This window comes from Pygocentrus nattereri, chromosome 10 (genome assembly GCF_015220715.1).
Source record: "Pygocentrus nattereri isolate fPygNat1 chromosome 10, fPygNat1.pri, whole genome shotgun sequence".
Classification (NCBI taxonomy): Eukaryota; Metazoa; Chordata; class Actinopteri; order Characiformes; family Serrasalmidae; genus Pygocentrus; species Pygocentrus nattereri.
Genome location: NC_051220.1, coordinates 21,265,874 through 21,554,231, shown reverse-complemented (window position 1 = coordinate 21,554,231; position 288,358 = coordinate 21,265,874). Strand labels below are relative to the sequence as shown.

The 288,358-nt window shown below is 40.3% G+C and overlaps 4 protein-coding genes and 1 non-coding gene across 17 annotated transcripts in view; 2 read left to right on the top strand and 3 right to left on the bottom strand.

Moving 5' to 3' along the window:
- Positions 1 to 79,190, bottom strand: part of asap2a (ArfGAP with SH3 domain, ankyrin repeat and PH domain 2a) — a 104,985-nt gene extending 25,795 nt beyond the window's left edge. For 4 of the 8 annotated variants that reach the window (XM_037542037.1, XM_037542038.1, XM_037542042.1 and 1 more), the window contains exons 1-13: positions 78,621 to 79,190; positions 43,844 to 43,916; positions 22,278 to 22,423; positions 21,247 to 21,321; positions 13,021 to 13,070; positions 12,492 to 12,518; positions 7,914 to 8,043; positions 7,289 to 7,374; positions 5,648 to 5,723; positions 4,991 to 5,077; positions 4,120 to 4,128; positions 1,331 to 1,434; positions 1,053 to 1,122 (exon numbers count right to left, since the gene is read on the bottom strand). In XM_037542037.1, the coding sequence (XP_037397934.1) occupies positions 1,053 to 1,122; positions 1,331 to 1,434; positions 4,120 to 4,128; positions 4,991 to 5,077; positions 5,648 to 5,723; positions 7,289 to 7,374; positions 7,914 to 8,043; positions 12,492 to 12,518; positions 13,021 to 13,070; positions 21,247 to 21,321; positions 22,278 to 22,423; positions 43,844 to 43,916; positions 78,621 to 78,746 (1,059 nt within the window). In that variant the 5' untranslated portion in view covers positions 78,747 to 79,190. The remainder of the gene's footprint in view (positions 1 to 1,052; positions 1,123 to 1,330; positions 1,435 to 4,119; positions 4,129 to 4,990; positions 5,078 to 5,647; positions 5,724 to 7,288; positions 7,375 to 7,913; positions 8,044 to 12,491; positions 12,519 to 13,020; positions 13,071 to 21,246; positions 21,322 to 22,277; positions 22,424 to 43,843; positions 43,917 to 78,620) is intronic. The other 4 variants (XM_037542041.1, XM_037542046.1, XM_037542040.1 and 1 more) reach the window with 3 other exon arrangements.
- Positions 33,540 to 33,648, bottom strand: LOC119264201. The gene has a single exon (XR_005130862.1). It is a non-coding gene; the product is annotated as a U6 spliceosomal RNA (small nuclear RNA).
- A 25,954-nt stretch (positions 79,191 to 105,144) lies between the features above and the next one.
- Positions 105,145 to 190,047, top strand: mboat2a (membrane bound O-acyltransferase domain containing 2a). 2 transcript variants are annotated; one of them, XM_017694443.2, is made up of 13 exons: positions 105,145 to 105,279; positions 142,651 to 142,796; positions 148,949 to 149,026; positions 159,864 to 159,959; positions 168,714 to 168,769; positions 174,330 to 174,384; positions 175,420 to 175,603; positions 178,161 to 178,353; positions 178,596 to 178,699; positions 178,792 to 178,856; positions 178,958 to 179,090; positions 183,429 to 183,580; positions 188,325 to 190,047. In XM_017694443.2, the coding sequence occupies exons 1-13, from the start codon at positions 105,199 to 105,201 to the stop codon at positions 188,503 to 188,505; spliced, it is 1,524 nt and encodes a 507-aa protein (XP_017549932.1). In that variant the 5' UTR covers positions 105,145 to 105,198; the 3' UTR covers positions 188,506 to 190,047. The 2 variants fall into 2 exon arrangements, with proteins under 2 accessions (XP_017549932.1, XP_037397640.1); XM_037541743.1 differs by lacking the exon at positions 142,651 to 142,796 and having other exon boundaries at positions 105,207 to 105,279.
- A 6,096-nt stretch (positions 190,048 to 196,143) lies between these two features.
- Positions 196,144 to 271,072, top strand: kidins220a (kinase D-interacting substrate 220a). Of its 5 annotated transcripts, none has more exons than XM_017694437.2 (30): positions 196,144 to 196,272; positions 201,778 to 201,923; positions 202,369 to 202,467; positions 203,090 to 203,188; positions 204,524 to 204,622; positions 205,201 to 205,299; positions 205,538 to 205,636; positions 206,440 to 206,637; positions 208,183 to 208,281; positions 208,543 to 208,641; positions 208,787 to 208,885; positions 209,542 to 209,719; positions 210,025 to 210,189; positions 210,376 to 210,555; positions 212,050 to 212,209; positions 212,769 to 212,920; positions 213,809 to 214,095; positions 215,959 to 216,099; positions 217,811 to 218,048; positions 218,251 to 218,342; positions 225,055 to 225,199; positions 225,538 to 225,700; positions 248,188 to 248,366; positions 249,862 to 250,061; positions 250,490 to 250,606; positions 255,520 to 255,549; positions 259,748 to 259,876; positions 262,112 to 262,210; positions 264,436 to 264,654; positions 269,259 to 271,072. In XM_017694437.2, exons 2-30 carry the CDS (start codon positions 201,792 to 201,794, stop codon positions 270,243 to 270,245), a joined length of 4,983 nt encoding a protein of 1,660 aa, XP_017549926.1. In that variant the 5' UTR covers positions 196,144 to 196,272; positions 201,778 to 201,791; the 3' UTR covers positions 270,246 to 271,072. The 5 variants fall into 5 exon arrangements, with proteins under 5 accessions (XP_017549926.1, XP_017549928.1, XP_017549929.1 ...); XM_017694438.2 differs by lacking the exon at positions 196,144 to 196,272 and adding an exon at positions 199,534 to 199,636 and having other exon boundaries at positions 269,259 to 270,245; XM_017694439.2 differs by lacking the exon at positions 255,520 to 255,549.
- Positions 271,073 to 274,104: 3,032 nt separating this feature from the next.
- Positions 274,105 to 275,932, bottom strand: id2a (inhibitor of DNA binding 2a). Its single transcript, XM_017694436.2, has 3 exons — positions 275,442 to 275,932; positions 275,195 to 275,255; positions 274,105 to 274,788 (listed from the first exon to the last, which is right to left on the bottom strand). The coding sequence occupies exons 1-2, from the start codon at positions 275,781 to 275,783 to the stop codon at positions 275,199 to 275,201; spliced, it is 399 nt and encodes a 132-aa protein (XP_017549925.1). The 5' UTR covers positions 275,784 to 275,932; the 3' UTR covers positions 274,105 to 274,788; positions 275,195 to 275,198.
- Positions 275,933 to 288,358: the final 12,426 nt, after the last annotated feature.

Genomic DNA, 288,358 nt, shown 5'->3' with positions numbered 1-288,358 from the left:
TAGAGATAAAACCGAGAAGTAGGAAACAGAACAGGCTTATGGAATTAATCAATAATTTGTCTGGTCTCCTCCACAAGTGAAGACATAACAGGAAATGAACAGTGTAATGAGGTCAGGAGAGACAAGATGAAGCCCTGCTCTGTGTGTGTGTGTGTGTGTGTGTGTGTGTGTATTGTAATATATATATATATATATATATATATATATATATATATATATATATATTATAGCTGCTGTCAGAAGAAAACCTCATATCTCCATTTTTGTTGTTTTTCAGTTCTTGACATAATTTAAAAATATGGGTTGTTCTGTCTTGTGTGTAAATTTAATGAAGAATGGTCCAAAACATCCCAAAATTACTTGGAAAGACGTCTTGTTTCATTGACTTACATTAAAAGTGAAGTATGTTGTTTTCCTATATATATATATATATATATATATATATATATATATATATATATATATATATATATATATATATATATATATATATATATATATATTTTACTTCTACAGTTACAGAGTGTAGTCCATCCATTTCCCTACATACTTTGTTAGCCCCCTTTTAGCCTTTTTCAGTGGTAAGGACCCCCATGGACCCTCACAGAGCAGGTACTATTTGGGTGGTGGATCTGAAGGATGTGGTCATAATGTTATGCCTGTTCAGAGTATAAACCTGTTTAAGACATTAAGACAAACTATTTGGTTCGTTTTTTTTAAATTTCTTAATCAAATTTAGAATAATGTGACGTGGCGCATTTTTCCCAATCTAATACTAATACATAAAAAACTCTCAGAGCACCAACAATGGCTGCCTATACCAAGCGTATGGTTTTTGTTGAGCAAGACTCCTAACACTACCTTCGCTTACCTGTGTAAAATGATCAAATTTGTAAGTCGCTCTAGATAAGAGCGTCTGCCAAATGGCATAACCATTAATGTAAATGTACAAATACAACAAGCATTCAACATTATGTTTGGTTTGTCTCCCGTACGTATATATACACATACACCTTGGGCGTGAAAGTCACTGTGGATGTGCATGTACTCACTGTCCCATGGGAGATGGTCAGGTAGCCGTTCTTCACTGTGCACTTCCTCTTCTGCCATACTTTCCGTAGACTAAGAACAGGAAACAGGAAGTTATCATCATGCACACCCCCACTGTCCTCCAGCGGCCAGTATTCGTTTCCATCACTAACTAACTTCAGCTGCAGTTAAATGAAGCTTCACGGCCTTCACTACATGATGAATATTCATGAGCCTGACACTAATGAATATGCACTCACACATTGGATGCATTTTAATGAAGCCAACTGCAAAAACTTACCCATCACTCTTCTTGTACAGGTTTCCACTGCGCTCTGTCCCGTGTTCTTTATTCCCCTGTGGCTGATGTAGACTGTAGGTGGCGCTTTGTCTCACCTGCGAATCCTAAAAAACAAGCACAAGGTAATGCAGAGGCGTATTATGCACAGCGTATGTAAATTTATGTAAAAGCCTTTGGAGGAAGTGGCTAAGCCTACGGCCTGAGGAAGGGAAAAATGTTGTTTTTTTGTACTCGATGCGGTCATTTCCTCTGAGGAAATGGCCATAGTGGACTTCCCTGAACCCCCCAGTGGGGCGACCTTGTTTTGAAACACATGTCCAAACCAACAAGCCTGAAACTACGGTAACTTACAAACTTGAATTGAGGTTTTAATTCCAAAATGCTGTTTATGCATTTGTAACAAATTTGGATACATAGTTTTTTTGAAAAGAATACTAGCTGATGTATAGATGAAAAACACATTTTTATTACTCTAATTAAGCTAGTGTTAATCAAAATATAGCACCGATTTACATATTTACACTGCATGTGTAAACCTCACTCCCAACAACAAATATCATGGAAAAAAAATTGAAACGGTCTGTATTTTGGAATGAAACCCTTCCATTTCAAACAGATTTAATGGCCCTAAACATCAAGCCAGAAGGTCTGGTCCTGTAACACTGCAGGAAACTTTGGTTTCCATTTCTTTGGAAATGTGTTTCAACATGAGTCAGTACCGAACTATTGTTTGATGTAGTAAACCGTATAAATGCCCATGAGGTGACTTGATTAGTCAACTGGAGACATATGGAATTTGCATGAAATGAAGACTGCTTTCAGTTCTTGTGAACATATAAAGTTTGCAGTGAAAGTTCAACCATTAAAGAAGGAGCTCTGTGAAATATCTAATTTACACAATTTCCCTCTTACCTCAACTGTACTTGATCAGCCAAGACATGTTTGGTGTCCAAAGTTTGCTTTTTTAGTTTTGCAATGGAGTTACAAGGTCAATGTAAAGGTAATGGAAGCGCATACACAGTGCATGTACACCTAGGCCTGTTACTTGAAGCAAATATCTGAGCTGATCGCAATTAGTTTTTATAGTTGTTGGCGTTCACAATCATATGTTTACTTCACAACAAACAGAATGTGCACTGGATGTTTTTTTCATGTAAGTTTTAGGCAAAGACATGTAAAACAACAAAAGTTCTAACTTCTGACTTTGTGCTATAGCAATTACAGAGTGCAGTGATGTGTAATGTTTATTTAAGTTCAAGCCGTTTCTGTCATCAGTCAGGAACTCCTACGGGTACGTGTCCACTTGTACTTTTTTGACACATTGTGCCGTGCTGGATCTCTCTGCTCACCGCTGATGGACTTTTCTGTGTCATTATAGAAATACAAGAATCATATCGAACATATCTGGGGCAATAAACAACCTGACACACTGTCTGCTAATGCACAGAAGCCCACAGTGAGTCTAAAATACAGACTTGTATTTACAAATACAGACTTTTTCACGCTTCAGAATGCATCAGTCGTTCACGCAAGTTAGAAAATTAGCTTGGTCAATCTCATTAGTAAGGCAGCTACTATAGCAAGTTCAATATAATTTAAATTTTGCCTTCCCTCTCGAACAATGTAAACTACATCCAAACAAATATCTTCCCTCCAAATCCTGACTGTCAACAGTTAGACATAAAATCAGATTCATTTTAATTATAACATAAAATTGACTCCCTTATTCAGATGAAAAGCATGCGATGAGGCGAGGTTGCAAGTGGACACATACAGTGAGTATCAACAGCTAGGAACACAATGAACAAACAGAGATAGTGTTTATACGGCGATTGTTTAAATGTACATCATGATTGTGACAGGACTACAAACACCAATCATCTTTATACACTTGCCTGAAATACACTTTCTGAAACTGCCTGGCGTATTGTTATTTAACATTTATTTATTAACAATTTGTTGTTAACAAAGGACAAACATACACTCACCAGCCACTTCATCAGGTACACCTTGCTAGTAAAAGGTTGGACCCCCTTTTGCCTTCAGAACTGCCTTAATTCTTCGTTTCATACTTTCAACAAGGTGTTGGAAACATTCCTCAGAGATTTTGGTTGGTTATTTGAGTTACTGTTGCCTTTCTATCATCTTGAACCAGTCTGCCCATTCTCCTCTGACCTCTCACATCAACAAGGCATTTTCGTCCACACATCTGCTGCTCACTGGATATTTCCTCTTTTTCAGCCCATTCTCTGTAAAACCTAGAGATGGTTGTGTGTGAAAATCCCAGTAGATCAGCAGTTTCTGAAATACTCAGACCAGCCCATCTGGCACCAACAACCATGCCACGTTCAAAGTCGCTTAAATCACCTTTCTTCCCCCATTCTGATGCTCTGTCTGCACTTCAGCAAGTTGCCTTGACCACCTCCACATGCCTAAATGCATTGAGTTGTGGCCATGTGATTGGCTGATTAGCTATTTGTATTAACAAGCAACTGAACCTAATGTACCTAATAAAGTGGCAGGTGAGTGTATATTGCCTAGGTAAACAGTAGCAATATCATCCATCACGTAGGCTGAACGTTATTTGTACTTTTGTCTATTTCTACAAAAAAAAAAAAAAAAAAAAAAAAAACAGTACATCAGATAGACACATGCAAAAATCAGGTGCAGGTTTTAGGACTTCAAGACTATGGATTCGTCTTTTATTGATTTCAAAGGGCACTATTTGAGGAGCGTCCCCATCTCCTGCACCATTAAACACAAAAAAAAAACATCAAGAAGGCACTTACTCTCCTAGACTTCGTTGGCAAAGGGCGGAAGCATTAAAGAAGAGCAGAAAGCATTGTATCAGACATCTTAAACATTGTTTCATAGCAGCGACACAAACAAGGCAAGCATCAGAAAGCAAGCACAGTCGTCAAACTAAGCTAAAGAATCTCTTTGCTACTTAGCAGCAGCTCACGTGGTGTTAAGAAGGCTGTAAAACTGATGGTTTTACATTTGGATTAAGAGCATGTAATCGCTTAATGACCATGGATTACAAGAGCCAAAGCTGCTTGCTCGAGGTCAAGAGAAACGCCTGAAGTGAGAAATGTGAGAAAGCAGACAGGAAGTTTGGACCTCCACAGCCAGTTACCCAAGAATTACTTGGTATGGATGCTGATTTTCGCCAGTCATTTAGATGCATGCATGATGAGAGCAAAATCATATCAGCGGTTTTCTTTCTAAATCTATACCAACATCAGACAACGGATTAATTGATATTTTAAACTGATATTTCGTAAACACTTAGGTTAATGCTGGTTTAGGTTTTATACATTTATTTAGGTTATATACATGAACATTTAGGTTAATGCTGGGCTACTGTGCTAAAAGTCATTTTAAGTAGTTTTACTGTATTTGTATACCTCTAAAAATACATTTAATATTTACTAATCCAGGTCTAGTCCCAGTTTCTACATTTCGTAAATGTTTATGTATCAACACTGGCAGATTTGTACATGAAAAATACTGGATACTGGCAATGACTGAACTAGCCAGCAGTGCAGCAGCGCTCCTCCATGTTAAATGAAACCTGGTCCGGACCCCTGCTGGGTCTCTCAGAATAGGACTAAGTAGGGCCAATGTAAAATGAACTGAGCAGAGAGAAGCTGGGCTTACCTCCTTCTGCTCCACCTGAAGCGCTGTCTTCAGCACATCTCGTAACTGCGTGAGCTGCCTGCGCTCCTCGTCCTGAGCCTGCTTGATCTGAGATAGAGCACAGTTAGTGTCAGCAGAGGGTGAAACACAGGAACAAAGAAGAGTTTTTCCAGCCACTTTAAGATTGTAAATCTATATAAATAGTTCAGAAAACAAATTTATATAATTTTTTGGACGTTTTGAATTTTGTCTAAATAATTGCGCACTTGCCAGAAGCCACATCAAGCTGACAGCTACTCCCAATAGACTTGTTTATGCAGTTTCTGACACTGTATGTTATACTCTTATCTATAAAAATGGACAAAAGTACGGAAAGATAGCTGGTACTACATTTTTTTAGCTATGCTTTCAGTTACTTTGTGATTGTTTTAAAAATATGTTATATAGTTCCAGAAACCACATAAATAAGTATTACTTAATACGCTTTTAGGCATGTGTGTGATTTTTGTCCCATTTCCTTACATTTCTAGTGTAATAAATAGGTGTCGTTATTGATGATAAGACAACTCTTTGGTATGGTATGTCAGTATAATATGTGTCATGCAGAAAAGTCAACACAAACCAGGTTGTTAATAGCAATTAAACCTAAGGAAACGGCTGTGCTAATGATCTACTCACTGTGTGCAAGTCTGTAGCCAGCTTTTCTATAGAAGGTTTGAGGTTATCCACCGCCTTCAGGCCATCCTGAAAGAAACTGAGAGACGAGATGTCCAATCAGCTTTAAAATAGCATTGAATTAGCATTGAATTTTCCCAAAGAGCTTGCTGACCTTCACTCATATACATACAGACACACAAGGGCACTCTCTCCACAGTGTCTGAAAATCTCTCTCCAAGTAACATTTTTCCACTGACATTCTGAAATAATTGGGCAAAACCTATAGGATGAGGTCATCTCTAACCTTTTTTAATGCGGCAAGTATCTGTTCTCTGTCATACGACTGCAGTTAGAGAACAAGAATATTTTTAACATATAGCTGCCATTTCACCTGATAGGATTTTTCATATTTCCACAGACATAATCGGTCTTATTCTTCTGAGAGAGACAGAGGTTTCTCTTGTTATTATAAACATATTTATTATTACTACACTAACATCAATCACTGAAATGTATCCGAGTGGTTTGATGGGAGATGACCATTGAATGACCAGTTTTTATATTGTTGCTGTCAGAAGAAATTTTCCAAAAGTTAAGACTTTTTTTTTTTTTGCAATTTTAGGCCATTTCTATTGATTCTATTCTAGGAAATTTTAACATGATGTAAAGGGGAAGCTGCAAACTATGCAAAACGGTACAAAAAATAAAATAAACAGAAATGGGGATACAAGGTTTTTATCCACGGGGACGACATATAACGATAATTGTAAAACAGTCACAAATCAGAAGAAAGAAGTTTTCTTTAGGTACTATTTTGTCTTGCAATGCTCTGCATGCTGCTATGAATAGATTTAAACAGTACATTATTTAGGCCCAATTTTTTTCTAAACCCATCATAATGTCTCGGGCATCAGATAATGTATTAGTAACCATTTCATGTAATAGCTCTGTGTGACATAGCATTGAGCAGCATGCTTTGGATGTCTAGCACTTATCACTATTGCATGACTGTGAGCAATTCACAACAGCAATGTACTCTAAACAGGAACAATTTATATCAAACTCCTCTTTGTTTACATCTTACATTCAAGTTAACTCAAGTTGCACTACGTAAGATTTGGGGATTTCGAGACCTCTCTGGTGGAAATGTTTTATTGCACGCAAAGTGCACAACAACATTTTGCAACATTAGCTGCATTTCGGGACTCCTTCCCTGACTTGTCTTCTGACGACATAAGTGAATTAACTACTATCTTCATCATATCTTCATCAGTAAAGAGTTGATTTTGCATTAGAGACCTAAACAACGAGCAGGACCTACATTTTGACACTGTGTATGTGACATTATTATGTAAAGACATACAACATGGTCCGAAAAACTCCTTTTCAAAATCGGGCCCAACACCTGACCTTTAAATGACTATTTCAGGCTTTGCAGAGTGACTCAAAGCAACATGTACACATCATATTTTAGTTTCTTTTCTCTGAGTAATGCTACTTCTTTCCATTTTACCAAAAAACATCTTACATAGTGCAGCTTTAAATATGGAGTAATTTTGAGAAATAAAGTGAATTTCACTTTAATGTATATAAATGCTGTTTTAAATGCACTCCCAAAATCAGCACAGTCAATAAGACAGCAGCAGAGAACAGAGGTCTTACTTGCATTGTGCATGGAAGTACTTGATGAGATTCTGCAGCAGGTCCACACCTTTCTTGATTTTAATCTCATTGACTTTAAGCAGGTACTGAAATGAAAGAATCAACCAGAATGAGGCACAGTGCAGAACAAGTGGGCCGAGGCGTAAACATGTGGCATCAGTGGAACACTACTAGTGACTAAATCTTTTCCAAACAGAACAGAATATATCACTGAACTAGAGTAATATCAAATTTTCAAGCTGAGCAGAAAGTTACAGCCCAGCTGCTATGCAGTACATTTTGGAAAAATTTAAATTACTTGTGGAGATGCAGTGACACTTCAAATTCTGTAGTTCACCACAAGGAGCATATTTTGCAGCAAGACTGCATCTCTGAAATGGTAACTTCAATGGTAAACATGAAAACTATCTTTTAATGTATGTTATTGTAAAAGGATTTTATGTAACTCATCATCTTGAGGCATAGCTTTAGGATTTTCAAATGATTTTCTAAAAACAAATAAAAAAGCATTTTGAAATGGCAATGAAAATATACTACAGTTTTAAAAAAAAAAAAAAAAGCAGAACAAGTTTTCTCTCCAGTCCATATGGTCTCTAATGGTCAGTTTTCTGCCCCGTTTGCTGACCTCACACATCTGAAGCTGAAAGAACCGCCTCTCCTTCTCCATCTCCTCTGCGATCTCTGCTCCGCTGATCTCTGTCCGGATCATCCCGTGCTGCCGCGCGTGCTCTTTCTTCTCCTTTTCTATCTTAGTGCTGCATGGAGACACACAACAGCCCCTTAGAACCTAAACTCTAACAAAGGCACTGAAACGTATGCAAAAAGTGCCAATCATGCAACAAGGCATTCTTCTCCATATGCTATAGCAGCATACTGGACCCTATTTATGGATGCAGGGTTTCCTCCTTATGAAGGAAAGCCAGACACAGTCACAGGACTCCAGAGCTAGCATTAGAGCATTAGTGAAGGCTTTGTACTTCCACCGTCATTAAAAGGTAAGAAGTTAGCAAAAAAAAATCCTGAATGTACACAGTTTTTCCCCTTTACACTCAATGTGGCCAATCAGCCAAGACATGTTTGGTGTCTGAAGTTTGCTTCTTTAGCTTTACTCTGGAATTACAAGGCTAATGTAGCTAACAAGCAATGCATTGTATTTACAGTGTCCAATCCTTTTATATATTATAGATTATGTTCTGGGCTTTTTCTTATCTTATGCAAGCAGTGCAAGTAGATCATCTCCTGAAAAACGAATAATTTAATAAATTTTAATGAAAATGAAATAAATCAAGGGTGGTCTTTGATTTCTGCACTGTACTGCGACTCACAACTGTTTGTGCCGGCCAACAATTCAATATGTACAGGCAAAAGGCTCTGGCACTTGACCTACTACTAGCCAGTAGCCTGGTACCACTAGCAATAAACAAGGAAAAGTAATTAAGGCTGCTTTTCATTTACGTCGAGTCATTTTGATCCATACTCAGTCCTCATCCAGTGCAACACTAAATTGCCACTGTATCTAAAGGCCTGCCTTACGTTTGACTTGACTGATCAGTATAATTAAAAAATAATAAATAAATAAACAAATAAATAAATCAAGCAAAAATGTGTCTCTACCATTGAAAACAACAGTAAATGAGCCCCCAAATCATCATGCGCTTGCCTTGCATCACGTAAAGTCATTTTAAATAATGTGCTTATGTGGTTTCTCCCACCATATCATATACCGTTACCCATAAAAAGCACAAAAGCATCACATAGGTTATTGAAAAAAAAATTGGTCTGATTTTTATGGATAACAGTTTGTCAGCGATGATGTCTGTCAATGATGTTCTGAAAAACCATGCTAAGTAGCGCTCAAATCAGCAGCACACTTTCCTCACACAAACTGGTTTCTAACACTATATGAATCAAGGCTGCAACGAGCTCTTCTGTTTTGATGAGCCAGATTGTGATTGTAGCACCACTGCGCTCAGGCTGTCACCTAATTTCTAGACGCAGCTGTTGTAAATGAGACCGATTATTGCTACACTGGCCGCAAACAAGATTAGGAAGTTGTCATGTTTTGGTTTTGAAATTGTTGATGAACCCTAAATGCCTCCCACTTGGGCATCTTCAGAAATGTAAAAATTAATTTACATTCATTTATTCTGCTAAACTGGTCTGAGACTTAAAACTGTGCACACGGGAAGACAAAAAGTTAGAAGGAGAAGTAGAAAGCCCTTTAATAGCTGCCATTTAGGCCTTTGTACACCACATTTGAGATGACCAGCTCTGGAACCTGTGACCGAGCCTGAAGCCTGGTGGGTGTTCCATCATTTGTCAAAGACATTGACAAAACCCAAAGCCATTCTCCAAACCAAAAAAAAGTAGATAAAGCGAGTGGAAACGGTGAAGGACAGAAGACGAACAGAGTACCAAGCAATTAAAGGTGGTGTGCGTTAGCATGTGGCGGTATACAGTTGAATATTGTTGCAAATGAACTACAGTTCATTCCAGCGGACACTCAGGCAGGTAGTGAGGATGAGACTGAGCGACCGCACACATGCGGCCACAGCACGTCTGCTGGAAAACAAAAGGAGCCGTCCACTTTTTTCCTTTTTTTTCCCACCACACTGGGTTCATTATAGTCAGCAACACACTGTCAACAAAAAAGGCAATTTCCTACCAGTGGCAGCGGATCACATTACAAGAAGAAAAAACGTCCTCAGGGGAGGACAGTAGCTGTCACTCACTTTTAAATAACAAGGCTAGGCAGACCTGACTAAATCAGTCAAGAGAACTAACGTTACGGAAATTACACTCATACTAGCTGATAGAGACATGAAATCAGTGGTGTGGTGGACCCAAAAAAATCCTACAGCACTAGAATCTTTGCTAAATGTTTGCTTTAAAGGGCCTAAGTCCATCTTTTTTATTCTATTTTTCTTCTCTGATGTCCACTTGTGTCCACTTTGAAGATATGTGCTGCTTTATGTACCAAATATTCATATTTCATTTTTATATGACCACTTTTCTGACCTCTGCTAATGTCTTCAAGACTGATCTATGTAAACGATCTCCACTCTGACTGGCTGTTCTGTACTGTGCCTCTTTCAAAAAGCAGTCAGGACTAACACTCCTTATTTATAGTGAATGGGTGAGGCTAAATCTCCACAGGTTAAACAGCTAGTGTTATTTTTAGTGAGATCACAATAGCAATAAATTCTACACAAACTTTGTTTGCAGCTCTGCTTCCATGTAAGGACTGTGTGGAGTGGTGTGTGAGCGGTACATTTTGAGATCTGTGATGAAGACAAACATTCAGCTAATTATGCTGGTGCCATCAGGTTATTTATATATTTCTTCAAAAAAAAAAAAGTTATTACATTTTTTTCCACCAGTGAAATCAAAACAAATTCATGTTTCCTGATAAAAACCTTAAACCTTAAAAGGACACCGCCCCATTATTGTCCACCAAATACCAATAGCCCAAACACTGGGTTTCTGTGCCGTATCTGAATGCAATTCCTACGTTCACCGTGTGAACGGAGGAGAATATTCTAGAGCTGTCGGCATGAAGGAGAATGTCCTAGAGCAGTGTAAATGGAGAGCATTCCAGGGCAATGGGAATGAAAAGCATTTTAGAACAGTGTGAATGGAGAACATTTCTAGAACAGTGTTGGAGGTGAATATTGTAGAAGAACTTTCAAAAACCTTTATTTTAAGAATGTACCAACCTTCAAATGTTGACAGTTTGGGTTGCTCATGTATTACAATGTTCTCCTTCATGAACATACTAAAACTAAGTGGAACACTGTAAATGGTGGATGATATTTCTAGAATAGTACAGAGGAGAAAATTCTAGAACAGTGTGAATGAAGGAAAACATTAGTTGAACAGTGACGCCGACTGCTTTAGAGCATTCTCCATTCACATGGTTCTAGATGCTCCCCATTCATACTGTTCAAATGTTCTTGATTCATACTGTTTTGGAATGTCATCCCCCATTCACACTGTTCTGAATTGCTCCTTCATTCACATTCCTCTAGACTGTTCTCCACTTACATTGCCCTAGAACTTTCCCCTTGATGCTGACTGCTTTGGAGTGTTCTTCTCCATTCACACGGTTCTAGACGCTCTCCAGTTGTATAGTTTTAGAAAGTTTTTGCACACTGCTCTAGAATGTCATCCCCATTCACACTGCTCTAAAATGCTCTGTCATTCACGTTGCCTGTTCTCCACTCACACTGCCCTAGAACTTTCCCCTTGATGCTGACTGTTTGAGTGTTCTCCCACTTGGTTCTAGATGCTCTCCAATCACATTGGTTTATTTGGCTTGTCCGTTCTCATTGCGAAACATTAAAATCCCAACTGCTAAGGTTAGAATGTGCACTCTTAAAATAAAGGTTTTTAAACGTTTCTTGGTTTGCATGTGCTGTTCTAGGAAAAGACCTTCAATAAGTATAGACGAAACACATTATGTGGTCCAAGGTTCTTCAAGCTGGGCAACATTCTCTCATGTCATTCACAAAAAAAGCTTCGTAAGAAACATTCACTGAAAGACTCTTTGGAAAACCAACAGTTTACATATAGCATTTGCACCAAAGAGCCTTTTCTGACACCTTTATTTTAAGAGGGAGTTGGGGAATGTTGGGTTGGTGTGCTTTGGGCTGCAGGCCACTAGACTTTATGAGGATGAGGTTTATTTCCCCTGCCTCCTCTACTGTGCTTAAGAAGTGTTCACACTGGCACATTCAGGGCTGTGATATTCATTAGTAGGACATCTGCACACAATCATCCACAGCCCAAAGCACTAAGAGCGCTTAAGAAATGGCTGCACAAATGACAGCTGACAGCTTTCGCACAGACGTAAAGATCAGAATGAGCTCACGCCGTAGCTGCAACAGCAATGACAGTGTGCTTACAGATCGGCCAGAGTTTGTCTGAAGCACTGTGTTTCATTCCCCTCCGTCTGGGAACGCAGAGATACTTGTGATAAACTCCTACCACAGATTAACTGAGTTTTTTTAATCAACAATCCCCAAGGCAAATGGAGCTGAAGTGACCAGGACAGAGGGGGCAGGGGGTCTCAATGAAGCACTTGCCGACCTTAGCGAAATCAAGCGACTGATGATTGAAAATGACATTGAACTAAATGGCACATAAAAAGCACCCTGGCTTCTGTTCATCTGGTCAAAAGGCATGTTATAGGAAAAATCATTACCCTTTCAGTAAAGAATGTCCTTTGCAGCTTGGAAAATATATATAAAAAATGCTATAAAAAATCTCATACATTAAAGCGTGAATGATGAAAAAAACTATTAGTGGGACAAAAGTAGGAGAGGAGATTAGGTGATGAAAATAAGGGTTCATTATCTAAAGTGTTGGAGTCGAGCTTTAGCAAAGTGAACATGGTTCAGCGATCACTCACATGGCACACACACACACACACACGCACACACACACACACACACACACACACACACACACACACACAAGACAGGACACTTAAAAGACTCAAATGAACAATTCATCAACCTTCATTTCAATAGCTTTGCGGTTAGATCTTCCTATGTGAACATTAGGACAGTATGACAGGACAATATGAGGTCCTTTTTCAACAACTAAACTCTACTCTCTATGGAAATGAGCAAAAAGTACCCTTTAAATGAGCTCATCAGGTGTGCTTCTCTGGTTAGCAAAGACAGTAATAGCAATGGAATCTGATCAACAATGAAGATAAAACGACTTACACTTTGGTTTCATAGTCCTTCCAGGCCTTATCGAAGGGCTTTTTCAGATCCTGCAAGGGACAAAAGCAGAGAGACATGAACTAGGCAATGTGGCAACAGTACGTATGGTTCTGTGGCGGCTGTGTAGTGGTCACACTATTGGTCACACAATGCTACTATAAACAAACAGCCACAGCATCAATGGAGCAACTTCTTTTTTACTCTGTACTTCATCTTTGGGTTTGTGTGACAGTCTATGAGTGTATTTACTCAGATCATGATCAGATTTCTGCAGTTATTTGATTATTAAGATGGTCATGGAAACAGCATACTCCAATTTCTTAGATCGGACTAAAGCAGTTTACTGGCTAGCTGCAAAGCAGAAGTCTGATTACTGTCTGACTCATGTAGACCTGAAGTTTCACATTATCACGTTGTGGAAAACCAGATTATTAGCTGCATGTAAACGCACTCAATGACAGTACAGCTAGCCAAGGTGAAGGTATAGTAATGGCGGTCATCTAAAATCAAGTTACAAGTACAGTACAGTGCCATTAAGTTGGCAGTAGAAATGATGAGAAAGTACAGATTTATAGGTAAGACTTCACTCTTTAGATAAAGTCTTAAACGGATTGAACTATGTGCTCCAGCAGCTGCGACTCTTATGTTGGTCAAAGTATGCATTAAATGCATCAAATGCTAGCAGCAACAATACTGCTAGACTGGCAGCTCCAGACTGCTCCCTCAGCTCATTGCCGTTGTTGTTACAGTGCAGCACTTTCTCAACAAGCACACGCTTACATTCAAACCAGAACTGATGTGGAAAACAATTATTTAATAAGGTGAAGCATATTTCTAATTACAACTCACAAATAAATACATTTTCTTTTTTCGTTTGTCCACAGCCAAGTTATAAGAAAGGTTTATTTAATGAAGAGTGTCATGAGTTTTCATTTTCATCTTCTAACTTTCAGCTTTTGTCTGCAATGTCTTCTTGAGATTGCATTGCTTATTAAGAACACTTGAAAATGATTTGATGATTTAAGTTAAAGTCCCTTTTTATTGCTCTATGAATGTCTTTGACAGTGGCGCCTGGTTTCAGCTCAGGTCATTCTATAATAGGTGCTGAACAGGGGGGTTAATACCGAATATTCATTATTAAAAAAAAGACAAGGGCTCCTGAGCGGCGCAACCGTCTAATCGTTGGCCCTGTCATCTGAAGATCGGGAGTCCTACAGAGCACAATTGGCCTCGCTCGCTCTGAGTGGGCACGAGTCTTATCTAGCGGGTGGAATTGGAGACGACTAAATTGGGGAGGTAAAAAATAAATAAAGAAATAAAATCAGGGAGACAAACTTCAGTTTTCAAATTTCATATCACATTCTTCAGTACATGTATGAGAGAATAAGGACAGCAAGAACAGCATTTACGTATTGGAAGAACACAAACACACACAAAGATTCCCCAGAGTTTCTTTTTGAGCTCAGATGAACAGACACATGAAAATGATTTGATATCTTAATATTGCTGAACAATACTTATGACAGTCCTGAGCTCTATAAACTATACAAGAGTCTGAACCTCTTATCAGTTTATTTAAATGAAGAACAGTCAAAACGCATCATAGAGAATGATGATGATGATAATAATAATAATAATAATAATAATAATAATAATAATAATAATAATAATCTTATTCAGTTAAAGGCCCATCTGCACATTCAAGCAGACAGAGAGAGAGAGAGAGCGCGAGAGAGCGCGCGAGAGAGCGAGAGAGAGCAGGAGCAAGCGAGAGTGAGAGAGAGAGAGAGCGCGAGAGAGAGAGAGAGCGCGAGAGAGAGAGAGAGCGCGAGAGAGAGAGAGAGCGCGAGAGAGAGAGAGCGCGAGAGAGAGAGAGCGCGAGAGAGAGAGCGCGAGAGAGAGAATAGATTAGTCATGTTAGTCACACAAAAACAAACCACAGCAAAAGAAACTTGAGGGCATCATAAATAAACCTATAGAACTCACTTTTGCTATTAGTGATAATAAAAGCATGTTGTGAATTTACATTAGTCACACACGTAGCTCATTACAACAAGCAGATACATTCTAGAAAGTGCAGGTCGACACCACATTTGTTCAGATCTTCTTTTGTTTTACAGAAATGAAAAAACATCTCTGTCTTATTTTGTCATTTCTCAACATCAAAACAAAACAGAAAAAAGAGCCTCAAACCTGTCAATACAGAATGCTAATGGAATGTAAATGTAATTTATTACACAACTGTATAATCAATTATGGTATAATATGTATATAATACAATAAAAACTGACAATAACTACACTCAACAAATTAACAAAAAAAAAAAAAAAAAAAAAAAAAAAAAAAAAAAAAAAAAAACACCCACACACCCCCACACACCCCCACACACCCCCACACACCCCCACACACCCCCACACACCCCCACACACCCACACACACCCACACACACCCACACACACCCACACACCCACACACCCACAGAAATTGTACAGGACAGCGAGCAAATACAAAAAAAAGAGATAAGTGTGGCACCTGCAAAGCCCTACACCCTCAAACATAACAGTTCCTAAATGGTTCTTGGCTTGGTTTAAATACAGTTTTGGAGGGAAAATTTTTTTTTTTCCCATATAAACATTTCTTTAAAGATCCACCCACTGAAACATGCCATAGGAAACCCTACAATCAGGACATTGTGAGATCAACCCCCCGGTGATGCCACAGCCATCCGTGGCTGGGAATCCAGCAGAGCTTAACCTGTCTTGCTTCCTCTTGGAGGGCAGTATAACCCTCCCTCTCCCCTCATTACTCAGCATGAAACACACAATACTAAAGAACCACACATGAGCGTTTGTTAGCTGATTTAAGAGAATTGCCCGTCAGCATCAACACACTCCAGCAGTGCTGAGCTGTCAATTGATGCTTCTATTATAAGCAATCCAAAAAGTGCTAGAGCTTTATGTGAGGAATTGCTGCTAGTCTTCACCCTAGCATCGTTTGATGTTTGCAACCTGCCTAGCAGGTAGAAATTGAGCACTGAATTGGGGAGAAATTTTTTGGTAAAAACTAAGGATGCCCCCAAAATTTCAGGCATGGAAACATTTTGTATGAAAATGGCAAACTGTCACTTTTTGGCCAAAAATCCCTACATTAGGGAAAATAGGCAGAAAGGTTTGCCTGAAAAAAAATATGCCAATTTAAAGATTAAAAATCTAAAATTTAAATTACTTTATTAATAATGCAAATGAGAGATAAAAAAAGAGGCATGAAACAATGTCATTGTGTCTGTGATGAATATTCTTGATGTATTTAGAATTACAGTTTTCCGAGTATAAGCAGACACAATGCTCAAGAACTTCTCCACTACAGCTTTGATATCACATGAAACATCACGCTCAATATGCAGAAACCAGCAAAACAACAGAAGAGAGAAAGAAACGTCTCCGTCTGACATTTTGGTCTGGAACTTTCATTTTGGTACATCAGTAGTCAAAATCATACCAAACTTTGCTTCACATGAAACGTTTGTGTAGGCCTGGGCTACAACGGCATCAGCTGAGCTTTGCAGTCACTTCTCCACAGTGGTGAGAGCTTCGATAGCATTTACAGGGGTGAGTTTCCCCAAGTAAGTGAGTTTCAAAATGCAGAGAGACCCTCTACACTCCACCCAGGAGCATCCTACAGTGGAAAAGCTCTGATAGTCTGTTCTAGAGCCATCTGTGTGATTAGAAACTGAGCTCAGAATTAATCTCATGCACACACACACTTCTGCACGCAAGGGTGTGAAACAATGGAAGCAGTGGATGGAAGGGATGGTGGTCCACTTCAGCGTTTTTTGATATGACATCAGTGCTGCATGTGTGTTTTCCCCAAGGCTCACGCTGCTGCTGACTCAGCAGTTCCCAGCAGTCCCCACTTCAGATAAACAGCAGGGTCAGGACACAGAGCAATGAGGTCATTCACATACTGTACTGCTACTGCTTAAGTACATTTGATTCCCATTCATAATTATTTAACTGTGGTTACATCATTCCAAAACTAAAAACACATTAAAAAACCCTGCAAATCATCCAATTTAAACCACTATAAAGCATGAAGTTTTACTTAAGAACACACATCAGCTGACAGTTTACAAAAGTCCCATTTCCCATAGTTTCTGTTGCTATGCCTGCCGATGTCTCAGCTCAGGCTACCTGGTAGCATCTGCAGTATGAAGGGAAATTTAGAAGCACACGGAAGAGTAGAACGTTTTATTATTCAAAAATTAACAGGCCCTGACGTTCAACACGACATATACATGTTGTCCAGCCTCACACGGTGAAACTTTCACGCAACCTGTGGCATGCATTTTATGAGCTGTAGGCAACATCATTTCCAGGCAACTTGACAGTTACATGACAATTCAAAAACAATTCAAATTGCTTGCAACACATTTGATCACTTGAATAGTTAGTTTTGCCACATTGTGTCATTCTCGCTATATTAAGTCATCTGTTCGGCCATTCTGTCAAAGAAGTGCTGCAAGTTCATCAAGTGTCTCAGTCTCTGTAATGATTTTTATCATCATGTGGATCACAAATGAATCTCAGCTCTGTGTAAAATCAGAGGCGTTAAACAATTTGATCACACGAGCAGCGTTTTTGATTGGCTGTTTCATGAAACAACTCAATTTAAGCTGCGATCGCTGCAACTGTTGCAGTTGAGTTTCAATTCCGTATGCAATTCAAGAGCAATTTAGTTACATTAAGGTTTCAAGCAACTAAAACTGCATGAACATTTTACTGTGTAAAACAGCCTTAGCCACTGGACATTATGCAGCAAATTGTCATGTCTAATATGAAAGTTTTAGATAAGAAAGCTGCCCTTCAGATGAGCTTCTGCTAAAGCTGACCAGAGTGATGTTATTATATCTTGTATACAAGGTCTTTCAGCAAACTTACTTAAACAGCAGAAGAGTTTGCATACAAGTACTTTATGATTATAATATAATCATATAATAATATGATGATAAGATTATAATATTGATCATATTAATGCAAATGTGTGTACTGTACAGACCTGTTTAATTTGACTAATTTATCAAGCTAAATGTGAACTGCTAGGTTAAAAAAGCTAATTTGGCTAACGTGGTTCCCTTATTAAAGATCCTCCATTAGATATTATACTAAAATGTGCTTTAATCCAAAACCTACAGCTACAGGAATGAAATAACACTACCACCCTTCACAGTAACACATTCCCACTGTTTCTTAGCCTACTACTTGGCTACTACTTGGCTACTTTACTAGCACTGCCGTTTGCACTGCAGGTTTGTCTGAAGAGTTTTGCCATAGCTGTTCCTTCTCTGGACAGAGGAAGTACCATTTAGTGAGGGGTGGGTTTAACAGAGAAGTCAGTCAAAGGGTCCATTTGAGGTTCTAAAGCCATACTTTTGACAGAACTGCTGATATCTGTGATAAATAGGATTAAATGGTGTTGCACTAGCAGTACCAGCTGTTTTTCAATCTAATTAACTCTAGATGTGCTTAAAAGTGATGTAAAGGTGGAAAGGTGTTACTGAAAAACAAGCAGGAGCAACATGGCATTCATAATCATTCCACTGTGAGTTTGGTTACTTCTTTGAAGTCAAACAGGCTGCAGTGGTTGGAGCGTGAAAGGCACAGGCTGGATTTAACGGCTCGAGTGACAACATGCACCAAGGCCTATAATCTTAATCCATTAGTGCCGAATCAGAGCAGAATCAGCATGTTTGCATACTGAGCCTGCACAGAATATTAACACGCTGTAAAAGCCTGCCTAAATCAGGGCCCTGTCCTTACACTCACCCATAAAAGTGGAATAAAGTGGGATTTATGTTTTAATGTGAGGTTAAAGGGACAGTTCAAGCAAAGCTAATGTAGAATCAGATTAGCTGAATGTCAGGCGAACTGATTAGTTAGCTTTTAGCATTCTGTACTATTAGTTCATCTCACTGGAGTGTCCGCATGTGTGCCCACATGTTGACTCCTCACAGTCAGAACTATGCGCAGTAACTTGTATATCAGCTTCCTAGCAGTTACTGAATAAATGTCTAGCAGTAACTAAATAATAAAACAAATAAAAGAAAAAAACAGTTGATTACATAAATAAAAGTGAGGTACATGCAGGTAAAATCTGTTAAAAGTGGGTTGCAGTCTATGAGAATCCAAACATGAAGTTTAAACCCGACCCAAGCCAGACATGAGCAGTCTAGTCTCTTCAGATTCACACAGATATTTCAAGCTCTAGGCACAATATTGGGCTGCCAATCAAATATAGGTTATTGGCATGTATTAGTCTTAGTCTAAATGTTACACACAGTCTGTAAAAAGGCCATTCAAAATGAATTATGACTGTTTTTTGGTAAGTATACTGAAGGGAAAAATTTAATACAAGAAAAATGTAAGATATGGCTCCTTTAAGCTTTGTGTGGTTTGGGTCAGGGTGGTCAGAGACTTCTTTAGATGGTGTACCAAAATGTATTATTCATATTTTTTCACTTGCTTGTTTTTTTTTAGCTGATAAATCATCACTATCTAAGTAGCTGTGAACGGTCATGAGGTTATAGGCATTGTGGAAATTGGACAGGAAGTAAAAAAAGTTTGCATTCAGTAAAAGTGTTGCACTGTGTCAAATCTCAATAAGAGTCGCGATGGGTGTCTTGCTGGAAGAGCCAATGGTGTCGTGAAGGAACATCTCCCTGAGAGAGTTTCACTTTTCACAGAGCTGGGCCCCTTCACCAAGGGAAACGCACAGAGAGAGAATGGGAGAGGGAGGGAGAGAAGGAGGGAGTCTCCAGGGAGACGAGACGGAAAGCAGAGAGAAGCAGCCTCATTAGGAGCAAAATCACATCATGCTCCCTGCGGGAGCTAACGAATCACAGTCACATGGTGCGGAGGGGTCAGGAGGTTGGGACAGGCATTAATGGGGGAAGACGGCCTAAAAGAGCTCCAAACACTCACACCAATCTGTCCATCAGTTCACTCTCTCCCTCTCCCTCTCCCTCTCCCTCTCTCTCAGACGCACTGCATGACAAATCACACTGATACAAGACTCAGTAGAGTAGTCCCTCTGTGTTTATTCATGTCCATTATGGTTGTGAAAATCTTTGCTCAAGGCTTAATATCGTGGGGTTAAGAAGTGGTAGTGCACAGGCTAGAAATCCACTGCAGGACATGGGACGTAGTAATATGCTTCAGGCTTCATGCAATAGAAAAGTTTTACATATCTAAAACTAAATGAGTCTTAGATACTTACATGACATTTCTAAGACATTTTAACAGGATTGCTATCGTTTTTTCCCCCTTTATCTGCCTTATTATTATATATACACACGATATATCTAAAGGTGATTCAATCAAAAACTATAGTATGTTATTTATCATATCATGCTGTATACTGGAGAGCAGCTTACATTACAGAAATGCTTAGCATGTATTAAGCAAAGACATCACACAACCACTGGAAATCCCTATGGCGTCAACCAGTCCCAACAACTAGCCTAGCAGAGACAGAATTTCTACCTTTCAGCCAGAGAAATTAAGCCAAAATTAGGTATCTACATAACCAGTTAGCTACCTTGCCAACTGTAGCTTTTAGCTGTCTGTCCTCCTCATCTGATGAGTTATTTCTGTTGTCTGAGAGATCCATTCTGTTCATTAGAATGACACCGTATTCCTATTAGTAATGTTGGCTGTCTGGCTTCATCAAATTACTGAAAACATTCGTTATAATGAAGCTTAATTGTTCACTTATATGGCTATAACAAAATGGGCCACTGTTAAAATGGAAAAATCTTTCTTTTGGGTAAAATTTGCACCTATAAGACAAATGCGATTAGTCACGATTAATGTTAATGAAAAAAAATCACAATTAAGCATTTTAACTGTGTGACAGCATAATATATCTTAATATGTACAAACAAACAAATAAATAAATACATACATACATAACTCCAAAATTGTAAATTTATAGAAGAAGGCAAAAACATTATCTTTAATGTAAGTGAGTGTGATTTTTTTTTCTCCTAAGAACTCATTTCTATGGGTTCATTCATAAGGAAACTTTGACATGATTCGGTGCTCAATTGATTCAGAGAAATAAAAAAAAGAAAAAAAAAAAAAAGGGAGAAACGTTATGGAAACAAGAACAGTAATGCCAAAAAATAAACATCATAAAATGCAGCTAATAATCTTAAACGGAGCTACTTACCCCCTTAACCCCTTTCAGATCCCCCTTCAGCAAACTGTCCAGAGGGAACGTGATGATGTTGTTCATGTTCTGAAACTAAAACAGGAGGAGCACATTAAACAACTCCTATTGCACTCTTCCCTGAGCTTCAGCTCTCTGTTCCAATGGAGATTCTAATTATGTGAAGAAACTGAGCCACAACAGCTCCAGGGAAGCAAAGCGCTTTCTCTCGGTAGGATCCTGATTAGCAGTTAAACAGAGCACATTCTGAATACAAACTCGGCAACAGGGAAATTAATCAGCTTTGTAATATTTAACCAATAACATCAGCCAATATAATTGTATATAGACAAAAATTAAATACTCTAATTGCTTCAGTTAAACAGCGCTTTCCTGGTGGATATGACTATCAGTTGTCAACTGTGAATTACCCAATATGACTGTTTGAATGTTTGCAGCCGTCAATTTTCCTAAAATCAAATAAACAATGTGAAATAACAAATGTTCTCTGGGGGCTTTCCAGAATTCTTTTTCTGTCATCAGTTAATTAGCTCTTATTTTTCTCAGGTTGCTTCACATAAAGATTTTTGTGCTATAAAATATTATCCTATCAGATTTGGATGCGTGTTTATTGTAACCATGATAATGTTTTGCGTCCAAGTTTGCCAATATCTGCCATTTCAGCAGCATCAGTAATAAAACCATAAAAATCCTCAACAACGAGCAATTCTCCACACATGTGTGTGCATCTGCTTTGGGGTTTTAACAGGATTTTCTGTGATACCGAACATGAAACTTTAATATCAGGCAATTTAAAGAACATCTCAAGTGTCTGGGACGACTTAGATCAACACTCATAACGTAGAATTATAGTGAACTGAATGAGAGATGTTCATGAAAGCTGATCCACCACATAGGCTGATGATTGAGGATTACGTTTGGGCTCGAGGGTCCCGACGCATTAATAGCAGGAAGGAAATGTGTGCAAAATCCATTTGCTCTTCAAGCCTTGAAATCACACACACACACACACACACGCACACGGTGCTCACCAGGTTCTTGAAGAGGGCGGTGAGCTCCTTGGTGAAGACGGAGAACTTGAGGAAGGCTGAGCCGAGGTCAGGGTCGTCCCGGTACACACAGTTCTCCCCAAACTTCTCCAGAGCTTGAGTGTACTGCTCCTCATTCTCCACATGAGCTGAAAGGAAAACAGCCAAAACATGAGCTCAGTACTGAAACCCCCTTTACAAGCAGCAAGAATGCTTCCTTTTTATAAACTAGAAGCCCACAGCTATTGCTGTTTCTATATATTCAGCTTGGGCCTGAAAAATGTATTGTTTATATTTGAGAAGAAAAAAAAAAAAAAAAAAAAAAAAAATCACAATTTGAAACAGAGCAATTTTCAAAGCGCAAAAGCTGCAATTTAAATTATACATCTATGATTCAGTCTTGTCAAAAGTTCTGAATGGGGAAATTTAAACTAAAACACAGACCTCACAGGCTGGAACGCTACATTCAGAGTTTAAAATGGATGTGATATAAAACAACTGCATTTTAATCCCAATCTCAATATTACTCTAAAAAAATGCAATTGGATATTTTCCCTAAACCATTCAGCCCACTTTTACTTACCCAGATTAATTAATAATTCATTTATATGTAATTATATTTTTACACTCCGAGGTCTTCTGAATTTCTTCTGTTTGTTTCAGGAGTGTACAAACAACAATAACCTCAAATTCAAATCCAGATCATAAGAACATACCCCCTGTTCTACCTAAGCACACAAATAGTCATAAGTATGATTGACTGAAGGTTCCATATTTCTCACATTTTCTTTCTTTGTGTTCTTCACTATTGAAAGGGGAGAAATACCAGTGCTAGCTACATTATGATTAATATTCGGCAGAAATACTGAACATACCAGATCACAATGTTTAAAGAGATTTGTACAAACTGCTATCAAAAACTCACCATTTCAGATACAGCACAGCTCCTCATTGTGCTGGACTAATTATACTATAACAAAACATGGAGTTGTTCAGAGTTCTATAAGTACTGACTATACTCACGATTTCCTCAGAAAGGCATATTGTGTATGACGATCCTCACATTTAACTTAATAATGATAAGCTATTGGCATGTTGCCCACCTCTAATTAATATAATCTTTCATAAAAATAAAAAAGGTGTTTTATATTAATACATCAACTGTTATGATACATCCAAAACTGTTCCAAACGCAAACACATTATTGTGGAATGAAACTCTTTAATTAATCAATGACCTTCAAGGCATATATACTTTGAGGGACCTAAGAAGGTTAATAAAAGTCTGCAATTGATGGTTTGAGTGGTTGGCAAAACCTTCTCAACCTTTTACAGGAACTGACCACGACACAGCACATGATCATCACATGGACTGGCAGCCAACAGACACAAATATGTATTGAGCATATCAGGGTGCTGGAGCCCCACACAAATGCACAGAAAGAGCCAACAAGCTGAAAGAAGGTCTAATATTGAACGGTCATGATTATACTACTGAACTCAATTACTTGATTAAATATTTCTGATTAAATAAGTTAATGAATCCTCTACAGAGAATACAACAGGATTCACACATTAATACACAATTAAACTGAGTTTATTTGCTGAATGTAACAAATTGGGGGTTGGGCACAAAATGTGGCCTGTACAGAAGTTCATTGAATATTTTTGTTATTTTTTTCCAATTTGTTAAACTAAACAGAAATTGTGCACTAAAATTCGAGGAAAATGTCATATTCAAGGGTAAATCTCTATAGAGGATGTGTTAACTTATCTTCACTTAGAACATCAACAAAACAGGGCTGTTCAAACTTTGGCATAAAGCTGTATAAAATCCTTTTTAAAAGGCTGCTTAGTTTGAAAGGTTATATGATTTGCTACTGTTCAGTCAAGTCTAGGTTCATTGTTTGGCTGTTTTTCAAAACCAGAAAACAATCAACCAACAAAACAATCTGTGTTTTCTTAGATAACTAATATATTCAATAGTGATGGGTCTAACACTGCTCGTGGTGTAGAAAGCAGAGTTGTTTCTCACTATAAAATAACTCTTATCTCTCTTGATTTTGGCTTTTCCTTTCACTCCTATTGTGTTGAACCAGAAACACACGGGACCTGTTTATTATTACAAACCCTTCATTCCCACTTTCTTCCCATTGTTACTGTGAGACAAGAGCGAAGGCCCCCTGATAGAGTCTGATGGAAATTTAAACATATATCCAAAAATCCAGAGCTTCCTCTTGCTCCTGCGAAACACAACTCATCTTTCCCTATCTACATCCCCACCAGCCACAGCCGTAAAGCTAATACTGAGACAACTTCCCAATAGGAAAACAGGCAATCGGTTGATTCCCCGACTACACTAGAAATGCTCCAGTGTCGTTAACAATTAACCCTCTCTTCTGGTGGACCCAAACGTGTCATAAAAGTATATTGCAGGCTGTGTGTGTGCTTAGTGGGGGTTGCAATCAACACCTGTATTGTTTACAGGTCTTGCTTCTATGTGCTAAGCCTGCTTCCGTGCTTATGTTGATAGCCAGGCCATGTTCCAGCACTACTACAGCAAACTGTGAGATTTAAGGGGACATCAGCTCACAAATAATAGTCGCTCATACACTGGATTTCCTACCAACCTTAATCACTGGTGCTGCATCTGAAACAGTTTTCAACTGCCTCAGTAGTACTACGCTATAGAGGAGAACTATCCAGCTTACTAAACAGCAGTGGAAACATATGACAATCTGTGTCAGATTAAGTCGTTCATTCATTCACCTAAGCAGCTTATCCTCCTGGGTTGTTGGGGGTTGGGCTGGAGCCTGTGCTCATTGGGCAGAAGGCAGGAAACACCTTGGACGTGTTACCAGTCCATCACAGGGCAGGCAGGCAAGCACACATGTGCACACGGGCACACACACACGTGCACCTGACTGCAGGAGGAAACCAGAGCACCTTGAGGAAACCCATGAAGACACAGGGAGAACATATAAATTCCACGCAGAAAGGCCCTGGTTACCCAGCCGGGGAAATCGAACCCAGGACTTCCTTGCCTGCCACCGTGCCGCCCCCCCCCTATATATAATCACATGAAAACAAAAAAAGGCTACCTTCATATGATAGCTTCATATTCTGTAGACATGAGCATAATGGTTCTGAGGGTGTATTCACATATAGCAGGTTTGGTTTAATTAAAATAAACCCTGGGGTGACTGCCCTGTTAGTGTAGTTCGTTAGAACAATGAGAACACTGGCATGCCAACCCCAGTGTGCGCCAAATAAGTGGGCAGAGACTTCCAAAGGAGAACTCCAGCAATATTTGCTCCAAACATAAACATAAAAATGATCCACAGACACATCCTAAATGGACAAAAGACCATCATGTCTTCTTTACATGTCTTCTTTGGTACACACAACAGATACATTTCTGATGGTGTTTTATCATCTCTTCATGAGCTCTGAATCAGTAACTATACAATGGATAGTTTTGGTTTTAAAGCGTTTCTGAAGCACATTCACAGCTTTTATAAGATGCTACAGAGAGATAACATCTCGCCACATGATGGTCATGCCTGAAGTTTTTGACGTTTTATAAAAGCAGTAAGACACTCAAGACCACATGCTCTCCCTGCTTTGTTTTGTGGGAAAAGCACACCAACAAGCAGATGGCCTATTGCTCTAGAGCATCACAAATTTACAGCACGATTGAGAAAGTTCACTGGATATAATCCCAGTTATTGGGAAATCTGTCTGACCTGGTATTCATTTTTTGCCTATCTGACTTTTGTTTGCATCTTTTGGTTCAATGTCAGTGTAAATGCTGTGTGCTACAAAGTAAAAACATGCTTTGCTCCTGCTGTATTCACGACAAGGAAACAGACAAAAATTCAAATGTAAAGAGGACAAAGACTGGGAAAAAGGAAAAAAAAAAAAAAGTACAAATACACAAAATGGGGGATGTTTTGGGAATAAATGGATGTCCAAAATCATCATATTTGTTTAGTTAAGTTGATATTTGAATAAGGTATTGAACAAGTGAGTTTTGCAACTGCCCAAGAACAAGCCCAGAATCTGTATGTTCCACTTGGTCCACATCTTAACCCCCATATAGAGGCCAGTAGAACCCTGCTTAAGAAAAGTCTGCACTCTTAGCTACAAACTAATACTAAGCAAATGTTAGACTTTTGGTACAAACGAGTGTTACCAGGCTAAGCTAACACACTTTTGCTGACTCAGAGTTTGACACTGGTGTTTTCAGGACACAGTTAGTTACTTACCCCTGTATTAAAAACTCCTCATGATATGCACACAGGCAAGAATCAATAGCCTCTGATGAATAATACATTAGTCTGCCTACTTTGTGAGGATCAGTGTCGGAGGCCTCTCTCTCTCTCTCTCTCTCTCTCTCTTTGTCAGAACACAAAAAGGCAGGAAGTGAGGCAGTGGCGTGCTGTCACGTTGGAGCAGGTCCAGAGCTGAGGCCATGTGGCCACAGAAGAAACATTCCCAAAAACAAAAGAGGAAGAATGGTAGACCAGGCAACACTCCAGCGGATCTACGCTTTCATCTCTTGGACAGGACCTTGTATAAACTGAAAGAGGCCTGAGAACCTGACCAGGTTTAACCCCTTAAACTCAGGGTTTATCCTTCAGTTAATACTCTTGATGTGCATCACCCAGCACCTGTGTAAGAATTATTCAGGAGCTATGATTATATGAACATGCAGTGTTACAGTATAGAATGATATAATAATATGGGAAGAGGGGAAGTCTGGACCTGTCGACGGGTCCTAGGAGTTCAAAGGGTTAAAAAGCTCAGGATGAAGGAGAAATAATAAGCTTAGATAGGATTCTGAAAATAAAAGTCCTTTCATATATGAGCAATGGAATGTCTACCACAAAGCTGCAGAGAAGCATGAACAGAGATCCCAAATATTGACAGAGATGCTAACTTTAGTGCTCAGAAGCTGCACTAAGACAGAGTACAAATAAAAACATTGCCAAGGTAAGAATGTTCTGCTGGGAAACCTGCAGATCCGGAGGTTTCTGAGTATTTCCAAAAAGAAGTACCATAAGAACACAACAGAAATTGTGGTCCCATTGCCATCAGGACCACAGCATACACATCCATGCTTGGTTATGCTTTAGCTAAAAATGGTTGCTTCTACCCTCTCCATCTACACAGTGAAGCTTTGTCAATTTTCATAAAAACTGTGTGATACAGTGTTAGAATTACACGTCTATCTGAGATCATGAACAACCTGGTGCCCTGTCTTATGATTTAGGTGAAAGGTTTACATGAATTAATCAGGGACATGGAGATGTTTTAAGTTGAGGGTGTTTAAATTTTTTGCAGCGGATGTGGCAAACACCGTGACATCATGCAAAATGATTTTTCCTTTTTTGACTTTTTGGATAATTTACATTAAACTGAACATTCCATAATGTGCTATACACAAACACAGCCATCCATCCAAAATGTCTAGTGAACCTACTCTAGGTTTTACATATAAATCTGAAAAATAAACGTTTTCTTTGGGGAATATTTTGCCTTACAGCACCCTACACGTACCTCTCCACCAAGAATGGGTTAAAAAAAAAAATATATATATATATATATATATATATATATATATATATATATATATATATATATATATATATATATATATATATATATAGATATAGATATAGATATATAGATATATAAAGTTTTAGACCAAACGTTTCTCTCAAAACAATCACAAAACAATGTTTAAGGCATCAGGCAGTGCATTCATAACCATTTTATGTCATATCTGTTTTGTGAGGGAGCTTAGAGACATTCAGATATCTGGTTGGTTCTCATCACCACCACTGTGAACAACTCTGTTCTGTCACTTCTGTCAAGTTTCTGTAAAACAAGCATGACATCAAAGCCCTCTGAAAGTAATGAGCTCATTATGCAGAAACGTTAAATCAACAAAGTTCCCCTTTAAGCTCACAGGACTACTGTTGTATATGAGCATATATTTACAGTGTTTGTACTGTAAAGGAATAACATCTACATGTACAGACCCCTTTTTTTTCCTGATCATGTATCTTTAAAAAGAAAACTAAGAACACCGTCATGCCTTGGCTGATCGAGAACATCCAGGGATAGGTGAGAATTGTGTAAATCGGTTTTTCCGCCAAACTGTTCCTTTAACAGCAGAGGGGCGAGGCGGTTTGTTCACATGAGAAACAAAGGCAAGTCACTGCTGCGCTCTCAGCGAGAGGGAGGGAGGAGAGAGACAGCGAGCGAGGGAGTGTGAAGTGCTGCTCGCTTCCAAACACCTGCTTCTCTACTGTGACTCACCAGATCTCATTAAGGCCCAGACAGGCCACCAGACTCTGTGCTTTCCACAGACTTTTGTTATGTGGGCTTCTTCAAAATGAAACCTCTGCTGCCGTGAGGGTGTTAGAGAATGAAGTACTCTGGCACTCTTTAAGAAAACAACAGCAACTTTGAATTAAAGCTTTGATCTAAGGGCTCAAAGGTTTTGTTTCTCTGGGGAGGAAAGAGGACTTTGCGCTTACTTACGTTCTAAACCTCTAAACGTTCAGCTTGATGCTCTTGTCGCTTCATTTAATGCCGACCACAAGTGCTAGCCCTGGATTATCTGAGCACTGCATAGCTAACCACTTTCCTCTCTCCAGGACTCCTACTCCAGCTCACTAAGCGCTAAACAGCTGATGGGTTTAATCAGGTGGGCAAAGCAGACAAACAGCAGGACTGGCACTGAATCTGCTCAGATAAAATAAGTTCTGTACAGGTCCAAACCGAAAATGTCCACATAAAGTTTGGCTGCAGAAATACAGGAATTATGCTAAAAACGCTGACATTAGCATGCTTTTCAACTACAAACCTCGCCAGCGATTGATCCTCGAACACTGGAGGTGTAATGTATGGCGGAATATTCCATTTTTTACAAAAACTTGAAAATAATGATTCAATTATGCATTTGCATGTTCCATGTGTGTGTACACATTATTTAAAACACAATTCAAGTTTAAATGCAAACATGTTTTTGTGTAGCCATTTTTGTGTTTAACAGATGGAATAGAGGTGGGCACCATGGCAAAAATCTGATATTGTGAAACCATTAATGATGCATGCTGTGCCTCAAAAAATGCCTCAAAAAAGAATCAGTAAAGCTATATTTTAAAAAAAAGTACTATCAATAAACTGAAAACAATGATTTTTATTCAATATTTTGTATACTGTGTTGTACTAAATCCAGATGTACAGGGATAATTTTGCTCTGTTTATAATGAAACGTGCAGTTGGTCAGTGTTTTACTGATGCAGTACTGATGGTGTGCATGATATGTTCAGAAAAGCATATGGTATTATACTGCAACATAATTTCACAATAACTACTATCAATGGAAATCAAATTTATTAACCAGTGGAGGCCTGGATTTGGAGTCACACACAAAAGTAAAGTGGAAAAACACACTACAGGCTGATCCAACTTCGATGTAATGTCCTTAAAACAAGTCAAAATGAGGCTCAGTATTGTGTGTGGCCTCCACGTGCCTGTATGACCTCCCTACAACACCTGGGTATGCTCCTGATGAGGTGGCGGATGGTCTCCTGAGGGATCTCCTCCTAGACCTGGACTAAAGCATCCGCCAACTCCTGGACAGTCTGTGGTGCAACGTGGCGTTGGTGGATGGAGCGAGACATGATGTCCCAGATGTGCTCAATCGGATTCAGCTCTGGGGAACGGGCAGGCCAGTCCATAGCTTCAGTGCCTTCATCTTGCAGGAACTGCTGACAGACTCCAGCCACATGAGGTCTAGCATTGTCCTGCATTAGGAGGAACTCAGGGCCAACCGCACAAGCATATGGTCTCACAAGGGGTCTGAGGATCTCATCTTGGTACCTAATGGCAGACAGGCTACCTCTGGTGAGCACATGGAGGGCTGTGCGGCCCTCCAAAGAAATGCCACCCCACACCATTACTGACCCACTGCCAAACCAGTCATGCTGAAGGATGTTGCAGGCAGCAGATCGCTCTCCATGGCGTCTCCAGACTCTGTCACGTCTGTCACATGTGCTCAGTGTGAACCTGCTTACATCTGTGAAGAGCACAGGGCACCAGTGGCGAATTTGCCTATCCTGGTGTTCTCTGGCAAATGCCAAGCATCCTGCACGGTGTTGGGCTGTGAGCACAACCCCCATCTGTGGACGTCGGGCCCTCATACCATCCTCATGGAGTCGGTTTCTAACCATTTGTGCAGACACATGCACATTTGTGGCCTGCTGGAGGTCATTTTGCAGGGCTCTGGCAGTGCTCCTCCTGTTCCTCCTTGCACAAAGGCGGAGGTAGCGGTCCTGCTGCTGGGTTGTTGCCCTCCTACGGCCTCCTCCACGTCTCCTGGTGTACTGGCCTGTCTCCTGGTAGCGCCTCCAGCCTCTGGACACTACGCTGACAGACACAGCAAACCTTCTTGCCACAGCTCACATTGATGTGCCATCCTGCATGAGCTGCACTACCTGAGCCACTTGTGTGGGTTGTAGAGTCCTTCTCAAGTTACCACGAGTGTGAAAGCACCACCAACATTCAAAAGTGACCAAAACATCAGTCTGAAACCGCCCAGTATCTAGCTGCAAAAGGTAATGCAAATGTTAAAAGCACTTTGCTTTTCCATATTTTCATTATCTTAATTTTATGACTCTGAAATACTAAAAACAAAATAATAATGGCCCATTTACAACTGCATGCCCTCAACATTGCGCTCTAGCTCTACCAAAATTGAAATGTATTTGAAATGCGGCCTGGAACTGCAGGTGTCCTCTGCTGGAAAGTATATGATGCTGGTCTGATTGGCTGATAAGCACTGGAAAAAGCAATCAATAAAAATCTGAATTGAATGAGTAGAAAAAATAAAATTGTTAATCATTCATCTTGCTTTGATGTAGTATCAGCAGACAGTACATAAGCCTCTTTAGGCGAAATATAACACTTGGCCCGGGACTTCACATAAAACAGCTCAGCTTCTCTAGTTTAACATGGAATTTGAAGCATGTTGATCACCAGCCATGAAGTTTCCAAAGACAACACATGTTGAAAATGTTTTATTTTAAAGGAAGCAGCAGTCATTATTTGAAAAGGTATGCAAGAGACATCTGATATTCTATGTAGTTTGATATTCACAGTTGGTATCTTCAAATACAGACCACCATCTGTATCTAATGTTATGAAAACAGGCCTCCAGGCCGAGCGGTGTGTGTACAGCTTCAACAGTGGCTGTGTTTGGACTGCAAACCTACCCGTGTTATCTTCTGCCATGCTGACGCCCGGCAAGCTTCTTTGGCTTTGTGTTAAAGTGGCGTGAGAGCTCTGAACGTTACCTGCTCAGGCGTGACTGTAAACTGCTGAGCACGACCTTCGGCCTGTACCGCGTGTTTGAGTAAGTCCAGCCAGGCAGTTAAGATTTAGCGTTACGACACATGAACGACTGACAGCCAGCCTCAACTTCTGCAGTATCCACATTTCTTCAACCGTCCTTTAAAAATCGGCCACGTCATAGTCGGCGCAGTAACTCAGGCAGAACAAGGCAAATTGCAAAACAAAGCATTTTGTCCTGAGGAAAGTTTGGTAGCAATGCTGCTGAATATCAACATATTGCATAATCACACTCCAAAGCATTTCCTCAGGTTATCTGTCAGGAGGCAGCTGCTTGTTTGAAACTTATCTATGTTTAATTAAGTGATAACAGTTGGACAGACAGACTTCCTTGCTCTCAGACTCTTAGCTTCATCTCTCTCTCCCACTATGTACATATGTAAGCCCAACTGTGCTGTAGAGCTGCCAAATCTGAAGATGTCAATTATGGAAAAATGTCAGTAGATTTTTATGGTCAGTTAATTGTTAACTTTAAAAAGTTTTAGGCACCAGACAAAATTAGAGAAAACACACAAGATATCAAATACTTCAAAAAAAAAAAGTTACTTTTTACTGTATTTATGTTCATTTGCATCTTCCAACGATGACATACGATGATTTTACACATGTATTGCCAACATAAATGTTTTTAAATAATGATAATGTGCTTAGGTGCTTAAGACTTTCTGTCTTACTGTATGCACCATGCTCAATATCCTGAATAATACATGTAGTGACTCATATTAGGCTTATGCTGATTGACAGGATAGCAAACTGCCAATATATTGCATCTCTTGCAACAGCAACAATGTAGTGGACCATTTAGATGTCAGAAAATGTGTGGTCTGCGGCTTTAGAAAGCACAAAAATAAGAAAATCTTACTCAAGTGTATAAGGATCTGTAGCCCAGCTCTAATATGACATCAGCAAAGGGTTTTGTTTTTTGTTTTTTTTTGCTGCAGCCTACTTTGCAAAGAACATCTCACATCGTGAAACATTAAAAGTAGGCTTAAATAATTCACAATATTGATGTGGTTAAATCAGCGTTGTTAAAAAAAATAGTTTTGTTGTTAAAATTTAGTCCTGCCCAATAAAATGATAACAATAAAAGGTTGAAAAATCAAATCAGTAACATGGGCACATCATTAAACACAAAATTCCCTTTTTTTGCTGTTTTAACACAGTGAGTTCATTATATCTACACCAAGATCTACCAGATAAGTCCAGCAAACACTACTGGGGGTATAACAATACATCATAACACTAATATCACAAGCCAAAACTGTGTCAATGTGCATCATAGAGAACAGACATTCTATTAATTATACCATCTAACGCAACTGCACTGTTCAAACAATAAAGTTTGTAAACAGTAACGACCAGCCAACACCTCACTCCAGCACTCCTCCTGCTCCTTGCTCCAGCTTGTTAGTAAGTTTTGCAACATGATCATAGTCATCATATGTCTTCACTCAAATTTTGTTCACAACATTGTGAGGAAGCGGAATCATGAACTGAATATCATGAATCGACATGAATTTTGCTTTTCCAGAGTATAAAAAAAAACGGTCATCAATAGTAGTGGTGATACTTTTTTGATCCCACAACCGGGGAAATTCCAGCTCCACATTTAACTCATCCGTGAAGTGAAACACCACATAGTGACCACACGCACTAGGGGGCAGTGAGCACACACTTGCCCGGAGCGGTGGGCAGCCCTATCCACGGCGCCCGGGGAGCAGTTGGGGGTTAGGTGTCTTGCTCAAGGACACCTCAGTCATGGACTGTTGGCCCTGGGGATCGAACCGGCAACCTTCCGGTCACAGGGCCAGATCCCTAACCTCCAGCCCACGACTGCCCCAAAAATATGGAGTGCTTCACGGATTTGCGTGTCATCCTTTCGCAGGGGCCATGCTACTCTTCTCGGTATCGATCCAATTTTAGTATATATGTGCTGCCGTAGCGAGCACAAATATCAAATCAAAATCAAATATCTGGTTGAACATTTGCCAAATGTACACATCTGTCTAAAGTAGATTCTTTTAATAAATAATCTGCTGATGCAGATATAATTCTGATATTATCATGCATCCCTGTACACACATAAAAACACAAGCGCAGAGTTTGTTGCAAGCATTTGTCTGTCGCAACAAGCAACAGCTCATTTTCCATCCCCTTATTTGTTGAAAATTATGAAAACACACCTAAAGAACCCTGAATGGAAAAGCTTAAAAAAAATGGCTGAACTTTTTACACTTGGATGAAGTGGAAAAGTTGGTTTATCGATAGTTAATGCTCACTTTGAAGAAGCAGGAACGAAAGTCCCATGTTTGGCACTATATCCTCTAAACAACTCTTTGTCCCTGCGGCATTCGCAGGGTGACGAAAGTGAGACAGCTCTCCTCTTAACAGTTAAAACCACAGTCATGTACAGCTGATGAATGTCAAAACTGCCCAACTGAGAACTGAAAAGGTTCACATCCCTTCTCTTTATAAGCCACATGCAGTGAGCAGGACTCCTGGATGCGATGTGGTATCCACTCTGTATGTGAGGCGGTTGGGAGTGTGTAGGCAGCGCACTGCTTTTGCTGCTTGAATGATCTAGCACAGTCAGTGAAGGTGCATTATATCATGAATGCCACAAGGGAAATCACAGCAGAGAATGATACAACTAAAATATACTTTCTGAAGTAACAACTGGTCCTCAATAAGGACAGCTACAACTATCTCTAGTGACCTTTTACGTAAGACAGTTTAAGTACAGCTGACACTCTTTAAATGAGTTTCTTCACCGTTGCTTCTACGTGAAAAGCAGGGAACCGACACAAGTAAATAGAGCGCTTCCATTGTCTCGCTCTGTGTGTGCAAGTATGTCATGTGATCTTTAAGAACTGGTGCACAACTGTAGTGGATTTGATGAAAATACTGATTAATCTGCAGTTCACTTACTGAGTTTTATGAAATTTGGTTCAAGTTTGTAAATTGTTTGATCTTATTGTAGTGCCACGTCTACATTGCTCAGACAAAAACCTCAAATTTGCTTTTATTCTAATGTACACATGCAAAAAATACCCGACTATGAAAAAAAAAACAAGTTGGGAGCAACACGGCTGCTGTTGTTTCGCTGCATCTTAATAGAAGAGATCAGCTGCTGGACAATTTTAAGTGATGGCAGCAGCAGATGGAGAGGAACCAAAGAAGGTATAACAGCCTTGTATCATCACTATATGTTAGCTTGTGTCTAGAGCATTAGATTGAGGCATTCTAATGAAAACTTTATGTTTTCAGCAACTCCTTATTTATTACTGTATCAATTAACATGTATGAAGTCATATTCCCAACTTTGTGAATCATTACACTCCTACTAGTCAGATTAGCCAATTCCTCTATAGTAAAAGTCACAGGTTAATCAATATTAGGGGGAAAAAAAACTACGTAGCATCAGCCCTGCACACGCACACAGCTCAGCCCTGTCAAGGGACGTTTTATAAGCATATTAAATAATCGTTCATAACAATTAGGCTAATTTGGGGTAAATGATTAGCATCTCCTATTCTCAACCTTATTAACTAGCACTGTATCATCACACATACTGAACACTACTAGTGATATCTAAAACAAACCTCTTCCTGTGGGGGAGGACTGACTATGTGAGTAATGTGGTCACAACACCTGGACACAGCGCACCTGGAGATTCCAACAAACAGCAACACCATCCAACTATACCTCTAATTCCCTTCAGCACTTCCATGAGCAGAACTAATCCTCAGGGGGCTTCACAGGAGCTAAGAGAGAGCAGGGGGGCTTGTTTGGAGAGTAGTGAAGAAGCCTGGTGTAATGATGAAGAGCGTGATGTGCATGTGCGTCTACGGATGCTGTCAATATTCCCCTAAGAGACTACGCTTCCCAGAAGCACCTGCAGCTCTCTACAGTCTGTTGCTAATCAAACCTGCAGTGTCTGCCTCAAGCTACGAGTCCCTGATGTGCACCACTACAAAGCTGTCTCACCAGGTATTACCCACAAGTCATAGCTGCACAGTAGCACAGACGATACGCACCTTCCGCTGAGCGGTATATCCATCTGTAATTGGGAAACACCGGAGGTGCTGACATACGATGATGGCTCATACTGGTGCTGATTGCTAGGCACCCTCAGCAGGCCTCAGGCCACATACATGTGAAGACATGCAAAGACAATAGGTGCTCCACTTCTGCCAGTACTCTCTCTACCATATTACTCTCTCTACCATATCATACATTTATAGTTGGACCACAACTATTTCTTGCATTATTGGAGGAGGTTTAAGGTGAAAACTGTGCAAAGTTATTTTTTTAGTGGACCACTTCTTTAATGCCAAGCACCTGCTCAAAAGTAAAGGGTTAAAATAAAGTATTAGTCTTAAAATAAACTGATTTTGTGTGCTTGATGTTTAGAGTAACAGAGAAGTCACCAAAAACATACTGTGACTTGATATGTTATTATTTCTCATTCATAGCTGCTCGAAATAAGTATAAAGTGTGGATTTAAACCTGTCAGTTGGCCACATTTGTGCTTGTAAATACAGTAGATCACAAGATATTTATATTTTTGCCATTTTTTTACATGATAAAGGGAAAGTGTAGACTCCAACCTGTCAATATAGACTGAACATCAAGTTTCAAGTTTGTCATTTGCACAACATGTCAGGACATTTAGGCATTTTAATGCTTGTGGTGATGCTCAGGTAATCACTCTACAGAAAGTAAATAAGTACAGTAATATATAAAAAACAACCTGGAATATATTAAATATACTTAAAATGGAGAGATATACACAAAATATAGAGACAATATGCATTTTAAGTGTTATATGTAACATCTCGTAATTGTGTAATAGAGGAAGTTTGTACAAAAGCACATTATAGCCCACTTTCAAGAATTTTCTTTGTTTCCATGATATAGATTGTTGGGAGCGGGCTTTTAACAATGCTAGATTATGATTAATATCATCTATACTAGAGATCAAAGGGTTAAACAGGTTAAAAACTTTATGAACTTTGTCATGAACAGTCAAGTCTACAGTAAAAGTCCAGAGGCAATGGAAGAAATGGTAGATGGACTATCCTTTACCTGCCCTATCCCATCACACCACATCAGTCCCTTAATGAACTTTCCTGCAGAAACACTTTAACAAAAATCAGAGCGACTCCCACTCACTCAGGGAAAGACACTCTACAGTCCCACTGTGAAGGTAACTACATAATCCACCCTAATTTGGTCACAGTTTTTTCCCTCCTGCAGTTAGAGCAACAAATTAACATCAATTATGATGCAAAGCAATGAGAGAGGGAAGCTTTCAGCCATAGTGCAGAACAAAAAACATGACCCATTTCCTCCAGACATAGAACAGTTTCTCTCTCTCATACATATGGATAAGGCTGGTGCAACCTTAACTAGTGTTTTATACTAAACATTTCCATTTTTATCCAAGGTGAAAGTTAGAAAAACTCCAAGCCTAAAAATTAAGGTAATAGCTGGGAGTCACAGTTGTTTTACATTACTTCCAGATGTTGTCACAATACACGCTACAATATTTAGATTTATAAAGTGAAGGGGTACGTCTGTCCGCTTAGAAGAGGGTGTGTGTGTGTGTGGGGGGGTGTGTGTGTGTGTTTTATAAAAGTTGGAACAGATTTAAAAAAAAAAAAAAAAAAAAAAAAAAAAAAAAAAAAAAAAAAAACCCTGTAGTGCCACATTTAAAAATCACTACTACTACTACTACTACTACTACTACTACTACTACTACTACTACAACCACAACTAGTACCACCACCTACCACCACCACAACAAACCACCTACTACTACTATTACTACTACTACTACTACTACTACTACTACTACTACTACTACTACAAACACCTACCACCACTACCACCACCACCACCACCACCACCACTACTACTACTACTACTACCACCACCACCACCACCACCTACCACAACAACAACCTACCTACTACAACCACCTACTACAACCGCAACCACCTACTACCACCACCACCACTACCAGTACTACTATCCAATACAATCCATTTAAACAGGTCTAATTATGCTTACTTTCTAATGAACAATGTAATCAATGTTCATTTGCTGATGATATTCACAATATGTTCAGAAAAGTATTTTCTAACATAAATAACAATATCACCACCCTCAACTGGAATAGTGCCAATTCCACTACAGTCTGAGTAATTCTGTTTTTGTGCCGTTACGTTATGCAGTGGTGTTTTGTCTGGTTGTTAAAGTTAATCCACTGCAAACTGTGATGAAAGTAGTAAATGCATTGCCCATTATACTGTATAAGATGATGCCATAAAATCTTGGCCATTTTATGCGCCATGCATGTTCACTTGTACTGCTGTCAGATTACGCCATAAAGACTATCTGATGATAACTTCACAGTGCAAGAAATGACCACATACTGCAAAAGTCAATATCAACACCACTAACTGATGGACAGGGCTGGACAAAACACTGTGAGAAAGAAATGATGGCTGAACTCTGAGCACACGGTCCTAAATGTATTCAGTAATGTATTCCACTGCAACACATAAAACATACTGGCAAGACTGATGGGAAGACTCTGCTGTTATTTTTCCTTAATTTACATTGTTCCTCGCCGTCACTGGTTGGCAGTTTTCTTCATATTTCTTCTGTTACTTTGTTTCAGAGAAAATTGGCTTAGCTTTTAAATTAAGGCCTGAAATTCTTAACTTTTTTCTTTTCTCTGTCATCACCTGCTTCCGTCCACGGCTGCTCCTATAATCCCTGAGCAGAAGTCCAACACAACACTGATGCTAAACTTGTCGCTCACAAACACGTCCACTGCTGAGGACATTAATGGTTTGATCATCCCTCAAAGGAGTTTAACACCTAGATTGACAACTGGCTCATTACACTGATTTTTCAGAGGACTCAGGCTTTAGCAGTAACTTCAGTGTTTGGAAATAAGCTGTTAACTGAGCTTCTCTTTAGACTTTACCTAATGAGCATGGTTGCTACACACCGTGTGCTGATTTCCAAATATTTAATAAAACTACCATTGATGTTGCTTCTTTTGAAGATGTATTTTTATTTAATGGATGAGTATTCTAAAGGTAACAGGTTGTTAAGGTTAAATCCACTGCAAACTGTGATGAAGGCAGTCTTATAAATGCATTGTTCTTAATACTGTATGAGACGGTGCTAGTAAAGTTTTGGCCATATCACATGCCACGTCATTTAGATTCACATGTACTGATTGATCATTACTCAGAAAGAAAATTGGCATCTCCCAGGGGTTGAAATCTCCAATTTCGCCAAGAATTACTTTTAAAAATACATAACGTACACATATTTCACACTAGTGGAATACAGACAATAAAGCCAGTACAACCTTTTTTATTATTATAATTTCTGCATTTGAAAACAAAGCCAAAGCCTTTTTTGAATATTAATATGATCAATCAGATTTTTACACCCCAGTCTCCATCTATGGTGCATGGTCTGACTGAGTTGTCACAAAGTCAAGCAAGTTTCATTTTAAAGTGAAGTGTCCATCACAATCTGCATACAAAGCATACAAAAAGTATGCACAGATTGTATTATTACACCACTAAAGCTCCAGTAAAAAGGAGTAGCGGATAACGATCGAGGTGGAGCAGGTGCCTTCCTACATGCAATCTGGGAATATTTCTTTTTCTGTTCTGGAAGCAAGTCATCAAAAGTCTTGTAGATTGGTTGTAAAAAACCACTGCCAGAATCTCATCAGCTTTGTCTGCTGGGATACGCGTCTCCTTTACTACCAACTATATCTAAGCAATTGGTACGCTAACAGGATTCAATCTTCTACAGTGTTCAAAATGAATGACAGACACAGTCCTATTTGAAGCTGATTTAGTGCTTATGAGGATAAATTTTAAAGGGTTGGGTTTCACTTCCTTCTTAAACTATATATAAAAAAATGGAAGCAATGTCCCTTATAATGTAATGTTGATAGGTGGGCCTTTAACATATAAACATCTAAAATGTGTTACATAATCTGTTGATATACTGTAATCTATACATCTTGTGCAAAAAAAAAAAAAAATGTAAAAAAAAAAAATTCTCCACATTCTCCACTTTAATTCCCCACCATTACAACACGATTCACAGAAATGTACATGCCAGGATGCAGTCACTCCACATTACCACATCTCACAGCTAAAATTCTAAGGCTAGGGCCGCATAGGCCACTTGTAAAGTAGTAAATAATTGCGCTGTGCTATCTAAGGCCAGCTCTAAATGGCTGCTCAGACAGCTTTAAAGGAGCCTCTCCAGAAATGGCTAATTCGTCTCCTTCACTTTGACAGGGCAAGATTTGCACTCAAACTACTTGGCCTCTCCAGTGCTGGCCCAAACCAGGCTGCCCTGGCTCGAAACAGATAATGAAGCCTTAACAAGCCCAATGAAATGAATCAAGCTCTCGCCCAAATCGCTCAGGCCTGGACTTATAGGTGCCCTGCTTTATTTCAAAGGAAAACGTTTAAAAATAAAAAATACTTGGTCATCTTTTACCACTCATGCAATGTTTAATTGTAATGGATCTTCATCATTAGTCATATAGTTCATAATTCAATAAAAGCTGTTGTCTTGGATTTGCAGACAGTTGGTTTAAATCCAAAAACCCTTTTAGCAACAGTGATTAAAAGCTTAGTATGATTTCCAAGGATTTCAGTCATTCATTTGTCAGTAAGGCTTAAAGTGCAGCCGTCGTTTATGAAAATGCTACAGGAATATTAATAACGCCAAACCCACGGCTGCACTGTGGTGCATGAAGAGACCAGTAAAATTCAAATGCCGGCAAGGGTTGGATTCCTTGGTTGCAAATTACTTTCAGTGTCCATGGGCTGTTCATTTGCCTAATCAAATGAGCTTTTTGTGCTCCTCCAGAGATTCCACAACCTCGCATGAGTCAGTGGAAGAGAACGGGGTCCGGAGAGGAGGAAAAGAGTAACGACATGACAGCGTTTCTGGGAAGCCCATTAGCCGAGTAAATAAGGGATTCTCACACATGTACACAGCGGGTGTGTCCTGGCTCAGCTGTCCTTCAGTATGGAACACAACTGTCATGGCTGAACAGTGCATGCAGTGTTTCTGAAAAAGCCCAGCTCAGTGTCTCCCACTGTGCCTGAGTACTATGACCCCCAATACAGCTGAAACAAACAGCACTGTCACATCATCACAAGGCTAACACAGCAGCCAAGCACAAGCTAGTACAAAGTAAAACGGTCTGAGATTTTACACTTTAATCAAAATTCGAATGATCACCCTCACAATTTCTGATAAGTCACAAATAACCAGCGGTGGACAGTAAGTAAGTAAATGTAATTCATTACATTTTATGTGTATCTGTACTTTACTGAAGTATTTCCATTTTGGGTGACTTCACTACATTTCAAAGTCAAATATTTTAGTTTTTACTCCACTGCTCCAAATCTGTTGATCCTATCGGCTTGTGTGTGTAAAACGTAACATGTCAAAGCGAAAGAAGCGTGAAGCAAGAACACAAATCAGGGTACAGCATGCAGTTTGATCTGAGCTTGTTTTGACCTGTTAGAAATATGTACACACATACAGTTGTGACAGACGTGCCTTTTTTCTGAATTTATACAAACACTTTCATTTTATAACAATTTAATTTTATAGTAAACTTGTTTTTGCTAGTTTATGTTTATAAACAGAGACCTACAGATGCAATACAGTAAAGCAAAAGACATTTGTGCACCTGCATTTAAAGCATGTTTTTATTAAACTCAAACTTGTAACTAAGTTGCAAATAAATCTTAAACTGAAACTCTTTGTTTGCAAAAAGTGATTTCAGAGCCACTCGGTTCTACCTGATGGAAATAGCTTGCCTTCTGCGTTTTGTGCTTATGATCATTTTAATAGACAGCAGTGTCAGACTAAATAATGACATTCTATTAAAAGATCAGTTTACCAAGAGAGACACTGGAGTATTTTCACCTCAAATGAGTTAATGAAGCAAGAGTCTTGTTGCTAATAAGACAGAGTCATAATTAATCTTTTAGCCCTTTTAATTTCAATACTCAGGTACATTTGAAGGCAAATGCTCCTGTACTTTTATTCAAGAGGAGATCTAAAAGGAGGAACTTCTACTTTTACTGGAGTGATATTTTACCTTGGGTATCTCTGCTTTAACTCAAGTACAGTCTTCGTCCACCACTGCAAATACCCAGGGATGCGGGGTGATATCAGAATCGTATTGATATCAGTAGATATTTGAAAAAATTGGGAATCTAAGAGAGGTTTAGATTTGACTAATATTTCAAACTTCATATTTGTCTATATATTGATCACACTCTGGAAGAGCAGAACATTTAGGTGATGTTGGGCTACTGTGCTGAAATGTCTGCATTTTGTTCATTGTTCTGCATTCGTAATCCTCTACAAATAAATGTCCCATTTCTCAGCAACGCTATAACAGATGGATCTAATCTCGATTTCTGCAGACATGGGCATCAGCCCAAAATTCCTATACTGGAGCATCCCAAGCAAAATATACTTAAGTGGAAGTGAAAAAGTAACATTTAAACATAAATTTGTTTGGTGGTGTGGTGCCTAATAGGCAGTACTGGTCCCAGCACAAAGGTAAAGTAGCACAGTTGTACCTGTTTCAAGTAGCAGTGGGATGAACCGTTATACCGGCTGAAGTTCATCTTCTGGTATGAGATCTGTCATAACTGTAATACTTGTATGCCACAAATATGCTCAGAGAACATGCCGTGCAATCAGTGCAAACCACTCTGACGATAGCCTCTTTAGCTGAGTGGCTGAGCCAGAGACTTTGTCACAATTTGAAATAAACATGAAAAATGCAGCAGATCTTTGATTACCTCCTGCTATAGGTCGGGCAGTATAACGGTGATGAGGTATACAGAAGTACTAAAAAATGATGGTATTTAAAATTATGAGACCTCACGTTTCTATCCGATGTGTGAAAGGCTAAATAAAGACACCCCTCCCATTTATAATTAAAAGGGGCTCAGTGCATGGTGGTGCGGGAGCATCAGAGCATGACAGGGGCTCAGCGACGGCTAGTTAAAAGCAACACACAACGGAAAGTGTTAAATTTTGGCTTTTACAGGCAAAAATTGAACGCCTTTGAATAAGCGATGCCAATAAGCAACACAAAAAGGTGAAATATTCCAACATATTTTTCTGCAACAAAACTAGGCACAGCAGATACAGTGCTTCATTTTGGAATGGTCATATTGTTCATACCTTGGAAAAAAAATGGACAGAACAAAGAGAGTTTTCTGATAGTGGACAGGGCAAACTACGAGACAGAACAAAAGGAGAATGGAGAGTTTCTCTGCCTTATCCACGAGCTAACCCTTTGCACACAGCTGCACACAACTTAGCCTGAGCTGCTTTTGGAGCTGCAGCTCCACGCAAGACGAAGTACAAAACAAACAGGCTAAATGTTGTAAAGAGCAAATAAGATTTTCAAATCCCCAAAATCTGCAAGCTAGTAATGTTCAGCAATTTGTTGATCATGGTCCTTAATCAAAAAATAAAGTCAGGTATGTTGTATGTCCAGTTTGTTGTTCTGTCCTGCGTTACACTAACACCTAGCCCTACTACACAGCACTAAACACACACTGGCCAGCACTGATTGCTCATTCCCGGACACCTCTGCCTGCCCCTATACTTTATCACCACCCTACACACAGCTCACAAATGTCACAGTAGGTATGACGTAAATAAATACAGGCTTCAATACTCAAACGTAATTAGAAGCTTGTCATCACAATAGAGCTTCAAGGCACGACTGTGAGTGAGCAGAGAGCCAGAGCGCTTGTGCAGTCTCTTCCCCTCCACACATCATATGAAGAACAGATGGAGACAGATGCAAACTCAGCTCCATAAATCAGGACCACGCCTGTCCTTTCACTCAACACACTCCACTACCCACAAACCCACCTGCCAGCAGACAGTTAATGTTCCCCAAACAACCCACATCCATAGAATGAAACAGCATTTCTATCACTGGGGGTACATACTCTAGCCAGATGAGACTCATGAGCACTCCTGAGGGTTGGAGTGAGAGAGGGGTGTTAATGGAGGCGAATGGTGACCACTCACCTAGACCAGAGGTGTAAATGGCCTTGACTGACTTCTTCATTTTGTACAGTACACTGCGGTCCACATCCAGGGCCTAGAGAGAGAGAGAGAGAGAGAGAGAGAGAGAGAGAGAGAGAGAGAGAGAGAGAGAGAGAGAGAGAGAGAGAGAGAGAGAGAGAGAGAGAGAGAGAGAGAGAGAGAGAGAGAGAGAGAGAGAGAGAGAGAGAGAGAGAGAGAGGGGACATGCAGGTTAGCAATAGGAAGAAAGGCTGGCACCTTTATCAAGCAATCCGGTTCAACAAGTAGTGCCACAACACCACAGAGAGAATACAACACGTTTCTGGTCATAAAATGCTAAGCTCACTTTGGGCTAACTTTGTTGGGTATGGCTTGGTAATACTGCATTTTGTTACAATAATTAGATTTACCAAAGATTCTTGTGCACTATTTAAGGTGAAATGGGAAAATTTGAACAAGAAGCTGGCGAACAGCTGAATTTTCAGCTTCATATCACCAAATATGAGGTGGGTGATAAGAGATAGCTGTAGCATTCCCCACCTCTTTGAAGACATATGCTTCCCTAAACTTAACTAAAGACCAGCAGCAAGGTTGCTGAACTCTAACGCTCCACTACTGTCACTACAGACTGGCAGGGAGCACCGCTAGTCGCCTGTTAATGAAGTCATGTTCTTTTGTATTTGAGGGTTGTCCCATTTTGCAGGGAATATTTTAACCACTTCCCCTTGTAATTCAGTTCCAAGGGGCAAGGTGTCACTCGAAAACAAGGAGTAGGGGTAAAAATAAGAAATGGGATTGGGCCTTACTCTAGCCTACAACTGTCACTAAGCAGCATATGACTGTATATTCAGGATCAACAGGCCTAGTTCTCAATGTCAATCATCCCCAGCCTATGTCTCTCTATGTCTTCTCCGTATTTGAGAACCACCCCCTCCCCACCTCCACCTCTCTCCCTTCTCTTAGCATTTAGGGATCATATCTAGCACAGTGATGACATGTTAGCAGGTATGTGTGTGTGCGTGAGATGAAGGGGTTGTTTCCCCCCACTGTCTCCAGGTAATTCATTATTCAACACCATCCTAAAAATATGCTGAAACAATCCCTACTCCACAGGAGAGAAAGGAAGCAGGCAGACCTGCTCAGATTAACTCTCTCTGCAGAGAAAACGCCAGGAGCCCTGCAGAGCGAGCATGCTCTCACACACTGAGCACAAAACACTGCTCAATACTTCTAATTCAATGTACAAAAATAGCATCAGGAAAACTGCACAAAAGAAAAAGTACAGAGAACGTTCATGCCACAACATCGCTGTTCACTGCTGCTGTTTTACATTAGTTTTGAGCTATGCGGTGTACTTTTGTCAATATTTTATTCAGCACTTTTGTCATACTGGGTCATACATTTAATGAGCAAGCCTATTTAAGGCAACTTTCAATGTGTTTTCATGTGATTTCATGGCTGGAGTGAGGGGAGTCGATTAGCTCTTGTAACTCAAAAATGAAATGTTTTTCAGAATCTTTCCACACTGAAATCAAAGAACACATGTATTTTACTGTACCATCAGTATATGAACCCATGTCAGGAACAATATCTCACTTTTTACACAAGTTTCTTTGTGGCTTGAATGAGCACCAGGCATGAGCTTTTTTAGTACAGAATTAGCAAATATGCAAAAAAAGGCTCTTTAGCATTCATGCTAATGGCATGAACACATTAATGACATTCTAATTTACTGAAAACGTATTTTAATTCATAATTTCATTCCAATCTATAATTTGAGTACCACGTTTGAACTTTCACAGTGACCTTCCCAGTCAATATCACCATCTCATTTCCGGGACGGCTATAAATACTGTTTTCCAAGTGCTGTAAATTACTTTAATAAAAGTTTTAAGATATTTATCTGAAATATGCATGTATGTTGTAGTAAAAGACACATCATTTATATTCACTTTACCTATAAATGGCACTCTGATTGTGGACCGGATGCTAACTGGTTGTCATACACTTCCATTAATTGTTAGCCTTGTAGCTCCAAAACAAAAAAAAAAAAAACACATTAGTTTTCAGTCATGAAGGCTATCGCAACAACTTACAACTAGGTCCAAACAGCAATATACTGTCCGTTCATTGTCCACACAGCTCAGTAAGTAAGTAAGTGAAAAACACAAGTTTCAGTTTAGCCTAGCATCACTGAGCTACTCTTTTTAGCTTTTAGCAGCATTTTGAATCACAGCTCTCGGACGCCACTCTGTCCAAGGCTAATACCCTGCACCAAATTCTGCACCAAATGCCAATCAACACCTGCTTATCCATCTACAAAACCTTCAACGTCCTAGACCACACCACACACGCTGCTCTTCATTCCCCCAAACACTCCGCTCTCACATTAGCTGCCACACCTGCCACCCAACCAGACAACCCAAATCCAGCTTTTATTGCTTTTATTTCATGATATTTCTTCCCCAAACAGGTCATATGGTGGTTTAGCGTCCAAGACGCGGCCTGCGCTTTATTTTACTCAGCGTTACGTTTCAGTAGAGTAGACAAGAACGGACAATGCTCTCCTTCACGCTCAGCGACGAGGCAGGGGCTAATCTAAAGAAGCTAGCACAGCACAAAGAGGGCTTTCTGAGAAAACTGGGGCTATAAATAACAGGTCAGAGATGAGAGGAAAGATTTCACATATATAAATTCCTCGCAGAACCAAGAATGGAGCTCATTTTGTGGCCATTCTTGTTTGCATTTTGAGTGGCCATGAAGGAGAAACATCAGGGATTTAGATATTCAGTCTTGCTTAACATTCATAAGCTCACATAACATGCTAATAGAGAAGAGGGCGGAAGGAGTGCCTGACCTAAACTTGACCCTGAGTAAAACAGAGGCTGTGTGACCCTGGCCAGTAGGCTTGAATGACCTCATAAGTGTATTTAGTCTTTCTGTACCAAACATCCTTGCTTTAATACTTTTATATCTCATCAGGAAGTGGGGCCATAAACAATGCAGTCCAATCCACCATGAAGAACAAGTTATTCATTTTTCATTTTCATTACATATTTTTTAAGAAAATTAGATGTACCCCAATCTTCTGTAAACATTTACATTTATGTACATTTACATTTATGGCATTTGGCAGACACTCTTATCCAGATCGACTTACAGTTTGATCATTTTTACACAGGTAGGCGAAGGTGGTGTTAGGAGTCTTGCCCAAGGACTATTATTGGTATAGTGTAGGGTGCTTACCCAGGTGGGGATTGAACCCCAGTCTACAGCATAGAAGGCAGAGGTGTTATCCACTACACTAACCAACCACTTGAGTTTGTAAACATGAGTTTACAAAACTAGAAATGAAAAAAATGTAAAGAGAAATTGAGACTCCAAACAACCATGCAAGACCTCGCAGACCACCAAAACTGTAAATATTACAAACTATACTTAAAGCTTTCTTCTTAGAGAGAGAGGGGAAAAAAAAAAGCTCACTTTTTGTGTCGGATCTATTAAAAAAAAAAAAAAAAAAAAAAAAACAACCAACACATTTTACTGTCCATCCTTCCACCATGAGAAGACAGCACAACATTGAGTCTGAAAGGATGTGTAGCTGTCAAGAAGCCCTTACTGAGAAACACAGAACAACGTACTGACCACCCAGACCTTAACATCGCTGAATGTGCTTGAGATTACTTGGATTGTGAGAAGCAGAAAATACAACTAACTTCTAAGACTGAACTTGTGGAAAATTCTCCCTGCAGGTTTCTTTGAAAAACTAAGCAACTAAGTCTTTTAAATAGAATGGAAGCTGTAATAAAGGCAAAGTGTGGAGAAACTAAATGTTGAAAAATCACTATTTCATTTGCTGTTGAGGTTTCTGAGAAATTTCCATTTAAATATATGTTTTGCACTTTTTTTCATGATGCTGAGCCATTCACAATTCAAAGCACATATGGCTCTAACATTGCGTGAATATTTCAAGATGAATGGTCCAACATTGACACACAAATTTTAAACAATTTTTTTCCCCTTTTATTCTCCTAGGGTTTAATCCTAAAGCCAACTCTAACCTTAGCCTCAGTAAAGAGAAATTATTTTACCCTTTCAGTTAAAAAAAGAAATATGCAGCTTTTTAAATAAATAAATAAATAAATAAATAAATAAATAAATAAATAAACAGACAACCATTTTGCTGATCCTGTAAAAGTAGGTTGCGCCTGGTTTTCTCTGGTTTTTCTACAAAGGCAGATATTTTTGTCTTGAAAATGTCCGTAACGCACACTGTTTCAAAAAAGTCAAGTCAAGAGAACGATGAGAAAAGAAAACCTCCCGTACAAAACAAAGCAGCTAATTAAAATTGCAGCTGAATTATGCATGAAACCAGATTCTCGCAATAAACAAGGGAGAAAGATCTGCTATGGCAACACCATCTTCAGAACTAAGCAGCAGGGACAAAGCTCCATCCTCTCACTTACAGGCTCAGGGGCTTTATAGCTCATAGATCTTGCAGCATAATGTATAATCACATTCAATGTAAGTGCCAGAGAAAGTTATAATAGACTGATTATTGGACCCGTCTCTTTGTAATCTGAAACTGTATCCAGAAGCGCCCATTTAGTTTCACCTTACACCCCAGCGCTCTGCACATTTACACACTTGAAGGGCTACCCGATCCCCCTTTTTCATCGCTTAACTAAGTTAGACACTTAGCCCCAGACTTGCTAAAAGCTTCATCAACACATCTGAGATGACTGATGAGGAGAAGCTTCTCCAGCAGGACTACCAGCTCCACATCCTAAAGTGGTCTCATCTCAAACAACACCTAAAATTGGCACAGGGCTCCAACCACAAAGGGGAAAGAGTGTAGTGTAGTGTGTGTATGTATATTATATATATTTATTTATTATACACACGCCTGCACGCACACAAACACACACATACACACACCACAAATGTGGAATGGAGGGGTCATGGCTAGGCCTACAGGGCCAGAAAAGCAAGTTGGTCATTGTTCAAAATCTACGTATCCTGCGCATACATTCTCAATGTGAGTTTATTATAATACTAATTCTGCTGCTTGAAAATAAAAATGCTTAACATGACTTGCGGGCCCATTGCATATACCTTTATAACACAATAACAATAAACTTTACTTTCTTCATGATTGACTGGTTACATTTTGTACTGATTTGAATTTAACTAAACGAGTCACTCTCTGACAGCCTATGACAGATTACGAAACGTAGATTCCTGTCATCTTCGTAGGAACAGATGCTATGAACAGAAGGTAGCTACAAAGTAGAACTACAGACCATAGACAGCCTCTTTCTTCAAATCAAAGACAAATCAAAGGTCACACGATAAACATTGTGTCTGTTAGTTGTTGTAGATTACAGTAAGGATGGGATTTGTGCCTGCTGTAGGTTACGGTGAGGGTGGGGGTTTGTGCCTGCTGTAGGTTACGGTGAGGGTGGGGGTTTGTGCCTGCTGTAGGTTACGGTGAGGGTGGGGGTTTGTGTCTGCTGTAGGTTACGGTGAGGGTGGGGGTTTGTGCCTGCTGTAGGTTACGGTGAGGGTGGGGGTTTGTGCCTGCTGTAGGTTACGGTGAGGGTGGGGGTTTGTGCCTGCTGTAGGTTACGGTGAGGGTGGGGGTTTGTGCCTGCTGTAGGTTACGGTGAGGGTGGGGGTTTGTGCCTGCTGTAGGTTACGGTGAGGGTGGGGGTTTGTGTCTGCTGTAGGTTACGGTGAGGGTGGGGGTTTGTGCCTGCTGTAGGTTACGGTGAGGGTGGGGGTTTGTGTCTGCTGTAGGTTACGGTGAGGGTGGGGGTTTGTGTCTGCTGTAGGTTACGGTGAGGGTGGGGGTTTGTGTCTGCTGTAGGTTACGGTGAGGGTGGGGGTTTGTGTCTGCTGTAGGTTACGGTGGTGGTGGGGGTTTGTGTCTGCTGTAGGTTACGGTGAGGGTGGGGGTTTGTGTCTGCTGTAGGTTACAGTAAGGGTGGGGGTTTGTGTCTGCTGTAGGTTACGGTGAGGGTGGGGGTTTGTGTCTGCTGTAGGTTACGGTGGGGGTGGGAGTTTGTGTCTGCTGTAGGTTACGGTGAGGGTGGGGGTTTGTGTCTGCTGTAGGTTACAGTAAGGGTGGGGGTTTGTGTCTGCTGTAGGTTACGGTGAGGGTGGGGGTTTGTGTCTGCTGTAGGTTACAGTAAGGGTGGGGGTTTGTGTCTGCTGTAGGTTACGGTGAGGGTGGGGGTTTGTGTCTGCTGTAGGTTACGGTGGGGGTGGGAGTTTGTGTCTGCTGTAGGTTACAGTAAGGGTGGGGGTTTGTGTCTGCTGTAGGTTACGGTGAGGGTGGGGGTTTGTGTCTGCTGTAGGTTACAGTAAGGGTGGGGGTTTGTGTCTGCTGTAGGTTACGGTGAGGGTGGGGGTTTGTGTCTGCTGTAGGTTACGGTTACGGTGAGGGTGGGGGTTTGTGTCTGCTGTAGGTTACGGTGAGGGTGGGGGTTTGTGTCTGCTGTAGGTTACGGTGAGGGTGGGGGTTTGTGTCTGCTGTAGGTTACGGTAAGGGTGGGGGTTTGTGTCTGCTGTAGGTTACGGTGAGGGTGGGGGTTTGTGTCTGCTGTAGGTTACGGTTACGGTGAGGGTGGGGGTTTGTGTCTGCTGTAGGTTACGGGGAGGGTGGGGTTTGTGTCTGCTGTAGGTTACGGTGAGGGTGGGAGTTTGTGTCTGCTGTAGGTTACGGTGGGGGTGGGAGTTTGTGTCTGCTGTAGGTTACGGTGAGGGTGGGAGTTTGTGTCTGCTGTAGGTTACGGTGAGGGTGGGGGTTTGTGCCTGCTGTAGGTTACGGTGAGGGTGGGGGTTTGTGTCTGCTGTAGGTTACGGTGAGGGTGGGGGTTTGTGCCTGCTGTAGGTTACGGTGAGGGTGGGGGTTTGTGTCTGCTGTAGGTTACGGTGACGGTGAGGGTGGGGGTTTGTGCCTGCTGTAGGTTACGGTGAGGGTGGGGGTTTGTGCCTGCTGTAGGTTACGGTGAGGGTGGGGGTTTGTGCCTGCTGTAGGTTACGGTGAGGGTGGGGGTTTGTGTCTGCTGTAGGTTACGGTGAGGGTGGGGGTTTGTGTCTGCTGTAGGTTACGGTGAGGGTGGGGGTTTGTGTCTGCTGTAGGTTACGGTGAGGGTGGGGGTTTGTGTCTGCTGTAGGTTACGGTGAGGGTGGGGGTTTGTGTCTGCTGTAGGTTACGGTGGTGGTGGGGGTTTGTGTCTGCTGTAGGTTACGGTGAGGGTGGGGGTTTGTGTCTGCTGTAGGTTACAGTAAGGGTGGGGGTTTGTGTCTGCTGTAGGTTACGGTGAGGGTGGGGGTTTGTGTCTGCTGTAGGTTACGGTGGGGGTGGGAGTTTGTGTCTGCTGTAGGTTACGGTGAGGGTGGGGGTTTGTGTCTGCTGTAGGTTACAGTAAGGGTGGGGGTTTGTGTCTGCTGTAGGTTACGGTGAGGGTGGGGGTTTGTGTCTGCTGTAGGTTACAGTAAGGGTGGGGGTTTGTGTCTGCTGTAGGTTACGGTGAGGGTGGGGGTTTGTGTCTGCTGTAGGTTACGGTGGGGGTGGGAGTTTGTGTCTGCTGTAGGTTACAGTAAGGGTGGGGGTTTGTGTCTGCTGTAGGTTACGGTGAGGGTGGGGGTTTGTGTCTGCTGTAGGTTACAGTAAGGGTGGGGGTTTGTGTCTGCTGTAGGTTACGGTGAGGGTGGGGGTTTGTGTCTGCTGTAGGTTACGGTTACGGTGAGGGTGGGGGTTTGTGTCTGCTGTAGGTTACGGTGAGGGTGGGGGTTTGTGTCTGCTGTAGGTTACGGTGAGGGTGGGGGTTTGTGTCTGCTGTAGGTTACGGTGAGGGTGGGGGTTTGTGTCTGCTGTAGGTTACGGTAAGGGTGGGGGTTTGTGTCTGCTGTAGGTTACGGTGAGGGTGGGGGTTTGTGTCTGCTGTAGGTTACGGTTACGGTGAGGGTGGGGGTTTGTGTCTGCTGTAGGTTACGGGGAGGGTGGGGTTTGTGTCTGCTGTAGGTTACGGTGAGGGTGGGAGTTTGTGTCTGCTGTAGGTTACGGTGGGGGTGGGAGTTTGTGTCTGCTGTAGGTTACGGTGAGGGTGGGAGTTTGTGTCTGCTGTAGGTTACGGTGAGGGTGGGGGTTTGTGCCTGCTGTAGGTTACGGTGAGGGTGGGGGTTTGTGTCTGCTGTAGGTTACGGTTACGGTGAGGGTGGGGGTTTGTGTCTGCTGTAGGTTACGGGGAGGGTGGGGTTTGTGTCTGCTGTAGGTTACGGTGACGGTGAGGGTGGGGGTTTGTGTCTGCTGTAGGTTACGGGGAGGGTGGGGTTTGTGTCTGCTGTAGGTTACGGTGAGGGTGGGAGTTTGTGTCTGCTGTAGGTTACGGTGGGGGTGGGAGTTTGTGTCTGCTGTAGGTTACGGTGAGGGTGGGAGTTTGTGTCTGCTGTAGGTTACGGTGAGGGTGGGGTTTGTGTGGGAACTGCTGTCTAGTCCAAAAAGTCCTCAGGATAACACAGTCATAAGCAAATGTTTTGGCACCTATAGTCAAATTCCGTTTTGTTGATTTTCTAAGTGAATAGAAGTTAACACATCTTCTACAGAGAACACACTTCTATACATTTTAATACACAACAGTGTTTATTTGCTGAATTTCACATATTGGGAAGCAAAATGCAAAATGTACCTGTGCAATAGTTATGGCACATTTTATATTTTATGCTTTATTTGTTTCCCGTATGTTAAGATCAGCAAATAAACAGAAACTGCACACTAAAATAAGCAGAAAAAGTCCTGTTTAAGTGTGTTCTCTGTAGGATGTGTTAAAAGATGCCATTTGAGCAGGGGGCTGAAACTTTCGCATACAGTGTGCATGGCACCCCTTCTACTGCACTGACTTCTACTGCACAGCAAGTGTCCTTGATTTATAGGCTATGACACACCAACACACGCTGTGAATCGATTGGAAATGTGAATATTCAGAAGAGATTTTTCCATGTAAAACTTCACAGCAGATGCAACATGTTTTTCCCGGAATTTCACTGCCTTGTTTGACAGTGAAAAAACCTAAAGGTGGATAAAATGTGTTAAAAGTCAATTGATGACAATATCCTTTCGCCTCTCACAGAAAATGGAACATAGAGACACTGAATCAAGGTTTTGAGTGGTGCGATTGTGTGCTCGATGCCCACCGATGCCACAGCCATCCATGGCTGGAAGTCAAAGAGAGCTTAACCGGCCTCCCTCTCTCTGGGTGGGTAGGATGGTCCTCCCTCTCCTCTATGCTAGCCAAAATGAGCGTCTGTTAACTGATGTAACAAGAGACACTGAGTCACTCAGACAGCACAAGCTGCCATTATCAGCATCAACACCTCCACTTTAGCTCTCATCAGACTGGAAAATACCTCGGGGTTGGGTTGAGGTACATCCATTGAAATGATGTTATGACAACACAGTCTTTTTGGAAGTGGCATTGTTTTTTATTTGTCCGTCATCACGTCCCAACTGTGCACTTCAGTATCGGTGGTGGGGGGTGGAGGTGGTTGTGGCGCACCAAGTCTAGCACTTGAGGCTGGGCTGGATGTTCATTTAAACATCAAAAGAAACAAAAACAAGATTAGGTTACATCCCTCACTTTACAGCACGTTTTGATGATGAAGACCATGTTCCCTGGCATATAAAACACCCATCAAAAGGAACCACCTAAGACCCTCTTGCACACTCATGATCTCCCTAATGTTGTGATCACAGTGAAACTGATCCTGACAAGCTGTCGTGGGAAGGCGAGAGGGCTACAGAACAAAGCTGAAATGCCACAAGGTCCCTGCAGCATGTTCTTAACATGGTAAAACACATTAGAAACATAGCAGACGCGTTCTCTCAGACAATCAAGCATGGTGCAGTCTTGATAGAGAGGGCAGATACAGATACAGATACTGCAGCTTCTCTTACACCCCACTGAGTGAGATTAAGCAGACAGAGACATGATTAATATCCAGTAAGTGTGCTGGGTGAGGTAATATCTGTTAAGTGTGTTGGGTGAGGTCAAAAATGGACAGCAGCCAGACAATAACCTGAATTAAGTTGGACTGAGCACAGCGCTTTTGCCTCCCTCTCTCACTCTCAATCACACACACTCACACACACTCACACACACTCACACACACTCACACACACTCTTTCTAAGCCACTTCTCCCTCAGGGTTGCAGGGGGTGCTGGAGCCTATCCCAGTGGTTATCGGGCAGAAGGCAGGATACACCGCTGGACAGGTGTAAAATAAATAAAGATATAAAATACTTTTGGCAGAAATGTAAACATTATTTCATTCTGCACAAACAGAATAAAATGGCTTCCCCCTCACACACTTTGAATTAAATAAATGCTGTATCATATTTGTGCACTTCTGTCGGTGCAATTAGCTTCTCTCTAGTAGATTACAATGTGCTGGACATGACCTTGTTGGCTAGACCTTCTACAAAAGCCAGACGTTTTCACTGTTTTGGATCATTTTGAGTAACTAGTCAACAAATGCACCAAACACTGCAGATTTTATGCATTTATGCACTGCTCTGGCATTCGATTGATTAGAAGAAGCCAACTTTAGCGGGCGGCTGGGCAGGGAAGAACGAGTGAATGAACGGTCCTGGCTATCTGACGTCAGGCGCCATCTGCGCTGTTCCAGTCTGGAGAGGACAGCATCACAGAGGTTGCCAGGCCTTCACCGGGGGTCACAGTGTCACTCTATACTGCCATGGCCACTGGCTGGTAATCCACACTTCCATAACCAATTAACTGCCGTAGGGACTGCAGGGGGCTAGCACCAAGGGACAGGAAGGGCTTCCACCTAGCAGATGTTAGCACAGGTCAAAGTGGACAAACTATCCGATCTTCTTGACAGAAAGAAAATGACCAATTCATCTCTCAAACCCAAAGGGCAGGTGATTTTACTCTCCAGTCCTGCACTCATTACTACATAACTTACATATGAATTACTGAATAATTTGCAGGCGCTATTTTAGGTACACATACAGAACTAACACCACACGACTGTAATTAATGAAAAACTGTATCGGTCATATATGGTGTAGTATGTAAACACTGGTAAAGGTTCAGAACATACCATTCATTATCCATCCATCCATCCATCCATCCATCCATCCATCCATGGGTGTTCATATTTTATTATACACACACACACACACACACACACACACACACACAGCTGCTGTTAGACGAAAACCTTGTACCTCCAAAACAGTTTAACAGGAGAATGAAAAACATGCTTTACTTTTAACACAAGTCAATGAAACCAGAGTTTTTCAAAGTCATTTTGGGCCACTTTTTAGTTGATTCATCATGAACAGGGATTGTCAAATTATGTCAAAAAACAAAAAAATGAAGGAAAAAATCCCCCCACAAAAACGGAGATACAAGGTTTTCTTTCAACAGCAGTGATATATTATTATTATAATCATATTATCAGTGGTGACAGCTATGGACTACAGGCAGGCCAGTTTAGCACCCAAAACCTTAATACAGAGCCATGCTGGTATACATGCAGAACGTGGTTTGACATTGCCTTGGCAGCATATGTTGCCAAAACATGTATCTATCGTTCAGCATTAATGGTGCCTTCACAGACGTGCCAGTCACCCATACCATGTGCACTAATACACCCCTATACCATCATGAATCCTGGCCTTTGAACTGTGCATTGATAAAAAGCTGAGTGGTCTTTAGCCAGGAGGACACAGCATCCATGATTTCCAAAAAGAATCTGAAATGTTGATTCAGCAGACCACTACCATTTCACTTCAGCCCATTTTAAATGAGCTCGGTCCCAGAGAAAGTGGCAGCATTCCTGGATTCTGCTTTCTTCTTTGCGTTTAAAAGCCCCTCCCCATCTTTACTTCTGAAAGACTCAGTGTCTTTGGATTGCTCATTTTATACCCAATCATGTTATTGATCTCTTGCCAATTAATCACCAGGTGTTTTCTTTAAGCATTACACAACTTTACTAGCCTTTTTTTTGCCCCACTCTCAACTTTTTTGGAACATGTTGCTGGCATCAAATTCAACATGGGCATATTTTTCAAAAAACAGTAAAAATTTCTCAGTTTCAACATTTAATATGTTGTCTTTGAAGCATTTTCAATTAATCACAGGATTTAAGTAAATAGCAATTTGTTTTTAGTTGCATTTTTCAAAGTGTCCGCAAAATTTTAAACAAAAAATACTGTTCCATTCGTTGTGCCATTTTAAAACAACATAAAAGGCAGTTGCTGTTTACAAAATCAATGGCGAGAAGTTAAAATTAATATGTTTAGCCTTGGAACGTATTTCATATTCGAGTGGCAAAACCTCAGCAATAGAAGTCTTATTCTTAGAATTTCTGAATAAATTTTCCCAAGACAGGAAACTGCTTATGCAGAGCCACCACCACCATACACCAACACACATCCTGCCTGTGTGTCTGCCAGCATCCTGCCTCCACCTCTGGTCCCCAGCTCTGGTCAAACTACCCAACCACAACTAGCCATCAGCTCCAGAATGGCCAACCAAAGCAAGTCCCACATCTGCTGTCTGGCTCTGTCTAAGCCACAGTTGGCCTGCTCACAGATTTAACACACTTGCCCCATTTTGCAGAAGGCCTTAAAAATCAAAACAGGGAAGTAAAATTAGCGGGGATAAATACTGCATGATCTCCTTAAACCCCCCTGACCCAACCCACACCACCCAAAATCCTCTAGATTTAGACTACCTAGAATCGTTCTATTTACTGGAGTGACTAAGAAACCAAAACATGCTTAGCTTGAACTTACTAAGGAGCTGTTTTTAGTGGACTAGGAAGCGAGCTGTAGGGTAACATTGGCCTTACTTTTATAAAATGGCTAGAAAGGGTGTAGCAGTTTCAATGCAGCATCAAAAACATCAAGTAAATGAACAGTACATGTACTGTATTGGACACTGAAATTTATAACTGCACCTCTAGCACACTAATATGAGCCTCTGTCATTTAAACCTCTGTCAATGATCAAAACAGACATCCATGTGCAGCCATTTACAATAAAATGGGTGAAGAGGGGGCAGGGCTAACGCTATGGCACATCTACACTCAAAACGACTTCTGCTGCATTTGAGTGGCGTCAAAAACTGGGAAATACTCATTTTCCTTCTTCTATATTGTATTTCAGCAGTCAACAAATTTATATTTATAAGCATTTAAACTAGGGATTCTAGAGATGCTTCTGAGATGTTACATATATGACCTCGATGTCTGATACAAAACATCGAAAACATTTGTGAAGTTCACGTTTTGCTCCTACATGTCACATAACAGAATAGTTTGTGGTTGGGTATTTTGCAAGTCAGTCAAACAGCACCTTCCTGTTAAAGTACGCGGTTCTTGGTCACCTTTAGTGATCAAACGCATTACACTCTAAGGACAGCCAATGGTCTGGCTTGTAAGACGTCTGCTCAAACAACTGAATTTTTCTGACAGTGATGTCGCAGGCATTGAAACCTCCGGCTCAAAAGACATAAGTACCCATCACCTACAAAGAACAAACTTCTGCGCATTTTAATGCACAATTACTTCTAATCTGTTGAATTTCATTATATGGGGAAAAAATAAATTACACACAAAAAGTGTTCTGTGCAAAAGCTATCTAACTGGGCAGATGGATAGAAAACTGCAGACACATTTGCAGAACAATGACGTATTTAGAAAGGATAAGTTATTTTCACTCAAAATCAAGAAGAGCTTCACCGGGGTGATCAAACTTTTACACATGACTGTAGGTAGAAGCTGAGCAACAGTGCTTCTTAGATAATGACCTGCTGATGGAGTGAAATTCAGACACTCAGTATGTGCACACTCCTCACAAGCGGAACAAGATACACATCACTGTCGCCATTTCGCTTCCAAATCAGTGACTTAGTAGCTGTTGATATGTTTTTGAAAAGTAAAGTGAAAAGAAAAACAAGATGTTTTACCACTTCTACTGGCTCATCTACTATGATGTTTTTATGTAAAGGTTTGCAAATGTTATGGTACAATAAATAAATAAATACAAATAAACAAACAAACAAATAAATAATAATAACAATAATAATAATAACAATAATAATAACGTTTTCTTTTGACAACATAAACAAACTATATAAGCAGCTTTTCTAATTCCACACTGTGATGAGCAAGAGGGTTGCTTCAGGACAGAATGACTGGAGGGGCTCTCCGCACTTGTGGGATTAGAGATGACCCGGCCACTATTGTTTGCAGATCCGCAACTATTTGATGACGGCACGTCTAGCGTGGGCTGGCCTCATCCCCCAATCCGCCCCCTTACATTAGGCAAGGAAAACAAAGCAGTTGTGCTGGCCCGGCATATTTCAGATACTTTTCCTTCCCCCTCACGCTGCACTGGATCACAGTCTAAGCTCTAACACCAGCAGCACCGCTCCCTTTGAACCCGAGCGGAGGGGAGGGGTCCTCCTACACTACACGCGCCTTGATAGCGTAGGCCCCCGTTCCACTTTCATCGTCAAAACGAACTGCAGCAACCGCACTTTTCCTCTCTTCCCCTCCTTCAGGGCACCACCACAAAGCAGGCTGAACACAACGCTGAACCGCAGCCAAGAAAGGCCATCTAGAATGCTACTACCCCCTTCACTGCGGGGAGAGAGAGAGACGATTAACATCTAAGGTTCAATGAGGCGCCAGATGTTCTGGTTAGGCAAATAAATACCCCAACAGAGTGGAATGGAGGTGAAGCGGATTTGGGGCGTTTTGCTTCTTGTGTGATATCCAACACCACTAAAGCAGGGCTGAGAGGTATAGCGGTATAAAAGTAAATGCTGTAGTGAAGCCCTGCCCCCCAATTTAAATCAAACATGACCTTCAACAACGCCTGCATTTTTTTTTTACTCAACCTCTACCAGAAACCATGAAGAAACAGATGCATTTGTCTTTTTTGCTGAGTAAAGAAAGAAAAATTAAAGCAGCACTAAGAAAATATTTTTTATTAAAATTCAAAGTATTACTGAGACAGCAAGAAAAACACACAAAAATATGGTGTGTGTGTGTGTGTGTGTGTGTGTGTGTGTGTGTGTGTGTGTGTGTGTGTGTGTGTGTGTGTGTGTGTGTATGTGTGTATGTGTGTATATGTTGCCTTGTAAAGCCTAAAATTATTTAAAAGTCAGATGGGTCGGTTTTCAGAAATTTGTCACGTCATTAAATATTAAAATCAGATGCGAAAGTTCAAAAAGAAGGTCCAGCTTGATGTTTAGGTCTCAAATGCAAAATCAACATTACACTAATGAAGATATGATGACAATAGTAGATCATTTACTTGCACGTTTTGACTAATTGGTCTTTGAATAATCCTTCAGCACGCTCACAATCATCAGATTCATCCGTTCATTTCCACCAGAGAGGTCTCCAGATAATCAAATGATACATAGTGCAGCTTTATTGACTCAAAACTCAAAGAATTAGGCTGAAAAGTCCTATTTAAAAAAAAAAAAATCACATTGGTATAAATTGCATCACGATCACAATATGTACACAATTCTTCTATTTTGTCCATATAGTGCAGCCACAGTGCATAGCAGCACACCCAGCAGGGTTAAACTGTACTCAGATGAGCACTGTGACAATTAAGTAGCCTGGTGAGTTTACTGTGTGTGGTCTAGACTCCAGGCACCAGTTACGGTACAGACCAACAAACACTACACAGTATGGGACCAGTGATAAGAGAGACACATGGGTGTGCCGAGATCCTTATGTCTAATTAGTTCCAACACAAAGCTGAATGAGAATGCACTTGAGTTTGCCCATGACTCAGCCTGCTTAGGAAGTACAAGCATGAATCCACAGGAAAGGCTGTATAATGCAGTCTTATTAGCATGCAAACAAGAGTGTTGCTGTTATTTGTTGTTAACTCACAAGTTCATCTGAAGTGTGCTGTTCCCACAAGGGCTGCCTCAGCTACTTCATTACTACCAACCACACGGTGTCATCACATGGCTTTCTTGAAGCAGTTCATGGTGTATTTGATTGTAAGTTTTGGATTACTGTCCTGTTTTAGATTTGCTTCCAGAATAAGATCATATTTAGTAGAATCCACTGTTGTGAAAATGTTTCCTGTGCCACTAGCTGATAGACAAAGCCAAAGCACAACAGATGCACCATCATCCTTAACACCTGCCAAGGTTTTCTTATCATCAAATGCTGCTCTCTCATTCTCCAAATATTTCTTTGGTGATTGTGGCCAAAGGGTCCCATTTCTGCTTCATCAGCCAGCTAGTTGTTGAATGTCAGCACACTTCATCAAATAGAAAGTAAATGTGAATTAACATTTACAGAAACACAGTTTCTGACTGGGGTCTCTTACTGTAACAAAGAAAAGTTTATTTTTATATTTTTTTTATTTTTATTTACATATTTTTTAAAATTTATTCCACACACTGTATGCTTTTTTTAAAGAATATTCTGAGATGGAATGGTTTGTTTTTTCTCACCCCAGTCTTGTCCAGTTTCACCCATTTAGCTACGTCTCCCGCATAGGAGACTGAACACTGGCACATGCTTCCTCAGAGTCATGCAAGTCAGTTATGTCAGCTAACAGATGCATGTGTTGACTATCATAGTGCTGAGAGGTGGGGGGAGCAGGACGGCCATTCCACCCACCCTGAGAGTGCGAGGTCAGCTGGAGCTCCCCATCACAGAGGGCTGTGGCAAATATCAGCAAAGTAATTGGTAGATTATTAAAATTACTAAAATAATGAATGGTCAACTGTCAAAATAATCAATGACCATATGACTTGGACACCTGACTGTGCATCTAGCAATAGAAGGAGATATTTTCAGCTTTTGTAAGAGAGTTCAGCAATATTTACAATCATAATTAGCCTTTTCTGAATCATGAGAAGGAGAATTTAATGGCATGTAAAGTGTAGCTTATGTCCATGCACAATGAAATGAAGTTCTTGACTGCCGTTTACTCTACTGCCTATGTGTAATTCAGCATTTCAAAAAGGCCTCACCTTTCTCCTTTAAGTGGGGAAAGGCTCTGCACAACACGTGGCATCATAATATGAATATCAAAGAGGCAAACAGAGAGTCGTGACATTTGTGAAACGCTTCACATTGCGTAGATGGAAATGAGGGCGTCCACTCTAACGTGAAGTGCGAGTGTGTGCTCCATTAGCATGATTGCTAAGGCAAGCCCCCTCTTTCTAACGCTCTGGGGCCGCACCTTGTCACCATCAGGCCAATTGGGATAACAGCAGTGGCCTATCTACCAGGACCAGATCACTGCTCTTTCTGCCTCATTCACACAAACACACAGCTAAGGCAAGATGACGAGGTAAAACGCCACAATTTTCACAAAGCAGAGATGCTACGGTCAACACCAGGTGAGTTTAGCAGAGCAGCTATGAGGAGCTTATCTTTACTGTAGCCTTCTGATTCTTCATAAAGCCACTGAAAACTGCTCGATAACAGCAGCTTCAAGTTTAGTGCAGGTCACATTACACAATATGGAAAAAAGAGCACTGATTATACTGCTATATTCTATACACACACACACACACACACACACACACACACACACACGTATATGAGCACTTGTCTGGAATCGTGATTGGTCAAGATGTTTAAAGTACACTAACTTTGTGATTGGTTACAGAGCTCATTTGCATACTGAAGCCTTCTCCTATTTCAGTACTGAGGAGGCAAACTTCTGTCAAACCATGTGATATAATTCATGTTTGTGTGCTGCTGTCAAGGCTCGAAGATTGCTATTTTGAGGTAAAAACAATTTAATGAAGTGCAATTTTCAAACTGCAGAGCGCTTTAAAATGTAGACTATATTATGTCAAATAGGGCTGATTGATGCAGGGAAAATAATTCATTGTGATCTGTCTGAGTAGCATGCCAACTGTGATTTACGTGTCATTTTTCCCAATATAAATTAAGCTCTAGGCCATTTTTCCCCTCTCAAAGACCAGCACATCCATTTTTTCAAACTTGAGGCTTGCATGCTTAATGTAGACTGGCAGTTCACTAGCTCTGTGGTTTAATGTCCCCACTTAAAACTGAAGACAACACTGAATAAATGCTTAATTTAAAACTGCAACTCTTGCTGCAAGTGAGTAAATTTAATCTAACAACAAAGCTTGTGAACTGCCAAGCCAGCAAAAGCGGATGTTCTGGGCTTCTTGGCTGAAAAAGAATAATCAGTTAAGCACAATTTAAACCACAATCACAGAACTGATCAGAAAAATCAGTTTTTTTCTTAATCATTCAACATTATATCAGATACACACAACTAAGGCATCAGACAATGAATCTACAATGAAGACAGTCTACGGTGAGGACAAGGACATTCTGCTAGGGATTTCCATCAGCACCACCCAGTCCTGGCTCAAGTTGTGCATCATTCCATTCTATTTTCCTATCGGTTCCTTTTTAGACGCTGTCAGAGCTTTCATTATAAGCTGTCTTTGGCTGCAAAGACACTAAATGGCCCACTGGTGAGCACGTCATCATACACACTCTATAGCCAGCAGCAGACTTCTTACAATGAGAGAACAAAAAACTGAACTACCACCAAACACGGCCATAAGCAGACAAATGTAACAATTTATGTTTTTCATCGTACCAGTCAAAACAAGGAATAACATGAACGGACCACTTTTTTTTCCCCATTTTCCCATTTCCACAGAAGTATTCAAATTCAAAACTCTAATTTTCGGATGGTTTAGTAATGTAGTATATCTCTAAAACTGGAAACAGTCCTCTGCCTGGAGTACACCTGCCTTTAACTGTTCTCAGCAGAAAGAAAATCCTGGTAAATAAGGTTGAAATTCTCCAAAAGAAAAGCAGAGCGAAAGTTAGCTGAACAATGGCCACGTGGCCAGCCTGGTGCCCTACTCAGCTGCGTACCACCTTGGGATGCAAGAGGAGGGGAGAAACAGAAGTGAATGAAGCTGCAACTCATTTGAAACCATATGATCACAACACGGCACGCATTCCTCCTGCACTCCTACAGCCGGCTAGTGCTGGCTAAACTGAGCTGAGCCGGGCCAAGGCGGACTGAGCAGTGTAGGGCTACGTTGGCCTAGACTATAGACTAGGCTGGGCTGCTCTATTAGACTGTAAATACAGACCAGTCGCTTCATAAAGCCAATGGCCCTGTGAGGGAGGAGAAGGGATTTTTTAATTGTCCAGTGAGCTCATTTGGCTTTATTTTAAAGACATGACATCAGCTGTACGGCTCCAGCACAACAGCAATGACTGTAATGCAGAGAACAACGTAGGCTGGGACCTTTTTTTGGTCCTTTTTGGTAACAGATGGTCAATAAGCCTACTGATACAAGCGCATCCAATCATAAATTGTGAAGGTATTACAATAGCATGACCGCAGGCTCTAGCTGAGTGATTTCACAAGGCATGATGATGTGCTCCATTAGCTCAAACATCTTTTATTTAGACTGTGAAGAGAAGTGACAAGTGTGTGTGTAGTGTGGAATAAGGGCAGAGGCTAGTCTCCCACAGTGTCACGGGACTGACCTAAGCACCAGCTGACATGAGGTGAACAAACACAACCTCCCCTAGGACGACCACTAATTACACCATACAACAACAAGTGTCCTGCGTTAGCAGGGTTAAAACACTCTCTCACACAGCTCGTCCTCGCTCACAGCCACAGCGGTTCGTTTTTGCACAATGTCAGGACAAAAGGTCATGAATGTATCCTATAGGTACTGTAGAACTGTAAACTGTCATTTGTATTAATGCAAATGCATCTCCCTATGTTTTATAACTTATGTATTTATATTAATGCAACTATGTGTATATATCAACAATATTAAACAACAATATTATGGCCCATACATGTACATATGTACTGTATATACACACACCTATATAAAAAAGTGAATACTTTTTCAAGTAGGTATTGAAAAATCACATTAAATGCTGTTTTTCTTGTGGTTTTCCAGCACAGTCTGTATATTTTACACCACATCCATTCATATGGCTAATTTTATTAGAGAGAAAACAACCAAACCCGAGGATCAACGAGTCGGTGGAGCACGCTAACCACGCTAGCTGACGGTTGATCTCAACAAAGACTCCATTGTCTGAACTGAAAAGGCGAGAGGACACACACACACACACACACACACGGTCGGAGCCCCTCTGTTGAAACTACTACAGCAGAATTGCCCAGTGGACTCTCAGCAACACCAGCCAGTGCCAATATTCACACTTAGCCTGGGATTCAAATGAAGTAATTAAACCTGTGAGGAGAAAGCCAAGAAAGGTAACTCCCCTGTGTGCTTTCCCATCACTTACAACACAGTTTTACATCAGTGGCCATTTGGCCTGAAGAGAAGCACTCACAATCAGGAAAGACCTTTTGCCCTTCAATGGCCACTTCAAAGGAAAGCCCTTGTTTTACGTCCCTGCAGGTTTCAGGGCGGTAAGATACACACTTCAGCATCCAACAAAAGAAACCAAACAACAAGGTGAACCACCTCTGACCATTCTGAATTACACAGACAGCATTTTCCCTCCTGGTTTCAAGCAACAACCCTCAAAAGCAAACTCCAGTAGGGCTGCTGTGATTTGGATATCAGTATTCAAGATTCAATGTCACGAAATAACAAATTTCCTCACTTCCAAATTTAAAACAAAGGACTTTGGTGAATGATGATTCAATTTGTTAAAAAGTTTCTAAGCATACAGTTTACTCCCCAGTTCATAGAGTCTATATGAGGAAACTAAGATGTCACAAGAAGCAGTTCACTTGCATATATCGGTCTATGCAACCTACAGCAATTAAGCCCCACATACTTACATTGAAGTTATAAGGAGTGTTTCAGCATGGACATTTCAAACAAGAAACAAGGCAGCCAATCAGAACAGAAGTCACTGACACATGAGTCTTGAAGGCACAGTAACAAAAAACAAGTTCTTAAAATTTAAGGGATAAAGGAAACAAAAAAAAGTAAACATGAATGACAATCATTTAAATGTATTATTAAATTAAACAATTCATTCAACACATTCTGAAGAGAAGACTAAGATAAAAAAAAGTTAATGAATAAAACTCTTCACCTGAGATATGCTAATAAAGGATGTCCCTGTCCGAGTCAAATTAACATACATAATACATGCAGTGTGATCCTATCAGCTATCAAAGTAACTATGTACAGTAAGGGATTGTTTACTACGCAGTAATACTAAAAGCATTACACTTGCATCACATCATGCAACATTAGTCTCCAGGCAACAATGGGAATCGCCAACAGAGGCCGAGCCCGCTTGTCTTTTGCCTCTGGCTTTAAGAGATCTACTTCAATAAAAAACATCAGAAGAGCAAGAGCATGCCACAGCTCAGGGTGTGACCCAAACACTCAGTCACTTCTAGCCAACTGGACAAACATGACACCAATGAAACCGGTAAAGCAAGTTAAAGTCATACCTGATACAATGACTCAAACAACAGACATCTGAAACCTGTGTGTTGGCTTGAGTATAATTGGACCTGAAGTCAGTCATTCACTCAGCTTTGACTTTAATTGAAAACTGCCGCGTAATAGAGGAGAAGCAGAATGTGCAGCAGTTTTAGAGACTGCACCAGACTTTGAAGCGACCGCTGGGTGAAGTTTGTAAACAGCGGGGGGCTGATGAAAACGCAGTCGATGAGGAAATGAAGACCAAATGTGTCTGGCTGATAGGAATCAGGCATGTAAGCAACAGCCTTCAGGCACTCTTCACAAACTGTACAGAAGGGCAGCTTCGATCAAGGAACAGCATCCTATATTCATGATCTTACCTCTAATAAACTGAATTTTTGTTCACAGTTCTCATATCCTACATTTTTTGTGTGTGTGTGTGTGTGTGTGTGTGTGTGTGTGTTTAACCTTCACGGTCCACTTGTAAACTCTGTCACTCCCATTGTCTACCTCTCTTTATCCCTTAGACATATACAGGCAGTTTTTGTTACTGAGCCTTTAAGACTGATATATGTAAAGTAGAACTCTTCTGATTAGCTGCCCTGCATTGTGCCTGACCTCCGAAGCAGTACAGGCTGAAACGCTATTTTATGGACGCTATGAACTGCGGAGTGAAGCTCTGAAACCGTGTTTACGTACACGATTAAAGTTCAACATTATTAGGGTAATGTTTACCATCGTTGGTTAGGTTAGTGTGCAGAGACTGCACTTAGACTGTTTACCTCTTAAATTAAATAATTTAAATAATGCTAAAAACTGTGGTAAATCTGAAAAAGAAAACAAAAGCTTTCTTTGCTGACTAGACTATGAGACAATATAACGAGATGTGAATTATGAGGGAAAGTTAAAAAATAAATTCAAAAAAAGAGGCAGACTTTAGCCAACATTATAGGACCACAAAGGATTTTAAATGTTACATTATTCAAACGTAGCCGAGGGAAATTGATCTGTAGGTTTCTGTGTTGGGTGAGTAACAGAGGCTGCCCCTTCAGATGACCTAATGATTTAACCGAGCCAACTTGTTCTACTGGAAGCTGATAAGGACTCTTCATCTCACCGGTGGACCATGTGCCAATGTTAGTTTTTCAGGTAATATGTTTTCAATCTTTTTGGACTATCCTCAGCTAGAGTAGTTAGCCTAATTAGCGTCCACCACATTGTCTCTGCCCTCTTAGTCACATCCTTAACAGTGTATCCTGGCAAAGCACCCTAGTTAAGCTACTCATGTTTCACAGTAGTAAAGTGTACTTGGTCACAAATCCAAGTGAACTCACCACATCAAATCACTCTGAATGATTTTGTTTTAATCTAAATGATTATATAATAGGGTTTTTTAGTGGTGGAATCCCCCTTTAAGTGATCTCAAATAGATTTGTCCATGTGGTTTCTGACACTGCACGACAATGTTATCTATAAGCATGGACAAATGTACGTCGCATGGCTAAAAACTGTAGTAGCAGCCACCTGTTAGCCAGAATTCCATGCATTTTTTCCAGTTTTGTAGACATGCAGACTGTTCAATGAAACAATAACTGATGGGCTATAAGCTTCAAACTCCTTTTAGGTTCAGACACCAAACACGTCTTGGTCAATCTAATATTAGTTGAGGGGAAAACTATGAATTTGATATTTTGCTACTATTCCTTTAAGCACCCGCCCTTCACTCCCTTCAGCTGGAAAAGATCAGGGATGAGAAATGTAAAGAGCATGTGGTAGCGGCATATCAGGGAGTGTGCATTGTTGGAGCTCGGATGGCAGGGCTTTGAAGTCAGGCAGAAGTTTGATTGCTCTTCGAGGCCGAGGCCGACTGAACGGCCTGATTCCGGCAGGCGCTGGCGCACTGCGCTTGCTGGGCATCTGCAGGCTTTTCTGCTCCATTAAAAATTCAGCTGCTTTAAAAATAGAACTGTTTCCAAACACCAGGGAGTCTGCCAAACTGGGGACATGCAGGTGACATCTGTGCTTTTTATACCAGTCTACTCGTCTTCACAGCCGGCAGAAGAGCGCATCTGTTTTTCAGCCAGGCGTTTTTATGGTGACAGACTAATAAAATCATGAATCCAAAGTCAAGCATTAAGCCAAATATGCTGAGCGATCGCTTGCTTTATTAGACTTCAGACAGCAAAAGCTCGACAGATGTGTCAGGTAAGCACCTGCATCAACACAGCTGCAGTGGTGAGATACAGTAGCTGCATGATGCAAGTAATTCATCAACAAACCTCACAGCAAACTTCTACAAATACATGCTGGCACATCCCACAAATTACTGCACAGCACAGTGAAAACTACTGATATAACACCAGACAAATCTGGAAGATTACATCTTATGTCATCTATTCATAGGTTAACAATGCGGGAACTAGAGCGGAATTGAGCGTATTAAATCTTTGAGATTACTTACCGCAATTGGAATGAACTTCTGATCTATATAGACTGTGTAGAAGCAAGTGGTAGCAATAAATATATTTTCATGATAATTACCTTATCTTTTCTCATAGTTAACAATATTGTCAAGCTACAGCTTTTATGTTTCGGGGATTTGGAGACCTCTCTGGTGGAAATTAGTAATTGCATGCAATGTAAAGAACAACATTTCATAGCGTCAGCTTCGGACCCCTTCCCCAAGCTGATGAACCTGATGTTTGCAAACTTGAAGGAGTATTAAAAGAGAATTCAGTCAAAGCATGGTAAAGAATTTGACCGTACACATAATGATGCTCAGTGTATATCATTATCATGCATGACTATTAGGATTCCGGACCGGAGTTGAAAACCCTCATAAAATAAAGCATGGAATATACTATTAGCACCTGTAACACAGGTATTATAGGTATAGAAGAGTGCTTTACTTTGACCCTAGCAGCCTCTATTTATCAAACACACTCGTGATGAGAATGCTCATTTCTGCTAGCAGGAAAAAGAGCTTCACCATTACATGACAGCATCAAGATTACCTGTCTTAACGTCTTATCTTATCTACAGTGACTCACTCAGTGAATGTTTAAACTAACACTGAACTACTGGATTTGTCTGTCTGACCATGGGAAGTCTGCCAAACTGCTTTGGTTAAGTTAAAGATGCTTTCATGTCTTTTACTTCATACACACGAAGTTTGTGACTGCAAACATAAGTGTATTTATGAGAGTGAGCATTACTTCCTTCTCTAACCTGGGTAAGACATGGGGTTTCACATGTTTTGATGTATTAAAAACTATTTTTCTGCTCCTCCTTCTGCCGTGCTGCGGCTGTTGTGACCGTTACAAGCTCCGCTCAGAAGGGACTGTATCATGTGATCAGAGGAGGACAGCTAGCAGGAGTCTGAGAAAGCAGAGCTGCTCTGTGTGTCTAAGAAATTTCAGGTAAAGCTGCAGCTTGTCTGATCAAACTGCAGGGACGGTATTCCAAAGTGTCCATGACAATGGCACCATGTGCAGTATGCCAAATTACAGAATGCTGGCACATGTCTAGCCATTTATAAGGCTTTCTATTGATTTCAAAATTCAGACATCTTATATCAAGTCAAGCAGTTGATTTTTTGTAATTTATTTGTCATTTATAAAACATTTATTAACATTTAACTTAACATTCATTTACCTTCTGTTTACATACCATTATTCAGTAGTTTAAAACCACTGTTTAAAAGTTTGCAATCACAATTTACAACTATTTAAACCATGTGTGTAATAGATATGTATAAAAGAATGGAATAAATATATATCAGTGTGCCAAAAAAATCATGAATCATGATCTTGGTTCAGTGCTAAACAACAGTAATTGCCATTTAATGAAGAATCGTGTGGGCCCTCTTAACCAATATTCAAACAAACCAGAGCTTGCGAAACTCTTGCTGCCAGCCTCAGTCATACGTCATATATTACAAACCACTCCCTCATACTCACTGCATTGCGTCTATAAGCCAAAGTGACAGTCTAACATGATTACAAGGAACCTCTGGGAAACTTGTCATCCTCTGTGGACACAGCAACAAATCAATGAGAGGAGTTCATTAATGAAGAGGCACCGCCTGACAGCCCACAATGGCCTTGAAAAAGACTTGTCCTTAGCAATCTGTGACAGTCCCCCTTAACAGGGGGCCTCCCTGCCTCCCGTTAACACTTTCTGGACAAAGGCCGGTAGCACTCCTGACCTGTCCCAGATCAATGCCCACTTCTCCGCCCAATTAATGGGATTTCCTCAGGCCCACAATTCCAATGGGCTCCTCTGTGCCACCAGAGGCCCAGTTTCCTATAGCATGTAGACAGGGGAGATGATGGGAGCTAATCTATGGAGACAGGATCATGACCTTTCCCCCTCCCTCTCTCAAGTGAAAGTGTGAGGAGCGCAGCTGTTTCACAACATAGTGACCCACAGAGAAATACTCAAAGCAACCTTGAACTTATGTCTTCAAGACTTCAGACTGGATTACTCCGATAGTGTAACTATCGGGTGCTAGTGTCCCACCTATACTGTTTGGCTGAAACATCAGCCGATGTTAACATTCATGTAAATGGCACCAATAAATCAGAAATATTTATAATTTAACTAAACTAGCACAACTGTTCAGAATGTTGGAAAACTCCACCCCAATCTAGATATCATTTATGATATAATGACTTGGTGATTTTCTGTTTGAGGACCTACAATCATTTCTGACCATTCACACACATTTGCATTAGTGATCAAACTTTCATATGTGTTGAGCTCTAAAGGGAACCTCAGGAGACCAGACGACAGGGAGTTAAGGACAGCCGTGTTTGTGCCCACAAAACAGTTTCAGGCAGGCTACAGTGAGACTGATAATCTTCTTAAAATGGGGGGAAGACAGGGCAGGGTCATCAGCCTTCCCAGCTCCCACAGCTTTGTGCTGGCCTGCTTGACTGACACAGGTTCTAATGCCATCAGACTCAGGATTGCTTCTGCATTCTTAATCCCTGTTCCTGGGTGCTCATTAAAACTTTCCTCCCTCCCACCTGTTCCCGTGAGCAGCTGTTCTGCTCATCTCCACCGGCCTGTTCTCATGAGCAGCGCCTGGAATGACACCAGGGAGCAGGCAGCACCCCAGGCTATGGCCTCCGGCTGACCAGGCCAGTGACTGCACCATGTGCTGAAAGACAGCCCAACCTGCGCCAATGGCGTCACTGATTTTCAGAAATTTTATTTTGTACCTTATGACTTATGTGCACTTAAAACAGACATAATGTTGTCTATAAAAAAATGGACAAAGGTACAGATAAAAGCACAATATGCAATGTACTTATGTCCATTATTAGAGATAATCATGTCATATTATGTCAAACCACATTAGCGAGTCTGTGAGTACTGAACAACTCTATGCAGATTGACACAAGTGAGTTGATGAGAGTGATTAGCACAACGCTAACTGGTAGGTATAGGTTTCCACTGCATGTTAGCTACATTAGCCATTAGCCTTGTGGCACGAGTCCCCAATTAAAAAGGCAAACTTTGGATACCAGGCACGTCTCGGCTGATTAAATACATTTAGTTTAAGAGGAAAACTGTAGGAGTTTGATTTTTCAGCTGAGCAGAATTTCAAGTATGGATGCATGATGAACTTGATATCGATGTCAGTAGACATTAAATAAATAAATAAATAAATAAATAAATAAATAAGACATTTGCTTTGATTTGGTGATTTTTCAACCTGCAGATGATACAATAGCACTTGTTCTTTCCTGATACCATTACTGAAACTCCCTTCTATGGTCACTCCCTTGTATTGTCCAATAATCAATATGAATTTATTTGTATTTTGTGGTTTTAAATGTGCCACATTTCATTAAAGCACTTCAAAACAAGACATGCAGAGCTAAAAATTGCAATGTAATTGGCTTCACGTCTGACAGCAGAGAGCATTCCATGAACGTCACAGTGATTTCTCTGCTCTTCTCCACTAAGCCTCCTGAAGAACCATAGCCTGTTCGCATGCCAACAAAGAGAATGAAGTTGTGCTGCCACTACACAGTCAGACAAAACACAGCTTCAGAGAGAAAGTTAAAAGTATGGTTTAGGGAGTTTTTCCATTTTTGCTTGTTGAGATTTGCACTGCTGCAATGAGGTGAATACAGCGAACAAATAGTAGAAGCTTATATGCCACCAACTGCATGCCCAAACCATCAAACCAAACCACATAAAAAAGGAGCTCCAGCGATTTTTCAAATTCTCTGCAAAATTAATTTGCTGAGATGCAACCAAGGTCATTCAAAGTTGTTTGACATGAAACTGTACATTACGTTTACAGAAACTTACTGATTTGGAGTTTACAAAACAATGCCTCAGGCATCAGGAAGCACATACATACACATTTCCTTTATATAGCTGTCTATGACATTGCTTTTAAATGCATTAAACTCTAGGGATGTCTAGTTCACATCCCCACCATTGTGAACAATTCTGACTCGGCAAGGTTCTCTGGAATGGAGTATTTCACGTTAAACTAGTATGAATGACTGTTTACATCTCGAATGATGATGAATAATGCTGAAAGAGTTTAAAACATTGGTGAAATTCTCCTTTAAACAGTTTCAGGTAGACTTGTTTATGTGGCTTCTGATGTTCTACAATGTACTGTTATTTATAAAAATGAATGAAAGTGCATTACATTGCTAAAAGCGGCAGTAGTGGCCATCTTAAAGGCTATACCTGCAGTCTGCATGAAGCTAACTGGTGGGTTTATGCTTCTACTGACACCTATTAGATACATTCATTTGCAGTGGATCTATGAGGCTAAAGATACAAATTTGATTATTCACCAAACTATTGCTTGTAGCAGGGCTTTTTCTGAGCCTTAAAGCATCCCTCAACATCAGTCAGCAATGTGTAATGATGCCTCTGAACCATGAGCCTTTAGCACATGGTGTATTATTGCATTCACCTGCTGTAACTGAGAGGGCAGCATTAAAACGGGAGGATGACACCACAGAAGAAAAGATGATGCAACATTGTCGCACCATCTGTAAGCCCTCTACAAGCTAAAAATGCCATTTTGGAGGCACCACATTTTAAGGACAGTAGGTTAATGCCAATTCTTTCTCAGTTTCGAAGTAAACGTCCTTCTCAGATAAACTGAAGAACACAGCTCCTGTCTCGCTGGTTTGTGGCGGGCCTACATACGCAGAACAGTGTCAGTGAAAACATGCAACGAACCACAAAAGCGAACCGGTATAGAAGCAAACAAAGCTTACTCTGAGTCAGTCTAACAGGGCAAAGGCCTGGACGGTGGCCACAAACGCTTCATGTGGCCTCAACAGCTTGTGCAAATAATTTGCAGGCAGTTATTAGCAAAAGCTCTACTACTCTTAAATATATTATTCATAAATAATAAATAAAAGAAGCCCTGCTACCTTAAACACTTGCCATCTTAGATTAAAAGCAATGAAATTAAACAAAAACCACCGGGAAGTGGAGGCATTAACTTAACAGGGCATCTCTTTGGCTGCGCTGAGTGCTTTATATATCACATCAAGTAGGGATACTTATTGATCTGGAGCCCACTTAACCTTAATTCACCTTGCTACAAGGCAAGGACAGCAAAAGAGCATCCAATAACCGCACAGAATGGACGCCCTGCACTGGTGGAACAGCGTGTTTGGGAGCATAACAGCACAGAAAACATACTGCAGGCCTGATGCCATATGTTATTGTTACCATCCTAAGAGCATTCCTACTCACAGAAGACTCAATCATTTAGCCAGGCTTCTAAGAGCAATAGTAGAGTGAAGCATTTATATTAGTATATTAATGCATGTTCATGTACTATGCAAAAAAAAAGTGCTTTATGGGATAATTCCAGCCTAAACCTAGCATCTAATAGGTTATGTGTCATACTATATGATTCTACAGCACAGAATTGTTTCCCGCAGCTTCGCTGGTTGGTCAAAATCCAAGATTCTGCTTTTCCTTTTGTCATTTAAAAGGTTCCTTCCAGCTTCCAGACACATCATCTGGAGTGGTTTTCCTGGTCTTTAAACCAGAAAATCTCCATTTTTGTGCACAGAGACTATTATTGCCCCCCTCCCCTTCACATCTTCACAACAGATATTACGATAGTTACATTTTTTTTTATTTTGACCCAAGGCTCCCTTTAACACAGCTCTGGTTCTGACTAGCTTTTCAGCATCAGCTAGATATCCATACTGGAAGACAAAAATATGCATCTTTAGAATGTATTTAACAAAAATGAAATCAATTTTTTACTTGACATTGATAGAGAAGACAGAGCCATAAAATGAACGCTCCAATTTGGACATTAATTTCTCAGTCGACTTTAACGGTGTCTCCAGTAAGTAATGTGTTTTATAGCAGTCGCCCTCTATTATCCAGTGTAATTGCTGTATAAAGAAATAAGCAAACAAGTAAACACTCTGAGCATTTGGAGCCTTTTAGCTGAAACGGATGGGTGAGGGAGAGGGAGAGGCGGGGGGGGGGGGGGCAATGTTACTAGGCAATATGTTGGTTGTGGTGGTTATCTAGGGCTGCAATGATCACCACGACAGTAGCATGTCGGCACAGCACTGCCACCCTTACTGCATTTCCACTTTTTTTGTTTAAATATGTGCATGAGCGCACAATTAAGTCAAATGGAGTTTAACCCAAAAATGGAAACAATGTAGTTTCTGCATTTGTCATTAGCCACACACAGCAGTTTTATGCTTCAAGTCCATTTTTGGCATTTGCTGCGAGCACCATATTTCTACAAGCATGTACAAAATACTTCTGTGATGTCAGTCAAAAATGTAGAAATGTTTTGCTGGCATGCCACATCACTTCAGGTATAAAACAAGCTTAACCTATGCTATACATGTCACAGTGTACACTGGCTTAGCCACAGTTTTACTGAGTTTACCAAGGGCTTGTTTAGTATGGTCCAATCAAAGTTGGTCTGCTAAAAATTCCGGATTTTGGTGCGCTTCTAAGTGAACCCTAGTTTATATTGCTGTGGGTGGGAACACGTTTTTACAATTGCACCACACCAAACAAGGGAATTCAATCATCTGTAAGTTTTAATATTTGGACATTCATTTCATAGTGTCAGCATGAGTCGTGGCTATTAACTGCATATATACATTGAGTAATAGAAGCTTCTGATTTTGTGGAGAAAGTGGAGCTAGGGGTGGATAATATGGCAAAAATATTATATATCGATACTTAGACCTTTTCACAATACGTCATGATTTCACAGCCCAGACAAAGTGCAATAGCAGAGCCACGTTTAAAAACTCCAAATGATTTTTATTTTAATCTTTCACATACTGTAATGTTCTATTTGTAGTGGAAAATGCAGTTGGTTGGTGTTCTTTAAGCACTGAGGACACCCACAGCATGCTCAGAAATGTGTAACGTTTAACTTCATAATCAAACGTATCACAATAACAATAAAATACATCACATTGCCTGTAACAGAGTGCTTTATCCACCACCGAATTCCTGACCTACTAAAAAACACCCACATGTACCAGGTGTGTACATTAGCCATTGCAACGTGAAACCAACTGACCCAAATGAAAAACACAATGTCACAAAAATCCAAACTCTGGTGTGGACAAGTCAGCAGCAAGTTAGTAGCAGTTAGTAGTTATTAGCAAGTTAGCTAGATGCAAAGGCTTATTCCTTACTAATACTAAAGTATTAGTACTACATCTTTCCAATGCTTCCAGCAGTGGTATCGCACATCCTGGTGGAGACCGTGTTAAATATTTGCCACTTCAACAGCATATAACATATCACACTGTCTCTACAACACTAAAGTTCATTAAAAAGAGATTTAGGTGGGGCTCCCAAGCGCTGTAGCTGTCTGAGGTTTCACCCTATCTGAAGGACACCACAAGCTTAAATCCCACCAATGCTGGGAGGCCAAAGACAGTTATATTGAATTAAACACAGTGAATATGGCACTACTGGTCTGCTGGTGCATTGCATCAGTTCCAACACTGAACGTCTTAAAGAATGTTTCACATCAGTTTGCTAAGAAAAGTAAAGCAAAAGGATGACTGAAACTAGCGTGGGGGCAGAACCACACGTCACGTTACATGAGTACTCAGCATTCCAGGCATCTACCTTTACACAATATGTGGAAGCATTTCCCATGTCCTCAATGGAACACAGCGCAAGTGGGCCAACAGACGCTGCACTTATCCACAGCACAGCTGGTCCTGTTCACTATGGGACTGGAGAGAGGTCACAGGGAGACTTTGCAAGACCAAAAAAAGTAAGGCTTCTGTAAAACTCCAACTGCGTAGGCTTCACTGCAGTCTGCATTTATGCTCTCTCACAGCCATGACCGCAGCACAAAAACAGCACGCGAGAGGAGGAAAGGCAAAAACAATCGTTCGGTTCCAGCCGGACTTCCTGAGGGCCTCAATGGAAAGCATAGACATGGCAACGTTATTCATTTTTGATGGATCTCCTGTGATAGTACTGCATCTATTCAACCCTAGACACTGTATTATGAGCAACTCTGGTGGTTCGGGATATTAAAAAAAGCATAATGTGATATGCATTTAGCACTGCACAGGTTAAGGACCAGCTATAAGAACTTTAGTATGGTCAAAGTTTGTTGAACAAATTTCACGGCATTGCCCAAGACCAAAAGGGCAGTTTAACTGGGTACTGGTATACTCCAATATGAGCTGTCTTGATAACTGACACAATAGGCAGCTTATACAACCATAGAAAAGCACTGGGAGTAGAACAGGATGCTCTGGAACAGCCGCACATGAGCCCCTATGAGACCACTATGTCAAAAGCCAAGCGAGCACTGAGCTCCCAAGCACTAGGCTGTGGGGCAGTGGAGCTGTGTTCTCTGGAGTGATGGAGGTCCATCCACTATCCTTGGGATGAGATGAAGCGGCATTTATGATCCAGAACTAATCATCCAACATCAGTACCTGACCACACGAACACTCTTGTGGCTGAATTCAATCAAACTGGCTTCAGAAGAACAGACGCTGTTACTGCATTAGAGGAGGAACCAGCTCCATTATGAACGCCCTTGATTTCAGAAACAACATTAGATGAGCGGGTGTCTACAAACATTTGGACATTCAGGGCTGTGTACATGAACGAGGATTTAGCTTAGTCTTGCAATATGAATTATGCTGGACTACTAAAACATTACAAATATCCTATGCTTAGGCCTAATCTCTGTCTAGGAAACCAGCTCATACACACTTATAAAGTACAGTTCTTCAAGGGTTCTTTGGTAAAAGCAATGGCTTAATTGAAAACCATGAGTTCTATATGAAATTATTTCATGCTTGGTTCTTCGCAGGGTGAAACTGTTCTTCAGATTGATGAACAATGTGTTGCATATGGCTCTATATTAGGTACATAATAATATATAGAACCATATAAAGTTTATTGTGATGTCATAACAGCAGCAGACCCCTTTTTGGTGCTATACAGAACCATTTAAAAAAAAGCTCTATATAGAACCATATACACAACACACTCTCCATCAATCTGAAGAGCCATTTCAAACACACTTAAGCATGAAATGGCTCTGTATAGTAAAGGTGAGCGATATTGCAAAAATGTAATATTGCGATACCTCAAGAAATTTCCATGATACACAAAACGTCACAATATTTATTTTTTCAGACATCTCATCAGTTGGAACTAAAGGAAAAAACAGCAGCCATTACTAAAGAACCCTTGAAGAACCATCCTTTTTTAAAGTTTTAGTGTATAGCTGCTTAAAAAAAAACTAAAGTAAACTCAGCCAAGGCCCGAAAGGACCATGTCCAGGTAAGAACATCCATTACACGTTCATGCGCAAGATAAGGTCTATTTTGCTGATTCAGAGTTGCGAGCCTACATAAGTGAGAGCCAGCAGGTCACCCAGGGCCATAAACCATTCACCATTCACAGTAACATCTGACATCTGAAGTACCTTCCAGGCAGCAGGCCTTCGTTTAATTTATGGCGAGTTCACACCAAGCCATCTTTGTTGTCCCTATTGCCTGCATCAGCGGCTCTAATAGTAAGACGGGGATCTAGAGCTGTGAAGGATGGAGATCCCTCAGGAAGTCACATTGAAACACACACCAAGCTGCAGTGAAGGGCTTATAATAGCACAGCTGACTGGCATGAGAAGCTCTATTTTTAGCCCTTGCCAGGGCGAGGCTTTGCTCATCAGCATCACTGTGGCCAAAGCTTTAGATTTACGTGATTAAATGTAAAATTTCTACTTAAAAAAAAAAAACAGGAGGACACGTTCTGTCTAAGCAGCACGGTTACTTTTTATGGACATCGTAATTACTCTGAGCTCAAAGCTCTAGTGTTCTTCAACGCCTGTCAAAAGGAAAAGGAGGCACACTGCTGTACTGAGCTCATCCTTTTAGCTCTAAAGACTCATTAGCAGCTAACAGTTTTGACTTCTTCTGTGTCGTGACCCAAAACTTTGCATGAAGATGCATCAGCTGTGGCTCCAGCAGCCCAAGCAGAGAGGCAGCAACAAAGAAGAGCAAGGTTTCAGCTCACATTGGACTGGGGAGGGATTACAATGAGCCCTCAGCAGTTCCTGAAGTTCAGCTGATGAACACCACTGGTCACTTGAGCTGACGTTAAAAAGGAATTCTGCTGATTTTTTTCCAAATTTCTGCATAATTAAATAGCTGATGTGTAAACAAAGTCTTTCAGGATGAAACCTGAATTTTGTTTACAGTGGTAATGACAGGAAGGTCATGACGTCTACAACCCAAACATAGACTAGTTTTACTATATATACATAATATAGAGACAGATAACTGTATAGCTTGAGTTTTTATATGTAATGTGGATGCTGGTAAATCTGGAAAAAAAAGTCCCTCTTTTCTTTGGGGACTATCTCGCCTTATAACGCCCTGTATGGATCTCTCTGCTCTCTATGAATTGACTATAATAAATGGATCAAAATACAAAAATAAGTCACATAACTATCACACAGACATCAGACAGCATAAATTCACCCATTTCATGTAATAATACTCCCATGTACTAATTGCTTTCTGCGAGGGGGCTTTTAAAGGCGGACGTCTGGTTCCTATCACCGCCACTATAAACATCTGACTCGGCAAGTTTCTCTAGAGCAGAGCATTTTACACCAAACCACTTCTGAATGGCTTTTTTTTTTACATCTCAACCATTTAATCATGTGAGACTTTTGAAAAACCGTTGGAACTGCCCTTTAATGACTCTCCAAACAGGGTACAGATCCTGAGCGGTGCTCAGCTGCTGCAGCTTACCTCCTCCAGGGCAGCCACTGTGTTCCTACAATGCGCCATTCGCGTGGTGAAGTTGGAGGCAGTGGGTGACTTATAGTCTTCATTGGTCTCGGCCACGAACTCCGCCACTGTGATCTGGTCCGGCATGTTATTCCTTTTGTTAAAATCCTAACCTAGCTAAGTCCCACGGTCGTGTGTTTTCACAAACAAACAAATCAACGTAGGTTCGCGTAAAGCTCATGAAATGGAGGGACGGGCGTCCCGGAGTGCGATCATTGCTCAATTCGAGTCGTGCCGTGGAGAGAAAGGAGCAAGTTGAGGAGTCGGTGCATGAGAGCGAAGTGCTGGTGTCTCTCTGTCTCTGTCTCTCTCTCTCGCCCGTTCTTTCTTTCTGTCTGTGTCTCTCGCTCGGTCTCCCCTCAGCTTTTCACGCCCTCCGTTCACTTCAAGTGCTAATCCGCTCAAACCGTCCGCCAGTGACCCCAGCCAGCGCCGTTCTCCTCGTGTGCATGTGTCCAAAGTTGTGTTCTCAGTGGCGAGTACAGCAGCAGAGCGGAGATCGCTAGAGCAGCGCCCGCCGTCCAGCAGCCGATTCAATGAAAGCGCTGCGAATTTGACAAAGTAAAGGTGGAGGCGATTCAATGGAGAAGGGTTGGCCAATCAGCGCCCGCGGCAGCTGGGCTTCGTCCAATCGGATTCTGCGCAGGGCGTGGTCTCCTTCATGGCCGTGAAAGGCGAAGCGTCTTAAGGTGGAGAGGGAAAGTTTTCAGTGGCGCATACAGAGGAGGACACACAGCGACACAGCATCGTTTTATAAGCCTCTGCTTTCCCACTTGTTAGGATTGATTTACAGATAAACTGGGACCACCAACGCCATTAATCTCCAATTCGAGTAATATTATTTCCATATAGACTGGAGCTTGTTTATAGATCTATGCTGGCGGAACACACACTCACACGCACCGTATCTACGCCGCTTATCCTCCTTGGCTGGGTGCTGAGTGGGGGACGGGGGGGCTGGAAGTTGTGGGAAAAAAAAAACATTTAAAATGAGTGATACATAATAATTTCCCTTTATCAATTAAAGTAACTGCAAATAGCATTCACTCCCCTTTTCTACTCACAGTGGACTGTACCAATCTCCAGCCTGTTATCAACAGCCAGCTTAGGTGAGGAACTGTGACACTTGCCGCAACCAAACCACAGCGTGATGTTCCTCAAGGTGATATGCTGTTTATTAGTTATTTTCCAATTATACTTAAGTATTTGTGTTCGCCAATGTCCCCAAAAAAGTCTTTAATAAGAGAGATTTGAGATTTGTCGGAGCTGCTCTCGCTAGTGCAGGCTGAACGGCTCTGCAGAGAGCTAACACGCTAACCGCTACCTCCAGTGTTTTTCAGATACATGCTTAAAGATTAGGTTTACTGTAGATTACTGTATTTACAACACAATAAATGCCCCAAATGTGCATTTCGAAGATATAGGTTAAAATAAATGCTAGATAATGTGGATATACACGCTTCTTACTTGCAGCTAGCGTAATCACAAAGGCCATGAGTTCATGAGCTACTGACTTATAGTAATTAATCACGTATAATGAATTAAAATATATTAAATGAAAAGGTTTATGAAATGAGTGCAATATCCCATGTTTTATTTTGTTTACACAGTTGATTTAGCCTGTTATTAGTTGTGCAATTCAGACTTTTTGCCAGGTTGGATCGATGTACACATCAGCCTCACTCTACATTCTCCTTACGGCCCACACTGCTGCTGTCCCACTTTACTTTTTACAACACACTTTTTTAAGGATTATTATTTCAATACAAACACATTTTCAGATACAAATGTTGATGAATGTCCCACTTTACCCCGAACTGCATGTCTGAATGGTTGCACTGTACAGCCTTTCAACTGAATAATACTAGATCTCATGGTTTGTATACAGCTTCACCTTCTGTATTTTGTACAGTATGAAGCTCCATCTGAAACTCCACTATCCATTTTAGGGATTTGATTAGCTATTAACTTGTAAGGTAAACAAGAGCTGCATATTTACCACCCAAATCCCAGTTAGTATGAGGAATAGTGTTAAGTTTTTGACGTCACACCTGTGGCATCCACTGGTGAGATGAGAGCATGTATGTCTCACCACGTATGTAATGCATTTATTCATTGGTTTTTCAGTCAGATAAGAACTTGTAGAAATGGTCTCTTACAGCTTTAAGCCTGGCCTGGCCTCTGCGTGTTTTCTGCTTTGCAGATTCATGGTGGTGTGAAGCAAGATAAGCTACTGGATCTTGGATTATTACACTAGGGGCTGGAAGTCCTGCAGTATTAGTGCATCAGACCTGTTACAGCAGCAAGACAAGCGTCACACCCTAGTGCCTCCAGAACAAAAGACTCATTAAAATGATAATGATAAGAGAAGCATAATCTCCGTTACAGCCCTCTTCACAGGAGGAGCCCAAGCCAATTATAAGCAGTCATATCAACATTACCATGACAGAGGGCTCTTTCAAGGGAGCGTCAGTTGTTCATGCAAATTGTTCCAAACTAGTTTTAAATGTTATGTGGTTTTATATCCGCTTACATTGTATATGACCGTAGGCCTACACTGTCCATCTTGGATTTTTAAAAGGAGAATTTTATTACGGGTTATTTTTAGTCAAGTAAGAAAAATACCTGTAATTATTATACTGACATAAACATTTACAACTTTTAGGAATATTTGTGAGCACTCAGCTTTGTATCCATCAAAGTGTTTTCCTTAGAATGGAAAACATATTATGCCTAAATAATGATGTGACAGTCTTCTTTTCCAAACCAATTTTAACATATTTCTCTCAGCAAACACAGTGGGAGCCCCTATCAACAGCCCATCTTACTGATCAATCTGTGGAAAATGTCAAGTGTTTTAGGTGCCTTGAAACATTTCACATGAGGCTCAAAGGCATGAGAATAAAATTATACATTAGTTTAGTGGAAAATATTTTTGCTCTTAATTTTACCAGTTGGTTAGGAAATTTAGCCAGAGATTAAGGCAAGTTTGCTGGAATCCTTAAGCAGGTGGCAAAAGCAGCTTGATGAGTTGTACATACTCTTGTTATAGTATATGACCCAACCATGAGCAACTCCTAGAAGTAAAGTTTTATTCCCACTGCCATTAGCCTCCTGACATATGTATGCATGTAAGATTAGATGTATGTCTGTATGCTGTATGACAATGCTTGTAAATGTTGTTTATGTTGCAGTATGACAGAGAGAGAACAAAGACTCATTTCCAACATTGTTGGACAATAAATATGTATTCTATTTGCTAGACAGGCAGACAGACAGATAGATAGTAAAGTCCACATATTCTTTAATATGGCAAATGATTGTAAACTGACAAAGGAGTCATGCTCTTTTTAATTTTAAAACATTTTGAAAAGCTAGGTATCCCAAATATTTGACGTGCGGTGTATGTAATGGAATGCGCAGTACGTCCAGAGCATTGCTGATGGCTCTTCAGCAGATTGGGTGAGCCAGGCCACAAGAAGCGATTCAGCGGGTCCCTGGTGGGCTGTTTTGTGTTTTTCCTGTGCTTTGTGCCGTGACAATCTGCTGACGTTATCCAGCCTATTCAGCTCCGACAAGGCAGCCGGTTTTATAAATAGTGCTGCAGTGGCGGCCTGGGACCCACATCCAGCTCCAAATCTCAAAAAACCAGAGTCACCACCCTGCAGCCTCGGGAAGCTCTCAAATGGATTCTCCTCAGCCAGAAGCATCAGAGAGCATAGTGCAATAAGAGCAGCCCAGGATTTGTAAAGCAGCTCCTCTGGTGTGGCTCTCCATGAGCCATCTACAGTTCAAAGGAATATACTTAAGACTCAAGGAATTGGTTGTGTCCCAAAAAAAAAAAAAAAACAAAAAAAAAAAAAATATATATATATATATATATAAAGGGAACACTCAAATAACACATCCTAGATCTGAATTAATTAAATATTCTCATTGAATACTTTGTTCTGTACGAAGTTGAATGTGCTGACAACAAAATCACACAAAAATCATCAATGGAAATCAAATTTATTAACCAATGGAGGCCTGGATTTGGAGTCACACACAAAATTAAAGTGGAAAAACACACTACAGGCTGATCCACCTTTGATGTAATGTCCTTAAAACAAGTCTAAATGAGGCTCAGTATGGTGTGTGGCCTCCACGTGCCTGTATGACCTCCCTACAACACCTGGGTATGCTCCTGATGAGGTGGCGGATGGTCTCCTGAGGGATCTCCTCCCAGACCTGGACTAAAGCATCCGCCAACTCCTGGACAGTCTGTGGTGCAACGTGGCGTTGGTGGATGGAGCGAGACATGATGTCCCAGATGTGCTCAATCGGATTCAGGTCTGGGGAACAGGCAGGCCAGTCCATAGCTTCAATGCCTTTATCTTGCAGGAACTGCTGACACACGCCAGCCACATGAGGTCTAGCATTGTCCTGCATTAGGAGGAACCCAGGGCCAACTGCACCAGCATATGGTCTCACAAGGGGTCTGAGGATCTCATCTCGGTACCTAATGGCAGTCAGGCTACCTCTGGCGAGCACATGGAGGGCTGTGCGGCCCTCCAAAGAAATGCCACCCCACACCAGTACTGACCCACTGCCATATATATACATGAGAATTGCTTGGGACACATACAGCCTGTTAGAGAGAGAGAGTGGAAAATGGTCATGTAAACAAACTAAGACTGTTCTTGGTAAATAAAGTCAAATCAAATTTGTAGCGCTTTTTACAACTGATGTTGTCACAAAGCAGCTTCACAGAATTCCAGAAAAGACAAAGTTTTAACAAGAATGTAGAGACCCCCAGATGAGCAAGCCAGGGGCGACAGTGGCAAGGAAAATTGAGTTGAGGAAGAAACCTTGGGAGGAACCAAGGCTCACAAGGGGGGGACCCATTCTCCTCTGGTGAAACTACCTACAAATGATTATACTACTAATATTAATAGCAGTAGTATTAGTAGTAGTAATAGCTAGGAGTCTATGAAAACTTCAATGTAGTTTTCCGGGCAGCTAGTCCAAGGCAGCTGGCGGTAGCTGGGGAGTGGGCAACTGGTCTGAAGTGGGAAGCAGGAGGGCTCGACAGTCAGTCATCCTTCAGTGTCCGGCTGGACATGTGGGTGGTCGTGTACTCGGAAAAAAGGGAGATGGAATTTGTTTCATTCTGTTAGTTTGTATGTAAAACAGGGAATGTGAACATTTCCAGAGTGTGGCTAATGACTCCAGCAGATCTGACTTTGACAGCTTAACTAAAAGGAGAGAACCAGAAGGACACACAGACACGAGAGCGCTCTGAAGCAGTGTGGCATCCCTCCACTCCACCGTCCACAAACCTGAGTGACCGTGTGCGAGCAGCGGGACGACAGCAACAATGTCTCAGTTTACTATAATTCCCTGTGTCCATGGTATATAAAACCACACAAATATTGTAAGATAACCTCAGGGGAAAAAAGAAAGTTTTCAAAAATGTGTGGGCCTTTTCAGTTTTATGTCTTTTCTTTGAAAAAGGCTATTGCTGTAAACGCACAGCCACCCTTGTCCAGATTCAGCTACCAGAAAAATCTGCAATCTGTTTTGTGCAGAGGCCCGCTGGTGACATCCTGTATAAATAAAAATAATGTGTGGCCATGGCTTAGTAAGGTGTGGGAATGAGATGATTAAGTCGTAGCCATGACTTAGTAAGGCGTCCCATGCTTTACTAAGTCGTGGCCACGACTTAATCATTTAATTCCCACGCCTTACTATGTCATGGCCACGCATTATTTTTATTTATACAGGATTTCACCAGCGGGGCTCCGTAGTTTTGTTTAGCTTATGATTGGTTGACATGTAATTAGTTAGCCTGTGATTGGTTATAGTCAGCAATTGGTCAGCCTGTGTTTAGCTAGTTTGGTTAGCCTAGTCAGGACACTATAAATTTAGTGAACCAGAGCAATCTAGCTAAACTAGCTAGCTATTTTGATGAGCCACAGTGAAGACTGTTGAAGGACCCAGGGAGGATCCCCCTCTGAATGAATGGCAAAGTCAAATTTGGAGTTCCTTGTCGGCACTTTCCTTTCCACAAAAAGGTCAACTGGGTGCTTTTGAACAAGGTATTTAGTATTGCTGAACAAAAATAAAAAGCATCTCTCTTGCCTTGACTTACAGACTCTGAGAAAAAGGGTTTTAAGCCATATCCAGTTTAATTAAGAGTAAGTGACCCTTCTTGGTCCCACAACAGGGAAATTTCACCTCCGCATTTAACCCATCCATGAAGCGAAACACCACATACACACTAGTGAGCACACACACACACACTAGGGGGCAGTGAGGACACTTGCCCGGAGCGGTGGGCAGCCCAATCCGCAGCGCCCGGGGAGCAGTTGGGGGTTAGGTGTCTTGCTCAAGGACACCTCAGTCATGTGCTGTTGGTTCTGGGGATCAAACCAGTGACCTTCCAGTCACGAGGCTGGTTCCCTAACCTCCAGCCCACGACTGCCCCCGATAATGAAATGTATACATTGAAAAATGATGAAACAAAACTGCACCATTGCTTTTTCTAGCATATGTAGTAAAGTACTGAATAAATATAGACCCTTAATTTTGCAAAAATACAAGGTCCAAATGAAGTCCACATGCCAAAACAATAGTTTCACCATTATTGTTATACCATGACATTTGTTATTGACATTTCCTTCCAACATTGGTCCAGAGGGCACAGAGTTTTAGACAGACCAACACAAATTATCTTGTATAAGCCAGTTTCCTCCTGGGTAGATAAACTTCCTTCCATGGTGTAGAGCTGCATTCTCACATGAAGAAGGTTCTACAGAACACACCATTACAGTTATAGGGAAGCGGCAAATAGGAAACTCATTCTTAACCCACTCTGAGTTTTTTTGACCACACTGGCCTTTATAAGTCTCATTATAGCATACAAGTAACAGTATGAAGAGCCACAGCTGTTTTTGTGGTCTATCTCCTCCTGTTCACATCCTGTTAGTGTTCTAAATTCAACATGATTAATTAGTCTCTTTTATCAGCAGCGAAATGGACAGTTCATGTGCTTTTTTAAACTGTGGCAGTTCTGTACCTGAATGGTAAAACTGGAAGTGATGCAGCTTTACATAAGCAGAATGAGCTTTATAGCTATCAACACACCCAGAAATAAACCTGTCTTGGTCTAAATTAGACGCCTGCTCTTTCAAGGTTTCCTCCAAAATCAAAAAATAAAAAATGGAACCATTGCCTACTCACATCCAACAGTGGTCTGTAGGAAGTCTCCAGAGCAATTTTAAGACTAGGAAAATCCCCTTGTGATGATGTATCTTGAAGGTGGGGAGAACTTTTGCAAAACTTTAAAGGGCTATGTGGTCTATTATGTTTTCCTCCACTAGCTGACTAATGCGGACGGAAGACAGATGGCTGGTTGCTAGAAAGCTAACTATCATGTCTGTATGTATCACCCTCTGCATGCAGTGGCTACACTAGCGGTCAGTATTCCTTCATTGCCATAGGGAGATTCTCACTGATCATTAGAGCTATTTGTGTAATGCATGCTGGGTATTGTAGTGAGAGAACACTGATGAGCAAAAACACAAAAAGGACTGCTTCTCATACGTTGCTAGCTCCCTTTCACACTGTTCTTCAGTGGCCAGGGCCCCCACCGAACCACCACAGAGCAAATATTTGGGTGGTGGATCATTTTCAGCACTGGTGTGATGGTGCTGTGTTCATGTGTGTTGTGCTGGTATGAGTGGATCAGGAGGCTGAAGGATGCAGTATATAACAATATAATAATAAACAATATACAAATACAGCTTGGCAACAAACACTGAATTCTAGTTTAATGGGGAGTTTGTCTCTTCTATACAAACTCTTCTAGAAAGGCTTTACACTAGATGCTGGAATATTTCGGTGAAAATTTGATTGCATTCAGCCACAAGAGCATTAGCGAGCTTGTTGAAATCCCATTGACGTGTACAGTGTGTGAGCAGACTGGACTCAGTAATGTGCTCACACAGAGAGCTCAGATCAAAAGCAGTCAACTGCAGTCTGACCTTTAGTGGTTTTTGCTGGACAGATTTCAGGGTCCTGACAACCACCCTGTAGCTTTCCAGCAGCAGGTTGCTGAGTTACCTGTAGCCGCAAATGAACACTTGTTCCAGAGAATGGAATAGTATCGTTTCATATCAGTTAACAGTTTCATATCAGAGCACTGACTGGCTTTATACTTCATGAAGTACAAGCAATTTTCACAGGCAAAACCGTGTAGTTTGCAAATGAAATGGCCATTCCAGCCATGAACTAGCATTTACTATGTTATTTGTCATGTTGTGTGATATTTTGTTGTGCATCATTTACCTGAATTTCCTTTATTAATGGTTATTTACTACAGTCCCCAGCATGGATTATGAAAATGTGTCCTACAAGCAATGTTTATAAAGAAAGAACAGTGATAAAAAAAATACAGTATCATGTCTGCTAGCATAACCACTAATAAATGAGGAAGTGAAATTCAGCTTTCTAACACTAATGTTAGCTATCTGGCTTCTTACTGCCTAAGCTAGCTAAACTGCCAGAGAAACAGGTGCTAAATTTCAGGCCACTTGGATACAAACAATGTAAATGTACCAACAAAAGTGCAACATGGTCATTAAGGGCCAACTGTGTTAGACATTTTCAAAAGTTTTGAAAGTACACTACATTCACAGTGGAGAATAGAGAGTGTATGAAAAACACATTTCACCCTCAAGCATTCACCCAAAGCAGCTGTAGTTTTTCAAAAGTTCCTCTCACCTGCCCTATAGACACATGTGGCACCCCTGTAGGACTTGATGTCAAAAGATGTAGTGATGGGTTCATTTTTCATTTTGGTCTCTTTATCACTGACTGATTCATGTGGGTTTCACTGCAATAATCAACAAATTCATTAATATATACACACACCTAGAACTGTCACGCCTACTGGCCGTTCCTCCACCCAGAGATCAGCTTCTCCGGAGTGTTGAGAGTCTGACTCCTCCCAACACACACACCTGCCTACAATCCACTCATCAGCACCCTTTATAACCCAACTCTCACTCTGCCTCCTTGCGAGGTATTGCCACTCTCCGTGTCTGTACCGAGCTACATTCACCATGTTTTGGTTATTCCTGTTGTTTCTTGGACTCTTTGCTGTTAACTCACTGTTTCTGATCTAGAGACTTTGTTTATTAAAGACTCTACCTGTGCATCCGACAACCCTGTCTGAGTGCAACAAGCATTGTATTAGGAACACCTCTTTGCATCTACAATCTACATCTACATGTTTTATCAGCTCCACTTACCACATAGGAGCACGTTGTATTTCTATAATTACAATAGTCCATCGGTTTCTCTGTTAGCCCCCTTCACCCTGTTCTTTATTGGTCAGAACCCTCACAGGACCACTGCAGAGCAGGTATTATTTAAGTGTATCATTCTCAGCACTGCAGTGACGTTGACTAGGTGGTGGTGTGTTAGTACGTATTGCACTGGAGTGTAGCAGTGCTGCTGGTGAACTAAACAGTTAATTAAACACTATTAAACAGTGTGCCCAGACAGTGTGCCCACTTACTGTCCACTCAGTTAGACACTCCTACCTTGTTCGTCCACCTTATAGATGTAAAGTCAGAGACAACAGCTCATCTGCTGCTGCACAGTTTGTGTTGGTCATCTTCTAGTCCTTCATCAGTGGCCATAGGTCACTGTAATCTGGATATTTTCGGTTGGTGGACTATTCTCAGTCCAGCAGTGAAACTCAGGTGTTCAAAAACACCAGCAACACTGCCGTGTCTGATCCATTTTTACCAGCACAACACACTCTATCACCTCACCATCACGTCAGATGTCAAAATAAGATTTGCTGTGTGGTGGGTCTGTGGGGGGTCCTGACCACTGAAGAACAGGGTAAAATGGGGCTAACAAGGTACGCAGAGAAACAGGTCGATTACAGTCTGTAATTGTAGAAGTAGAAAGTGCTCCTTCAAGGTAAGCAGAGCTGATAAAATGGACAAAGAGTGTAGATACAGAGAGGTGTTTCTAATAAAGTGCTCAGTGAGCGATTAGATTTTAAGTTATATCATACAGTATCAGCTAAACACCAACCATTGTTCTTCTCCATTTATAGCTATTTTTACATAACACTCAAGTTCATTTATGACGGGCAGAATTTCAGTTTAAATCCCTTCATTATGAATAAACCCCCAAAACGATTATTAGATTGAGACAGAACAGATCAGAACTTCTTTCATTCCATGATTAAAAAGGTACCCACAGACAATGGCCCGTCTGATGAAGTGCAGCATGCACTTATCATTATTATGCTCTATTAGATTTATGACAATAGAGGATGGAGGTGGGAGGGTTTTCTTTTTGCACTCTACTTCATTAAATCACAGGTTAAGGTGGGAGACTGAATTAACCAATTAGCAGGAGGTGGAAAAAAAAAAAGAAGGATCTTAATTACAGCAAAAGGATATAGTGCTTTTCTGTGTGGAGTCCATCAGGGAAAGTGTGTGTAGCTCCCAGAGGAGCAGCACTTCTACAGGAAACACACCAGCGGCTGATTTGCCTTTCCGTAATTTCGTGTTACCCAGGCAACCCATGGATATGCGGGGTAATCTGGTAATGAATAAGAGTCTTTCAGACGCCTTTACTTAATGCGGCCTCACTGACGGTGGCCTCACTGACTGCCCCCTTAGTGGGACCCACACACTCAAACACACAGCAGGTAATCAAAAAGGTGTTTAAAGCCTTGACGTGGGTTTAAAAGCAAAGACCATCAATCAGAATAAAGGCTTTTTTTGCGGATAAAAAAGAGTATTTACACCATTTCTTTCAGGTTTTACACCTCTAATGCAGCTTACCCACCCAAAGACTACACTAATAATGGATACACAATATTAGGGGAAATATCATATTTCAATATTTAATATTTCTGCACAAAACAAACATTTATCCAGAAAACTGTTCTCAAGTGAAGCTACTTCTTACTTTAGCAAACAGCTTTTCTAATCTCCAAAGAAAAAGCAGCAACTGTGTTGTTTGGACTGATGGAGGTCCATCCAATATGTTTGAGATGAGCTAGAATGGTGATTGTAACCCAATACTAATCATCCAACAGCAATACCAGACCTCACTAATGCTCTTGTGGCTGAATGCAATCAAATCCTGACAGCAATGTTCTTACATCTAGTGTAAATCCTTCCTAGAAGAGCAGAGGCTGTTACAGTTAATTCCCTAATAATATCCTTAATGTCAGAATAAATGTTGGATGAGCAGGTTTGGACATATAGTGCTTCATATATTGACTGCAACATACTGTATACTACAACATATTACATACACAAATTGAACCTGTGATTTTGATGGATACAGATTCACTCCATTAGCTTTGGACAACATTATTGCTTGCTACGTCATTATAAATGCCTTGATGCATCAAAGCACCCAAAAACATCGCCGGTGAATCATTATACGTGCAGTACTGAATAAATGATTCAATGATTGGTTAGAAGTCTCATTTACATATTAGAAAACAGATAGCTCTAGTCCTAAAATCGGATTGGCTGAGGCGCTGTTGAAGAAAAAAATTCACGGAAAAATCCTTGTGCTGTCAAGTGGACCACTGAGTATATTGATGAAGTAAGAACCTGGTTTTTGCTTAAACTGAGGGGCTGAAAACTGGTCAGATAGCTAACAGGCTGAAAGATAAACAAGTCATTAACATCACAGGCTTGAATTAAAGTATGTATGATATTAACTTAAACAGCAGTATAACAGTCTAAAAAATATCACTTGAATAGCTTTCATGCTTCAAATGTCTGTGTTTTAGTCAGAAGCAGCATCAAATCCAGGCTGAATCCCAAATGGCTCCATATTCCCTAAATATTGTGCTAGCTATGAAACTCTATAGCCAAGTGATGAATCATTTATTGAGTATGGATGTGGGAGTCCCAAATAATGATTTCTTAGCTGTATTATGCACTGTTGGGGTTCAGGACCCAATACTTGTCCAATAGTGAGCTATGTAGGGAGCAGGGAGCTGTTTGAGATTCAGACCCAGGATAAGAAGAGGGGTGCCGCTTGATTTGCGCTAAATAAGACAAAAAAGTGCTTATAAAGCACAGGGGTTTGCATCAAATAGTGCTGTGTTATCATATGTCCATTGTTATATGACAAAAGGTTTTATAAAATCATGAAAGGACCACAACATACAATGATGAGTGAGTTAACATTCTCCTCATTCAGTGGTCCATGGTTGCTCTTTATCCCTTAGGATTAAACAGGTCATTTTTTATGCTGTTCCTTACAGATATGGAAATCATCCTTGTTCTGATTGGCTGCTCTCTATTGTATGTCATACAAAATCCAGCCTGTACAGAAACTCTTTATAACTTCAGTGTGAATGGGTGCAGCTAAACTGCTTGAGGCTTAGTAGAGGGGCGTATGTGAATTTGTTGTTTTTTGCGGTAGCAGCTTAGGTTTAATGGACAGCATGGACTGTGAATGGTACGTTTAGGAACTTACATACTACATCAAACTCTTTTAGGGGTAAAATTCAGTTTCATGATTGACCCATTGATTAAAATAGTATAGTTTAACATCATCAGTCTCTCAAAATCAACACAGACCAGTTGTAATCTCAGATTTATGTGTAATAACTAATCAAAACCTAAATAACTGTTAGTTAGTATGTTAGTAAAGAAGTTAATTAACTTTAAAAATGACATGTAAAAAACATCTATTCCTTAGGTCGTCATCTGAGACACATAAGCTCTGAAATACTTGCCTTAGCTAAATATATACGTCTATAATTAAGATTAAGTGACTCTTATTAGTCTCACAATGGGGAAATTTCACCTCCGCAATCTAACCCATCCGTGCAGTGAAATACCACATGGGCAGCCCTATCCACAGCGCCAGGGGAGCAGTTGGGGGTTAGGTGTCTTGCTCAAATGCACCTCAGTCACATCCTGTCACCTAATGGGATCGAAGGCTGGTTCCCTAACCTCCAGCCCACGACTGCCCTCATAGTGAACTTTGCAAAGGCCTAATGATTCTAAAAGCCAAGGCCGATGCACAAAACAATAAACACATGGAATTGACTTTAATAAATGATGTACTTCATTTCCACATGGATAAAATATCATCACTATCCTAAAAATAAATACATAAAAATAAGGATCCTATTTCTGTCGATTTGGTACATCATTTGAATATGGCAAGTGTCCTCTACATTCTGTGAATATTTCATGATGAGGAATGATAGAAATGTTCCAACGTCATTAAAGCTTCTTTACATTATCTTACATTACATTAAATTGAGTCCATTCTATGCATTTCATTTCTCTGTGTATATCAGCCCGATGTTGAAAATGTGAAAATGCTTTATTGATTTATGCTGAGATCTTAAGGGATCACATAGATGAAGGGCCTATTGATCTCTCTGCGGTAAATCACCTTGAAGTTTGAGAGCTAAAAAACATAACAAAACAAAATGTAGCTTCTGAGAAAAGATGTTTTTTTTTTTAATCAAGTGAGCTCTCATAGCATAAATAAATGTAAGAGTGAAGGTTAGTGCACTAGATCCTTTGACAAGTGCATCTCTACAGGAAAGCTCACAGCAGTGTATAAATGCAGTGCCTCCTTAAATCGTGGGCTCCTCCTGAGTCTGTAGCCCCGCCCCCTTTTTCTGTAGCTTTACTGTCCTTAGTGATTTCAGCACCACTGCACAACAGAATTAACATGCCCACCATTAGCAAACCACAGATATTATCAGAGGAATTGTTGACCATTTCAGACATTCTGACCCCCTGCATTCTTCAGCCCTTCTTCTCTAATGCATCTCTCCATCTTTTGTTTCTGTCTTCGATTTCCAAGTTGCTATATTCGATTAAGTGAGAGAGAGAGAGAGAGAGAGAGAGAGAGAGAGAGAGAGAGAGGAATGAGACATTGAACAAGAGAGCAAGAATTACAGAGAAAGAGATAACATGAAATAGAAAGAGAGAAATACAGAGAAAGTTAGACGAAGCAGGGAATTACAGAGAGATGAAAGAGACAGAGAAAGACAAACTAAACAAAAGACAGATATGAAAGACGGCAACTAGAAAAATAGGACAGAGAAATTCAGAGATGAGACAAAAAGAGAAAGACAGAAAAATGACAAAGAAGGCAGAGAAAAAGAGAGGGATGAGACAAAAGAGAAAATGAAAGATGAAATGAGAGAGAGAGAGAGAGAGAGAGATGTGAGGCTTCACTGCCTAAAAAAAGGACATGGAAGTGTGTGAGAGAAGGGAATGTGAGAAAGAGAATGAAAGAGAGAAAAGAGAGTAGAGCAGTGAGACTCTGTTGGGTGAGGTGAGAAAATGACACAGAGGTGTCACTGTGATTGTGTGTCACAGCGCTGCTGCGCTCACTCTGAAGTGAAATGATCAAGACGTCATTTCATGTCTCGTCCTGGCGACTCAGCGGTGCTCTGAGTTTATTTCTCACCTCTCACATGAGCCCACGGTGTGGCAAACCAATTCCAGCATGTTTCAGAATGGCGTGGGAGAAATACACAGCACTTTCCTCCTTCTTCTCTTCCCACTGGCTACAGGAGAGTTACCCTGAATAAAAGAGCCCACACCACAGAAAACCAGACAGGGGGCAAAAAGGTCTCACACTGTGAACAAGATTAAGAACCCCTGAACTAAGGGCTATAGTGAAGTTGGAAATTGTCATTTAAAAATAAATTATGACTGTTTTTGGTACAGGGGCGGCACGGTGGGTAGCGCTGTCGCTTCACAGCAAGGAGGGCCTGGGTTCGATTCCCCGGCCGGGTGACCGGGGTCCTCTCTGTGTGGAGTTTGCATGTTCTCCCCGTGTCTGCGTGGGTTTCCTCCGGGTTCTCCGGTTTCCTCCCACAGTCCAAAGACATGCAGTCAGGCCAATTGGACGTGCTAAATTGTCCCTAGGTGTGAGTGACTGTCTGTGTCTGTGTGTCTGCCCTGCGATGGACTGGCGACCTGTCCGGGGTGTATCCTGCCTTCCGCCCGAAGACTGCTGGGATAGGCTCCAGCTCCCCCCGCGACCCTGACGGAGAAGCGGCTTAGAAAATGGATGGATGGATGGATGTTTTTGGTACATTAACCCACACAAACATCATAAGGTTATGTGTTAAATCACAGCTTTTGATGACACTAATAACACTAATGTAACTACTACTCTAAATGAGGAACCACCAGTACAGCTACTTAAAAAGAAGCAACATATGGCACCCAACTCTATCCAGCATAACCAATCAAACACCAGCTTCAGTGGGGTCACCTGGAAAATTCTGTGGAAGATGGTGCCAACCAATCCCACCCCAACTCCAGAAAAGTCACTGACTAATTTACTATTTATGCTTTCAAAGTCCCAAATTTTGGGCGTTTTTGGTTTAACGTTACATATTAAGTGATTTCATTCCAGGTATTCTTTTACAGGACTGGTCTGGTATGCACATGTTATTTTTATGCTTAAACTACATATTAATTCAGTAAATAAATCTGTAGATTCATTTTCTGTAAACGCATGGGTGAGAAAACATTTAGTAATCCAGCAGGTCGATAGACTTTTTATTATGTCTTAAAATACCTGTTAAACAATGAGAATCCTTTACTCTGTGATATCAACCCATCAGGAAAACACACATCACTTTTACAAGGCTGCATGTGCTGAGTAGCTTTATTAGGGGTCATTTAAAACTCATAGCGATCAGAGGCAGCAGCCAGAAAACAGGCACACGTGAGTCCATAAAGCCAAACAAGGAAAATAAAGCAAAGGTCAAATAGGAATATATCAAACAAGGAAAACCATGACTCAGAACTCAGGTAGGTAAATACAGCAGCGACTTCTCAAAGGCACAAAGCCAGAAAGGGTGTCTGTATGGGTTGTAATCTCATAAACTGGCTGCAGGTGTGTGGAATGAAGGAGGGGTGGAGCTAAGGAGGAGCGGAGCAGCAATGAGCCATCCCAGACCAGGCAGGTCCAACTAGAGTCTCCCAGAGGAGCAAGACATTGCGAAACATAGGAAACAGTATCGTTACACAGTAGTAGTAGTACATGTATTTATATAGTACGTACAGTCTTCATAGTAAACGCTCTTAAAAAGGATGGTTCTTCAGTAAAGTGAATGGTCCTATTTAGAAGCATGAGTTCCATATAGAACCATTTCGTGCTTAAAAGTCTCTTCGCATGGTGAAATAGTTCAATAGACTGATGTGTTGTATATGGTTCTATACAGAACCTTTTTGAAAATGGTTCTATGTAGCAGCAAAAAAGTTCTTCCTTGCCCTAGTCGTCTTTGACTTGCTCATGAGGGCTTGGACACAAATCTTTCTGTAAAGGTGCTTTGTGACAATGCCTGTTGTAAAAGGTGCTATATGAATACATTTTGACCCAACTTGACTTGACACAGGATTCATAGCTGCAAATAAAACCATTCCACATACTAAAAACATCTTTTTTAGGAGTGCAGAATAGCATGTGGATGCAGCGTAAGTATATCGTTCAGTATATCAAGTGGGCAACACTATAGCACAGCCTTAACTCCATAATCTAAAACAGTGAGGTAAAGTGACCCATTGAAATCAGTCATAACAGTTTCCATACATAGGGATGCCGACAGTACGCCAGTGGTGGGTGTGTGTCCTTTATTGTGTCGGGCTATTCTGATCTGCAGTACACAAGGCAAACTCTCATTTCACTCCAGACACTTAAAGACTTCCTGCGCCATGTTTATAAAAAGAACAGCGTAAAAAGAGAGGCCGTGCCCAAGAGAGCGACACATGCACTTCATGACCCTCTGAGGGTCAACAAGCTGTGGAAGCTGAGAGAGTGTTTCAGTTTTTCGCTTGCTCATGGGGCCCCCACATCCTCACAGATAGAGGAGAAATTGTTCCATAGCTGGGGCAGCGTTGCCATAGAGACGGCACAGTCCACCTGTCATCTCTCCTTGATGGACGTTTAATTGCTTTCGCGCTCCAAATCTACCAAAAAAGGCAATACTAGGATAATAATGAGTTTTCTCTCTCCTCTTTTAGCTATAAATGCTCTATAGAAACTCTTGTTTTCCAAACGTTTCAAAGACCTGCATGAAAGTACATGAAAGGGCTGTAAAAGGGCTAGAGATGTGTTCCATTTTAGAGACAAACCATGAATCTCTGAATAACCTTTTAAAAAAAGGTATTTAGTTTTAAAGGCTGGAGTGAATCTGCTACAACCATCTGAGTGCTTTAATAGATTATTAATAACAAAGCAGCTTTGTCTGATGTATTTTTACTGATATTAGTCCACAAAATATGGGTAAAATTAGTTCCATGATTCGTCTTAAGTACAGTTGTCTGTATTGCTATTAATGGTAATGTATTTCTGACATCTACAAAACCTTTTTGTATAAAACAGTTTTCATGTTTTCAAATTCATGTTTTTTTCCACAGATGAACAAATATATGCTCATCCTCCTCCAAACACATAAAGGCTTACATTCCTATTGTTGGAATATAATACACATATATGGAACCTAAACTGCAAAACAGCACATTTTAATTTAAATGTTTATTTCGTGATGCCACAAAAAACATTGTATTTGCATATTTGTTGGTGTGTAAACCCTCACAAACATCATACATTGAATATAAGATGTGTGTGCAGAAAAGTGAAACAGGCAGGGAAGAAATGAAGAGATGTAAGACAATGATGCACTGTGATTATATCCAGGATAGACTACAGGCTTAAGTAGGTTTTGAGATGGGATTTAAATAAATGAGGAAAATGTATGGGATTGTCTGATGGCTGGTGTGAGAGAACCCCAGAGATGGGGAGTAATTCTAGAGCAGGTGTCTTCCTCAGCTGTGGGAGGTGAATGGAGGAATAAACAATATACAAGTATGGATGGGTTTTATGCGGGAGTGGACTGGTACTGAAATATGAACATTGAAGAAAACAACAATTACGTTCGCCATAAACTATGTCAATATATCACCATCACCAACTACACTATATGACCAAAAGTATCTAGACACCCCTTTTGATTAGTGAATTCTGCTACTCATAAATACTTTAAACTTTAATTAATGACAAGACATTTATTTGCACATACATCTTATATAATCTCCATAGAAAAGCATTCCCAGTACAATAGGATGCTCTGGAGCAGCTGAACATGATTCTAAGATCACCACATTCAATGACTAGCATTGGCTGGAGGGGTATAAAGCCCCCCAGTATTGGGCTGGGGGCCTGTGATTGTGTTCTCTGGAGTGATGGAGCTCTTTCCAAAACCTTGGGGATGGGCTGGAGTGCAGTTTATAATCCAGAGCTAATCGTCAAATCCTCACAGCAATGTTCCAAAATCTAGTGTAAAGGCTGTCCAGAAGAGTAAAAGCTGTTACTGCTACAAAGGAGAACAAAGTTCAGAAGAAATGATGGATGAACAGGTGTCTATAAACATTTGGACATCAGGTGTATCTGGATATGTTACACACAGACATTATCCAGGTTTACAGTGATAGGTCTAATATGAGGTTGCTTGAATTATTTAACACCCATTATTTATTGAGAAGCACAGTAACAGGTCAATAAATAGACACATACAGGCTTTGACTGGAGTTTGATTAGGACTAATACACAGACTTTCAAATACAATGTTGTCGTTGGGACAAAACCTTGTGCCTATGGAAGTCTGGAGAGGCCAAGAGGTTGTTGTCATTTTCTGGATTATTATCTTGAGATAACAAGTTAATTAACTTGCTATCTCGAGATAACAAAGTTGATATCTCGAAATAATCATTTGGAGATAACAAAGGTTGTTATTGTAGAATAATGAGATAATTATCTTATCTCAAGATAACAAAAGTTGTTATCTTGAAATTAGTTAATTATCTTGTGATCTTAAGATAAAAAAAGTTGTTATCTTGAGATCACAAGATAATTAACTAGTTATCTCAAGATAACAATCCAGAGAATTACAGCAACAGCTCATGGCCTCTCTGGACTTCCGTACATATCTCAATTTTTTCTTTTTTTTCCATAATTTGAAAATTGTTCAATGGGATTTAGACAGTGTGGGTAATAAATGTAGCACTAATCGGGCTGTTTTGGACCAAGGTGGCGCCCACCATGGCAGACATCTTTGCATGTTCCTCCTGCAACCAACACTATTTATTATTTATTTTAACTTTAGTATTTATTTTAAATGTAGAGTACAACGGCGGAACAGTTAGTTACAGTAGAGAGGCACTCATGGAGATTGGTAAAGTTCGTCATGAACTTACCTTTAGCCTTTTGGACTTCAACTTTCTTTTACACCCATACTCCACCAGCACCAGCTGGCATGATCCAGCAGCACCGGTCACAGGTGAGCGGCGCAGCTGATGAACATAGAGGCCAAAGCAGAAGCAGGGCAAGAGAGGTGGGCTACATGCTAGGTTAAAGGTTAGCCTGTTGCTAAATTATATTCGCTCTCTCAAAAACAAGCTGGATGAGCTGAGGACCAGAATAACCACTCAGCATGAGGTCAGAGAGTGCTGTGTTCATATTCTAATGGGAACCTGGCTCTCGGACAGCACGCCAGACTCAGCGGTCCAGTTAGAAACACATTCTGTCTACTGTGGGGAACAAAGGCAGCGGTGTCTGCATGTACGTGAACAACAGGTGGTGTTCCGATGTAAAGACTGCTGAAAAACATTGTTTAGCTGACTGAGCTGCTGATGGTGATCCTTCTATCTGCCGAGAGAGTTCAGTGCTGTGTTGATTCTGGCTGTTTACATCCCACCATGCAAGAACAGGGCTAGGGCTGCTGCATGACGCCATTACTAAACAAGAGACTGCGCACCCGGACACTGTGTTCATTGTTGCCGGTGACTTCAACCACTAAGGACTGTCCTCCACATGTATCATCAGCACATTAGCTTTCTGAAGAGGGAGAGTAACATACTTGACCAAGTCTACAGCAACGTGAGGGGAACCTGCAGGGCTCAGCCGCACTTCGGACAGTCTGACCACATCTCCATGTTCCTCTACACAGCATACAGGAAACTCCTCAAGCAAGCACTTCCAGTGAGTACAACTATCAACGTGCGGAATGAAGAAACTGACATAGTGCTGATCTAGTGCTGACCTAGTGCTTCCACTGCTTTGACAGTACAAACTGGGATGTGTTCAGAACTGCTGCTGTGAGAGAGAGACTATGCTTCTGGGGTAATGGGCTACATCAGCAGCTGCATTGAAAGCATTGTTCCTACAAAGCGCTGCAGAAAGTACCCCAACCAGAAAGCCTGGATTAATGGTGAAGTTTGCTCACCATGCTACATTTCTCTCAGGCAACTCTGAAGATTACAAAAGGTCCAGATATGACCTGCGTAGATCTATTAGACAGGCCATGAGACAGTACAGGCTGAAGTTGGAGGGCTACTACACCACCGCACACTCCCGGTGCATGTGGCAAGGACTGCAGCACATCACCAACTACCAACAGAAGAGCAGAGTGGTCACAACCAGCCATACTACACTACTTGATGAGCTGAATGAGTTCTATGCTCCCGTTGAGGCCCTCAACCCTGGCCATTACAGCCACACAGAACACATCACTCACTGTGACATCAGTGGATATGTACAGGACCTTGAAGAGAATAAACCCACGGAGAGCAGCCAGCCCAGACAACATCCCCAGCCATGCACTCAGGGTTTGCTCATCAGAACTGGCTGACGTGTTTGTGGACATTCAATCTGTCCCTCGTGCAAACTTTTGTGCCATCCTGCTTCAATTAAACCACCATCGTGCCCCTCCCAAAGAAAAGCATTGTGACCTGCCTAAATGACTATCGCCATGTTGTTGATGAAGTGCTTTGAGAGAAATAGTCATGACTCATATCCAGGAGAACATTCCAAACATTATAGACCCTCTCCAGTTTGGATACTGATGGAACAAGTCCACAGATGATGCAGTGAGCACTGCCCTTCACACAGCCCTCACACACCTGGAATTCAAGTACACGTATATCAGAATGCTCTTCATTGACTACAGCTCAGCATTTAACATAGTCATCCCATATAAACTCTCAGAAAAGCTCCTCATCCTCGGACTGACACCCGCCTTCAGCAACTGGGTGCTAAACTTTCTAACAGACAGACCCCAGTCAGTCAGAGTCAGCAGCCGCACATCCAGCACAAGAACAGTGAGCACAGGGGTCCCCCAGGGCTGTGTGCTGAGCCCCCTTCTGTACACACTCTTCACGTATGTCTGCGTGGCCTCCCAGAACAATATCAGCATCATCAAGTTCGCTGATGATACCACAGTCGTTGGACTGATCACTGGTGGGGACGAGACAGCATATGGGAAGGAGGTGGCTGAGCTGGTTGCCTGGTATCATAACAATCTTTCCTGGAATGCAGACAAGACCAAGGAAATGATTGTTGTTCCAAGGAGGAAGCGGGAGCTGCACACACCCTTCTACATAGGTGAGACAGAGGTGGAGAGGGTGAAAACTCCTTGGCATCCACATCAGTGAGGATCTCACCTGGTCACACAACACACACCTCATCATCAGGAACTCCCAGCAGCGACTGTACTTTCTGAGAAGGCTGAGGAAATTTGGCATGCCAGTCAAAATTCTCAGCACCTTCTACAGGAGCATGATCAAGAGTGTTCTTACCAGCTCCATCACGGTCTGGTATGGAAAGAACAGAAAGGCTCTCCAGCGTGTGATCAAAACCACACAGTCCATCTCAGGAGCAGCGTTCCCGTCACTATAGGACATTTATCATGCCAGGGTCATCAGGAAGTCCCACAACATAACCAGGGACAGTACACACCCCCAGCATAGACTCTTCACACTCCTACGTTCAGGCAGGCGCTACAGGAGTATGAAGTCCAGGACTACAAGACTGACTAACAATTTCTATTCACAGGCCATCAGGCTGGTGAATACGTCACTCACTACCTCTTCCCCCTCCCATTCTGAACTGGTTTAACTTTGGCTAACCTTGCACTCAATAACTGCACCTTATATACACTGTACTGCTACTGTCAGAACACTACTGTTTACATCTATTACTTGCAACATGCACTTTATGAACAACTGCTCTACATACTTGCACATATACACATGTAACCTTAATTTTTCTTTCAACTTTGCACATAAAACTGTACTTTTTTACTATTGTTTTTAGTGTTCTTATATTTTCTATTTTTTTTTCCTATTTTCTTCTAAGATTATATAATGATCATATTTGGTGAATGGAGGAACAGCAAAGTAAGAATTTCATTTTACAGTGTAACTGCCTGTCCTGCTGTGCACATGACAATAAAACTCTGAATCTTGAATCTTTGTCTGTTCCAATATACGTATCTTGATATATATCTTGCATCGAGAAAATGCCTTGAAATATTGTGACATTATATTTTAGCCATATTGCCCAACCTTATGCACAAGAAGACTTTTAAAAGTTGCTGTATTATTATTGGGATAATAGCTTAATAGCCTTGGTTTTACTCAGGATTGAATTTTTAAAAAAAAAAGATATTACTGCTAACTTCAGTGTATTTATAAGATAGTAGAAGGTTAGACAGATAAGGGGGGACGGTGAGCCTCATTCACTAACTGGTCGTAAAAAGAAATTTCTTCTTAAAACTCATGTAGTTTTCATAAAGCTTCGGACATTTAAGAGTGTTTTCTTATTTGGGATTTGTTCATAGGGAAGAACAGAATCTACACACAGACAAGAGCACAAAGGTGCAAGCAGTTCTGTGGTTTAAGAAAACATCATAAATGTGATGTAGACTTTTTCTTAGGACCTTACTCAACAACAAAGTTAAGCAAAAAAACTTAGGACGATATTGGGATATTGGTGAAAGAGGCCTAATGTTATTAAGGACTTTACAGGTGAGCATAAATAATATTAAAGTTGACGCAATGCCTTACAGGAGCTTTAGTCTTTAGGAGTTTTGCCTTTACAGTGAGAATAGTAATATGCTCTTTAGTTTGTCTATTCAGGGGCAACACAGAGCAACATACAGCTAACATTTCCTCAAATTGCATCTGCGCTTTCATCTTCCTAAGTTCCTCAATATTTTCTCTATCTGCGGTCTGTTCTAGATGAAAAAGAGAAAATCAACCCGCAGGAATGGTAAATGATGCATCAACCACCACTGCACCTCATGAACCTCAGAAACAGCATTATGGAGATTTCTATCTTCAGCAGGAGTGGACCTCTAAGCCAAGGCCTCTCAGAGTGTAAACTGTAAATAATTCAGTCTTACCCCTCCCTGTTAACTCAGCCCAAAACTCAGGGCAAAACTGCTGAGTCATTCAGCCACTCAGATCTTTCTTTATCTGCTTTATGTGCACTGACGTCTTTCACAAAGCTGGATGCCTCAGTTGGCAGATCATTTTCTCCCAAAGCTGGTCATTGTCCAGTAAAAATGTCCCTCAGCTATTTTCCTATAGGACAAGCTTGACTTTGGGCTTAAATTATCTGGCTAAACTTAGAAATCCTGCTTTGAGAATGACTCACCAGGTGTTCAACAGACATTAGCTCTACACACGTCTTCCATTATCATGCATAAACGAACGTGTATTAGACAAATCGAGAGGAGGGAACCTCTAAAAATAAGAAGAACAAGTAAAGAATAGCATCAGCTCAATTACTGAATTGTAGGCTGCCCCTAGAAACTGCAGTTATCAGATTATTCAACTGGTCATTTAAACAGCATGCTCCTTAGATTTCTGAGATTGCAGTAAGGTCTAGCTCTGATTTAATCCAATACAGAGAGCTTGATTTTAGCTCAGTAATCTGTTTCTCAGTGCATGTACGCTCTGGCCCAGATTGCTTTCAGATTTTTCAGTCTGCACATGTGCAAACACAGTCCGCAGTGAGATGACGGCAAAACGCTTTTTGAAGCTGAAACCAACTACCTGTTGATGAAATAAAGGTTTTAAATATTCATCATCTTCTAAATGACGTATGTTCACATTTTCAGGTAAAGCGGCATCATATATTTTTTTAAAAAGCAGCATGAAGTTTGAGCTTCACGTTTACGTCATGCCTTCTGTGGGTTTATTGGCCGGTTGCAAAGCAGAAATCGAATTACTGCCTTACTTGTGTAGACCTGGAGTTCCCCAAAACAGTCAAAATCTGAATTAATCTTGTAGTAAAACCATAAAATCCTTCCACTTCATGATTCTTAAAAGGGCCCATATCTTACATTTGCCTTGCATTTTGTTTATTTTTTCCCCTGTGTGTGATTTGATGTACCAAAAACAGTCAGAATTCATTTTCAGATTTCCACTTTACAAGCTTTGTTTATTCCTCAGGATCCATCAGGCTGTGTTACTGTACCTTCAAGACTGATAAATGTAAATACGCTCTGTTCTGATTGGCCGATTGGTATAGTGCTTCATTTAAAAAAAAATCAGGGCTGAAATCCTGCTTTTAAAACTTCAACAACGGGTGGATTTCATGAGAAAATTTCTCCATGATTTGGTCCCTTCTAGGAGAAAAAGGACAAAACAGAAGACTGAATATTCTTCTATGGCTAACTAAGCTAGGTTTAAATTGTACGGTATACATATTGAGGTAGAAGCTGTTGGTCTTGCTTTAGTCTGAGCATGTTATGTCCAGAACACAACTCTTCTGCACTGTTCAGCAGCAGAGATCTACACAGCTCCACCCTGATTATTTGTGATAGCAGGCTTGTGCATTTTCATTCTTAAAAACGCTCTAACACAGCAAAGTCACACTGAGCTGAGAAAAGCTGCAGCCACAGCTCTTTTCACCTCCCAAGAAAGCCACTTGGTGGCACTCTCTGACTGCAGTGACCATAGACATGAACATCTCGCTCTTACTCCTGAAATGAACTGTTTCTTATGTCCTTTGGTCCTTAATTTGTACCCAGTGTTGTCAGTCAAACATTAGCTGCCCCTGAAAAAACCAGCATGATGTCTAATTCAGTTCTACATTACTGATGACAGAAGGCGGACGACTCTTTTATTTAAAAAAGACATTATCTCATATCTGGACTTGCTGACCCAGGGCTTGGAAGATGACAACAACTTGTGCACTCAGAGCAAGTATGTATGGCCAAATGTACAATGTAAGACTGCTGCAAAAGTTTGGGCACTCCTGGTCGAAAGACATGTTTCGTTGTTCAAATGAGTGAACGCTCCACAGAGAACACAATTCTGCACATTTTAATACACAACAGCGCTTTTCTTTACTGAATTGAACATATTGGGGAAAAAATGAAGCATAAAATGTGGCACATTTTATCCATCCATCCATCCATCCATTTTCTAAGCCGCTTCTCCGTCAGGGTCGCGGGGGGGGGTGCTGGAGCCTATCCCAGCAGTCTTCGGGCGGAAGGCAGAATACACCCTGGACAGGTCGCCAGTCCATCGCAGGGCAGACAGACAGACACAGACAGCCACTCACACACTGTGGCACATTTTATGTTTTATTATTTTCTAACTCAGAAACTCAGCAAATGAATAGAAGTTGTTGAGTAAAGCGTGTAAACAAATGCCATAGAGCTCCTCTCCGTAGAGAACGCGTTCACTGAGCTAATCAACAGTCCGACTGGGGGTGTTCAAACGTCTATGCAAAGAGAGTCTCATCTCATATTTTACTAAACAAAGGTTGCAATACCAATAAACCTTTGCCAGGTTCAAATGCATATCTGTGTTCACTTTAACACTAAACACAGCAATATCAACCATTTACTGTATCTACAGTCTTTTCGCTGCTCTCTGTCACACTAATGTATTTAGTCGCAAAATAATGTTCTGTCACACTGAGTGACAAAAGGGCATGTAACTGACCTCTTTTAAGCCTTGTTGAAAAGCTGGTAAATGTTTTGTTGTTTTCGTCATTCTTGATGAGGTCCATCGAGCACAAGTCCACCCTGTCACACAAAACATGCAGAGAAAACGTTTTTACTACATATTTGTGCAATATTCACAGAAAAGCAAAGTAACTCGCTTGAAAATATCTGAGAGGCTCTAATTTTACGAACAGCCAGTTTATTGACCCCCCCCCAGTTCAGTAATGTTATGCAGTTGTACTTGGGCACAATATCTAACTGAGACTGTAGAGACAAAAAGACCGTGTTCGTGTCCAATGAATGACTCTTCAGTGATTCAACTATTAAATGGTCCCGAGAAAGAAGGACGTAAATAAACTGTTGGGGACGGGCTGTCGGGCAGTCCGGGGCGGATGCTGGGCTGTGTTTGGTTGTAATGTAGGGGCCGGACCACTGACTCCGCCTGCGGGCTAACGTTGCTGTCTCCGTGCGCGCTGGCCGCTCGGAGTTGTTGCGCTCCTGACAACCGAGCCGAGCAGGAACAGCAACAACGTCTGAGCGCAAAGGAGAGAGAGAGAGAGAGAGAGAGAGAGAGAGAGAGAGAGAGAGTGAGAGTGTCTGTGTGTGTATGAGATAGAGAGAGAGGGCGGGGGACAGAGGGATTTCTGGGGGGGGGGGATTTGAACGAAAGGGAGTCTGGATCAACAGAGGATTCACAAAAAAGCCATGGCTACTGAGACGAAGTCTTGTACGGGCTCCGCTTTACTGCAGCCCATCAGCGAGATTGTCGACCTTCCCTTGGACCAGGTAAAGATAAAAAATGTGACTTTTTAAAGACATTTTTTTTTCTTCTTGCGTCCACTGTTAGCAGACTAGCTGTCGAGCTGATGTCGCCTGCTTAACAATATCCATAACACTTTACGTTAGCAAGCTAGCAGCCATTCCTCATAGTGTTAGACTGTTTTATGAAGCTGTTGAAATTTATGTCACACATGGTCAAGCCAAGACCCCTGAACTGGACCATCTGGACCATTTCACGGCATCCTTTCTATCCACCATATCTCTTTTTTTCAGCCGTTTAACTCCTAGCGAGCTGGATGAGTGATGAGCAGTAAAAACAACTACGAAATCGTTCGAGCTAACGTAGCGCACAGAGCTAGCTAACTACAGTGTGTTCCAGCCGGCCTGTTTATGCAGCTCTGCTAATGTCAGAAACGGTTAGGACCGTACATTTTATTTCTTTTGAAATATTACACACAAGCTTTCTGGGAGGTGACTGTCGTCCTCCTCACCTTTCCATGCTACGAACTGCTGGAGAACGCAGTGAGGACGAGTGAAGGGCCGTCTGTCTCTCTCTCGCACTAATTTTAGATGGCAGCCGTGGCTATATGGGTCACTGTATTATGAATTAGCGAATGCTTTGTCACTGTGGTTGAAGACAGATGGAGGCTATTTTTTTTCTCGACCGAGATGTGAACTTTCGAACAGTGGAGACAGCGGCAGACTTTCTTTTTCGTTTCCTCTTCATGTGACGGGCTGCCAGTCAAACTTGTCATGAGTCAGTGGAGTGAGAAGAGCGCAAAGTGGCCTGTTGGGTTTCTTTTATTTGGAGACAAGCTGCCTCATCCCTCCCTCCTACAAACTCGTGATGAGCGAGATCGTCCAGATCAAGCCTTGTGTTGTGGGTGTGTCTCACCACACTACTGAGCTTGCCTTGTAAATTTTTTAGACGGTCTGGGATCAGATGATCCACAGCACATCACTATGGCCAGCCACGAGTGATGCATCCCTGTCACAGTCTCTTCACTGTTTGCTGCAGATACAAGCCTCTGCTCTGCTGAGTAGACTGCGTACTAGATGTTAAAACATAGCTGTGAGGACATGATTGTATTTGTGTTTAGCCATCGAGGTCATGTACTGATGTCAGACGATTAGGTCTGCATCAGAAACACCACTCCAGCTCATCCCAAAAGTATTTGATGTTGCTCCATCACTCCAGAACACAGCTCCACATGAGCTCTGGTGAACTTAGGGCTCATGTGTGGCTGTTTCAGAGCACTCCATTCTGTTGGCACAGCTTTTCAGCAGTTAGTGCACCTTTAAAGTAACAGAATTCGGGATGTCTGGGTCCTTTTAGACATGCAGTGTACGTCACTGATGTATGAAAGCAAAAAGCTGCAATAGGGTGTTGATCATGTGTGCCATGTGTGCCTGTGCTCTCGCTTGCATTGGAAATTGTATCTGATGTAATCAGCAATCATTTTAGTCAGCTTCCTATATTTTATCTGATAACTCGTAGGTTAGCGGTTCGGTGGAAGTGCTTCGTCGTTACACATATTGTAAACTCATACTTTATGTGTCTAACATGACACACATCATAATAGCGATGGGTAGGTGAAATAAGCGTAGGCTTTTTTCAGGGAACGGTCTGTCATGGAAGTCAACAAAAGTTCCTAACCTGTCCGTCGGCTCTCCCTGGAAAGGGATCACATAGTGCTTTAGCTATGCTGATCTGGGCCCAAGCAGATGCCTTTGGCACAGAGTGTCTCTGCCTTGAATTCAGAGTGCTTTTTCTGCACTTTCGTCATTCGCATGCAAATACGAACTGGAATGCACCCTGAGATCCCCACCCATCAGCTCTGGAATGTAGAGAAGCGGTTTCACACTGCTGGTAGACCTGCATGTCTTTTCTGTTGCGCACAAAGAAAAGACAAATAAAAGCTTATGCTTATTACACGCTGCGTTGATTGGCTACTCGTTCCATTTGTCATGTCTGCCAGGTTAAATTATTAGCGCTGAACGCCGCAAGAACTTTGAAAGAACATGCAAACAGCATAACAGCTTTTGTCCCCTTTATTTAGAAAAAAATCTGTGCTGTAGCAACTGTAGCTTTCGGTGGTGAGCACCAGTACCTTTCGCTCCACTGCTGCAGAGATTTACTCTTTGAATAAGGCTGGGCCAGTTGTCAGCCACATACTTTGCCTGAGAACAGGCAGCAATGAGGTGTCATGCCAGAGCTGCTGTAACAGGAGTGAATAGCCTACTTCAAACACTTCATGGTGCTAAGGCTTTACCTCTGGTCTCAACTTCAGGCAGGATCCTGCAGTAGCATGAAGTCTTCACAGGGAAAAACGGGGAAGACTGTTTTTACTGAACTAATGTCATTAATTACTAAATTACTAAATTATTAAATACTGATTATTGTTTAAAGCCTTAATCTGCCTTAATTCAGCCTGAATTGCCTTAAATGATGCTGTCATGCATCGTGACAAGTACACACCTGTTGTTCTTTTATTACATGTGCTTATTTGAAGTGAGCAGTGTAATTTGAGATCAGCCACCTTGCTGACTATGTGGTTCTGTCAGGTGCTTCAACCTGACACGCCCGCTGAGCTCATAGGTGTTACTAAACCTAGGTTTTTGAAGTGCTCTGGAAATTGTACATTTCTGCCTATTCTTCTTATATATGACAATAGTTAAAGATTTTCAAGTTTCAAATAATTTGAGTATAAGATCAAGATTCGATTGATTTTCAAGGTTTATATGTTAAAGTGATTTCTCAACGTTTTGAAATAGAATTTTTAAGATAAATTTTAATATGTCACATGTTTGGGCAACAAAATAAGCCCCAAAAATGTAACCCTTCCCAAAAAAAAAAAGAAATCCAGTCATTTGAGAGTGGATGTGTGCGTAGTGTGAGCCCCTCTCACTACTTTGATTGGTTGCACCAGATGCCTAGCTTAGATCCTTGAGAGTAGTTTTCACAAAAGAGGACAATTGAGAGACTCTTGTAAAAGACAAAGGGGAGTATACGGTTTCAAAATTCGATGCGTTGATTTGAAGGCTATCAGTGCTAACATTTAAAATTGTTCTAGCAAATAAGTGGCTTTCTGGGACATAACTGTGCTTTACCAATCTTTCATAGAGTTTATGTGACTGTTCAAATGCCCTCACATAGATTTTCTGGTCTTTTGTGAGGCAGTGCCTTTGGATTTAAGAGCAGGGCTCTCACTTTCAGTTATACACATAATATATAATGAATAATCAGAGTTTTTTAAGCAGAGTGGCCCATCTACAAAAATAGGTTTAACTGAACAATAACAATCATGCATAGCCTTTCTTCAGCTCCAAAACACATTACTGGAAAAAGCTAAATGACTCATAGGTGTCTTATAGAAACATACATGTGGAAAAAAAAATGCATATAAACAGGTGTGCCCATCAGGCTCTGTTACTTACTGTCATTGATACCACTAGAAGAATTTAAAGTGTGCATTATCGTCATGCAGATTGCCAAATAATCATTGCAGATTCCTCAAGGAGGTAAATTGTACATGAGCACAGCAGGAATATGAGTCTAAGCTCTAATTTCTCTGAGGAACCTGAAGGAAGCCCTCCTCTTCTTTTAATTGCTGCTCTTCGAGGAATTGACTAGCTCTGATTGATTTCTGTTGCTGTTGAACTCTTTATTTCTCCCTGGATGAGGAAGTTCTTTTTGCTTATCACAGAATTAGAATTACATGAACAATCAGACCCAGGCGTTCATTAATAATGCCTTGAGCCTGTGGGATGTAAAGCTGTCTAGATTTACTCAGTTCCAGGGATGTCAGGTCTTTCTTTCTTTCGGCTCATCCTCAAGCTAATGCCCACTAGCCCTATTAGTTTAAGTGAGCTTAAAGTGGGCTGTCTAAATGTTGTGCAAAAGGACCATCAACCATCCAGCTTTTAAGGATCAGAGTTGAAGTCTGCCTTAGTGCTGATACGGACAGCACAGTTTGAGTTTGAGTTTTGTTTCTTTTTTTTTTCTGTAGCTGTTTCTGATGTGGTGTTCTGGCTGAGAGGAGGATTTTGACAGTTTGTGGATCTAATCCAAGATAGCAAGCATTCAGGTTATTCAGACATCCAGATATGACTGAGAGACTGGAAAGTACTTTGTGTACTCTTTTCCTTGTGCTTGGTGGTAAAAACTTTGTGGTAGAGAAGTTTTTAGGGCCTGTAATGACCCCCCCCCAAGTTTTTCCTATGACTAAGTTGATTAAATTCAAAATGAAATGAGTTTATTTTACTTACTTTTCAAACAGGGAAATTATCTTGGCACATCCCGTCATTGATTTGCATTCAATTTGCAGTTGATTCTAAACTGCTTGCTTTGATTACAGTTGATATTTTGAATGCTTTTCTGTGCAGACAAAAAGTTTTGCACCTAGTCTGGACGAGTTTTTAAATGTTTTTAACTGTCTGCGATCTATGCAGCATGTGGATGTGGTGTATAGTAGATTTTCATTTGTTGAAAATCTGACGTTTGTTAAACGTTATACCGAAGCTCTGAATGAAACTGAAGATAATGGTAATTGACTTGCTCTACAGGGAGATCATTAAGAGCAGCCTAGACAATTAACCTACGTGTTCAACAGTTAAAATGGGTTGTTGAACCAGGGCTTCTGAACCCACCGTAATATTGTTTCTCTGGCAGCACCAGCATGTACCCTAGAGACTGAATTAGAATGGTAAACTGTTCTTACTTTGCATGTTTGGACATAATATTCTATGCACACTGTTCTTATACAAAGTGCATTGTTTGTCTTTCTCTATATAAGGGCTATTTGATCTATGAAGATCAAAATTTAATGTCTCACTTCAAAAACATGTCCATTTGACCATTGTCATCAATGCAGAATTTAACTTGGCTTCACCCTGTCGCAGCCTGTTCTAACCAAGTTAATGTTATGACATTCATCTGAAGTATTTTCTTGTATCTGTGTCCACGCTTCCAGTCACTTGGACGTATGAATTTTATTGCCTCATAAAGTCATGGGATCTTCCCAGATGATGTCATTCTACACTTGAGTAAAGCCCCATGTAGACCCAGTGTATTGTGGAGGTGGGACTCTTCAGTCAAGGTCTTACTTTAGGAACAAATCACCTTAAAGAGAAATTTCATGGTAAAATGGTGATCATTATTTCTTAACAGTGGTAGTGATAGGAACCAGGGATTGTGATGTCTACAACGCAGATATAGCCATTTCAAATAGTGCTAAATCTGAATGAATGTGGTTTCTTTGGCCACAAAAGCTTCTCTCAAAACTATTGTAAAACAATGTCTTAAAAATCAGGCAATGTACTGTAAACATTTCATGTAATATCTTTCTGTGAGGCAGCTTTTGGAGGCATTAAATGACTTGGATGTCTATTTCTAAGTAGGGGTGGGTGATATGCAACTTACAACTGCATGCAAAATTATTTTTATTAAGTGTTTCACAAACTGCACTACACTAAATCCAATTTAACAGACCTAATTGTGCTCATTTTGTAATGAAACGTAGTCTATTAAGTGCTGATGGTGTCCACAATATGCTCAGAAAAGTGTATTGTGACGTAATGTATCACAGTAATGATAAAATATCACCATATTTCCCACCCCAATTCCATTCATCACTAATATGAACAGTTAAGTTTCTCTAGAACAGCGTAATTTACATCAGGTCACTCCGAATGACTTTGTTTACATGTTAATGACTTAATCAATATTGAAAAATTGATAGAATTCCCTTTTAAAGCGAAGCAGGTAAATTCAGATAGAAGGTATGAATTGATGACAACCTTTTGATTGTGAGTCATTTTACCGCTCCTAATGATGACGTGTCTGACAGTACTTAGCCTATAAATATGCAGATAATGTAATAAATTATCTTGGGCCGGGCCCTTTGCTTCCTGACATAACTAATCTCGTCTGTCTTCCTATGCTCTATCAGTGATGTATTCAAGCAACTAGTCAAGACCAGAAAGCTCCTGAGGTTGCAACGTCCAAATGACTCCTGTATGCGCTGGAGACCTAATTCTTCTTCTAGTTGTAACTGGTGAATTGGAAAACTGGAACAACAGAGACCATTCAGTGCCCTTGGCATCAGATGCATCCCAAATCTAACTTTGCACTGAGGTTTGCCCATCTTGGCTAGCTGTTTGAATACCCTCTTTAGATGTGTGATTCATCTAGAGCAGGTTTAACAGTATGTCAAGGAGTGGCTGCTATAAATGGGCTAGTGGGGCAAAACCATCCTTCTCTTTGAAAGAAAAACGGCATCTTTTTACTTGCTGTTAATAACTGACTTAAGCTGGCTATTTTTGACGCTTGTGGACCCAAAAGGTCATAAGACTGGCTGTTTGAACTGGCTGTGATGGGGATGATTTACATCTAGCCAAAGCTGAAGATTCTCTCCGCCAGTCTGCGGTTCTGTGTAAAGTGCATTTCAATGTATTAAGCAGAGTGAAATGTCCATAAATTAGTCATCATCTTTTTACACTAAATTTCTAAGCCCATAATGCTTAGCTGTGCCTTCCTGCACTCTGCAATCAGTACTCACTGATGCGGGTAAGTCTGGTTGTAAAATCTGATTGGCTGAGGCAGTCAAAGTCAAATGTTGAGCATGTCATTACGTACATAATGCAGAAACATTTTCATTTCATTTTAATGCAGAAACAATTTCATTTGTTTCATAAAGAGCCTGCATTTATTTGATTAGCACCATGGCAATTAGGACCTTATGGGATCCAAAGTATTCTGTTAATGTCATTCTAACTGGGGTGCTGTAAGCTGCAGGACACAGACATTTGAAGTTTCTGACCGTCGTTTAAGCTTCTAACATCATGTAAAAGATGAGATGTACAGATAAGATGTATTTCATAATTTCCATATTGCGCTTTTACAGTGTTCTTCTTTAATGAATGAAACTTCAATCTTGTCCTGTTCTGCTCATGCTGTATTTGGCAAAAAGTGCAAAGCTGTTGTGAAATATACAGTGATTGTTCTGTTAGCTTGCTGTAGCATTGGGCAGTGATATACGACGACATTCAAACATTTCAGTGCGATCTGTAGTTAACTAGACTGCTTATTTTAATGCTATTGGTAGGGTTATTTTTATTTATTTATTTATTTTTTGTCCTCCCATCCAGTATTATAACCAGCCTTAACTGAGTAAGTCTATATGTAGGTTGGGATCCTCTCTTGTGATCTCCTCTTGTGAGGGCACAAGGGACCAAGAATGAAAGATGGAGAGGTGCATTCAAAGGGGAGCGTGCTAGAGAAAGGCAGACAAAGAGCAAGACAAAGCGACACGCTCAGTGCCAGGGGTGAGAACATTCAAAGCCGTCTCCCACATGAGACACCGCTTGTTGAGTGAGTCACGAGGCTGGAAAAAGCAGGCTCTGAATGGAACAGCCATTCAGGCTTTGAATGAAATAGCCAAGTGATGAAAGATGGGATTTATGAGGAGTTGCATCATGTCCCATAGTACTGATAGCAAGCTCTACGTGAGTTTGCATTTTAACACTGTCGGCCAAGCTCATTTGCACATTTGAGCCATTCTCCTCCTTCAAGGGCAGCTTCGTCAAGTTTTATGAGGCCTCTGAGTTATTGGCCTATAACTGCAGATGAGAGCCTTATGAGGGCTTGGTAGGATGTAGAATGGTAATCAGACACTGCCGTAAGCCATATTGCATTCAATACAGAAAGCTTTCATTGAAGACAATGATAGAGGTGCGACCCCCAGGCACTGAGCAGGCTGTCCTCCTGTTATTTCAGGAGCCCCACAGGAAAAAAACACTTTATTTTACTCCATGCAAGGTCTTGTCTATCTGTTTTCAAGTTATTGTCTCAAGGATTATGAAAAATGACCTGCAGGTTAAATGTGAAATCAGCAATTCGTTTTCCCTGTAAACAGGAGAACGAACAAATATCGACCACCAACATTGAAGGAAGTAAGATACGGTGATATCTCTTCATGTCTATCACTTCTGTTGTGCTTTGCACAACAAACAGTGGGAAGCCACATACAAGCTTTAGCATTATATAGCTAGCTACAAACCTGAGTTGTAATAAGGCCCTCTGCAATGGCTAGTCAGTTTTTTTGAGGAGAAATGGCAGAGGACATAATGCTATTATGCTCTTCCATTACCTACAATGTTTTATGCTGCCCAAAGAAACCAAGAAAAGGAAGATGAAAAGAAAAGAACGTGACCAATTTACAGCAAGAGTGAGAGTGGACATCTGTGTAGCTTGAGAGAGCTAAGGAGGTTGGAGGGTGTGCTACAGTTGCTTATTTTGCACAGCACATTTTATTTGAAAATTGCTCAACTCAGTATGTTAGCTGTGTTAGCTGTAAGCTAATCTTAATGGTAACTGGCTAGGTAGCTAATGTATTTCACCACAAACTATTTCAGCGTCAGCTAGCTAGCTTCTGTGTTAGCTGGTGTTAGCTAGCCAATTAGCTGTCTCGGTGTCTGCTCATATCATTTTATTTGTGTGAATTGATCATGACTGCATTACAATTACGACAGTCATGACTTGCGATATTATCATTTAGCTCCAGTGTTCTAACTTGGGTATTCTGTGTGCATATGTAGGGTGAGGCTTGAGGAAGCGCTTGCGTTTGTTTGGCTGTTGGTTTTCAGCTAGCTTCAACAAACTTTTGCCAAAATCAGTGAATAAATGATGAGGGTACGATCTCATCTGTTTACAGAGTGGCTGCTAGCTGTGGCCTTTTAGCCATGAATCCAAAGTTTGTAGCTTGTCCACTTTGCTCCATTTTAGCTTTAATTCAGGTAAAAACGTCTAGAACACTGATGACATTAAAGTCAACAAGAGCAACCAGAAATCCATCCAGTTTTGCATATTGTGTACCATTCAGGTTGCCTAGCAGTGCTCAGTTGTGCCCTGAGAGTGCTGAGCAGGACAGGGTGGATGCTAGCACTCTATACTCTGGTGAAACCTTGATTGCTGGTCTATTAATAGTCATGCATTGAGGCAAGGCTTGTTGTGTCAACACACACAGGAGCAGCGGAGGCCCTGCTGCTTTTGACAAGGGCCTTTTGTGATGGAGGAAGTGTTTTAGAGCACACGAAGCTGCTTCGTCCTTCGCAGCACATCATTTGATGTCCAGCCACATGACAAAATGGCACAATGACTAATACTGGAACCATGGCATGCACCCAGCTTTCTGTTTAGTTTGGACCTCTGACAAGAACTGTATTGTTCGGCATAAACTACTTGACAAGTATTGATAGCTCTTAATGTCATTCTTGATTATTTTTATTTTTCTACATTTCAGTTTTGTTGGTTATCCTGCAGGGATAGGTGGTGAATTTAGAGAATGTGCAGGCGTGACAATATAGGGTGTGATTTGCAGATCTTAGTGCTACATGAAGAGATGAAAGTTGTAATGCCTTTAGGAAGCCTAACTCATATTGCTCTCATAGTTTCTCTCTCAATCCCTCTCTCTCCATCTCCCTCGCTGTGTCTGGTTGCCGTGCTCTGGGGGAGCGATACTGTGTTTGATGTTCGACTAGAGCAGACAGGCCGCTCCTGTTTTCGCTTCACTCACACTGTTCTTCCCTCTGTTTCTGTTGCTCTCTGTTCTTGTCAGCCACAGAAAAGCGAGGAGGCAAGCAGTCAGTGAGGCCCTCTCCCATTGTGTTTATTTGAAAGTCATATTATTTCTTTAGTTATGTTCTCTACTGTAGTCCTATAGTGAAGTTATACAGACAGACTTCATTCAAAGGGCCCATTGATGGAAAATACAGAAATACGGGAAGTTTTCCTCGAAATGGAAATGTATCATGTGGTATATAAACATTGTAAGCATTTCAAAACAGACCACTCCCTCAGTCAGTACAGTTCATATACAGAAATATAGCTGTAAAGGGAGCTTGTTTTAAATGTAGTGTTTTTGCAAATGCAAATATATTGCTGTTGTCGGAAGAAAATCTTGTCTCTCCAAAATATTAACTTTACAGGAGAAGGAAAAAACCTACTTTACTCTTAATGTAGGTCAGTGGAACCAGACCTTTTTTCCCCCCCAAGTCATTTTGGGCTGTTTATTTTGGCCTATTTATCATGATTTATCATCAGTTTACACACAATGCAAAGAATAGACATTTTCAAATGGTCAAAAACTGAAAAAATGGAGATACAAGGTTTTCTTCTGGCAGCAGAGATATTTATAGTTGCATTTTCAGCCTATGGCAGTTTAGCCCCACCCATTCACACTGATGTTTAAAGGAATGTTTCATTCTAGACTGTTTTTGCATGCAGGGCAGTCTGTCTGAATATTTCAACATACAGATAATACTCCAAACCCCCCCCCCCCATCACAGGAGTCAAAAGCATACAATTGCTCATAATTATTTTGTCTATGGAAGATCAATGAAATTCATTCCTTTGTACCATCAGCTACACCATCAAATGTCAGCTCTTCAGCGTCTTTCTCCTTGGACACCTGGGATCCTAGAGAACCTTTTGTCCTTTGTTGCTGTGGTTACTACAGTTATGAACCACACAAAAACACACCATGGACATATTTGGTCTGTCAGGTTTTTTTGTATCTAAAATCTGCATACAAACAGTGGCCCTACAAGCACCACTGTCATAGTCTGATTGACTGGTGTTGTGACAGCAATATAGTGGTGATAACAAGTATGATGTCAATTGAGCGCTGTCAGTCTGCAATTGCAATTAGGCATGGAACTGGATACTAATTTATCAGGGATTATTGGTAATGACCATTTAATTGATAAGTAGAATTTTTTTATTTCCATTTTATTTGCACGAGCACTGTGTGAGACATTATGTGAAACTCATAGTTCAGTTTATGGTTTTTAGGTCATACTGCGATAACAGAAATTCTATCTGGTGCCTAGCCTTACTCTAAAGGAATGCTGAGCATGTGCAGAGCATCAGCTGGAGCAGTCACAGATGGAGGCATGGCCTCAGGGACTGAAGTGTGAATCATCTGTCCCTGGATTACTAACTGTTGGCTCTGATTTGCAGCGTACTTTGATGTTTGTCTCACATTTTCAAACATTCTTTGCTCACTGCCATTATAAGCCATATTCAGCCCCATTCACTCGTGGCCTGTGTGGGTGCATCTATCAAAGCATTTTAGACTGAAGTGAAGTTAAACATGTTAGTAAAATCACTTAAAAATGATATTATAGTTTTATTATATTATAGTTATGAAACGCGGAGTCTTGCTTTTGAGTTCAGTGTTTGTGTCTGGCCAAATTCAGAGATTGAGATCTCTGCTCAGGCTTCCTTTTCACCACAGCGGAAATAAATGTGCTGTTACTAACTCAGGATAAATCTGATCGAGGCAGAGGTGTGACTGAGGCTGAAGCATCCTGTATCAAAGAGGGGATCTGATGGAAATCACAAGAAATCGGAAGGCTATTTTTTTCTCTTCCCTTCTTCTGGGAGCTCAGAACTAGTCTAGAATGAAAGTGTTGCCTGTTCTGGGATCATGTCTGCTGCCACTGCGGCTCCTTATCTCTGCTCTCATGTTGTACTGAATTGGCTTCCACGCTGGGATTTGTTTCAGAAAAGGCCTGCCAAGACAGTCTGTAAATATGCTCAGAACCATGCCATTCAGCCCTGCAGACGTCCAGGAGAGAAAGAAGAGAAGGCGTTTGTTGGCCACCGGTCAGATGTGGAGGGGAGATAGTGGGGACTCCGGCTGGTGTGATATTTAGAACAGAGGAGATTTCCTGCGGGTAAAGCGTGTCGCTGGGCGAGCCGCTGCATGCTGAGCAGGTTCAGCCCAACAGGCCTATTTCTCTTTTATGGGAACCATTGTGTTCTTATCTGCGTTTGGGTGAGGTTCTACATCTCAGACAGCTGTCACTTCTGCAGCTTTAATTAGAAAGAGTTATCTGAAGATATCTGAGGAATATTTTATCACTTATGTTATATTATTCAATCCACATGTTTTAATGTGCTGCAAGTAATTATTATAATGCTGAGCTCTTTATATCTGATAGGTCGTCTTTAAGCAAACACGCCCTGCTTGTTTGTAACTCCTGTTTGGGGGAGTTATGCAAGGGGATTAAGTTAGCTTTGGCATGAGTTACCAGTCTGGCACCAGGCCCACTCTGTAGTGGACATGGCATAGTATGAATGTACTGATATGGGAATTGTGGGCTGATGCTGATATGCATAAACATTTATAAAATGTAGAAAGTGGGACTCCATCTACATGGATTAGCATTAAAACGAAATATTATGTTCATTTTACAGGGCTACAAATGCAGTTAACATAGTAACTGCTTTTCCGAAGTAAACTGCTCAAATAAGATTTGAAATCTAAACTGATGTCTATATATCTAGAGATATTTGACTTTAAAATGTTAGTAGTGATGATATGTATTTCTCATCATCACTAGTACCTAGATACCAGCCACATCAGCCAGTAGCAATGGTGGACAGTAATGAAGTAAATGTTTTTTTCATATATCTGTACTTTACTGAAGTATTTCCATTTTTGGTGACTATTTACTTTCATTCCATTCCATTTTCAATTCAAATATCTTACTTTTTACTCCACTACATTATGTGAAATCTGTCATTCCTTTCGGCTTATGTGTGAATAAAAATGTAACACATCAAAATGGAAGAAGCAAGAACACCAACCAGGGTACAGCGCACAGTTTGTTTTGAGCTTGTTTTGACCTGTTGGTCATACTGACCCAGTGCAAGCACACGGTTTAACGCCAGTGCAGCAGCATAACATTTTGTGTGAGTCTGTTCAAACATAAATGATGGAACTAACCTAACTATAGAAATACATGCTCATACACAGTTGAGACTGATGTGTCTTTTTTATGAATTTGTACAAACACTATTCAAGTTATAGTAAATATGTTTTTACTAGTTTATGTTTAGTTTATGTACAGAGGCCTACAGATGCAGTACAGTAAAGCAAAACAAATGGCTGAACCTGAGTTTTTATTCAACTTAAACTTGTAACTAAGTTGCAAATAAACTTAAACTGAAACTTTGCTTGTTTGTAAAAAGTTATTTCAGAGCCACTCAGTTCTACCTAATGGAAATAGTTTGCCTTCAGTGTTTGTCCTTATATTAATTTGAATTGACAGCAGTGTCAATTAATGATTAATGATATTCTATGAAAAGAATATCAGAGTGACACTGGAGTATTTTCACCTAAAATGAGTTCATGAAGCAAACGTCTTGCTACAAAAATGATACTAAGACAGTCATAATGAATCTTTTAGTGCTTTTACTTTTGATACTTAAGTACATTTGAAAGAAAATAATTTTGTACTTTTACTCAAGTGGAGGCCTAAAGGGAGGAACTTCTACTTTTACTGGAGTAATATTTTACATTGGGTATGTCTAATTTAACTCAAGTACATGTTTTGTGTACTTCGTCCAACACTGGCCGATAGATAACAGCTAATGAATAATCCAAAAGTGACCTTTGATTCTGAATACAGGAAACATTGTCTCCATTTTCCATAGATAACTATGGTAAAGATGTAGTTAGCCATCAGATAAATGCTAACAAGATTGTTCTTTATAGAGTTCTTTGAAAAGCTTTTAGTTCCACTGTCTTTGAAAAAATGCAAAAGTTGTGATGTAGCTTCTGCAATTCTTGTGCCAGCAATTTAAAGTATTCAGTGCATCTAGTCTGTAGTCGCACCATCAGGTCACAATGTAACTAAACAGTGATACTGGCAGCCTTTCAAAGTAATTCATTGCATGATCCATCTCTAACACTCCTAACAGGTGTTACCAAACCCACTAATTTGTGTCTTGTGGTATTGTTCTGATACCTGTTGCAACTTGGAGAATATGAAATGTAGGATTAGCTCTCCGTAAGCAGCTGTCAGAAGTGCTTAGCATGGTCCTCCATTGTTCATGCAGAGAAATCAAGCACAGACAAAAAAAAAACTTGGAAAAAAAACCCAGTCTGCTCTTTCTTTTTAGCTAGAGTTGTTTCTGTTATGCAGGTGGTTGTGTGGATACACAATTTCAGGCCTTCTTTCAGTTAATTCTCATGTGAACCAGTGAACTGCATGCAAGCTTGTTTGCCTTTTGCTTTGCTACAGGTGCCAAACCATAAAACATTGGCATCCTAATACTATTCTAAGACTAATAAAGTGTTTTTTAATGATGATTATTAATTGCAGGTGTCTCTGTTTTTTTGGGGCAGGTTCATTTTCTCTTGTCTGTCTTTATTGATTCGATGGACTTCCTCATGCTTATTAAGCAGGTCTGTCAAGACTACAAAGACATGTTTGGAATAGGCAAACTTGTAATTCAGGCTTACAACTAAGACCATTACAGTCAGTTTCCCAGACCCACATAAAACCTAAATCTAGACAAAATAGCATTCATAACGGTCATTCACGATTGGCATTGCTGTTTAACCCCAGATGTAGCTTAATCCTTGTCTGGGAAACCGGACGTTAACCTGTATCAATCAAGTCCTGAACCATTTTTGTTGTCCATTATGTGACCTTGGCTGTTTCATTTTGTATTCTGTCGCTTTGTGAAGACTCATTTTCTCACAGCAGATGTCTGGAAAAGCCTACCCATAATATGTATGCTAGATCATCCAAAGTGTTCCGTCGCCTGCTTTGCTCTAATCTCAGTCAATCAGACATGATGGCAATTTACAAAGCAAGGACAGATAGGACAGGAGATGACCCTTTACCCTTTGATACCTGATGTGGGCAGCTTGCGGTAATTGGGCAGCAGAAGTTTTCAGCTGTTCCTGTGAATTTGCTTTGAAGTACTCTTGTAATAAAAGCTGAATGATGTCTATTTAGAAGTCATTCACCTCAGGTTGTAGATTTTGAAACTAGTATATGGTCCTGTACAGCCTCCTGTATGACTGAAGGCTAAACCAGTGAATTAATGGAACTTGGTGACCTACACTTTGGGATAATTGGCAGGGTTGGCTGCTACTGCTATAGTGTTTTCTTTCTGAAAGTAAATGAGTACTATGGCCTGCTGTAAGAGAGGTTCTCGTTCACCCCAGTTGAATGACCCTCTTCTCCATCTGTCAACTAGGGACGAGCACAGATGTTCAAATATACCAGTATCCAATCTCGTTTTAGTATTTGCTTTCTCAGTCACGTGCTCAAATGAGGGATGTGCAGTATATTGTATTTGGATTCTTTAAACTCTAGAGACTCATGGGGCACAATTGTAGGAGGGGAATGAGCATATTTACAACAGTTGTAATAATGGTTATGTGTTTAATTTTGGGCTGGGTACCCCAGTAAAAAGCATGTGCCTAAAACATTATAACTTACTAAATCAACCTGAAGATTGAGGAACAGCTAAGTATAGCAGAGGCTTATGGATTAAGCTGGTCATACATTCATTTTTCTTCAGTTGTGTTGTCCTAGAAGGTTTAAAAAAACTGCACGATTACAGTTTTATAACAAACATGGCTAAGATACAGAACTGAATGTGGATCTGTCACATCTGAGTGATATCTAACTCATTTAATAAAGTCAGATTACTTTAGTGCATTATCATGCTAAACTGTGTTTTTGGTTCTATTCTAAGACTATGGAGTATTTTCTCTTTCATGATGTTCAGATGCAGTTTAATGCAAGTACAACATATGCAAATAGAGAAGAGATTAAGATGCCCATCTCTGCTGTCAACATTGTATGCTGGGAGTCTGTGTCTCTGAAACCCTACTGGCAGTGCATAGATAATTGCTTTAGATTTAGTGTCACTTACTATAATGGGATTGATAGCAGCATGCTGCCACACTCACAAGTCGATTAAAAGACAGTACGAGAGAGCACTCACTGGTTGAGAGGCTCTCTGGTTGACTTGCTGTCTAATTGAAGGCCATGATTAGAGCTCTTGCTGATTGCATATGAAGGTTATATATTCGTTTTGCTCCTGAGGCCTTTGTATGCAGGTGCTGTATGACACAGAGCTTATGTATGGCGCTTTTATATGCAACAAACTTGCCTGTGTTGTTTTCCTTTGAATTAAAGATGTTAGTCTTGTACATGGATATTTTGTTATGAGTATTTTATGGATATTTTATGGTTTTAACCTAAAGCTGGCTCATTCTCTGTGTTTTACTGGTCCATCATAATGCCAGTCTGTGCTGGCTGAGACTTAGGTATCAACACAAAGACAGTAGCTCAGTCATTTAAAGACCTGTTTTGATGTAATATGTCTTTTGAAATACCATGTTTTCTGCTTGTCTTATTCATTTTCATTGCTCATCTGAATGGCGTGTTATGGTATAGTTTGGTGAAAGGGCACAGCGTAAATTTTCCTTTTTGAGGGGAAATAGCTGTCTTGCCATATTGGGGAGGATTTTCAGTATTTCAGGGGTATATCAGAGGTTTTATATGGTGTAGCACCTCTTGAACCAGGAAAAGTCTGTAAATGTTCTCAACTTCTGTCTTCACTAATGGTGGGAATCGGTAGAAGTCTCATGACGTGTTATTTGTGGTTCACCACCTGAATTGGCCAGCATCAGAACCAGCTGATTTTTGCTTCATTTGCAAGTAATTATAAAGTGTTGCTGCCACACCTTATACCAAAATGTAGGATAATTTTGCATGACTCATTGTGCTAAATAGCCCCTTGTTTAAAAAAAAAAAGTACTTAAAATGCCAGTTTGGCCTGTTACAGAGCAAAGAATGTTATTTATATTGTACCTTTTGTATAAAAAGTGGTAGTTGTACTACTTTCATGTGTTCATTTAGCACATACAGTGTGAGCTTTGGCTGTAAATAAAACAAAACAAAGCTAAAAAAGGTAAAAGTCATCCAAAAACTTGCCCATCTACCACTTTGGCTATAGAGAAATTGAAACAATTTGTGATCGGGGCACATCTGTGCAATATTATGATACTTTTACCTCAGTTTGCTTCTAATGAGAATGTTGTAAATGTGTGATATGCTTAGTATTGCTCTTACTGTTCATTGCAAATTATGCCTCCAAAAGAAAGCTTTCTCTCATGTGTCTAATGAAGTTTACACTCTCACTTTAATAACTCGAGTTATGAGTAAAGCAGCAGTCGCTTAGCATTTTCCTACATTTACATAATTATTCTTCTATATTTAGATATTTAGCAGACATCTTCTCCAGACAGATTTACAGTAGTAGGTGAATGAACCATGAGAAGTCTTTCCTAAAAGCTTTTTAGTGTGGCATAGAGAGTTACTGCATGGACAAGCAATTGAAACATGGTATCCCATGTGTGGGGTGATGTTTTCAAATACTCTGTTAAACCATCACTGATTGAAAGGCATTAAAAAAAGAAAGTATCCTAAACATTGTAATGCTGTATTTTATCTATATTGTATAATTTTTTTCATTCACTGTATTGTGTTGGATTTCACAGAAAGATGGTACAGGCTAGGCAGATGCTGTTTTTTAAATAGCACTGCAACTTTTTGGTATTGAAATATGCTCCATGTTGTTGTCTCCCCCATATTACACTTGTTACAGTGTAATTGACATAGCTTATGCTGCTTAGACTGTTGTTAATGTAGTCATAGAAACTATAGACATAGACAGTTTAGGCTGCTTTTTTGTATAGACCTAGTATCTCCTTTTCCATGTCAGCAGTGATGATATTCTTCTACACTGTGTAGAAGAATATGTACAATAATGTAGAAGAATATCATCTTATTAATGTTGGTTCTGAGAATGGTATACAAGGCTGTTGCTACAGCTTGCACAAAAGTCTTCTATAAAAGCCAAGTGTCTTTTCCCCATCATAGTGACATCACTGTGACTGCTCAAATAACAGACATTGGATAAAGCTGAGTCATGGTACTGGTGAGTCATGATGTTTTGGCGAACCCATTCTCTAGAGTATTTTGCGTACTGTGATGTGTCGTGGAATTGAATCTAAGCAATCTCAATATAGCCTTTTACATGTGTTCTACAGTAATCTGAATGACTTCGTAGATGGTGCGACAATTCTTGATCTGGTGAGTTAAAGGTGGAGCAGAGGGAGGAATAGATATAATGCCTTTACTGATCAAGAGACAGGGTACTTGTTGTTTTAGCAGAGAAACAAGTAATGAAATATACAATGTAATTTTGTTCCCCTTTTCTTTCGTTTAATCTTACAGGAACAGGGTTTCATTGTTACCTTGATTGGCAGCTCATTCTGCACATGTCTTGAATAATGACACAACACCTAGCTCGTCTCTCTCCCACTGGGTTTTGGATGATATCCAGTTTTTTTATACTTTCGAACTGTCTCAAGTGTTCCGGGGACGTCACAAGTAGTGTAAAAGTATTTTAAATCGCTTTTGTGTGATCTTGTTCTGCGTTGTCTCAAGCCATCTATCTAAAAATTGCTAAGTGTTAACAGTGCTGCTAACTAGGCAAAAGGAGCTGTTTAGCTTTAGCTTTTGCTTAGCAAACATAATAGCTTTTCTCACTAACAGGTTCAATTCTGCCTTACTTAAGCACAAACACAAGTTTAGATGATTACAATCTGAGGAAGTTGAGCAACTGTGGTTGAAAAGTCATGAAGGCAACATTAAACCTTTTCTGTGGGGTTTGAGTCTGTAGCCTGGTCGGCTAACTTAACATTAGCTTTGCGTGCAGCGTACAGACAATGCAAACCAGTGCTACACAGCCAAAATCAATGCTCTTCAAGCCAAGTCAAGTCAAGAGGCTTTTATTGTCATTCCATCTATGTACAAGTACACAGTGGAGTGAAATTACGTTCCTCCAGGAACAACACGGTGCAACAAGGAACAAAAAGTACAAAGTGCGAACATGCAGACATGGTGTGCAAACAAAAAAAAATTAACTAGAAACAATAAATACAATAAATTACACAAACATTAGACACAGTAAACAGACAGGACAGTGCAGCACTGACACAGCACTCATTCTGGACATGAGGTAGAGGAATAAGGTGCAGAGATATTAACATGCTGTGATCTGTGAGTCACGCAGTCAGATGACAGACATAAACACAGCAGTTACTGAGGTAGTAAAACCTGAGTAAAACAGTGAAAAAAGACAGTGCAGCAGCAATGTTCCAGATAGTGCAAGTAGAGCATCAAAGGAGTTGAGTGTGTGGCATTCTGGATACAACGTGTGGTGTAGATGTCCATGATGGAGGGAAGAGAGACCCCGATGATCTTCTCAGCTGTCCTCACTATACGCTGTGGTCTGAGGCAGTGCAACTCCCAAACCAAGTGATAATGCAGCAGGGGGTAGATGAGCCTTCTTCAGTCTCCGCAGGAAGTAGAGGTGCTGCTGGGCTGTCTTGGCTATGGAGTTGGTGTTGAGGGACCAGGTGAGGTCATCTGTGAGGTGGACACCGAGGAACCTGGTGCTCCTGATGATTTCCACAGCAGAGCCAGTGATGTTCAGTGGGGGATGGTCACCTTGCACTCTTTGGAAGTCAAGACACCACAGTTGTGTCATCAGCGAACTTGATGATGTGGTTTGAGCTGTACTTTGCAGTACAATAATGAGTCAGTAGAATGAACAGCGGTGGACTGAGCACACAGCCCTGAGGAGCACCGGTACTCAGTGTGGTGGTGCTGGAGATGTTATTTCCTATCCTGACTAACTGAGGTCTCTCAGATAAGAAATCCAGGATCCAGTTACAGAGGGGGGCATTCAAGCCCAGCAGGCTGAGTTTTCCAATAAGCTTCTGAGGAATGATGGTGTTGAACGCTGAACTTAAGTCTATGAGTAGCATTCGGATGTAGGTGTCTTTATTGTCTAGGTGGGAGAGAGCCAGGTGGAGTGTGGTGGAGATGTTTTCGACTGTTGAGCGGTTGGGGCGATATGCAAATTGCATTGGGTCCAGTGAAGGAGGAAGTTGGTCTTTAATGTGCCTCATGACAAACCTCTCGAAGCACTTCATGATGATGGGAGTGAGTGCAACGGGACGGTAGTCATTGAGGCAGGGCACTGGAGACTTCTTTGGCACAGGGATGATGACGGTGGACTTGAAGCACGTTGGAACGACTGCAGTGTTCAGAGAGATGTTGAATATGTCCGTAAGAACATCAGCCAGCTGTTCAGCGCATTCTCTGAGCACTCTGCCTGGTATGCTGTCGGATCCTGGTGCTTTTCGTGGGTTGACTCTGTGTAGAGTTCTCAGCACATCAGTGGACAGACACAGTACCTGTTCACTTGGAGGAGGTGTGGTTTTCCTCACCGTTGTACCGTTCTGTGCCTCAAACCGAGCACAGAAGTTGTTAAGCATGTTTGGAAGGGAGGCATCACTCTCACAAGCAGGTAGAGGTGACTTGTAGTTGGTGATGGCCTGGATGCCCTGCCACATGTGCCGTGCGTGTCTGCAGTGTTTTGAAAATGACCATGGATTTTCTTTGAGTAGGCACGCTTAGCTTCTTTGATGGCCGGGAGAGCTTTGGCTCTTGCCACCCTGAGGCTTGCTTTGTCCCTCGACTTGAAAGCCTTGTCGTGGGTTATCAGCAGCATGCGCACCTCTGCAGTCATCCATGGTTTCTGGTTGGGGTGAGTTGTGATGGGTTTGGAGACAGTAATATCATCAGTGCACTTGCTGATGTAGCCAGTCACTGATTCTGTGTACTCCTCCAGGTTGATGGAGTCACCGGTAGTTGCTGCTAGTCTGAACATCTCCCAGTTGCTGGAATGAGTATCACAGAGATGTGGTCCGAGTAGCTGTAGTGGGGGTGGGGCTCGGCCTTGTACGCGCCAAGGATGTTTGTGTAAACAAGATCTAGCACGTTAGCTCCCCTGATGAAACTGATGAAATTTGGGGAGTACTGACTTCAGATTGGCATGGTTGAAATCACCGGCAACAATAAACAGTCCATCTAGCTGTGTGTTTTTCAGATCGCTGATAGCGCTGTACAGTTCGTTCAGTGCGCCGGTAGCATTAGCACTGGGAGCTTTATACACCGCTATTATATACAGCGAACTCGGCTCTCTAGGCAAATAAAATGGCCTGCCTCTGACAATCGCAAACTCCACCAGCAGTGAGCAGTGACTGGAGACTAGCGCTGCATTTTTACACCATTCAGTGTTGATGTAAACACACAGGCCTCTACCTCGAGTCTTACCGCACAGCTTAGCGTCTCTGTCTGCACGGAAGCACGACAGGCTGTTGAGGTGAACGGCTAAGTCCGGAGTGGAGCTTGTCTTCCACCTCTCCGTAAAAACGAAAACACAGCAGTCCCTGAACTCATGCAGGGTAGCCCGCTGAATCCGGAGGTAGTCCAGTTTATTCTCCAAGGAACAAACGTTAGAGAGAAGGAGCGATGGAATGGCTGGTCGTGTGGGGTTAGCCATTAGCCTAGCGCACACGCTGGCTTGCTTGCCTTGCTTCTGCCTCCTCGCGCAGCTCTTCCTGCAGTTCGCTTGGAAGCAGAGATTGTGGCTGATTTCTCAGCTGTAGCAGGCTCTGGTGATGGTAGACGATGGTGCTGGTTGAAACAGTTATGATATCTAGTTTTGGTCAGGTTACATGACAGACAGTAAACAAAATTAGCAAAAAAGCTCCGTTTTGCTATTCCCGAAGTGGCCGCTGCAGCTACTTGCCGCGCTGCCGCTCTTCTGTAGTGTCTGGGACTGTAGCATTTTGGCTGTGCTGATTGCTTTGATAGCAGGCCAAATATGCCCCACCACAGGCTGACGGCTTGTGTAGCTTTTACCATAAGTTCACATTAGAAGGGAGCAAGTCGCTAAAGTCACTTGTGGGTGTGTTGAAAGCTGCTCTTGTTGTCACATGTGGGTGTGTACACTGTTGAGCTTTTGATAAGAAAGTGCAAAACATGTATGACCTACAGTTGTTTACGTATGTGTTGTTTATAACTGCTGTTATAAGCTTACGAGTTTTATGTTCTCTTCCATCTTTTGAGAAATAGAAAGAAAATGATAAGCTGGGTGTCCTGTGTCTGCGAATGGTCTGGGGAATTTTTTTGAGCTAATTACTTAAATTATCAATTTTATTACATCATAATTAATTTGCATAAATTTGAGAAAATGTCACTTCATGTGATGCTTGTCACTCTTCAATCTGCGCTGGATCACCTGCTGCTTGTGGCCACAAATCTCATACTCCTATAGGAAATAACTGTCACCTGCTGCTTTTTTAGTTAGTCGTCATTGAGCTCAGTGAACTCCAACACCATTGATCATTAAGCCCCTCTAAAATATAAGTGGATGTAATGTGTTTATTTGGCCAGTCAGACATGAAATAGAATTTTAACAGGTTATAAATTGGAAACTTATTTATATCATTTTTTTTTAAATACTACGTTATATCACTCTTATACTGCCCAACCCTGCCTCCCAAAATGCTCATCACTCACAACTATTCCTTTTGAGCTTTTGAACTCATGAAAGACTTACATAGGCCTGTGACCGGTGATGTCTATGCCTGGCTATGTTGTTTGTTGTTGGTAATGATAGGGTAAAATGGGAGCTAAATCCCTACTGCTTTATTTTTAGCAGTGCATGCTAGTGGGCTAAGTATTATTCATAACTGCTGTCAGTAGTCATGGACGTTTAGTATAAACACTGGGCGCTGGAATATTCTCCGTTCCTCTGATTGCTATCTGAAGATTCTGCAGTCTCTGTGTGTTGTGTGTACAGTGAGTTAAATGATTCACATCATTTTTTTTCACCAGGATAGCAGGCCAGTGTTAATTTCAATATTTAGAGCAAACACAGATAAGCTACTTTACGGATTTAAAATGAAAAAATCTGACCAAGTGAAAGATTCTGTCCTTCCTGTTCTGAAGCTTTGTTGTGCGTTACTAAAACAGCATCGCTCTGTTGCTGTGTGGCTCTCTGGAATGCTAATGCTACTGGATAGGAGCGTGTTGTGCTTCAGGGTTTGAAGCGTGGGGACAGTACGAATAAGAAGCTTGATGGCTCAGTTATACATGCTGCTGTGATCAGTGTTTCTGGATCAAAGTATGTTAGCTAAGCTGAGAAAATGTGTGTGTGTGTGAATTTTTTTTTAGTGTGCGAGTTTGCATGTGATGCAAAGCGCTGCAAGCTATATCCATCCATCCATTATCTTCCGCTTCTCTGGGGTTCGGGTCGCAGGGGCAGCATCCTAAACAATGAGGCCCAGACCTCCCTTTCCCCAGCCACTTCCACTAGCTTCCCGGGGGGATTCCGAGGCGCTCCCAGGACAGCTGGGTAATATAGTCACGCCAGCATGTCCTGGGTCCCCGGGGTCTCCCCCTGGGTGGACTTGCCTGTGACACCTCCTGAGGGAGGTATCCAGGAGGCATTATCCCCGACCCAGAGAGGGCTCTCCACCCTTTTCCGTCTGAGAACCATGGCCTCAGATTTGGAGGTACTGAATGGTACCTCCTTTACCAGAGGTACTGGTAAACTGGCTTTTGAAACAAGCTGTATCTAAAAATAATAAGAATAATATTTTGTAGTTAAAAAATATTGCGATTATTGATTATACCCACCCCCAAAAAAAATCTCAGCAGCTTTGACCTTCTTTCTATTCTATTTTAACTTATATGCCTTTTAAATATTGTTTTAATGTAAATGTTTACTCACATAGTAAAGAACGACCATATTAAACATTAGGATCCTGAGTAGCACAGCATCCTCTGATAACTACTTCACATGTCATTGTATTAAATTTTACCGCAAACACATGCGTTCATGACTTTCTTCTGCCACATATTCGAGGCGACCGGATTGCTAATAGCCAATGCCACATCTGTGCACTTTTAACATTAACATCAAGGCATTTCACATCATTACAGTGGCATTTTCATAATACAACAAACCACCGGGAGTCTTAATCTGAACAGAAAGTACTGCACACTGGTTGGAGGATCAGGGGAACATTCTCTTCAGGTTAAAGTTAACTTAGCTGGCTTTCACTAACTTTTTACTGCAGAAAGTCACTTAGCTAAAGTTCCAAATCATGTTGGCTTTCATTTTCAAGTCCGTTCATGTAAATTAAATACAGGGAATCCTTGTGGTAAAGCTGTCATTAAAGTGCATTGCAGAGAGAAATAAAAAAAGACATTTTCTTAATAAATTTCTCTCTCTCTTTCTGTCTGTCTCCTCTCGCTCTCTCGCTCTCGCTTTTGCTTTCTCGCTCTCTCTCTCGCTCTCTCTCGCTTTCGCTCTTTCTCGCTCTCTCTCGCTCTCTTCTCTCTTTGAAACCTCTCTGCGAAATGTGCAACCCCTGTTAAGCAAACTTCTTAGATGTGAGCCCCAGTTTTCCAACATATTTTTCCAGCTGTTTAACGTTAAATTCTCCCTCAGCTCTTTTGCGATACCTTATGACTTAAGCCTACCGTACGCTGCCAAGCTAATGAACAGTCCACTCAAGCTGGCAATGAACGAGGGTCTGCTCACACAGAGAGGTGTTGCTGACGCCGTGGTACACAAACTCGTCAGTCACTTTAAGCATTCCACCAGGCCTACTTTGTGTCAATTTAGCTCACACAAACAATCACAACCACGATCACAACCACGATCACAGTCACTCCCCCTAGAGAGGTGAACACATGTTAGGATAAAAGTGTATATTTGCAGAACCAAAGTCATTTACACTTTATCTGAATAGAATTGTGACATATGTAAATTTAATACGTTAATTTTATTTTTTGTAGAGATAGTATTGTCCTAAACATGTACACTCAGTGTCTGGTTTTACAGTTAATGAATAGTTAGCAAAGCTACTTAACAATGTTTTGCTTGGTGCAACAATTTTGCTGGCCATTATTCTTAGACGGAGCAGTCTGTAAGGGTTGTGAATCACCGTGCAGTGTAAATCACCATAGAACAAGATTTATGAAATCACACAGTGTGTAACTGGCTTTAGATGACATTCAACTATGGCTCAAACAGCCAATCAGAATACTCCAACAGGACATAAAACTCGACAAGTGAGGTCTTTGGGTGCATTAGCCTTTGATGTGATTCCTGTTGTCACTGTACTACAGAGACAAATGTTGAAACAGACAGTTGAGCAGCAGGGATCGCTATGAATTGTATTTTACTGACAGCTGTACAGAAGTGCTTTTCTGATTTGGAATTGAAACCCACTTTTCACTGCAATGCTACTTAGCACATCCAGGGTAACTAACATGACTAGCTAATGCACTTCATTTAAATCAGCTGGATTTGAATCATGTAACTGTTAAGGTACATTGGACTCATTTATGCGAACTCTACTAATAACTTATTTCTATGTTGGTTACTCATTATGGTATCAGTAAGTACTCATACTTGGTCTGAAAACAGTCATACTCATTCATCCCTATTGCTCGATATTAATACTGTGAATACCAACATTGCAGGCAAAATACATTATGCAGGCCTTGTTTTGGTAGCATTGTGTGCAGCTGACAAAAGCAGAGGACAGCTGGAGGAAAGAAAGCATGGTATTGGGTCAGGACCTGGCTGGCGTCACTGGGCCCTCAGGCTTAATATAGCTGCTCAGCTTGACACATATGAAAAAAGGAGCTTCTATAGCTGGGATGAGGAGAAGTGCATATGAGGCCACGAAGAGAGAGAAGCTGTCAGCTCTCATTTCTCTCTGGACCTCTATCCCTCCGAGATTGAGATTCATGATGTCTAGCGTTCTATTTATTTTCCCAACAGGGATCTGCAGAGTAAGTCTGCAGACTTATGTTTTTTATTTATGTATTTGTCTGCCCTGTTGTTTCTGAAAATGAGCTTATGAGATTTGGTAACAACATTATGCACCTAGTCCTGAGGCCCTTGTACAGTTTTTAGCAAACCGCTGACACAGCTGTTTTCATCTCTCAATAAGAAATACCAATTAAAGAATAACACATGCATCTGCATATGTTGCACACCTTTGATTTTGGATGATTCTGCAGGCTCTTGTTTGAAGTTCTTTCAGCCTTTTCTCTTAAGCTTTGGCAAACAAACTATTCCAGACAGGAGCTGCACATTCCACAACAGGCTGCACGCAGCGTACACAAAAACCGACCAAATCCTCACAGGATTTCTTAAGGTGGCTCAGGGCAGACGGCCTCTTGTTTGCCCTGAGCTACCTACATAAAAGACAACCAATTCCATAAATTCAAACTCACTACATGTTTTAGGTGGCTCAGGGCAGACAGCTTCATGTTAGCTAAAGACACCAGGTGGTCCACTTGACTGTCCCAGCACAGGCCATCCTGAATAACGATCCCCAAGACTTTTATAGCGTGACGGTCCCTGAGGTGTATTGATAGGCAAGGCTGGTAGTGCAGGAGGATGCTTTAAATGCACTACATGTACAAATGCAATTGAGAAAGTACGTGAAATGCTAAAAACAGAAAGCAGTGATTACTGAATTATGTTTGACCTGTATTAAATTGGTATAAAACACAGGACACAGTAAGGTTTACCATTTGAACCATTTTATGTTTTTTTTTATTTTTTATTAATGCTTTTCTATAAGTATGGGCACATTATAAACTTGGCTGCGACACATTGTGAAAAGGTGGGACAGGAGAATGTACTAGTTGTGTCAACCTTCCTTTTAACTTGATAAACAATTGGGCACTGAAGACATCTACTGATCTAGATTTGAAAGCATAAGTATTTGCCATTCTTATGTTATACAAGTCCTCAGCTGTGAAACCGTGCAGGGTGTTGATGTATTTTGAGTTTAACAAGACATACTTTTGGAATGGGAAGCAGTTGTGGACTGCAGGCAGGCCAATCTAGCTCACAGATTAAACAGCCATGCTGTTGTAACATGCAGAATGTGGCCTGATGTTGACATGTTGAAATAAGCAGGGGTGTCGATGAAAAAGAGGGTGTCTAGTGTCTAGTAGTCCTTTTCTACTTTGGCCAGGATAATACAACGTCCATTATTTCCATAATCTGATCTGAAAGTCTGACTTGTAAGACCACACCACACGCTTCCACTGAGCATCAGTATATTTCTGATGAGCTCAAGCTCTGATAAGTCGCCAGCATTTCTTAATGTTGTTGACAAGTGACTCCCACAGTGCATAGTGCAGTCTTAACTTACATCTGTGATGGCGATGGATGATGGTGTTTACTGACATCGGTTTTTCGAAGTAGTCCTGAGCCTGTGTGGAGATATGCATCATAGAAACATGCTGATTTTTTATGGAATTATGTTAGGGCCAGTCTAATGTGTAAAGTCGCCCGTGTCCCAACTTTTTTGGAATGTTTCAGAATGAGGCTATAGTTTATGAAAAACTCCTGGTTTTGTTCAAACACATCTCAAAGTAGATTTATAAATCACTGGTTTTTGTTTTTATTTGCTTCTTCTTTGGAATTAGGTTTGAAGGACCTTACATTATTTGTGTTTAGTTTCATTTTGTGGTCATTGACCCACATTTGTAGGTCAGTTAGTGTCTGCTGGAAAGTACAAGTTGTCCAAGAAGTCCACGTCTGGGCCAGAATAGAATAGGGATTTAGAATATGTACTTGTGACAGAATTTACACAGCAAGTGTAAATGCACTAAGAACAGCTGAACCATAATACCAAGCTGGTGGCAGTTATGCTTGATGGAATTCAGAAGCTGATCCTGACCAGGTCCGTTAGTAGAAGGGCTCTGAGATAGCCCACGCTATAAATCAGTCACAGTGACCAGCAGTGCATCTGAGTGGCATGCGTTTTCTTACTTAATCCTGCCATCCAACTCATGAGCATGGCTTTACTGTGAATAGAAATCTGTCCATGCGATTTGTCTCGTCTATAGCAAGAATGTTAGTGACAATGGGAGACGCATGGTGGACCCACAGAGATGGAAAATATTGTATTCACTCTGCTCCTGACCTGCTTGCATAGTGGGAAATAATGGCTGTGTGCATACAGTAAGTGCTACAGTTATGGTAAAGAATCAATGAGCCTGAGCTAGACCAATTGTTTTGCTGTCAAAGAGATCCACATGCACCACATCTTCCCAGTGAACAGATGCTAATGTGAAGCCTAGTGCGCTGCCAGGCACAGTGAGGGGTCTTTTTAAACATCTAACCTTCTCAAAAAAGGAGGAGTAAGATACTTTTAATGAGGTTCTTGTCATAGTTTTTAAGGCTGATCTTAAACCTAGTTTAGGAGGGTGATGAGTACGGGACTACAAACCCTTAGTAGTCTAGATTAATTATTGTGCCTTTGCTGTACTGTTTGAATGTACTTAATTAATGAATTACTTAATTACTTGATGCATTAAATTTACTTTCTGTGATAACAGCTTTAGGTCTGCATTAATGTTTGTTTCTGCTTGTTTCAATGTGTGTTTTAATGGCAAACACATTGCATCATTGTAGAAGATGGTTGCATTTATTAACATAATGCACAAAGCATCCCTTTGACTTACAAACAAAAATGTGTTATTGATTGAAAGTTTAGAATCTGCACATTTAAAAGATGTAAATAAATGATGTTGCTGTATGTAAAAATGTTTGGACTCTCAAAACACACCATTCTCCCCCCAGTCTATACAGCCCATATATGGAAAATAAGATGAGGAAACAGGCTGTTTTAAATGAATTGTTCTTGTGAAGTTCCAAAAACCTACACATTTAAATATCCATCTGTCCAGTGTTCATCAGTTTAGCTCTTCCCATTGACATTGAAGGTTCATGGAGTGTTGCAGCCTTGACTTCTTTTTAAATGAGCTGTAACGCAGGCCAGACTGTTCATTTACATCAGTCTTAAAGGCGCAGTAACCAGAACAGCCTGATTAATTCTACAGGATAAGAGACTTTGCAACGCAATGGAAAATTAATTCTAACTAGTTTTGGTACATAAACCCATACCCATCATGTGTGGACATCAGGAGAAAATACAGTGCTAGAAAAATATAGGATATAGATTGTTTAATAGAAAATTAAAGCATGCTTTTGTTACTGCGGGTGAAAAGTGCACACAGTTTTTAACAAGTAACCACGCCCCACTATTTTCAGGAACTCCATTCCTGGGATGGACATCAAGCTTTGGAAAACATACTTCTATTAGGCCATTAGGGTACCATTTCTTTCTACACAGGTGCACTTATTGAGAACATTTGCAGTAAGGTGGAGGCCAAAGTATGTCAAAAACAATTAAAAAAAAGTATTAAAAAAAAAAAAAAAAGCTCACCCTATCTTTGTAGCCTAAGCTAGCTGTTTTATTCCAACCACAGTTATATAACAAGGAGACTATATAGTAATAAAGGTTGTTCACAGATGTGACCAGTTTGGGGTCATACACTGCTTCACCTGCCTTCCAGGGTTTTCTGCAGTGGCCCTAAATCCTTCAGTTCTACAAGCTGTTCGTGGCACTTCATCATGATCTGTTCATCAGCAGCTATATGGACACTTACAAGAATCCTCAACTAATCGGTCTGTCAGGTTATCTAATCATTTGTTGAACATTATCAGTGAAATCAAGGCTAGTTAAGTCTAAAAGCCTAAAAGCATACATACAGTAACTAAGAACTACCAATGAAAACTAACTAGAACACTAAATAACATGCTAAATGCAATAAGATGATATGTATGGAAACACGTCCAAAACAGTGCTGATGTACTTCCTCGCTCTATGCTTGTATGGTTTTGTGTGTGGCACAAGCAGAGCCTTCTCTTTACGTGGCTCTGAGCACGTGCCTGAGTAGGGCGTCCTCAGGGGCCGCTAACGTTGGTTGACTGATTTGCGTACTGTGATGTACGAAGAAATGTCTTCCGCACCTATGGCAGAGTTGAACCAGATGGGTGCTGCAGAGGCGGAACTGACCACAAAAAAAAAAAAGACATTGTTACAGTTTGGAAAGATGCGTTCACATTTCAAGCAAGGCAGGTGTAAATTATTATTGCAGAACAAGGCATTGCAGCTATTAATGAAAAAAAAGGTCTTAGAATATAGTTACTCTAGGTTCTCCTCTCTACTCTTTCAGTTTGATTACTATTGAGGAAGAGCAGACATCTCTGGGTGTTTTGGTAGGAGTGTGTGTGTGTGTGTGTGTGTGTGTGCGCGTGTGCATTGTGATGGGAAGAAGTGGAGGATGTAATGAGCCTGGCTGCGGCTGTGCCCTCACTTGGAGTGAAGTATAGTGTGATGAATAACACAAGCTTTGGAGCAGAATGCCATGGGCCACAGGCATCACTTGAACTAATGCACTGTGAAAGTGATCGACAAAAAAGATGATGGAGAAAATGCTTGAGATGGCATCAGAGCGGACTGGTGAGCAGGCTTGAGCAGGGATTTGGATGGCATAGTTACTATTTTAGGTCAGGTCAGGCAACATTGTATTATAGAGAGTTTCCCCTAGTGTGTTTTTAGGGGCCAGGTTGTAGACCCTTTGACAACTCCTGAGTTTGTCATGCATAGGTGGTGTCAAATGCGTGGGGCAGAAGTAGTCGCAAATGACAACTTTCCTTTTTTTACATTTTACAAATGGTAAAGTGAAAACATGGATACATTTATTTTGAAGCAATTGTAATGATTTATACCTGAGTAATCATGTGCAGCTGAAGGATTTATGGTTCAGTTGCCCCTAGGTTTGTGTGTGTGTGTGTGTGTGTATGAATCTATATGTCTGTCTGTCTGCCCTGCGATGGACTGGTGACCAGTCCAGGGTGTATCCTGCCTTCCACCCAATGACTGCTGGGATAGGCTCCAGCTCCCATTGAAAACTAACTACAACACTAAATAACATGTTAAATGCGATGAGATGATATGTATGGAAACACTTCCAAAACAGCGCTGGTGTACTTCCTCGCTCTACGCTAGTATGGTAGCTTAGGGCTTCAACAAATACTTATTAATGTTCAAAACATTTAATAATGAACATTTTATGAAAACAAAAAAGACATTTGAATAACAGAAACCTTTACCAACATAAACCTACACACTTCTGTGATGAAGCAGGCCTTTGTTTATCAGGCCTAACTCCAGGTTCAGTTCAGATAAGTTCCTAGATAGCTAGTATGTTCTCAGTTGCATTTATTGCCAAGATTAATTGAGAGAGTACTGTCTAGCTATCTGACTGGAACGGTTATGTGCTCTCACTCACACACAGACACACAGAAACACAGAGTCAGACAGACAGAAAGCCAGAGCTGTAGTCACAGTTACAGAGCTGGAGGGAGAAAAGTCTTGGTTTTGTTATTCAACCCATCAGAAACCTGCGCTCACCCTGCCCTTGCAATCTGCATGATGAGGGAAAAGCAGCTTTGGGCTTGGTCTAAGCTTTGCATTAGGTAATGGAACAGGGTCTCTCTCTCATTAAACCACACCTGAATCACTCTCAGAAGAGCACTAGTGCTAGCAGGTAACACAAAGTGTCAGAAGAGATCTGAAGCCAGACTCCATTAAGCTCACTACACTGCTGACTTTATCAGTAAATGTTAGCTTAAAGTTCATCAATTTAAGGTTCTGTTCTTGAGTATGTACCTCTTTGTTACAGAGAAATAATTCTTATAATTTTACAAGTTTTTTAATACAATTTTGAAAATACTTATGTGACTATATTAAAGGGACGAATCTTGCATTTATATGGTATTTATTTTTTCCCTTGAGTTTTTTTCTGCTGGGGTAACCACTATTATGATTGGCTGCTCTGTATTGTACTTCATTGTAAAAGCAGCTCTGAAACATTTTTTATAACTTTAGCATAAGCCCTAGGCGGCTGTAGGCTATATGTAAATGTGTTGGTTTTAGTGGCATTACATGCACTAAACAAAGAATTTAAAACGGTTTTTGCCATATTAGGACTGTATGGACTGAGGAGTGAATGGTATGTTTTGAAACTTTTTTTTTTTTACCATCTTTTATGTTTAAAAATTGAGGAATTTTCTATGAATTTTCTATGATCTGGCCTGATTGAGTTCATTCTATTGTGTATAGACTTCAATACATATAAAATAATTATAAATCATATATAGATTATAAATGGCCATTGTCATGGTACCCTTGTTGGTTGCTATGGTGTTGCAAGGCTGTTCTATGTTATCACAAGCATTTGCTAAGGTGTTTTTAGACCTTTGCTACAGTATCCCAGGTGGGTGCTAAAGTGTTGCTAGGCTATTGCTATTGAATTCAAGGTGTTAATTCCTTGCCTCCAGGTAGCTAATTTGTTGTTAGCGTATTACTGGTAGGGGTGGGCAATGTGGCAAAATCATTATCACAATACTTGAAGACATTTTCATAATGTACAATATGAAACATGACTTTAGATATTACGAAAATTAGAACCTGTAGTGGCACATATAAAAATTCTATAATCATAATAAAAAACCTACAACTTCAGTTATTTTAATTCATTGTTTTAGAAACTACATTGCACTAAATACAATTAAAAAGGCCTAATGCTCACTTCATAATGAAACAGTTTGTCAGTGTTCTCTGGACAAAAGCGCATTGTGACATAATTTATCATGATAATGCTAAAATATTGTCACATTGCCCATCACTAGTGACTGGATTGTTGCTGTGCTGCTCCAGCTAGTTGCTGAGGTGTTGCTAGGTTGTTGCTATGCTATCTCAGGTGGCTGCGAAGGTGTTGCTGGGCCATTGCTATGGTATCCATAGTGGTTGCTAATGTGTGATGCTAAGTAAGTGTTTTTGTATGTAAAGTCTGTGACTGTCGGTGTAAGAGCTGTCCTTTGTGACATAATATGTGGCAGGTGGATATGAAATTCTAATGAAAATTTTGTTTGAACAAGTCGTACATCCGCTCAATTAAAAAAGCAAGACAAAAACAAGCAACCAGTTGTGTTTAGGCTTAACAATCCTGCAACGTTTTGTGGTTCAAGCTCGAGCCTGTAGGAAGGGGTAGTGTTGCAAATTTTTAACTGTGGAATAATAACAAGAAAACGAAGAACAGTTAGCCAGCATAATTTCCAATGAATTGGAGAGATACAAATGTTGCTTAAACTATAGCCTGCTGTAAACAAGAAGAATTGTTTATTGCAATTATTATGCTTTGCAACACTCCTTAACTCTGTAACATCCCTGTAATTCAAGGATTTCTACAAATATAATACAAATTACATTTCATTGCACTGTTTTCCTTTTTCTTTGCTGTGTCCAGCAGTATCTAAAAGTCCAAGGAAACAAAACGTAGCTTGAAGAATACTCTGGAAACCGCATTTAAATCGAGGCAGGAGAGGTTATGCCTCTGTTCAAGCAAATGCTTCAGCTCTGAGCCTGGTGAGACAAACAGTAAGTGTAGTTATGAGGTGAGTATGCTATTTGGGAGATAAAGAGGAGGCAGAACTGCAGTAAAGGCTTTAACTGGAGTCACTCTCAAGAACTTGCGAGTCAAGAGATGGAGGAGTTTTGATGCTGAGATGCTCTTTAGCTTTTTGCTTTTAATGAATACAAGATCTTATTGAAAAAATACAGAATCACATGAGCTTGTTGTTGTCTTATCTTAGAGGTGGGCATTTGTCAGTTTTGTTATTCAGAAGATTGAGCCAAAAAGCCATATATTAGGTAACATGTGGCTTGAAATTTACGTTTAAGTAAGACAACCAACCATCTAAAATAGCAAGTTAGTTAATAGAAACTTGAAAATTTCATTAAATTATATTGAAGATGTTATTTCATTAAATCTATACAAGATGAATGTCAAATTAACTTGAGCTTAATGTTTTGCATGGATTAGAATGACTACAACATAAGATGTACTTGCTTCTGGTGGAGCATAGAGACGTCTCATGGTTCTTAAATATGAGAACATGTTATTACAAAAAGGAAGTCAATTTGCTTATTGAAATCTTAATTTGCCATTTCATTCTTTATACTTTCATGGCTCGTTCCTAATTTGTCTGACCTTTATGTTTGCATTTCACCACAGATAAGTTTAATGCATTTCTGATGCTGCTGCCATGGTTTCAGGTTACACCCACAGAAAAGGAGTGAATAGTAACTTGTATCCTGTTGTAGTGAGAGAGTTTCAGTATTATGCAAGCTCGAAAAATCAACTTTGCTCTTTATCTGTCACATAAAATACGCCTTGTTTGTTTTTCAATGCATGGACTGACCTGCAAAAAAGGAGGAAGTGACTCAAAGGACTGAAAGGTACAATTAAGCTAGTATAGGTGTGTGAGCCTGTGCTTAGGTTCTTACCGTGACTCTCTCGGCTATGCCTTTATGTGCTATGATTTCGTGCATTCTCAATGAGTGGGAATATTATTCAACAATGATAACAACCATTGAGGTTTTGTCAGCTTTTGCAACACCAGTGATGGGTGTGAACGAAGGTGTGTGAGTGAGTCATGGAGAGATGTGACAGACACAAGACATTCAGGATTTTTCTTACAAAACCATATATGTGCACATAACCCATGTGTGACATGAGGTTGAATCACATAAAATGTATATTGTCTGATTGAACAATGAGGAAAGATGATGGTACAGACTCCACACTGCCTGGCACAGTTATTACCTAATCACAGTTTTCACTTTTAGATGATCATTATTGTTTAAGGTGATTAAAATAATTTGAGCTGGCTGCAGTCATTTTCCGCAGTTGTTAGATTTAAAAAATGTAACATGATAAATGTGAAGAGGGTGCTTTGTGTTATGGCAAATAAATGTAAATAAAAGAAAGCAGTAAATGCATACATAAAAACATCATGGGACTTTGTGTCTGGTGCTCTAACATGTTTAGAGGGCAGTGCCCAGTAATGTTTATTTATGGTGTATATAATCAAGCATGTTAGCAGAATGCATGTTTATTGTGTATAATTTCACAGTCAAGAGGAACATACAGCTTTGCTTAACCTTACACATAATACCGTGTAACTGCAGACATTTGTGCAAGTATACTGATTTGACAGCACAACCAGTGTTAGCTACCAAGCAAAGATAGTTAGCAAATAAGGGAACAATATTGTCTTGTACTTAAATAGTTTAAAACAATGAACGTGAGATGACAATTACACATTAAATACATGACAGTTAATTGTCAACTAGAATTTCCTGATTGTGACAGTCCTACTCACAGTGGTCATTTTTAGAAACACACCATGAAATTGGAATCAAGTCAGTATCAACAGATCATTGCTTACAAAAATCAGCACAGGGGGAGTTTTTGGATTTTAGATTGTATGTCTGATACAGATTCATAGCCAATCGATTGTCAATCTGTATCGGACATACACTATATTGCCAAAAGTATTGGCTCATCTGCCTTCACATGCATATGAATTTGAGTGACATCCCATTCTGAATCCAAAGGGTGTAATGTGACGTCGACACACCCTTTGCAGCTGTAACAGGTTCAACTCTTGTGGGAAGGCTTTCTACAAGGTTTACCAGTGTGTTTATGGGAATTTTTAGCCATTCTTCCAGAAGCGGATTTGTGAGGTCAGAACTGATGTTGGACGAGAAGGCCTAGCTTGCAGTACGTGTTCGGGTTGAGGTCAGGACTCTGTGCAGGCCAGTCAGGTTCTTCCACACCAAACTTGCTCATCCATGTCTTTATCTGCTTTGCTTTGTTCACTGGTGTGCAGTCATGTAGGAACAGGAAGGGGCCATCCCCAAACTGTTCCCACATAGTTGGGACCATGAAATCTCTTGGTCTGTTGAAGCATTAAGAGTTACTTTCACTGGAACTAAGGGGCTGAGCCCAACTCCTGAAAAACAACCCCACACCATAATCACCCCTCCACCAAACTTTACACTTGGCACAATACAGTTAGATAAGTACTGTTCTCCTGGCAACCGCCATACCCAGACTCACCCATCGGATGACGGAGAAGCGTGATTCGTAACTCCAGAGAACACGTCTCCACTGCTCTAGAGTCCAGTGGTGGCGCTTTACACCACTGCATTCGACACTTTGTGTTGCGCTTGGTGATGTAAGGCTTGGGTGCAGCTGCTCAGCCATGGAAACTCATTCTATGAAGCTCTCTACGCTGTTCTTGAGCTAATCTGAAGGCCACATGAAGTTTGGAGGTCTGTAGCAATTGACTCTGCAGAAAGTTAGTGACCTCTGTGCACTACTGACCGCTGACCCCGCTCTGTCATTTTACTTTGACTGTGTTGCTGTCGTTCCCAAACACTTCCACTTTGATATAATACCATTAACAGTTGACTGTGGAATATTTAGTAGTGAGGAAATTTCCCGACTGGACTTTTTGTACAGGTGGCATCCCATCACAGTACCACGCTGGAATTCATTGAGCTCCTGAGAGAGACCCATTCTTTCACAAATGTTTGTAGAAGCAGTCTGCTGGCCTAGATGCTTGGTTTATACACCCGTGGCCATGGAAGTGATTGGAACACCTCAATTCAGTGATTTGGATGGGTCAGTGAATACTTTTGGCAATATAGTGTACATTTAAAATATACATGCAATAACTGAAATGATCCTGAGAACTGATCAGTGACATAAAACATGTGAGCCGTATTTCAGGATTGCTGTAGCCCTACGTGAGGCTCCTTGGTCCTTGGTGAGGACCTTGCATTTCCTCGTTCGTGTGCTAGATGTAAATACAGACCTTTTGACTTTTGACCACAGGACTCAAGGCCTGTTGACACAGACTCAGATTTTTATGGGCAAAAGAAACGCACATCTAATTTTTGCAAATGGATATATACATTAATGCCATCTTTCACACCAAGTCAGAGTGAAAGCCTGCTCTATTTTCTGTTCTGTACGTATGTGTTAAAATCAAGCTAACCAGTCAGAGCTCTGTTGTTCTGTGGTTGCAGCCCAAACAAATGTGTGTCAGGATGGCAGTAGAACTCCTGTAACATAGCACAAAAACGTTTACCACAATAAACGCTGACTAAAATAATGGCACAAGTAAAAGAAAACATATGGCAAACGAGCTGAAAGATTGTGAATGACGGTGAGTATGTTATAGTGACTGTATGTAACCTTCGATTCTTCACTCCTTTTTAATGAGAGGAACAACACATAGAAGCAGAGCCTCAAATTCCTCCACGAACACACGGAAATACCTGCAGTATTGCTCATTATGCAGCTATAGCTTTCGTAAGGGGCGGTGGGACTCCCTGTGTAGTTTGTCTTTTTTTTTTTTTGTGGAATGGCATGTACCCAGTATATGCACCATGTAGTTGTAGTGCTTGAAGATTCCACCACGTTAAAATTACCTGAAAATCACATGAAAAATTCGTACTTGGTAAGAGTAGACAGTCCAACTCAGCCTTCGATCAATATCAGCTGTCAGCTGATTGCACTTGAAGGCGGTTGACGATTGGTATTGGCCCCGGAAACACTGATCGGTCCTTCTCTAGTTTGGATTTGACTGATTTTTCAAACTGATATTTGATGGCATATTTATTGTACTACAGAAGAGCAAATGTTTAGGTTGCTACTGTGGGGACATATCTAGTGTACATCAAAAATCATATCTTGAACTACCAGGGGCAAGAAAAGCACGTTTTTCTTTCTTTTATCCATTTATTTTTTCTTTGTTTCTCTCAGGTGAATTTTGTGGTGTGTCAGCTTTTTGCCCTGCTCACAGCCTGCTGGTTCCGACTCTATCTGCACCCCAGCAAGACCAGTCCCTTTATCCGCCATGTGGTGGCCACACTCTTGGGCTTCTACCTGGCCCTCTTCTGCTTTGGCTGGTGAGTGTGAGTGTGTGTGTGTTTAAGTATATTTGTTTGAGGTAGGACCCTGACTGATAAATCTCTGTATCGATATTATCAGCCGATATGAGGTAGTTGCAGATTAATCAGTATCTGCATGCATAATGACCCAAAACTGTTAAAACTGTAAATTTGTTTATGGAACACTGTGGCAGTTCTTGTGAGTAAAAAAACAATGGTCCTGTCTTTTCTCCTAGCTTGTCACTTCTAAAAATTCTCTGGCAACAACAGCTGATAATGTTCATTGCTAAATTATCTTAGCCACTAATGCTGGAAAACAACTAAAATAAATGAGGCTTGGAGGCAGCTTCTTATTCGCCAGCTTCTTTTTGAATTTTCCAGTTCAGCCTTAAATGATGCAGCAGTTACAGCAGTAGCTTCAGGCACCAGAATGTAACTGCTGCACTGTTTAAAGTGGAGAAGGAAAATTTGAACAAGAAGCTGGCAAATAGGAAGCTAACTTCGGCCTTGTGCCAAGATGTAGCTATGGTTAATCTATCTGTGACTTGCATGTCTGTAATTACAGTCAGTGCACTGAAAATTATTAAAGCAGAGGGGCCAAATAAATAATTACATGAATGAATGAATGAATTTATATGCGTAAATGTCCAATATATCTTTAAAAATCCTATATTTGTCGAGTTCTGGTTTGAGGCTTGTTGATAGCATTGATCTCCATTCCATTCTTTATGATCTCCATGGGTGTTTTGGGTTTGACCTCTCTTGATTAACTCTTCTCCTTCATCAGAGCATAATTATTGATTATCAGCAGTTTGACAGGTCGGGGCAAGTTCAAATGCTCCTCTGCTGGAAGATAGCTGGTGTATGTAATAGCTGTCATAAAATGTCTAGGGTGATAAGGTGAGATGCACACTGAAAACATCTTCTGATAACATCTTGAGTTCAGGGTTTAGCAGGGCTCAGCTTCAGTTTAAAGTCTAATTTTAAACAAATAAAAAAACTCATTAGGTATCACACTGTTTTGGACTGCAGGCAGGCCGGGCAGTCTAGCACCTGTCAAAGTTGTTGTAACACCTGCAGAATGTGGCTTGGCGTCGTCATGTTGAAATAAGCATTGACGTATCTTAAAAAGACGTAATCTAGAAGGTAGCATACATTGCTCCAAATGTGAGTATATCTTTGTGTTAAAGCCCCTGTCTACTCATTTGCATAATTTTGTTTAGAGATGCATCGATACCAATACTGGCGCCAGGTATCAGGCCAAAAAAAAAAGTATGTTATGTTTTACTATGAACAGTGAAAAAAGTTGGTCTTTGTTCTTTTCCTTTTAGAGATTTTTTTGAAATAACTTATTTATTTTTATTTATTTATTTTGCTTGGTTTGAGTTGTATGGGACTAAATTTTGTGCAGGTAATGTCAGATCTGCCAACATACCAATCACAGTTAGCAATATTTATAAGTCAAATGTTAGCTTTCCTCTCCCTCATATAAGTGAGTTTTGTCCCAGCCAAACCTCAGAGCATGTAGTTAATTTAGGCTTTTCTAAATTTGTTAATAGTGCTTGTCATGAAGGTTTATCACACCATTGTTTGCAGTGTTGCTGGATGAGATTTCCTACTTGCGTTAGCCACCTGATGCAAAATCTTACTATAAGCTTCTTCTTCTTCTTTCGGCTGCTCCCTTTAGGGGTCACCACAGCGGATCATCTGCCTCCATCTTGCCCTATCCACTGCCTCCTCTACTTTCACACCAACCATCTCCATGTCCACCTTCACTACATCCATAAACCGTCTCTGAGGTCTACCTCTTCTCCTTCTACCCAGCAGCTCCATCTCCAACATTCTTTGCCCAATATATCCACTATTCCTCCTCAACACATGTCCAAACCATCCTACTATAAGTGATTAACTTAATTTACGAGAGTGTTATAGCTAACGGTCCACCAACTGTAGGAATAAAATGTTACATTACCTTAGCTATACAGAAAAGCATTTAAAGTGTTTGCATGCATATGGAAATCCTTAATTGGCTCTAAGTTAAGCAAATATTCAAGCCTTTTTGATACATTTAGAGATATCTTTACTTCACAATTCGAAACTACACTGCTGGTAATAAAAAATAGTTTTGGGCTTTTGTGGTGTTTTTGCTTAGAATCAAGAAGGCTAGCAATAAATATCAGTTCAGTCTGATTTATCAGTGTATGCTATCTGTTTCAGTGCTCTCATGCTGGATAAAGGCCAGTGTCTCTGATACCGATCAGTAAACTGATTACTATGTGCCCAGCAAGGATCCGTTCCAGTGGTTTGCCAATTTGGCATGTGTACAGTGATCATATGAGTCCTTATCTGTAGCTCCCTATCATTATCTGGTTTAGTCCAAGATTGCGTAGTGAAAGAAAAGGGAAATTAGGATGTTAGAAATCGCTATTGATATTAAGCACATTAGAGTTCAGAGTTTAACCAAAGTTGAACAGTTCAGACTCGCCTCATTGCTTTATGATATTAGCTTGATGTGGTTACTGACTGACTGAGGACATTTTGGCACTTGAGCAACTACTCGAACATTCTGTCAGAAGTGAACAAAACCGCTAAAGCTAAACTTTTTTATGCCTTAAATTTTGCTCAGTGTTCCTTGTTTTGCTCCGGTCCACTAACCACTAGTCTCCAAGGCACCTCAGTCTACGAAATAGGTAGACCTCTGAGTCTTCTTGGTGTATTGGCCTTGAGAGGGTTTGGGTGTTCATGCTAGTATCAGTGCCTGGTGAAGTTTGAAATAGGTCCCTGAAGGCGCTCTGTTTCCAGGCTTTTCAGATAGCTTACGATGTCCAGTAATGAGGTGCCCAGTCCTCCAGAGGCACACGAGCTGGTATGGACCCCCAGGAGAGACTGCTCTGTGTGATTCGACTGGCCGGAATTGTTTGAGGCAAGAAGCCAAGAAGTGCTCTTTGAAGCACTTCTCTGTGGCTTGTGAAACTGTGTCATGGGGGATGTTACTGTGCAGGGGGAGACTTGTTCTATCTGTCAGTCCTAGACCACTTTAGTTACTATGACTCGTCAAATGAAAACCTCAGCATTGAGTAAGTGCTGAATCAGAGTCACAATATCGCAAGCTCACCACAAAGCTGAACGGTAACAGCAGAAATGATTTGTTAATGTTAAACTGCCAAGTTGCCCTGTAACTGAAAGAAGCTGTTTGGTGATGAATGTGTGGGCACAACCCGAGGGCACGCTTCATCTATTTGACCTATCCATGCTCCACCCACAAATGTGCTCTTTTGTAGTTGTTCTTGCATGGTAGGTCGAGCTTTACAGAAATTTATCTCCAAAATTGATTTCTAACAGTATAAAACATTCAGTGAATTTGCATTTTGTAACACTGGGAAAGTTGGATGCAAGTACAGAGCAAGTACAGAATCAAAAACCTGTTCATAGGCCAGCAAATTCACATGAAACAACAGCAAACACATTGGAAACCAACAATCAGAGGCAAAATCCAAAGAACAGTCCAGAGTTCAAAACTTGATAAAACCTGTGGAAGCAAATTATGCTCAGTTAGGATTAGGAAAAACACTAGAAACTGGCACTACCTTGCTTAGATTGAACTCAAAACACTGTGCTTATGTAGTCCATTATGTAGTCTTCTGACTCATAACCTGTCCAGTCTCCCAGATCCTGCAGATACTACCCCTGATGACAGGTGTGTGCAATGGTGCTGATGGCAGAAGACTTCCAGGAGCCCATGATTTGAGCTGGGTAGCCATTCATATAGTAGCATAGGTGATTTAGTCCAGTGGACCAGAAATCACTGACCTGTAGGGAGACTGGGTGAGACACTGCTGAAACTTGGAGAATGAAGAATTTTAAAGTGTCCCCAAACCTTCTTTATGGCAGGGCTGGAAGAGGTTGAGATAGCAGGTTGAGAGCCAGACCCAAGTCATATGATAATCAAGTGGTTCATTGCAGAATTGGGCTGCTTGTGTCTTTTGCCATTGGATAGCCACCTTCAGGTTGGCATACGTAGATGCCTATACATGGTTATGCTGTGACCACTTATCAAGTGGTGGGGTATCTACTCTAGTTGGATTCCAAGGGAACAGGCGAGGCTGATAGCCAAGCACAAGTTGGAAGGGGTGAGCCTGGTGTAAGGGTTATGGAGTGAATTCTGAGTAAACTCTGCCTAAGGGAGAAACTCAGGCCTGCTGCTCCTATTGGCCATTGCCAAAAGCAGGCAGAGGTCTCCTTGTTACTTGGTATAATCTCTGCCTGCCCATTAGATTTCAAGTGATGGTCAGAAGTGAGACACATAGTGACCCCCAGCTGGTCTGTAAAGGTTTTCAAGATGTGGGATGTGAAATGAGGACCTTGGTCTGAGATGATATCCAAATAAACAAAATAAATGAAAGACAATACAAGATCTTTGATGTAAATAACTACAAACTGTTTTAACAGAACACTTCTTTCATTAATCATTGCAACACTGAGAGGTTGTGAACATGTACTAAACCGATAACCTGATTTTCATAGTGTCCATGCAGTTGGGTTTAGAATGAATTTAACAATGTATTGTTATTATTATTATTATTATTATTATTATTAACAATAATAAATAAAATAGTATAGTTTAAAAAAGACATTGTATTATTATGTATTTCATCTAGCAAATTGCAAAATATTCCAATCAAAAACATCTGTTTCTCCATGACGCTTGATGGTCACTTCCAGTTTGACGCAACTCTTTATTATTTTAGTAATAATATAATGTCTTTTTAACTATACTACTTTATTTATTATTGTTAATAATAATAATAATACATTGTTAAATTAATTCTAATCCCAAATGCATGGACATTATGAAAATCAGTTATCGGTTCCACCCTAGTGTCTTTCTGCCAAATGTTTTAAACGGCACCAGTAAGCTGTGGTAACAGGTTGATGCTTGCTAAGGTACATTTGTGAGAAAACCCCCCAAACGAGCACGTGAAACTGCTGTTTCTAGTGCTAAACTAATAGGACTGGCCTGAACAGTCGTACCTGTTTTTCTGTCAGATTGTTTGCATAACAAGAGCCATAGATGATGAAGAGCTTTTAAGAAATTTCCCTCAGTTTGAATACAGCAGCAGCTATAAAACCAACATGACGACAACAAAGAAACATGACCTCCTGCTGTTCACATCACATCAGGCTCTCTGTGTGTTGTGCGTGTTGGGTAACCATACGCCCAGGGAAAGGTCACCAGTGGGTTGATTGTCTCTTTGTCTCAGATCCTTTGTCTGTGCATTACAAGACCTTCATGTACAAGCGCTGACTTTTAAATACATGGCATTGTACTGTACTGTAGTGCCATATGACTGTGAGAAGGAGTTAGTTGGAATAACTGCCAGAAGCGTCTTGTATTTCAGATGGTTTAATCATTTGATTTGTGAGCTGAGTTTTCCTGTTTATCATTGTAAAATGATTATTGCAGAAACCGTCTTTATCCAGCCGAAAACCACCATCGCTCTGATATGAAGCCTTTGTCACATAGTCACCAGAGTAACCAGCGAAATTTGTGCCTGCTAGCTGCATTGAGCAAGCTCGATCTGCTCCTATCATTTATGATAATTGATGGATGGATGAATACTTTCATCTGGCAGACCTGTTGCAGTGGCTCCTGGAGGCATTCCCATGTGAACCAGACTGGGATGCGCGAACATGTTTTAAGTTGGATGAAATTTTTAGCAATGTATGCATGAACACCATGACATCATGCTAAATGCTATGTGTTTTTTTTTTTTCCTGTTTTATTTTAATTGCTTGTAGGGAGACAAAGAGCTATACACATAACCGACATAGCAACTTCAAGTGATGCACACCCTGCTGTCCCTGCTCTTTCATACAGGGTAAACATGCAAATGAGCCATGTGTCAACCAATCAAATTGCTCAATTGAGAAACAACCAGTAACCCACTTGTGTTATATGCATAGTTAAGCTAATATTGAAATTATTGCAGTGTTGGATAGAGTGGAGGGGAGTGGGTGATAATTATGGTAATGTTTTTAAGACAAAATTGGGCTGCTTCAGGGCACACTTACAGCCCCCTCAGCACCCCTGCTTCCCATGTCTCTGGAAGGAGAGGCTTGTCTGTTCTAGTTCAGTGGTAATGTAGGCTTGCTCCTGTGTTTTATTGCAGGTATGCCTTACACTTCCTGGTTCAGAGTGGACTCACTTATGGCATCATGATCTTCACTGGAGTGGAGCACATGCACAGGTGAGAAGTGACTCCATTGACTATTTTCATTATCTCTCATTTTCTTGGCAGTTTAGTTAGGTTTCATTGTCTAACATACTTGCTAAATATTAGTTTTATGCATCTTTCTTGCTCTGATATCATCTGGTTTTAAAAAATTACAGGCAGAACTTAAACTGTAAACTGTGGACCTCCAGGACTATTGATTTGTGTGTGTGTGTGTGTGTGTGTGTGTGTGTGTGTGTATCTCTACAGTAACAGTGTAACATCGTTGAAAGTAGAATTGTTGTTGTAGTATAGTTGCAATGTTCTCATATAATTATTATGTCTAGCGTCGTTCACTTGGGCTACTATGAACGCAATTGGGCGCAATGAACAGACAAATGTAACCGACGGGCATGTTCACTTTGATATGAATTTTTAATATAAGTAGTAAAAAATGTTTAAATATTTACACTGGGAGGGACACAAACTTGACGCTGTTTAGTTGAAGGGAAGTGTCTGTTTTATTTTCTATAAAGCTTCTTTTACTGATCTCAGTTGTGGTAGTTACCTAAAAAATATAACCCATTACAATTTACTGCTTACTTCTTTTTGACTGTAATAAGATAACAGAGTTTTTCTCTCAGTAATTTATTCAGTCCACATCAAATATAACTTAAGACACGTCACTATCCCTGCTTTCAACAAGACACAACCATGACTGCAGTTATTATTATATTATTATATTATGAGCAGCAATTTGAAAACCTAGAAACTTGTCAGAAAGATCTTTTTTTAAGTTGGTATTTTGTAACCAGTTGTGGTGGCTGCTGGCAGGATTACACTGTTTAAGTGTCTGCCTGTGCTGCCATTTATTTATGTATTTATTTATTGTTAACGTGCTGTTATAATAGTTAGATTCACACCCTCTACTTAACCATTAATTTTCTAAGGTTTAACATACACACAACAGATAAACCACTAACATGTAGCAAAGAAACAAAAATTGCAATGAAAAATAGAGATGATGAATGCTGAATGCTGAAAATTACACTTTGTAGGCGACCTTTTGGGGAGAATGATATGGTGTTTCAAACATAGGAGCTGCTAATTTGACTAACTAGTGGAGTAAACAAAGTGTGTTGCACGCAACTTTGCTTTTTAATTGTTTCGAGTAATTGTCAGGTTGCATTGAAATGAAATCACAACTTGCCGCTAGTTGCATGAATGTTTCACTGTGTAAAGTCAACTTTGGAGACATATGAGTAATGCAGGTAATACAATTCTTGTTGCTTGTTTCTCATTACAGTGAAGTCAGTAACTAATGTGATTGCAAGAATTTATATTGTAAAAGATCCGATCTCAAAGCACCACAGGCTTGAACAATGTGATGAGGATGTTCTCATTGACTCATTACAGATTCCTTTAGTCTTTATTACTTTCACAGTCAGGTCTGTGAGGATGGGTTGTGTGCTTGCATGCATGTGTGTTTGTATGTTGTCCCAGCTGAGAGATTGTCCAAGCTGATCTAAAAGCACTTGACTGTATTAGACCATGTGCTAATGGTCTCCAGCCTAAGGCTACTGGCTAAAAATAGCACCATTCAATACTGACTGCTATTAACACTACCATCAAATAGCTAACCAGGGCCTCTGCGTTCAGCTTCCCTTAGTACTTACACTTCATGACAGTAGCACATAAAAATGACTGTGCAGTCTGATAGATATATTAGATTTTTGATTTTTTGGCATTGCTTGAATTGTATAGAGCTGGTTTGGCAGCATTACAGTGTTAATAATTGGACTATAACCCATGATTTGATTTCCTGAGATTGCCAACTGGTCTCTGCTTCATAGGGTGAAAGTAGCATTAGCAAGTGGAGCATTCCAAAACCTGAACCCCCTGCTACTCAGGTAGCACTGGCTGAGCATGGGCAGTGTGTCAGGGAGAGTGGTCAAAGAGCAGTTGTAGGTTGTGCTGCCCCTTGGCAGGTCACAGTGACAAGCTCTAGGCCACTGACCTCCTGATTTTTTTCATAATACGAAATGATCAGGGTTTGTCCTTTAGTAGAATATGCATTGCAGTGTGATTGTCCTCTGAAACTTTGTGCTGCATAATTCTAACCATACATTTTTAAACTTCAGCAGAGACACAGTGAGGCATTGCTTTAGCTGCAGGTAGGGCAGTCTCGGTTTGTAAAATCCACCTTACCATTGAATGGTGATGATTTTAGAAAACACATTTTGCATTGTACATCATACAAAATAACACATTTTACTTCTGGCTGTATGTTGTCATACACATTTTTACACTTAACATATACAGTATGTCAAAAATATCCAGAAACCCCTCTGTTTGGAGAATTCAGCTACTTTAAGGTGAATCCATTGCTTGCACAGGTGTTCACTAATGTATACAGCTCATGTAATCTCCAATAAATGTAATTGCCAATAGAATGGGAATGCTCTTGTGGCTGAATGCAATCAAATGGTACAGCAATTTTGCAACATCTCTCTACCTCCCTGTTAATACCTTTGATTTTAGAAGAAACATGAGCAGGTGTCTGCAAATATTTTGACATACAGTCTGTACAGCTATGAAGTTGATATTGCCTGATATTATGGTCATTTGGGCACCCTAACATTTTTTTGTTACTCATCTTTTGCATTTTTGCCAGTTATCTCTTTGTGAAGAAAAAAAAAAGTTTAATAATGTTTTATTGTTCTGCACTATCAAAATATGGAAGGATTCTATTAAAACTACAGATGAATATATTTAACCCTATAAAAAAACTGACTCGTTGTCTGAAGTCTCGCTCTGGTACAAGCTATGGTCCCTTTGTGACAGTAAAATCTGTTAACACTGCACTGAGTAGTTGTTGCGAGTCGTCTGTAGAGAAGACTGGGATCTTACCACACTAAAAGTCCAGGGCCACTGTGACCTACTCAGGGGAAGGATGAGGTGAAAAGGGCAGAAGAGTAGTGGAAATAATTGAAAAGGAGTGTAAAGCTTGAGTGAGAATGCCAGTGTGTCAGTGATGCTTCGGAAAGAGGCTCAGGTGACTTGCTGTCTGCAGTTCCCATACTGTTAGCTCTGTCATCTACGCTGGTGTAAATAAAACTAAGGAATATGATTCAGTTCACACTTTAAGAATAATTGAATTTCATAACTTTCTTAGGCCTTTCCCAATTATTACACAATCAACTGTAATTATTTAACTTCTTTCTTCAGGCCCCTAGTTGCCATTCTGGTGACAAAATGAAAAGATTCTGATATTTTTAATCAGTATCAACAATTAAAAGTTTTTTGTTAGCAGATTAGCTAGGACACTGTTGGGTCTCCCTGAGTGATGATTTCCCACAGTGGTTAACCCTCTACTGCACACTTTATGAAAGCAATTAAATAGCTTCACTTTTCTTGCATAAAATTGTCCCGATTATAAAATTTAAAAACACTATTAAAATAATAATGTGTGCAGGGGTCTTTTTGAGTATGTTGCCTTGAGCCAAAATTGTGAGACTATAGGATCCTATAGCTAAATCCATTCCACTGCCGCACACTGTTGCTTCTAGGCAACTAGTAAATCCCTGCAAATTCTCATACCAAAAAGAAAACTTGATACTAAATGTTAAAAAAGAGGTTTAAATGTGCCCATTAAGAGATGGTATGACCAAGTACTTGCTTTTTATTGACTTAGACTCTTCTCTTTGTTGTTAAGCCTATTATTGCCTTTAAATACGTATAACATTATTTCAAAGTGAAGAAAATGAGTTTGTTGCCCTGAGACAACTTTGGGAAATAGGGTTTGGGAAAGGGTTAAACAAATGTTTACATTGCATATAAGGAAAAGTAAAATTTCAGTCAGCTGTCTTTTGTACAGTTGAGGCAATAACTTCAATAAAAAACACAGAAAATGTCTTTACTGAGATGTTTTGAAATGGTGCTATAACACATTTAGGGGCAGTGGTGAGAAATGCTTTTTGAGTCTGTCATCAGTTGGTAGCTACTGGGTATTGACAGCTAGAAAGCAATCAGTCCATTTGGCCATTTTATGCCTGGTGGGAATGGGCTGCATTGATACTGTCCCAGAGCATGGTCTCATACCAGCCTCTACTATCTTTTCACTCTCCACTTTTATTTACCCCTCTGTCTGTATGAGGTGGTCTGACCGCTGGTTATCAAGAGCTAATGGGTATTCCCTCACGGCATTACCCAGCTGATTTCCTCAGCAGATTACGGCCACAAGTCCTCGGGAGGCTAAATTACTCTCCATCATAATGAAATGGGGCATGACAAGTGAGTACAAACGTCATCGTCACAGTTTGGAGCTAATGAAGAAATCTCAAGGCAACATACACACATATACAGTACTATGTAGAAGTCTCAGGCTGTCGGAGAACATATGTGAAGCTGTTGAACTGAGCAGTACATCTTTATTTATTCAAAAACCCTAACATTAAAATAAATACAAATACACAAATAGTGTATTTTAGCATAACCATTTCCAAAGCTCCCATTGAGGAAGTCCAGTATTTGCAGTTAACATTAAGTGCATTAATCCTGCATTTAATGGAAACTGGACAAGACTTATGGATTTTAAGCCCAGGCAGTAGCTGGATTGCAGTGAAAAAATCAGGAACTCTAATAAATAAATTAATTAATTCAAAAGCTTAAGTTTTTCAAGGTGTATTTTTCTCATTTTTTTAAACACATTTTTGTTGTTTTATGCTGTATTTGTTTATTAAACCTAATATTATATATTGTGTTGTACTGAGAAAAATACACTTACTGCCAAGATAAATTGTTTTAACATTTTTTTAACTGCCTATGACTTTTGTACAGTATTGTATTTTAACTAGAGATTCGACGCCCAGTATTACCATCTGGCCAATACAAATATCTCTGATATTAACATAGTCCTACAAAACAAGGCTGCATCCAAAACAGCATACTACCATACTAAACCCATACTAAACACCACCTGTACAAGTCCATCCTTTAGTGTAGTTTGAATTGTCTAGTATAGTAGTTTTGGACACAGCCTATGACTCACAATGGGAGAGTCTGTCATTTTGCATATACTTTATGCTCTCTGTGTTGTTTTTGGAGTAGGAGTTTGTATTTCATTTGTGTGGCTGCATGATAACTCCTGCTTGACAGTTGTATTACATAATGTATTGCTTGTTACCTGCCTTGTGTGGAGGAGGTGTCCAGAAGGCTCCAGCTGTCTGCAATAGCGTGCATGTAACACTGATAGAGGTCCATCTCCTGGCCACTACAAACAACTTGGTTCCAAACTTCTGGACAGTTAGTGTCTGGTTATGTAAGGAGAAGGTATGCAGGGCCTGGCAGCAAAGACTGGCAGCAAAGAGACTGCACTCTCAGATGCTGCACATGTATTATGTCCTTGTTTAACTTCTATGCAGTAAACAGACTGGTTTCTGCGGTGTTCATCCTACAGCACATCTGTGTGAATAGAGCCCATTGATTAAATTGATTTCTGCCCCTTCCTCGTTCTTCTAACTTAAGGCACTATTGCCTCCTCTTGCAGATATTACTTGAAAGTGTGGCATATATTGTCACAGAGTTCGTTTCTAAAATAACTTTTCATACAGTTCTTTTTCAGCCTTGTGCCAGTCAATAAGGGCTTGACCAATATGTTGATTAGCAACTCATGGGATTCTGTATCAGCCAATAATACCACTGTTAACTAGCACACTTTTTGAATGTGACACAGATATTTTAACTCACAATCTCCTGATAATACATTGAAAATAAAGACAGTTTTGACACTTGGAACAGTATTAATATGTATTATTACTTATATTAATTAATATGAGGCCCTCACAATTGCACTATATGACTAATGTAGTGGGGGTAAACCGGTGAATCTGAAAACAGAACACGGCATGGTAAATAATACAAAAACATGTAAATGCACCCACATCTCACCTTTTCTTCTAACACTCAAAAAAGCTTTTAAAAAGAGAATTAAATAAGAAAAATTAGAGGCAATAAATAGAAACCAAATGTGCAAAGCATTCTGAGTACCCCTGCCCCAGGGTTACAATATGTTAGGACTACTTAATTTAAAAAGTGTGACAAAATAATAGGTCAACAGCTGTTAAACTAAAACTAATAGGAGTAATACAATAAAATATAAAATGTTATCGGTTATCAGGATTTGTAGCCCATTTAAAACGAATAGCAAGCACAGAAATTTCATATCTATACCTTTTACACCTTTATAGGACTGCAGTTCTTCCTCACCTAACAAATACAAATCAGTTGATAGTTTGACTTCTGTGCACTGTAATTCTCTATTCTGTGATGTTTTATTCTGATGAATGATGCAGTCACAATGGCAGTATTTGTGTGCAGCCAGTGAACAAATAATGCATGTTCATTCATCTGCTTGACTGCACATGTGGCTGGGTGAAGACCTGCACTGTGTAGAGTTCAGAATATTGCCTCTTCACACTCCACTGACTGCTGAATGAAGGCTTGCTTGGCTGTACACAAAAAGGATGAATTTCTAATGCAGCCATTGTTTGGATTGGACTGTGATATGAGCAGTCGGTTTTCGCTCACCGAGGGGGTTATGTTTGCCTAAAATGAAAATTGTCATCACTACACAGATATGGCAATATAGCAGTATATATTGAGGGTCTCTGAGAAAGCTGAAGGTTTTCACTCAGTGATAAATGAGGCTGGTTGGTTGGGAAGGTGAAGCATGATATTTGTTAATATTATTTTTCCCTGCCTGTTTGTGAACAGTGAATTAACTATAGGTAAGACGACTGTTTTACAGGTGGGCAAAAGTCATGGCATTTCGGTGGAAGGATCTGGCAAAACAAGAATTTTGTCTTTTAAATGAGACATGATGAACTGTGCTTAAAAACATGAGCCCAACAGCAAAGAAAGTTGCTCATTTAAATCTGCTGCCAGAAGAGCTCTATGTGTGCATCCCTGTTGGGAGCAGTAAAGTCATTTCATCCGTTTCAGCATATAAAACCAGAACATTCTGTGTGCTAAAGTGTTTTTATCACTGTGTGAAAGATGCACAAGGCATTCTTTGTTTTAAGCTCGATCAGAGCACAGTTCGGATTGGTAAACATTTATTATTTATGTTTTTAATTATAGTGACAATAAAGTCCAACTGATGTGACATATTCCTATTCATGTGTTTTCTTGTTCAGAAATTCAGAAAACTAAGCCCTGAATGCAACATCATTCAGAAATGCTGTTATTAATGGAAAAGTATAAATAAAATAAAAATAAATAAAAACAGACGCTATTTTTCATCAGCCTCTGTGTGATACTAGCAGGGTAAAGAAGCTGAATTTTCATCTTTCCTTTATTTGGTCACACTTTATTTGGATGGTCCCCAATACACTCAGAAAAAAAGGTACGACACTGTCACTGGGGTAGGACCCTGAGGGGTACATCTCTGTACCTTTAGTCAGGGAACATAACTGTACCATAATCCACTGAAATGATATTTTCTAAGCTGTACTGACTCCACACACCCCGTCTCGCTTCCAGACTTTTTATTAAATGGTTCTGTTTTAAAACATTAGTTTATAAAAAGATACAAATATCTACTTTTCCACTAGGAAAAACATATGTACATGTACATACATGTACCTGTATGGTACCTTTTATTTCTAAGTGTAGATGCTCTACAGCTACTTAAATAATTAATAAACCTTCTGGTGATCCTCAGTTGATTATCAACAGGTAAGGTTTAGGAGTAGGTATAGGTTTTGCCTTTAGGTTTAGGTCCGGTTTAGGGTTAGGTATAGATTTACTAAACTCTGTCACACTGAACTTGAAATTCAGTTGAATTTAATGAATATTTACTTGAATGTTATTGAAAGGCAGACTGAGCATTTACAAGCCCCCTATAGTGAACCATCTAAGTAGCATTCAGCTTCAAGTTCAGTGGCATTAAATGACTGTTCATTTGAATGGTACTTAATGGTACTTGGTAAATATATACTGTACATTTACAAATAATCTACAGTGCACCATCCAAATAAAGTATTGCCCCTTTTTTTTCTTTAATATGAAGTTATAGATACGTTTTCATGTTTGTTAATTACATTTACAGATACTTTTAATTTCTGAAATAATAAAAGTGTTTTAAAGGAAGATTCAGGGCATGCTCTTTGAGAAATAAAAAGAACACCATGAGGACCATGGAGCAAAAATATGAAGTAAAAATGAATGAATGAATTAGACATAAATAAATCTGCATTTAATAAGAGCATTTAAGAAAGATTCTTTAAAATGGGTCCAGAAGGGCTATTCAGATATTCATATATCATATTTCTCTCTTTCTAATTCTGGATGGAAGCTGCTTTTACGTCAGAGTGGAACTGTGTGCCACATGATGGTCACCTGATATTCTGTATCAAAATTTTAATGAATCTTTCTAAATCCCCCCCATAAAATAATGATAATGTCATTTCATTCGATTAAATAAATTAAACATTCGAACTTGGTGACCCTCTTGTTCTGCACAACAGTGGACAGCTCTGTCTGGTGTGCAGCTGGAGGGAAGACATGCAGAACAAAGCAGCAAGCTCACCACCAGAACAAGGCCTTTCACAGCAGAGCCACGGCCTGTAAAAAGAGAGCCAGTGTTTGTAGCAAGGCGGCCGCTGCCTCCGAATGCCACCAGTGGGACTGGGGACATGCTAAACTGGCATTGTTGGAAGTCTTGGAGTTGACAGTCATTGCCAGCCGTCCTCCCTCAGAATGTAGGTTTAGAATCTGCTGAGGAGGATTGAGGCTCAGTCTCTGGAGCTGTTCCATAGAGATGTTTGTTTCTTGGGCGGAGGCCAAATCTTCAACAGGCTGAACATGGTGGAGCTGTTTGAAGTGGCTGGCTGGAGGAAACCACGGTGTAGAAAGTGTTTAGACCCTCACTGTAGAACTACTTATCTTTACATTTTTCTCCAGTTAAACCCAAACAGTCTGTATGTGGCATCACACTTCTGTTCTTTACTTTCACAACTACGTAAATTACATATTAGTTTTATAGTGGCTACTAGGTCATTTACAGTGGTCATAGAATAATTCATAGCAGATACTGAATAAAAAATAATTGAAAAATAGGCCCAACTTTCAAGATGTTAAAGCTAATAAGTAAGTAATGTCAACAGTTCGTTGAAAACTAATAATTTAAAAAATAATAATTTGTTTATGTGTGGCTTTTGTTCTTAGTCCTCGTGCTCGCAGTTAGTCAAGCTAAACAGTCAGATTTATAAATAGGATTATTTCCTATTTCTTGCACATTGCTCACTAATTCATTCATAGTCAGAATGCAAACACCTCGCATAAATTAGCATCTGGAATATCAGTGACATCAAAGTGATCATGTTACTATTTTTAGAGAGGTGTCAACGACAACCTGCAGTCTTTCTTTGTTTCTGCTTAATGTGGATGTGTGCATTTCTCTTACATATGAAATTATTTGTTTTATTTGCTTACTTTAATCTAAATAACTCAAATACTGTTACTCTTGGTATTGTTCTGTATTAACCTCTTAAACACTACATATTTAAAAAATCCCAATGATTTTTCCAAATTTCTGCATAGCTAAATGCTTATAAGCAAAGTTAAGAGAAACTTTCAGAGAATTGTTCTCAGTGGTCGTGATAGGAACCAGACATCTGAAGAGCTTAAGGTGCCTAAAAGCTCACAAAAATGATTCCATAAAATGATTTTAAATAAGCTACCTCACGCCTGAAATGTTGTTTTATGGTAGTCCTGAGATAAGGTTTTGGCCCAAAATGTGGTGGTTGGTGTAGTGTAGTTAGTAGCACCTCTGCCTTCCACGCTGTAGTGTAGGGGTGCAATCCCTCAACAAAACATATAATTTAAACAGGGTGCCCAAACTTATGACTGTGCATTGTGGTCCAAGTTTGATTAAGTCGTTTGATTGTTGTTCTCAGTGTTCCTTCAGTACCTTCAGTAATACCACTGACACTTTAAGGTCAGCGCAAAAGCTAACAAAACTAACAGATGGTTTTTATTTATTTATTTTTGTATCGCTTACCACCTTTTTTTTAAATAAGAAAACATATCAATGGGGAAATAGTTCACACTTCAGCATCCTTCTTTTGTTAATCTTATTAAAAACGCTGTGTTCTCTTGCACAAACTCCAATAGCCTATACACTTTACTTTGTTTATTGTAGACGTGTGTATCGTAACTGCCCTGGGGTCAGGTTTTATTGAGTTAAATACAACAAAGCCACAGTCTTTGAATGTGTCGCCAGCAAGATTTTAGGTTTAATTAAGGGTTAACTAGCTCTTAATTTTCCACATTTCTCTTATTTGAAAATTGTGTTTCTATTATAACATGTTGTCCGTATCCTAAATTTGTAGGTTGGATGTACTTTACATGTTTTTGCTATTTTAACTGTGGTGTTTTGTGTCCAAATGTTGTTTTTTTTTGTTTTTTTTTAATGTCTTTAACCCATATTGATGTGATGTAAGTGGTGACTGCCTGCTTAGCGGTCTCTGTGAAGCAATTGAATATGAAACTGTTATGAAAAGTAAAAGGATTTCTTTGCATCGAACAACATGCTGATAAACCCACAAGCTATTATTATTGGGTAAAATTATATTATAAGCTGAAATATTGGTCAGGCCCTACTGTGTAGTTATGAGTGGGGTTAAATGATCCTGGTCTGTCCAGCCCAGACTATCAGCAATGGACAGCTCTAGTAATGTAATAACTCTTCCATGGTTTTGTGACAAAAACGTGACCGTAGATTATGTAACACTTAATACCTTGTTTTCCTTCCAGTTCCAGAGGGGGTAGCTCATTCAGGATATCCTCTCTCTTGTCTTCCTCTTTTTAGATACTGCTTTGTGGTTGCCCTGGGTTACCTCACACTTTGCCAGATCACCAGGGTGTATGTTTTCGACTATGGAATGTACTCGGCAGACTTCACTGGGTGAGTCGATGTAGCACAGCACCACAGCTGTGACTAAACAATGTCTACTTTATTAGAAGAGTACGCATAGTTTTAGCTGTGCAAATCTAAGGTAAGCTTCAAATTTGATAAAATACATTAGTAAAGTTTCATCACATTAATCATGTTAAGAATAACACTAGTGTTGTGGCAGTGTACAACAGAGAGCACAGCATGAAAGGAACATATAGCTATAGTTTACCTAAAAATGTTAGCAGAAAAAAGCAACAGTGTAAATATGTCTACAATGAAGTGTCTAACATAATAATCATGATGATGAAAATAAGAATTGATTAAAAATGGTCTCATAAGCTAAATAGCACAGACTATAAACAGGTGCATTTGTTATATTCTTCTGAGGTTTGGCTGTTTCTTTTAGGGAATATGATCATATTTATCATTATTGTATACATTGTCACGTTACAATATGCTTCTTTGAGTACATTGTGGACATTGTCAGTGTTACAAAGCACTGCCTATGTCACAGATAGAGCATAATTAGTACAGGATGTGAGATGTTGAATAAAATTCAGTGTATTCATTGTTTTTGTATGCATGTATCATGAACAGTTCCTGTAGTATTATGATATTATGTTTTTGTCATGTCACCAGTTCTAGCTTCTTCTGTAAATGATGAACACTAAAGCTTATGTGCTAAAAGTGCCCCTGTGGAAGAATGTCAGAATGCTAAATGTGAGTTTCAAAGACACGTCCACATGGTTAACATATAAAAAACAAGCTGTTTTCTGTTGTTATTATGGAGGGGCTGTGAAATTTGACTTAAGGAGGTAAAGAGCACCATGCACCTGTTCACCGGGTCCTCATAACAGCCACGAGAGCCGGCAAGAAGGGGTGCCCAGGCGGTGGAACTCGAAACTTGTGTGGCATCCACTCCCTCATCAGCTCTTGTGGCTGTCATCTGGACCCAAGGGACGGCTGTATGGTACAGAAGTATTACATTTTCATAGTTCTGCTTTTATTGTTTGATGTTATGTAGCTAGCAGTTTACAATGAAGTTAATCCTGTAGTTCTTTGACAGCTCTCTTTCCCAACATGTTGATTATTGCCTTTAAGGCATTGTCAGCATTGTTACTTCAGTTCATGGATAAAACTACAAATTATGTATTCTTTTGGGGTTTCAGTTTTGGTTTTCAGCCAAAGCAGTTTTTCCTGAATTTCATTTTTGGTCAAGAATTTTTATTTTGGTGCGTCACTGCTGAAGAGTTTTACCAAAATAATCTCTGACCAAACTTTGACTTAAACAGAAGCATAAGTTGGCCTTAAAGGTTTATTATAGTAAATATTTTTTATTCGGAGTAGATTATTGACTGCATCTTTAGCCCAGAACAGCCCACATGCTTTTAAAGCTAAAAATGCTCAGTAGATTGTGCCAAGATCTGATCTTCTCTTACATTTTGAAGGAACAATTTAAATGAATAGCCCTATTCTAAAGCATTGACCTGTGCGCTGTGACTCATTTTAACCTTCTGTTAAGTGTACGTATAATACCAGATATATTATTGAGTCAGCTTGAATATAGTCCAACTTTAAATTAACCTTGGCTAAAGCCCAGTATGATCGTGTTCACTGTCCACCTTCTGCAGTAAAGCCTTCTGTATACATAAATCCTTCAGCCACATGTGTGTGGCATTATGCCAAGGACACAATGGTTGTACCTTTTAAAAAAGTGAAGTGTTAGCGAGAAAAGCTTGGAGCTGAATGAATTTCATGCTCAGTAAGTTGTTGGGGTGTAACGGGCATGTGGACGCTGGCGGTGTAGCAGGATGAATAATGGATGACGATTGTGATAGAGCTGAAAGCAGGAATCAGAGAGAGGAAGAGAGAGAGAGAAAGGATTGGAGGATAGAGCAATGGAGCAATGCTATCTTCCAGAGGTGAGATGAAGCCTGCCAAGATGGTGAAGCGCAAGATTTGACCTCAGTAAGACTGTGAGTTGTCAGTAGATCTGCCTGAAGATCTACTTGAGTTTTGCTTAGTCAGAATGCTGGTCTATTGTTATTTCAGTTTAACCTGATTCCATGCCATATTCCAAAGAGTGGCAAAGTCAGAAATGACTATAACTGCTATAGCATGGTTTTTCATTGTTCCTTTATTTTTTATTGTTTTAATTGCAGGGTATCATGGCTATGTGATATAACATTAGTTATTCATTATTGTGACCTGTGTTACTGTGCAACATGCACATTGAATTCAAGATTCAAGAGTTTTATTGTCATGTGCACAGCAGGACAGGCAGTTACACTGTACAATGAAATTCTTACTTTGCTGTTCCTCCATTCACCATATATAATCTTAAGAGAATAAGAAAGAAAATATAAGAATAACTCTAAAAAGTAAAAGTAAAAAATGTACAGTATGTGCAAAGTTGAAATAAAATGAAAGTTACACATGCATGTGCAAGTATGTAGAGCAGCTGTTCATAAAGTGGATCAAGTAACAGATGTAACCAGATGAAAACAGTAAACAATATTGTTCTGTGCAAGTAATAGATGAAAACAGTATTGTTCTAACAGCAGCAGTACAGTGTAGGTAAGGTACAGTTATTGAATGCGAGGGTAAATCAGTTCAGATTGGGAAGTATTCACCAGCCTGATGGCCTGTGAATAGAAGCTGTTGGTCAGTCTAGTTGTCCTGGACTTCACACTCCTGTAATGTCTGCCTGAAGGTAGGAGTGTGAAGAGTCTGTGCTGGGGGTCTGTACTGTCCCTGATGATGTTTTGTGCCCTTCTGATGACCCTGGTGTGATAAATGTCCTGTAGTGAGCGGAAGGCTGCTCCTGAGATGGACTGGGCAGTTTTGATCACATGCTGGAGAGCCATCCTGTCCTGAGCAGTGCAGTTTCCATACCAGACCATGATGGAGATGGTAAGAACACTGGCTGGCATGCCAAATTTCCTCAGCCTTCTCAGAAAGTACAGTTGCTGCTGGGACTTCCTGATGATGAGGTGTGTGTTGTGAGACCAGGTGAGATCCTCACTGATGTGGATGCTGAGGAATTTGAAGGTTTTCACCCTCTCCACCTCAGTCTCACCTATGTACAGGGGTGTGTGTAGCTCCCGCTTCCTCCTTGGATCAACAATTATTTCCTTGGTTTTGTCTGCATTCAAGGCGAGATTGTTGTTATGACACCAGGCCACCAGCTCAGCCTCGTCCCCACCAGTGATCAGTCCAACAACTGTGGTATCATCAGCGAACTTGATGATGCTGGTGTTGTTCTGGGAGGCCACACAGTCATACGTGAAGAGTGTGTACAGAAGAGGGCTCAGCACCCAGCCCTGGGGGACCCCTGTGCTCACTGTTCTTGTGCTGGATGTGCGGCTGCCGACTCTGACTGACTGGGGTCTGTCTGATAGAAAGTTCAGCACCCAGTTACAGAGGGCAGGTGTCAGTCCGAGGGTGAGGAGCTTTTCTGAGAGTTCGTGTGGGATGACCATGTTAAATGATGAGCTGTAGTCAATGTAGAGCATTCTGACATATGTGTCCTTGCCCTCCAGGTGTGTGAGGGCTGTGTGAAGGGCAGTGTTCACTGCGTCGTCTGTGGACCTGTTCCGTCGATATGCAAACTGATGAGGGTCTATAGTGTTTGGAATGGTCTCTTGGATGTGAGTCATGACTATTCTCTCGAAGCACTTCATCACGATTGGGGTGAGTGCAACAGGGCGATAGTCATTTAGGCAGGTCACAGCGCTTTTCTTTGGGAGGAGTACGATGGTGGTTGACTTGAAGGATGGCACAAAAGCTTGCGTGAGGGACAGATTGAATATGTCCACAAACACATCAGCCAGTTCTGATGAGCAAACTCTGAGAGCATGCCCGGGGATGTTGTCTGGGCTGGCTGCTCTCTGTGAGTTTATTCTCTTCAAGGTCCTGCACACATCCACTGATGTCACAGTGAGTGATGTGTTTCGTGCGGCCATAGTGTCTCTCGGTCGGCCAGGGTTGAGGACCTCGAAGCGAGCATAAAACTCATTTAGCTCATCAGGTAGTGTGGTGTGGCTGTTTGTAACCTCCCTGCTTGTCTGTTAGTAGAGGGTGATGTGCTGTAGTCCTTGCCACATGCCCCGGGCGTCTGTGGTGGTGTCGTAGCCCTCCAGCTTCAGCCTATACTGTCTCTTGGCCTCTCTGATAGATCTACGCAGGTCACATCTGGACCTTTTGTAATCTTCAGTGTTGCCTGAGAGAAATGCAGCATGGCGGGCATGTAGCATGGACCGAGCTTCACCGTTTAACCAGGGTTTCTGGTTGGGGTATTTTCTGCAGCTCCTGTGTTTAGAAGGAAAATTAAGGCCATAGTTTAATACTCTGGTAAGGACTGCACGATACACACAAAATACCACATTGCGATATACCTTAAAATATACTGAAAACACTTTTGAGAATCCTTGATGTAAAGACTGGTGTGTGTTATTTTTGACCAAAATGAATTTTGTCGTTAATGTTGGTTGGACTATGTGAATGCCCTGATTCATGAAAACACACAAAGAACAGCTGTGATTGGTCAGGATGCTCACAGCCCAAGGCAAAACATTCAGTCATTGGTTAGGGGGCAGTCGTGGACTGTAGTACCATAGTTCAGAACCATCAGTCAACTGTGTTTGCACACTGTGGACCACATTTGACCAATCTGTGCAGTGAAACACCCACAAACATGCGCACTAGTGTTAACACACACACACTAAGGGTCAGTGAGCACACTTGCCCAAAGCGGTGGGTAGCCCTATTCACGGCGCCTGGGGAGCAATGAAAACACACTTTCTCTGTATATTTATTTTGTTCAAATAAATTAGGAAGCATTCCATTTTGCTGCTGGCAAAACAATCATAATACTGTCATACCTTTACCAAATGGTGTGGTAGAGACAGATTTCATAGTGACAAATTGTGCTAATTTTCAACATAACTCTCAACATAAAACATTACTACCAAACACAGCTTCAAATAGGTGTGCACACATTAAATTATAATTGTTTTTCCATTAAGACACAAAATAGTTTACTTAATTGCAGAAAATATATGTTTTAGTAGCAACAGTGTAACATCCTGTCTTGCTCTGCCCTTGCCTTTCTTTGTTTCTGTCTGTCTGTGTCTGCCCCTTGTGTGTTTTGCCTTGTGCTTTTGTTATTTTGGTCTCTATCTCCTCCCCTGTCCAGCTGTGTGTAGTCTGTAGCCCTGCTCTCTTGTTAGCCCCTGGTGTTTCTTGTTTGTTTCCTGTGTATTTATACCCCTGGTTGTGTGCTTTGTGTTTCATTGGTGTTTTGGTTGGTCAGGCCCAGTTTATTTTCTAGTTTACTCCAAGTGCCTTTGTGTTTTTGTTGCTTTCTGCCCAAGCAATTTGATCATTAGTGTCTGTTCTTGGTTTTGTTGCATTTGTGGATCCTTTTTTGTCATTAGGGCCTTTGTTTTATTGAAGTCAATCTCCCTTCAGATTACAGACAGTTCTTTGTTACATACTGATTTCAGACTTTAGGACACATTACACCTTGTTTAAAAACAGATGTAATCTAACTGCTCATCATGTGGCCTTGAGGGACAGGGATGCAGTCTCAATTTTTGCTTTAAAATGCAGGGGTTGACTTACTAAAACTCTTTGTCTTTCTGTTTAGTAAAACTCTTTTCCTTTCGTTAGTGACAGCATTTGTTTATTTATTTATTTTACTTAAAAATTAAACGCATGATGAATCTAAATCTTTCAAATTCACTTTAAAAGATTTAGTTAATAAAGTCTCATAAAAAAACTAGTAAGTACTAAAACAATTGTAAGTATTATTATCACATGTTGGAATTGAGGAATTACGTTTTGAGGTAGCCAGAACAGATCCTGTAAATAATCATTTATTTCTTATTAGGTTATTACTATCTCTGTAAATGACTTTAGTTTAAATTCATCATGGCATAATCCTGGTAAATATCTATGGTTAGATATGGTATGGTTACTTGTTTAAACCTACTTTTGTAAATAAACAGTGACTCATTATTCTGTGATTTCCATTCAGTTTAACACTTGAAGCAAATAGTAAAAAGAGAACTGAAGAACATATAGATCAACCTACAGTATGCAGTTTTAGCAACCCCTAATAAAAACATGTTTACAACTTTGTCAAAACTGCTTTGTAACCCCAACAAGAGGGGCATGTGTAAGCACATAGCAGCTTCTCTGGGCCATAAATGCTAAATTATTTTTACATTGATGGGTAAACATTTAATCAGCATTTAATCACTTATAATTGTACCCATTTAGTAATCATAGTAATCACTGGTATTGTAAACATTTGTAATCATTCATTAATCATTCACTGGTATGAGTGGTAGACATTACTAATCATTTAGTCAAGTTAATCATTGCATGTGTTGGTGTTAATCATTTAATTGAGCCATTCAACTGGGTTAGTTGTTGCACAACATCATAAGAACTGCATCACATTTTGACAATTGTATGTTGACTCAACTTAATTCTGATTTGGGCTTGCAGTGAATATCAGAGATAGATATCACTAATCTTTATGGTTTGTGATCAAGTTAATTCCATAAGAATGGCTTTAAGCTTAGTTTGATCTATAGGTACAATTAGTTCTTGTTTATGTACCAATACTACTAATAACATTTATAGTAATATATTCAGCATTATCTATGGAAAGTGAGTTGAACAGGGGGGTCATGGTTGGAAACCATAGAGGGTGTAGCATGTGCTACCCCGGGCTCAAGGAGAACGCTGGAGGCAGGATTCAGGATTGCAGCAGCCATGTTTCTTGATTTCACAAAGCACATAAACAGAACCCAAATAACCAAAACTATGCCGGCCACTCTTCAGTGGCTTCTACCTAGACTTTTCAGTCCTTTCTTCACTGGAGCTTGTCTCTTGTTGCTGCTGCTCTTCTCTCTCTCTCTCTCTCTCTCTCTCTCTCTCTCTCTCTCTCTGTTCCCTCTCAGCTCTTTTTAAAAGGCACCAGGTGACAGAGCTCGAGACTCGCTTGCCCGCCTCCTCCCGCCATTACTCCTTTGACTCGCATCCGTTGGGGGGCCTTGGGCTTTACGCTGGCTCCCTCCACACTTGTGGCTCTCTCCGTGCCACCCGTGCTGAGGTTTGTCGCCACTGGTTGTTCGGTCTCCGCCTTCCTGCCGGCTCTCACAGCCGTCATCGTCAGGGTCCAGAGGGCAGGCGCATGCCACAAACCCAGCCCTCAGTGGCTGGTCGTGAGTTTTAGAGGCTGGCATGTCAGGGAAGGCTGTGCCAGCTGCGGACACAACCAATCACTGACTTCTCTGGCAGTCAGCGGGGCTGGGATGGGTGAGGGAGAGAAGGTGAGCTCCGAGCTCCCTCAGAGCAGGGATGGGAGGGGAGGGAAGCTGAGCTCTGGGCGCCCTGGGAGCAGGGATGGGAGGGGAGGGAAGCTGAGCTCCAAGGGCTTTTCAGCATCCTGGAAGACAGCCTGCAGCTCCTGCCAGCTGGATGGGTGCAGGTGGACTAGGGTCTTGATGGCCTCTTCTTCTGCCATGGAGATTGCCTCTGTGTGTTGGCGTCCTCATTCTGGGTTTCGGCACCACTGTAGCACCACATGTGCTACCCCGGGCTCAAGGAGGATGCTGGAGGCAGGATTTAGGATTGCAGCAGCCATGTTTCTTTATTTCACAAAGCACATCATCGGGGTCCGGGGGTGGGTGCATGCCACAGAAGAAAATGTCGGATGTTTTGAATAAATAATCTTTATATTTGGTCGTTCTAACAAGTAGAACAAAGAGGCCTCTAGAAGTTTGTGAGAATCGGCTAATGCAGCTGTGTGAGAACGAAGAAGCTGTCCTTGGAATGATAAGTTAGCCCCTGGAGTAAGTGAATTTACAATGCAACCAGTCAAAAGCTAAAGCCCTTGGGAGAGTGGAACATCCTGGTAAAGCTAAGATAAGATATTTTTAAAAAAAACCTGTATCATGTATGTTTGGAAATAAGGGTTCCCAAGGAAAGTGTAAGGTCTGGAAATGTTGGGAGCTAAGATGATGTAGAATTTTGTAGAAGAGGAGGGATGATTATATCATCACCCCAAACAGGATATAAAAATGGGTGTTTTGCTATGATCTTTGCATTGTGGTTGTCCGGGAACCATCTTGCCACTCAAGCTCAATAAAGACGAAGGCCTTTTCCTGCCTTCCACAAGAACTCAGTGTCTTTTTTTACTTTGCTCTTTTACACTTAGGCATTTTTTCTTCTTCTGTCAGAAGAAGTTATACTGCAGTTAGCTCCTACGGTAATAATGTTAAGAACACACTAGGAGAATCCATTGCTGTCAAGAGGGCCTTGTGAAGAAGAGAAGAAGAGAGGCTCTTAGGCCTGACAACGTCCAAATATCTCAAGTCATTTTTGCTATGTATACATGTACTTACATCTATGACCATCAGACACTGCAGGAATTTGGTTATATCCTAGGCATAAGGCAAACCCCAAGAGACCACCCGTTTCTTTGGTATATGCTGAAGTGATAATTGGCTGCATTTAAGAATAGTTCATCTAATTTTTTACTCTTTTTGTTTATGGAGTGTTCTTATATTTAGTGTAAAAAAAATTTAATTTTGCAGTCTGGGTTTTTTTTTTTTTTTTTTTTAACCTAATAATGTTCTACTTTTAAAAGGCACTTCAGCTATAAAGGGCCTAGTGTGTTTGTCAGTGAATGAAAGGAAATGTATTTATGCTCTCTCTGTTCTTTCTCTCTTTTTCACTTGCCCCAAGGCCTATGATGGTTATTACTCAGAAGATCACCAGCCTGGCGTTTGAGATTCATGACGGTGAGTGACAGATTTAGCACGTTCTTCTTCACATCAGATAAGTCAATCTAGATCTTCTTTCTTCTTTCAAACTGCTCTTTGAAACAGTCTACGACTGGAAACGTCTTATTAGTCTGCCCTCAGCGGCCTTGCTCTTTCTGTGCCAGAAAGAAATCAGAGGCAGAATGTTACTGTCTTCCTGAGACTGCTCAGTTCTACACTCCTAAATGAAATGTGTTGGACGTGCTCACTGTGTCTTCAGGAATGATGCAGTTTTTATATTGATGTGGGAAATTGCATTGTCGCTGAATTGAGTGCATTGTGAATACCATCATTATTCCATGGGAGGATGGTGTCCTCTGCAGTCCAATCCCACCTCTCTCTTGTATGCTTGTTGCTGTATCAGTGCAGTATTTGTTTAGTGCTGTCTTTACATGCTCAGCTGAATATTTCAGTTTACGTTGTTGCTAAGCATTCACAACACTGATGTGCTTACTCAGCACTGTTGTAAGGTGATGTAGAAGTGTCTTGTTACTTTGAAAAGCACTGTAACCTCAATAAACAGCTGACCAAAGCCCATGCCCCATGGATCTTAGCTTTGTCCACAATGCTGTCCTGCAGAGATCACAAGCATTGTATTTAATTACATAATTAATTGCAAAAAATCACCTACAGTTTACCTTCAGTACTGACTGGTTTGAATCTTGTGACGTTTTGTGTATTTTTATGTCAGTAAATGATAACTGTGGCAAACATATATGTTTTTTCTCATGCAAAATAAGTCTGTATGCACAACAGGAACTTGTTATAGATTACTTAAATTCAGATTGTTATCAGATCCGTCCTGTTCTACTTACATGTTCTTATTTACTTATTGATGGAAAGTTTAGCATCAGCCCTTTTGGTAGAAGTGATCTGCTTTTTCATAGTTGAGAGCTGAGAATGAGATATTTAATCTCAAATTGCATCATGTTTTTTGTAATTGCTACTGATATCTGTGATTTATAAGGGTTAAGCGCAGTGGAGTTCTGATAGCTAATGGTGTCTGAGTTCCTTAGAGAGTGGCCTTTACACATTACACAGGTAATGATCTTTCTGATCATTGCTGTTATTGTGATAGTGATACTGTATTCATTTATGTATTTACCTCTACACAGCATGTATGCACAAATGAAAAAGGTACTGCAGTTAACTTTGAGAGAGTGACATATATAATATGTTATTTTTATTGGTAATACAGAGGTAATTTGTCATTTTGTTTCCCAACTATGCCCCGTCAGGGAACAGGAAAGTTTTGCCAGCAAATACAAGTTCAGTAGCGATTAAATGCCTTAACCCAGTCAGTACTGGGTTTTGAACCCACAACCTTCAGATTGCTTCTACCACCAGGCCCACACATTTAAATGAAATGGAGTACAGAATGATGACACTTTATTAGTTAATCATGTGCTGTTGTGCATGTGAGCAAAGTATCTTTTGCTTACTGCTGTAGAGGCATGTACAGTCCTTGTTAGTGGTGTACAGGAGTTAGTTTTAAGTTTCACAATCGTGGGTTTTGATTTATTCTGAGATGTAGAGGTATTAGCTTATATTCTTCTTAGACGTATTTTGGTTATGTGTTTGCAGAACTGCTTTTTGTTGTAGCGTGGGTAAAAACAAACAAACAACAAATTATGTTAAATTAAGGATAGCATTAATCATTCTCCCTGTAGAAATGTACTGCTCTGTGTTTGGTGTTTAGTGTTGTGTTATATGTCATTATATTCTGTATTGTGTGTTCTGTACTGTGACTGTATTTAGAACATTCTTCTGCCTATTCTTGTTTATCCCTACATGGTCGTGTCTGTCACACCTGTCACTTGTCATGTATAGGCTAAGCCTAATCTTGGCATTAGTCCTGCTATAAAACTGCATCAGTCCAGTGTCTTATGGGCTGGCTAGGTGTCTGATACCTGTGCACAAATGAATAAACTTCACTTCTCCAGATATACGGCTCATCCCCTGGTTAAGTTAGGGTTTGGCTTTGTTGGATTTGTTTCTGTACATCAGGTGTGCTTTATCAATGTACTGAATCATTTCATATCGTGGTGCTTGTATTGTGATACTTGTTACATTGTGAAGTTGCTCACAATGCCCTGCGGGATTAACATTACAGAGAAATGGTACTTTTATTTTATAGAGCTACAGTAGAACGAATACAACAGAGAGCTTTTAGCCCGTTAAGCAGTTACAGCCATATGCAAACTTTGCTAAGATGACATGTCTTGTTGATGTTCTAAATGAAAATAACACATCCATGCATGACATTCTGCACATTTAAGTAGAGAAACACAGTTTCTGTTTATGTGCTGACGTTTGACGTGTTGGGAAAAAAAATGAATGTAAAATGTGACCTGTGCAACAGTTATGGCACATACATGTTATATTTAATGTTAGTATGATAAATGCAGGTTAAACATTTGCGTGTGACTGCAATCGCTGACACCTATATGATTTAGATTTTATCTTGTTTCTTTAATGTTCACCATTTCAGAGACTTATTGATTGTATCTCATAATCAGAAGTGCCTGTGACTTCTAGCTTGACTTCTAAAAGAATGTATGACAAAGCCCTTCAGATGTCTGCAGCCCTTTAAACACTAGCACAGTGCCCATTTACTAGATGCCCTCACAGCTACTGCAGGTTTGCGTGCATGTTGTATATCTATGTGTGCAGGGCTGGTGAACTTTACAAGTTCTGCAAAATTTCACTAGCTGGCATGAGTTGGCAGTTGACTGGGTGGTAGTTTCAAAGCCATGTTCAGAAAGAGGACGTCCTCCCCTGATACTAACCCAGCATGCACACCAGACCAGAAAAAAGCTCACACCAGCTCTGATGTCTTAATACCTCATGAACACTTCTGCCGCTGCTACTGCAAACCACAACAACAGAGTACAGTGTTGGCAGTTGGTAACTAGGGTTTAAAAAGCCATCAGTGAAGAAGTGTACTCTGAATTCTGAGCTTATTTCCATTGCCACATATAGTCTCTGTATAGTATAGTAGAACTGTGTGATGCCTCTTGTTGTTAACTTGTGAATAAGAGCTACTTAAGGATAGTATATAAGAATTATTCTGTATAAGAATTCTTATATATGTGAATTCGTGGTATAAGATTTTATTTTCTTTTTCCTAGTGCTGTCTTATTAAAGGGCAGACTTTAGCAGAGGAACCGTATAGTTCACATCAGTTTTCAACCACCATGAAATTATACAATTTAGATTCTAATGAGTTTGGCTTGGAGACATGAAGGAACAGCTATTGATGAAGTTACATGAGCTAACAGCAGTGTTTTAAAAGCCAGTGCAGGAACCCCAGGCTTTGGTTAATGTAACATCGCATAAGCACTACAGATTGTGGTATTTTTACAATGAATCAGTGGGTAACCTGCGAAATGAGTTTCAATATGTGCTTCAGTCTAAAAGCAGATTCTCATTTTTTATACTTGTTTCTAATCAGGCTACAAACACTAATAAAGATGAATATTTTTATTTTCAGTTTAGGCATAAAAGTGTATGGAATTCTTTAAAAAGCTCCTTGTGATGCAAATTTGTTGTGGCCATTTCCAATACTGCTTTATACATTTTATCAAACAGTCAAAGCATTTTACACACAACAGTGAGGGTGAGAATGGTCATCACATTTTGAGCATTTTTACAGGCTAGTAGTTCAGAATAGAGTCGTTTTTGCGCTGTGTTTTGAATTTGTGGTTTAGTTGAGTGGTTCAGTTACTTGCTCTACATGTGAGAGAGCAGCGGTCAAGCCTAGCACAAGGAAGCACTTACTGAGCTTCTAATGCTACATTCCTCCCAGTCTTTGGTGCTGTGTTTGATGTTTTACCCTGTGAAATTCATTGTTTTGTAAACATATTTACATATTTTATTCTAAATGTATGTTTGCCTCTGTGTTCTATCACCCTTCTTTTTAATAGCACTTAATAAACTTGTGGGGACTGATTGTAAGACACAAACTGATATACTTTTGAAAGCAAAGTGTTTTTCTTCATTTATATAAATCTTCAACTATGCAGCTATACAGAGCTTTTCAGATGAATCTGCATTCCAACAGACCTGTGTAGCACCCGACTCTCTAATTGTGCAGCCATAGTGATGTAAAATGTGCTGAATGTGGCTTGGTGTTGTCATATCAATTGTTAATGATGCCTTCACAGAGGTGCAGGTTACCCATTAATACCTCCATACCATGACAGGCCCTGACTTTTTACCTTAATGCCAGTAACAGTCTGGATTTCCCTTTATTTTGTTGGCCAAATCCATTATTTCCATGACTGACCCATGACTTCCATTATGCATAGTACAGTCTAACCTGCATTTGTGGATGCTGCAGCGGACAGATGTTTATGGTTTAATGAGTTTTTCCTGTTTAGGATGCTTTCTGAGCAATGGTGTTTTTGAGCCCATGTGGTGATGTCCATCAGAGAAACATGCTGGTTGTTAATGCAGTGCTGTCTGAGAGGCCAAAGGTCAAGGGGATTCATTTATGTCTTTACAGGCAGAGATTTTTCTGGATTTCCTAAATGTTTTGAAGATACTTTGCACTGTAGAGGGTACAATAACCAAAATCCTTGGCTGAAGAACATTCTATTTAAACTGGTGCCTTTTTTGCTGGCTGATGTATTTTTGGCAAAGTGGTGAGCCTCGTTTCATCCTTGCTCATAGAGGACTAGGCCTTTCCTGGATGCTGCTCTTATACTCAGAATGATTACATCACCTGTTTAGGATGCTTTCTGAACAATGTTCCTAGTCTTAAAAAGTTGCTGAATAAATAAAACCTTAAATTAAAAAACACAGTCCTGTTTTATCTAAGTAGGTTTATATATCATCACTTTCTTTTGCTGTTTTTAAGTTGAGATACTTTATTAATCCCACCTCCGTGTTTAACCCATCCGTGAAATGAAACACCACATACACACTAGTGAATAGACACACACACTAGGGGGCAGTGAGCACACTTACCCGGAGCAATGGGCAGCCCTATCCACGGCGCCCGGGGAGCAATTGGGGGTTAGGTGTCTTGCTCAAGGACACCTCAGTCATGTGCTGTCAGCCCTGGGGATTGAACTGTCAACCTTCCGGTCACAGGGCCAGTTCCCTAACCTCCAGCCCATGACTGCCCCTTTACTTGCATTTTAGCTGCTGTCCCAACTTTTTTTGGACTGGATTTGTAAAATGTTTTCTCATTGAACAAAAATGACAAAAATGAAGATACAAGGTTTTATCCCAACATCAGATTATATATATATAATCACTTAATCTAAAGATAAAGTGGTCTTGTGTTATCTCTGATTACCATGTCTAACTGTGTGTATTAAGTGATTGTAGTATTAGGTGAGTCATTTAAACAGTTAAGCATTTCTTTCCCCCTAAGTCTGCATAAACCTCTTTGTGTATCTTTAAATAGCTAGTTTTTCTATTTTTCTTTTCATAAATGTGAAAAGGGGGGTTTGAAGTGTGTTATCTGAAATATGAAAGCTTAACTGTTATTGAATTAACCTGCTATTTGTTGTGTGTGTTGTTTTCTTAGGTTTAACCAAGAAAGAGGAGCATCTTAAGCCCAGTCAACAGTATCTCGCTGTAAGGTATGTGGGAAAAGGTATGTTTGTATCTGGGACGGGATCATGTACTTACACCTTACCTCCTTTGACCCCTGCCTGTTTCTTTTGTGCCGTTCCTGCAATGATTAATAATCTCTTTAACATTCAGTTACATTTGGTCTTTTTCTTTCATTGCTTCACTAATTGTTCTATTAACTCACAGTAATATGTGTTTAAATTACAGTGGTGAAGTCTTGATATCAGCTCAGCAGGTCACTCCTCTGTTACCTTTACTGAAACTGACAGTGGAATGTAGATTGCTATTACTTATATTTGGTCCCATTGATCAGCTAGCTCTGTGCTAATCCCCTCCTACAGTAAGCACGCACTGTTCCTCCTCGAGATGGCAATTAGGGGCAATATTGCCCAGCTACCTCCAGGGTCTGAGTCAGAAAGCAGCGGCCACACTTCCATGTTTAGGGACTGGAGGCTTGTTGCCAGGCAACTGCGTGATCCCGCTGTGAAGCGGCCTCTTCGGGAGAGAGGAAGAGAGGAGCGGAAGTGGCGGAGCACGTTTATTGAGAAGCACCACTTAGGAGAATGAAGTGGGAAAATGACTATAACTTGTGTGACAAGGAAGAAAGTTACTGTAAATGTGGAATATCAGTATTGTGGAAGCCTACACTTTATTAATGATTAACTAATGAAATACTATGCATGCCTGCTCTCTATATTTCCGTAATCAAAAGAGCTGTTAGAAGACTTGCCATGGCCATTATGAATTGCAGTCTGCCTGTAGCAGAAAATGATGAAGTATGTACTCATTCACTCAGCGTTTTCCTCATTCAGCCCCTCAAATTTGCCTTAGGAAAAGCACCCAGGCTCAAGAGAGACCACTGAAGCTGCCTACTTAAGCCTTAACTAATGCAGTGACTAACAAAATGCTGACATTTCTTTTTGTCTCTACTAGATCGAATATTCTGGTGGAAGCAGACATTGCATTCTCTGTGTGTTTGTTGACCCATGTTTGTTTGATTGTTTGTTTAATGATATTGTCCTCTGTTTGTGTGCACTGTGCAGGAAGATGCCCAGTCTGCTGGAGTATTTGAGTTATAACTGTAACTTCATGGGCATCCTGGCGGGACCCACATGTTCGTACAACGACTACATAGCCTTCATTGAGGGTACGTGCTATCAGCGCAAACGCCTGGAGTCCAATGGCAAGGAGAATGGCAAATGCAAGCAGAGTGACCCCTCGCCTAAGGTAACAGGCCCTCTAAGACTTATGGCTCCCCCTGCTGCCTGACTGACCCTTCTACCACAGTTTTAGATTAAGTTCAGATATGTGCTGTGGCAGTCAAAGTCTGGAAATATCCTCATTAGAAGGGTTTTCCTTATTTCTACTTTTTTCCACACACAACAGAGAAAACCTGTCAAGTAAAACAAAAAAAAAAATGCATTACTATTTCTAGGCTTATTCAAAATTCTAAGCAAATTTGTGACACTGATAAGGCCTCTCTGCAAAAGGTCAGATTTTTTTAGTCTTTCATCGAAGCTTGTGTTCAGGCGACTCTTAGTTGTATTTTATCAGCTCAGAGTGCTTTGCACAAACGTATGTTAACTCATGCGCACGCTGTTATTACAGCAAAAGAGGGACAGATGGAAGTTATTTAAATGTTTCAAAGATGGTACTTTTCAATCAAGTATATTGTTGCTGTTGAAACAAAACCTTGTTCCAGAAGTATTGCTTGTGACTAAATGAAGACATCTGTGCTTTCCTGCCATGAGTGGTCGAGGGTGTCATGAGTGTTAGCAGATGACTCAGGACAGGTTTTACTAGTTTCCTCTTTTTTGCTGCTCATGTGGTAAATGTTAGACAAGATAAACAAGCCCAGCTAGTCACAGCCACAGAAAAGAGCAGCTGCTCTGTTGACAAAGTCTCAAAGGACGCGTTCTCACAGCATCTCTTATTGTTAAGAGTAGCCATTGCAGACCTGCTTGCAGTATTGCTGTGTTGTTTAGGTGCCCGAGCTTTTAGCAATGTGAGCGACACACTTCTCCATTTAAGAATAGCTGCTGAAGAGAAACCTATTGCAACACTGTCTTACACTGTAGTAGTCTTCTATCTCTACTTGAGAGAATGAAGCAGTTTGGTGTGCAGCGGGCCCAAAGCACACAGTAATTCCAGTAAGATGAGTTTGTCTTGTTCTGGCCTGGAAAAAAATAGCCTTACTCGTTGCCATGGAGATTAGCAGAGTCAGCACTTTTCTCCTTCTCCAAAAGAACTACAGTGTTAGTGTCTTTTTGATCGACACCACCAGCCAGTCTTGGTCCTTTGTGAGCGCTGGGTCTAATGAAAACCAGTGAGGGATTTATCACAATCACTAAAAATTTCATGAAAGTCTTAAAGCCGAAGAGTTTTTAGCTCAATAGCTGCCATGATGAAAAGTTACAACTTTTATCCATCAATAATGTGATTATAGTAGTTAAAGGGGAATTTCACCTGTTTTTCAAAAATTCTGCATAATGTTTTGGTCTAGTTCCTGTCACCACCACGGTGAACAATTCTGACTATGTAAGTGTGTCTAGAATGGACCATTTCACATCAAGCCACTCTAAATCAGACCATTTTCAATGCAATGGCAATGTTACGATAACTTGATTAAGATTACTTGATTTTAAAAAATTAGTAGGTTCAAATTTACATGCTTGATGGATTGGCTTAGTGATTTGTTTGCTATTTGAATGTTTGGTTTAGAAAGGTCTTGAGATCCTGTCTCCTATCTGTTAAAGCCATACCAGTACAAAAACTCAAAGATACTGTATGAGGGCATGTATCAGGGTGTTGAACTTGCCAGTGAGGTTTTAGCATTTTCCTTCAGCACGAATGTACTGCAGTGTGGAGAGAACTTGCCATTAATCAAGTATCAGATGGACTGAGATTCTCCTGCATCTCAGTGATTGTCACAGGTTGCCACAACATTGTGAAAGACATAACAATGTGAAACAAATAACAATGTGATTAGTGTGATCATATTGTGGTCTATGACTTGGTTTAGGACCAATATTTTGTATGTTTTCTATGCTTAGCTGAAGGGCCACCTGTGTCATTAGTACTATTAGGCTAATAAAACTGTAGCAGCTGGTTCTCGCTGATGAAAGACTGTACCAATGGCTCAGTTCTGATTTGAAAAGGTCAACACAGCTCTGAAAAAAATCAAATACCAAATCAAAGCCACTTAAGTTTGGACACATCTGATTAAAATGCATCATCTTAAAGAGATTTTGTTCTAAATGCATGTGCTTAAAAGTCTGAAATTAGTTCCTAAGACAAGTAGGAACAGTGAACTTGATGACTTTTTATTTCCCAAACACAATTTTTATATTTTAAAACTAGATATTCTGACATGCCCTCCCCAAGTTATTTTTAAGGGCTAACAAGTGGTCAGTATATAGTGGAACATCTTTAAACCTGGTGAAAAAACTTCCCAGGTGGCTCCTCATTAAGCTGTTTGAAAAAATGCTATAAGTAATTAAAGCTTCAAACATAAGAGTTTTGATTTAACAGTTTTAGTCACTTCCTATATATAGTGTTATTTAATAGTTTCAATAACTTCAGTATTGTAGAAAAATGTATAAAACCTTTCGTGAGTGTGCCCAAACCAGCGTTAATTTCTATGAAGCCTCAAGAAAATGTTAATCCTTGAAAGGTATTTTAATGAATCTTTGTGCTTTCTACATATAGAGGAAATGGTTCTGTATTCAACATTGTGTTCAGAGTTCAGTGGTTTTTATGCAGTCTGACTATGTGGTCCTTCCAGAGGGATGTAATCCTGAAGCTGGGCACCTGCGCTCTGTGTTTGCTGGTCTACCTGACCTTCTACAGGGTGTGCCCTGTGGAGCGAATCATCGATGACCCCTACTTCACCTCACAGCCCTTCTTCCTGCGGGTCCTCTACCTCTACCTGTCCATGCTCAGCTTGCGGCCAAAGTACTACTTTGTGTGGACACTTGGTGAGAAACGAGTCTGTTTTATGTAAAGTTGAAATGATCTGCAATGTACTTGATAACTGAGAGTCACAAAACGTGTCTAGCCATTAATGCCTGTTCTGTTATACTAGAGCTGTACTGCCCCCTTGTGTTTAAAGAAGGTTGTGTCATGTTGCAACTGTCCAAATGAATGTAGTGCTTTTAATAACAAGCTTGTAGCTGTTAACTGAATTTATTTACATATTTTGTTTCTCCTGCTTTTATAGCTGATGCTATTCACAATGCTGCTGGTTTTGGCTTCAGTGGTTACAGCAAAGATGGCACTCCACAATGGGACTTGATATCAAACTTGAGAATACTGAACATTGAGGTAAGAGAAAGCCAAACATCCAATCACATGCAAGAACTCATGCTATCAAAGGGCGCACTTAAATTGATTGTACTCATTTTGTTCAACTGCAGCTTGCAACTAGCTTCAAGACATTCCTTGACAACTGGAACATTCAGACAGCCCTTTGGCTGAAAAGGTAGATGTTTTGAAAGGTTTTCCTCATTTCCCTGACAGGTCCTGTGCTGTACCTTGTTGTGCTTTGTCTCACAATATGCAATGTTTCTGGTGTTTCTGTAGGGTGTGTTACGAACGTTGTCCATATCATCCAACAGCAGCCACCTTCCTGCTGTCTGCCATGTGGCACGGTGTGTACCCAGGATACTACTTCACCTTCATCACAGGCATCAGCGTAACGCTAGCAGCCCGAGCAGTAAGTATTAGGATTTCATGATATGGATAAAGTACTCATATTACAATTCTGATCACTGTTTTTAATAATATGAAACCAATTTAGTTGCAGGTACGTTATGAAATGTAAATATGTATAAATGAAATATTACAGGGTTGTGAGGGTTACTTTAAAAATGTGTTGCAGCACAGATTGCTGATTACCTGTTAGTTTGTAACCTCATCTGAAGGATTACTAGATTAAAGTAACATAATCTGAGACTTTCTGTTGCTTTGGGATTACTTGTCTTTTTAAAGTCATATAATTTAAATCAATACCACAGATAAGCAATTTCAGCAGGACGATCTCTTAACACAAGATAGAAGACAGAAATGCACAGAAGTCATACAGGTGATATGTGTTTAGTGTGTACCTCAATTTGAAAATGTCAATCAGATGCTCAAGAAAGGCATGCATAGTTTGAAATATTGTGCCTCCTTAGTTTGACATTGACTGTTTTTGCACTCACATGAATAATGTAGATTTCCTAGCAGGCAAGCTGTTTATATGTTTCCATTGATATACAGTACATCTATCACACATGGCTGTGACACTTTTCTCAGTCTGGTTCATTTTCTGTTTTGTGTGCAAAGTTATTCATTCCAACTCGATTTCTGACATCTAACATACAAAGTTTACAGACCTACATCATACCCAGTGAACAGCAGTGAGAGAAACCGTGAACCAAAAGTGATATTTACCACATTAAGAAGTGAAATTTAGCCTAAATTGGCTTCACTTCGTTAATTGGCTAATGTTGCTGCCGTAGTAAACATTCTGTTTACATTCTGTTATAGTAATGTTGCCGCCGTAGTAAACATTCCGTTTACATTCTGTTATAGTAATGTTGCCGCCATAGTAAACATTCCGTTTACATTCTGTTATAGTAATGTTGCCGCCGTAGTAAACATTCCGTTTACATTCTGTTATAGTAATGTTGCCGCCGTAGTAAACATTCCGTTTACATTCTGTTATAGTAACGTTGTCGTCGTAGTAAACATTCCGTTTACATTCTGTTATAGTAATGTTGTCGCCGTAGTAAACATTCCGTTTAATTTCTGTTATAGTAATGTCGCCGTAGTAAACATTCCGTTTACATTCTGTTATAGTAATGTTGCCGCCGTAGTAAACATTCCGTTTACATTCTGTTATAATAATGTTGCCGCCGTAGTAAACATTCCGTTTACATTCTGTTATAGTAATGTTGTCGCTGTAGTAAACATTCCGTTTAATTTCTGTTATAGTAATGTCGCCGTAGTAAACATTCCGTTTACATTCTGTTATAGTAATGTTGCTGCCGTAGTAAACATTCCGTTTACATTCTGTTATAGTAATGTTGTCGCCGTAGTAAACATTCCGTTTACATTCTGTTATAGTAATGTTGTCGCCGTAGTAAACATTCCGTTTACATTCTGTTATAGTAACGTTGTCGTCGTAGTAAACATTCCGTTTACATTCTGTTATAGTAATGTTGTCGCCGTAGTAAACATTCCGTTTACATTCTGTTATAATAATGTTGCCGCCGTAGTAAACATTCCGTTTACATTCTGTTATAGTAATGTTGTCGCCGTAGTAAACATTCCGTTTAAATTCTGTTATAGTAATGTTGTCGCCGTAGTAAACATTCCGTTTACATTCTGTTATAGTAATGTTGCCGCCGTAGTAAACATTCCGTTTACATTCTGTTATAGTAATGTTGCCGCCGTAGTAAACATTCCGTTTACATTCTGTTATAGTAATGTTGCCGCCGTAGTAAACATTCCGTTTACATTCTGTTATTGTAATGTTGCCGCCGTAGTAAACATTCCGTTTACATTCTGTTATAACAATGTTGGCGCCGTAGTAAACATTCCGTTTACATTCTGTTATAGTAATGTTGCCGCCGTAGTAAACATTCCGTTTACATTCTGTTATAGTAATGTTGCCGCCGTAGTAAACATTCCGTTTACATTCTGTTATAGTAATGTTGCCGCCATAGTAAACATTCCGTTTACATTCTGTTATAACAATGTTGGCGCCGTAGTAAACATTCCGTTTACATTCTGTTATAGTAATGTTGCCGCCGTAGTAAACATTCCGTTTACATTCTGTTATAGTAATGTTGCCGCCGTAGTAAACATTCCGTTTACATTCTGTTATAGTAATGTTGCCGCCGTAGTAAACATTCCGTTTATATTCTGTTATAACAATGTTGCTGCCGTAGTAAACATTCTGTTTACATTCTGTTATAACAATGTTGCCGCCGTAGTAAACATTCTGTTTACATTCTGTTATAACAATGTTGCTGCCGTAGTAAACATTCTGTTTACATTCTGTTATAGTAATGTTGCCGCCGTAGTAAACATTCCGTTTACATTCTGTTATAACAATGTTGCCGCCGTAGTAAACATTCTGTTTACATTCTGTTATAACAATGTTGCTGCCGTAGTAAACATTCTGTTTACATTCTGTTATAGTAATGTTGCCGCCGTAGTAAACATTCTGTTTACATTCTGTTATAGTAATGTTGCCGCCGTAGTAAACATTCCGTTTACATTCTGTTATAATAATGTTGTCGCCGTAGTAAACATTACGTTTACATTCTGTTATAGTAATGTTGCTGCCGTAGTAAACATTCCGTTTACATTCTGTTATAACAATGTTGCCGCCGTAGTAAACATTCTGTTTACATTCTGTTATAACAATGTTGCTGCCGTAGTAAACATTCTGTTTACATTCTGTTATAGTAATGTTGCCGCCGTAGTAAACATTCTGTTTACATTCTGTTATAGTAATGTTGCCGCCGTAGTAAACATTCTGTTTACATTCTGTTATAGTAATGTTGCCGCCGTAGTAAACATTCTGTTTACATTCTGTTATAGTAATGTTGCCGCCGTAGTAAACATTCTGTTTACATTCTGTTATAACAATGTTGCTGCCGTAGTAAACATTCTGTTTACATTCTGTTATAATAATGTTGCCGCCGTAGTAAACATTCTGTTTACATTCTGTTATAATAATGTTGCCGCCGTAGTAAACATTCCGTTTACATTCTGTTATAATAATGTTGCCGCCGTAGTAAACATTCCGTTTACATTCTGTTATAACAATGTTGCCGCCGTAGTAAACATTCTGTTTACATTCTGTTATAACAATGTTGCTGCCGTAGTAAACATTCTGTTTACATTCTGTTATAATAATGTTGCCGCTGTAGTAAACATTCTGTTTACATTCTGTTATAATAATGTTGCCGCCGTAGTAAACATTCGGGTTACTACGTTTTGAGAGTTTTTTTTGACTAAATATATGTCACTTGGATAAAGTGAATATTAGAGACATTTGCCTTCAGCAATATTCTGGTATATTGGGCAGCTCTAGTAAGTAAAGCTGAGGAATAAACAAATCACTTTTATGCTTTTTTTATGTACATATGCATTTATTTATTATTTTTTGGAACCAAGATTGTGAAGTAATTCATCAAGTAATTACACGTAATTGCATAAGCATTGTGTGGAGCATTTAGTGTTGTTGTCTCATTAGCCTTTAGGTCCCTTTAACAATCTCTAAACAATCAGGCTTATTCTAAACTACATTTTCTACCAAATCCAAAGCTTCATTGCATCTGCTCAAAAGCAGCATCCAAAGTTCTGTTCAGCACTGTTTTCTGACTCTGCTGTCCAGTAATAATGGATGTTCTCCAAGTTTCTTTTTCCTTCTCTGCAAGAACTGGGTCAAGCAGCAGTAGAGGGCCTTTAAATGCCATGGGGAATCAAAAGTATGTGCAGTGAATAAGCTCAGGTCTATCTGTATTGCATTAAAGTCATCGTGTCGTCTACTGTGTTAATCCCGAGATCCGCTATTCTGTCTTTTTTGTAAGAAGCAAAATTTCACTTGTTCCATCCAAAGCAAAGCCTGTAGTATTAACGATTACTTGACATCCAGTAGACAGATGCACAGATGGTGGTTTGGTTGAGGAAAAAAAAACATATTTATGTCTCAACAGCAAGCATGTCTCTGACAATATCTATATCAAAACCTTTGATTTTTTTCACTTTTTTTAACACCATGTGAAAACACAGCTGCTTTTTACATTGTTTTAATATTCCATGATGAAACTGATAGAAACATGTATCTGCTGATGAAATCTACTGATAGAAATAGTTCAAAATGACACTGAAAGAAAGTCTTGCTGTGTTGACATACATTGAATTTAAGAATGTTTTTCTTTTTTTATTCCCATTGTAGAAATACAAGTTTTTAAGGAAAGTGGTAATGCTGTTAAATTTGTACAGTCTGTGTAATAATAAATGTTGGTCTAAGTCTTTGTTCTCTACATTTCAGGTGAGACACAACGTAAGGCAGCACTTCCTGGGCTCCTCTACACTCAAGCTCTTCTATGATGTGATTACGTGGGCCAGCACGCAGATCGCTATATGCTACACAGTAGTGCCATTCGTGGTGTTGGCCGTGGGACCTTCATTGAGGTTCTACTGGTGAGTGTTGCTCAAGTGCTAAACAGATTTTATATGGGAAAACAAAATCCATCAACAAAAGACACTAGACAACCTATAGAATACAGCTTTATACAGAAAGGCACCAGCTGACATTAATGATAATAGACACTCCAAGCTAAAAAAAAACAGCCATTAGGGGTGTACTTTGTGTACTTCTGGTGCCAGTCCCAAGCCCGGATAAATGGTGAGGGTTGCGTCAGGAAGGGCATCCGATCAAAACTATCATGCGGATCACAAATATGATTGCCATACCGGATCGGTCGAGGCCCGGGTTAACAACGACCGCCTCCGGTGCTGTTGACCAGCAGGGTGCCGGTGGAAATTGGACTACTGTAGGTTGAAGACCATCAAAGAGAAGAGGAGGAAGGCAGGTTAGAAGGCAGCAAGACAGAAGGAAAGGCAGGAGTCTGGAGGTTAGAGTAGGGACTCTGAACATAGGGACAATGACTGGTAAAGGCAGAGAGCTTGCAGACATGATGGAGAGAAGGAAGGTAGATATTCTGTGTGTCCAGGAGACCAGATGGAAAGGAAGCAAGGCCAGGAACATTGGAGGTGGATTCAAACTGTTCTATCATGGTGTAGAGAGGAAGAGAAATGGAGTAGGGATAATCCTAAAGGAACAGCTTGTGAAAAGTGTTCTGGATGTAAAGAGAGTGTCAGACAGGATCATGAGCCTGAAGTTGGAGGTTGATGGTGTAATTTTGAATGTGGTCAGTTCATATGCACCACAGGTTGGTTGTCAGTTAGAGGAGAAAGAGGAATTTTGGAGTAAGATGGATGAAGTGGTAGATGGTGTCCCTAGAGAGGAGAGATTAGTGATTGGTGCAGATTTCAATGGACATGTTGATGAAGGGATCAGAGGGGATGAAGAGGTGCTGGATATGTATGGTGTGAAAGACAGAAATGCGGAAGGTCAGATGGTTGTAGATTTTGCAAAGAGAATGGAAATGGCTGTGGTGAACACGTATTTTCAGAAGAGGGAAGAACACAGGGTGACATACAAGAGTGGAGGGAGGTGCACACAGGTGGATTATATCCTTAGCAGGAGATGCCACCTAAAGAAGACTGGAGATTGTAAAGTGGTACCAGGGGAAAGTGTAGCAAGGCAGCATAGGGTAGGATGGTTGCAGGCAGTTCAGGGAAAAATTGCAACAGGCCCTTGGGGGCAGTGAGGAGCTACCTGAGGACTGGGAAACTACAGCTATGGTGGTGAGAGAAACTGGCAAGAAGGTGTTGGGTGTTTTGTCTGGTCAGAGGAAAGAAGACAAGGAAAGTTGGTGGTGGAATGAGGAAGTCCAGGAGAGTATTCAGAAGAAGAAGGCAGCTAAGAAAAAGTGGGATAACCAGAGAGATGAAGGAAGTAGGCAGGAGTGCTGTGAGGCTAGTCGCATAGCAAAAAGAATGGTGGCAAAGGCAAAGGCTCAGGCCTACGATGAGCTGTATGAGAGGCTGGACAGTAAAGAAGGAGTAAAGGACTTGTATCGCTTGGCTAAAAGAGAGATAGAGCTGGAAAGGATGTACAACAGGTCAACAGGCTGATAAAGGATAGAGAGGGGAATGTACTAGTGAGTGAACAGAGTGTTGAGTAGATGGAAGGAGTACTTTGAAGAACTAATGAATGAGGAAAACGAGAGAGAGAGGAGGACAACGGGGGGAGAGATAGTGGATGAAGAATGAAGAATGGAAAGGCAGTTGGTCCAGATGACATGCCTGTGGAGGTATGGAGGTGTTTAGGAGAGAAGGCAGTGGACTTTTTAACCAGGTTGTTTAACAAAATCCTGGAGAGTGAGAGGATGCCTGATGAGTGGAGAAGCAGTGTACTGGTCCCCATTTTTAAGAACAAGGGTAATGTGCAGAGCTGCAGTAACTACAGAGGTATAACGTTGTTGAGCCACACCATGAAGGTATGGGAAAGATTTGTTGAAGCAAGGCTAAGGCAAGAGGTTCAGATCAGTGAGGAGCAGTTTGGTTTCATGCCCAGAAAGAGTACCACAGATGCAATTTTTGCATTGAGAGTGTTGGTAGAGAAGTACAGAGAAGGTCAGAAGGAGCTACATTGTGTTTTTGTGGATCTAGAGAAGGCATATGATAGGGTGACAAGAGAGGAACTGTGGTACTGTATGATGAAGTCAGGTGTAGCTGAAAAGTATGTTAGGGTGGTGCAGGACATGTATGAGGATAGTGAGTCAGTGGTGAGGTGTGCAGTTAGAGTGACAAATGGTTTCAAGATGAAGGTAGGGTTACATCAGGGATCAGCTTTGAGCCCCTTCTTGTTTGCAATGGTGATGGAAAGGTTGACAGATGAGGTCAGGCAGGAGGCTCCATGGACCATGATGTTTGCAGATGACATTGTAATCTGTGGTGAGAGTAGAGAGCAGGTGGAAGAGAATCTGGAGAGGTGGAGGTTTGCACTGGAGAGGAGAGGAATGAAGGTCAGTAGAGACAAGACTACATACATGTGTGTGAATGAGAGGGAGGCAGGTGGAAAGGTGAAGATGCAAGGAGTAGAGGTCGTAAAGGTGGATGACTTCAAATATCTTGGGTCAACCATCCAGAGCAATGGACAGTGTAGAAAAGAGGTGAAGAAGAGGGTGCAGGCAGGATGGAGTGAGTGGAGACGGGTGTCAGGGCTGATGTGTGACAGAAGGATATCAGCAAGAGTGAAAGGGAAGGTTTACAAGACAGTAGTGTGTCCTGCTATGATGTATGGTTTGGAGACTGTGGCTCTGTCTAAAAGACAGGAGGCTGAGCTGGAGGTGGCGGAGATGAAGATGCTGAGATTGTCGTTGGGAGTGACAAGGATGGACAAGATTAGAAATGAGCAGATCAGAGGGACAGTGAAGGTGGAGCAGTTTGCAGATAAAGCCAGAGAGGCCAGGTTGAGATGGTTTGGACATGTGTTGAGGAGGAATAGTGGATATATTGGGCAAAGAATGTTGGAGATGGAGCTGCCGGGTAGAAGGAGAAGAGGTAGACCTCAGAGAAGGTTTATGGATGTAGTGAAGGTGGACATGGAGATGGTTGGTGTAAAAGTAGAGGAGGCAGTGGATAGGGCAAGATGGAGGCAGATGATCCGCTGTGGTGACCCCTAAAGGGAGCAGCCGAAAGAAGAAGAAGACGACACTCCAAGCTAAAGATAATAGACACTTCACTCCAGAGCCTATTTGGTCTCTATATAGCTCTATAAGCTGCAAAAATAGTCCATTTTGAATTGATTGTATTTATGATGTCACAAAAACCAACATATTTACATATATCTGCCTATTCAGTGTAGTTTAGCTCTCATTGAAGTTTGTAGAGTGTTTCAGGCTGGACAGTCAGCCAGTCAGAAAAGACGTACCAAAAACTGCCTAGGTTGAAAAATGGTCATGTAAAAATGATTTATAACTGTTTGTGTACATAAACCCATAAAGATGTCATAAGTGGTTCTTAGTTATTAAATTCAAATAAAAAAGTAGGATTTCAATTTTTACATGCACAATTAACAAGTGCTGAGCGATTTGTTGTCAGAGTTTGTTGTATTTATGATATTAGCATTGTATGATTTCTTTTCAGTTTTAGTAATGTATATAGTGATGTATTTGATAGATAATGAACATTATGTCCATTATACAATGTCTGTCCTTGTAAAGACGCAGGAGTTTAAATTCTGGTTTGTGCATGTGGTGTCCAGGATCTGACTCTGTGTAATTCAGATTATTTTGGAACAGATTAAAATCCATAAAAGCTAATAAATAGTAAACAATTGTGTTTTCTGTCTGGTTAGCATTTACAATATTTTGCATGCAATCTTGTTTTAAAAGAAGGAAACAAAGCAGTCCAAACTATTTAGCTATTTCAGGTTAGAAAGACATTTTTTCTTTAAGGATAGAGTAGCAGTGTTGAGGAAACAGGTGTGCATAAGCTTTATTAATATTAATTTAAATATTGTCTTATACTGTGATATTGTGACATGTCGGAAAATATTGTATTCAATATTTCAGTACCTCCCAGCTCTACGAAGGCCCTTTGAAGAACCTCTTCAGTGCTAGAAAAAGATTAAGTTAAATCCATCCATAGCAGAAGGTTAAAAAGAGAGCACAGCTATATGTCCGTCCAGCGCAACCACACTCTGTTAATTAGACAGTTTTAGGGCCGGTACTTGAGAAGAGACAGGGAATGACTGGTTTTATGAGCCCTGCTGAGATAAGAGAAATCTATAGTGGTCATTTGTAGCGTTATTAAATTTGACCATGTGAGGATCATATAAAGCACTCACATTAAAGAGTGAAAATTAGGCATCAGTGTTTAGTGTGCTGGTCAAAGTGAAGGATGTGGGAGGCCAGCCAAGGCAATATAGCTGAAGGATTGACACTGACTAGAACAGCAAAACTCTTCAAATCTTGCTTAATGGCTGGACAGTTTAGTTTTTGAAGGACAGATGTAATCACATATTTTCATACATGTATCAGGTCTCTGATGTTGTATACAAGCTATTATTATTTTGTCTGTGCATGGGCTCAGAGGAGTTTAAGTTAAAGCAAACTAATTATGTTGCAGATTGTAAAGGGCCCATATCACGGGAAAGTATTTCCCTGGCTTTAAATTACTTTCAAATATTTGATAATTACATGTGTGAACCTTTAAATGTTTATGAACTATATTAAACTCTTATTATGAACACAAACATATATAATGTATAATTATATATAATGTAAAATATATACTTCTCTCTCTCTTTCAGGTCATGTTACTTCTATCTTCACTTAGCTTGTGTACTGCTGGTCGTGGCCCTCCCTGTGAAACGCAGAACCTCACGTGAGAATGTCCAGGAGAAACAAAGTCCGTCTCGGAGCCAGCCAGCAGACCAGAGCATCCACTCAAGCACAGACAACAATTGCAATCAGAAAGAGAAGACCACATGAGATCCTGCGCCCCCTGTCCACCTCCCATCCCACACAGTGTGAGGTGGAGAACTTGCACACCAAGACTGAGAACTAGAGCAGCCATTTTTCTCCCTACGACCCAACCAGACAGGGATGTTACTAAAACATTGACCTTTGGCAACAAAACAGGAGTGGCGCTGGGGCTAATCATGCTTCGATTTGCAACAGATCTTGACTGGTTCGGGGGCATTAATTGGTGGAAATGATTTGCTAATGGGAGGAAGCGATCATGGAGTAATGGAGCTTAATGAATACAAACAAATCTGAAGTTGCCTTAAAAACCCTCTATCTACTATCTGATGCTCAGCGAACTGGCTTAGGAAATTCATTGAGGAAGGGGCATTCGCGGCACTGAGGCCAGCTCTCGCAAGTATTTAGGGTTTTTTTTTGTCCTTGTCTGTTCAACAATGTACCCTTCGTTTGATAGAATTGCTTTTCTAAGTAAAAACTGGGGAGATGGTAAAGGCATAGAAGTACATCGTGTGATGCCAATCTTTCATAGGCCTTAGGTTTCTATGTCTAGCCATTGTGTAGTATTTTACGGTCTCTTTTCTTTTGTTTTTCTGTCTAATCGATTCATATCTGCTGCTGTATCGGGGGTGAGCCTTTATTTGGAATGAGGGTTTAAAGGATGATATTGTTTTAAAAAAAATAATCATTTTGTTTGTTGGTTATGATTGTTTTAATTGTTGTAATTCTGTTTGTTGGTGTGGATTAAGGGCTTTCTGTTTGCGTTTTACCGTTGGTTTCCTCAGGGCTCACTGGATTCAATTCTGAAGCTTTTAATAAGCTTCGCTAACCACAGTCATTATCAGCTTTCATCTGGACCATATCACGGCATGTTTGTTAGATACATTAATGTTTTACAGTACATCATGTTCATGTAAGCGCTGTATATCAGGATTCGTATTTCATTTTTTTATGGCCCTACATTGAAGGAAAAGTCCATTGTACCATAGTTTACTGTTAAAACAAATCGCTGTCATGAGAAATCTCATATCGGAAATAGTAACTACAACGGAATGAAAAATGTAACTCTTAATGGAATAAGATATTATTCCACATAATTTTGGAGCATCTACATTGGCCCTTCCATGGTGAAATGGGAATAAATAAATGAATGAATTAATGAATAAATAAGAGTTACATGGTTTTGATATGACAGCGATGCTGTGTTTCTTTTTATAGTAGAAGATTTTACACTGGCCACCAACTGACCACATATATGGATATATACTGTAGTTCAGTGTTTAGATCCGTTATCGTTTCTGAAGAAATTCTGGGTTGTGGAGGGTTTTCTGTGATTTGGGCCCTTAGGAAACCTCCAAGGTTTTTCTCCTTTTCAGTCATAAATGACTTTTAACCAAAACCAAGTTCAGTACTTTAGTAGTTGAGAACAAATTTATTAAGATTAAGTGACCCTTATTAGTAGCACAACGGGGAAATTTCACCTCCGCATTTGACCCATCCATGCAGTGAAACACCACATACATACTAGTGAATGTACACACACTAGTGGGCAGTGAGCACGCTTGCTCAGAGTGGTGGGCAGCCCTATCTGCAGCTCCCGGGGAGCAGTTGGGGGTTAGGTGCCTTGCTCAAGGGCACTTTAGTCATGTACTGTCAGCTGAGGAGATCGAGTCGGTGACAGGGCTGGTTCCCTAACCTCCAGCCCATGACTGCCCACATGATGTAGTCTTGGTAAGAAATTAAGGCTAAAAGTACAAGTGTTCTACCTATATGATCTCTTCTTAAGTACTTTTAAGTTGAGTAAATTCAATTTTAATACGTGAATGTACTTAAGTATCTAAAGTAAATGTACTGAAAAACTTCATGTCTGCAGATACAGGTCTCCTTAATAGGACATTTGCATTAAAATAATATTATATACGATCTTTAATAACTCAAAGAACTTTATACTTTGAGACTTGTGTGCATTCACAAACACGTACCTTTGTATTTGTTCCCATTTTACTTGGATCGTCCCCAGTAGCTTATTATTAGATTATCATTCTTAACAGGTTTTGGGTTGAGGTTAAGGTTAGGTTACGGTTAGGTCAAGGTTTATTGTTAGGGATATTAAAGTACATTTAATAAATAATTAAGTAGAATGTAAGTTGAACTCAAGATAATCACCTATGAAGTATTTACAGTGGTCTATCCAAATAAAGTATTACCTGTAGTTTTACTCAAGTACCATAAATACTTGTACTTATGCAAGTAGTATTTTACCAAGAGAACATCTACTTTCACTCAAATACTGAAGTACTGTACTTTTTTCTTTTAACCAGGGGCAGAAGGGCCTTGCTCATATATTCTACCGTGCAAACATTTATGCTGAAAATAACTTGAGATGAGGTGAAAAGTTCTTCTCAGAGTGATTCTTAGATGCTTTTAATGTGAGATGTGGGAACAGTTCAGGATTAGTGAAATACAAGTCAAGACCATTTATCAAAACAGCAGTCCATGAGAATGAGCAAGGCCCTTCTCTGTAACGCTTCAGTAACACTGAATGTTTTTGTTGTTGAGGGTAAGATAGTGTTGATATCCTCTCCCCTTTCTGAGAAAGAGCACTGGCTGAGCCTCCTACGGTTCCTCAAGCACACTTCACTAGGGACTTATTTGGTGTTAAATGGTAAATATAAAGAACACTAAATACAGAGGACCAGACTGATTACTTTATTAAAGGGGTCCGTGTGCAAATGAGCCTAGTACGCGCAAGGCCGAGAGGCGTAATGAATGTTTTGGAGCTAAATTGTCTGTTATATTGCATGTATGGGTTCTCCTGAAGGTGTTTGCGCTAATTAATAATTGTTAGCTGGTTTAAAGCCATAATCAGGGATTTAGAAATCTGTGTCGTTTACATCACATGTATCATGTTTATATTGTATGAAGACTAGCAATTGTTAAGGTCTTTTATTTTTGAAATGCATGTATTCTATCCCCCTTGGGAACCATAAGAGTGGATCTTGGTTTCATTGTTTACAATTAATGAAAATATAAAGATGCTCTGTTTACTTAGAGCTTTTAACATGTACGGGATTGTCTGCGATTTTAAGGATGGTGGAATTTCCCTGAATTTCGTTCCTTCAGTGTTTCTGTGTCATTTAGAGCCTGCGCTGCCTTTTTTCTTTTGCTTTCCCAGTTCTGTGTTTAAAAATCCCTGATTATAGCTTTAAACTTACCATTTGTGCAGCGAGTAAAGGTTGAGGAAATGTCCCTTAGATTTTATGTTAATCATTTTTATTTTATCTTTCACAGTATTTATAGAATTGTGGTCCAACTGCCCAAAAGGCCAAAGGGAAAGAAACAATAAGTCTGAGCAAGACAAGTGTTCCGACCACATAACCAGCACATCAATGCAAAACTGCTTCGTATGTCCAAAAGTGCCAAATTATACGTGGCGCACACGTCGTACGTTCGAGACCACGCACTCACGTCGTTTATACAGCTGCGTGACAGGGTTTTGAAGTTTTGCACTAAAGAACTTTGGGGGAAAAAAAAGTATTTATTTGGTCATAAAAGAACGTTATTTTTAACTCTAAGAAGTATGAATATATCCAAAAGCTAAAGGCATGGAGAGCTTTTCTTCTCTCCCCCTTTTGTAGGAATGCGATAGCTTAGTGCTAAAATATACTGACTGTCAGAACAATGCAAGAGAATGCAGTGGAATGGGCTGTGTGCTCCTTAGAAACACAGCCTTTCTCAGCTATCCCTCTAAATGTTACCATTGAGTATAGCACATGGTATCTCTATGGTGGGAGAATTGTAGTATTTATGGAATATTAAAGATGCCGTTGCATTGCTATACCTTTTTTTTTTTTCTTTTCCAAATGCAAACCATAACGTTGTTAGTGTACTTTGTGTGTGAATGTATGTGAACACTTGTTTAGTGTAAGTATTGTCCCGTTGTTTAAACTTGTATTTGTTGAAAGGAGCACTCGCAGCTTTTTGTCAGTCAGACTACAGCGGATTTCCTCAGTTTTGTTGAGGTTCACGTTATCAATGTCAGAAACGAAGATCAGCCTTATTCTGCTATTGTAATTCACTTACAGTCATTGTTTGATGGACTACTGTCATGAATGGAAGAATGTGCTGCCAGTCTACTGTAAGTTCCTTTCTGGGCCTTTGCTCCAAATGCACTGTTCTGTTAGATGTTCCATCGTCTTGTTTATGGATGTGATGATTTGTTCTTATTATTTCGTCCTGCTAACCTTGCAGGTATAGAATTTCAACTGTCTGGTTTTCCCTTTGTAGTTATTGTTGCCTGGTTGTTTTGACTTTATAACCCTTGCCAGCCTTTCGAAAGAATAACGTAGACTGACTCTGCTGTGTAGGACACAAACCCTGCAAGTTAATGTAGAACTGAAGGCTGACCTTTGGAGGAGATGCATAGTAAAACAGTCTGTGGGTGCATCCCATGTCGGAGAAATTGAAAGTAAGACCTGAAACACCAAAGTCCTGTTTAAAGGAGTGGTTAACTGGGAAAAAAAGTCAAATATACTTAATTTCTTCCTTACCTCAAATGTAGTGAAGTGGCTGAGACATGTTTGGTGTCTGAAGTTAATCAGGATAATTTTGAAGTGGGGATAAAAAGATTTGGGTGACATGGATTTCTTTTACTGTTTAGCTACATTAGCATTGTTGCTTCAGTCCAAAACTCAAGAAACAAACTTCAGACACAGAACAATCTTGGCCAGTTGACCATGTTTGGCATATAGGTAGAAGTATGTAAATTTTGTTTAGTGAACTATTGCTTTAAACTGTGCAGCCACTGATAATGCTACTAAAATACCAACATAGAATTTTAATACACAAATTGACTAAATCTAACCGTTGCTCTCCATAATTTTCCCAACCTTATAGTATTACTCTATCTGTGTGATTGGATGAAGACCTGTTCCTGTGATCGAAACTGTAATTGGTTTCTTTTGCCCTGTCAAAGCCATGGCTGGTCAGTTGGACTGGTATGTTGTTACAGTCTGAGATGCAGTACAAGATTAGATTTGCTGATTCAATACTAAGTGCTTCGACATTGTACAAAGCCAAAAGATTTCTTATGATTCCTGTACTTGACACTGTTATTTTTCCACTATCATGCTCATCGTGTCACATGGAGAATAAATCCTGTTTGCCTTCCTGGGATTCATCTGACTGTTGCCAGTTTTCTGTTTGTGTTCTCTGACAAACTGTTTTTTGTTGTTTTTTGTTTTGTTTTTTAATTTGTGAGTGGTTCTAAAATATGTTCTAAAACATTTTTTCAACACTGTGATTTTATATCATTCAGATAACATTTAAAAACAATTGTACCATTATTCTAATGGTTATTGGGGCGTTTTTGTCCAAGTGTTTCCGTCCTGGTTTTGTATGTCTTTTGCTGTGTTTGACAGCAACCTATTGATTAAACCAGCCAATTAAAATCATTACCATGCATTTCCAGTGAGGTCAGAAATGGTTCATATTCACAGGGTGTAACTTTACCTGCATGACAAAAACTATAGTAAAACTACAGGGATTTCTACAGGATTCTTTTACGAGTCTTATAGTAAATTTAGACTGTTGCTATGGTTAACTACAGGATACTACTCATGTATTGTAAGCTTCTACAACAGTATTACAGGAATATTGTATGGAAACAATGTTAAAGGGGAATTCCATCAAGTTTTTCCACATTTCTGTAAGTCTTTATGATGAAACTAAGCCATTTGGGGTGGTTTGATGTGAAAAGCTCCATTCTAGAGAAACTTACAGAGTCAGGACTGTTCACAGTGATTGTGATAGGAACCAGATGCCCAAAGAGGTTAATGTCTCTAAAAGCTACCATAATAAGTAAGACTTTATTACATAAAATTGTTATTAATATGTTGCCTGATGCCCTAAACATTGTTTATTTACAGTTTTGAGATGAGGTTTTGACCTAAAACACATTTTTAAAAATCGATTTGTGGTAAAGAGGTACATCCCTGCTAATAAAAATTAGACTTAGACTTTGTCATTCAAATTTACACCGTATAGTGCACGTTAGGATGAAATTACATTGCATTGGCTCAGAGTAGATCGGGGAGAAAAGAAAAAATGAAAAGTAATACAATGTAATGCAAAGTACAATGTAGTGCATATGTAAACATATGTATCAACAGATAAATACATTTTAAATAAGTATATATAGTTTGTGTAATGTACTGGAGCTCCCAGGTATGGAGTAATCAAAAAAGAATTGGAGCAGCACTTTATTTAGAGTTCACCGCTCTTATGGCATGTGGGAAGAAGCTGTTCTGCCTTGAAGGCTTCGGAACCTCCTTCCAGAGCCCAGTAGCGAGAACAGTCCATGGTGGGGGTGGGAGGGGTCTCTGTTTATGTTCTAAGCTCAGGTCAGACAGCGACTCGTCGCACTGTCCTGTATGGGAGGAAGTAAAGTCCCAATAATTCCCTCTGCTCAAAGGCGCTGCAGGCTCCTGCCCAGAAAGAGATGCCGCTGTGTAGAAGGTGGTAAGAATCGGAGGGGGGAGGTGTGCTGTTTTTATCCGTCTCAGGAAGTGCATGCACTGCTGAGCTCTTTTGACCAGACCTTCGGTGTGAGTGGACCAGGTCAAAGTGTCCATTATCTGTACCCCCAGGAACTTGGTTTTGCTGACTATCTCCACTGCTGTGTCCTTGATGAGGAGTGGTGTGTGGTTGGGTTGGCTCCTCCTGAAGTCAACGATGATCTCTTTGGTTCTCTCAACATTCAGGACCAGGTTGTTGGTTTCGCACCAGTCAACCAGATGGTTCACCTCCTCTCTGTAGTCCAGGTGATTGTCATCCTGGATTAGGCCCAATACTGTCTGCAAACCATCATATACTAGCATATCGTCGCTGTTGTATCACCATTTTTTCTTCCTTTTTTACTTTTTTGCCTGTTGAACTGTGTCGAAATTTCAAATTTCAAAATGATTTGGAAGGAAATGTTACATTAACTTCCATTACAAGTTAAAGTTTTCTCCTCCTCCTGTAAGGTTACTCTTTTAGAAATATGAGGTTTTGCACAGACAGAGATGATATGATGTGTTATTTGGACGCTGGAAACGGCAGCAATGAAAGTTAATATACTGATCAGCAGCAAAACAAGCATTATTGGATTATTGGTTGCTGGTATGCTGGTCAACCAGTATGACCACGTTGGGTGTTGTTCTTTCCAGCAGGGATACAGGGCGTTGTCTGGCAAAATAGTCCCCGAAGAAAGCGTTTTTTTCTTCTTTTTTGAGATGTATCACCATTATCAGCGTTACATATAAAACCCCGAAGACGGTGGTCAGCTTGGATAGTGAATAAAACCTCTGGAACCACCTCCCCTGGCTCACCCCTGTAAATAAGTCAGAGTCCGTTTCCTCACAGCGCCAGCAGCTCTGAACGCTCACGTCTCAACGACTGAACTGTGCAGATTTTTAATCAGTGGAATATTCCACTTACAGTGTGTTACCGAGTGTCCGAGTCTGCATGACCCCGCACACAGCGTGAGGGCTGAGATGTGGCTGTGGTCAGCTGTCGGTGTGTCGGTGTGTGTAATACGGACTGTCATAAACATCAGCTGTGCTGTACAGAAGGCGGAGACGCAGGGAGTCAAACTGAATGTGCCCACTCCTCCTGAACAAAATGGCTGTCTGTCCGAAACAAGAGTAACGTTAACGCTTTAAAGAGCAGCCAGAGGGAAAGCTCAGCTCTTACTCCGACACCGGACCTGGCTTTTTCTCTCCGTGTCAAGGAAGCGTAAGTTGTCAACCGTGTCGGAGTGACTAACAGCGTTAGCTAGCCAGCTAGGCTGAGTGTTCAGTTAAAAGTCTGAGGAGAAGTGAGCAGCTGTGGTGAAAGCTGTGTCAAAACGCTCGTAGCTCTGGTGTTAACAGAAAAGAGCGAGTTGAAAAAATGACTTACTTTTTTACAAACATTTTGTCTTGGTGTGTTCCGTCAGGTAAAGCTGCTGCACGGTTGTAAGAGAGAGCGCAGCTGTCATTGTCGGGCTGCACTTTTAAAGTTTGCTTAAAGAAACCGACAAGTCTGCGATGAGGCATGAACGGCGGGGTTAGATTTCTTTATCCAGCACAGCTTGTTTCCCCACTGACTGCAGGTCTGTATAATGAGCACCGCTGCTGGAAGCATGTCGTGTTGTTGCTGTGGAGGGGAGTGTCACCGTCCCCGTGGCACTGCTGCTGTTTCTGAGAGTAATGATACATCTGGGAGGCAGAACTGCACATCCTGGGAGCTGCAGACTAAACTTCATCTCTGAAGTCGCTCATTTGTGACCTTTAGATTTGCGTTTTGGTCAACAGGGTTGCTTATATGCAGGAGGAGGAACTCTGTGCTGTGACACACACTCACACAGCATGGAAACACAGCCTCAGCAGCGCTCTCTCTCTCTCTCTCTCTCTCTCTCTCTCTCTCTCTCTCTGTGTGTGTGTGTGTGTGTGTGTGTGTGTGCGCCCCCGAGCCCGCAGGCTTATTTTAGCCGACGGGTTCTGTTACTGAAGTCCAGGCCAGACCTCTTATGTCAGTTTTATGTTTTCAGTACACGGCTGCTCTCATTTCGGACTCACGCACGAATCTTTCACAAACGCTCCAAATAGACAAAACGAGAAAATATACTGAAGGAACTCAGTTCTTATTATCATTATATGTACATGATGATTCATGAGAAAGCGAGAAACACGTGTTTTAAGGTTTTATTTAACTGCGCCTATTCAGTGGTTTAGTATCATGATACTTGAAGACATTTTCGCAGTGCGCAGTGGGTTGGTTTGCCAAACAGGGATTAAGCCTAGTCGCCTGGTCCTGGGCTATATTTTCCCTCAATCTCCGTTTACATTACTGTGTACTCCAGGACTGGGCCTGATCTCTGACTAGAAAAAACAAACCTTTATCTATGATGGTATTTAGTTTTTCAGAGGTTTGAGAAGTCAGAACAGACGGAACGCCACAGTAATGCCACATTTGAAACTGGTTTTTAATCCAGTTTAGTGGGGCTAGTTAGGCTCTCTTTTTAACTGAACAACACAAAGTGTCCAGAATATGGTCAGAAAAGTGGATTGTGAGGTACTTATCATAATAACGTTTGATAAACTCGTCGTGTTTTTACACTTTTAACTATATGTGGTGTTGAGCACGCCTTAAAATAAAGGTCTTTGAAGAGATGCCATAGAAGAACCACTTTTGGTTCCCTGAAGAACCTTTAGTGGGTGGTTCCTTAAAGAAACATGTCTGTACATTAGATGTGTGAGTGTTGAGAACCTTTTATAGTGTAAAGAACCTTCATGGTTTCTTAAAGAACCGTTTCTGTACATTAGATGTGTGAGTGTTGAGAACCTTTTATAGTGTAAAGAACCTTCATGGTTTCTTAAGGAACCGTTTCTGTACATTAGATGTGTGAGTGTGGAGAACCTTTTATAGTGTAAAGAACCTTCATGGTTTCTTAAGGAACCATTTCTGTACATTAGATGTGTGAGTGTGGAGAACCTTTTATAGTGTAAGGAACCTTTATGGTTTCTTAAGGAACTGTTTCTGTACATTAGATGTGTGAGTGTTGAGAACCTTTTATAGTGTAAAGAACCTTCATGGTTTCTTAAGGAACCGTTTCTGTACATTAGATGTGTGAGTGTTGAGAACCTTTTATAGTGTAAGGAACCTTTATGGTTTCTTAAGGAACCATTTCTGTACATTAGATGTGAGTGTGGAGAACCTTTTATAGTGTAAGGAACCTTTATGGTTTCTTAAGGAACCATTTCTGTACATTAGATGTGAGTGTGGAGAACATTTTATAGTGTAAAGAACCTTCATGGTTTCTTAAGGAACCGTTTCTGTACATTAGATGTGTGAGTGTGGAGAACCTTTTATAGTGTAAAGAACCTTCATGGTTTCTTAAGGAACCGTTTCTGTACATTAGATGTGTGAGTGTTGAGAACCTTTTATAGTGTAAGGAACCTTTATGGTTTCTTAAGGAACCATTTCTGTACATTAGATGTGAGTGTGGAGAACCTTTTATAGTGTAAGGAACCTTTATGGTTTCTTAAGGAACCATTTCTGTACATTAGATGTGAGTGTGGAGAACATTTTATAGTGTAAAGAACCTTCATGGTTTCTTAAAAAACCGTTTCTGTGCATTAGATGCGTGAGTGTGGAGAACGTTTTATAGTGTAAATAACCTTCATGGTTTCTTAAGGAACCGTTTCTGTGCATTAGATGCGTGAGTGTGGGGAACCTTTCATAGTGTAAAGAACCTTAATGGTTTCTTAAGGAACCGTTTCTGTGCATTAGATGCGTGAGTGTGGGGAACCTTTCATAGTGTAAAGAACCTTAATGGTTTCTTCAGGAACCATTTCTGTGCATTAGATGCGTGAGTGTGGGGAACCTTTCATAGTGTAAAGAACCTTAATAGTTTCTTCAGGAACCATTTCTGTGCATTAGATGCGTGAGTGTGAACTTTTAACCTCTAGTTTAAAGAACCTTTAGTGTAAATAATGTGAAGAGTTTATTCAACTTAAAGTCTTTTCCTAGAACTTTTTGTCCAAGCCAGGAACCATTTAGGAACCTTTGTTTTTAAGAGTGTATACAAACATCATATAATTCAACATGTTCCAGTATATCTGATTTTCTGGGGAAGCCCACCCAGAGTAAAATGCCCCTTTCTGGTTTTCTCTTTTAATACAACAGAGGCCAAAGGTAAACTCGGTATTACTCAGTAAAATTAGTTAAAAGTCTTTGAAAATGTTTAAAAAGCAGATTTTTGGTATATAAATATTATTTGTATATGTGTAAAATGTGTACACACATACAAATGAGAGAGAGAGAAATCTGTGTATCCCATTAGATGCTGGTGGTCTGTGGTGGTGGAGCTGAGCACCATTGATAAGTGCTGCTTTTAATGTATGCTAATGTGGGCTCGTGCTGGCATTGGGTCATCTGTTGGTCTGGTGGGAAGGAGGAGGAGGAGGAGGAGGAGGAGGAGGAGGGGCTTAGCTCTCATACATCATTCAGTACAGCCGGGAGTGACATGCTGAACCCTATTAGTGAGTGACAGCGTGAGGAGAGTATCAACAGCGCACAAACAGACCGGCTAACAAAAACCTCAGTTTGGCACAAGGTGAGTTTTTGAGTTCTGTGAGAGTTTTAGCCAGCACAGTGGCTTCAGTGGACATTTGGACTGGAACAGGAATATTGACGAGTCTTATCTGTACTGGTGTTTGCTGGTCTTTGTTATTTTTTTCCAGCAGGGTGTAGGTGGTTGGGGTGAACCTTGCTCAGCCGTGGGGCTCTGGAGCTCAGCTGATTGGCTCTCTAGAGCACTTAGTCTTGAGGGAACAGCTGCTGCTTTGGGGCACTAAAGGGTGTGTCAGCACATCAGAGCTGTAAACAAAGGCAGAGGAAAAGACTGTCTTGTTAGCTGATTTTGGATACTTCTATGCTTACTGTCATTAATTATTAGTTTTGAAGTCCATTTAGAGGCTATTTGTTGCAGTACTGACAGTGACATACTTTATAATGATGTATTCAATGCATTTTATCATCTTATTGTGATATAAGTACAAACCTTTCACGTATTTAAACCACCTTCGGGCCAAAAGAGTTTCAAAATGTGCTTTAATGTGACAAAACTGTCAAATGATGCCAAGAAATTCCCTCTGATGAACATGGATCTGAGAAGATGTTGGCAACATGTTGACGTTGTTATTTTGTAAGTATATCATTGATATCATCAGAACTTGAAGAGCCCTGATCACCTGTATGTTTCAGCGTGTTACAAAGAGCATTAGTCCTGTTCAACTGGTTGTAGTACTGCAAATTGTGATAAACGTTGTTGTATTAGGAGATTTTTCATAGCAGGTTTTGAAATCTGGCATTTTGCCTGTGTATTAAAACATGGTGATACATATCGTGTATCATGAAAATGTCAAAATACAGCATTTTTGTCATATCGCCCACCCCTAGGTCTGAGCATTGCAAAACAAGCTCAGAATATTAGCTTAATATTAACTTTTCAGAGCTTTCAAATTTGTCATGTGTTGAAAGTTGTACGTTGAAAACTATTTTTATTTTAATGTCATTCATGTTTTCCATACGGTTTACCACTAAAGCACTGTCAGTCCTTTTTCCATTATGATTCAGAGGTTCCCTCTTGATAGTCATGCATTTGTGATGCTTTGCCCAAGGCTGACATGTATCCAGCCTGATGGTTGTTTATTTAAATCGTTCACATTTTGAGAACATTTGCGGAAAATAGCAATGTGACCGCATCTTAATTGCACAGGAGCTTGGAACTAGTGGTTGCTTCGGTTGGACAGGTTGAGCCATTGCAATGGAACTGATATTTGTATAATGTTTTAAATATTGTGGCTAAGAGGCGTTTTATTCAGCTACAATGCAGTGCTTCAGTGCTTCAGTGCTTCAGGGGATTTGAATCTCCCTCAATTCTTCAGACCCGGACTCCCCACCAGCAGCTATAATGGCCTTTTCTCTGTGGCCAACATGATTATCGGTTGGGCCGTTTGTTGGCTGAGGGAGTAGTGACATATCCTTTTACATCCTTTTTCATGCTTGTTCATTGAGTGTTCACAGCTTAGTTTTGTTGAAGGATTCCCTGTTGTCCATTGAGGCCAGCAGCCTTATGAAAGCACATTGTAGTAGTGCTGTTTCAGAACCAGATAAAGTGTGTTAAATGATGGCTATGTCCAGCAGAGAATGACTATATGAGGAATGTGACTATCACAGGACTCCTACTTGCAGAATCTTTATTAATGCAATCCCTAAAGTGGACTGCTCTGTAAGTTTGCTCCAACTAAGCTGTTTTTCCAAGACGCATTAAGAAGATTAGGCCAGTGCTTGTGAGTTTCTGAATAACTGCATGGGTTGATCTGCTACAGAAATTTGGTTGTAGCTGAGTAACTTCTGAAGCTGTGCACAAAGCAGGGATAGCAAGGTATGACCTACCTTTGAACTGGAAGCATTGACATTCCTTAACTTCATGTCTTGCAGGCTTTGTCTTAATCAGAGTTGATAAGGTGGTCTTCTGCTGCCCATAAAGCTACTGTGTGGATGATCATTAACTAGAGTGGTCTGTGCTCTGTGACGAGGCTCATTCTCTGACTGCCTTCCTTGTTATTTCACATTAGAATGGAGAAGAAGGGTACATCCTGTAAACGTCATGACCACTAACTTGCCTGGAGTTTGTCTGGAGCTTTCTAATGAGCACAGCGTTTTAATGTGTCCTCTCCTGCTCTTCGCCAGTCTGCGCTGTCGCCATGGACACGACGGGATCTCTGAAGATGACCGCTATGGCTGTCCAGAGTATCTTCAGCCATGTGGAGGAAGAGAACCTGCCGGCAGTGCGAGCCTACCTGGACAAGTACCGGGAGGTGGACAGCAGGAGTGATGTGAGTAGGAGATACAGACACATGGAGAAAACAGGGTGGTGAGGTGGTGAAGGACATTAATACAGACTGCAGTGTCAGTGACATGTACAATATACATTATGTGCATGTCTTTAAGACCAAAAGGTTAAAATGAAATATCCATTAAGTCTTAGATGTCAGAATTATCATCATTTCACTATATTTTTAGACCTGAATGTAATTAGACAACAATCTCAGGCAGCCATGAAAGAATTATTTGTTCAGGAAATGCAGTGAATTAGAGTGACATTTGGTTTACATTCTGTATTGACAGGTTTGAGTCACTTTTTACTTTTATTGCCATTTGAGTGGTATATATGTTTATAGTGCTGCTGAGATACAAGTTTTAAGCCTGTAAATGACCATAAGTGTCCTATAAGCATGTTTGTAAGTGAGTACGGACCCCTATGTTCCTCTTTTTGTTAAGAATGGACAGACTCCTCTGATGGTGGCGGCTGAACAGGGCAGTCTTGAGATTGTACAAGAACTCATCAGGAGAGGAGCCAATGTTAACCTGGATGATGTGGTAGGTACTGTTTCATCACCGACTGCTTACTTTGCATTATACAACAGCATCAGCAGTTATCCACACAGGAAAGGTTCAGTACCATTAATCACTGAGCAATGCGATGCCAAGAATTCTCTTAAGCTAGGTGTGAACAATTAATTATGATAGCTTTCAGGCCGAATGGCTCATCTGACCATTCTGTTCAGGTTACGTGGCCAACCTCAACATTTAGAGGAAAGAAAGCAATTTCAGCATATTTCCATTTCATTGTGACGTGACTGTGGGTGGAACAGCACTAAACTGCTAGATTCTCCCAGGTTAACATATAATAGCAGGTGGGTTGCAGAGCTGTGTAAAATTGGCGTGCAAAACTGTGATTCATCAAATGATGGGGTGATGACATGCAACGTACACACACCCTCAGTCACTCGCCGGAGCTTAGAAGTATACAGTACCTCGAGCCTCACTGAACGCTGGTGTCTGTAAAGATTGGTCACCCATGACTACTTGGTATGACCAATTGGTATGTTTTAAATCTCTAAGAGCCGTTCATCAATGGACGGGGAGCATCTAGGCGTTTCTTTTTCAATGGTGAGTTACATCAGGCTTCTGATGTGTAACATTTTTTGCTCGTACGCAGGACTGCTGGACTGCGCTGATTTCTGCTGCCAAGGAGGGTCATGTTGAAGTGGTGAAGGAGCTCTTGGACAACAATGCAAACGTGGAGCATAGAGACATGGTAATGCATTCTATCTGAATATGAAGGGTTTTGTTCCAAAATGTATTATAGACCACTTTCAGTCTTTTTTTCCATGATATATATTGTGGGGAGTGAGCTTTATACCGAAACAAATATCAGTGCTATATTGTGATTAATACCCCCTTTATTAGAGAAATAAAAATGTGTTTTCCAATATACATCATCAGTTATTCTTTTTAAGAACATAAAATGGGTACTCAGTACTTTGGCCTGAAACTCTTCATATATTGCCATTATCCTAGCAAATGTATTTATTTATTTTTTCATGTATTTATTTATCTACAACATATGAAAACGTCAGCTACCCTTTATATTGTTTGAATATTTCTTGGTTTAATAGTATACAAATAAAAACATATTAACAGATTCTTAACATTTTATATACATCAATTATATTGTGTAGTTGATATTATACATAAATATATAATATAATATATTTATCAAATAAAATAATGTTGAATACATAGATATGTAATTAAATACATATGAATATTATATGTATTTATGACGTTTATTATTATTTATAATTATATGTGTTTTACGTGTTCTAAGAGCTCAGGCCAATTGGAGGGTGGCAACGTGTCTCAAAATGTTTGGGTCAGCTATAGCAAATGAAGTGTCAGTGTAAGCACTTTTTTTGCTGTTGTTTTCCTTGTAATAACGCATACATAGTACTGTGAAATCTAGCTTAATGCTTCATTTTCTTCAAAATCACTGTAGTGGATTGTTACAATGTTTGTAGCAAATGTCTTGAGCGGGAATTTAATTTCTTCAGCAACGCTGCCTGGAATATATTAACTCAATTTGTGTATTACTGGAATACGACCACTCCTATCTATGTAGGATCTGCTTGTACTTGACCCACAGCACTGATGAGTGAGTCATTCATTGAATTCAATCATATAAATCAGGTTTAATGATGCATAAAAATAATATTAAACCAGTTTTATTTTGCCTTGTTTTGAATTTACAGCTTAAAGTACAGTTCCTTTTTTTTCAGATGTTTTATAAAAGTGTTACACACATGTTTCTTCAAACACAACATTGGCTGGGAAAGTGTGTCGTGGCTGTTGTGGTGCCAGTGTGTCGGTAGCACAGTGCTAATAATAACAGGATGAGCATCTGCAGAAAACCTGCAATCTGAGTAACACTCTGACTCAGGCGAATAGTGTTTATGAAAACAATCCAGTTGCAGTGACATCACTAAAGACTTTCTGTCTATCAGCTTGCTAATGTGTGTGTGTGTGTGTGTGTGTGTGTGTGTGTGTGTGTGTGTGTGTGTGTGTGTGTGTGTGTGTGTGTGTGTGGTTGTAGGGTGGTTGGACCGCTCTTATGTGGGCAGCCTATAAGGGTCGTGTGGAAGTGGCCCGTCTGCTGTTGGAGAAAGGAGCGAACCCCAACATCACTGGACAAGTACACAAATACAGTACAACACAATACAGCACTGTTTTTACAGCATTCACTCAGAGAATGTAGCAATGAAATAAAGTCATAATGCCAACAATATTACTATCAAGAGCTCATTTAAAGTAATTGTGTCACAGCAAAAGAGTGAGTGAGTGAGTGAGTGAGTGAGTAAAAAAAGAGAGTGAGCAAGAGTGAACAAATAGGTGAGTAAGTGAATGAGGGAGTGACAGCAAAAGTGAGTGAGTTGGTGAGTGAAGGAGGGAGAATGACAACAAGAGAAAGTGAGAGTGAGTGCAAATGAGGGTGAATGAGTGATACTGAGAGAGAGAGAGACAGGGAAGACCCAAAAAAGTGTGAGAGCTAGTTACATTGAGTGGGAGAGAAAGTGAGCAAGTGTATGAGAAATGAGAGTGATAGAGAGATAGTGAGATAATGAGTCAATGAGCAAAAGAGTGAGTGAGGGAGTGAGTAACTGAGATTTAGAAAGAAAAAGCATGTGAATGAAAGAGTGACAGTGCGTGAAATGAAAGGACTGAGAGAGAATGACAGAAATATATTTCATCCATTTATGTTTCCTGCAACAGTACAGTGTATACCCCATCATTTGGGCAGCTGGCAGAGGCCATTCAGAGATTGTCCGGCTGCTGCTACAACACGGTGCTAAAGTCAACTGCTCTGACAAGGTGACTACCATCATTACCCGTATCTCCAAAGTTGTTGCTGATTTCACAGCAATGAACTCTGTTTACATAAACACACGCTCAGAACTCAGAGAGATACAGTGAAAGTTCCATTCTAGAGTATATGATGGTGGCCATGAGAAAACAGGCTGTACACAACACAAAGGAAGCTCCGATACCAAATTCAATAGTTCGCTCAATGTCATGTTAACCTGACTGTCTTGTCTTATCTTGCAATCAGTATGGCACTACAGCGCTAATCTGGGCAGCCAGGAAAGGTCATTATGAATGCGTGATGCACCTGCTGGAGAACGGCGCTAATGTGGACCAGGAAGGGGCGGTAGGTGTTCTTGAATTTTTTACTTCTGGGTTATTTATTGGGGAATTAGAGCTACATTTGAGCTGATGCATAATAATCATAATTATCTATTAAAAATAAAAAAATCTGTTGTCTCTCTCATACTTCTTCTTATTCTTCTTCTTCCACACTTTTCTGCGATTTAATACAGCCCGAACTGCTTAACATACAGACTCTGTTCAAACTGCGTTTCGAAGGTCTTGGTGCTGTGACTTGTGCTATGTATTTTTGGAGTCAGTCGGATTGGTAGTTTTTAATAAAATTAAGTTGAAAAATTAAAAACCTCCCATAAGAATGAATGGCTGAATGTTCAGAACTTAAACTCCATTTCAGTTTAAATGGTAGAGAAACTTTCTGAAACCTCATCATTTTATCAATTAGAGTTATGAGCATTTGTTTGGCACTGGGCACAGAAAACTGCCCCATTCACTCCTATACATTTCTCAAAATCAGAATCTGCTTATTTCAAGATTTTCTCTGTGTCTAACTTGTTATAACTCAGACGTTTTCTTCTCAATACACACAACATTACATCAAAATAATCCTCAAGGGGTCTTATCTCACATCATCTATCCGGTTAAGCGATAGAGTAAACAAGTCCCGAGTTATGACTGTTTGTTCAGAGGGTGCAAAAAAAGGCTTCTCCACTAAGAGCTGCATAATAACAGAGTGACAGTTAATTTGAATGACTGTGAAATTGACCTCATGCTAGTAAGAAATCTGCAAGCCTAAAAGCTTCTAAACCATTTAGTATAATCATAACTTGAGTTTGCTTTCTCTGTCAGAACTCAATGACCGCTCTAATCGTGGCGGTTCGTGGTGGATACACTGAGGTGGTGAAGGAGTTGCTTAAGAGAAACCCCAACGTCAACATGACGGACAAAGATGGCAACACAGCACTGATGATCGCTGCCATTGAGGGCCACACTGAGATAGTGCAGGACCTGCTGGACGCAGACACATATGTCAACATTCCTGACCGGGTGGGAACCAAAGATTTTTTGTCATTTTTCTTACAAAAAATTTAATTTATGCAGTTTTGCCATTTCCCCTTATAAAATAAGACAAAAGTATGTTACATGGCTAAAAGAGTAGCCCACTTGAAGCCTGAATTTTGTTCATATGTCAGCAAATTAATTTGAGATTTCTTAAATTGATACAGTGTGAGGCAAGTGTGATGATTTAGGCATGCAGTTTGTGTGATATTAATTTCTAGGTGTAAGCTTCTTTTACTTTTTGGCTTATTTAGCCCTGTAGCTCCTGTGCAAATCTGCTGATAGACTACATTTTTATTTTTGTTGAATTACTGCTATAAAGAGACCAGAGCTGTATTGTAGAAACATCCTATCTTTAAGTTAATTTTAAGTTGATGAGACAACTGCAAATGTATATTACAGAAGCAAATCCCAGCTAAGATTTAATTCCTATCCTTCCTCTAGGAATTATATCTTACCTTACAACATTATTAAGTTTTAAAATGTCAAACTACTCAGTTGAGGTTGAAAATCAATTGTCATATCTGTTAACAAGCAATTGACAATGTGTTTACATCTTAGCTGAGTACATAATCAAAACAACATACACAATGATGTAAATTAGTTAGCTAGACAGTTACAAATAAAAAAAAAAAAAACTCAAAACTGAAGTGAGAAGTTTTGTGTCTGTGCCTCCTATTACTGTTTAACTGGCCCTCATAGCTCCCCAGATTCAGTTTTCATTTCTTGAGGTTTTTGCAAGATTGTGAGCCTTACTATTTTCCCATGTGGGATAATATATACATAATAAATAAATATATATATATATATATATATATATATATATATATACATACATACACACACACACACACACACACATATATATATATATATATATATTTTTTTTTAAATATATTTCAAATCTCCGCGACCCTATCTGGATTAAGCGGTTAACGACGATGATGATGATTTCAGATCCATTGCAGTCCATGTAAAAATGCATTCTAAACTCTAAAATATATTCCAGAATATATTGCAATGTTAAATGAAGATATTTTAAAATGCTTTTAGTTCAAAACATATGGGGGAAATATTACATATAGAAATATACCATACAAAACTAAATGAATGTGAATGTATTTAACAAATACTTTTGGAAATGTATGAAAATATCCAAAATATTATATTATTTATTATTGTCATTTATATTATTATTATAGCCATTGTCCTAAATTCAGCCCTAACTAAAGTTTTCATGGTGGCTAAACAACTAACGACCCTGTTTATTTAAAAACACGAGTACAGTGTTCCCTCGAACACTTACTTAAATAAATACTTAAATAAATAAAGCGTCCCTACTTCACGGATTTTCGTTTATTGCGGGTGGTCCTGGAACGTAACACCCACGATAAACGAGGGAACACTGTATTTTAATAGGTCTCACTTTCTTCAAATGTCAGCGTCAGACTGTCCTAGCTTAATGATGATGTTTCTTGTAGCCTATACTTAGCTTTACATGTTCATTCATCTGTGCTCTTTTGTTTGTCTTAGAGTGGAGACACTGTTCTAATTGCAGCAGTGAGAGGAGGCCACGTGGAGATTGTTCGAGCTTTGCTGCATAAGTATGCTGATATTGATGTCAAGGGCCAGGTACTCATGTCTTGCTCTCTCATTGTTTCAGCTCCCCTGTAAATATCTGTCAACAACAGGTTCTTAGCATAGCCTTGATGCTGAACAGGCCTGTTTATCTCAATATTTCTTTACTACCATCATATCATTCTTTTGATTGATCCAGAGTTTTAAGTTTCATCCTACCATACCAGAATACAATAATGTTAATGGGACAGTGGGACAGTTTTATAAAAGAAGTGGGGTTGTGCCTATGTTTACTCATGCACTCTTTCCTCATAGGATTGCAAGAGTGCCCTCTACTGGGCTGTAGAAAAAGGCAATGCCACCATGGTACGAGACATCCTTCAGTGTAACCCAGATACAGAGGCCTGCACTAAGGTAAAGCCAATCCGCTTGATTTCCAGGGAGCTGTAGAAGTTGAGTTTTTTTTGTGTTTTCATGTATGTGTCATGAACTTTATTGCACAGCCACAGCAGTATGTTGCCTTATCATATACAGTAATTGTTATTGTTCTATGTGTCAGGAGGGGGAGACTCCACTTATTAAAGCCACCAAGATGAGGAACATTGAGATCGTTGAGCTTCTTCTTGACAAAGGAGCGAAGGTGTCTGCTGTGGATAAGGTGACAAGAACTCTTATTTATTTTTCTCTAGAAAATCTGTAGTTAGTAAGTATACAAGAGCTATAAGTAAAACAGTCATTATCTCACCATTATCAGTAATCACCTTAGAATATTTTGTATCTACTGATTTTTGGATAACCCTCAGTAGACTTAACTTACTCATGCTCTGTCCAAAAATGCATTATTTATAGTAACTGTTGCACGGACAAGCTTCATAGAGTGCTGGCAAAACTCCAATTGAACCTAATTTGAAGAAATTGTAACTCACTTTGTTTAGAGTCAAGACATGTAATTGAGTTTGCAGTTTAATCTCCTACCAATCTGGACTGTTGTTGGAGATGATCACAGCTAGGCAGATTGGAAACAGCAACAAATTTGCCACCATGCTAACATTACAAGACAAAGGTCTACAGCTGATCTTTCCTAAAACGTTCCTATCACATATACTTTGACAAAAATAGTTTGTTCAGTTTCTTACTATGCTGAGTGGGAATTTGCCCACATTCTGAAAAGGCTTGTCAAACCTTGTTAAGACGCTACAAATCTGTGAGTAAAGCATGTGTAGTTTAACTATTTTTTTATGTACATATGTATTTTTTGTGTATAGTGTTTCAGTGCTTGGTAATTAATGAGAAGATAAATGTTGTTGCTCTCAGAAAGGAGACACAGCCCTGCACATTGCCATCAAGGGCCGCAGCAGGAAGCTGGCGGAACTGCTTTTGAGGAACCCTAAAGATGGTCGCCTGCTCTACAAGCCCAACAAAGAGGGCGAGACACCTTACAACATCGACTGCACACACCAGAAGAGCATCCTCACCCAGATCTTTGGAGCCAGTAAGTGTTCACTGAATCTTGCAGTGGTATTCAAAAACATGTCTTCAATTTTAAAGTCATAGTTCAGTAAAAACTGCTTTCCTCTTATCTCAAATGTAGTTAATCAGCAAAGGCATGTTTGCTTGTTTAGTTTTGTGCTGGAGCTGTAAGGTTTATAGAGCTAGTAGTAGCTCATACCACACCATCTATTATTGTGCAAACTGAATCATCAGACATTTGCCTCTTGTTCAGATCTAACAAGTACGAGGTAGATTCCCATTTTCTAAGAACAGTTTCGTTATATGTGTTTTCCTGACCCCTCACAGAGCACCTGTCCCCCACTGAGTGTGATGGTGACATGCTGGGCTACGACCTGTACAGCAGTGCGCTGGCAGACATTCTGAGTGAGCCCACCATGCAGCCGCCCATCTGTGTTGGCCTGTACGCCCAGTGGGGCAGTGGCAAGTCTTTTCTCCTCAAGAAACTGGAGGGTAAGAGCAGCCTGGGTATTGCTTTCTTTTTTATCGGCTAACAAACTACTTATGTAGTAATGTTTTTCACATCACACCTATTGAGGACCACGTAATCATCATCCATCATTCTCTCTCTCTCTCTCTCTCTCTCTCTCTCTCTCTCTCTCTCTCTCTCTCTCTCTCTCTCTCTCTCTCTTGAATCAGATGAGATGAAGACGTTTGCCGGCCAGCAGGTGGAGCCATTGCTGCAGTTTTCCTGGTTGGTGGTGGTGCTGACCCTGCTGCTCTGCGGCTCTCTGGCTCTTCTCCTGGGCTTTACCGTTGACCCCAAGTTGGCCATTGCTGTGGCTCTCAGCCTGCTTGCTCTCCTCTACATCTTTTTTGGTGAGAGCCTAGGCTCTTTGGACATCAAAATTGTATAAACTAAATGTTCACAATTGTCCCCTTACTTTAAATTTAGTGAGTTAGCCAAGACGTGTAATGTGTCCAAGGTTTGTGTCTTTAGTTTTGTACTGAGGACAATATAACAAATAATTTATGACCACCAGTTAGCACTTTTTAAGGAATGTGAAGGTGGTTTCTGACATTGTATGATACACTGTTTCTATAAAAAAATTACAAAAAGTATGTCACATCTAAAACCTAGCAGTCATCTTGAAACCTGAATTTTATACAGAGTTAATTTTGTCCATTTGTATTGACAACACTAACCGCTTACCTAACAGCTTAATGTGGTTTGAGGACCATTCATGCTGTTTATGTTAGATGAAGTTGAGTTCTAAGTGCTTCTCAGGTGAAATCAGCGTTCAATAAAAGTGGTAGTCAGAGTGGACTGGACTATATTTGTGTGCAAATGTCTAAGCCTGTGTTCCCAGCCTGGCTCCATGCTAACCTCATTAATCTCTTTAGCTCATGAGAGGCAGTGGCAGTTACAGACAGGCATATTCTATTAAATAGCCTTCTCAGCAAATCAAATTACCCAGCCTGTGTGCTGTATAGTATTCACTGAAATGTTTGTGGACTGTTAGTGGTCTTGTCCACCAGAGGGCACCGTTGGACTTTGTTGTAAAATTGCATGAGTCGTAAAGTTTCTCATGTCTTAAAGGTTTAGTTTAGGGGAAAAGGAACACATTTACACAAATTTCCCCTTACTACAAATGTAAACAAGACATGTTTGGTGTTCAGAGTTTTTTTGTTTGTTTGCACTGGAGGTATGGGGCTAAAAGTAATCAATACTTGTATTTAGTTTGAATTAATGTCAGATAAACATATTTATTTGTCTGACACTATATGATGTATTGTTACCTATAAAAATGGACAAAAATACAGACAGAGTTTAGGTCTCAAGATGGAAGCTACTACTGTAGCTATGTGGTAAATTATTCTTTTAAACCAATCTTTTTCAAACGTGTGTCTCCCAGTCTCTATCAGGTGTCCATCAGGTAAACAAAGGCTATCTTTAAATGGCCATACCATGGAAATCTGAGTTGTTCTCACTTTTTAAATAAAAGCGTGATGTCTTATGTAAACATTTTTAAAGTTTCAAAAGTGTTTCACTCCTTTGTCCATACAGTCCGCATATGAAAACAAAGTAGTAAAAACATCCAATTTGAATTTGCTGTTTCTGTGATGAACTAATTTGCATTTATCTGCCTACTAGCAGTTTGCCCCACCCAGTCATGCTGAAATTGTGAGAAGTGTTTCCCAGATGGCTTTTGAATGAGGCATAATTCAATTTAGGGTCGCCAGTCAGAACAAATGTAATTTACATATATTACTCTTAAGGGTAGAGTAACGAAAACAGTCTGTTAAGGTCAGAAGGACATGTTCTACCTGTACTTTATTTAACTGGACTGTGATGTTCTCGGATGTGTGCAGTGCTGGTGTACTTTGGCGGTCGAAAAGAAGGTGAGAGCTGGGCGTGGCTCATCAGCACCCGGCTGGCCCGTCACATCGGCTACCTAGAACTGCTGCTCAAACTGATGTTCGTAAACCCACCGGAGCTCCCTGAGCAGACCACCAAAGCCCTCCCCGTCAGGTATGGCTGACTGAGCCATGCCTAGCTCTGCTGTCTAAGCTGAAAGATCCTACTACACTTCACAACATGATATCTTAACAGACGAAAACATTTTAAAGCAGACAGCATATCTAATATTTCTCATTATGGGATTGTTATAAGAATATTATAAGATTATTCAGTCTAATTATACACTTTGCTTAATAATACCAAAAATGTAATGCACTGGCAGATACAGTTACTTCCTTTAAGCATTATTTCTTTAAACAAGAAGATTTAGGTATTTGAGAAAAAAATATATAAAAAGTATACAAAATGTTTAGGATTATGATGAATAATCATATAATAGCATCTTATTAACAGCCAACCCATGTTGTGGAATGAATGGCAGGGGTGCTGTGGAAACTTATAACCACCAATTTAACATATTTAATTATTTAATTTCAGACAGAAATTCATATGAAATAAAGGATCCACCACATTATTATGTAATGTTTGTAAAGATTGTAATCCATGGTTATAAATATATTCACTTATAAAGTTCTAAAATCTACAGTTTTTCATGTATGTGTCTGTTCAGGTTTCTGTTCACAGACTATAACCGCCTGTCAAGTGTGGGAGGGGAGACCTCCATGGCTGAGATGATTGCCACACTGTCAGATGCATGTGAAAGAGAGTTTGGCTTCATGGCCACCAGACTCTTCAGAGTCTTTAAAAATGATGAGTCACAAGGTTTGTTTGTAGTGCACAACATGCAGTACTTTACAGTAAGGATGAGTGACATGGAAAAAATAACATTAACATTAGAGATTGAAGTATTTGTCCGAAGCATGGCATGACCCAATTATGCATGTCAGGTTCTGGCATTGCCTTCTAAATGTGTGCTGGGTTCTGGCTGGATTTAAATTTAATTTAGGAGTTTTTGGGGTTCTCATAGTTTCCTCAAGCTTTTAACAGATTTTAGTAGTTTTCCTACTTACTTTATTGTAGGAGGCCCACACCTGTGAGAAAATGGATGCGTGGGACATAGCAGTGAATCAAGTCAGGAAAGTTTAGCACACTCAAAGGGATGTTATTTCTTTGGCCAAAAATATTTGAAATGTTCAAATTACATGGTATATGTAATTTGTTCTATGTAATGAAATAGAACTTTAGCATTAAGCAGGTAAAGGCAGAGTGAGGACAGCGCACTATGGAAAGTTTATACAGACTAAAAGCATTTTGGATGTTGTTCAAAAGCATTGTATGATGAATATATTTGTTAAAGCAAAATGTTAGCGTAATTTTGGACAACTGATTATTTGATTATATCATGGATCTTATGGCATCTCTTATTGTTACTCATGGTAATTTATCCGGCTATCTGTCATTAGAAATACCAGGTTTTATTTGACATTTCAAGATAATAGGCTGGTTCTGGCCTATCTGTCTTGGACTTGGACACAAAGTTCTTGTGTAGCTCTTGGTTTCAGACCAAAATTTCAGGCCTAATTAAGCGCTATGCTACATTTCAGAAATGGCCATTATTACTATACATTGATTGCTGTGTTATACGTGCTATTTAGTAATTTACATACTAGGTCTGTAGTTGTCTGAGAGTGTCTTTCTCCCGTTCTTTAGGAAAAAAGTGGAAGAAGACATGCTGTGTACCATCCTTCGTGCTTTTCGCGCTGACACTGGCGTGTCTGGTGACCGGCATGGCCTTGCTGGCTATCTTCAAGGTAGAGCCCGCTAATTTTACAGTGAACGCAGTGCTGGTGGCCATGGCCAGTGTGGTGGGTCTGGCTCTTCTGCTGAACTGCAGGACCTGGTGGCAAGTTGCTGATTCAGTGCTACACTCACAGAGGAGGAGACTGCACAGTGCTGCCAACAGCATGCACAAGCTCAAGAGTGAAGGTTTCATGAAGGTATGCAAAAGAGAGTCGTGAACAGTTCCATGCGGGCATAAAGAGAAGATTTAAATTTACGTATCGTCACTTTCATGCAAAAAAACTATAATTTGAAAACTCCAGTTATTTGGAATTGTGTGAAAATTTCATGATGAATGGACCAATAAAAATGGTCCAAAATTCTAAAATATTGTCACATTAACTTCCATTAAAAGTTTCCTTCTCCTGTAAATTTACCATTTTGGAGATAGGAGTTTTGTTCTGACAGTGATGTTTGTTTAAAGTTATTATTCAGAGAAGAATCTGATTTACACAGTTTTGCCCTCATGGCAAGTACAGTGAATCAGCCAAGAGATGTTTGCTGGCCAAACTTTGCTTCTTTACTTTTGGACTGGAGATATAAAGCTTATGTAGCCAACAAGTAGTGGATTTTTATACATCAGCAGTTACTGTTATCTTTGAAGAAATAGGCTAAGCATGAGATATATGGTACAGTGTAAAAGTCAGAGATTATGTAGAAGTTAATCATTTTTCAATGTCAGGAATAAAGTCTCAGAAAAAAAAGGGAAAATGACTTTCCTGTTCTGCACCCTACTGCTGCTTTAACTCTTTAATCTTTCCAAACTTGGAACTAATGAGTTACAGCTGTGTTCTTTTGACAAAAAGAGTTTCCAAAGTAGTAACCAACATTATATTCCCCTTCTAAGAGACAATAACATTCACACAAACAACTATCCAAACATAACTTAACCGCCTTGCACATTTCTTTTTCATGTGTATCTGAAGTGGCTTTGGATTAGATATGATAATCAGCTTGCATTAAAATGGTTAAGTCAAAGGTAAATAAGTGAAAAAACAAAAGCAGAAAGAAACAGAAAATTAGACTGGTAGACCACCAAAACTGTCACCATCAGAATAACAGCACTTAAAGTTTCGTCTTTGAGAAAGAGGAGAAAATCAAGCTCCACTCTTCAGATCTGAAAAAAATCCAAAGTTTTAATGTCCATCCTTCCGCTGTAAAAAGACAGTTCAGCACTGTGAGTCTGACAGGATGTGTTATCTGTCAAGAAGCAGTTTCTGAGAAAAGGCAAAAAGCACAAAACCACCAGATCTAGACATCTGAGATAAAAATGTTCCTTCAGATTTCTTTGAAAAACTGAAAAAAGTCTCCTGAAAAGAATGGAAGCAATAATCCTGTTATAAAGGTAGTAGTTGGACCCACTAAATACTGAAAAAATATATTTAGTTGTTGATGCTTCTGTGTAATTTTCTGTTAATATTGTTCTCTACTTTTTTCTGATGATAAAAATAGAATAACTTGTACTTAATGCCCAATTTGACTTGAATAAATAAAAGGGTGGTCTCTTGCTTGTCCATTTTTATAGGTAACAGCAGATGGCAGTATGCCATACAGTGTCAGTAACCAAATAAACAAGTCTGTTTTAGATAATCAACACAGCAAGGTTAGAGGCAAGTATGCAGTTGTTTAGATATGTGGTTTATTCTGCTTGATTGGTGATCATAAGCTTTATTTACTTGTAAGCTACACTAGTAGCTAAGGTGCAAAACTAAAGAAGCAAACTTCAACACCAAACACATCTTGTCTGTTCAACTGCACTTGGAGTCAGAGGAAAATTGTATTAATTTGATGTTTTGACCCACTGAACCATCACTTTAAGGAAGGGAATTTTTGTATGTAGAAGATATTTCTGGAAGATGATAAATACAATATATTGATTTACACATTTTACACTATTACACTATTAGCGTATAATACAGAAGTGTATTTTGATTCTAGTGTATTAAAAGTTTTTCATGTAATGTTTTGACTTACCTCCGTATTACTGGTTTTAAGTGATAATCTCTTATCTCATCCGTTAGGTTCTAAAGTGTGAGGTGGAACTCATGGCTAAAATGGCAAAAACCATTGATGGCTTCACACAGAATCAGACTCGCCTGGTCGTCATCATTGACGGCCTGGATTCCTGTGAGCAAGACAAAGTGCTGCAGATGCTGGATACGGTGTGTGTTTGTGTGTGTGTGTGTGTGTGTGTGTGTGTGTGTGTGTGTGTGTGCGTGCATTGATCAGGTTTCAAATTTGCTTATGAAACCATATGTCACAAAGACCCATCTTGCTCTTCTTCTCATAATTTCCACATCTTCCTCGCCTTCCCTAAGTACGCAAATCAGACCCGACAGTAAACACTCATCAATCTCTTGATTGAACCACATACGGTAGCTATCAGAGTTCATGCTCATGTAGCCCAGAAAGTTCAGATTCCTCTTTTCCAGCTGGAGTAATAGAATTTCCTTCAGCCAAACGTTATTATTTAGGGGTATAATCCCCTTGTGTTGGCAGCTTTCTCTGTGCTAATGAAATCTCCCTCCTTCCAGAGTGCCTGAAACCTTCTCAAAGACTCCTTTGTGGCGCAATTAGCCGCATCCCTTTTAAATTCCATGCTCTTTTTTGTTTTTGCGATTTTTGATAGGAATTACAGAATTGAATTTTTATCGCAAACTAAATGTTTTTCTACTTGCTGGCTCTAATGTCCCATAACCAAAAGGATTTTCTGACTGCTGCGAATAAAATAGGGGGCTGCAAGGGATTATGGCATGCTTTGTAAATGAAACAGACAATGTGTCTACTGTGGACTATGGCAGTATAAGCGAATATTTGGGCCTAGACGCTAGCGTGAGGCGGCGGTCAGCTGTAATAGATTTTTTAAATCGTACACAAATCAGTGTCCTGTGACACTTAGCCATGCTGCAGTTTCTCATCAGTCTGGAAAGTCCCCATCACCTCCATGTCTGTATCAATACTCTTCACCCACTCTGCGTCCTTTCCATGTGCTAGTCAATTCTGAAAAACTAGTGTTTAATTTTAAAGTGTACATAATATTCAATTATATGGAGGAATGAACTGCATACTAACTGAATTTTGATGATGATTGGTCAAGCAAGACATTAGTTTGCCCACTGATATCAGATGACACTGTTTTAATCATTCTAACTTAGTGCCTCCAGTCCATCCAGAAAGTCCCCAGCATAACTGTCTGGGTTAAATGAGCGGTTCTGTAATTGCTATGTGTATTGTATAATAGTGAATGGTACACTGTGAAAGGTTTGTTCATCACTGGATCGCTATTTACTGTGATTTACAGTGTGTTTTTGTCCACTATGTTTTTAAAAATATAGAGCATGTTGTCTTTATTAGTTTAAAGGAACTAAGCAGTATTATTTTTTGAGAAAGAAACTATCACATACATTTTTTTTTTACAATAACAACTACAAAAATAATTATTAAACTATAATACATAAAAAACCTCCCTTAGCAGTTATAACTACTGCATACTTTTTCTACATAAAAAGCCCAGTCAGGACTGCCTTATAGGGACCATTTTCATTGGTATTTTAAATATTTACACATGAAATTTTTTTTCCTCCAAATATACATGGGGCATGTTTCGCAAAAGGAGGATTTCTAAGATAAGTTAAGTCTAAAGTTAAGCCTGTTCAACAGGTAAAGAGCTGAGAAACAGACCTATTGGACATTCCTCAATTTTTGACTAAATTACGTGGCTAATTCAGAAATCCTGCTTTGTAAAATACTCCCCTCATGCGTGTTTAGTATGTTAACATACTGTAAGCAGTCAAGAAAACATTATCTTTTTTTTAATCTTATGATTGATAATGGCTTAAATGTTGTAACACATCTTACTTCTGCTCTGTGCAGGTTAGGGTGCTTTTCTCTAAGGGCCCTTTCATCTCCATCTTTGCCAGCGACCCTCACATCATCATCAAAGCCATTAACCAGAACCTGAACAGTGTGCTGCGTGACTCCAACATCAACGGCCACGACTACATGCGCAACATTGTGCACTTGCCCGTCTTCCTGAACAGCCGCGGCCTCAGCACAGCCAAGAAGCTCAGCATGGCAGCGCCCACCAACGGAGACCTGCTTGGCGCTGAGGGTGAGTGTGCAAACACATGCATATTAACTGAGAAAATACAAGGCAAAGTGACCAAGCAGTTTGATTGATGTACTGTGTGACTTTATTGTTTTAAGTTTTGAACTTTTTATGCAAATGTGCTAATAATTGTCTTTCTGATGCATGATGGCTATGGTTGAATCTAATTTTATCTTGCTGGATTTCTGCCTTTGTGCCCCTGTAGCGTGGCATGAGGACATGGACAGAAAGTTTCAATCTCAGAACAGTCTAGGAGAGCAGGCGAAGCAGGGCAGCAAGACTGCACTGAACCGCAGGGTAAGACTCAGCTGGCTCATCCATATGACTCTATCTCCAGATAAACACCAAGCTCATCACTATGTACTGAAAAAATTGTTTTAAAAGAGAACCAGACTCTTTGGTTTCATTCCCATTTTAAGCCTTATAGATTAATTCCTAATTTTTTGGTCACATGCGATCTTTCTGCTTTGACGGTCCACACTCATGTTTCTAAGCAATCCATATCTGTTTATAAAAAAATAAAATAATAATAATAATAATAATAGGGAAACATAGTCTTTGCTTGTACAACACCTTTCATATATAAAAATGCAGCTCAAAGTGCTTTAGAGCACTTTAGAGCAACAGAGAAAGAAGAGTAAAAAAGGTAATAAAAAGTAGCTCAAACAAACAAACAAAAAAACAACAAATAAAAAGTCATTAAGATGGATCAAAGATCAAAGCAACAATACCAGGTGACCACTCCAGTCCATCAATCCAAGTTGCATAAACAGGGAGGGTTTTTATTTATATATATATGTATATGTATATGTATATGTATATATATGTGTGTGTGTGTGTGTGTGTGTGTGTGTGTAAAATAATAGATAAAATAAAATATATAAAGCAAAAGAATAAATAAAATAAATGAACAAAATGCATGTTGTTAACTGTAAGATTTGAGTTTTTGAAAAATGTCCTTTGAGCCCACCGCTGTGGTATTTTTTGCTACAGTGTTACACAGTTAGGCTGCAGGGTGGACAGAGGTTGTGTCCGCAAATTGATCTTGGGGAACTTTTGGTATGTCTACAGAAATACTGTGGAGGACCCAAGGGCTCATGTAGGGACATAAAACGTCAGGGATATGGCGTAGTGTAAAAACACATCTTGCCTGAAAGGGGAATAAGAAATACCTTTAAAATCATCAAAAATTATCTTCAGCTATGAAGTTTCTGTTGTTGCTAATGTTTAATAGTGCTTTGAAAATTCTCTTCATGTAGTACGCTTTGGGTACACCACACCACTATGTCTGTCATAGATATCCATGTAACATAAGTTTTTTTTTTTTTTTTTTTCTTTTTAAAAATGAATTGAATGTCGTCAGTGTTTGAACAAAGGCTTGCATCTTTAAAATAGACTCGAGTCCATAGAGACATGAGACTTGTCTGTACAAATTCAAGACTTGATTGTCTTAATTTGGGACTTACTTATCACTTGCAAATTGGTGACTTGTTCCTACATCTGATATACAGTATACAAATATGCTTGTTCTCTTATTGGGTGAGGGTGTCAGGTGCAGTTAGGGTAACTTTCTGATGGGCCAATTCAAACATCTTCACAGGCCCCTGAGTTTGATCAAGAAGGGTTGTATTGTTAAAGTACCCATAGGCCAAACAAATTTGTGCCACTTCCTCTCTGTAATGTTAACATAGCTTTAGTTACATTCTGAGACAGAGACTTAATGTAGCTCAGAGAACAGTTAACAGTAAGCAGTTAGGAACAACACTCCAAATATAAGCCACTTTATATTCGTGCTGGTAAGCATGCTTGTTTATTGTTGCCGTGTGTTTTCAATGAGGCCGGGGAGGAGAAGGGCGGGGGGTGCTGTCGGGGCCCCTGGATGTCGCCAAGGAGCGTCTGTAATTGATTTAATGTCTGTTTACCCTTCCCGCTGAGATGCCATTGCCTAATGACAGGGTGCAGCAGCAGTGGGGCTCTGTGACAAAGCGCTGGCACGGCCGGCGTCTAGCGGGAGGCTAAGTGGCTCCGCTGCTCGCCCTGCGAGCGCCCCGTTTGTTTGCCTTGCCGATTTATCAGTCTGTTTTCTCTCGGCCCGCGCTCTCTTTCGGGGGGCACACTCCTTTTAGGCTGCCGTTTACTCGTCTGGCAGTCATCCTCATTTCAAGAGTGGAGGTTTTCGTTTTGTCTGTTTAATAAGAAGCTTGTTGATTTGCTCACAGCCATTATGGAGCGAAAAACTTTGCTCTGCCTTGTTAGTGCTGAGTTCTGTAGCACTAATATGAGGTTAACAAGGACTGAGGTCAGTGCAGAGTCCTGAAGTCTTTACCCAAGTTTTTAGGAGAATGAGCAAATCAAGGAGAGATGAAGTCAACAAAGTTGTCTTTTCTTTATCACAGTACTTTCTACTTCACAGGGGTTCATGTTTTGAATTTTTTCATAGTTGCATCTGGTGGTTGAGTCATAGCACACTTAGTTGATATTCTTTTATAGCTCATGTACATGATTTTCCCAAAACATTTTACATTATTAAATTATTAAGATCCTCGAGAAACTTACAAATTCTTTTCACAGTGATGGTGATAGGACCAGATGTATGAATGTGTTTAATGCTTCTTACAGCCTCTTTAAAGCATTTAATGCAGTTTAATGCCGCTTTAAGTTCTAGGAGTTGTTACACAAAATGGTTACGAATACATTGCCTGATGGCTAAGGAATTGTTACAGCAGTTTTGAGATAATATTTTTAAAAATCCATTACTTTTTCCGTAGAAAAAATAGCAAGTATATATAAAATGACAAACAGATCTGAACAAAATTGAATACTTGTAGCCATTGTCTGTTTATTCTTTAAAATTTCCTTGAAACAGCTAAATTTGCAGTTTTTTTAAGCAATAGTTACTGGCTAACTGACAGCAGCTGCTCCATCTCACTAAACTGGAGATGTAGATCTAGCATGTTCAGACTTAAAATCAGGGGGATGATGATAACTGTAAATAAAATCACATCATATGTATTGGGGGGGAAGTAAGTATTCAACACATCAACTATTTTTCCCAAAAAAATGCAGCTGTTCACATGAAATTTAGACCAGATGTATGCATAAATTTGATAAAACTACACAGCTAAATAAATTGTAATATTCCAATCTACAAGAAAGTTACATGCGATAAAATGGAATGACACAAGAAGAAAAGTATTGAAAACACTAACTGAAATTTATTTAATCCTTGGTAGAGAGACATTGTCAAAATGCTTCTTGTATAAAGGAACTAATCTCTGTTTTTCGGTTGGGATTTTTGGCCTGTTCTTCACCACAGGCAGTCTTTGAATCTTGAAGATTTCAGAGCCTACTGGTAAATCTTGATCTTTTCAATCCACAAATTGCCTGCTTGGTTTGAGTGTATGGCAATGTTCTCATGGATGGCAAAGGATTCTTCTCAAGAATGTCCTGGTACATGGCTCCATTGTTTTTCCCTCCAACAAGTTGGATTCTGCCAGTACCATGAGACGAAAAGCAGCCCCATATCATGATGCTGTTGGTTCCAAACATATCATTTGTTGCTGAAAGTTCTGTCTCATCTGACCACTCTACATTCTCCTAGTCATCTACAGGCTTCTCCCAATATTCTGTAGCAAATTTCAGATGAGCTTCAACATGCTTTTTCTTCAGTAATGAAGAAAACGACTGTGACGACTGTACTCACTGCTTCCAAGTCTTTTGGAAGCTCTTTTCAACTAATCCTTGGCTTTTGTGCAATTGAAAGTCTTGCGAGGGCTCCTGTGCATGGCTGGTTGATGGTCGAGTGATGTTCCTTCCATCTGCGGATAGCGATCCCTGTGGTGCTTGTAGGAACGTATCTTTTGTGACAGCTTGTTGACAAATTATTTATCTACTTGCATTCAGAGGTGGGTTCACCTTTTTCAAAGAGCAGAAGTACTAACACACCAACATGCACTAATCCTGCTGATTCTGATGAGTGCAGGTAGGAAAACTAATTAGTGGAATCAGCTGGTTTAGAGCTTTTTCTTACTGTGTTCAATATTTTTTTGCGGTGTCATTCCACCTTATTTCACGTAACTTTGTTTTTTTATGGATTGTAATGTTACAGTTTGTTTGGCTGTGTAGTTGCATTGAGGTAATTCCAATGTCTGGTCTAAATTGCATGAGAATAGCTGCATTGGAAGTATGTTGAATAAAAAATTTAAATACTTATATTCTCCACTGTGCATTTAGTATTTTGAGGTTAGTTAACAAAAATATTATATTTTGGCCTTTTTTCTGCTATCTATGTATTTCCCATAACACACCTACTTAGAGTAAGGTATATTTAATTGATACTAAACTCAACATAAAAACTAGTTTGTGTGGTGCAATTTGTTTTACATTGATTTAGTAATGCATAAAACCTGAACTTAGTAAACAGTTGTAAGTAGACTGTGTTTGTCCTTATGTACGGCCCGGGGCCCAAGGTGAGCACCTATAAAGCACCTTCAGCACAATATTGAAATAAATTGCTATCAAGACTTTTTTATGAACTCCAACCACATATTTAGGGTTCAAAAAGGGTGACCTGTCTGCTCTCTTATATTGGCTCCCATGTGCTCCAGTATAGCGGCCGAGTCACAAGGTCGGCATTAGAAACTTCAAAGTGGACTTAGTGGACTTTCTGGAGCTCGTGACAAGGCCCCCACTTCTGCACTGTGCTTGTGCTGGACCAGTCACCTTCTGATATGTGGTGAAGCAGCCTTTTGACCAACAAGTGACCTCAGGACATCAGCTGGGTCACCAGAAGGCCAAGCACGCAGTGCTTTGAGCAAAGATGACCATGAGGAGTGATACAAGTTACAGAATCTAAAATCTAATCTACATAACAGTGTTTGCAGATCTTTGCCGTGCTTGCATGTTAACAAACTGAGGTGAAGGCACCCAAACCATTGATTCAATTTAAACTGTGTTAAATCCCACTACACTATGGTCCTGTGACTAAACTTTCACAGGTGTTGTTTGTGTGTCTTGATAGGTTTAGACTTAACCATTTGTAACTGATCTACTTTAGACCAGCTGTTTTTTTTGTAGTTTATATAGGAATTTCAAAATGTCATGCTAGATTATATTATACTTGAATTATACTATGGATTACTACGCTGAACGAAGGGAAAAAGACATTTCTGTTCCTCAACATGTTCTCTTTTATTTAGCATATTAAATAAATTATGAAATAGCAAAAACAGGATGTGTGGACTAAGAAAGGAGGACACTTAAGATCAGCACTTTGATTAAAACTGAAAAAATAGGTGCAATTTTGTATACTGATTTAACATGAAAAAGGCTGATAATATTCTGTTCTTTTTAATGTAGTTTGAGCTATTTGTCTTGAAATTAATATTAAACAAATATTTAGTTTAAAAAAAAAAAAAAAAAAAAAAAATATATATATATATATATATATATATATATATATATATATATATATATATATATATATATATATGCTAGTAGACATGTATGTCACACATTTTGAGTACAAAAGAATAGATCTTGGTATAAATGATTTGTAATACTTAATTTGAAGGCTACCTACATAAGGACCTCACAAAACATGCATAGGCTTTAAATAACATATTCATAAAGAGATATTGGAATATTCATCAGAAGCTTATGGCAGTAATTATGGGAAGACATAAGGGGCTAGATTCATAAAACTCATTAAAAAAAAAGGGGGCCAGATTCATTCAACTTTGGGTGGCACTACACCACCCAAAATGTGCAGTATGGTAAATAAGAGCTATTTATAATTTATGTATTTATATTTTTAATGTAATCTTTTGTGAAATGCAAGAACCAATCAAAATCACACAGTCTTACGTATTAAAAACCCATGACAAGTGAAGCTCAAGTTGGCTACTAAAATGGATATGATTTAAAGAAATGAAAACAAGGAAAAATCTAAATTCTTAAGAGCTACACATTTTAGGGAAGAAGTGCTGCCAAATAATTGTGCATTTTTAACTTTTAGTCAAGAAATAAAGTTTCTTTATCAGAAAATGTTGGTAATACTAGAAAAAATGGCACATATAAAAATTTAATAATATATAATATAACCTTATAATTACCTTACAATTCAACTTTTAATTGTAGGAAATATATTTTATGATGTATGATTTTAAATTTGTTCGAATTCAGGCCTTTCCCCACACAATTAAATAATACATTGGCATGCTGAAATTCAAAGTAATATGGCAAGCCATTTTAGCTTTGTGAACATTAAATTCCACTAGTAAATATTAAATGTTGACTAGTAAAAATGCAGCTTTTTCTTGTAAGGAATCATTTTTTTACTAATAAAAATTACATTTTCACTTGTTTATTGGATTTCTTTGTAAAATTCAGTGTAACATGAAAAATAACATTAAAAGCTCAGACTGCTGGCAGTAAAATCAATTTGAATAACATGAGTTTGGATAAATCCTTGATGTATCAAATTACTCTTCATTCATTTGGATTACCAGCTAAACTTACTGTCTATATACATATTTGCAAAATATTGAATTAGTCACATGAAGAAGAACCTGCTTTAAGTACAGTGCCATCTAATCTTATATGAAGCCAATCTGAAATCCTCAAGCAAGTCTTCTTCCTCTTAATGTACTCATGACATTAACATATATGCAATTTTTCTCCAATAACCAGAGCAACTTATAATTTAAGCGAATGTAGTGTTACGAGTCTTGCTCAGGGTCTCTTATTGGTGTAGTGTAGGGTGCTGAGGCATTATTTTTTGTGGGATTATGTTGTGTTATGAAATACTACAGGTAATTGTAAATCAGAAGAAAAAGAACTCAAAAATATGCATGTGTTATGAAGACCATATGTAGGAAGCCTTCAGATAAAATGTAATTGAAAATCTTGGTTTACAGTAGGCTACTTAATTGTACTAAGCAATTGCACAGCACATCCAGGCTCTCTGTCCTTAACTATTCCTGTGTTCCTTCGTCTGTTTGGTGTGTAGGACACGTACCGGAGGCGTCAGATGCAGCGCACAGTCACGCGTCAGATGTCCTTTGACCTGACCAAGCTGCTGGTCACCGAGGACTGGTTCAGTGATATCAGCCCTCAGACCATGAGGAGACTGCTCAACATTGTATCAGTCACAGGTTACTGCCACACAAATTTCCAACAGTGAAGGGACTGTACACTGGCTAATATTAAACAAGCTGATGGTGATGTTTGCATATACACAGCTTTATAACATATAACATTTGCCTATTTTCAATATTTATCCCTATGGATTTTTTTCAATACTTTTCCATAATTCCCTAACAAGATGCTCATGAATAGTCCAATACTATCCAGTATCCCTTCTAATTAGTGAATTCACATAGCATGCTATGAAAACATGTTATAATTATTAAACACCATTGTGGTGACACATCTGGCATATTGCTTACATTCCCCTTGGCTTCTTGACGTAACTTACAGTGTGTGCTCTCAGGTCGGCTCCTCCGAGCCAATCAGATTATCTTTAACTGGGACCGGTTGGCATCATGGATCAACCTGACAGAGGAGTGGCCCTATCGGACTTCTTGGCTCATCCTCTTCCTTGAGGAGAATGATATCGTCTCGGACCAGGTCACGCTTAAGACCATCTATGAGAGGTCAGATGTTGTTTCAGTGTTCACCTTTCACCTTGACACCCTGCCTGTGTTAATGAGCACAGTCTTAAGCATAAACTGTGGTAGCAGGAATGTTCTTGGCTTATAAACATAGCGAGTTGCTTGAAGGACTGAAAAATCTAATTTACATTATTTTTTTTTTTAATTGTGTAAAGTGCTATCTAAATTATCAAACACTTGTCAATCTCAATAAGACTTTATGTGGTTTCTGACACTGTATGACATACTGTTATCTATAAAATGGACAGAAGTACATTGCATAGCTAAAAAGATAGTGTTAATGAGTCAGGAGGAAAAACATGCTAAAATTTGGTGTGCGTACGCTGCTGAAAGTCTTGAAATAGTAATTTAAGTCAGAAGGTCCAGATTTTGGATCTTGTGGGAGTTTTTTGGACCACTTCTTATGTCTGTATGTATTAATGTCACACACACAGGCTCAAAAAGAAGATCCAGCTTGAAGTTTAAGTCTCAAATGCAAAATCATCCTTAAACTGATGAAGATATGATGACAATTGTAGATGATTCACTTACATCTTACAAGACACGTTCTTCACCAAGTTTTGACTGAGTTCTCTGAATATTCTTTCAACTTGCTCGCGATATCTCAGATTCATCCACACAGGGAAGGGGTGCAAAGCACAACTGATTGTAATTGCATGCAATTACACATTTCCATCAAAGAGGTCTTCAAATCCCCCAAAACATGTGTAGCTTTAAAGTCAGCATGAATTGGAAATCATAACACACTTTTTTTTTTTGCATTCTGACATATTTTCCAAGTAAAATGCAGTATCAGGGAGGGTCTCTGGCCTAGCTCCGCATTTTTGCTGCGTCATATTTGGGGGTGGTGGGATTGTATCCACCTTTCTTAAAAGCAAATATTGAGTGATAGTTCTAATTTTATTTTAGCTATTCATTCATCTGTAGGATTTTTCTACATATATAGTGACCCAGTCCCACCCACACTGTGCTCGTTAACGTCCTACTCCTGCATGACATCGAAAATTAGCCCCGTAATCTGTGAGATTACAGACCTCTAGTGCAAAGTGAAGCATGATGTTACTAGCTAATTTTATTTTCCTGCTTCTTGCTAACATTCAGAAGACACATAGACAGGTGTGCAAAGGGTACTGCGCTTCGGTCAAAGGTTACAAGAAAACCGTAATTTAATCTCTTAAATTATATAAATTGGTGCTTAAGGTGACCAACGACATGAACTAACCAGGTAAATAAGATTATTTGTTCTTGCACCTTTGTGCAAAATGTGTTTGACCCAAAGTGAGTGAATAGGTCTCTTATGCAGGTTATAGTTCACGTGTTGATCACAAGATCACAACAGCCATTACGTTCACCAGCCGTTGACTCTAATCATGTTCTTCATGTGGCCTGTAGGTGGCAGTAGAGAATTTTAGTTAATCTTTTATCCTCCATATCATTTGTGAGCAGGTCAGGAAGAGACCTTTCAAACTGATGAGGAAGTAACAGGTTTTGCCCTTTCTGTTCAGCCAGTCCAACCACTTTCATCTAACAAATGCACTGACATTTATAACAGACAAGAGAGAAGAGAGAGAAGTGATGTGAAGTTTTTTACCATCATTCTTTCAGCATCTAACTGTTGAGCTGCAGTTGACAGAGCTGTAATGCTGGGACTGCTTATTCCTCTGCTCTATGGTGCTCTTTATTACATGTCTAGTGAAGCTGTAGTGAACGTCGTAGAGGTGTGTGTGTGTGTGTGTGTGTGTGTGTGGTTGAGTGTTTGGCCTTTAAAGGTTGCTCTCTGTCACAGTGCACTAGCATGCTGTGACTCCCTGGGCTGTGGAAGTGTCAGAGCGCCTCAGTGTCAGCATCTGCTCCCTCTTATACAGCCTGATAAACCGTCTCTCTCTCTTTATCTCTCTCTATCTCTCTGTCTCTCTCTATACATATATCTCTCTCTCTGTTTGTCTCTTGATTTCTCTCATTTTCTTTCTTTCTGTTTTTGTCTCTCTGTCTGTCTCTCTTTGCATCTTTCTTACTCTTCTTCTCTCTGTCTCATTCTGTATCTCTCTCTCTCTCTCTCTCTCTTTGTCCCTCTGTATCTTTCTCTCTCTCTTCCTCACTTACACTCTCTTACCCACTTACCCACTAATACACTATCTCTTCCATTTTTACTCTTACTTTCTCATCGTCTTCTGTCTGCCTTTCTCTGCTTGTCTTTATATCTCTCTCGCGATCCCTCTCTTTCTCTCTCATTCTCTTCTTTTTGCCTCTCACTCTGTCAGTGTCTCTATATTCTGTCTCTTTTCTGTCTCATTTTTCTTTTTCTTTCTGTCTTTCTCCCTTTCTCACTGTCTCTTTCTCTCTGTATTGTTACATCCCTCTTGATATCTTTCTTTCTGTATGTTTCTCTCTTTCTTTTTTCTATATCTCTATTGCTAGCTCTCTCTCTCTATCTCTCTTTCATTCTCTCTCTGGCTCTCTCAGGTTTTTAGACTTTTGGTAATATATTCTTTATATTGTATTGTTGGGACGTGTTCTGGTTGGGCAGTAATATGTATGACCAGGTGGAGATTTCTGTGTGCTGCTGTGTTTTCTATCATAGTATGGAAGTTCCTGTGAGCTTCTGTGATCATACACACACAATCAGAATGTCTTTCAGCAAAATAAAATTAAAAAGACTTGGCTGTTAGATCATGTTCTTTACGTATTAAATTAAATGCGACAAAAGCACTGAGAAATCACACGATTTGTGAAGAAGACTACATAAAAAAGAAGAAGTGTTCACTAATTCTATAGAGAATTAGCTCACCTGCTTCTCTCTTCCTCCCTCACCTAGTCTGTCTCCTCATCTTGTGACCCTTTAAAACACAGATACATGTTCCATCAGCCGCTGAAGATGAAGGCCTGTGTAGTCCGGTGTTTTTTTTCTTTTTCTTTTTTTTTCTTGAAGAAAGCTAAAAGAAGAAGAGCTGACATGTTCTGCTCTTATCTGTGCCAGATCTGTCTGCTGATAACAAACTGTCAACTTTCTCTTTCACTGCTCTTGTCTGTTTTTTTCCACTCGGTTTCTCTGTGTTGGTCACATGATGAAGCGCTCTCTCTCTCTCTCTCTCTCTCTCTCTCTCTCTCTCTCTCTCTCTCTCTCTCTCTCTCTCTCTCTCTCTCTCTCTCTCTCTCTCTCTCTCTCTTTCCCCTGCCTCTCTCTAATATAGCCCAGCCGATCAGTTAGCCAGTAAAACGTCAATATTGATTACCTGTAAATTTCTTGGTATTGCACAATGTAATATCAAATAATGTTATTTATACTGAGAACTTGGCTGATAGAAAGAAATCTGCTGGTGTTCCATTTTGTCCTCAATGTGTGGGTTCAAACAAAATACTGTTAAAAATTAAAAATTGCCCCCCCCAAAAAAAAAAAATCATTGACCATATAATTTACACAAAAGTCTTAATACCACTAGTCAAATGGCATTTTGTTCATTTGAAAATACATTAGCACAGTTTCTACAGGAAACAAATTAAAATAAGACATTTTTTGGCAAATTTTAGTGCGCAATTTCTATTAATTTTAAAAGTTTAAAATATTGGAAGAAAAAATATAAAATACTAATTCTGCTGTAATTTGCACAGGCCCCATTTTCTGTATTCAGCAATTAAACAGTGATTATGCATTAAAATGTTCAGAAGTTAGAGGATGTGTTAACTTATTTTCTCTTGCTCTCTCTCATTTTCTTTATATAGAGATAGTGACTTGCATCATCTCATCTCAGAAACTGTCCATTCACTCAACCCCCCCACCCCCCAAACGCACACTCTTCCTGTGCTTAACTGTCGTCCCGCAGTCAGTTTCACGCAGAAGACGCTGACCTACAAACAGCCTTAGCCCTGCTTCCTTCTCAGTCTGATCAGCGGTCAGTTTGCGGTCTGCTCTCAGAGCAGTGTAGGCCCCTTAAGGCCTGAGCAGTGAAGGAGTGAGTCAGCGATTCATAGGTCAGCTGTCACTCTCAATCGCGCTCACAATGCGATTTCTCTCTCTCTCTCGCTCTGTCTTGCGTGTGTGTGTGTGTGCGTGTGTGTGCGTGTGTGTGCGTGTGTGTGTGTGCGTGTGCGTGTGTGTGTGCGTGTGTGTGTGCGTGTGTGTGTGCGTGTGTGCACATGAGAGAATGAGGGGCCTGATGGACGTATCATGTGCTTAGGAAGATGACATACTGTGTGTGAGAGTGTGTGGGTGTATTGCCTAGTTTAGCTTAGTTTTATGTGCTTCTGTCTCTTTCTCACTCAAACACACCAACACACACATTCACATATATATAGAATTATTCGTAGAAGAGAAGTGGTAAACAGCTTTTGCTAACTTTGTTCTCTGGCGGTGAATTATATGTCTCAAAGCTTTTAGGCCTCTGCAGCAAAGTTATCTACGAAGTCTTTGTCAGCTGTTTTGTTTGACTGGGTTTTTAAACCACAAGCAGTTACAGTGGTCAGTTCAGTCAAACTTCATCCCATTCATCACTGCCAAAAATAGAAGAAAAAAAGATACATAAAAATTGAGTGTTTTATTTTTATCATACCTTGTTTTCATCTTTTTTGTTTATTTTTTTGGGAAAAGTTCCACCAAGTTTGGTGAAAAATAGCATGTCTACTATTTCGATCAGCCGAAACATCCTATCCAATTTCAGCTCTGGAGCTATGCGGCTAACGCTGCTAACAAACACTAGAAGTCAGTAGTCACCCAAAGCTTTTCTATAAAAATATCGTCAAAACTTCTCTCAATCTGCTTAAACTGCATTTAGGTCTTCATTAAAGTTGTGCAGACTTGCTGATGTGGTTTAGAACACAGTATGAGTATGCTACTGTCTCAGTAGCTAGCTGGCTAAATTTCCTGCCTCAGGCATTAGAACTGCTGCACCATTTAAGGCGGAATGGGGAAAATTTGAGCAAGAAGCTGGTGAAAAGCTTAACAACCAACTGTTAACAACCAGTGGTTCTCTATGTTTGTGTGTGTTTTGCTTTCTTCTGAAGCATGTCCATTTAGTAGTATTTCCAAGTAGCGTTCAAAGTATATGCATGCATTGTTACTTAGTTGGTGATATTGAAACAATGATAATTTGCATAATATCGGTGCTTATTAATTTATTGAGATATTTGATATCAGTTATTGGCACAAGGCTATCACACACAGCATCAAAATTTGAAAATATTGTGTTTTTCACCTCATACCTTTTAGCTTGAAAGCAATGGGTTTATGAGGGGTTAGATAGTGGAAACATATTCATACATTAAACAAAGATATAAACACAACACTTTTGTTTTTGTTCACTTTTTTCATGAGCTGAACTCAAAGATCTAAGACTTTTTCTGTGTACACAAAAGGCCTTTTTCTCTCAAATATTGTTCACAAATGTGTCTAAATCTGTGTTAGTGAGCACTTCTCCTTTGCTGCGTATCAAGATGCTGATTAGACAGCATGATTATTGCACAGGTGTGGCTTAGGCTGGCCCAATAAAAGGCCACTTTAAAATGTGCAGTTTTACTGTATTGGGGGGGCTGGGTCAGAAAACCAGTCAGAGTCCCTTGACGATACCCTTAATATACAGGGTGATTTTAGAAGGTTCATCCGATTTCAAAACGCCATATTTTTACAACTGTGAGGCACCTAGAAACCAATCCCATAGCAAACGAAAGAGGGGATCAAAGATTTTCTGAAAGTCACCACAAATTGCCTCACTTCAGTCTGCGAAGGGATGGAGGCCCCTGACCAGAAAGCGTTTTGCGTTCTCCGCTTCAGTAAGAGTGACTTCATCATAACTGTGCAATGTGATTTTCGTCTTCGATTTCGTGAACCTCCAAACACCTCAGAGCATTTGTAGTTGGTTCCACAACACAGAACCATCTCTGAAATTGCATTGAAAGAGCCGTGAGCACAGTGACAGCCGACATGTTCAATTGAATATGGGATGAATTTGACTATGGCATTGATGTCCGTACAGCTGGAGGAGGTTCATATTGAGTATTTTTAAAATGACATAATAAACTTTATGCTCACTTAAACCATTTACAATTTACTGCATTGTTCTGTAATAATTTGCAAGTGAAATACATTTTGGAATTTTGAAATCAGCTGAATCTTTTTGAATCACACTATACTTAACTACGAATATTTTATTCCAGGCAATTGTATTTCCTTTCTATTGGTTCTTTCATTGTTTTTTTTTTTTTATATGGAGATGCATATTTGTGTCCCTACAGTGACAATATTGCAGTAAGAACTATGGGTAGATAATCTAGTAATAGACAGCCTCACAAATCTTACTACTACTACAGATAAGTCCATATATTGAGCTGTAATACTGTCAACACTACTGCAGACACAGTTCCTCTGTGAAAGCGCAGTGCTGTGATATATTGCCGTGTGTCTAGCTCTATCGTAAGTAAGGCTGTACAGTAGAGTGTCGGCTGTTTTATTGCCCTCAGCATGGAAACAACTTTCTTCTCTCAGCGAGCCAGTCCTTTAATCTGCTGCAGAATGTGAATAATCTGTTAATAACATCAGCCTGTTTGATGATTAACACACAGGCAGCGCAGGCTAAAGTAATCTGGCTCAGAGAATATATGTGTGTGTGTGTGTGCGTGTGCGTGCTTGGGGTGGGCAGCTCGGAACACAAAGATCACTATGTCCTCAGGAGGCACGAGCCTGAGACGCACCTACTTACCCTGACCAGTGTGATTCATCCGTTCTACTGGGAAAAATACAAATTGAAGCTTGGAGAGTGAGCCAGCTTTTCAGTGGCCCTAACACACTTAGGCAAATTGAAAGGAAAACAAATAAAAACCGTTTAGCTCAGCTTGTTATTTATAGCCGACAAAAGCTTATGTGAAAATCACTATGCAGGCTGTGTCACTTTTATTATATTATTATATTACAATACAGTGCAAAAGTTAGAGGACCAACCTTTCTTTGATTTAATTTGCAGTTAAAATGGCCAGTAAGTTATCCATTTTTCAGTGTGTAGAAGCTGCAACAACTAGATATAACATCAGAATTTTCAGTGTTTAGTGTGTCCACGCTTTGCTTTATTACAGCTTCCATGCTTTTCAGAACACTTGCTTTCAGTTTTTCAAAGAAATCTGGAGTGATATTTTTTCAAACATTCCAAGTTCAGTCTTAGAAGTTGCCTTTTATTCCTTCGCATGATCCAGGTAGTTTCAAACACATTTAGTGATGCTGAGGTCAAGGGTCTGGAGTGAAAAATCAGGCTGGGCAGTATGACAGTATTTATCATCTTGAAAAAAATTGAGCACAATATGTCACAGTAAGCTATCTGAGTACTAAAAATACACTTTGCAGCCGCATGTTTGATTGCAAAGCATAATTAGTCCTGTTTGAATGGATTTAGTGCAGCTCAGGAGGCAAAATGTTAAAGAAAAATGATTGGATTCATAGTTTTTGATTATCTTTAAATTATGGAACTACTTTTTTTTACTATATCAGATGTCAAAAAAAAAAAAAAATACCATGTCTTATTGTGTGTGGTGAAAGCTCCTTGAGATATCGTGATATAAAAGTTTTGCCCTGTTGTTGTCCTCTAGAGGACAGTCCATTGTTCTATGAACATCAGCAGCTTCTTTGTTTCCATTTTTTCCTCACTAATGGCTTCTTGACAGCTATACATCTTTTCAGGTCCATAGTATTAAGCTGTCTTCTCAAAGTGGAACCATGGACCTGATTGTTTTCAGATCTGAAGCAAGTGTGGGGCTTGATTTTTCTCCTCTCTCTCTCAAAGACGAAAGTTTTAAGTACTGTTTATCTGATGGTGGCAGTTTTGGTGGTTTATGAGCACAGTTGATTTTTTTTAAACTCCATTTTTGGAAACTGTTTGTATGAGTTATTTTCCTTTGACTTTTCCCTACCATATGCTAGCAGTTCATTTTATGTCTTCCCATAAATATGAATAAGTTGTACATTTTGACTGGCAATTAAATATAGGATGGTCTCTGGTTTTGCACAGCACTATACATTTTATGATTGCTGCTATTACTATTTGTTTGTTCTTTTTCTCTTTCACCATTCTCCCACTGTGGCCATTCTGCCCTTTAGTGCTTTCACTCACCTACTGCTCTCCTCCTCCCTCATCTCAGGAGGAGAAACAGAAAGAATGTGAAGGCCTTTTGACCATAAAAAGCGGCTCCAAGCGGAAGCCCATAAAGAGTCCGTCGGCGGGGAGGAAGTGAGAGAGAGGTGGAGAAATGCTTCCGGCGGCTGGTGGCCGTGATCTGTTGTGGAGTTTTTCGAGCGGAGTCAGGTCCTTTGGGAGTTTATTTCTGGTGCTCTGCTCCGGTTTTAGCTTGTCGAGAGGTGTGGCCCGCCGAGCCGGTTCTGCTCCGACATCTGGTGTCCTGCTCACTGCCAGCACGGCCTGATGGAACCCGAGCAGGCCAAGGACTGTGGCCAGCCCCCCAACACACACACACACGCACACACTGGCCCGACATGGCCCACTAACATATGTCGTTCACCCCCCTCTCCCGTACTGCTGGGCTCCCTCGTTAATTAACCGCTAGGAGAGCTGCTGTGGCAACCTTTCACACACAGGAGAGAGTGCAAAAGCTCAGGGAAGAGCACCCGCCCCCTCACCTTTCATCCACACCTCCTTTCCCTCTCTCCACGGGGTTCCCCAGGCCAAGTGTCCCCTTAGTTGGAATTTTGCTCTCTTTCAGTTGTGTCCCTATTTTGTTCTGCAATGTAGCCTGTTCTTCAAACTACACCCATGGTAATGACATGGTTTTTCATACTGAACAAGCTATGTATATCTTTTTAGTAGTTCTGTAGTGTGAGTGCGGAGGCAAAGAAATGTACATTGCCATATAACAAGCAATTGGTGGAAGCATCTAATCATACTAATATAGTCATACTAAGATATTATTATGAGGAGGCTGTTTTTGACATGTTTTTCACACTGTCAAAGCATTAGTGGGACTGGCTAAGACCATACTGCAACTGCAGTAACGTTGTTGCCATAGTGAACATGTCATTGCTACTACTTTTTTAGTGCAGCATTACAACATTAATTTTTGGTATCCTGCTGTTTGGTCGATATTATAACTTTAATATTTGGATATTACTATGATATACCTAGACTGTTATCTTCCTGTTGCACTGCAGTAATGGTAATGATTAACAAATACATGTATAATCATCAGTTTTAAAACAGTTAAACTTATATTGTCAGCAGTTTGTTGGGTGAAGGTAATTTCTTTTGTGCCCTTGTCTAATTAATCCGGCCGCTGGACCTGCTGCCTTTGCTCCATCTCCTTCAACTTTGCACCAGACCTTCAGAGGGAGCTCCTCAAGTCTCACAATCATCTCCAGTTCCGAAGGCTCGTTTTCTCGCCCTTCACATTTCTCGGGATTCTCATTCATTTGGCGAACAATTGCTTCTCAGTGCTGTGCCCCAAATCCCGGCTTTAAAGCGATTGCTTCGAAACTTTTTAACTAATGATACTTGAAATGAATACGTGCAAGGCAGTCAGAGCTAATTAGAAAGACTCCTCTCACAAGTACAGAAACATTAAGATGACATACTGTTCATTCAGGATTACTTTAATTGGTCCAATTATTGTAATTTCAGTGGCAATTACGGGCAGAGATAAAAGCGGTTTTCCAAAGCACATTTTGTTTGATTCCCTTTGTACGTACAGCCTAATAAGGCTTTAAATATCACAGAGAGAATGGCTTCAGCTTTTTTCACACTTTTGAACTTTTATGCCCTTGAGTGAGGGCTTCTTTCTTCTTCGATGGCTTTGTGCTGTTTCTACATTTCTCTCACGTAGCGGGCTTGTCTCGAGCATCTTGCTTTGGCCCTAACAAGCTAGAGATGTTTTCTCCTCATCCCTCTTCTCTGGATGGAGGCTGTTGCACGACCGCTGAATCCTTCTGGAGCCTTTCGGTAGAAGGAGTGAACTTGTAATTTAATAGCGCTAGCTTTATTTGCCAAGGCGCCCTGAAGCCCTGTAAATGATTAGACTGCTGAAAAACCCATCTATTTCCCAATAGAGAAGAGCGCTATCTCTGATAGGGAGCGCTTTTATTGGGCACACACAGAGTCCCGGGCTGGCGGAGTGACCTCCAGATGGATGAGATGAGCTGGAGAGTGGGAGAGAACGAAAGAGAGAAAGAAAGTGAGAGGCGAACAGAGGGAGTGGATCTAACGCTGCTCTGGGGCCATGCTGTGACGGAGGAATTGGTTTTTGTGCTTTGTGGTCCCTATTGTCATATGAAGAATAGCTTTCACTAGCACTCTTGAGTGTTTGCCATGTCGTGGTGATGAAGGTGGAATTGAGTGAACGTTGAATCTGTGTCCTAGCAAAGCTTATTATCTCTCTCCGAAACCCTTCTAAAAATTTGAAAATTTTAAGTAAGGGCACTCCAGGACATTTTCCAGATTCACAAGAAAGGGGAATTGCCATTGTGAAAGATGAATTCTGATGATTTTTCAGGAATTATGCATAATTTAATGTTTAAGTCAAGTTCAAGGCACCAGACGTCTTAAGCATTTAAAGACTGTGATCTCATATTACATGAAATGGTGACAAGGACATTGTTTCATGAGAGTTTGACATAAGGTTCTAGCCTAAAACCTTATGTTGAATCTATCAATGCCAGAAAGTTACACAATAATGCCAAAAAATTCATTTTTTCAGTTTTTCTACTGTTTTAACAATATCGACATTACCTATAAAAAGCAGGAGATGCCTGTAGGCTTACTGGTAGTTTCAGATTGTAAATGAATTGGCTTTATTTGCATTGGAAACATTGTGACCCCTGGTTCAACCACCGTTCCAAAGAAATCCAAGCCAGTATGTTTCCCTACAACTTTGTTCACATCTCAGCAATTGAATTATGTACAACCCTGTTTCCCAAAAAGTTGGGATGGTCTGCAAAATGTAAATAAAACAATGCAATAATGTGCATTTTATTTATGCCCTATTGTCACGCCTACTGGCCGTTCCATCATTCAGAGATCAGCATCTCTGGAATATTGAGACGCTGACTCCTCCCACACTCACACACCTGCCTACAATCTACTCATCAGCAACCCTTTATAACCCAGGCTCTCACGCTGCCTCCTTGCGAGGTATTCCTACTTTCTGTGTCATAATTGAGCTGTTATCACTGTGTTTTGGTCTTTCCTGGTTTTTCGACTCTTTGCTTATCTGTTCTACGATTTTTGCTCTGTGGACTGTTTTTATTAAAGATTCTCTGCATTTGCATCTAACTACCCTGTCCGAGTGTTACACATATATTTATTTGAAAGACAACATATTGAATTTTGATATTGAGAATTTTTTTTTTAAATATATGCCCATTTTGAATTTGATGCCAGCAACACGTTTAAAAAAAAAGTTGAATATGTATTTAGCATTAACTATTAAACTCCTTAAGTAAATGTAAAATATATTTATTGTGCAAAACAGTTAAAAACAGGACTGAACAGTATAAAGATAAACCTATGATGTTTACACATCAGTGCACATCAGCTTCTCTGGCTCAAAACAGAATCTGAATGTTGTTTCACATGGAAAGTTCTTAAGTCATTTGTCTCATGTGTGCGTCTTGTTCAGTTATGCTGCACCTCTGAGAGTCAGTTCAGTAAACATCACTGTCGTTCACGCTGTCAGTTTTAGTGACTTTCAGTGTTTTTTCTGGCTTAGTTGAAGTGACAGTCCATGACACCCTGCTGCTGAGTGATAAAGCTGAGTGATAAAGCTGACTGATGGAGGCACGCCTCAGGTGGGGCTAGTGGATGCAAAGGCCTGGCTAGAGGGCTGCTATGTTAAAGGCTCAATTGAGACTAAAGCCTGTCATTATGCCGAGAATCCTATAGTTCCTTCCTCTCAATAATATTAACTCGGACTGTAAGTGACCACACAGCGATAGATGAGTAATTACTGAAAGAAGCAGCTCAGCTTTTCAGATAAGCAGCTCCTTTAGCATGTTCTTCACACCAAAAACTGACATTACAGATTCTGCCATGAGAATTTTTCCTGCTGAAATTGCTTTGTGGTGTTAGTCATGTATTTCGATGTCCCCATCATCGAAACTGATACTGCATTAAGGTGCCAGTATTGGTGCTGATACCTATACAATATTGGTATTGGTGCAACACTAACGATACATAATATCATCAAAAGATTCTGAGAATCTGAAGAAACTTCTGTATGCTAGTGGCAAGGCCAAAAATATTATTGAATGGCTGTAGTGGAAAACATTGCATGGGCTCAGATACACTTTTGAAAACCACTGTCTATAAACATAGTCATTGCATACACAAATGCAAGTTAAAACTCCTACAATGCAAAGAAGAAACCACATATATACAGCATCCAAAAATGCTGCTGCCTTTTTTGGGCACAAGCTCACTTCATATGGACTAAGGTGAAGTGGAAAAGTGTTCTGTGGTCCGACAAATCAAACATAGAAATTCTTTTTGAAAATCATAGATGGCGTGTCGACCTGGCTGAAAAGGAGAGGGACGATACAGCTTGTTACCAGCGCACAGTTCAAAAGCCAGCTTCCATGATGGTATGGGGTGCATTAGCGCACATCTGTGAAGGCATCATTAATACTGAATGATATATACAGGTTTTGTAGCATCATATCCTCAAATCCATTTGTCTTTACAGGGAAGACAGGGCTTAAACACATTCTGCATGTATTACCTGCCTTCAGTTCAGACCCATCACCAATTGAAAACATTTGGTGCATTATGAAGCAAAAAATATGACAAAGAAAAACCTAAACTATTGAGCAGCTGAAATTCTGCATAATAACAATAATATGAAAACATTTTATTTTCAGAACATGTGTTGCTGGAGTCAAGATGAAAACAGGCATATATTTTTCAAAAAACAATCAAATTTCTCAGCTTTGTTGTTTGTGTCCTGGTGGCGCAGCGGTAACGTCACAGTTGTGGGCTGGAGGTTAGGGAACTAGCCTTGTGACTGGAAGGTCGCCAGTTCGATTCCCAGAGCTGACAGCGCATGACTGAGGTGTCCTTGAGCAAGACACCTAACCCCCAACTGCTCCCCGGGCACTGCGGATTGGGCTGCTCACTGCCCCCTAGTGTGTGTGTGTGATGTTTCACTTCATGGATGGGTTAAATGCGGACGTGAAATTTCTCTGTTGTGTGATTAATAAGGGTCTCTTAATTTCATATGTTGTCTTTCTACTATTTTCAGTTAAATATATGATTTAAATAAATGACATATTAATGAATTCTGCTTATATTTTGAAAAACTTACTGAAATTCTCCTTTAATATCGAAATTGTCATTGCCTCCCTCTTGTTTAATTGTGACAATTTCATTGAGATAATTGAACAGTTCAGAACTTGCTATGCTCAATAGTCTGTCATAATCCTCAGAGGTGTTTTGGAATTTCTGTTTGGTTCTAGTCTCTTTGGCATTACTGGACTCCATTGTGAGTGAGCTAAAGGTTGTGGCAGAATAAATAACTGTGCAGGTCTATGAAAGGTCAGTGATGACCTTTTGAAAAGCCACTGAGGCTCATCATCCTGTCTCTCATCCCAGGACTCGAGACCTCTAAGGGACAGCAAGGTGATATATGACCTGCCCTGGTCAAGTCTAGGGACCTGCTCTCTCAAAAGGAAGGAAAAAAGACAGCAACAATGAAGAAAATGACAGAAATAGCAGATTACTCAGCAGCTCTAACTGAACATTAGCTTGTGTGAGCGCAAGAGTTTGAGAGTCACCATATTTGTACAGTTCATGTACTAACCGTTTCAGCTGGGGTTGATTTATGATGCAAGTTCATTTCCACAAAAGTTCTTAGTTATGAAACTGCTTATTTCCAGTCTCTTTTTTCCAGACAAAAGCAAATGATAAAAAATGAATCAGCTTCCATTTTCCAAATAAACCTCACCCTTACTTGAGTAAGTCTACCTTACAAGCACATCCTGAAGGTCTGACTATGTAGGTCCAGCAGTAATAATGCCTGACATATTGGCCTGGGTCTACTCTGAAAGCCAGTAACCGACTCTATTTACCTGGAATGATTTCTGTGCTTCCTGAATGTCTCCCAATGAAAGGTTTAGGATATAGCTTTTTCCAGATGTTTGACTGTTCATGGACTGTTAGTGAAGTAGCTCTTCCAATACTACTTTAAATGCTTACTCTGCTTTAGCGAAAACACTTTTTTGTATTATCGTAAATGCTCATATATAAATGGGATGGCATTCACAAAACTGTTTTCTTATGAGATCATATATTTGAAATCTGTTTCTTATGCTTAAATACCCTGCACACAGCTGCTATGCAGGGGCTTTTGACTGAAGGTTGAGCCAAGGTGTATAAGTCTCCTGTTGTGTACAGGTGAGTTTAATGGCTTCAGAGAAATTCAAGGCTTTGCTGCCAGTTTGTTGAGATTTGGTTCTGTTGAGTCCTTGGTTCTGCTTGATTTGTTTTTTTATTGACCTGCTTTACTGCATTCTCCAGTGTCCAGTTCTGCCAGGGTCATTTCTTCTTAGTCACGTTAACTTGGTGATTACATTTAGACTGCTGCATTATGGATTCCTGAAAGGAAGCCCAGTGCAGTCAGTGGTAGGCCTGTCAAAACATTTCAAAATCATACATTAGTAGAAATTAATTGCCCTACAAATAGTAACAGCTTGAGCTCAAATAAACAAACATTACTTGTTGTTGCTCTTATATTTACACGCATTTGCCTCAGCCCAACTGATGAAAACGCAGCCACTTCACATTGTTGTGATATAAGCACATGATTGTGAAAGCTAAGAACTGGGGTAAATAATTGCTATCATCTTAAATAATTGTGATTCCCTCAAATAATTGCAATCAGGCAATTGTGTAAAAACTGGCACAGGCATCTGGTTGAGTCATGTGTCTTCAAGTGTCAGGATGATATCTGGATAGGGCTTATCCACATAAATATAAATGCACGTTACTTGAAAATGAATTTAAATCTGATCACTCCAACCTTTTCAGGATTTTAGCCAGAGGGTATCCAAGTTTAAATGCATCAGTCTCTCCAAGCCACAATGCTGCAGCAAAACCTCAGCCTGCTGTTCTGCATATGCGGAAGAGACCAACCCCCTCCAAGTTGCTGCCATTTAACAGGGTTGTTCTCCCAGTTCAGTAGTGTGTGTTGGTCTGTGCACAAGGCTGTTTGGTTTCAATAAAGGGTCAGTTTGGTTAATCTTTACCTCTCCTCTCATTAATCACGGTCTTGATATAATACATTGTTATAATGCTTGTGGTCTGTGATCGCGATGGCTAATACACATGGCTTCTTGTAAACATTGATTGTTAGTTTAAAAACTGAGCAGAACGAATAGTACCATGCAAAGTTCTGAGTTTTGAGGCAGCAGCCTTGTTCTGAGCAGAACAAGAAAAATGAAGAACCACGCAGGGTCGCTGCCATGTTATTAGCTGAATTGGATATTGATCAGGTGTAAATGATTGTGGTAAAAAAATCTTGTCAGGTTACAGCCCATGAACAACTTTCTTGAAAGAACTAGATGTAAGCAGGATCACTATTGCGTTTAACTGAACTGGAACCCACTGAGAACTTCTTCGCATGCCATGTGCCGTTGTGTGCAATGTCGGCACTGCAGCCACAAACATGTTTGCTCTGCTTGCTTGATTGAGCGCTTGGCAGCTCCCCGCCCCAGGGAGTGTTGACAGACTCCTGCAGCTTCAGCATGGCAGTCACTGCCCCCAGATCTGGCCCTACCAGAGCGCCGCTGACCACCGCCAGCTGCCAGTGCCGCGTCATTCGGACACTGTTGCTCTTTTCGCGGTGGGAACATTGATTCTCTTTATGAGGCGCAAAAAAATAAATGTGTGTTGGCGTTTCCGCACGTCTGGGCCTCCTATGGAAATAGGGTCACTGCGACTGTCCTCACACTGTCCACACTCACTCACACTGCCTGGAAGCAAAGTCAAGCGCCATGTCGAGCGGCCAGCCGGAGGGGAAAAGAGTGGGAGATTTATGCTCCTTCCTGTCAGCTGCTGCTGTGTGGGAGCAAAAAGAGGAAGAGGAGGAAGAAAAGAAGTCTCAGTCAGTGTCGGGGATCGATTAGCATTCGGAGAAACTAAAGGCCAGAAACCTCCCAAGCAGCCGTTGTTTAAAAGCAGCCACGCCGCAACACGGCTTCAATCAATAGCGGCATTATGTGGGATGGCTGCAGGATTCCCGGTGTGCTTTTTATCTCTCTCTCTCTGCCTTTTTTTAGAAGAAAGAAAACTAACTCTGAAGGTTTTTGCCTTGACGAAACTCGGCCCAAGCTCGATTTCCCTCGATCCCAGCGCTCCCATGAAAGATGACTGATAGTGCCTTTGTTTGTTCGCATATCTCTCCCAAAGCAAGACGCAAGAATGTCAAAGTCATTTTTTTTAAACTAATCGCTTTATGTTTGGGCCAACTTTTCCTCCACATAGACTGAAAAAAGGATGTCTTTTTGAAGTGGATGAGTCCCCTTGGTGAGAGCTGATATAAATAGTGCTCGGCATCCTTTAGTGCTGGTGAACGCAGAGACTTTTGTCTCGAACAATACGCCAGCAGCTTTGTGCTTTGACTAAAGGCGGCATGCACAATACTGCTATATGTAACCCTTCCCAATCCAGTCCACAAAAAACAAGCTTGTGGAAAGGGAAAAGAGGACCAACAAGTACTGTATCTGCAGAGGGGGAAGATGGCTTGGTATGAGTAAGCACCCATATGTCGTCAGTGGCTGACCAACAGATGCCCCTCCTCCTCTCCCCATCTTTTCCCTTTGCCGGTCTGTCTGCAGTCACTTCAGGCCGTTGGAATGAGTGTCATGATGGCATGTTTCTGGACGCCCAGCTCCATTTGGGTCTGGGTGTTGTGCTTGGACACGGCCTGTGTCGGGGTGTTTTACTTGCTCTTCACTCCACGCCAGATTAAATAGAGGGGCCTTCTCGGAGCCCAGCGCTATTCAGCAGTCTGTTTAATGTGTGTGTCTCTTGTGTGTTTATGTATTTGTACTCTATAAACAAACTGTTGATACTTGTCACCATTTAGAGTGCATTCATAACAAAACCATCACACTAGCTAAAGCTCTGTAGCTGCAGTAAACGAAAATGGTCAAATAGCTCAAAGCTGTCATCATTAGTGTAGGCGGTAGACCCAAAGAAAACAGCCATAAAGTTGCGGTTACTCAATGCCCCAAAGTAACATACTGGTGATCCATGTTTAAACAGTGTTTTGAATAAAAAAGCTGTTGTTAAGGAACCGTCCATGGCCAAATGTCCTCATACAGCAGTGCGTAAGTACAATTTACATATAGATTTTTCAAGTACTCCTAAATCCATGATTTAAATCATAAAGTAATCTGTTGAGTAATGAATTGATAAATATTTTGGTTATTATTGTTATGCTCATGAAACTATCACTAAGAATGGCATAAGTCTCCCTAAACCTTAAGTCATTAACAATGCCAAGATTTTTAAATCATGTTTAGGCAATTTGTAAATGCACTCTCACTCCCTGGTCTCCAAAGACTGCCCCCCCCCAAGATTTTCAGTACATCACCCAATAAATGTTAAACCATAAATTGAACATCACTTGAAGAATAGGTATTGAACAGTGCTACAGAGAGCACATTGGTGCTGATTATGCCAGACTTTTAACCTATCTTTACACCTTGGAGCACAGATTAGATTCTGTGTTTTTTGTTAATCCAACACTGGTCACTCAACTTCGCTAACTTAGTTTTTACCCTCGCAGTTTTCACCCTCTAAGCCTGTGTAAATGATACATTAATGAGTTGGAATTGAAGCCATGTTACAGTATTTGAAACTGTTTTAGCCTGTATGCTAAGCTAGTGCTTGCAACGAGCACACCATAGTGGAGCAAGCATAACTTAGCTAATGACTCTAATGAAGGTTTACTCCTTCCGATTTGAGGCCTTATCCTATAAACTTACATTAGTGGAGCTTCTGTGAGCTGAAGTCAAACCCATTCTGTGGTGTGCCTGCTACTAGGACAGCATTGCTCATATTTTAATGTTTTTCAGAAAGATCTGGAACATAAATATGATTTTGAATTTTAGATACCACTCTTATATACTTGTTTCTTTATGTATTTGCTAACCGCATAGTCCAAACATTTTAAACATGAACTGTTTTGGATGGAAGGGCTGGGAGTTGATCCCAAAAAGAGTTGATTCCTTGATTCCAGGCATTCAGGAATTGAGAGTTGAATTGAAAGCTTTAGACTCGATTCCGCACAGACATTCAAGTGTGCCTGCACCTGTGTGCACAGAGTGTGAGAAATTCTACTGTCACTGTCTAGACCAGCATTTTTTAACTTATGAGTCACGCCCCAAATTTGGTAGCGGATATGTTTGTGCTGGGTCGCTACATCACATGGCATGTGTGTGTGTGTAATGTGTGGTGAGTTTAAGTCCTTTTTAGAGTCCAGTTCTTTAAAAATTCAATTAAAAAAACAGATCAGTTTTTGTTTTATGTACACGTTAATACTATCTTTTACATCAAGTTCAAAGAAAGACGATGCTGCTTACAATTTTAAACAGAGGCAGTAAGATATGTGCAGATGCTTTACTAAGACGTCTGATCAATCAGAGTTGTGTTCTCATGGTTACTTCTTTTTACAAGGGGTTTTTAGTAAAGAAAATGTTTCTATATATAACCATGATTTCTCAAAGAGCCTTTTGTATGATGAAAGGATTCTTTGCATCATGAAGTTCTTCTTCAAATTGTTGAATAATGTGCTGTGGACTGTTCTATATATAACCCCTCTCAAAAAGGTTCAATATAAAATCATATACACCACATTCTCCATCAATCTGAAGAGCCCTTTCACCATGCAAAAAACCCTTTAATCATGCAGAGTTCCTTGAAGAACCATTTTTTTAAGTGTGTAGTTCATTTGTTCATTTTTCATGTTCAAAGCTTTATGGTAAAGTTTTGTCAGTGTTACTGCTTGTTAAATCCACCTCAGAGACACAAAAAAGGAATTGATTAATCGAGCATATATGGTGACAAGCCCCTCTCTCTGCTTGGATAAACTAAACTGTTAATGTGGAGCCATTTCCTAGATCTGTAGTAATAATTTCCTGCTTGAGTCCCATTTTGGGTCTTTGGGTCAAAACCCATAGTCTAGGCATATGGATTCACTGTATGAAAAATGGAGCCTTCTATAGCACACACACATCGATAGTCAAGCTGTATTTTACATTAGACAAAGTGGAAAACATAATAAAATGTACAATTTGATGAAAATGAAAATGAGCTTGAAATTGAACAGCATTGCCTGTGCATCTGACAGAGGAAAATCAGGTACAACTTAGCCAGCCTGTTAATTCAGCTAGTGTTAATGTGGCTTTCCAAATTTCCCTGCTAAAGTCAAATATAATTGATACAATACTCTTAATTTTGCTCAGATGTCCTTTTCAGTGTCATGGTTTTAGGATGAATCAGCTCTTGGACTTAAATCCATTGATTACTATTACATAGAATTAGAATTGGAGTTGACTTCAGAATTTGTGGAACTGAACAGCCCTATTGGACGGGGATGGATTTAAACCTTTTCTTTACATACAAAATAAGCTGCTACATAGTGCCCCACAACTTCCTTTTATTGTTAAAGTAATGTGAAAGCCAAAGGAACGTTTTTCTGTGGAAAGTTGTGAACTCAAATACCAAAGTACATGATCATAACCATTTTAAAAACAATTTTGAGTGCACTGGTATTTAAACCCTCTTTAAACTATTGTTCTGGAATAAAACAGATGAAACATACAATGCAGTTTGAGTGTAAATCACATAATATCTTCTTTGCAAGCAAAGTCAAGCTTGGAGATCCTCTCCTACTTAACAGAGTGTGAATAAGATATGATTCATTGTCCAAATGTAGAACATATGGACTTGCAGGTTCATGTTGGAAGATCTGGCTTATATTTAACCATGAGTCTTGAAACTCACTTCCTTAAAAACAGAATGGTCACTGTGGAGGCAAACTAGTGTGTGTGTGTGTGTGTGTGTGTGTGTGTGTGTGTGTGTGTGTATGTGTGTGTGTGTGTGTGTGTGTGTGTGTGTATGTGTGTGTGTGTGTGTGTGTGTGGGGAGCAGTCTTGTGACAGTGGAGGTCTTTTGAGAGGTTCTGGTCACTGGCTCCTGTTTGTCCATGAGTGAACATGCACACACAAACTTAGTCACACATGCACGCACGCACACACACACACACATGCACACAAATAAACAAGCCCAGCTGGACTTCGGAAGAAGCACAAGCTGCCCCGTGCTGCGTAATCCAGTGCGTGGGAAATCAACCAAGTTGCGTTCCCTTATGCACTCCCCATTCCTTCACCTTAAGCCCTGCCCTCTGCACTGTCCATGTGCAAATTTGTTTGTAAATAAAAATTTGAGATATGCGTCTGTGTTGCACGCCATCGTAATTTGTGTTCCGTCCTTCAGCCCCCTCCTCTGGGGTAGAGCCCACCTCAGCCTAATGTCCGTCATGTGGAAGGTCAGCTGACTGCTCACGCAGCATCCACTGCTGACCCGCTGACTCTGAGGCCTGCTCTAGCACAGTGCGGGCCTTTGTCCAGTGTGTGCAACATCTGTTCTCACACCCAGCACCACACATTCAACCGATGCGCACGCGCACAGCCTGGCAGTTCACTGTGCTCCTCTGCCATCAGTGTAGATGTGAGCCGCAGAGGTCAGCAGAGGAAAAGATTAGAGCGTCTGCTGAGGTTCACTGTCAGCTAGGTGGACAGTGGCTAAAACTGCAGTCTTTAATTAATGAATTTTCCAAGTTTCTTCATAATTAAGTCATTATAGATAAGAAAGTCATTGAGAGTGGGTTGATGTAAAACTATTCATTCATTCCTGACAAATTTGCAGAGACAGTATTGTGCACAGTGGTGGTGATAGGAACCAGATGTCTGAAGCGATTACTGCCTCTAAATGTTACCTGACAAAATTATTCCATTACATGATTATTGACTCATTTCTTGATCTTACCTTATGACTGTTTTCAGATATTTTGGCTTTTTCAAGGCAGTGTGAAGCAAAGTAATACCAGATTTACCTCTATTTTACCATTATCAGCATTACATAAAATCCACAGAAGACACATGAAGGTTCACTTGGTGAGCAAATGAAATGGCTTTATTACTGTGACCCCTGGTTTCTGTTTCCACTATTGCAAAGAAATCGGAGTCGTAATTTTCTCTTCAGTGAATCATTTCATATCAAACCACGCTGAATGATCTTATTTGCATATCAATGAATGAATTATGCCGAATTTTTTTAGAGTATAAGCATTAAAGCGATCCTCAAATTCTTCAAAATTTGAGTATAATTTAATTCTTGGGAAATAATCTTAGGAAATAATTCTTGGGAAAGTGTTTTGAGAAAATGTTCCACTCTAGAAAAATTGGCCAACTTGTACTTATTTATATTTTCTCAAATGTTTTCAATCAGCCAACAATTTTTGGTGTCCAAAGTATGCTTTTTTAGTGTTGCACTAGAGCTACAAGACTAATGGTAGATCCTTAAACCCTACCAGTTAGTAACATGCATCACAGAATCACCTCAAACAGCCCTAAGTAATCTCAAATATCATCAACAGCAGCCACTGAAAAAGTCATTTTGTATATTGTGACATTTCTCTATGAATTGTCTAGTTATAACTTTCATAGCATGTGAAAGACTTGTTTACTGCTGCAGTTCTCCACAGGTGCTTAGAAAGCACCTTCAGGCCTCGTGATGTCCTCTCTTTGTTTACTCCAGTTCTCCACTTCAGCTGCGCGCAGCCACTGAGCTTCATTGTGTCACATTTCCCCCCCTCCCTAAATGGAGCCAATTTCACCCCTTCAAATTGGATTACTTGAACCAGCGTTGTGAAATCCTGCCAAGTGGTGAGCTCATGTTCTACATGGTACAGTCCGGCCTCGTTAGTTGAAAGAAGGACAGCCTGTGTCTTCTGACTTGCTGATAAGAAGATGGGAAATACCGTCACAACTAGCACTCCCAGTACAGAGATTGTGAGATAGCAGAAGAAATATGGCGTGCATCAAATGCCTGTATTCAGCAGAAATAAATCTTGAGACGTATCTGTTAACTCTCATGTGTAGGAAGATAAATTGTTTCCCTCGCGAGTCTATCTTGAGTCTAATGCTCTAAGGTAGTCCTTGTGGTTTGACCAAAAGCATACATTTTAAAGCAGTAAAATGACTAAATTGCACCAAATAAATAAATAAATAAATATACACTTTCGTATAGTAGTCCAGCATCTCATAAGTGTTCTGAATTTCTGGAGTACAAATACAGGTTTGAAATATCGGTCAAATCTGAACATCTATCCAGTGCTGATCATTTTCGAAGCAATCATCTGCTGAAAATCATACTGTCCTTAAAAGTGTACTATATTCTTATTTAACTAACACCTTGACCATCTTGCAGGATTTCCAAAAACATTCCCACCACCAAAGATGTGGAGCCACTGCTGGAGATTGACGGAGACATCCGCAGTTTTGAGGTGTTCCTGTCCTCTCGAACTCCTGTGCTCACAGCTCACGATGTAGAGATGTTTCTGCCGTGCACCGTCAACTTGGACCCCAAACTTCGTGAGATCATTGCAGGTACACATACACACACAGAAAGATACAGCTCTGTGAAATGCCGCGCAGCACTGTATTTGGATTGTCCACTGTAGATTAATTTGTCGTTTAAATTTCATTCAACAAAATACCTACACACATCACTGTGACTTTTATATTACCCTAAACCCAACACTGACTCTTAATCTTAAGCTCAACCCATAAACCTAAACCTAACCCCAACCTTGCAGATAATAAGATGTAGTGTTAACAATTTGAGTATATTTAGAGGACTAGTCAAATGAATTGAGACCAAAAGTTATCTTTTTCAAGCTGCTCAGATTCGAGATTTAGTTCATTAATATGGAGCAAGGGCACCCAATCCTGATCCAGAAGATCTACCACCATGGATATTTCAAGTCCTACATGGTTGGCTCTAATATTCAGATGTCCCTGAAGGCCTTCATTAATTGGATCAGATGTTAGATTAGAGACGGTACTAAATTCTGCAGGTTGATCTCAGGGACCAGGGTTGGCCATCCCTGATTTAGAGCATACCAGATTAGGGAGAGATGGAGCTCACTTACATGTGTGCACTCCATAGCCATCTGTGTTGTATTGAGCTACAGAGGTTAGGAGAGGAAAATATCAGTATGCCTGTTGATTGAACACATCCACTGGTGGCTGTAACAGTGTAAAGCAGAAACATTAAAGGGACCTACCAATTTTATTTAAAATTTCAGCATAATACATTCGTTGAGAAGTAAACAGTCAAGCAGAGTGTTTTGTGAAGAATGATCCACTCACTTTTCAAGTGGAAATAGGTCAGAAAATGAAGCTGTTTTGTTTGTTACCCGAACATGCAGAGAAGCTACTCATGTCCTCTAAGTCTTTCAAATATAATGCTAAAAGGATGTTAAATCTGTAAACACTCCACCAGTCAGCATATTCCATGCCTACATCATCTCACACGTAACTTCAAAGACACTATATTACTATCTTAACCTAACCTTTAATGGCCCTCCATGTTGTGTTCACGAGTTGTATTAAGACCTCAGGACAGCACTGTAAATGATTCCTACATTCGGCCCTGACTGAGAAACAAGGGCTCTATTATACTCACCTCAGGATGTGAAACATCATTCAAAATTGCCTCCTTATTTCTGAGTCACTCTGGCTATTTCTTTCCATGGGGAGAAACGTATGATTACTGCATGCAGAAAATAAGTGTTGTCTGACTTTTTGGCATGTCGTACTGGTAATCTGCTGAATCTTTTGGGAGAAGTCTGTTTGGTCGTCACTGTTTGTTGTTTTGAGAACCAACCCACAGTTTTGTTTTTTTTTGCCTCCGTTCTCACATAGGACTTACTAAAAATTCTGTGCGCCGTTTGGCTAAAGTTAACTGTGAGTGGGAGTATGTGAATGCGCTTTAAGTGCAGGCCGAGATTATAATCTTATATCAGAAATGACATTCCTCTCTCTTGCGCTTACTCTTTTGCTCTCTCCTTCTCTCTCTCTCTCACCCTCTCTCTATCAGACGTGCGTGATGCCCGTGAGCAGATGCACATCGGAGGAGTAAGCTATCCCACGCTCCCTTTGCAGGAGGCTCCGGTGCGGACACACTCAGTGTTTGGTCAGGCCCCTGCAGCATGCTCTCCCTCCACCTCCTTCCCCACACAGCCCCACAGCAGCTACTTCAGCGGCCTCACTGGCCCACAGCACCCCTTCTACAATCGGGTGAGACAAGATGGATTCACTGAGTCATATTTGCTCATTCAGTGACCTACGGCATCGATCCAGAAAAAGATCCTGGCATCCCTGTCATAAGAAAACTTTGTATCTGTGTATTTTTCTTTTTTTTCCCCCTATTGCACCATTTTAAAGGGAATGAAGTGAAGATTGTGTTCTTAAGATAACAGACGTTTTTCTTTTCCTGTAAACTTACCCTTTCTGAGATGCTACTTTTTTCATGGCAGGTTTTCTTATGACAGTGATAACAGACATTTGCTTCTGGAAACTGAAAACTCTCAGCTTTGACTCCTTCACGGTCTATTTTTATTTCCATTTCAGAGACATTTTGAGTGTCTTATATGTAGCCCATCCTCATTCAGTCCTCATTCATTCATGGCATGAACATTCTCCCTCTCTTTCCTCCACCTCCATAGCCATATTTCCCTCAACATGTTTATCACCTGCCCCGACAATACCCCGGCAACCCCCTCCATGCCCCCTCCCGCCCACCCTCCAAACTGGCCTTCCATAAGGACCTCAGCTCTGGACTAGTAAGTACACAGATAGCCCTAGCGCTATGTTAGCACATACAACAACAAAGCACTTCAAACTACGTGCCATTTGAGTTCTTGAGTGTAGATCAGTGGTTCCTAGTCTCAGGTCCTGTGGACGTTATTCACTACACACTTTTGCGTTAGGTGTGTTAGTGTAGGGGATCCACTACACTGGATTACTGTTGCTGTGCAAAAAAACATTTTTTTCGCTTGTCCTTTACATTACGTGAAATTTTCATGATGGATGGAATATAGAAATAGTCCAACATCACTAGGAATAAAATATCTTTACATTGACAATATATTGGCCTTGTCCTATAAAATTACCAGATTTTTGTACAGCAACTATATGTAGGTGACTATTCATAGTATTTGATTATGCCATTAAGAAGACTACGTCGCCATGTTGGTAGGCAAGCTGTAACTCTGACTGTGCTCATCTCATCACTGTTACTGCAGTTACAACCCTGCAGGTGGATAAAGACCAAGCAAATAGACCAGATCAAAGAAGGAATAAAAGAGGTAAAGAGGTAAAGATATGTAGACGCTTTAGATGCACACACACGCACATTTTCTAAGCCGCTTCTCCCTCAGGGTCGCAGGCACTTTAGATGCAGTCTCCAGAAAATACTACTGTTAATGGTGCTGCAGTTACACTTAGGCACCTTAAACATAGAACAAATTTCTAAGAACATCAGCTTACCTCAATAAATGCATTAATTTACCTCAGTAAATGCATTCTTAATCAACAAATACCTCAAACTTTAATGAGTTCCAAACCACATGTCTCTGTACATTACCTCTTACACTACAGAGCATACTACTTAGTGTGCTAGTGTGTGGTTTGGGACATGAAAATAATAACATGGTGAGAAATTTCAGCCGTTTTGATTTTAGCTTTCATTTGTTATCGCCACAGCAACAAATCAAATAAAATCAAGTCAATACACTCTGGTTACTACACTGTTTTAAAATGAGATTTAAAAAGTGTTAAAACATTTTATTGCCTTTGATGGATTGGTTAGGGCTTTATCTCATTATGCACCACCACAGAACTGCTTACCAACCAAAAGGGTGGCAACGTGATTGTGGTGTCATCATTTGGATACAGCCCATTATTACGCACTGCTGTATGTTCTTATTTGCACCAGTATTGATTTTCTGAAACGAGAACTCATGTTTTTAGATGCCAAAAAGTAGAACTACCCAATTATATCACTTCACCCAATATAAGGTTTTTAAAACCATGTTTTTTCTGCACCTTGCCATGATATAATACAAGTGATCAAATAATTTCAAGGTGCAGAAAATGTTTCATAAAACACACATACAAGTGATATGCATTATAGCCTCATACTACACCTTGTTTTGATTGAAGTTTTGATGTGTTTCTGATGTGTTGACTTGCTTTTCTGGATAGTTGGTTAGCTCTTTAAGTCACTTAAAGCCACTTTTTCTGTATGTTGTTATTTCTGGGAATAAACATGGTGGAGCGCCAGTGGCGGTACACTTAATCAGAAGCTTGCTAGCTGGTTGGCTAACATCTACCTACTTTTACTTTATTGAAAAGGGGAAAATGCCTCCAACAGAAACAGATGTAACATCAATATAGCATATTACAATATTACCATAATAAAGCTAGTGTTAAGTCAAAGGATATAGTTGGTTGGTTGAAGATATTGTAGAGTGAAACCTTGTTTTACTTTCTGTCTGCGCCGTTATAACTAACTTTCTGCTTAACAACTTATTCTGTGACAGATTTTATGGAGGTAGTGAGGTGACATTTAGCAGAGATGCTAGTGTGTTTCAAGCCCATCTACACCCATATTATGCATTACATTATGTGCACACTAGTAAATATCCCTGTGCCTGTATGCTAACTCTGTTCTAGACTTTTCTCTCCTCTTTTCATCCTATGGTTCACCTTCACCCATATTTTGCACTGTTTCTTCATCAGGGCATTATCAGAGAAGATGCCTTTGAGAGATCCCCCTCCCCCTCTGTGGTATCCTATGAGTGTGACTCTCTTGAGCCTATGTGTGTCACTCTGTTTACGTGAGAGAGAATAGATCTCTTAGGTTGTGCGTCATTTTGCAGTCGGCAGCGTAACTAAATAAGGAACTCTGGATCAAGGCTGGTTTTGTTTATGGGGAAACATGAATGACAGGAGAAGGTGAAAGTGTTAACAAGTCAATAAATCGATGTTCTATTCCAAGTCATTTTTGGGAATTTCTATTGGTTCAGCTGCTGTGGTTGACAAAAGTGGAGATGCATGTTTTTCTTTGGACAGCGACAAAGTATTGGGGGAAATACTGTCCTTGGATCTTGTTATTTAACTAAATAAAACATTTCATTATTAAAGAATGATATTTTTTCAAAAATGGCATTCATTTTTTTCATAGATTAAAAACAACTTTCTCATCTAGATGCTGAGGGCAAACTGCAAAATGACGATTATGTCCTAAGATATCTGTAGCATCCATGTGCTCATGTACCACAACTGCTGATCGCACACGATACAATGGCAGCGCTACTAGCATGCAAAGTTGAGTCTTTTGTGAGAGGCCATCGAAATGGATGTTACACCTCAGTCGACGTTGCTCAGTCTCTTCTGTATTGTTCAGCTTGAGTGCTGTGTTCAGTCAGCCTGCAGGTCGATTAGCTTCCTTTTCTGTCTGAAAGCGTACTAACTTTCCTCCGCTTGACCGTAGCATTGTTGCTGTGTTGCATTTTGACTTTCTGCACAACTGAGTGAGAAGTATACAGTCATATGATCAGCATTACAAAGAAAAGGGAATGGATCGGATGGAAAAACCCATTTGTGCAAGTAGGCCATGTCACCCTTCTGTAGCCCAGCCTTGCTGATCAATCATAGCTCCTAGATGAGCTTCTTTAGTGACTTTAAAAGAGTTTGCGTTCTGTCGTCCCTGCTTTGATTTTTTTTTATTATTATTTTTTCCGTCTGTTACAGTGGTAACCTAACAAGAATGGAAGCTTATACCCACCAGTCAGCGCAGTGAAAACTGCATGCCTAAGTCAAGTTTGCCTCAAATGGATTTCTGTGCATCTTAAAGACACTTTGCATATGTGGCTTTGATATTAAAAGTAGCCATCTTGAATTATGCAATGCAATTATTTATTGATCCCTCTGGGATCAATAAAGGATTCTGATTCTGAGTTTTGTCTATGCCATTGCACAGTGCTGATTGATAGGGTATTGATGTCTATTATTTGCTGGCTATATTAGCCTCGTAGGTTCAATGCAGAACCAAAGAAAATGATAACGCTTTACTGTAGGGCAGTTTTCAAAAGGCTACATGACACCTTCCTAATCCTTTCATGACAGCTGGTATAAATCCGTATGAACGTTTAGAAAGGCCTATTTCAACAAGTGTCAGTTGTCATAACATTTTCTGGGCTGAAATGACATCAAAATCGACTAAAGCAGCCTTTATGACATTTAATGTTTATTAGAATAAGCTGTGAAGTTGTCGTAAAAGACTTATTCAGGTGTCATGTATATGCTGTCCTTTCATTAACATGTTACTGATAAAACTTGACAACACTTGTCATCGATGATCTTGGGGTAAGTTGAAAATTATGCTTATTAGATTTTTGGCAGAACTATCCATTTAAAAAGCTGTTACTACAGATGGCCGGGCAGCTCAATCACTGGGATTTAAGTCCATGTCTTTTAGGGTTGAGTGCACAAATGTAGTGCTTTAATCTCCAAGGTGAACCAGTTTCCCCTGCTCAGACCTCTGCTTCTCCCTCCCCACCACCGACTGCACCCTTAACACCCCACTCTTCCCTGGTCTTCACATTCCAGCTGGGGCGCTTCTAAAGTGCAACTTCTGCTTCACACTGCAAGGGAAGAGCAGAAAAATGCATGTCTCTCTCTTTATTTCTCTGTGTTTTATATGTTGTGTGCTTTCTTCATTTTCAAACCGTGTGATCTTAGCTTTGCCTGTTCACATATAACAGTCAAGAACAATTTTGTTGATTAACTGAATCACTGTAATGAAGGTACAGCATTGCAGATGGGATGCTGTGAAAGAGGTGTGTTTCTGTAAATGTATTCAGGGATGGAACTTCAGAGTGGTAGATATCAGCCAGCAGAGTAACAATCCTGAAATTTCTCCGAGCCCAGCAAAAGCTCAGCTTTGAAGGCCTGCTAGGTCATTCCACACCAACTCACCTAGAGCCCGGCAGGTCACATCACGGCTTTAATTTACAACTTACTGGAGAAAGCTGTAAATTTCAGAACCGAAAAACTGTTGGGGCAAAGTTTTTAAATTTCTGCTTGAGTTTTTCTTAGAAAATCATGATGTGACCTGCCAGGCTTTCAGTAATCTGACATGGAATGACCCTTTTGTGGGAATTAACATACAATTAAAAAAAAAAAACTTTGAACTTGACCCTGCATTTCTATAAGGTCTGTACATGTTTCAGGCTATATAGGGTTTTCTGTGTCATAGACTCTGTATCTACTGTGAATGATTGATTAAAAATCATTATCATTTATTTTGAATTGGGGGACACCAATGTGACAGAATGTTCCCAGAATTACAGAAATGGTCTTCAAAACATAAACCTCCTTAAAGATTTGTCTGAATTAGTTCTAACTACCTTAATTCCTAACTCCTTTAGTCCTCCAAGAATTAGGAACTTCCCAGAAGTGTTTTGTATTGCAAGTTATAATGCTAAGAGTAAAGGGTAAGGGAGTTTCTTAATTAGAAAATATGCTTACAGGATGAGCAAATTTATTTCCATCCCTGTGTTTATCTTTTGTATTAAGCAGTTGAAGTCCCCTTGTGTTCTTGTGATCCATGACGATTGAAGCACGTTATTTGATGATATTTTCTGTCCTGCTCTAACCCCTCTCCTCTCCTCTCATTACTCCCAAACAGACAAAGTCTCAGCCCCCCAGTGTAAAGCAGGTACATGCTCCTAATCCTTTGACCTCTCCTCATTTTTCCTTGAATGTCTCACTTTTTAGGCATACCTAATTTAGAACATAGAAGGCCATGTCTGAATCAAATATGTTGTTATTACATTGCACTGGTTCTCAGCTGTAGTCTTTGTGGACATTTTTCGCATTTTCCAATTATCCGGATTGACAATTGGGGTGAAAATCAGGACAAATTGTGAAAATACAAAATGTGGAATTGGGCACCATTTTTGGACTGTAGTGTGACATATTAGGTCCACAATATCAGAATGCCTTTTTAAATTATGATCGTGTTCATATGTTTTGAGTACACTTCATTTTTGTGAGTTTTACAGTAGAACGTTGTACTACCTAGAAATAGACTGCATGTGGTAGTTGCTACTGGACACAAAGCTTTCACTTCTCTCACCATTGACCTTTACCATATATCTTATTCCTCATTCAGCCTTGCCAGGAAGAGTTCTAGTTATTGGAAGGGATTTCCCCAGACAACAGGCTTTCATTATCTGTTCCCAGAACAATGCTAGTGGCCTTGTTTTGACACATTTTCACTGTTATTTTCAATGTGCATGAGGAGCTTTAGATGGCTTGTTTCTGCCCTAAATTTGGCTCTGATTTCCCAGCTGCCATGATCTTTATTGAGGAATGAAAGGGGAGATTAAAACGGAGGTCCCTTAGGTAAGCAGACTGTCTCAGTGTAATTTAGCTGACATCAAGAAGATGAATAAATTTGATTGGCTGTCTCCATTCAGATATCAAAGCACCTTCCCACTATAATAACTAGTACAGTGCATAAAATGATGTATTTGTTATAGTGAAGGCCAGCATTCTGTTTTTTTAGTCAGTAGATATTTTTAAGAGCAGTTTACCAGCAAATGTTGTTTTATTTTTATTTTTTTCCTTGTTTCTGAACATGCTTACTGTGGACAAAAAAAGAGTAACACAAAACCTCCTGGTGCTCCTGGTGAACATAACTGGTGTTAAATGCTGGTGTTTTGTGAATCATCTTTCGTGGAATGTCTCACTTTATTAGCAATGATCCATTAAACACTCTTGGCATCGCTCATCTCTTTGGCTACCCAAGATAGCAAGTGTGTATGAAAATGCAGCCAGTATGATCCAGTTGAGGATGCTGGCACTGGTCTGCACTGTACAAAGGGCTTTATGAAGGATATATATTTAGCAGGCTTTGCTGTAATAGAAGTAAATTTGGCATCATGCTAAGAGCAGTTCTTTCAACATTGGGTGTAGCTGTAATTTGTTTAAGCCTTAGCATTAGTGCTAGCAGTAAAGTTTAGATGTTCTTCAAGTCCTCAGAAGAAAGATTAAGTTTGAGACTTCATAGGCATTGAAGGTTTTACTTGCATAGGAGGCACAGCTGGGAAGGGAGTGCCAGTCTGAGTGTTTGACTGGGATAGGGCACTATAGGTGTAATAGTGGACTGTAGTTTAGTCGGACAACAAACAGATTTTAGATAGATATGACTATAGGCCCCTAAAGACCACTGCACACCGGACATGCTGCACAGCATTGCGTGCTGGTACCAAGTGCAGCTACAGCTATAGTGGCTCCAAGTAGTATTTGGACAGTTGTACAACACTTCCACTGTTATTTTATCCTTCTTTTGTATTTCTTTTTCTCAAGTGCTGCTTTTTAGGATACAATTAAAAAGAAGAACATGTTCTTAAGGACTAAGGAAAATGTTAAAATTAAAGAAGCAAGTTTATTGTGTTAGGAAACAAAGTGTCAAGCCAAGTAGGATTTGTTTTAGACAGAACATTGCAAAACTGTCATTTTCTTTTTGAAAAGTCATTCTTTCAAAAGGCTCCGATAGATTCAGATCTTTATTGCTTGAGTCATTTCTTCGAACAAATTCCTTTGTTCAAACTTCTTAGTTCGTAATCTCATAGGTAAACTTGAACATTTTATTAAACATTTTGTTAAATATTTCATAATTTTACCAATGGTTAAGTGGTTAAAAAAAGTGTCCAAAAACTTTTTCGGGCCACCTACTGTGTCACAGTCAAGCTTGTGCATGAAGGTCATTAGATTTTCTGTCAGATCAGGCAGCAGGTCCCTCACAATGAATGTCTAGTGTAGCAATAATTTGAATTAGTACCAGGTGATGAGGAGGTTTAGAAAACAAACTATCACTGTATTTATCAATGAGTACATGCACATGCAAATTAGTAATCAGTAATCTGATCAGTGCGTTTACATGGTAATCAAATAATGGAAAAGTCTGGGTCTATATGAGTCAGGCAGTAATTGGATTACTGCTTTGCAACCGACCAATAAACTCATAGAATAAGATGTGACGTATACATAACTTATGATTTTTTTTTAAAACATCAAGCCAATTTATAAAAATACAAACAGCGATCATCTAGAAGATGAAGAATATTTAAATGCTTAATTTTGTCAAACATGTGTTTGGTTTCATCACTCCAAAAGTGTTTTGTTGTGATCTTGAAGATGCTGCTTATTTTTGGTACTGCATTCTCTTTTCACACATGTGTAGACTGAGAAATCTGAACAAAATCAGAGTAAGAGTATGCACATTCTAAAAGGCCATATTACTGAGAAAAATCCAGCTCTATTTATCAGATTCTGAATCTGATTTCTAGATCTTACTCCAAACTAAGAAATTGGACTATGCTGCTTCCATGTCCATTTGAATAATTAGAAAGGTACAGAAATCTCATTATGAATGGATCATTAAGTGCATACAAAAACACTGAAAGAGGGAAGAGTTTAAAGAGATGATTGTCTTTTGGTTGGATTCTCGTTGCTTTTAACGCATGTCAGTTTTCATTTAATATTTGCTCAGCTCTGGGCTGCCATCTCATTTGTGATGTGATACAGTCACTGTCCACTTTATTAGAAATGTCTGCCTTCCTAGTGTACAGTTGTAGACTGTCTGTTGCACAGGACATTTTTTGTCAGACATTTTCATGTGGTGTATCACTCTCAACTCATTGACATTGGCATATGTAAAAACTCACAGCCAAAGAAACTATCATGCCACTGCCACTGGTGCACTAGTGTACACCTCAGAATGGAAGCATGAGCATGAGTGGAAGCATGAGGCACAAAATTAATAACAATGGAGTAATGATGACGTTAATAAATGAAGTGGATGGTGAGTGTATATCAGTGGCATAGTATCTGCTGGCTTTGATTCCAACCCTGCAAACCACCTGATTCCACTAATCAGCAAGAGAAGAAAGCATGGATATTAGAGCTAGGCCTTCCGTTTGGACTATAAATGTCCAAAGGTGGTCAAGAAACAAGAAAAAATCTACCTCTGTAATAATTCTAATTTCTGCTAGTGCCTCTATGGGATTTCTAATACTTTTTGGACTAAGGTAAGCTTGGTAATGGTGAGCTAAAGCGCACATGAAGCCATTCTAGATTAAACACAGACATTTGTTGCTTGTAAAACACATTTCATCTGTTTTATTTGAATCTTGAAATAGACAAAAACAAACATCTTACCTTGAATATTTCAGTTTTACAGTAACTCTCAGTAAAGAGCCCCGGCATAGAGTTTCCACCACTAAAACCTGTTTAGATTATTGCTTTTATTCACAGGCTGTGATGTATCAGTCTTCCTGAAGGCCTACAGTGACGATTTTTTGTATAAAATGAGCCTTGAAGGCCTAACCACCAGAAGAAGTAGTTTGGCTGTATCTGCCTAAATACCACAAGAAATAAAATGGGACAATATTCCATTTGGCCGGTCAAGATTTTAACCCTGTTGTTTCCAGCTAAAACTTAATACAACAAACATGATGATTCTAATAAATGCAAAAAAATAAGTTACACAGTTTTGTTGCCCTGTGGATTCCTCACTAAAAGAAAGGAACTTAATTAGTGAATACAGGTAGTGCATAGTTGGAACAAACACCTGTAGACACTATGTCTTGATAGAGCCAGTTTAGCTCAAGCACCAAAAAAAGCCAAGTTTTTGCATCACTGGCAGTCACGTTAAATTCACTTGTTCACTGCCTTAGCCTGATGAAATCTTGCTGAGGTAGGACTGGGCTCTGCTGCTCTGCATTCTTCACCAGTGACACACTGCTTTTTCACCACATGGCATTGCCTGCCACACATTCTAAGAGATAGTAATGGATGGATGGATGATTTTAGGGATGAATGAATAACTCTGGTTTGCATGTATGTAGGGCTCTGGTCCTGCAGTACCTCCTGGGCTCCTCAGTTCTCTCAGCACTGAGGGCGTGTGCGAGAGACTCAGGCAGATCGACGGACTGGATGACAGAATGATGGAGCAATACACCAGCACTGTCAAAAAGGTATGCCCTAAAAACAGAAATTTCTTGTTTCATTGAATTGCGTGCACTGTTCTCTGGAAAGACCTTTTATATCAGTAAACGTGCCTGTCCACTGGCAGAGACATGATCGCTTGAACAGGTGGAGTGGTTTCTCTTAAAAAAGTGGATGTGTGTGTTTGTAAGCAAAAAATGATGTAGCATTGGAAGCACTCATAAAATATAATGAATTTAATGAAGTTTAATAAATATGGGAATTACTTTTATGTAGCACCTTTTAAAAATACCAATCACAGTACTGTGCAAACATCAAAGACCACCCTTCCATGATTTCTGAAAAAAATTTGATATAAGAGAATGTATGTGCCTATGTGGAAAGAGGAAAGTCAAAAGCAAATAAGTGAAACAACAGAACTTTCTAAACATAAAGTTGTTAAAAAAAACTTAATAATATGGAGAGAAAATGGGATGCCTAACAGCCGTGCAAGACCTGGCAGACCACCAAAACTGCCACCATCAGCTAAACAGTACTTAAGGCTTTCAGAAAGATAGGAGAAACTCCACTGTTGCCTAGATCTGAAAAAATCCACAGGTGTTTCTCTCCATCCATCTACTGTGAGACAACTTAACACTTTGGGTTTGAAAGAGTGTGTAGCTCTCATGAAGCTGTTATTTACAAAAGGAGGAAAAATTTGAAATCAAATGAAAAAGCTGCTGGTGTTTTTAGAATATTGGCCCGTCCACTCATCACTGAATGTGTTTGCGATTACTTTGATTGTGAGAAGCAAAAAGTGCATCTAAACATTGGAGGTGTGCCAAAATATCCCTGCAGATTTCTTTAAAAAAACTCTCCCAAAAAGAATGGAAGCCATCCTAAAGACAAACACACTAAATACAGACAAATGTGTCCTACATTTCGTTTTTGATTTTTCTGTTAAATCATTTTCTGCTTTTTCCTGCTGCTTAATTTCCTGAAAAACTTGTATTTAATCATCATTTTGACTGGAAATCAATAAATGAAAGGTGGTCTCTGATTTCTTTATGGTACTGTATATGTATTAGTGTCATAAATTGGAGCAAGTTTATAGCAGCTGTTAAATGGATGATGAAGAACCAGTTATGGTACTAACAAAAAAACTACACAACTGTATTTCCCTAGCATTTTCATTGCTCTACCACATCTACTTTAATTCAAAAAGCACTTGATGCCAGCATCACTGGGGAAGTGTATGATTATCAGAGGAGAATAGCAGTGTCGATTGCTTATTTAGGGTGGAAAGGCAGGATGCTCTGTACTGTTTTAATTTATGGTTGTAAAATACTGGATTTGCTTGAAATTCAGCAATGAGGCATTCTGCAGCCAATGCACCCAAACAATAAACATCCGGTTTATTTCACCATCATGATTGACCTAAAAAATGCAACTCTTGATGAAATTTTTCACTGACCACTGTGGAAATTGTGCCATTGGCAGAATTTTCTTTCACTACTCCAGTCAAACACTGAAATATCCGGTTTGCTGTCAACCATTGACCATCATAATATAAACTCAGTGTTAGAGCAGGGAAGACATTAAGATGTCCAGTGCAAGGGTACTCTGGGACCAGAGTTGGGAGCCCCTTAAGTAGGCCATTACCCACTGTCCCAGAATACACCCTGCATCCCTTTTTCTAGCTTCCATTGGAAATAAATGGCCTTCATTGAAAATGCATGCCAGTGGATACATACCCTAAAAGGTCATAAATTAAAATGGTCATAAATTCCCTGCATTGTTTATTGAGAGAATTGAACATTGATATTTCAGCTCTTGGGCAAGGGCTGAAAATCACTATTACAAAAGAACATTGTTCCAGGGGTGGCTTTCACCCACCCCCATAACATCATCAATTTGTTTAGTAAAGACCAGCTTTATCTTCTCCAAGTGGTGAACACAGGTTTTACCTTAAGGGCCTGTTTTCCCACTGAACACCATCTGAGGATAGCAGAGACATGACTAATGCCTTCAGATCTTCATCTTCTAACCTAACAGCTCTGCAACAGTGGCCTTCATACTCAAAGATCTCCATTGTAGCTGAGGAGAGAGCACTCTATAATCCAGACTGCACCAGCATGCACCGAGCCACTTGTTTTTCCTTAGACCTCGCAGGCCCAAATAAATAAAAGCTGCTTAGAGAAGCTTCTGCACTTTAGTGAATGGCATAAGTGCTTTTGACTCTCACAGTCACTCTAACGTCAGCTTGTAAATGTCTGCACTTCTAGGCAAACATCAATGGCAGAGTCTTGTGCCAGTGTAACCTGGATGAGCTGAGGAAGGAGATGAACATGAACTTTGGAGACTGGCATCTCTTCAAGGCAATGGTAAAATTTGTTATTCACTCCTTTGAATCATACTTTTACCCCAGCTTAATCTCAGTATATCACCTTGTATATCATTCATCATGTAATGTTGTATGCATTGTGGCGTCTTTTAATGCATCTTGACTTCCAACCCCTCCCCCACCCCCCAACTACAGCCTGATATGGGAGGCTTTTTTACACAAGCCCTCTTTCGAGAAGGAGGCTGACGCGCAGTTGAAATCGGGAACACATGTAGCTTGTGTTGATCAGATTTCCATTTGTGCTTCCACAAACGAATGTTGTGTTGCCAGCAAGCACGCAGCCATCTGGTCCAAGATGGCGCCTTTCTGAATGAAGGAAGGTTATTGTCAGTGGGAGCTCGGTATCCACTCAGAGATCTGAATTGCTTGACTTTTACGAGAGAGTAGCATTCTTCATGCTGAAAACATGAGAAATAGGAAGGGCACAGGACATGGACTGTGGGATTCTTGCACTATTTGGTGCAGTCCACTGTTTTTTCTAAATTCCAATATTGACTGTCCAGTTAATGACATTAAATACATTTGCTGTTGGGAAGATACTAAGCACTGATAAGAGGACTGATATTCACAATGACTCATTGCATGGCTTATAATGAAGCTTATGATGAAACCTCCCTTCATCATGTTGTGACTCTGTGTATTAATCTAGTGGCTCTCGGTCTTAGTCCTGGAGTTTCCCAGCTCCAAATATACTTGATGCAACTAATGAACTAATTAACCCCTTCAAACTGAACATCTTGCCAGTGAAGTATTCAGAGGCTCTGGCAATGTCCCCTACAACTCATTTAAAACAAGTCACGCATGTTTATGTTGAACATAGTAGAATGTATTTGGAATTGGAACGCTTTGTGTGCTATGATGTTTCTGTTGCTAAATGAAAGAAACACAAAGCATCCTTTATTGTTGAATGCCTCACTTTTTTTTTTTTTTGATCAACCGAGCAAAAGCAACTGAGATCGGAAAGCTCTTATTGTTGATGTGTTTAATCAAACAAACAAAAATGCAACTCCTGTAGGTCTTATATGCCTATTCATTTGTTTTCTTCTTCCTGTAGGAAACACTATATGTTCAAAACAGTGTTTCTTTTGACATCAAGGGTATTAATAAGGAGTTTATTCCCCTTTGATGCAGTGACAACCAGTAACTTCTGAGAAGCCTTTCCTCTAGCTATTGGAATATTGTTATGAGAACTTGATTGCATTCAGCGACAAGATGATTAGTGATGTCAGGTACTGATGTTGAGTGAGTAGTTCAGGTTCACAAACACCGCTCCAACTCATCTCATTAGACAGCTCCATCACTCCAGAGAAAGCAGTTCCCCTGCTTCATAGGCCAATACTGGGGGGCTTTATACTCCTCTAGCCTACTCTTGGCATTGAGGATGATGACATTAGGCTTTTGTGTGGCTGCATAACAGTGTCCCATTCAGTTTACTTATCCACTAGTCTTGCAAGCCAGACTTCTGCCTATTGTCAGAGAGCCTGGTGCAGTTTGTTGCTTATCATGGTCAAAAACTGCCTACAGGGATTGTAAAGGGCCATTTTCATTGCATGCAAAGTAACCAGTCACAGACTGTTGTAGTTGTCTGATGCACAGGGATCCGTTTTAAAATGGGGATACAACAAAACACCTCTGCAGTTGCTTGCGTGTGATAAAACATGCAAGGATATCTTTAGTGACTAAATTAAAAACTCTTGACTAACTTTTAAATGTGATGCTGTGAAAAATATACCTCTCTATGTCCGATGCAGGTAGTCAGTTAGAATAGAACTGACATCATCCCAATAGTGGCCAGCTTAATGCACAGTGAATATCAGAAGCTCCTAACCATGCTCCTAATTCAGCATTCAACCATGAACTGCGTATGAGTGACCATTAAACACAAGGTTTCCTGGGTACCAGTTATGTCTACCTCTACTCTTTTAAAGCAATTTTTCTTTAGCAAAAAGTTATATTTTGCCACGAAATATTTCCTTAAAAGTATCTCACATAATTTAAGCAATTCCAACAGTGATGTGGAAGCCTTAATTTTGTACATACTATTGTCCAGTATTATAGAACAAGTCGTAAGGTGTCAGAAGGCGCCAGAAACCACATAAGCAAGTCTTTTTGAGATTAATTGATAGTTAAATGTGCTTTGAGGCAAGTTTGTGAGGATTTATTAACTGACTGATTAGACTTCTGTGCTGTGGGGCTGTTTTCCAGGTGCTGGAGCAGAGGCAGGTGGAGAGCCAGCTGCTGCAAGAGCAGTGTGGAGGTGGCAGTGAGCAGGGCAGCAGTGTTTTGGCCCAACCTGATCCCCCCTCCTGTCCTGCTGCAGCCCCCAACGACAGCACCCTGCACTACAGCCTTAATCTCAGCTTTGAGGAGCTCAGCACAGCCGGTCTGGAGGAACCTGTCAGGCAACCCAGCAACCACTGGACGGTGGGTGCAAAGTTTTAACACTGTCCCTGTTAAATAAATAATTCTGTGTTCTCTACTTGAACTGCACTCTCAGTCAGCGCTTGGGCCAGCATACCTCATGGAAGCATGCAAACACAAAAATGGTGAGTCCCAGCCAACACGTTACAAGTGCATGGTCCTGTGGTGCATAGTTATGCACGCTTACATTATGGACCTTAGTCCTAAAGGGGGCGATAGAGTACAAATCACACTGATCCAGGGGCCAGATTCTCAAAACACTTGTGACAGGCATAACCCTATAGAACAGGAGTATGCAGTTTAAAAAGCAGGGCCTCACATGAACAGTTTTTTAGGTCAGCTGATTAAACAACTTCAGTCTGCTTATTTGAGATGAAAACCTGCAGCCACACCAGCCCTTTGTGGATAAGATTGGACACCTCTGTTCTAGAACTATCGTGTCCAAGCCTTGGTCAGAACTGGCTGCTTGAGCGATTCTCAAGACATTTTGGGTTCTGTATTGTCACATCATCAGTCATTAGGCTTGATTGTAATAAAGGTTAGAACTACTTCCAGGCCTAGCAGGATAAAGCCATGAAAAGGTTATAAAATCTCAGCAGAATGGCATGAACTTTCCCTCTCTTTATAAATCATACAGAAATCCAATAAAAGGCCATCAAATTTCACATATATTTAGCCTACAACAACAATGAATTTACCCAGTAAAAAGAATAGGACGAAGAAAAAGTTATCACTTTTCAAAGAGCAGAGAAGACCATCATTAAAATAACATATTACAAGAATTTGCCATAACTTTAACAGTAATGAAAAATAAAGCACATTTCTAAATATTGTGATTTAACTGTATCCCACAGAAGCTTCTGACAGCTTTTTTTGTTTTACTTTAGTTATGTATTTATTTATTTCGATTATATATTTATATTCTGTAACATAATCAACCAGACATTAGTGTTTATAAAACATGATGTCATTGTTTACTCTAAGCTCAGAGCAAAGACATACTGTGAAAATAGGCTTCCTCACTCTGTTGGCTGTATCCATCCTGGGTCGTACTGGTCTGTCATTGGTAGAGAGCAAAATAGCTGATAGGCCACCTTTCCTGTAAGCTTTAGCCCAGTGCCATGACTACTTTAAGATGTCCTATCCTTGTTTTGACAAAACTTGCTGAGAAGCTCACTAGGTTAATAGGTTAAGAGGGTCATGAGACCATAATGTTAGTAACCTTAATGAAGCTTTGAGAACCTGGCCCCTGACATATAATTTTGATAGCCACAACAGTGGTAAACATAGGAGTATTTGCTACTTGTTACACAGGAGAAAAAATAGAAGGTAGAATGTGCAACCACTGAAAAGGATAAGATTAGGCCTGTGCCTCTCTTGTGAGGTGTGTGTGTGTGTGTATATATGTGTGTGTATATATATATATATATATATATATATATATATATATATATATATATATATATATATCTTCAAATATATGCTCATTGTAGTGCACCTTGCTTGAGCACCCAGAATGCAACTCTCACTTTGTTGCATTAGGAATTTTCAGATGACACATTTTTAAAATGCAGCAGTCCTTGAAATCCATTTTGCACAACTTGAAGCAGTTGAGTTTGTATACTTGCATACTTGTATGTTTCCAGCCTTAAGCACAACCTGAACACTTAGAAGGCATTATCTGTGGGATTTCTGACTAAGCAGTCTTTCATACAAAGGGGGTACTTAAAGTACCCACTTGCATTTGCTATATTAGTGAGTGTTTGCATAAAGTGTATTTATAGGTGCATTTGCAGGTTTAGGTAAACTGAGAATAAAAACATTCATTTAGCACCTGCCCTGGTTAGTCATGCAAGAGGCCAGTAGAGGCTGACACAAGACTTCAGTACAGTCATTAAGCTGAGTGCGGTGCTGTTAGGGCCCCGACACACCAAGCCGACTATCCACCATCGTATGGCGTCAGGCTGTCAGTGAGCTTCGTTGGCCAACCATTACCCATAGTTTGTTGACAGAGTTGAGCATGTTGAATCGGCATCGTTGGTCAGCCGTGAGACTGAGCTGTGAATTTGCACACAAGGAGAGAAAGAACAGAGAGCAAAGTGAGTAAATGGCACTCTCAAGACAGCACACAAAGTGTAACCTTTTTTTCAGTGCCAGTGCAAGTATCAAAGGGATGGGCATTTTTGCTATTTCATTGTCCATTAAAACAGCAGTATTTGAACATAATTTTCCCAACAAGAAAAAAAAATTATTATTGCTATGAATAAACACAGACAACACTGTGATGTTCTGAAGGTGCTCTGATAACACACTAACGTAAAGCATGGGATAGTTGTAGACTTTTTACGTTTTGTCATGTAGTTATGATCATACACCAGCCACACATTTTCTTTCACTGTTTAATATGCAAACATTTAGGTTCAGGTAACACTTAACTAAACTCCTTAAAATCACAGGCTTACTATATACTATGGCTTATTGTTCAGCAACTACAGGGTCTTCAATGAAAACTGGATTAGCTGTTCTTAGAATTGTGTTTAAAAACTTTGGGACTGCGGGCAGATCCTGCCCATTTAAGGGGTTAAACCCTGCTACATGACATTGACATAACCATACTATAAACATGTCAAACATTATGATATCATAGGCTATCGTGAGTTGACATGACTTTGTTCAGTAATGTAGCAGTGTCATGTTACCATTACTGGTAATTGTCATAACACGTCATAATGTTTGATGCTAGGGTGGCTAATTAGAGTACACAGCAAACATTATGTGATGCAAGCTGTCATCAGATCAAACATTATGGCATCTATGATGACAGTAACCGGTAATGGTAACATCACGCTGTTATATTACTAACAAAAACCGCATATGTTATCTAGAAGTGTTCCAGTGTAATTGTAAGTAATTGTTGTCCTGGTTTACTTCCACTTTCACACACAAAGTTCAGCTGAAACATGGACATTTGAAACCTGTTAGATGTTCAAACAATACATTCTTTACTGTGTGTGTTGCAGTTTAACAGACTACTGCCAGCTCCTGTTATAGGAAGTTGTTCACTTTTGCACAGGCACAGTAAGTATGTGCATGTCAGCTGTCAGCTGTAGTCTTTGCGGTGTTTGAGTGCAAATATGCACAGATGTGAGGCGATGGTGAGCCGGAAGGCGATCATAAGTCGGCTGGCCCTAATTCTTCATTGTCAGGTTGGTGTGTCTGGGCTGTTAGGCTACCATAATTGTAACCCCACTCACTCCTGGTTGCGTGTGGTGTAGTCATCTATTTGTGCCCAGCTGTACCTAATAAAGTGGCAACACAATAGCATATTTATATAGACAAGTATTCACACATGTGCTGTCCTACAATTATAAAAAAAATGCGACCTCCATACAGATGCACACTGTTGGGTATTTTCCGCGCACCAGCTTTCGTGTTTAACAAAGAAGCAGAACTTAGCTTCTGCTTTTCAGTAGTCCATCAGCAGGGTGAAAATAGCCTGTGGTTTACTGGGTGACAAACGGAGAGTTTCTGACCTGGATGAGCAGAGGAAGTGAAGAGCTGACCTGACTCACATACACACAGACACGCACGCACGCACACGCACACACACACACGCGCACACACACATACATGCACTTAATGTGGGGCAGCATGAGATAGGACCTTTCTGTCACACAGGGATGGCTATTTCTGCTCTTCGCTCTGCTTGTGCTTAGAAAGGTGTCACTCCACATTTACCAAACGCACACAAACTCTGTAGAGAGTCAGTAACAGTTTGAGATTATAATCAGTGTTATGGCCGTTATGGTGTATTTTTGTGTATTGTTTTGTTTTTAAACAGTAGAGATTCCGGATCTGTCTTCTCTTTATATACCAGTGCTGTAATAAGAAAACCTTGTGGTGTGAGCATTTCATGAGAAATGAACCAATGGAAATTTTAAAAAACAAACATTCCAGATTTATATAAAGATATAACATTTATGAAATTTATACAATTTTAAAAGCGTGCCTTTGTATTCAAGTTACAATTTTACAAAAATGCTGCATAGTTGAAATATTAAAGTCCTTTAGAGTGGTGTGATATGCCATTCTACTGAAACGTTTTCATAGTGGTGTGTGATGGACCCCAGACGTCTGAAGTGTTTAATGCCTCTAAAACCTACTTCACAGAAAGCTGTTACAGAAGATGGATACATAGACGCTGCCTGGTGCCTGACATTGTATAGTTTTGAGAAGCTCTTTTTATTAATTTCATGGCAAAGATCTACCGCATTTCGTACTTATTCTCTCAGATTCAACACTATTTCAACATTATCACCATTACATTCAAAAACGTGTAGCTTGTAGGTTCACATCCTTTTGGGTAGTAAATAAAATGCCTATATTTGGTTGTAATTAACTATTTTACATTAAACCATCTCATCAACTGAATTATACAGAAATCTAAAAAAAAATCTGCAGAATTGTCCTTTAATAGATGTAGTGTTTTTCTTTCTCCTATAAAATTACCATTTTAGAAATACATTAGAAATACAGTATATTTCTTATAATGGCAGGAATACGGCTATTTTTGTTTGAGTGTGTGTGTGTGTGATCTGTCCCTTTAGGGTGCAAGTCACAGGACTTCTAGCATGTCTAGCCTGAATTCTCAGGAGTCCTCCAACGACATCAGCAAGCTGACGGACCGACAGCAAGCCGAATACCGCAACGCCTACCAGGACTACATTTCCCACATGGCTCACCTGGAAGGCCAGACCATGCTGGGTTCTGAAGACAAGGCCAAGGATGGTGAGCAGGAAGTCCGCAAGCCATTTAAAAGAAATCTCAAACCCGCAGACAGCATGGCAGACTACGCCAATGCCCAGGATGCCAGCCTGCTCCATCCCATCACTGAAGAAGACGAAAAACCAGAGCATGGAGCCGCTCGCAAAGCTTCTGTAAGCCGGGGCCGTTACCACAACGTGTCCAGCCAAGAAGAAGAGGAGGACGAGGAGTCCGGCACCGAGGAGACGGACGCCACCCCTCTGCTCTGGGAAGAGCAGCGGGCAGCTGGAGAGCAGCCGCTCCTGCCCAAAGCCGTGAAGAGCTTCATCTCAGCAGTCACATTTGACAAGAAAGAATCTTCGGACTCAGGCATGAGGTCCAGTGGCAGCTCTTCGGACCGCTCCTTACAAGACGAAGAAGAAGAGGAGGAGGTAAACTCGCAGGTGAGAGCTGTGGGTGAGGAGGAGGAGCGTCTGATCCAGCTGGTGCTGGAGAGCCCAGTGCGGAAGCGCCTGAGTGGTATTCAAGACCCTACCGTCGCCCGCATGTCCATCTGCTCAGAGGCTCCGTCTGAGGGCAGCCCGCCAGCCAGCAGCCCTGAGGAGAACTGGCCAGCTTCAGCCGTCACCAACCTGAACCGGCCTACCAGCAACTTGCCTCTGAACAACAACAATGGCAATGAGGAGGGCCAAAATGACAGCACACCACTCATCATTGGGCCGGGCACTGCTATAGTGCCTAACCAGAACTTAATCGGGGGCCGCCTGTGTAGAACGATGTCTTCTGGACGGGACGCCGAAGGCGGTGAAGAACGGGAGAGCGTGCTGTGAAGAGCCACCATGGTCTACAGCAGCGGTCACCAGCCTTTGTTCTGGAGAACTAAATTCCTAAAGAAGGTTCCAGCTTTTTTCAACCAAGCTAACTTAAATTACATCCAACTACTTAAGAGCTCTGCCTTCACACTCAGTGTGTTTCCACCCTACATTAAAAGTGTCCATTCAAAGCTGAAACTATTGTTACTGATTGCCACACAGAAAAGCCAGTGCAGCTATCAGTCTTGATGTTATGTAGTGATACCTGAAATTGACTGTACACCAGCCATTATGGAATATGAAATCTGTTGGCAAGAACATGGATAAAGTGAGAACTGCATCAGACGGCTCACTGTCAAAACATTTCTTCAAAGTAATAAGTGACCACATACAAAGTCATCTCATTAACCTGAAGCTTTTAGAGTCTTCTGAAATAGAAAGAACGTATTTACTTGTAGCAGTTTTAGGTGCTAGAAACATGCAGTAAGAAGTGAAGTGAGACTGTAACTGTTTTAGAGGTCGTGCTGTGAAACTTGTTGTGGTCCGTTAAGTGTTTTGGAGTTCTTAATTAACGGTAGGTTAGTGTGCTGTAACGTGTATTGGCGGATCATTAGTGGACTAATATCACAGTGTGAATGGTGACTTAGATATTGTGATCACTGTACGGAAGGCGAATGCTTTCCACATAACTATTTATTAATTGTTTGTGCAGATCAGTGTTGCATCCGGCATATAAAAAAAGCTTCTGTCAGACCCTGCATGCTCTGTAAGAGTGATAAGTTATTTCCTCAAAATGCATGGCCATGTTTAAGGAAGTAATAAACATGTCTACATTGCAAACCGTGTTTAATTTTTCCTTTCTATTTTATTCTGTTCAGCCTATATATTTTGCTGTGTGATATGAATGATAAAAATGAACCATCAGGTGTCAGCATTGTTGTTAAGTCGTTTATCTTCGAGCCTTCCTTATTGATGATGCTCCTAAAGCTGCCACTCTACTGCTAAGTGACAGTCTGCAAAGCTGAGCTGAGAACAGGTAGTCTAGATAAGCCTTTGTCCTAATGATCTGTCTACAGGCATCTACTGCATCTACAATGTAAAAATGTTTACTAGATCTATATCACTGTATTCTAGATTTAGTTCCATAAAATGAGCCATTAATCAGCTGTGTGGCCAGACCACTGACACAAGGCTGCAGTAAGAGTGAAGGACAACTGTCAAAACTCCTGTTGGCTCTCCATACGGCTTCGGCTGAAGAAATGTGCATGGTGTGTAATGTTTCTTTCTCTTCAGTTAGTGTAGATTGTTCCTGCCCTCATTTTGATATGTATGGAATGCTATTTTGGCTTTTCATATACAATTTGATATCAGAAATGCAACTTAGATGAATAAAAATACAATGGGTACTAGTTAAAATATTAAATTCTAACTAAATCTGTCATACTCTAATAAGTTTTTTCCTTTAATAGTTGGAATTACAGTGGGGTCGAAGCACATGTGTGATCCCGATCAGGTTAAGGTTGTATAAAGGCCTATAAAGATTATATAAAGGTCAATTTTTCAGTCATTGTGCCCTTGTTCAGATGACTCTCAGGTGGATTTGTTAGACTTGTCAGAAGCGTTTTGCACAAACGTGTTTAGTTCATGCCAGGTTGAGTGCACCCTGTCAGCAACAAACCAAATACTAAGAAATTCTGAAATTCATGTGCTTTTAAAACATTCTTTCAAAGATTCTGCTTTTCACTCTAATTATTACATGGATAATATAATTTATAATGATGCTGCTGTATATTTGGGACCTACTGAATGTTTTTCCATGTGCAATTTCAGTTCTCACTGACAAAATCTTTTAGTTCTTGCACATAGAATTAAAAGTTGATTTTTGCCTGTAAGAACTCACTCAGTTTTCACTCATACAAAATGAATTTGAATATGTAAAATAGAATTTTAATCATAAAAATAAAATGAGCACATTAAAGTAGTAAAGTTGCCACTTGATTTAAATAAATTGGGAACAGCCACACACTCTTAGCAGTGAGAACTGAAATCATACATGCTGGAATATGTGTCTTACTGAAAAATTCTGTTTATTCATTGATGTGTTAGAATTGGGTTTTCTACTTGTCTAATTTTCTTTTTTACTAGTATTAATGTCATTTTCACTACTACAGACTGAAGTTTCTGATATCAAAAAAGGCATCACTTTACAATAAGGCCACTTAAAAAGGGATTATGGTTTGTGTACCATTAGTTTATAAACAAAAAAAAAACATTAATAAGCTATTACAACACAAATAAAAAGAGCGGCAGTCACCTGTTGTTTGCCAAATAGTGCACCCACCTTCATCTATACCATTAAAGCTCTGATCTTGCAGGTTACTTATCTTACTTTGTCTTCTCCATCAGTCAGCTTTAAACCTGTCAGCTTCATCAGATGTTCATAATCATCGTATATAACAGCTCAGTTTCTCTTTTTATTCATAACTGTTTACTAATGATTTTGAAGTGTTTATAACCTAATTGATAACCATTAATGACTCACTTTAAACTGTACATGTATGCTATATAAGGATAGTCTTATTGTAAAATGGTACACATTGGAATAATAGCTAAAGCTTGCGATATGCCACAGATATGCATATGATGGGTTTTATTATTACAGGTTGTATGCTGTGGATGTGCCAGCAGGTGGCGCACTCTTCATACAGTGGTCCACTGGAGATCAAAGGTGCAGGCTCACTCACTACTGCACACTGGAGTTGTGAAATCATGTTCAGAGAGAAAGAGCTGCTAGCCAAGCTGCCTTAAAAATACTAGCCTCGAAACTGCTGCACCAGTGCTGCTCCATGATGACCACAAGCAGAGCGTTAATGAAAATTGAAACGGGGTAGTCTTTTAAAAATCTTTTAAGTTAGTCAGTTTAATACATGTATTATAATATATCTTACAGTGTAGCTGTTCCATTGTTAGGCTTATATCTGATTCAATATCTGGCTTTATATCTGATATCAAGCCTAATGTAGGCCTAGCGAGAAATGACAGAAGATAAAAAGAGATGGGCAAAAAGATTTAGGATTGTGAGCCGCACAGTCGACGTGCTTCAGCTGAACCTTTCAACGAACAAGCTGTGGGAAAAGATTAGGTTGCGTTCCCTAACCAGCGAGCAGTGCGCTTCTAGGCCATCATTCAACACACATCAGCTCAACATCAGGTGTTCAAATGAGGACCAGACCAGATAACATCTAAACAGAGGTGCCTCATTATACACCATGTACGCTGCCTGATCCAAAGGCGTGTGACGAGTCAACAGCAGTTAAAGTTCTGACAGTCAAATCTAGGTTACAGTGGTGTACATGTGCATTTAGTAAGCTGAGGTGGCCTGTGGGCAGGGGCTTATCTAGGCTACCTGTTCTCAGATTAGCTTTCAGAGCAGTTGCTTAGTGCAGTGACAGCCTTGGAGGCATCTGGACACTGTACGCACAAGTTTAGCTAGGCCTTAAAGAGTGGGTCATTGAAAAATGACATTCACACAACTTGTCCCTAACCTCAAAAGTAGCCAATCAAAAGGTTTAGTCTCTTCAGTTTGCTTCATTAGTTTTGCACTGGAGCTACAAGGCCAGTGGATTTCAGGTGACATAGACTTCCCTTAAGCTACACTAGCCTTGAAGGTCCATCCAGCACACAAGTAAAGAGGCACACATCAGACACCAAACGTTTTTGCTGATCGACTGTGTTTGGGGTCGGGGGAAAACCGTGTCAGTTTCATTTTTCAACTACTTCTGTAAGGATAGAGCCAACCGCTACATCACCTGCAAGCATAGCAAAAGGAGGCCTACACCCTACAGACTACAGCAGACAGATATGTTCAAATAAAGTATTTGATTTATTTTTTATATAAAAAAGGTACGATTTACAATTACTTTTATAAAAAGTTTCAGCATAATTAAGTACAGCATAACACCTTGCAGCTTGGTAGTCCAATTTCTGCAACTATACAAGATACGACTCTGAAAGAGTTCACAAGGTTTTCACGCGTTAATGTCACACTCAACGTCCAGTCCTTCCTTCATGTGCCAAAAAATAATGACGCTGCTTGACAAAAAAAAAAACAAGAAAGAAACAAAAATAACAGACTAAACTTTGTACAGCAACTAAGCACGTCGTCTCCTATATTCACACTGCATCTTCACGAAAAAAGCGAAGACTTCTCGCTTCAGAGACCAAACAAGGTCTCTTGCGACCATTTTCTTCTTCTTTCATTCCTTTTTTTTCCTCCCATTGACGGGAATATAGTGCTTCTTCCTCTTGAAGAAAAAGACTGAATGAGTCTTTAAGATAAATAAATCAACGTCCGGACTTATAATAACACATCACATAGATTGTCCTTTAGAAGCAATGTCTCTTGATTCAGTTGAAGAAGGGACAGAAAGATGAAGATGAAGAAGGAGGAGGAGAAGGAGGAAGGGGGAGGGGGGGCAAAAAAAAAACTCCAGGCCGAGAACAGAAATTGAGGGGAAAAGTCAGTTCCCAGGTCCTGTGTGTTCACGTCTTAACCAAACACCTGCAAAAGATTGAGAAAGAGAGAGGCGCATTGAGAAAATGCAAACAGGGCAGAGATCCGGACAGCCTGGCGCCACAGAGGAAGCCGCAGTTCTGACATTTAACCAAACACTGCAATAGTGAGCGAAACCCTGCGCTCCAGATGTAGCTGCACAACTTCTGCCTGCACTTAGACTGCCTAATTAAACCTTACTCACCCTGCTCACCACTTACAGCACTGTTTCAGCTCAAAGACACCACACTTCACAGTGACAGTGCAGATACTATATATACACATACATACATACATACATATATATATATCTTCTTTTTATTCATTCTTTACATACATTCACCACAGTTCCCATTTCAGTGTGATGTTTACAGTAGGCAGCACTAACAATACAACACTAAGTACAGTATATTACCTGATTAGCGGTAAAGCGTCCTGCTGTCCTCTGTGATCAAATCTGACTGAAACTCTGGCGTCTACAGGAGGGAAAAAGACGACGGTTATTTTCTCATGTTGACGCGTACAGCATTTTTAAAGCATGCGTTCAACCAGCCGTTTCATACATTCACTGTTAAACCCATATTTCCTCTCTCTCTCTCTAACGCTTTTACAGTGTCGCTCTGCCGGCCCGCTTCGTGTCCAACAGTTGTCCGCTCGGTTACCTGTAGGGAGAGGATGCTGATGTCCGTGTTGAGGGTGGTCAGCGGGCTCCTGGCCGTGCCGTGTCCGGGCCGCAGGCTGCTCATGGCGGAGTGCGAGTCGAGCGCGATCTGCAGGTCCAGGATGTAGTCGATGACGTGCTGCAGGATCTCCATCTTGCTCACGTTCTTGTTCTGCGGGATGCTGGGCACCAGCTCCTTCAGCTTCGAGTAGCAGTCGTTCATGTTGTACAGCAGGCTGAGCGGGTCGTCCGCGGGGGTCTTGCTGCGCGAGATCCCAAGACTGGGCTCCGGGGTGCCCGCGCCGCCTTTCCGCAGCGACCTCACCGGACTTATTGCTTTCATTCTGTCGAGAAGGCGCGAGAGACGCTCGGCGACTATGGAAAAGGTGCGACTTCCTCTGTTTTTTCTGTTTTCTCTCTCTTTATCTGCTCTTCGTGCTCGGCGCGGCTGCTCCGTGTAAACGCACTGGATTAACGGTCTGTCATCGCTCGCTTATATACCGCAGCGGGTGGGCGGGACCGCGAAGCTTCGGACCACGCGGATTGGCTTCGTCGCCGCGCCCGCGCTACAGCGCCGGCCAATTGGCAGCCATGGCTTCCGCATTTCGAGCCAATGAGAGCGCGAACGGGGCGGGGCCGAACGCCTTCAGCCTTTTTTTCCTTTTTTCACGGGTAAAAAGTCATACCGGAGCGGGTCTGATAAACAGAGAGAGAGAGGGGGAGAGAGAGAGAGAGAGAGAGAGGGGGTTTAACCTTAGACAGAGGAGAGGTGTACAACACTGTGTTGTTGTCCAGAATCAAAACGAGCTGCTATTTTTCAGAGAGCAGACAGATCTCGCTAACTTCGACATGCTCATGACTGACAGACACCAAAATACCAGAATACCGCTTTGGAAAGTTGTGCCAGTTTCTAATCACACCTCCTTCACAATTTAGGCTATAAAACACGCAGTATTACGTTTTCAGACTCGGACGATAATTTGAGTGAAAGTCAAAACCTGCCGAGTTGTTTCTCACATGTTTGGGACGCGACTGATGGGTGTATAAACAGTTATGTGTGTTATCCGCTACAAGGGTGAGAAGGAAGGGGTCTTGGACGGGGCTCTGCTAATGGGGTCCATTGAATGCGGGTGCTGACAGGCGGACTGTCAACGAGCCTGTACATCTTCAGCAGGACAGATCTGGAGAATGTGATAGGATCGGGGGGTGGGCCGGGGGGGGGGGGGGGGGGGGGGGGGGGGATTTAGGGAACTAGATAAATCAAATCTAATTAGTATCTGTGAGAAATGCAGTACATATAATTAAATGAATGGAGGTCAATGGAGAGAGTTTTCCATTGTGGGACAGTTGCCTGAATACGGTAACATTCCTGAAGAAAAGGGATTCTGTGTGCTTGGACTGGATCTGTTGTGAGAAAATAAAAGTCTGCAGGGCGAAGGCAGAAGTCAAACAGTCTGTGACAATAGTAATTAGAGAGCTATCCGAGAGACAGCTCGGCTTTCCAGCCCAACATCTGACCGCCGAGGCGTTTGCAGAAATGTGCTGGAATGCAGCTCCGGAGCTTCTGTGCTGGAATGCGCTGTGTTTTTAATGCAAACCCATTTCAGACCTGCAGTGAAGGACGCGGGCCTGTCTGTCCGCCGGACCTCTAGAGCTGAATTTAGCCCGAGTTCATCATGAAATTACATGAAATTACACTGTTTCGTATGATCTTTTAAACGGTGGTCTTAGCTGTGGCGAATGCTCGGATCTCGCCTGCTGCAACCCTAAAGCTGCGTTTTTATTTTTCCTAGTTTTTTTAAGTGCACTGTCCCACCCTCTCAAATCGCATCCCCCGCTGGAGCTCATATGCAGCCATTTGCTCTAAAAACATTACACTCGAAGCGAAGACTCTTTAACGCCCTTTGCACATTTTCTCCTCAAATCTTGTCCGCACATCTGGTGCATTTGGCTTCTCTCTCTCTCTCTCTCTCTCTCTCTCTCTCTCTCTCTCTCTCTCTCTCTCTCCCTCTCTCCTCCCAGCTGTGTACATTTCTCAGGACGCCCCTGACTCAGATCCCTGACAGGTGATGAATTGGCACCGGAGCGGCGGCGCTCGCGCTCTCGCAGACTCTCCGGCGCCGGCCTCGTGACGTCACCCATTCACGGCCGGTCCTCGCGGCGCCGCTCGGGCGGCTGCCATGGCGACGGGGCCGCGGGCGCGCGCCTCCGCGCTCAGAGGAGTTTGTGAGAGTCCGGCTTCCCGCGCGCACCTGCACCGAGCCGCACTGCTCGAGTTACCGAGGAGCTCTCAGAGCGGAATGAGCGCGTTTAGGAGAAACACCAGATCTACCTTCAACACAGTCAGAGTGAAGCGGCCTCACCACACACAGCCATATATATATATGATGAACTGTGAATAGAAATAACCGAGGTATAGATCTATATGTCAGTTCTTTCTCTCATATCCACCATCACGCTGCAGCTACATGTTCAGGCAGGGTGATTTAAGGCGTGTGCATGAGGTAATGTGAATGTGTGTAATATGTGTGCTGTAGGCCCTGAATAATAAACCTTTTTACTCAATTTCCCGCTAAAATGGCCTTTTTAATCAAATTAGCCACATTGTCCACTTTCATTTTGCTCAAGGACGACATAAGCGGGCTGAGACTGTGAAAACGAGTTTTAAATGATGCCTCAGAATGATCAGGCTGGCCTTTCTCACATAACCTAGTGACTTAAGGTTTCTGTAGTCTGTTGTAAATAAACAGGCTTTCGCTGTTCCGCCTGCTTCTTTGAGCAAAACAGAAAAAAACTACCAAAAAGCAAAGATGGAGTCACCAAGTCTGACCGTGTCACTGAGTCTCCTGCGACAGGGGGACTCAATCCCCTCACAACTAGCCCGCTTACTGTGTCGAGCAGTACCGACAGTGTTGCCCGACACAGTGGAGAATTTAGTGAACATGAACGCTAAACGCTGGAAGCTAAGGCTGAGCTAGTGTGGTTAGCATTCCCAAACTGGAGCCTGTTTAGTTCTTGTTTATGTGGAAACAACAGAACCGAGTTTAACCCTTGTGCTCTTTCACACCGCGAACGCTTCAACAGCTGGACTACATCAGCGGAAAAACGTCCATTTCTTCCTCAAACAGTCCAAAACAACCACCACACGCAGCGTCCAGTCCTTCATCCCTTCATCCACGCTCAGTCTCGCTGCTCGCTCGGGTCCAGTCCGCACCTCGTCACCGTTTCATGGTGAAGCGCTCTCTCTCTCTCTCTCTCTCTCTCTCTCTCTCTTCTGCTTGGTCTCTCTCTCTCTCTCTCTCTCTCTCTCTCTCTCTCTCTCTCTCTCTCTCTGTCTCTTCTGCTCTCTCTCTCTCTCTCTCTCTCTCTCTCTCTCTCTCCGGTTCCCACGCGCCCGTCGCGTGCGGCTGTAACGCCTGTAGAAGAGGCGCGCGCCCCTCTTGTAGCCGCGTGTAGCCCGTGGTGGGCGGGGCTTCCGCTTCAGGGCTGTTTTGGCCTGGAAATCTGGGGGCTGCAAAAGTTCAGCTTCCACAAACGGCGCGTTTAAGCGACCGAGCGCGTTTGAGAGAAGCAGCTGCTTTCAGTGAGCTGCGGTTTGTTTAAAACTTGGAAAAAAGGAAGCTACTTTCCTAAAATACATTTATTAGTCTACATGACAGCGCTGTGTTCAGACGATCAAAACAAGAGGATAATGATTATACTTGCTCATTTTCCATTGGTTGAATCTCAGCTTTTGTGTCAAACGGTGTTCAGTGAGATCCTTCTAATCTGCATCTTAACATCAGTGGAGCTGAAAAGGTCCTTCATGCAGTGTGTTGAAAGTGATCAGCTGTTTTCTCAGGACATAAAGTCATGTGATCAAGTCAGAACTGGTGTACAGTGAGTGTCACGTTGCTTTATAGAGCCTCTGTAAGTTCACTAACATTGTGAAATCCCAGCCACGAGTCACTTTCACTACAGTTTTACTTCTTCCATTGATGTCTAAAGATCCTTGTGCACCACCAAATTCCTACACCCTTCAAAGTGGGTGCTCTCTAAGGAATCCTTAGTAAAGACAATTGTTAAACATAAATTATGACAGCTCTAAGGCGTTACTTTGCATGGGTAAAGAACTTTTCTTCATAATGGAGAACCTGTTGTATATGGTTCTTTAAAGAACCTGTTAAAGTGGTTCTGTATTACATTGTTTAAAAAGGTTTCCACTATTGTTAAATTTCATCGAAGCTCAAAAAAAATGTGGTTCTTCCAGGGTTCTTTAGTAAGGACTAATGGTTCTATGTAGAACCATGAACATTCAGAGAACCATTTACATGCATAGGGTTCTTTGCATGGTAAAATTGTTCTTCAGACTGTTGGAGAATGTGTTGTATATGGTTCTATATATAGAACCTTTTTGAAAATGATCTATTTAGCACCATCAAAGGTTCTTCTAATGTTACAAGAGTAACGTTGTAACAGTAGAACAATCCTTTTTGGTGCTACTTAAAACTATTTGTCTTTACTTTTTAAAGAATGTACTTGGGGAGATTTTGGACCTGATACATGTTTACTTCTGCTTCGGGTTGTTTTTTGGTAGCCACTTTTACGTCTACTGTGCATCATTTCATTGAGAGGCCTTTACTCTATTCTCCAGCTCTGTTTCCCATCACTGTTTTACTGTGTTTCCTGGGCCAGTGAGATTAAAATTGCCATGATTTGCAGGCAATGTGGATCTATTTACATGTCCAAAAATCCAGAATCCACAAACCGACCAAGAACGGTATCATTACTATGAAGTGATTTGCCTGGTGAGGTGTGTATTACCACTGCAACGCCTGTGATGAAAGAAAGGGAAGCGTTTATCAGTTTCTGTAGGCCTGCTAGCAGTCCAAAGAGAAGTATAGAGGAGCTGTGCTGGTTAGGGAAGTCAGATCCTGAAAGGCTCCTTTCTCAGCCTCAATGCTGCAGTCTTAAGTGTCATACGGGAATCGAGAGTTTTGGAGGAGATCTGAAACCGCCTGACGCCGTCTCATCCTGCAACCGGCTGGTTTCTGCGGTTGCTTTTTGCCACTCAGACTCCACTGCTTTAGCAAAAGAGGCCTGAAGGAAACAGCAGGGCTTCACTCACGCCACTTCCGCTCCGCAAGCTCTTTCCTCACCGCTCGGCTCTTTATATATAGAGAAGAGAGGAGCAGCGTGGGACTGCTGAGCCACAACAGAAGTGGAAACTGCAAGACGAGTGAGAAACCAGACCTCGCCGTACCTCATCCAGTGACTTTTACTTCTTTGATTTGCTTCGGGTTTCACTGTTACAGATTTCAGAAAACACATCTGTCGCTCCAAAAATGTCCAGACACTTTAGGTAAATTTTCTCGATTGTTGCACATTTTCTTAAATTTGCCTTGAAAGGCACTCTCATTTAACATGATAGCCATATCAAATGCCTTGTTGCTATGTTCCAAAACTGCTGCAGCAACATTAGCAGCTGTAAACTCTTTGCACAATATTTAGATATGCCCCCAATGTCAACTGAATGAAGAATGAAGGGTTTCTTACGTGATGGGTCAGTCTTTAGTGTTTGCCTGAGTGTTCATTGGTCAGTTTCACACACAATCTGACAGACACACAAATCCACCATTTACACACAATGAGAGGTAGATGATGTGTTTCTCAACCCCTCTTCATAGCCTTAGAACTCTGGATGTCAAGTGCAATCTCGTGATAAGGTGGAATGGAAAGGGCGACTGTATAGATTCATCAAACATTTGAACTGTATTTTTGGGCTGTATTGTCACAAAGACCAAATTTGACATGTGGACGCATTTGTGGACCCCAGAGTGTTAACTTGAAATTGACACCATTAAGGTCATCCATTGCTGACACAGGCATTCAATTACATGTACGGGGCTTTGCCAGTTGTGCACCAGAAGCACGTGTGCACCAAGCCAAAACTGCTCGACACTTGCAGTTGAACGCGACCCATGTTGATGAAGAAAAGGCCGTTTTCTGTTTTAACTTTTTCTTTCCAACAGTAGATAAGTTAACATAACCTACAAATGTCTTCATTATATATGTCTTTACAAATTAAATTGCCTTGAGATGACATTTGAGGAAAGCTATTAGCCTTATCTGCTTGAAAGGGGTTTTGATTGGCTCATTCCTCAGTTATTCCCCTCATCAGTTTTTCCCCAGAACATTCTTGAAGTTTGTACTAGCATTGCTGCTGCTATAGTTTTAAATGTTTTGTTTTCATTATGGATCTAAGTTGCACAACATAGCAAAAGTGATGAATTTTGTTCCATTTCTAACTAAAAACCAATAGTGTGCCATACATGGCAAGCACCAAAAATAGACACAAAGTGTCATGTGTTACTGCCACCATGTAATGCACATGGCTAGTGTAAAAGGCTATATTGACACTGACATTAACACAGAAGCATATTGTGTGCAGTGTAGTTGCCACATCTTAGAGGAGTATGCAGCTTCTCAGCACTGGGTTGAGGAACTGCATTCTCTGAAGTGATGGAGAACTACTGAATATTTTTTGGATGAGTTTCAGTGGCGTTTGAAATCCATCTAACCACCCAACATCAGTAGCTGACCTTGGGAATGCTCTTGAGGTTGAATACAGTCACATTCCCACAGCATTGTTCCAACATCTAGTGTAAAGCCTTCTCAGAAAAAAAAAGTAAAAGAGGGGCAAACACCCCACTATAACTCATGATTTCGGAAGAAACGATGAATGAGCAGGTGCCTACAACCTCTCAGGCATATGTGTGTTTCTGTATTTGACATTTATTTTCCACGCCGCATTAAAGTCATGGATACCTTGCACTCACGCTTCACGTCATGCATTTCAATGTGTGTTGCAATCATAGGCCACAATGGCATGATTATCCAATGGTAGTGATTTATCACTGAAGTTGAGAAAGGATCTATTGTGCTTTATCTCAACAAAAGCTTTATGCTCTTACCTGGTCATGTGGTGAGCACACATTCTGTCACACACTTTGGACACACTTCGTATCAAGAACAAAACGAGAAGCACGGACAGGATATAAAACTGAATCACTTTATCTTCAGAGATCTGCACTTAGTGGCGAGCTGTAAAATGAGAACTTTCCTTATCAGCACCTACCATGAATGCTCAACAGAAGCTTCTTTAGACTTTTAGCCCCACACATTAATTCCACACCTAATTACTAATATGAAAGTAAGGTCTGGTAAGCTAGTGATTGGGAGAAAATGCAGGCTGTGTGCTCTGAGCAACTGCAGTTTATTAGGATTGTAGATTATTGTGACTGATAGGAGTAACAAGCTAATGGAATTAAAGTACTGGGTTTCATATGCTCGTGCCAGGCCTGGCATTAAAGGGATGTGTGCTGAATAAATGGTGCCTTAAGTGAATGAGGTTCTGATAGAGCATTGTTCAGAAACCCATTGTTAAGGCGAGGAGCTATCAGGTTTTTCAGATGGATTATGAAGTTATTACTGAGTGCTGTTGGTTTGTCATCACAAAACCTAAGTTAGTGGTAAGTGTTTACTGTGCTCCATTTATTTTGCAAAGTGATGGAGATACAAGGTTTTGTTGTGAAAGCAACATTATGTGCGACTAGTGTAAAGTCACTGTTATGGGCTTTTGAAGCAAGGAAAAGATCGCATTCCTCAATGCAGTTTGTTTATCCAATCGGGAGTGTCGTATGGTGGTACCACTCTAAGCCTTGTTAGGCTCACTTTATGTGGTTGAGAATTGTGGGGAGGTTATCGAGGTGATGACATGCAGCTGAACGCTCTCATCTGGGTTTTCATGTTTCATTGAGTTCAGCAGTGGAAGGATCGGCTGGCCGGGTGCCAGCATTTCACAAGAGCAGGGGGGGATCGCATTCAGCAGGTAATCTGTTTATTCAAGTGTTCCGGCCCTGTAAATGCAATTAAAGGAATGTTCCCTCATGCTAGAATCAACAGTCTGTTAGTTTTAATTGGGCAGCATTCATGACAACATTAAGAAATTAAGGAAAATGTCATCGCCTCTATGGATTTGATTTTTGGCATTGGTCAGAGCATGTCGTTCCCTAATTGCGGAACTAAAGCAATTCTGCCTGTTTATCAATCTGAGTAAGCAGTGGCCTGAAGTGGCATCCCTCTTTCCCCATGTGAAGTGTGCTCTAATTTGGTTATGGCTAATTAGCTGAGGCCTTTTATTTACATATTGATAGGGTGACCTTAACTCAGAGCATCCCCAAAGGGGATGGCTGGAATTCTTCTACTCTGCAATGATCCCGTCTCTAATAGTGAACAGGGTCAGGAACGTATCATATAAGCTAATGTCATGCTGTATTGATTCCTACGTGACTTCTCTCGTTGAGGTGCGCACTCTTGGGAGCAGGAATTGTGCATGCTGATGGAAGTTGTGTTTCTCATTATTTGTTCAAAGCTGCCCCCTCCCCCAGTCTCAATGCCACATGAATTATTCAAACTATGGTAATGAGCCTCTGAGGAATTTCGAGGGCCTCTTTGATAGCGGTTCAATCCAGCACCACAGAGGGACGTGGGGGGGTTCCAGAGACAAAGACTGACTGACAGAGGAGGTCTGGGTGGGGTTGGTACCACGTGTTTTTTCAGGGGCCCCCCTGGAGCTCTCGTTTCCCTGAAGGCACTATTGCCTGGGTGATGTATCTCACGGAGATCTGCCATACGGGGACCCACGTACACACAGGAAAGGGGATGTGAGAGAGAGAAGGGGATGTAGGCTCTGACATGCTCCATGCCACTCTTCCTGACCCGGCACTCTGAAACAGAGATCTGACCAAAGGGTCACTCTCAGATCCCTTCTGGTCCCATCACACAAGCACTGAGGGCTGGGTTGTCCAGCTCCGCCCAGAGCTTACTGCAGATCTAGGCTGCAAATCATGTGGCAGTTTGAGCTGTTGTGGTTAAAAAGGCTCATTGTTCATCGGCCAAAAATATTGAGGTTCCTGTGAGGAGATTCTAACCTGAAATATTATGTGTGTAATATTTATGAGGTTTTGTCCAGATATATTGCCACTTTGTACAGTTTTCCTCCTGTATATATGGCAGAATGGTGGAAGATAGTTTATGCGTCTATCCAAGGTGGAAAAAACAGATGTGTCCCTCGACTCCATCAAGTGAACAGTCAGCAGCTCATATGCTAACATGATTAGTGATTGAATGGAAGCTAACAGCCACCAGTAATGCTATGGTGGCTAAGGAAAACCAAAATGTCTTTGTTTATAATGAGTTTGATGAAGTATATAAATATTTTAAAAGTTTAAACATACTATTCACTCACCATTCATACAGTCCATTTAGTTTTGAATTACCTGTTTGTTTTTTGTCATGAAAAACCAAATTGTTTACACATATTCCACCTGCGGTAGTTTAGCCTCTCCCACACTGAAGTTATAAGGAGTGTTTCAGCCCAGACTGCTTTGTGAGTGATACATGTCGTACACACGAGCCGATCAGAAAAGAGGTTATGTACATATGTCAGTCTTAAAGGTTTAATGACAAAAGCAGCTAGTTTCATTTTAAGCAATAGACACTGGAAACCGGTCATGTAAAAATGAATTAGAATATGTCATAAGTGGACCTCTGGGAAAAAACAAAATACCCTTTAACAGACCAAATGATATTTTGCTGCCTGTTTTGCTATGGAAATATGGGAAAGGGCTGCCATAGAATGTATAATGACACAAATGTAACCACTTAATATCTTCTTCTTTGTCCTGATATAGTGTGAATCGCTCATCAGCCTTGTAATCTGATCCATAAGAAAGACAATTTCTGCATCTATCATTGAGCAGCACTGTGGCTGACTGGACAGAGGGGCTTAGAAGGGACTATAATAAACCAGGCCAAACATGAAAGCCTGTCATTAGCCTTTCACAGATGCCCATACTGCTCCCAGCCGGTTTGGGGGTGGCCAGGAGCACTGCGGAAAACCTGGCCCAAGAACAGCGGAGTTGCACGGCGGGCAATAGGAGGAAGCCCAGATCCCGGCCTCTTTCAGAGTCAGGCCTGCTCTGAGAACAGCTTCTTTCCATCGCTGCTTCATTACCATGTCAATCCCAAGGACGGGGGGGATGGGGGGTGGGGGGAGGAACGAGAAAAAGCCTGGGCCCAGCAGTGGGCCGGATCCATATGGAGCTGTCGAGTCCTGGAATGAATAGTGAATGGGGCGGCTGCTTCTGGAATCTGCCTCTCAGCCCTTTTTGCGAACAGGATGACCAAAGACAAGAGGGAGCTTTCGCAGATGGCCCAGGCTATAAATAGGTAGCCGGTCTATCTCCTCGGCTGTCAGTCTGTCTGTCCTGCTCGCTCTGCTCTGCGCCTGGTCCTCTATCTGCAGTGGGGAATTAAAGAGCTTGCGGCTGCATATCACATGCTTCGATATGGCTGGGGGACTAGAAGCATGACACATCCCCTTGGTCGGCCATTCATTATTCAAATGCATCAGACTGACACGCACGACTCAGTGAGCCGTCAGTGTCCTCAGGCTCTTTCTGGGGTCTTGTTTTGCTGTTTAAAGAAAGAGAAAGGGGCAGGGAATTCGTGGTGTGGAATCCAAGCGGCCTACAGATGGATTTTAACACGATAGATAAATCCATTGCTGCTGTCCAGATTGAGGGTTCTTTGTCATTAAAGTAAGCCTCAGCACTGAAGCCCATCTGGCTGTGTGTGCATTTGTAAATACGTGGAACACAAGACACGCTCCAGTCGCAGTCGTGTGAGCGCAGACATGCCTTTTAAAGTTATGCAGGCCCGAAGGACTGCACCTTGTTTCTGTCTCCACATTGGCTGGCACCGAGGCTCCTCTGGCACTGCTGCTTTAAACACAGATATGGCGATCTGTCTTGTCACACAGACACGCACACACAGGCAGAAGAGCTCTGTCTGCACAATAGCACCTAAGATAATCATTAGGAGTGCCGTGCGTCTTTGGAAAGGCAGCTGTAAACACCGAGTCTGCAGCAGAGCTGGATGGCTCGCGTCTGGACCACACAGGCAAATATAATCAGCCTGGCTGCCAGGCAGCCGCATGGCGCCCCCCTGGCCTGATAAGATGGCACCTGGCTTGGCACGCACCGGTCACTCAGTGATCACACAGAAATGTGTGCTCCAAAAGCAAGAAATAAAAATATAAAAACATTGATCAGTGTCTTTGATGCAGAAAAAAAGAGTATAGCGAGTGGTTGGTCCTCTACTGACAACAATACAGGCCCTTAACAAAGAAACCAGGTGGTCACCACAGGTGGGCCAGACTCAATAGACTCAATGTGATGACATCACAATGTGAAGCTGATTTTTCATCTGAACCCTGGAGCCTAACATAGCCGAACACACACACACACACATTGTATAGAGATGTGTATGTATATATACACAGTGCTGTGCAAAAGTCCACCCTTCGTTTAACTTAATTCTTAGTCAAATAGTCACATATAAGCTAATTTATGTGTATGACAAAAATTGATGAAAATTGAGTTCAAAAATTGATGAAAAGATTTAGAAAAACTGGGGCTCCTAACAACCATGCAAAACTGTCCCCTTCAGATAAACAGCACTTAAAGCTTTTATCTCTGAGAGAAAATAAATCTACATTCCTGCTTTGAATACTAAAATATAAACTAAACACTAAAAAATATTAAATGTAGTTGTTAAGGCTTCTGTGCACAATGTGTACTTAATGGCTGTCTTGGCTGTAAATTAAAGAAGAGTGGCCTCTGACTTATGCACATTGCCTCAATATACACCACAAATAACAGGATATATACAGTTCGAACAAAGTAGATTTACCTTACTCTCTTGCAAACTTATGTGATTGTGATTAGTGTGCCCTCCGGAATGATTGTCACCTTAAGTAAAGGTGAGGAAAACAGAGCTTTGAAGATGTCTGTTGTTTATCAGCTTGATTTTACAATAACATATAACACATATAATGCAAATCTAACAATTATATGAGATTAGGAGCGCAGAGAAGAATAACAACAATATAACTCCAGCACAGTAAGTTTGACATCTTTGATAGAGGTGGTTGGGAACATGTTGTCACTCCAAAAGTTAATGTAATAATATTTTGTTTGCTCCATTTGTTTTAGTCTGTTCAGCATGAATTATTAACACATTGTAAATGGCAGCTGACAGGTTGTTCTGACAGATAGTATTCTAATAAAATAAAAGCTTAATATAAAGCACAATAACATGTATCAAAATTAATGGAATACACCATGCAATGGCAATATCATACAATATACATTGTATATTATAAAGTATTTATACTTTATTTTGTCAGAAAGGGTCACAGTTTTGGCGCCTCTGAATTGTAGCGCATCTTCAGCATGAGTGCCAATAAGTTGGAGGGCACTGGGTTCATTTTACTGACTAATCCCATGAACTAAATGTAAATAGTGTATCTACATAATGGTAATAAGTACTCAGAAGTCTGCAGGTTATTATTCATGTCCGAATCAAATATGCAACAGTAACTATAAAATCTAACTGTAACAGATAACTGGAACAGTACATGGAAAAATACTTCACGTCGTACTCAAGCAAAACCATAATTACAGCCAATTAAACAGAGTCCCGGGAAGGAAAACTTAAGTGCAGTGTATATGTAATTAGTCACTTTTCACTACGGGATTTGATTGTCTTGAAGTGCTCAAGCGAAGAGCGCCGACTCTCCACTGATGATTCTTTAGGAGAAAGAACACATTTCTATAGTGAGCTCTGTTTGTCTGCATCTGACAATTATCCTGCTTTACCTCATTGTGGCATTTCTAAATATAGAGCTCAGCCAAGCCAAAATGCTGAGCCATTCTTAAGCCTTTCACTAAAGCCTCTTTTGAACCATAAGAATGTTATTTGCACCAAATGATTATGTATTTTCTGGGAAAAGCGGAGAGTATGGGTTGACAT

Coding starts and splice junctions, on each gene's coding strand:
- mboat2a (XM_017694443.2), top strand. CDS start 105,199: ATGGCTACTGAGACGAAGTCTTGTACGGGCTCCGCTTTACTGCAGCCC. Junction 149,027..159,863: donor GGAGTGGAGCACATGCACAG/GTGAGAAGTGAC, acceptor TCCTCTTTTTAG/ATACTGCTTTGTGGTTGCCC. Junction 179,091..183,428: donor TAACGCTAGCAGCCCGAGCA/GTAAGTATTAGG, acceptor TCTACATTTCAG/GTGAGACACAACGTAAGGCA.
- id2a (XM_017694436.2), bottom strand. CDS start 275,783: ATGAAAGCAATAAGTCCGGTGAGGTCGCTGCGGAAAGGCGGCGCGGGC. Junction 275,256..275,441: donor TCAGCATCCTCTCCCTACAG/GTAACCGAGCGG, acceptor TCCCTCCTGTAG/ACGCCAGAGTTTCAGTCAGA.
- kidins220a (XM_017694437.2), top strand. CDS start 201,792: ATGGACACGACGGGATCTCTGAAGATGACCGCTATGGCTGTCCAGAGT. Junction 210,190..210,375: donor TCTCCTCAAGAAACTGGAGG/GTAAGAGCAGCC, acceptor CTCTTGAATCAG/ATGAGATGAAGACGTTTGCC. Junction 218,049..218,250: donor AGACCTGCTTGGCGCTGAGG/GTGAGTGTGCAA, acceptor GTGCCCCTGTAG/CGTGGCATGAGGACATGGAC.